Source organism: Mugil cephalus, chromosome 5, assembly GCF_022458985.1.
Source record: "Mugil cephalus isolate CIBA_MC_2020 chromosome 5, CIBA_Mcephalus_1.1, whole genome shotgun sequence".
In the NCBI taxonomy this organism is placed as follows: Eukaryota; Metazoa; Chordata; class Actinopteri; order Mugiliformes; family Mugilidae; genus Mugil; species Mugil cephalus.
In genome coordinates this window covers 7,801,654-8,084,588 of record NC_061774.1, presented here as the reverse complement: position 1 = coordinate 8,084,588, position 282,935 = coordinate 7,801,654, and the positions used below count along the sequence as shown (strand labels likewise).

Sequence of the window (282,935 nt, the reverse complement as noted above, 5' to 3'; positions counted from 1 at the left end):
AGCAGCCGCCTTGCAATCGTTTGTTTTATATTAGGTGTGCAGAGCAACTTCCTAATTGTGTCTTTCATCCTGATTTTAGGTGAAAATCTAATTTCAGTCCACCACAATTCAATCAGCCACTTCCCTTCAAATCAGTTTTGACCACATACAGTAAGCAGCTGGTAACTGGTTAACCTAGATTTCAAACACTTTTTCCCTCTCGCCATGTCTCATGCAAATATTATAATAAAGTGCAGAGTCTTCTCAGTCCCAGCATGAGAAGCTTTTATTAAGAGAGCATCTGAAATCACACTGGTAATCCACCCAGCCTGGCTCACCTTGATTAAAAATGTATTAAATCCTAGCACACTGTGAAGTGTAATAATTTCAGTTCCACCATTATTTTTTCATACCCTCTCAGACAGAGATGCAGATTTCATTAATGCTCCTTGGGAGTGAGACAGCTTTGCTCAGGATGTCTCATGTATTATTGGGGAAGATAGTAGGAAGATATGAGCTGGGGATAAAAGTTCAAAGCCACAGGAGTTGGGATGCTGGAAGTAGACTGGGTCATAACAAGGGGTTCAAATCAATATTTCCCCATCGCAGAAGTTATTGTTACGGAGCCGAGCAACGTCTGTATCCACACTGTTCTTCATGAATGTATCCTCACCATCTGCACCAGCCATGCTGCCCTTTCAGAGACCAGAGCAAACCAATGTTTATGGAAACTACCATTTTTAATCTTGGTCTGGTAAATAGTTCAATCCAAAAATCAAAAGCCAAATATCACAGTGATCCAAAGCCTCCGGTCTCAACTAGTCCCAACAAATAGACGTGGCTTTGCTCCAAGACTTCTCTGTATGGGTTTGCAAGGCTGCACTTTTGCAATTCCATTATGCTGCTGGAAAAATACACCCTGAAAACAAGAGTCTTTTGGTATGGAATGGTTTTCCAGTGTATTGTGACAATTTTTTTGTCTGATTCTTGTCTAGCTGGTTGTCCAAAGCTTACTTTTTGAATACAGCGTGAAAAGCTGTATCTTTTGTGGATGTAACAAAATAGAAAAGTAGTCTGCAGCACAATATGTCATAGACACGTGAAAGCTTTCAGGCATTCTTTTCTTGTAGATCATAGCCCACAGCCCTCCCCTGCACATCAGGTTAATGGGCCTTGTGGTGTGGAAGGACAAGCACGTCCAGGCTCAAACTGAAATGGTAAACCAATACATTATGCTCGGGGAGCAAAACCATTTTCCTTAATGGTCTTTTCCAGCAAGGCTTACACAAGAGAACCAACTCCTATCCTCTCAATGTTTCCTCTCCAGTTCTTCTTCTCTGTGACCATCACAAGGCCTGAGTAATGTTCCTATGCACTTGTTAGCATGTTTTCCTGGTAGAAAAAAAAAAATGTTTGTTCTGAGAACTTGCCCCTTCTGTGTTTAATCTTTTTTGTCCAAATGCATTTGGCTGGGAGTGTGTAAGGAGTGGGGATGAGCAGAGAGGCAGATACGTGTTATGGGCGGAGATGAGAACAAGCTAGCAGCAGGTTTTAAAATATTAGCTTAGCCAATGATCTCTGTTTCCCTATAGCTGTAGACACAAGCCCCATAAAAAAAAAATCACAGAAAACAGAAAGTTTTTTTTATGTTTTTTTTTTTTTAATCCTCTTGTCATCCTCTACTTTGTTCTCTACCAGATAGAATTCCTTTAACAATTTTACACTGAACCAAACATCTCATTGTGAAAATGGAAACAGAGTTGGCACACAACACATTCCACGATTTCACCTTGTGAATCTCTACGCCCATCAAACTGTATCATGTTGGCCTTCAGAGTGGGTGTCTGCAGGATCAAGTGGCTGATATTCAATCCAATGCATTCACACTTTTCCACTAGCTGGGCAATCCAAAGGATAACTAGATTTTATCTCCCGTGAGAAATAACTATGATCTGTCATTATCTGGGAGCCTCTAAATGAGACTCCCTACACCCAGAATAGCACAGGCCCCTCCTGTCTTGATTGCGACACATTCTCCATCTATGTAACAGCTACATTCAGAACAATCTTAGGAGAAATGGCGTCTGTAGGCTCACACGCCATTGCAACAGTGTTATTAGGACTCAAGCAGAACCCATTTGAAAGACAATGTATTACTCCTGAAACTTATATTCTGTTTATGGTGTGTGCTCATATTACTCACCAGGCCAAATGTACAGTCCCCGTCTCTGTTTTGATGTTGAACTGGGCAAAAATAAATGACATAAATAAATAAATAAAACAAGTGTATCAGAAATGGTTGAAATACTGTGTACATATTTGAACTTTTGGTTTCTAATTTATAAAAGATAAGCTTTAGCTCTTGGAGTACTTATTTTATTTTTTCCTTTCATGCGTAGCTTTGTGTTTTTATTTTCTATTTCTGTAAAGTGTGTAAATATATCTTTATGATAATAAGTAATATTAAAAATCTTATTTTAAGAAAACACTGTGCCCTGTTTTACTTTGTCAATGTTTTTTTGAATTAAAAAAAAAGAGACAAAGAGAGAGACAAAGAGTCTGCAACCGTGTATCAAGACACAGTGGTGCTTTAAGCTAAAGGTTGACATTTACAATAGACACTGCCACATTATACTTGCTGATTACATTACAATCACACTTACAATTATTGTCTTGTCTAAATTTCACCTTGATCCATTATGTCAAAAACACAAAACAAAAAAAACATAGCTTGAAGCATCTATGGGATTCATCCCCTGGGAAACATGAATCAATCATTTAAAATGTTGAATAAAAACTTAAGACGATCACTGAAGGCATCATGGTTCATCCTCTGTGCACTAAAAATATCTTTACCTAGCTGCTGTTGAAACACTTCACCAAAAAATACTCAAGTGATCCCATCATCTGGGAACAATTAATATCTGACATTAACAATTTTTCATTATTCAAATCAAATTCAACATACGGTGAAATATATTCATCTGGATGAATGTGGTAGGTCAGCTCAAGAAAAACTGACTAGAAAACTGACATTACCATCTCTAGAGTTGCATAATTTAGGTTAATTTGCAGCAGATGTAGTAGAATGAACATGTGACGTTAACTTTACAACTTTTAATCTCTCTGCTCAGAGCCAAGTGACACAACCTTAACATCATTAAGAAGCTGTGCAATTCAAATGGGAAACCCTAATCAGTCACTTAACAGAAAGGCTTGGCTACTAATGGCATTTGCATTTTTTTCCCCTAAGTTTTACTGCAGTTGTTGTTTGTGTTTTGTCTCGGTGTAAACTCTGCAAAACAGACACAAAGAGCAACACATTTACCTGACAGTTATGACCATTAACCTTTACCTTCAGTTGAATCTTGTCTAGAAATTCATTTGCTGCCGTGTGCACATGCCTTTGGAAATGTAAATCAACTCTCCATCCATTAAGAAACCCTTCCATAGTGACAGGTAGCCTTTTCAGGGTTTATAGTGCATGCTAAGCATGTTGCACATTAATGCATCACAGCTGCTGAGCATGCATGGAGCCTATGGAAGTGTCTGAATGCAATGAGATTCAGTATGCATGCATGTCATATCTACAGGGGAGGCTCCAACGCTTCAATGCTGCACAGTTCAAGTGAAGACCTGTTTAATACTCAGATTGTAAAGATTGATGTGTTTACCTCAGGAATTTATGTACTGCATTGTAGTTTCACACTCTAAGATCACACATACCACCTTCCCTTATATTGTTTATCTGGAAAAAAGAGAATCACTGAGGCAAAGTGATGAAATGCACTGGATCCTACATGGGAGCCACTCTTCCTCTCGAAACCCCACAGGGACCACTCAGGGAAGTGTCTGGTTAACGCACAGAGCTGACATGTCATGATAGACAAGAGCTGCACCCCTGAGCCCCAGCAGACCCCGAAAGACGCCCAAGGTTATATCATCAAGCCTGGGTCAGCTGTATAATTGGGCTCGGGGTCACTGGGAGGATATGGAGCGTGACAATGAGGCTATAGAGTTACAGTTTGCGGCCAGGCAGAGAGGGCCGGTGGTGGGGCATTACTGCGAGACCAGACGTCCCTTTAAAGAGTTCAAGGTCCATCTATGAGAGCGGCTCCAGTGCTGTTCACAGCCACTGCTGGAATGTGTGGCGTTGCCTGCCAGCCACCAGTTCACTGCTGGGAGAGGGAAAGGTGAAGGAGACACTGGCTATTGTGTGTTGGGTTTGCCATGAAAAACTAATTTTAAAAAAATCAATAAATAAAGCTCAGACACAAACTCTTGTAAAGGTTCTTTAAATGAGGGACAACTACCCTTTAGTTAGAGAAACAAGAAAAGCAGGTTTAAATACTGGAAGCACGCTGTGACTTCTGCACCTTTATGTATGGGCTAGATCTACAGCACAGAAACAGACTGTGGGTGTAACATCTGGATTGCTCTTGGCACAGAGTTCCAGAATCAACTCCTGCTACATCATAAAAACCTTTATTGTAGTTGGCGCTCCCACAGTACCACCAACAAAGTCCACAGAACCGGTGACAAACCCACACTGATGGATATTACCCAGCTCACTGCTGACGCTCAACCACCTGGACTCTGCAGGCTCAAATTATAGAGAATGTGCAGCATGTGATGGAAATTAAGTGCACATGTAACATGCAGGTGTTATACAAATTCTGATTATGTTTGATTATTTTTATGAATGTTATTCCGTCATTATGTAGCAATAAGTAGATAATTCAAGGGGTGTGTATGCTGGGCTTAAGCCAAGACTTTCTGGGAGTCATAAGTTTCTAGTTATTTGCAAAAAAAATGAATTACAACATTGATTAAGAAAACATGTCGATGACACAGTACATCAACTATTTGTTGATGTGAAACAAACCATCAATCAGTATTACACTCATGGCTTCAGCTAATGTTATTTTAATCATCAGCGAGTTAATCAATTATTTTCTCAATTAGTCCATCAATCATTTGGTTCACTGTATGTCTGCTAACAGCCAGTAATATCATCAAAGTGCCCAAGTGTGAAGTCATAAAATCCTCAAAATGTTCAGTTTTCTAACAAGACAGAAAATGAAAATATTCAAACAGACTGGAGATAGATACAAACCAAATCAGTCCTTCTCCAGGTCTCAGTCTAAATCTTGTCTTTGACTCGTGCATGTTACGCTAACTAACATAAGAGGAGCGGCTGCTTCACAGTTCTGGATTACACTATGCTATGGTTTAACAAAACTGTTTTTGTTTTTGTTTGTGAATGTCCAAAGATCTTAAGGTGTTTGAGGACGCTTTCACAACTTCTTAGTTGTTCCAAAACCTGGGAACATTTCACACCTTACCTTGTGAATAAGAAACAAATCAAAGTTAAATGCAGCTTTGCAACCAACTCAACAGCAATACTTAGGATCTTACTAAATTTTCAAATCTTAAAGTGTAGTGTCCTGTCCTGTCTGCCGTCATCTTCGGTTTTACTGTGGACCACCAGGAACTGGGATGTAGTAGGGTCACAATACTCTCTGGTACTGTCTCCAACACTGCGCATGTTTGAGAAAAATGCCTGCACACCTCTGCAACTACTTCTTACACAAAAAAACTTCCTGAATGCGAACAGAGCCTGGAGCCAGGTAAGAGGCAGCAACAACAGCCTGTCTAATGCACCTCAGCTGTGTTAACACCAGCAGCTTTGCAGCGGTGATGGATCACTGAAGTGGTCATAAAAACAAAGCGCGCACAAACACGGCATGAGAGGCAGCTGGTAGAAGAAATGCACACTGGCGAGGGGGGGACATATAGAAAAAGGAACTAGTAGCTGCATGAGTTGCCAAGAGGTTCGCCTCTACTGTACTGTGTTTGGGATCTACTGTAATTTTGAACTTCCCCATCTCCTTTAAAACGTGAATTTTCACCTTTCTCTTAACTTCAGACGCTTGTCAAATTGCCAAGACTTCCTTCAGGATTATTCTGTGCTCTGCACAGCTTAGCCACATTGGCTTTAGTTCACAACCCAGAACAAAGCGAATGCACCGGCCCATATGCTAATATAATCAGGGTCATAACTTTCCCATCATGAGAACGGTACACATTGTTGACGGATGGACTTAGGATATAAACTGTTAACTTCCTTAAGCCCCTCCTCAAGTGTCTCTCCGTTTGGGGCCAAGAGGACACTTCCCCTCCTTTTACAAAAAGAAACATTGGCCCTTGTGTCCCTGAGACTCCTTTTCAATGGTGGTTACATGTAGCACCAGAGAAATTTTTATATGAGGGGGCAAACAAGAAGCCCCTCAAGGAATTTACGTGGCATTGTAAAGCCATTGTGTCGTGCCGTCATATTACACTTCACAAGGCAATAACTTGGAAGTTTTCTGTTGTTTCAATGCTTTTAACGTTAAACGTCCACATGCCTTCCACAAGGTATATTTTTAACAACAGCTTCAAACATAAATCTAAAGCATCCAGTTGTCCTTGAGGTTTTCAGTGATAACTCTATCTTTAACCACACATACGCGTGTTCACTTAGTGTGCTCACAGTAGGAAGTGAGTGAGCAGATCATATGGGTGTCACCCAAAACGACATGTTTATCATCTGTGTGCATGACACAGATTATCTGATAACACATCCTGCGGTTTACAGAGATCGTTGATGAATTCAAGTCAAGGTCACGTCACCAGAGCCCCCCTCCTCTTCTCCCCTTACCCAAAGCATTTAAATAAAGAACAAGCGGCTGATCAGTGGAGTCGTGCTGTGTTATTATCTTGTTAGGGCCAGTTAAGAGGCCATGTCTCTGAGGGCTGAGCTGGCACTGTCAGGAAGGCAACCACAGAGGCGTTAACGGTCCAGATCTCTTCACCACATGGACACTCATAGAGACGATTCACGAGAAACATGCACTCAAAGACAGATGAGTCACTTCACTACCCTCGAGGTATTTCCCAGATCTGTCAAGAGTCTCAAAGGAGTCAAGTTTGCTGAAAGGAAACACTGAATGTTATTGTCAGAGCTCGCTGACAATATTTAGAAAGTAATTATAGAGTGACAAAAATTTATACTATCAAATTAATGTTTACTTAACTGTTGAGAGGCCATGATTAGATAATGATGTTTTGATGATAGCTAAATATATTATGTGAGTTACACCATGCTGTGGTTTAATAAAGTTTTTTTTTTTAATCACGTATGGTTAAATTTACATCACTCTGACAGGGTGAAAGCCACCGTTTATTAATTGTCATTGTGGTGTTACACATAGGAGAGACTAGGTTAATGACAGACAATATACATCTGCATTCATGATGTCTGTGACTATTTATCATTGTCAGTAAGAGAAAAGACGACAGAAAATTGATAGATCCGTTTTTGGAGGAAGGAATTGTAGCTTATCGCTTGTAACAGAAACATGTTTAGACAGATGTTTTACAGAGACTTTTCTTTTTTATGTAATACTCAAAAGACAGTGATATATGAATTATTTTTGAACAATTTAAGTAATGGTACATTATATTTAATTTGTAGTACATTTAGATCCATCCCCAATTGACCCTCTATTGGCCTGACTTGACACTAGTTAGTGTCAAGTCAGGCCAAGCCTCGCAAGTTTGTATGTGGACTAATACGTTGAATTTTGTGATACTTGGTTGGTGCTCAGTATGTGGAAGTCTCATTTGCTGTATTCGACCTCAACAAACACTCTAGAGAGCTGATACAAACTGCTAGCTAGTATGGGAATGTTAGTTTGCAGTTTATTTTTGAGGGTATGCTGTGTAGACCAATAAACCTAAACAACATGCACATTGTAAACAACACGTGTTCTAATTACGTCAAGTGAATAAATTCAATTAAACATGTAATTGAAGTCAATGACCATGTTTAAATAAAAGTTTAAACACTTTATTGGGTTATGTTTAGGGGTTAACCATTAATCGACTAAGATTAATCATAAATTCTCTATGAGAAACATCACAGTGATAATGTTTTGATTATTGTGTGAAAAGCCAAACAAACTCTTGTTCAGCTGAACCAACAGGTTTCTGGTTTGTATTTATTGCGTCTTAACCCATGAAAAATGTAGATGGCAATTTATTTGACAAATGCTTTAAGTGTTGATGCATGATATTGATTAAATTACTTGGAAATTGACATGGGCGTGCTGATCTAAGAGAACAGAAACCACCAATGTTAAATTTCTGTCCCACTTAAAATAGCAAAAAGCAAAACAAATAACTGATTGGAGCAGGAGCTGGTACGGAGCCATTCAGAGTGAAGACAATGATGCCGTGACACACACTGACCTATAATTGCCAACAGCAGAGTGGTGTCGGGCAGTGATTGGTTGACTCTTAGGGCCCTGTGGCCTCAGAGGATGAGAGCCATCATGCAATTCCACAGAATCAGCAAATCACTGTCAGATGCCCAATGGCTAGACGACTCCAAACCAAAGCTATGTTTACATCAGCATCAGAGGGTTTCCAGAAGACAATAAAAGTGAAATGGTTACAGAAACCTCTAGGCATGTTTCATCAAGTAAGTACTGAAGTCTTAGAAGAACAAAGAGTGTTTGACTTCTCCACAAAGCATTTAATGCATGAAAATCAATTGTGCTAAAGAAATGTTGGCTTGCGAGTTTCATTCATTCAGCTACACGGAAATAGGCCGCGTGTGTACATGTCTCATAAATACATCAGTGTGGAGATATCAGTTAGGGAGGAAGCGTTTGGGTGATGTCCAGGCATTTCTAATCTGCCAGCACAGATTAGGTGAACTCCATTTAAACCATAATAGCAGATTTCCTTAAATCACTGCCAAAACTCCACAGTTTAACAAGCTTTTGAAGATGCTCTAGAAAACTGTTCCTATTAGCCCGTCAGGCAGTTTCTGATGTCTTAATGCAGGTCAGCTCCCAGACCTGCAGCTGCACAGAGAAACACGGACCGGGAGAAGGGGGGGGGGGGGGGGGGGTGGGGGGGTGAATAAACCCAGAATCAGCAGCTCTCCCTCTGCCTCCTTTCTTATCTGCTCACACAGCCAGTTGAGAGGCAGACACAGCACTCTCAGACACAGCCATGCTTTCCTGGCATCTCTCCCCTGATTACGCAGAGATGAGTTTGTCCTCCCATCTACACCTCTGTGTGAAGCCGAGCACACATCAAGCAGCAGCAGCAGCAGCAAGGAGCACATTTAATTGGCCAGCTGGCTGAGTGGTCAGAGCTACTAATTACCTCAGGAGCAGTTTTTTGACAGTCTCTCAAGCCATACAGAAGCACGCATTATAAGAGTATATAAGAGTATGTGCCACATGCAAATCTCAGAGAATTGTCCTTGCCGCTACATTCTCACAAGAGAGAAGCTGCACATTCCCATCCCTCCTTCAGGATGTTAATTGATTAAAAATTCAACATATGGTAATACAAAGCTTGAGGGTGAAGCTCAGCTTGCAGGCGATAGCAGCAGTCAAGTCCCCACACTAAATGAAAGTGATGTCTTATCAACTAATTATCTGCACTGCATTGTTTATCAAACACGGACCTTGCGGACTTTTCTCTCGCTCGCTGCTGTAATCCCTCTGTGTGTGAATGTGTATACTTTATGTATGCGTGTGGTAGGTGACTTCTCTGGCTAACATTGCGTGTAAGGCCAGTAAACACAGACATCAGCAATATACAAAGCACACTGACCGTGGAAGCCACAGGGAGTCACAGCAGAGATGAGTCAGGAGGGCCGGAGGGTGGAGAAAATGATGAAGGGCCAGCAGGTTAATGCTGAAACGAGCACACATTGCTTTTATGCCAGTGTTGATGGTAGATAAATGGACTTCTTATAAGCTGTGTCTGCCAAATGATAATAATGCTATACAATTATGTCATGTATTTTTTATACTGTACCATAGCAACTTAATGGCTTCCTATAAATAACAGTAATATTAATTTGTATGTTCTTCTACTTTACTTACATTTGAGCACCACCTGAAACCACTAAGCTATTAGTATTTAATCAAAAAATAAACTATAAATTTAGGCATTAACAATTTTAACCAAATTGAACAAGGCAACCGTCATCATCTTAAACTTGTAAAATTGGTTAACATCATTTATTAATAATAAGTGTAACCTGATAACATTTCCCTTATTATACTAAGTTATAGTGTCTGTTTACAAAACTCCCACAACTAAAGTAACCTTTGTCTGAATTCCTAACATTTCTAATAGCCAATATTGACAACTTTAACAAACTTTAACAGACAGCTAAGATTGTGAGAGACATACAGAGACAGCCCTGGGTCACTGAAAGACTTACTCGGTAGTTGTGCGTCCTTTTTGTGTGTATTGTCGTTGTGTCTGAACCGTGCTAATGTTAGCTTCTACGATGAGCAGGTTGACAAGATGGCGCACCTGAACCTTGATTGTCCGAATTTAATCTGTAGTTCATCCGCCACAGTTGATGAGGCTAAAATACGCTGTAAAACCAAATCTGCAGGGTTTTTCCCGTGTTCAAAAGAAAACTTTTTTTTTTTCGTTTAAACTATTAGGGCGTTCCTCAAACATATATATATAAAAAAAAGTTGCATGACTCCATTACAGTGTATTAAATTGCCATCCTACCATTGCTATGGTGTTTTTTTGTACAAAGTTAATGTATATAATTTCTTATAGCGTTATATTATTTTTTTCCAGGGAAATTATCATATTACCGACAGTTTTATCCTTTCATTTTCTCTTTGCATTTCCAATATTATATTAAGTTACTAAGTCTTTAGGTTGCTGAACTGTTTTCATCAGTTTTTCTAGACAACTGCCGGTCAATTAGCATTTTGTGTACACAACTTTCCATATTGTTACCACAAGCTTGTTTGGATCTGCACTGTCTGCATTGACACATGTCCATCGAGTAGCTACAGATGATTTGGAGTTGAATGGTCATCGATAATAATAGTCAACAGGAATAAAATGTACTGTCAACCCCAAACCAGTGTAGCTAGTTGATAAAATAGGGGGTGTTTAATGACAGCAAGTATGACAATTCAAAATGAAAAGTTATGTCTATGGATGTGAACAGAGAAAATGGACGTTGTGTTATGATTAACACAGCATTATAAATAGTTAACTCAATAGCTAACCGAAAGCGATTTTAGCTGTGATGGCTAACAATAGTTAACTTAAGTGGCAGAGCAGTGTGTTCAGCTTTGTTGTCTGTAACCATGGATATTATTTTTGGCTACAAACTTGACAAAAAGTTTGAATAATGTCAAAAGGTAGTGTTGGTGAATTGCTCAAAAAAAGTCTGAAAAAAATCTGCTCCACTACTATGGAAAAAAAAAATATTTTGATTATTTATCATGCAACTACATACAACTATCATACAGTTACCTACATTAGCACAAATTAGCACAATTGCAATTATTATTGTACTAAAAAACAAGATTGATTATAAGGTGGATGATGTCTGAACCCACATTAACAATTTGGCAAATCATTATTTGTCCTGTCCTTAAAAACACAGGATGCCTGCATATAAATCTCCTCTTCTACTGAACTTGGGTAGACTTCCCATATTTAGATCGGTGCGCTGGGTGCACTGGGTGCACGGGGTACACCAAACACCGGCACCCACCCATGCCGTGTTCCTACTTTTCCTGGAGAATATCTGCCTAAAACCGGTAAACATTAGGCAAACTAAATGGATCAACCCACAGCCAACCAATCACACGTCAGGAAAACACTGCAGGGGGAAAAGGCACTGGGGAATCCAATGTACACACTGACTGATAAGGATGGCATTAGGGATGATTTGACATAACTCAGATCTCCAAAGGTCAGATGTGTGGGCGCCACACGTGCTTAGGAAAACAGGTTTATACAATTACTACCAGATATGTTGTTATATATTAAATAATTCATTGTGAACTATTATACGAGTTTAAACATAGAGGAGATGCTTTCAGTGATATGTGGGGAAAAAAATTAGATGATTCTGACTATTAAATGGCCAACACCTTGGCTTGGTCCCTCCCTTCAGCAACTCTTCCACTTATGTAAACATGACCTCAGTGAGACTAACATCGGCCTGAATTTTCTTTTAAGTAACCTCTTTCCAGTGGGGCTCTGTATAAAACCAGACCGAGCACTTTGAAAATCCCAAAGTATGTGAGCACCAAACATGTGGCTTAGCAGAGATAGACAGAGAAATTCAGCGACACATTGTCAGCTTTGGTTTAAAGATAAATCATGGGCCCGTGTGGCTCAGTGGACTGGAGGTGAAGACCATGTGTTCCTGTCATCATGGGTTCAAAACCAGCTCATGACCTCTGCTAGACATCATCTGTTTCCTTCCTGAATTTCCTGTCATGTTTCGCTGTGGACTATCTAGTGAGGCAGAGGTTTCCTTAATGGATAATACTCAAGTTAGAGTTCATTTCATATTATTGATGCTGCCGTACCATAAAAAAGGAGACATCTGCTATATATGCACTTCAAGGCAGCATGAAAAGCCACCGTGACATGCCGCTGACAAAACATCTCAATACAGTAATCCGTCACAAAAAAAGCTTAATTTTGTTTTTCGTCAGGGTGTCAGTTTAATTTTATTCTCTTGTGAATGATCATCGCATGCATTACAGTACACTACACTTCTTTTACTGTCAGTGACCTGACAGGAAGAAATAGAAGTCACACCCAGGAAATAATCCCAGAAAAATATGTCAGTTTTATGTCTTTTTATTCAGAAAATCACTGTTCTGTAACAGAGAAGATAATTTCACAGTAGGCTGGCACAGCGGCAAATGTGCAAAAGAAGCATTAAAATGTAGATAATGTCCCTAATAATAATGTCTCCTAAAGGTCCTCCTTTTGTAGGCTTCAACTGCTTTGTTTTGTCCAGTTAAGATTTTTGGCAAATTTTGACATTTTTTTTGTCATTAACGTAAATGCTGAATTCATTGATTATAATGACTGGCAACATTTCAGGAACTCAAGGGAGTGTAACAATCTTGTATCAAACAGAGGTCATGAGCAGATGCAAACATTTTGATTTCAAAATATTGATCGTATTCAGACTGCACTCAGAGTGGCGCATGTGACAAGCAGCTATAATTTGGTTTTAGGGTTTTTAGGTGAATCGCCATCTACCATGATATTTTAACAGCTAAGATAGCTAGCAACTAGTAGTCATCTGCTGCATGCTTTTGCAAACGCTCCTTAAATCTGGTCATAGTTTGTCAGGTTGATGACAGATGAGTCTTTAACAGCTGTTCAACTTGCTAACATCAAACAAACGTGGCTAAGTTGTACTTCTTCCCACCTCTTTTCGGACACGTAAGTGGAACTATTGCACTGGTTTTTATTTATTTATTTATTTCATTTTTATTGCTTTTTATTTTATTTTACTTATACTACTTATACTTATTTTATTTTTAAGATTGTATTAACTGTCCGTTTTTTGTATAATCATTTTTGTTTATTTGCTCATACATACGTATCATTTGCATGTTCACAATAAAACACTAAATCAAATCAAAATCAAATCAGCTTCTGAATGTAAGTGAGATAGTGATTCATATCATTATGCGTGAGGCTTTCGGATGCTAATATGTTTAACATAACAGTGCTAACACGCTGATGTTAGCCATGTTTACAACTTTAAGAGTCTTAGTTTTCTTAGATTTAAGATATATTTTTGAGATCTAAATGAAAAGGAAACTGCCTTCTCATCACATAGTTTTAACAGATATGTTTACAGCAAATTTTATGACAGTTTATGAGGCGTTATACTCAAAACCAGAAATTTCAGCCACTGAAGAAAGGTCAGAGGTCATTTGTAGCTAGCTGACGTGCTGGTCAAATTAGTAAAAGGTAGTAGGCCTCCATGTCACAGCCCTGGACTGTTATGTCTGTTGTTAAACACCAGCATATTTTTCTGTCTCTTTTGTGATAATTGTTTAGTTTTGAAGTTGGTAGTTAAGTTTTCGAAGGCTTCTTGTCTTTTAGTTTTGTTGTGGGTTGTTTCATTTTTGTTTTTATTAATGCAGCTTCTGTTTGTGTTAGACGTCTTTGTCAAGAGCCAGTTACAGGAAGTTCTAAGACTAACACTGACTGTGAATTACAGTTAACTAGCAGCAACCATACGAGCTATTTCTAGATGACAGGATACTAGAGCGTACGGAGTACAGAGCGTTGTTATTTAAAAGTACAAAATCTAACAGCTGCTGCTAATAATGTAACCACAAGTTATTTAGACAGGCTTTTGGAAGTTAGATGTTAACAACTCAAATTCTAACCACACACAGTCAGATCCTGGTCACATTGTTTGTCTGCTGTGTCTGATTCAGGGAAAGTAACTTTGTGGTCACACGCACTATAATGACCTCAGCCATTGGCAGCTCTCCACAGACCTTTCACTGTGTGCCAACAACACAACTCAAAAGGCACCAAAAGGGACACCCGAACAAACCTCTGGCTCCTTGACACACTCAGCATCTCCTGAAAAACAAGGAAGCTCTGTGTTCAAACCAGACATCTGACAGGTCATTATCCCATTAGATGCGCTTCATTTAGTGTCAGGAGAAAATATGAAAGCACACGCTATCCGCGACTGTGATAGAGATTGATGGTTCCTGGTGCTAGTTTTAACCAAAAACAAACAATGATCAACCTTAACTTCTCTGAATGTTTTTGTACCAATAGGAAATGAAACTGACATGATGTTAACAGTTACAAACACACTTAACCTACTAATCTAAGCAGAAATCATCTATTAATTATTTGGATTTGTTTGGATTGACATTGCTCTAAAGAGGAAAATTCACAACTCTGTCAATGAAGGTTTGGTGACTTGTGTAACTGTGTAGTGAAAAGATTTTTAGGACCATGAGCAGCAGATCCTTGTCTGCTGGACAAACTTTATCAAAATCACTCACTTATATTTGAATATTTCCCCATTTGTCTGATGAAATTATATTTATTTCATTCTCGCAACTCTGAAGCTTCTGGCAGTGTCACTTTGCATTAGAGCTTTTATCCAATCATATTTCAGCCATCACGTGTTGCCCAGAAATCTGCCTGGGCCTTCACAATTACAACTAAAGGCCCGTGAAGCTTGAAACACATACAATACATTGTATTGACCGCACAACCAAATCATTCAAGGAGGAGAGGCTATCGATTTGGTTACAGATCTTCATAGAGAGACTTTGAAGGAAAAGCTGGATAATGTGAGGAACGGCCTCCCGATCCCAGAGCCAGCTAGCCGTACCCAGCCGGGGAATGGATGTGTCTGTATGTATCAGGTCAGCAACTATGCGCTATAAGGAGAACTCTACATTTTTTCTTTTGGTTCTGAAGAGCAAAATTAACCATATTTAATCTGTTATGTATGTTTTTGCCATTTTATTGGGTCGGCATTGATACTTCTACTGTATTTTACATATGTGGTGCTGGTGCACAGCTGCAGTAAGTGAATGGAGAACTTTTGAAATGTTCTAAGTGAGTTTCTTGCTTTAGAAATGGCATTGATCTTCTTATATGAGATACCTGTCCGCCTGTCTGTATGATGTTGATGGTTTCTATAGCAGTGGCGTCACAACGATTGTATTATAAGGTGTTTTGAATAAAGCTGGAGGACACTGAAGCATAGGTGAAACATTCACAGTCTACATTTTATTGTCCTGTACTCCAATTACACATCTTACATAGTTAATAGCGTTTGGCAAAAACTCACATTATCATAAATAATTTTTAAACCTTTTAAAAATGAGGCCACTGCGTGCATTTTCACCACCCCAAGGTCATTTCATTTCCAGCGGGTGCAAAATGTTCCTCCTACACTCTATGTTTGGGGACTCTGTCAGCATCGAGCTAATTGCTCCACCGTGTAATGTGTGTGAGGCATGAGGTGGGAATGTAAAACACGTTAGAGAGCGTGGACGGCTCTTGGATGCCCCGTATCAACACATCAGTGAGATGTGTTTTGACACGGCTACAAGACGAGAAAACGACAGAATCCTGAATGTTACATGAGGCTGGAAATGAGAAATGGCCGTAGGCTTTTAATTCCAGGTCAGTGGAGACAAGACAATTAAGCGGATATAGTCATGTAATAATTAATAAAGCCATAACTAATAATATAATAAATTGGTTTCTATATCTTTATAGTAGGCCTGTATATATTATAGTATATGGTACAGTATATTCAGTGTATTCATCATTAATAAAACATAAAGTATGCAGTTAAAGATGTTTAAAGGCACATGGTAATAGCAAAAAACCTGTCTAAAAACTCACATGGGGGTGGCACGGTAGTGCAGTGGTTAGAACTGATGCCTCATAGCAGGAAGGTCTGGCTTCAAATCTGACTGGAGCTGGTGGTTATTGAGTCACTGTAAAACCTTTCAAAAGGCCAAACTATTCACTGGATTAGTCCCAGTAAAATGAACAAAGACCTGAAAAGACATGTCTAGTGTGATGCTGAATGAGGATAAAGCAAATAACCAAATATTTGTACTTGTGAATTGTTACAGAAAAAATAACACATATTGGAGATAATTTAATAACCAAATTTATATAAATCATTAGATATAAGTAGAACTGTACCTGATATTTTGAAACGCTGACATAGAGAATGACAAAGTTTAATTAGTAAATGAATACAACTCTCATATCTTTGCCATGAAGCTGCAGTTGGTACACAGTTAGCTGTATAGATCTATGCCTTCATTATTTTTATACAAAAAACAAAGAGTTAACAGTGAAAATTCCCAATATTATGGTCGATCATGTGCTGGACTGTTTCTTGGCAGGGAGCAGTTGCCAGGCAACCAGCGGAGACTCCAAAAGGTTTTTGGATTAACCAAAAAAGATGCAATGTGTTTAGATGTCTTACCTGTGAACAGGGCCAAGCCAGCTGTTCCCTGTATATTTACTTTTAATGCTAAGCTAAGCTAACAGCTTCAGTGTTTATATACAGCGTATAGATATGAAAGTGGTATCAATCTTCTAGTCTAACTCTCAGTGAGTGAGAAGGCATACTTCCCAAAATGTTGGACTATTCCTTTAACGGCACATTATGTACAGTTCCTACCTCCTGCCATCAGATTTCACACACGTCCACGACACACATGTTGTGCAACACTGTTGCACACGCTGCACTCTATGAGATGTGATGGCCACATTAACATGTTGTTCTCTAAGGCCACTAAGCAGAAATATGGCAATACACACAAGCTGAGTCTCTTCTTATATATAATAAATTGAAGCCCTCTCTGCCCCCTCAAGACCTTCCACTGAGTGGGGAGACAGATGTTTATGCTGTTGCCATGGAAAAGGGGTGTCCTTTAGCGAAGGAGCACAGAGGTGTTGCACGATCCACATCACCCTTCCAGAGAGTGATCAGACGGCCCGGCTTGAGTCGACTGCTGAGGTACCACTGACTCAACAGGGCGGGCACAGTCATTTGGGAAAAAGGACATGCATTGCAAAAAAACAAAACAAAACAGGGGGTTATTGATATCTCCTGCACATAATGGGAAAATAAACATTCTCACAAATGAGAACAACCCTGAGTATCTGTATTTTAGATTCTGGTTATTTTGATGTTACAGTTTCCTACAGAGCAACATATTACATTTCCGGAAACATAATATCCATGCATATAAATACACATTCTCACAGAAATGAGAATAAACAGTTAAAGTTGGCCTGAAATGAAAAAAAAAAAAAAACTGCTTTGAGTTTCCTCTGTTTCTAAAGTTAGCAGTGCCTGGGATACATCCATAAAAATTCACAAGGACATTGTGTGGCCATATTAAAGGAGGCCATGGCTCTAATTATCAATTAACTGGGTTATTACTCTCTCTTAACTTAGCCAGGCAGCACATATGTGCAGTTATGAATGCAGGATACGTTGATTAAAGCTCATAAAGTACTTTTTTTTTGTTTTAGTTCTAGCATTCACAAGTAATCTCCTGTAAGAGTTGCAATGCATCCAGGTTTATTGCTCATTTCATGGTACGACAACATTTTTAGATTCTCACATGAGAATAATTAAAAACACATACAGTGTACTTTATGGTGTTGATACGATGCTCAAGGCTACTGGCAAAAGCAGGAGAAAGTTTGCACCTCTGACATATTGTGCTTAGAGTCGGCCAATGAAATCAGCAGCTTCAGAGCTCTGAAATCTTTGAGGTGCGGATCCGCCGCTCTGTCTGGCCCCTTCTCCAAACATTTGTCTTCATCTTCAGGATGGCGGCGGCTGGCTCTGGCCTCTCTGCCAGCTCCTTATTGCTTGTTTGATGATTAAATACATTTTGATTTGCCGGGCCATGTTGTAAACTTCCTGTGTGGTTGCACCGTCAGGTCTGTGTTCCACACGGCTACTCCCCAAAGGCCTTGCATGAACACCATTATTATCCCTGCAAATTAGCCCAGTTAACCTGCTCCTGCTCCAGCTCACTCTTTGTTAACCCCTCATTTTTCACCGTGTCTGGACCACGGACCAAAGGATTGTAGAAGTTGGCTCCCCCTTCTCCCTTCACGGTCCCCGTCCACCCTTGTCCCGGCAGATCCTAACCCCTGTGAATATTAAACAGCACAGACTGCAGGAATGCCTCGGCTAAATTGGCAGCAGATGTTGTTGCGGGGATTTGGTTGTGAGGTGTTTTGTCTGCAAACTGAGCTGTAAAACATCGCAGGCCTGACAGGTCCTCTGGTGAGCCTCTTAGGTGAAATGGCACAAGAGCAATATGGACCTTTCGTAGATCCACTGAGGCTCAGTAGTGGCTGAAAGTCAACCCTCCATTTAATGGTTATGACGAAAGTTTCAGGGGACAAGCTGAACAAAAATGTGATTGGGATTGGAACAGATCGGAGATGAGAGGTTCGTGAGCTGTCCCCCCCAATGTAAATAATGTGGTGGACAAGTCCCAGATTAAATTGGTGGATAATCTACTTAACATCACAGCATCATCTGAGCGTGGTCCATGTTTTTGTCCTTTACATGACACCTAGAGGTTCCTGTCAAATAACGCACAGACTTTAGTTCAAGATGTGGGAACCACGTCGATATGCAAACAGATTACATTTTAATGTGTGTTAAAATATACTTTAAAATACCTATATGCGACGCAGGAGTGGAAAATGTTGGTTACCTGCCAGTCATGTCAGCTTGAGAGGAAACAGGCCAGAGATGTCTGGGTGTCTGGCAAAAAAGATGAATGACTGCTGCACAAAGAAAATGATTTCGTAGTTTGTTCCAAATTCTGAACCAGCCGTTGCTCCGGGCCATGGCTGCCGACATAAACTGTGACACATGTGATTTCTTACTCCCAGCGCAAATAATGACAGTTTGGACTACTGGTGCTCTGGCTCCACGTCCTCAGAGGCACAGGAAGAATCGGTTGTGGGTCCAAATGAATGAATACATTTTAACAGGAATAAAAAAATTTTATTGACTAGAATCTGACAAGCGGCACAAATCAGTTTCAAAACAAACAGATGTCCATCTTAATGATTTACAGCTACACAAATCAATATTTTGCATTGAGACACTGGGTGGAATATGTAATTTGTCAAGTGTTGCTATGCAGTTCAGATCCATGTAGCTTTTAGTGTCTTTAAACATGTTGTTTTGGTTTTATATATATATATAGCTCTGATATACACATCAAGGATAATGTACACACATTCATCAAACTATTGGACCTATAACATACGACACTCAATCAGGTGTACTAAACTCCAAATACATAGTTGCAGTAAATTATGGCACGTGATGTGAGACTGTGGACCACAAGCTGTACACAGTTCATTCATGTTCATTCATTATTGTGTATGTGCATTCACTATAAAGCGCAGGATGTTATCTATCACTGGAGAAATTCCTGAAAAATAATCATGTTAAGTGCTCCAGTAGGTGGGAGGACGTCTTGGCGGTGGATTTTTTTTTTCCCCCTAACTGATAAGACACCATTACATTACCAAGACATTTACATCACCAAGACATAAGTCCCTACATGTAGGCTAAGTGCAGGGAGCAGCCCATTTACTGACAGTGTGAAGCTTAACATGAGAACTAAATTCAAGGGTGGCCAAGATCCACGCAGGCCATCTGCCAAGAATCCAATTCAGCAAATGGTTGGATCTGTGTAAGCCCTAAGCTGACAATAAAGTCACTAAAAAGATGCTAACATCCTTTAATGGGTACGAAAGCTGCTGAAGAAGAATACAAATCCTGGCTGTTTTCTCTCGTGGTCCCTGCAGCCCAGACTTTTATCTGCTTCCATCCAGCATGCCCTGTGAAGTTGATTAATTGAACACTTTGGGACAAAAGGGGAACTTTTATCAACTTTGGCTGTGACTAACCCGCTGTGTGGAGTTGGGAGGAAATTAAAAAAAGGCTGCTTTCCTTTATCTCCCAAATCGCAAGACAAGCCACTGCGGTGTTTGCCAAGGAACCGAGGTATCATAAATGAACGTAGATGGCAGATCAAGACGAAGCGTCTCATGACGGTGGTGTTTACCACCTGCGCTGGGACAGGCGTGAGGAGAGCGTGGGGTAAATGTGAGGTCGTGGCTGTCAGCAGTCTCTCAGTTATACAGGCCAAGTGGGACCGCAGATATGAGGAGGGCAAAAACTGCAGCGCTGACATGATGAGGGTTACACAACCGCTATCTTCATTCAACGTTGCACGGCTTATAAACTCCGTGATGAGTCGTGTGTGTGTGTGTGTGTGTGTTTGTGTGTAAACATTCCTTGAAGGAGCTTTCTCTCAGGACTCTCAGGCCCCGTCTCATGTGATGCTCCCACAGTGGAAACCTGTCCACGACCCCTATAAAAAGAGAGGGATGCCCACTTCCTTTTACCCTCAGGCATGCCAGTCCTCCCTCAAGGGAGAAGGGGCCCCATAATTTATTATTTGTTCCCCTCTTGTTAAGGAAATACTTTCTCAATAGCTCTCTCTCCTTTGTATATTTTCACTGTTCTTATTTTCTTCCTTGATCCAACCCCATCTTCTCTTATTTATTTGCTTTCTAAACATCAGCTTGGTTTGTTACAATCAAACTGCCAGGAAGAGACTTTAAAATATTACCTTTGTCCTCGACGAGGACAGTGTTTATTTGTCTGAGTGAACCTGAAGGCATAGGAGTATTTTGGGGATACCTACGTGTAGGTGACAGCTGAGTTGAGTCATACAAGCTGACCTGGGTTAGAATTACCTCAGGCTTTAATCAGATTCCTCTGCTGCAGATTGAAGATATGTCGACAGATGCAACAAGCTCGGATGTCATAATTTATCAGCCTGTTCCTGCCACTCTTAATGTAACGACATTCCTGCTGAATGTGAACTTAATGAGATGTTATGCATACAGCATATGCAGAGAGAAATGGTTTCTTTGAGCAAAAGCACGCCAGAACATTCAGCCCTCGAGAGACCAAACCCTCATTTATTCCCAGCAGGGACTTCTTTGTTTGTTGGTGTTGGTCAGGTTTTCTCACCCTCCCCATCTACAGAAACCATCAAGGGGAAAAAGAAAAAGGCCAGTGAAAAGGCCACTGGCTGACCACTGATCCATGACTCAGCTTTGAAAGTCTCCGCCTTCAAATCAAATTGTCCGGCTTCAAGGAGCAGAGGTGCCTCAGTCCTGCCCCGGGCCACTCAATGTCACCGGCCAGCTTTGGAGGGGTTAACGCGCATTTTTCTCAGTTGTCAAGGACGTGTGACGGGGGCCAAAGAATACAGAGCAGCACAGAGGTCACCGCACTCCAAATATCTAGAGTCTTTGAAATACCTAATTGTGTTATAGAGGGAGCAGAAAATAATCCAGATCCAAACAGAGCATTAAAGAACTGGGAGGTGGCTTCATCTGGACCTCCACACCAATATTAACCAGTTTATTGATCTGCATGAGGCCTGCTTACTTACCCTGTGTTAGTATTTGAAAGGAGTGAGGTTGTCATGCGTTTTTATTTAAACAAACCTTTAGAGATTTTTCTTTATTATGGTGCATAATCATTTCAAAGTTGATCAAATCTTTCTCATTGATTTATATTTGTGATAAATCTGACTTATCATGAACTTTTCATTGTGCTCAGAGAAAGGATTCCTCTGACTTTGGTGGCGCCCTGACTTTTTCTCCAGAGTTACTATGTGTTTAAATGGCATTCACGATTACGGTGCCAACGCAGGTCAAAATTTAGGTGTGAAGCTGTGAAAATAACTCAGATGTGAATGGACACGCTAACACCAGGAACTAAAATGTGTACAGCTCAGTGCATCACCTTCACTAATGGGGTGAAATATATTAGTATGCAGTAACAGTATTTCCTTTACCCTTATCAGGCTTAGAATATGAAATGTAGTATTTACATTTAAATGACTGCTTCATATAATGTTCCTGTTACATTAGTTACCTGCTGGATCTTTGCATCCAGTTGGTATTGTGCACATTTGCTTGGTGGTGCCTTGCTAACAGGTGTAGATGATTTGTAGTTGTTTATATAGAAAATAAAGCAAGCTAACACGTTATGTAATGCACTTCTTTTGCTGATGTTAAATTAGTTATTCGAACTCCTCGTCCCATATGTTTAAAGCTAAATTTTTGTATTATTTTGCATGTTGATCCTCCGTACGTTAGCACTGAGCATGTTAGCACGTTTTCATCCAGCCTCACAGAGCTTCTAGCGTGACTGTAGAGACCGTAATGCCCTTTACTTGCGGGAAATGCAGTTTTCCTTTTAATGAATGTTCATCCGCCTGGTTGTAATTAGACTTTTTTTTTTTTTCTTTACATGACATTAAGCTAGGCATAATTTAAATTTTCTCTTCTCTCGCCCACTTACCATTATACATGTCTGGCCTCCCATGGGGTCGTATTTTGTAAGAAGAGTTCATATGAACACTATCACTCTCTGTGATATTCACAACCTCACAGGGGAAATTTTCAGGTTAGACCTAACGAGTTGTGACATTAGCATACTAATTTAACGTACTTAAATTAAGCCATATAGAGCTCGTCCTCTTAAATTTATACTGTATTTGAGGAGAATGTTCATTACGTCTTTTCATTTCCTACAGTAAGACATGTGCTTGTTTGTTTGTGGTTGCTAGACTTCACTAGCTAACGTCACCATTTTAATGATAAGCACAACTCTGGACACAACGTCATGTTGTAACCACAAACAAATGAGTTCCACTTATAGGCAGAACTGTAACACTTGATTGATTGGTCAGTAAATTCACTTGTTTTTTACTGACAAAAACAGCGACGAGATAAGATCACTTTTCCTACATCGAATCATAATCCACAAGAGCCAAGAACCTTACCAAGAACCTTACCTTGCAAGTCAGAAGTTTTTCTTACATTTTTTAAATTTCTATAGAGTCCACTCCAGAGAAGGGGAAAGTAATTTATTCTCCCTGTTCCGGGGAGAGTTCAGAACATTGGGTGGTTGTTAAGCTTTATATTTGACAGATACAAGGAGCACACCCACCAAGGAAATAGACAGGCTTTTCTCCTCCGAGCTCAGAGCTTCTCCCAGAGCAGACCATGCTTCACGCCGAGACAATTAAACAAGTCACTGCAGCCACCCAGCCTCTTCTCCAGACACTGAACTCAATTATTACAGAGACTAACTCCTCATCACCATGAGTTCACAGAGTGTGGCTAATCTTATCTGATCCGTTATTAGCAGCATTTTTCATCTTTATGGCACCGCTAACAAGCCTTACAGATCGTTAATAGCTGGGAATGTTCAAATCACAAGTTAAGCATGAAGATGGATGAAAGAAGGATCACTGATCGTAAATCACTCTGTTCTCTGCATAGTCTTTACAGCGCGGGGAAAAACTTGAGCCCAAAGAGTCGCAGGCAGATCTCATAAAACAGCTTTTCACAAAAGAAATGATGCAGTATGAGGAGATCTCTCAAGCAACTGGTTTTATTTCATTTGAATCTAAAGTACATTTGATGCTTGTGCAGAGGCAGGAACCAAAAAATGATTTATCATAGACAGCTTTAACGTTGTGTGGAAAATAAGGAAAAGATTACAGAGGAATGTATTACCATGCTCATTTCTGAAATGACAGAAAATTGGGGACGTTGCCTTTCAAAGAAGAAATAATGAATCACGCCGACTTTTTTTCTTTTCTTTTTTTTGTGGAAATATCCAGGTGCTCATTTTGAAAAGAGCTGCAGAAAAACAACTTCACGAGCCATTTGAAAAGCAAACACAGAGCACTGCACAGTCGACTGTCAAAACCAACATGAGCGCACGACTGTAAAAGCACGGGGACGGCAAGATGCTTTTAGTTACCGAAGAGAGAGCTGTCAATATGTTTGTTAACAGTGAAGGGGTCACAGGTTAAGAGCTTGGCAATCAGACGGCGTTTGAGTGATGGACGAGGTGGTATCAGAGCGGGAGTGACTCAGCGGAGCCGCGCAGTTCAGCTTGTTTGCGTCTGTATCTGCGTGAGACTTGTTCAACAAAGAGAGGACAAAACATATATGAATTGTATCAGTGAGCCGCTAAAGATAAAACCCACTTAAGGACGCATCCCTGCCACGTACTGGAGGGATACACACTCATCACCCATCCTCCCACCGGTTTCAGACAGCTCCATCCTTCTTGGAGTCTCAGGGTCATCTGCCAGCAACCCGTTATCGGTGACCCAGCTTAGGCCTCCAGACGGCATTAATCCGTCATGATAAGTTTACATCGGCTCAAATTGCTGCACTGGTACCATAAGCTTCACTGAAGTGCTGATTTGGGGGTCTGTTTTTCACTTTCCTGTTTTGCCTGTTTTCTAATCCACGTGTCATTTAGCAGCGTCCAGCCACACTCCAGCCAACCAGTCCGACTCTTCGGCCTGAAATCACAGGCTGCACAGTCTCTGCTCCTCTTCCTCCACCAGACTCCTGAGCCACAGAGACACATAAATAACATAATGTATAGGTTATAATTTGCACACACTGACATTTACTAATGAATCGGAGGCATTAGAAGAGACAGAACCGAAGCTTATTTTCTTCTTAACTGACCCTTTATCCCACCTTCCTACGTCATTCTGTTGCTAGGTTAGACAAACAATAGCCACCCAGGGGTCCATTGCATTGAATAGCATCATAATGTTTAACAGCGATTTTTCAAAAACAGGAAAAAAAAAAATACATTGTGGGCACAGATGAGAAAATAAACAGACGAAAGTAATTTTTTTTTTTAACATCTGACAATGTTAGCACAATACTTGTCCCTTCACATTCCCTCTGGAGCCTCACATATCTTCTAAATGCAGGAATAATAAAAAATAATATTGTAAAGTGTTGTTTTGTATGGACATGATGAGGTAATCTTTACCGAAGGTGGCAGGGTTGAACTGCCAGTGGTGGTCATCCACAAAACAGAATCCAGCAGCAACAATTCTCAATATTTATTTTCGGTTCAGGGAAAGAGTAAAAAAGAAATCATGGCCTTCTGGATGTTGTGAGTCGCTGTTACGAGTCGCCCTCGGATCAGGTTTTAACCGTTTTCCTGTTTTTATTTCCTCCTGTTCTCACTTTCAACTCCTCTCTGCTTTATGTTAGCAACAGTAACTATGGGTTGGAGCCCTCTGATAGGTGGATCGGCAGACCAATCAGAAGGCCAATTACTGGTGCTATTTGAATAATAATAAAAAAAAAACTACACAATACCAATTTCCTAAAGACAATGTTGACGCACTCTATATATTGCAGTCAAAATCTACAGATTCTGGTTTGCTAACACAAAAGACAAAGAAGCACATGAAACGGAGATAGTGGAAACAGACATCTGGCATTTTACTTGAGCAATTGACCAATTAGGCTTGACCAGTTATTTCATTTGGAAGCTGTCATGGTGCTTACAGTGTTCAGAAAGCCAGGACACATTATAATTGAGAAGCTCCATCTCCTGATAACGACTTAAACCGATTTATTAGACCAGACTATGGTAGTCAGTGGGATTAACGTTTCCCTTCCTCAACGATATGGCGATACAATGTTGCATTTTAAACCTGTCTGACAACTACAGCTGAGCCTAAACTAAAAAGGATCTCGTCGTCGGTGGAGATACTTGTTGCTGTGTCATGCCACAGAGTGAGAAGCCCACAAATAACAGCAGAATGAATTACAGTGTAATATGGTTCACATTAGCAGTGAGCAAGAGCGGCGAGCATCTGCCCGAACTGCTCTGAGATGCTTTCACAGGCGATAAGCCACCCGATAATGGCAGCCTGGGGTCATTAGGGTCTGTTGTGCAGACAGTTTGCCACTGCACTGAGAGAATAAACAACCGCCATTTTCATTTCTTATTCAGGGCTTTAATCATGGATGACAAAACATCCAGTAAATAAAGAAAGGATGGGGAAAAAAACTGGCACTGACTGTGCGTCTTTCCTGTGCCTTAAACGTCTCTGGGACAGGCTTTTGGGGAACAATTTAAACTGTGGCGAATTTGTAAATGTGCGTATGGAGAGGGAGGTGGAGGGGGGGTCTGACATTAACAGGCTGGCATGGAGAGGAGCTGGCAGTGGCCCAGCACAGCACTGACAGTGTGAGGTCCTCCTTGCCCATTCTAATTAGGTATTTTGAGGGTCTGAGCTCAAGCCTGGAGCAGGCCTCCCTGGGGGTCAGATGTAGTTGGATGTTCAATGGAGGGGCCCAGGAGGAAGTCTGTGGCAGCGGGATGGGATGGCTGAAGTGCGTCAGTGCACATACCAGGATGGCAGATGGTTAAACAACCTCAAAGAATGGGGGGAATGACATGAAATATCTTCAAGGTCATGAACAGGAAACTGCATCATATCCAGGAGCTGTTTTCTGTGCCCCCAGTGGCCCGTGATCTCAACCCTTTGTCTGCAGGAATATCTTATAGCGTAATCTGCGGACGTCCAGGTGACACCGTAAGAGATGCATGGACAATGCCGGACGCATAAACAGGGGATCTTGTGGAAATAATCCTCGCGTTAGTCACAGTAATATTCATAGCTGTGTTTTCTTGAGTTATTGGTGGTTTCCTCATAGGCGAAGAATGTCAAAAATAAACAGGGCATCAAGTTAATTTATGTCTAATGAAATTATCCCATGGCCATTATGTGCTTGGCCCCGAACACTTCATTCTTTTTGACATGTTTAAATAATACGTGGCACTTTTTTGAGCACCAGAGGGGACGTCTGTTTTCATTTGACCCCCTACCAAAGAGATGGGTTACATGTCAGGGAAGGCAATCAGGAACTACAGCGGTCGGCTTTAAGACTCGAACACCTTTAACAGGGGAAGACAAACTAATCAGTGGAATCACCTGGCGCGGTGTTTTTGTTGGAATGAAAACCCCCTGAGCTCTCACGCAGACGCAGCAGTCATCTCGACTGGAAGTTTTACCAACAATTATACCAGAGTGGGACAAAGTCTGCTCTTGTCTCTCGCGTAAACTTTCAAGTCAGAGCCGCACGTGTTAAAATTTTATCTGCCTCACTTAAGAATAACAACCCACAGCTCTGTGATGGAGGATCACAGTGAAGGTTATGTTAACGGCCGTTCTTTTAAAACGTGACTGATACGTTATGGTCTGTTAGGTCGTATATTAGGTATATATAGGTAGTATATTAGGTCTTTAACTTAAAATGGTCAACCAGGTGAGCTATATGAGCACAACATAAACTAAGGTTACAATAAACTCTCTCCTCCTGTCCTTTTCTGTTTCTACCTACTAGTAGCGATTAAATAAGGAGAAAAAAGACAGAAAAAATAACTTAAAACATCTAATTACTCCAATCCCTAAAACTAATTATCTAAACATTATCAAAAATAAATAATGTTCTGTCTGTATTTTAACTGTAGGTGTTTATGCTAAGTACACTCTATATTCATGTTTATTTATCCTTTATAGTGTGTGTATATTTACAAATTCAGTAGCAAATTTTGAATTGGTTTGTGTACACCAATCAGCAACAACATTAAAACCACCATTGAATAAAATGTTCTTCAGGCAAACCTGGATCCAGACATTTACACATAGGGGAATCTTCTGTTTTTATCAATTGGCACTGGGCCATTGTCATCACACCCCACCACCATCAATGCATTAACCTGTTACTGGTACTTGGACAGGTACTGACCACCGCAGACTAAACTCCCCCAATAGCTGCAGTTTAAGACATGTTCTTAAGTGGCATCTATTTAGTTTATTTCTGTTGTCATTTTATGGAAATGGGCCATGATCATCTTTTCTGCCTTAAATGTTGCCCTTAAATCTGTTAGTCATGAACAGGTGTATTACATCAGACTGTCTGACCTGTAGGCAGCGATCTCCATGTCCCTGGCCATCTTCTCGCTGAGCAGCTCCTTATAGTCTTCACACTGCTCCTTCATCTGAGCTTGGAGGTCGACTTCCTGCTGCCTCATTTCATCTAAAGTACACTGAACAACACACACACACACACACCGGATGGGGCGTAGAATATGAGATTAAATGACAGAATTAGCCCAAACCACTGATCCATTACAGGCTACGATTACATTAATCACTCCACTCTCATACCTCCAGCTCAGCAATCTCGTCCATGTACGCAGCCTTCTTCATCTCCACCTCGTCCTCCAACTCCTCATTACACTTCTCGAGCTCAGCCAGCTCCTTTTCCAGCTCTGAGATCTACAGCAGCAACAGAAAAGGCAGTTATTCATTCAAACTATACCCACAAACAAACATTTCTATTGAATTATTCGGTTATTCGTAATGAGGCTGGACAACGACATAATGTTTCCTTCACGGTCACGTTGTCGTGCAGCTGAAGAGAAGATAAACCACATTTCTGCATTAAATGGTAACTGAATATCCAACATTTATTGTACAAGGGTTAACATGCGTGATTTTAATATCTGTCACACTCCCCTTAAGGAGGAACTCTATTTACTTCAGGCACCTAAAGTCATTTCCAGAAGCTGCAGCTTTACTGTTCATGGAGCTCTACCTCGCAAAAACTTAACTATTCAAAATAACTCAACAAACAAAGAGAAAACAGGTAACTTTACTTCTGCCACAAACCAACGGAGGAGCATCCCTCCCCTCCCTCCCCTCCCCCCCAGTGTCTGAGGCTGTGGTGTCCTGCCGTGAGTAATTACAGCAATCACAGAAGTTCAACAATTAGCTGTCACAGCCAGATGGGGATCCAGGCGGTCCTGCTCGTCTTTCAGCAAGATTGTGTGCGCAGAAGACGACCCGGGTTACTACTCACGGGCTGATGATGACTTCCCAAACTGGTCAAGTCGCTTACTCACACACACGATCCTCCTGGCATGATAAGTGGAGTCTGGCTGCGTATGTGTATGCGAGCGGCGGCGTGCAGCCCCGTCGCAGCTTGCTCTATTATATACATCTCTGCGTCAGGGCTGATTTCGCTGCAATCTGTTTGTTTGGCCATGTTGTGTCTCAGTGAGAAACCAGACCCGAGGCATCCATCACGGGCGGGAGAGGAAACAGAGCAGATCAAGCCGCTCTGTCCATCCGTCAGGCTGGCTTGAGCCGAGCTGGAGCCTGCGTGATGCATATTAGAGAAAAGTAGACGATGCTGGTGGTTACAGCGGCGCGCTGTTTATTTGAAGAGCTAGAGGTTGAGCTACAGCCGCGGTAATGAGAACCAAACCACCACGTTTGCTACAGATGTGGTTGGGAGCCAGCTGTGGTCAGACGGCTGATGGATGTTAAAAAGACAAAGGTAGACGAAGAGGAGGTGGCCTCTCCTTCCTGGAGTAATTTCACCTGAGTCATAGCTTCCTGGTTTGTCTCTTTATTGACACCTGTCTCATTAAAAGGCTTCTGGTTTTCCTGCCTTTTTCTTTTGCTGGCTTGGTGAAAAGTATAAAGGTTCATTTCCTCTGCTTTGGCAGGAAAAGTCTCCAGGCAGTATGTGAAGTTTCAGGACTTTTATGACGTTGCTGGCGCTCTGAAAGACTGTATTTAATAACTGAGGACACGCAGGGCAATAAATCCTGTCTGAGCTGCAGCCGAGCCCTTCACATCTCCCGCTGAAAGTGTCCGCAGAGTAAACACTCTGGTCAGCAGGATCTCCCACACTGTTGCTCCGCTGTCACTCAGCTGCTCTCCACTCCTCTCGCCTTCTGTGGGAAACCGTTCACTTTTCGCCATTAAGTCTGATTTAGGAGCTGATGCCCGACGCGGAGGCAGAGCTGTGGATTTTAAGACTCGTCTTTTCTTTGTCATTTAAGAGCTCGGAAATGTATTATGGGAAGATCTGAATCAGCAAAGGACTTGAATGATGTGCAAACGTGAGACTGGAACGGACGGTTCACCCCCCCAAAATCTACATTTAAATAGTTCACAGTAGTGCTAGCTGCAGGCAGCGCACAATGTTTTTTACAACACTGATGTCACAGCAACAGAGTGGATCATGTTCTGAGGCACAATAAAGTCAGTATTGATCTCATATCTGTGTAGTAAATGTGAAGCCACCAAGACCGACAGCATACGAAGTTAAAATGGTCAGGCACATGATCAGGTTTTGTGCTGTACAGATGGAAAATTAATAAACGGTGGCCGTTGTGCTTGTAGGTGCAAGCTCCAGCATGTAGACATGAGAGTGACGTTAACTGTCTCACTTCTGACTTAGCTAATAGGTAAATTATACAAAATGTTGAACTATCATTTTATGGCTGAGACTGTACTTACACGGTGGATGTATTAAAGAGAGTTGGACACCAGACTCAGAAACGAAGCCCAGTCAACACTGCTCTCCTGCCGTGGATCAGAATCTTTTTTCAGTGATTTCATCTAAACTGTACATGTCCACTAAAGTGTAGACACTTGACATAAAGGCATTGTGATAAAGCTGTGAAAATAAAACTAAAACGGATTAATAATTCATTTTTAATCAACTTGCTGGCTCTGTTGATTGTGATTTTTTGTGTTTCAGAGGATATTTTGTGTTGCTAAACTGCACGTGGCGTCTTCCTAATAAGAAATCGCCGCAGCGGTGCTGTGAACCAGAGCTGCATCTGACTTATCATAATTTTGAGTGTAGCACATTTCATGTTTTGTTTTCCTCATACTCTATTCTCCAGCAGGAGTCAACTAAACCTCCCAAAATCTTTTACTGTAAAGGGCATTTTGGGTTTTGGACAATCTCAGAAGAAATAAGCACAAAACCATTGCGCCATAAAACTAAAACTGACTGCATTTGTCACAATAAAATTGACCGTTACACCATTACACCAAACACTAGAGGAGCAGAGGAGCTCATTCTCCTTCAGACTAATTCAGCTACAGAACTTCTTTTATTCCTTACTCTCTCCATCTGTATAACAGTATATAACAACAGTATTTCCCTTGTGGATCATCTAAAATTGCTTTGCTTTATGTGATTCAATCCCTTTCTTTTTTGTTGTTGTTTAAGGGAACTGACCCTTTAAAAAAAAAAGGAAAGAGGAGACCACTCACCAGCATCTTTATCTCGCTGACGTCCTTTATCTTTGCCAAGTCTTTGACTGTTGACCTTTCAGTTCCTCCCACTTCCAGTTTCTTTCCATCACCACCGTGAACCACAGCAGAGGAGGACACATCACGCTCGTACTGAAGAGAGAGATGAAGAGTGCAGTTCAGTCTGAGACTACAAAAGCTCAAAGCCGAGGAGGACAATGCCCTCTTTAGGGACAGTTAAGTGCACTTTGACATGAGGAGCAAAGAGCAATCAGAGCCTCTCGGGCTGGCTGACGGTTAAAGCTCTCTCCTCGCGTACACCACATTCGTGATTAGGAGAACAAATGGAGACCGCAACAAGCGACACGAGGGCTCACAGGTGTGTGGGAGTCAGCCAGCAATCACCATTACTGTTCAAAACCAATGGCAATCATTTTAGCATCGAGACAATCGCGTCTCGTAATCGAGGCCAGGCACAGACAGGACGGGGTCCAGCTGGCCACGGCGAGGCCAGGTGGGAGGGAGACAGTGAATAGATGGGAGTTTAAAGGAAACAAGACACACAGAGGCGCATCTAGACAGACACACAATGTATAAATATACTAGATAGCCTTCAGTCGTGCTTCCAAATAAAGGACACACACACACACAACTGCATCCACTGCGGTGCTGCCAAGGAGCCTGGGAAGGCGGCCTGCAGTCTGATTACAGCCCTGACCTCTGAACCGGGCAGACATCCATGCCCCAGAGGGGGTCAGACCCACCGGAGCTATAGGCTGACCCCACCGCAGCACCTCTGTGCTGTAACACACACACACACACACACACACACACACACACACACACACACACACACACACACACTCTCACATACACACACAGGTGGACAAAGTCATTCTGTTCGGGTCCAAAACTGCTCCTCTGACTCTCAAGTTCTTCCCTGGTGTTGTGCTAAGAGGTAAAGAAAACAAGTGGGAGTATCAGCGTGTGAGCTGTGAAAGCTGAGATTTAGGTCTGGACCCGACCGAGCCGTTTCCGAGGGAGTGAAGAAGGAGAGGTCTCACATGAAGGAGGAGGATGATGGGCTGGTCTCTGGATAGCGTGTATCAGCGGCGGAAGAAATGGGTGATTTGTTTTAAATGAGAGACGCAGTACAAGAATAAATACAAGACCAGAACTAAAACTCCTAATTCATGCAAAAATACTAAAGTATCAAACAGACGTGGACTCGCTCTGCATGAAAATGGTTCTGGTGTCGAGTTGACAAGTTGTTGCGTGATACATCATTAGTTTATTAACACAGAAGCATCTTATATAACCGTTACTACAGTAGTTACTTTATATAGTAATATGTTTTGCTTTGTCTACCGAACAATCCTGTCTGATTCAAATTCCAGTGTATAAAATTGTGTGCAATGGAAACAGCAAAACCAAAACATGTCAGTGGTGTCTGTAGATAATTAAGGTAATGTATCAGTCCTCCCTGTATTAGTTTGTCAAAATGTAATGTTTGACTAAACTTTTTTTAACGGCATCAACTCGCTACATCTTGGTGTAATTTATTTAGCAACTAGATGATTAGCTTAAGCAGTTGTTAGAGATGAAGCAAATTAATTTTCTTTTGCCGCTCGTCTGAAAATTCAGTTAAAAGGTTCAACACATCTGGATAGAACCTTAAAAAGAGAGACCTGAACACAATTTTAATTCAACTCAAGACAATACTTTGCAAAAGGTATGTCATGTAAGCCCCCTCATGTGCATGGGGTCTGTCTGAAAACAAGCAGAGGACTGTGTGCGTCGTGCTACAGTGTGTCGTACCTGCAGGCTCTCGGTCAGCTGGCAGTAGTGCTCCTTTACAGCCAGGGCCCGAGTCATGTCAGGGCTGCCAAATCTAATAGTGGCTCCTCCTGTAGTCTCTTCATCTGGATCCAGCAGACTCTCCACCGCCTGCTCGAACATGCGACACATACAAATACACAGGGTGAAGTATTCTGATCGTGAGCACTGCTCAGTGCACAGTACTAAGTTAGACAGCTGACCTTTATCTGAGAGAATATTATGGCGCAACATTGAAATTCTGCTCATGAAAAAATCAATAACGCATTATAATTTAAACACGGGCCATTACTACCATTAGTACTCTCACTGTGATCAATTTACTGATTGTACTTAAGAAACATTTTAAATGCAAATGTCCTATTGGTAACAACTTCTACTGGTATTAATAATAATATAATTTACAGCTCTAATTGGTTCAGACTGAGCTAATTTCACCTGTTTTTCATGTGCTGCTGAGTATTTAAATTGAATGAACTCATCACTTGTTTCCATGTAACACCTTAACGTGCAAAATGTTTTAAGTCTGAGTAATAGCAGTAGTAGTCCACCACTGGGAACAAACAAATGCACATTGAACATTTTAAACCATTTACCCGAACAACAAGAGCCTGGACTTCTATGTCTTCAGCTACCAATAAACCACACACACACACACCCCCTTTGGAGAAACCCCACATCCATTACAGAGGAAATTAACTGCTACGGAGCTGCAGTGGCAGCGTGACATTTTTCTCCTTTTTCGCTGCACCTAAATAACGACATGGCCACCGATCTGCTGGGGGAATATGGGGTTTCTGGAAGTGCTGATAGTGACAACAGTTAATAAAACAAAGGGAACTTCTGTTTTCATTTGGTAGCCAGCCGCATTTCCCGGACTGTGAGCTATCGAGCGTATCCCAGAGGGAGTGTGTTAAACGCCAGGCAGACCGGCTTTGCAGAGAAAAACACAGAGTGATGGAGCTGCTGCCTGGCTCTCTCTGCCTTCAGCCTCTATCTGATACTGGGGGCGCGTCTGTCATCTCCTGGTGAGGTGGAGAAAATTGTAGAAGATGCAGAGAGCAGGGCGTGTGTGTGTGTGGATGTGATATAGGCAATGATGTGTGTAGGATGTGGCTGTGAACATGTGCTTAAAGGAACAGTTTGGGCTCCTCATTCTTGCTTTGTTGCCAAGAGTTACATGAGGAGATTGATGCCACGCTCCTCTGTCCTCTGTTGAATATGAAGACATGCTCAGTCAGAAAGTGAAGCAAACTTTTGGCTCATCAGTTGTGTAAAGGCAGGACTGTTTGTTAGGGGTGCGTAAAGCATCCAGTATTTGTATTTATATTTGTATTTGTTGAGAGAAAAAAAGTACCTGTATTCAAATAAAATTCAAAATAGGTGCAAAATCAATTTTTTTGAGTTGCACTTCTAATTTAGGATATGAAAGTGTAAGAATAAGTATTATTTAATTATCTATTATAATAATTATGGATGTACATGCAATATTGTTTGATATCTTGCATTAAATGCAGCCTAATACAAGTGATTTAGACTGACTTGAAGAGGCAGAACATGACTGTTATGATGATTTGGTTTTTGTGGAAGACTGTGGCTCAGTAGGTAGAGCGGTTAACGGTTCGATCCCCGGAACGTACCGCATGGTTAAGTGTCCTTCAGCAAGACACTGAAGCTCTGTGACTACTAATAGGTAGAAAAGCGCTATGAAAAAGCAAGACCATTTACCATTCCCAGTAGACAATAGTCTGAATTACAGAGCTAACAAATGTTAACCAAGGTGAATGCTAACATGAGAGAACCTGACTGCAGACTCCTCGATACTAATATAACGTAATGGAATAATCTCCCAGTCAAACTCCACTTCCCAAAAGTTATATTCTGCCTCCGCAACTTAGTTAAGGTAAAAAAAATATGTTTGACAAAAGTAATGATGCAGTTAAGTTGTGTTTTATCCAGTCAGAGCCTCCTCTGTTACGGAGTCGAGACTTTTGACTCCTGAACGTCACTCAATCCAGACAGAGGCACAAAGATTCAGTGCAGTCACATGAGGAAAGGCAGCTTTTTGATAGGATGTTTTTCTCGAATACAAATAATTTTAAAACTTGTAAAATGTGTTTGAAATAAGTATTTGTAAAAAACACATTATCTGTGCCTTTCCACCCTTACTGTTTGTGCTCATTTAACCCAAACACGCTATACAGATGTTAGCTGGAGGCTAGCTGTCAACAGACACACGTATCTGTTTTGCGGCTTCCTATTCCAAGAACTATCCAGCTCTGCATCAAAAAGCACCAACGTCTCTTAAGACATTGGGTCGATTACGAGACTTTCTGAACTTTAAAAATTTAATGGTGATTTTTCTCCAGATGCAGAACTTTAATTATGCCATGCTCTGTTAGCACCATGTAGCTAGAGTGGCCAACACAAGCAGAAATGTGAACATTTCTCAAAATGCTGTATTCAGTGTACAAGTAAAGGGGGAAGTCAGACATCAATAGTCCACCATTTCTGACCTCCACAAACTTTGTCTCTTTTCTTAGAGCGACAAACACTCGTCAGCAAACATGTAGTGTATTTCACAGAAGAAACAGGAGGATGAAAATGGCCCCAAAGGTTTGTTGTCAAATGTTGGGGAATCAGTGAATAAATTGTGTCATTTGTGTTTGTTTGTAAGTTTTTATCTTGGTCAGTAGTTAGTTTGGAATTTTTTTATTTTTTTAATTTTTTTTCCCAGTAGCTATTGACCCAATCGTTTTTTTACAGTGTTGTTTTACTCATTGGACCCGGGACAGGACACAGCCTGTCCAGCTGTTTACCTCAGTGTCTGGTCTTTAAGCTAAGATAAACCAAGATAAGCTCATCTGCAACCAGATGCACCTTCATATTTACTAATCCAAAAACATCCTCACATCCCTTTATAAGACTGTAATGATAACTCATTGAGACACTAATCAAATCAAAAGAGTCTAATTCTGGCCTTTGCGTTTGAATCCTCTCCTCATATGTTTCTGTTGACATTGTCGTTTTTGGCTACAACAACTCTCCAGGAAGGTTACCGGGGTTGTCAGAGCTGTGTTTGTCACCACAGATCTGGGCATTCCTCCAAAACTCCTGTCTGACCTAAGTGCTACATTTTGAGCCATTTTCATGTCTGTAAACTGTCCCTGTTTCACCACGCCACAGCTACACTCTCTCTCTCTCACCGTCTTGTGCTGGGCCTCCATGTTGGCCAGCTGCTCCTCGTAGATAGCCACTTGCTCCCTCAGCGCCAAACACTCTGCTGTCACAGCATCCACTTCCTGCAAAGTAAATCACATTAACAAAGAACAACGCTGGAAGTAAAGTTCAACTTCATTTCTGGAGGTGTCCGAGAGGAGCAGTCTGCAGTTTGGGAACTAAATCAAATCACGGGTTGAAGAAACAAAGAAAAAGTCTTTGTTTCCACCCTGAACACTCTTTTTAAGTGCTACTACATCCACTGAACAGCAAGTAGACACCGCAATGCAGAGGAAAGGGGAGGAGGAGGAGGAGGAAGAGGAGGAGGAGGAGGAGGAGGAGGAAGATGAGAAGGAGGCTAACTAGACACAAAAGCCCTGTCGCCCAATCCATTTGCCAGCAGGGGTTCTCAGCTCATCTACTCTTTTAAAAGAACCAGACTAATTGGTGCTGGATGCAATTAGAGTGGGAGCCTGCATTTACATTTGGACACAAGGAGGGAGAGTTTGGTGGAGAAGTTGCGGATCCTCGCTGAGAAGGTGGCAGGGCCGTTGATATACAGCGGTATGAAAAAGGTCGGCTCCTGCGGCGTGTTCGAATATCAGCCAGGAGCTGGACAGAAAGTAGTTCTGACTCAGTTTTAACGGTATCCAGTCGTTCCTTAGGCCAGTAGATCACTACGCTGTTTGCTCATTGATGTCCAAGTACACCTCAAAAATTAAAATCTGACAATGGCAAAAGGATCACTGTACTCTTTACAATTAAATGTCAGCAAAATGTGTCCATCTGATGAAGCCAAAGTCGGTGTCAAGAAAGGGACGAGTTTAAAGCAGCTGCAGATTTGGGAGTTAATAATGTGTGGGTTCATCTTCTTTACCATCAAACCATCTGATACTCTTTCAACATGAAAACATTAATTAACGCTGCCTTGCACCAGTGCGTCTCCTCTCCAACCAGCTCTCTGCCTCGATTAACATTAAGGATGAAACACGGCTCCCTAAAGAAAGTATTTAATGTAAAGCACGACCTTGTTTTCACCTTCAAATGCATCGAATGACCTGGACTCTCCACATGCTGAACCTACCAGCCTCCATGCTCATTCATGCAGTTTCCCTGGAGTCACAGAATATTACTGAGACAATAAACAGCTGAAATGTGTGAGCCTTTAAAATGGAGCAGGAGAAAAAAAAAACACATCACAAAAGCCGATGTCACACTTCAAAACAAATCAAACGTTTAATACGATGAGAGGACTGCAGCTTGTTGTGGGCCGATCTGCGTAGTATTCACATCTCTCCTCCGCATCTCTGCACTCCTTCTACCTCCCTGACGATTTCCCACCAAATCTTGTCACCCTGCAGCTGCTTCCAATTCAGAGCTGGAGAACCGAGCCAGCAGCAGCACTACGGCACTGGCTCACAGCCTGAGTTACATCTGTACGGGAGAAATTAAAGCCTCCCTCGCATCTGGCCCGGCGGGGAGGAGATGGGCGCTGGCATGTGGGAGGGTGGGGGTCTGGGAAAGTTGGTGGCTCAGGTTGCAGTGGGCCAGGAGCCCAGACTGTTTGACTGCTGGTGATCAACGCCCATTGAGAAGAAGTGCAGAGGAACAGCTGAGCTAAGAATCAGTCGCTTCGCGGTTAGACGCTTGACAACACTGCCATCTAGTGGTGAAGGTACATGATCACAACGAGGGTCTGATCATGTTCAGGGTACTGAAGCTTATACGCAAGTTTTAATAATGCATTTAATACAATGCTATCCTCTCTCTGCTTCGCCTTTTTGTATAGAATTATAGCTCTATAGATTTTATATATGTAATAAAACTGTTCATAAGCAGCAGAGTGTAAAGGAAGTGAATGTTTACTATATCAATTTCTGGTTGGACTATGAGAGATGTAGTGTTTTTAACGTTAACTTAACGTTTGCTTTCTCTGTCTTCTGTGTCAGTGTGAAATGTTTTTATATTATGTGGTAAACGTAGATTTGTCAGATTAAACTAGCTGGAGCATTAATTACTGCGCACTGTGCATTTAATTGTGTGTTTAACTTATTGTTGTAACATCAAGCTGTGAGATTTATTGTCGTAATTTATTAATAAATTCCAAAATATAATATTTGGGGGGAAAGAAATTATATTTTACCACCTTTATTTACAGCCCTGTTCAACTAAATGAATTTAATCATCTCTCAATTTGAATTATTTATTTTACAGAAACGTGTGTAACAGCTGAGTCTGGTATCAGGAAGTTGGGTGTTTACTCTCTTTCTACGCTAGTCCTGAATACATTAAATTTATTTAAAAGAAACTATCGTCCCTGTATCACTCATAAACTTGTGATGTCTCTGTATGTAAACCACACGATTTTCCTCATGTGCATTGTTGATTAGTCATTAGTGTAGGTTAATTTTCTGAATAACAAGGCTTGATGAAACCACTGAGGTTTAGTATGGTTTCGAAAACCAATCGCTTTAAAACTGTAGCTTTTTGGATATTTTATGAGATGCTTTCAGTGTTTTCTAAATAATTCATAGAAAAAAAATCATACAAATTATATATTAATTATTATGTATTTGCCCGTCAGTGTTTTTCTCTTAGCTTCACCTCAGCGACATCTTGTCGTTCGTGCTGGATGAGGATCCTCTGCTGTGCAGCTTTCTCGTACTCTTCCTTCAGATGCTCCAGCTCTTTGTACAGCTCCTCTGTGTCACACAGGATCTCATCCTGCAGTGGAGACAAGAATGTATCTTGGCAAGGTCATACAAACTGAGGTGTAACTGATGGGATGGAATGAGACAAGTTTGTGTACTGATATGAGGAAAAACTAATTAGGGCATGCCGTCACACTGAGAAGCACGCAGCCGACACACCCAGCTGCACCCTACCCTCTGCTTGCGCAGTCTTTCCACCACTGCGTCCAGACTATAGTCCGGCTCCACCGCCGTGGAGGTGATGCTTGAGGAGGCCTGTCGACTGTTTAGCTTCTTCTCAAGTTCAACGATCTGACATTCAAGGGACTCATTCTCCTCCTCAAAACAATGGGCCTAAAGGGCACAGAGGCAGATAAAGTCAGAGCAGGAACCTACACGACAAAGTGCTGTCGTGTCTCCGGTCTGTGGCGGCGGTGACACCGTGTGTCCTCACCAGTTCAATGAGCCTGACCAGGCGGTCATTGAGGGCAGCGATGATGGCGCGGTCCTGGACAAACTGGCTCAGACCCTCTTTGCTCAGAGCCTTTGCAGCTTCAAAGTCTAACTTGTCACAGTCACAGTCGTCAACAGCTGCAGCCCTGAGAGGACAAAAAGGCCTGGGCTAAATACTGGAGAAATATTTGAAATCCTATGAACGCAGAAAACAAACATGAAGACATGACCTAAATTACAAAGGCTGTTAAATAACAGGCTGCGGCATCATTGTTTAACTACTTTGCGACAGCAGCACGAAAGGTTGTCACTCAAACTGTACTTTAACGCCCCCGCACAGCATTTAAAAGCTTTATTTATACACGAGTTAAACCGTAACATAACACTGAATATTTCCATGTGTATAAAAAGTATTATAAGTGCTACCATCTCCTGAAGATTTACACATTTATATTCAGACTAAATCAGTTGGTGAGAAGTGTAACAAAACATTTTATTTTAAGACATTTTACTTGATCTTCTTCTACTTAACTGAGACCCAGACTGACCTGACGGAGGCCCGGTACTGCCCCGCACAGCGCGCACTCGACCCTCCATTACGACCCCAGCTGTCTTCCTCAAAGAGCTTGCGGTAAGAAGACACTCTGAGCATGGCCATATCTTTAGATGGGTTCAGACTCGACCAAACGCAACAGGCAATTGGCGGCAGCGGGTTCCAAGGTGGGTTTTAAACTCACAGAGAATGTAACACCGAGGTGACGCGGACTAACTATAGCGTGAACATCAGACAGTAACCATCTCACATGTAGCCGAGGAGTAAACCCTGATATCTAGTGCGCGGTTGTTGTTTTGATAAGAAGCTGATGAGGACGGGTTTCCAAAAAAAAAGACGATGCTGAACTGGAGCACAAAGCAGCTTTATAGAGTTTTATTTCTTTTAAATAAATTAAAAGTACCAAAAAATCTTAAAAGTGTTTCCTTGTGTATCTTTAGATGTACCTTAATTTTATGACAGAACTGAAGACAGAAATACAATGAGTCCACGACGTTACACCAGTTGGTACAGTGGTATAAGACAACAGTTGGAAAATCAGAGGTTATCAATTACACTGATTTATCTGTTTGATGTGTTGACGGTAGCGTTTTCTGAAGACGATGGCTACTGTAAAGCGGTTCTCCCAAATCTGAATCTCACACAACCACTCCTTCAGGATCGAGCAACGTTTGGCAAAAGCTCGGCTTGAAAAGGGCCAGCAGAAGAAAACAGCGATGGCAACGAGGCAGAAGAAACTACACGGGAAAAGAGCCACTTCAGCCCAACGAGCGTGCCGTGATTGTCAGCGTTTTCACATTTGCGTCATGTGCTCACGTTAGGTTTTCTTTGGAGGTCTCTTTTTTTTTTCTTTTTTTTTTTTTTCAGGGATCATTACATTACACAAGATATTGAGCAGAGGAAATGAAGATCATAAATGTGAAAGCGAGCGCTGACATCTCCTGGGTGTTGCTGTTAAAGAGGAAATGGTCATTAGACACAGCACAGAAGTTCCTTATTTCAACTACCGTGACATGTTTTGCAACATTAGCTGCAGGAAAAAAAAAAGAAGCTCCTCTGTGGCACAAACGAGAAGGAAGAGCAAAGACGAGCTTCATCCTGCATGAGTGATGAGCCATTAAATCCTGCACCCGCGAAAAGGCTGCATTACTTATAAAAACGCTGCATTTACCGTGAGGACCACGACAGCCGCGCCTCGGTGTAACACTGTCCTAAAACAATGAGCTTAAGCTTTAAGATGTGACAGAAGTGAGGAGAGAAAAACAAAAAAATGTATAAACAGAGCTCCACAGTACCAGCTTCATAACAAACTGTAGACACCATCACAGATTCGCACCACCACACAATCAAACAGACAGGGAACAGGAAAACAATCACTATCTACACCATTTAAGACATCAAGAACCACACAGAGTGAGTCTCCACTCGATTCCGGTTAACCAGGAAGTTAGTGTGTTAACAGACTTGTTTTGTAACTCAGGAGGAACTGGCAAAACTAGACGTAAGGCTCACAGCTGAAATTACGAGAAATCACAAGAAATCACACGGCAAACATTCAAACAGAGAGATTTCTATAAGAAGGAGTAAACAACTGATGAATATGTTGGATGAAAAGTTGTAAAATCAAAAAATAAACTGCTGTGATGGTGCAAACTCAGATGAAAAAAAAAACTATATAAATAACAGTTAAAATACAAAGGGTATGCTAACAAATAACTCTTATATCGGTATCTTAATATTGTCTCCTCAGCGAAAATGCTGTAAACTTAATGATTGTCGTGATTATCTTAAGTTTAACACATTCTTAGTGACTAATTTTCACAATTATCCCAGTTCAAACTAAAGTCTATTGGTTTTTTTAATCAGTCTACTCCTCTATACAGTCATTTTCCAATCTTTAGTGTAGGTAAGTCATTCATTTAGCATCCACAGTTACATAGTGTTTTCACATTCATACCACTCACTGCTCAGGGGTTATTTTGGCATGAGCACCTACAAATAAGAAGAAGTGTCAGCTGACAACGAGGGCAACACTAGTCTGGAGGCACAGGTTCTTTAGGTCGTCAGAAAGTGCATCGGCATCAGTTCACAAGTCTCCCAAGTGCTTCCAAATCCAGCAACCGGTCACGCTGCACATGGACTGAAGATATAACACTTCCTAAAATCATCAGGGTTCATAGGATCTTGGGTGCCTCTGACATGAGGGTTTGTACACGGTAGAGTGCAGAACGGCTGCACTGGTCTCTCCCATTTGACGATAAAATACCAGGTGGATAAGGATTAGTGGTTCCTACAGGTCCAGGTCCAGGTCCAGGTCCAGGTCCAGGTCCAGGTCGGGAATCATCTCCAAACCTAACTGATGAATCTTTGACCTCGGCTAGTCCTCATCTCCAGCCATGAGGAAACCCAGAATAAAGTCGATGGCTTTCTGCCGCTCGTGTGCCGTCTGCCTGCCCACCAGGTTGGGAGGCGGTCGGATGAGGAGGCTGGCGAAGAGGGTAGCTAGAGTACAAGAACGAGATGAAGAATAAATGATTAACTACGTATGAAAGAAAAAGACTTCTTACTTTAACTATCAAGTTAAATACAATAACATTAGGTGAGCTGTATAATCAGTAGTGAGAGTAGAAAAAGGGTCAAATATGAACAATGCTGAAACTTAGAGGTCAAAACTTAAGGCTAAAAGCTAAATGAATGTTTGTACACCAGGAAAACCAACTCTGATGTATTTTAAACACGTGTTGCACCGTCAGCAAGGAAATTGTCGTAACTGAACAAACCAGTTTACACGCCAATGGCATTCCTGATTGAGCCACTGCATGTGAAATATTTTACTCACATAAACCTTTTAACAACCTCGTAACAAGCTCTGATTACGGAACACGTGTAAGCCCTCCATTGTTACCTATGAGGCTGGCCGTTAAATTGTTGTTGTGTGAGTGTTTGAGAAGTTCCTTCAGGAAGGCCATTAGGTAGCGAAACACGTTGCGGTGAGCTCGGGGAAGCTGGGAGATCAACTGTCGAACACCAGAGGGGAGACAGAGATTAATCGTGTTTAACAGTGTGTAAAATAATAAAAACTGCAGAGTAAGGATGCAATGATCACTGCACCTGTTTGCAGAGGCGGCTGTCATGAGCACACTCCAGGCACCGCTGGTAGAGTTCGTAACACACCACTGGCTCCGGCAAAGCCTCCAAAAAAATTAACAGAGCCTCAGCCACAGAGTGGTTACAACCAGCTGCACGAACCGTTAGGGAAGAAGAAGTGTACATGGAGGACAGCACTGACCTATTAATAAATGCATATGGAAAGAAGACTGAAGACAGAGTGACTACATATTTTCCACCTGGCCATCTTTGAACTCTATCCAAGTCTTATCCATCAACAGGTGACCAATACTGTATTTACATTTGTACACTTAAGATCAGTGAATACAGGACTGGTTGTATAAAGAGGATACGGATGGAGTCTGGGATGCTGGTGTCCAGACAGTCGATGATACTCTGCAGCTCCTCCTGGAGGCCTGGAGTCTGGAACAAGTCCTCCTAGAAGATACACAACGCCGTTAGTAGATACACGGCAGATGTGCCAACGTATCTACATACACATCAACGCAATGCAGCTGTGATTGGTCTAAAATGGATTTCCTTCTATTCTCAGTGACCAGGCAAACACAGTTCTGTCTCCTCCACAAAAACACTGGGCAAACTGATCAAGAAAGACAGCTGCATCCCTTTCTTTGACTTTTTGGTTAGCTAATGAAACCTGATGCAATTATTTTTTTCTAATTTAACATATTTACTTTTATATAGTTTGTCTTGTTTCACCTTATTCTATTTTTTGGAATTTTTGCGCTATTTGGTTGAAACATCTTATCTGATCTGAGCTGCTCAATACAGCCAAATAGCGCTGTAGCAGCACCATTACATTAATAATGTTGATACATTAACAAACACTTGTAGGCTATTATAGGCGTTATGAGCTACACAACTTGTGAGTATCTTGCCTTCAGTCTCACCCAAATCATAAAGAAAACAACATTTTTTTTTTCCGTCAGTTGACCAATAATCTGCTTTAGTCTCGGGCTAATTTACCTCAGTGCTCATGATTTCATAAATAAATAAATAAAAATCAGGGGCACAAAATATTTTGGTTACGTGCACGAGTGCGTGCATATATGTGTGCAATATGTCCCAGTTATGTATGTTCAATTCATTACTGGTGTAAAATAAAAAACATGCATCTTTCTTTAGGAGGAAATTTCTTTCTCTGTGACTGCTGATGTTTTGGAGACACATGTTTACACAGGAAAAAAATTATACTATAAAATAAAAACTAGAACACATTGGGCTTATAAAGGATTTTACCATTGCGCTTCATGATCACTTAGTAAAATGCACCAATAACCATTCATCAAAATATCCCCTTTGCATTTTCATGCAGTGAAGCTCTTTGAAATAACAAATGCTAACAAATCAATGACCTACATCAAGTTTTCTCACAGCTCTCACCTGATCACAGGACTTGGTGAAGAGGTGGTTGACCAGGACCCACACCTCCTTGGGGATCTTCAGAGGTTTGTCCTCAGTAGCTGCTCCATCCACCATCAGGAAGTTCACCTTGGACTTTTCCTGATTAGAGAAGAATCACAGTTTTTTTAACGCTGACATTTCACAGCAGAGATTTAAGATTACTTTCAGCACTAACAACCAAATATATTTCTATTTATTCACTGGGGTCAAAACTATATGGATTCACAACTTAATTCCAATACAAAGGGATTCATATCCTCTGATCAAATGTAACAGAGAGATGCATTTGATCACTTAGTGATGCAGCAGGTCAAGATAATCTCGCTGGTGTGGAGACTTGAAGGAGAGACATTTTACTAAGAGCTGGATATCACATTCTTTTTGTCTCTGTAAATGGATCCCTGAGACTCACAAGAGACGTCCAAAAATAACCACAGCTACTGAGGCTGCACAAAAAGGCGGTGGAAACTGGAGCCGGACATTAACGGGGGACGATGCTAACATGCAGACTGATGTGATATTCTGTAAAATGTTTAAACTCCTAATGCGATCCTTAAGGATGTTTGGCGTTTCAGATTCTTTACTGATTCGACCCAAGTGTGCGTTTCTTTTTGCCTTTAATCGTGTGCATGTGGCAGCTGTGCAGGAAGAGGGACCTACTGTGAAATGAGTTTTAGAGCAGGTCTAAATTTCCCTAGACTGGTGGAACCTCCCTGCTCACAATGGCCCAATAGCAGATGTACGTACACATGACGGTTGACTGATCCACACACACACACACACACACACACACACACACATTACGGTAACTAAGAGTAACTAAGAGATGCTCTACGGGTGTGTGATCTGTCGAGTGTGTCAGCTTCGTGAACTGTGACGAGTTTGTAGAGATTTGTAAAGCAACGTTCTACAAATGCAAGATGAAAGTGTCAGCGAACAAAACGGTAGCTGAATTCAAACTGCAGATTCCTAACAAATTATGGGCAATAACTAATGAGTAAATTCATTATCAATTAATTAGTGAAATTATTCTGTAGGTCAATAAGAACATTTTATAAGTTATTTGTCTATTCCCCACTTTTAACCTGATTGTAACACTGATTATAGTTTATTATCAGCCAGTCTGATTTATAAAATACCCATTTTGACTGGTAGTGTATGTATGTAAAATCTTTAAGCTTCCAGTTGCACATTAAGACGATGTGTCTTTTGTCTTTCTTCTTACCACATTCCAGTAATAATACCACTTCACACCGTTCTCTTAACGACATGCACAATAGAGGGAGGACAATAATGTCTCATAAAGTCGAGGCCTGATCCCAGAAGTCTTAAATCCAAGTTGATGTGGCTGTGTTCATATTTTACCTTTTCCATGAAGCTGTCCTCTCCCTGAGGAAGTCAGCCCACAACCACAGTGAAGAGTTGGAAAGAAATGATCAAGGCAAGGAGAGGAGATGGAGGGAAACAGCAGAAGGGCAAAGTAGATAGAAGTACGACGTAAAAACACAAACAGAAAAGTAATTAGATCATGGATTGTTCTCGGATAAATCATTCGATCAAATCACCAGGTCAGCAGGAAAATGGAAAAGGCTGAGAGGAAATAAAAAAGCACTGGATGATAGTAACACCATATCCCAAAGTCAGGTCAAAAATAGCATAATGGAAGCAGACAGGAGAAGATCGAGTTAAGACCAGAAGAGTCTATTTATATAAAACGGGCTAAAGTGGGTTTGACTTGAGTCAGTCTTCCCTGTCCTTTAGGAGCTCCCTTCCTATGTCTTTGCCACTTCCTTGTTCACTCGGCCCCTCATATCCAGAAATATGCGGGTTGAGACACGTTACACTTTCCACATATAGACGTTTTTCTGTGACTGAGTTTACCCTGGAGGAGAGGACAAGTCCTCACACATCTCTGCTCAGGTTTGAGGTAGCCAAGTGGAACAGAGTAGGCCATCGGATTACTGTCAGGATTAAGTTGCTGTCTGTTCAAAGGAAGTTTTATATTCACAGTAAACCGGTTTAAATTGAGTAAAACATGTCTCTGACCACTAATCCTATTGCTTTTAACTGGTCCGACTAGCTTCTCCTCACCAGGTCAATGAGTTTGGTGATGGGGATCTCTCTGATGGGCTTCTTCATGCGACACAGAGTCTCCAGCGAGGTGCCGAAGCAGCTGGGCAGGTAGTTGCCGGAGATGGTGAGGAAGTAGTCCTTGCCACGGTCCAGGTGGAGCACCAGAATGTCCTCTATCGCGTCTTCTCCAGAGTTCAGCAGCGTGACAGAGTCCTTGCTGACGTACGCCTCCAGATAGATCTCTAGGGTCTCGTCTGTTTAGAAAGATGAGGAAGAAGTTAGGAAATATCCTGAGAGGAAACACATTTAGAGCCGTACTTCAGTTGATTTATTAACTGCTGTTGGAAGCAATAACGATGTCCCTTACTTACAAACAAAATATTTCTAAACGCACTGGTGGAGAAATGAGACAGCACGATACTGTTTTGTTTTGTAAATTAATAAATAAAAATGATACTAACAATAATTTGAACCTGTTTAGTTTCATTTGGATCACAGATTCTAAAACTCACACCAAAGGACACCGAAGTATTATCGGATGTGTTAAAGGACTTACTCGGCTCTAAGAATCCATCGCTTGGCTCAGCGCGCAGCCAGGACTTGCAGTACTGCGTGTCATTGAGTTTGGGGATGAAGGCAAAGTGACAGGGTACCTGCCCGTCATTTGTTATTTGAAATCGCTCCTTTTGAAGTTGCCGGAACTTCACATTCTCAAATGTGAACTGTAGAGTATGTAAAAAAACAAAAAAACAAAATCCAACATTAGCAAGAGAAGTTCCCTCATAGACCCTCAGTATAATAAGACTTTGAGTTTTATAACCTCTCTCCTGCTCAGAGATACAGATGGAAGGAAGTCGTTCTCCATTCTGTCCATCGCACGGACAATCTCCTCAAACACCTTTTTGTGCCGCTGTTCATCCACCACCTTTACCTGTTAACAAAGTAAAAAATCCCCATTGACCATTGATTTAACATGTCATCTTTGTCAGTGTAGACCTGTGTGTGCTGTGCTGAAGTCATACATAACAAAACTAAAACCTCACGTCTGGTAAATGCCTCTAATCTGACCGCACAGATCCTTACCCCTATACTGAAGAGGGAGCTGACAGGCTTGTGGTCACTGGTTTGCAGCTCCATGTGACTTCGGTACTTTAACTGCTTGACATTGTTGCCCCTCCACAGGATCCTGTCACACCAAGCTGGAACGCGGCACTTCCCACTGCAGGAAACAGGCCAAGTTTGATAGGCTAAGTCAGGAATCGGACATCAGGAAGACACACACACACACAGAACCGCTGACCGCTGCGTTAGTGTAACGATAAGGGACGAAAACATTTCCATACAAGCGAAATTTAATCAGGATTCAGTGATGAAAACAGAAACTGTGGGCCAGTTGGGAATAGCTGGACTATTTGTTTATTACAATAAGACACAGCAGAGGAGTATGTGTTTACCTTGAGTCCCATCGATCTGTTTTGGGGTCATATTTGTACGTGGGAATGAAAGTAATGTCTCCCTCTTGGAAGTCGGTGAAGGCTCTCTTTGTCTGCCTCTGAATGTTCAGCTACACAGTGAAAGTCAAACAGTGTTAAGTGTTAAAACAGAATCCTTAATTACAGTCACATTAACAGAGTTAAATTAAACTATGGAAGAATGCAAACACTTCACAGCATATAACGCAATACACAAACAATCTTTATTCAAGGAATATTTTTAAAACTGCTAACCAGGGTAACTCTATCAAATCACTGAAACAGATGCTGTAATTTATCAAATCAAATATCATCAGTGTCACTTAAGACAAGTAGAAGGGTTTCTCTCAGCTAAAGGTTGTTGTTGCGCAACATTAAAGTTTCAGGAAACATTGAGTAAAGTAACGTTTTCTTACCTGATCAACCTCCTGGAGCTTCTTTAGCTCATTCTGAGCAATCAGATGTTTGACTTCAGCAGCATCGTACATAAAAAGACGATAGTTTAAGTCCCCGAGCCAGATCACCACGCTGAAACACACAAAAACAGACAAAGAGAGCTTTGACCATACGAAGTAAACTAACAACTTTGTTGGAAATATTATTAAAAATAAGTAAAAAAAAAAAACTGCATCAAAGACATTCGATGTGCTTTGCTCATGTTCTAGTTAAGTACGGCAACATGATGATAGTCTTTATATTATAAATCCAAGGAAACTAAAATGGTTACAGTAGAAATAAATAGTATTCAGTTAACTTAATATGTAAACAAAACCTGAAGCTAATAATAAAAGCATGACTATTTATGGTAAAATCAAAGGTTACACATTCATCTCGTCAGTCAGACATTATTGACAGTAAACTCACTCGTGCTTGACGATACTGAGAGGGGGGTAGTCCAGCAAGTGGAAGGTCATGCGGGCGCATATGTCTTTATAATCCTGATTGCGGCGCTCAAAGTCTTCCACGTGTGCTGCAAGATGGGAGTTGACGATGCAGAAGCTCGTGTTGTGGAAAACAAACCTCACTGCCACGCCTCCTTTGTTCCCCTGAAACATAAATAAAACAAGGGTTAGGGTTATTTTCATGCGAGTAAATACAACTTCAGTGCAGATAAACTGAAACACATTTTTAAAAAACGAGTAAACAGTCAAACTTCTTTAGATTTCTATAATTAGTGAGAACAAACCATTTTTCCCATGATTCCTGTGCCCACATGTTCTGCAGCCACTTCCTTTATGTGATTCTTGTGCATCTTCTTGACAAACACCACAAGCATCATCCCAACTAGTCGTATGATCCGAACCTGTAGACGTGAAAAAACAAAGTTAGTACTTTTATTACTGTATTCGTCAACACTGCACGCCCCAACGGATTTGCATAGTTTGCCAAATGTGCACTTGTTTAAACAAGATGCTCCATGTCCAGGCCAACTCATCAGTCTTTTTCTACTTACCTTCTTGTACTTGGCTTTTGGATGCAAGGCCCTTTCCACAGCTTCTACCCACAGCTGCTCTTTGGATGAGTCCATGTAAAAGAAAGCCTCTGTGCTCAGGTCCAATTCTTGAAAACTAAAAGTCATAAACCAAGTCATCATGCTGGATGTAATTTGAGTAAGATAACCTGCCAGAAAAGCGCTGCATAATTAAGTCTTACTGACCCCAGAGCATAAATATCAGGAGCTTCGGGGTCACAGTGGAGCCACGACTCGAGGCTGCTGTCTGGAGACTGGCCGTTGACGTTCCACGTGCCCGTGAAGAACCTGTGAAACAAAATACAGCGCATCATAAGGAGCAGCAGCAGGAGGAATCTTGAGCCGTTTTTGAGTTATTCTTTTCCCAAACAAAACAAGAGAGACTGAAGGAGCTCCTCTCACCTGAAGGGCCGGATGTCCACATACTCGTTCTCCTTCTTTCCCAGGCGGTGTTTGATGAGGTATTCTCTTTGTCCTGCCTGGCTGGAGAACATGGTCTGCCTCATGCTGTTGGTGGTGGGGCTCTCGCACCAAGACGGCGGCCGGTCCACGCGGTCAAACCCGCCCCTAAAACTACTGGAACAGAGAAACCAGGAACAATTTAGCACCGATAATATCATGAGCAGATTTCACATCAGCATTCTGAGGCTTCTGGACAGTTATTAAACTATAATTGCAATAACAGAGATAACGTCTATTTATTGTAAGAGGCTAACTTACTCGGGTTTGGAGCTCTCTTTGGCCATTAAGGAGACAGCTCTGTCTTTAGGGATTGGTACAGGAGGTAGAGGATTGGACGGAGTGTAGGAGGTTTTGCGAGGAGGTAGAGGGGGAACAGGTGGAGGAGGAGGGTCCCTGGGGGCAACTATACGATTCTGGTGGTTCTTCTTCTCTTCCACTTTGAGAGCGTTGTTGATTTTGTCCTCAAAGCCAAAGTCTGAGGCAAGGGATAGAGCTGGATCTTCAGACACAGCAAAAAAAAAGGAAGAGTCAGTCAGTGAGACAAAAAAAAGGTTAAAGTAATAACTTACATCAGATATTATTTCAACATGCAGAAAATATTGTGTGCTACCTGTGTTATTCCGATTTGTCGAAGTGATGTTGCTGTTTGGTGTTAGTGCACTGGTAGATTTAGGCGGGTTAACTCCCACGGTGTTTGCCATCTTGGTTGTTCTTTGCGGAGGGATGGGAACTGGACCTCTCTGTGCTGCTGGCGTAAGCGGCTCCATCGCTTTGGGTTTGGATTCAACTGAGACAGAAACGGCAGCAGGAACGATGACTGACACAGCCCCGCTCAGCACATGTCTCATTTTGTAAGTGACGTAAAGCATTTACAAGGAGTTATCTTCAGCCAAGATAAATATACACAATAACCGTGTTTCATCTCGGTCAGGGAAAAACAAATACTGACATCATGAAGTTATGTTAGCCTGTTTCAACAAGCCTCTGCTCATGTAAATATGAACACAGATAAAAATGAGTCAGCAAACAGAAAAGCAGTGTTGTCACTACATGAGGTTAAGGATCCCAGCTAATATGTGACAGTTCCAGTCACACGGTTGTGACCAGAGGATATTACAAACATTAACTAGTGAAAGGAGGCGACAGTGGGAAGTGTTAAACTGGTTGGACAAGTTCTGAGTAAAAATGATTACAGTACTTTACAGTGTAAAATACCGATTACTGAGGTGCCAACCAAAACATGGATTTAAAAGCCACTGTGTAGACACCTGTTCGACTCCTAACATGGCAACGTGTGGCACATTTAAATAAAGGTTAAATGCCAAAAATGCTTTAAAAGCTACTGTTTGCACACAAAACTTCACCTTCATCATTATAAATAAAGGCTTTCAGAGGACATTTATGCGATAGTTAATCAAATACCAGTCAAGACATGTGAACATCTTATCAATATCTTTATATTTTGTGATGCACAAAAAACTTGTGGAGACACAATGATAATGAACCGTTATGAACACGTCACTGACCACACAACTTTCTGACATGAGGCTTATAACAAAACACCTTGTGACATTAAAAGTAAAACAGATGTACAAATCTATTTGATAACGGACTGTTTTTTTTGTTGTTGTCGTTTTTTTTTTAAGTCAACTGCACAACTTCAGCTGCTCAATATTCTTTGAATTTTAATCATTAAAAGAAAAAAAATCACAAATAAACACACAATTGCAGCAGTGGTTTATGTGTAATAAACCTAAAACACACTGTCCTTCTGCAGTACCCTGGACATACCTATGGTGGCATTTGGCAACGCCTGCCAGTTATTCTTCTCCATCTACTACAACAAATTTTCCTATGATACTCATATGCAACACACCCCTGTATATTTTAAGGTATTTCCTTTCCTCAGTACACAATATACTCTCAAACCAGTTCGTATGAAATCCATGGTTGCACTCATTGCCTCTTAACAGCTTATGATAATATTTATTTGTGAAGCTTATGGCTAAAATGTGAATGAAAGAGTGAAATCACAACAGCAGCTTTAGGTCTTTGTGGCTGGACTTTATAGGTTGAACTGATAGGAGCCAAAAGATACGTGGGTGGTGACAAAACAACAGACATCAACATGAGGAGTAATCCACCCTCGGTAAATAAATGTTGAATGAGTGATTAATTAATTATACATCCTCTTGCTTCAGAGCGCTGACAGAGCATGGAGTCTTACCTTGATGCTGGGCACTCTTCACCTGGGCAATGAAAGTCTGAGTCCGATCATCGTCCTGGAGTTCCAGCAACAGCTCTGGGGCTTTTTCTCCTTTGATTCGTATCCTGACAGAGGCTTGAGAGAGGGGCAGAAAACACACACACACATGTCAGAGGCCTAGAGTATATAAACACGCACAGAAACGCAGACTGTCCAGGAACTAAAGGAAAGTGATTTAACAGAGAACAAATTCAGCATTCTTTCAGAAAGCCCTGGCAACTCATGACCCGAGTCTGCTACTAAATAAAGACATTTAGCTGCAGACATGCTCTAAAAATGCAGCAGGGCTCAGTGGGTGCAGTGTTGCAATGAATGCAAGGATTTAGCTCTGCAAACTAAAATCTTTAGTCCCACTCACGAGACAAAAAACAAATATAGCGTCATTTAAAAACAATACCAACGGAGGAATACACTGAAGAGAGATGAAATGTACTTACAAGCTACTGAGAAATCAATAAGAAGGGCTTCATCGGCTTCTGAGAGGAAACACGAAAGAGAGCGCACAGTTCAAAGGTCGGTCGTGGGTTATAAATTACTTCAACGGTCTCCAATAGTCTTGTGTTTATTTTTGAATTTTCAGCGGGACCGCTCCATGGACTTTCGCTTGTCATCACCCTGAGTAAACAGTAACACTACTACACATGGGGGTTAAAAAACATGACGTTGCGTCTGTTGAACAGGAATCTCAAACATCTTAGAAAGGAAAAACACAGCGTGTAACAGGGTGTTAAGTATTTTGGCTCATGCTTTGGACACACAAAACAGCTGATAAGTTCGATATAGAGAACAAAGAAAGTCACATACCTCGCACAATTACAAAGTTACCATTGATAGGTATGGACAACTGCGGCACTGGACGAGACACAACGGCATCTGGGGTGGCCAAAACACCCAATCTGGATGAGAACAGCACAGACTCCATCTTAATGCCAGCTCTGCTCTCAGAAATCATTTAAACTTACCAGTAAATCACAAGCGCGTACAGAGGACCTGCAGCTCATGCTCTCATGCAAAGCACTTAGTTAAAAAATATTAATAATTTAGTGTCTGAAATGGAGTGTGGTGGGTAAATGAGCTATCAGAGTTTAAGCGCATGCACACATGCAAAACCTTTTAGTAATTTTAGTCCAATATGCTGTTCAGTGGCTTCGGGTGACTAAGCAAGCGTGGCACAAAATGAACCAACAAGCTCTGTGTTTCATTCACGTTTGTTGACGTAAGTCCGCTGCAGCAACATGGAGAACACTCAGAGGAGCTGAGCTTTGAGTCACTAAATAGTCAGAATTGAAGTGGGTTCATGCAGACGAGGTCACATTTCACTCTCTAACAATGGCTGACTAACGGGTGGGTCAAAGCAGCACTCTGGCCACAGCCCACACTTCCCCTCCACTTCACAATAAGTCTGATTGCAGCCGAGGAGAGGAAAATGATTCAGCACTGCGGGACTCGATATGTCAGAAGAACAGTTTCCCAGAATCAGCAGCCTTTGATGTCAAAAGTTTCATGACAACCAGACGAGGAGCATCTCCCCCTCAAAGGGCCTGGACAAAATAACTGAAAAACCGTACAACGGAGTAACCCAGAATTAAATACAAATGTACTAAACTTCCACTCGTTCATTTTTAACTGAGACTCTGACACATCGCTTCAATTTGATGTTTATATTATTCTGCTACAGTGACAAATTTCACGTCCTTGGCAGAGTGTGCAAAAATATTAACAGTGGCCAATAAATCAGTCTCACAAAAACAATGAATGCCAAGCACAGGAGAAAAAGACCTGGCAAAGAACACAGGTGTTCATAAAGTCATACCTCAGAGTAAAAAACAGGATGTTTCAGTATCTGAAAGTTCCTCAAAAATGAACATCAAGTTAAACAAATATTCTACATGAGTAATGCACTGCTGTTTGTGTTCCCCTGCACTAACAATGTCTTGATTCCAATAAAAATAAATAGACTGAATAAACAGGTATTCTTGTCTCCCTACCCTTTTCCCGCTGTCAGGACTCCTCCTCAGTTTACTATGAGTGGTGTTAACACGGTTAGCTGAGCATGAAGCTTGTGTGCCCATGTGAGTCTCATTACACTCCAGGACGTGGTGAAAGAATTCTAGATAATCTGTGGTGAGCTGGTACTAACCGCTCTCTAGCGCAAGCTGCACTGACGAAATAACGTTCACCCTGCCACCAGCCACTCCATCCCCTCTCAAAAAACAAACACAGGAGCTGTCAAACGGACACAGACAAGATTTTGTAAACTCGACATTCAGTTAAATCCCCGCTAAGAGCAAATCTAAGGGGGGATCAGGGTGGTGTGTGTAGAGACCTTGTTCCATCAGCTCCAGGCCGTGAACTGACGTAACCGAACTAAATAAGAACAGCGAGAAGAACAGCAGAACTGTTGTCGACTGTCTTATCTGACCTGAGTCACTGAAACCTGCAGCAGCCTGTTTCTCCTAGCTCACTGAAACTGTCCATGGCTACAATGTGCAGCATCCGTTTTAGATCGTCAAGCAAAACAGGAAAACTTATGACAATTCTGTCTGCCTGAATTAGCCACACAAACTATGAAATCAAGTATTAGTGAAACCATAAACAGCCTTACAACAGGATAAACAAATTATATAAAGTGCATCATGGTGTCTATTGCTCTATTGCTTCCCGATATAACAGACTGTATTTTGAACTATACCGATATCAGTTTGTTTGCCAGTTTGGACAATTACAAAGCAGCGCAGTTATTCTGTCAATCAGTTACGAATATAAAATGAAAACACATATAACCTTTGGATTATCACTTTCTACATTATCCACTGTCTACCCACAAAACAATGGCAGGCGCCAACGACTGGGAATGGATTGAAATAAAGCTCAAGGAAGCTGATTTTGCCGACAAAGATCTGAAAGTGTACCACCTGTGCCATCTTACTCAATTTACCTACCGCCCGACAAAGATAAGTTATTAGGCTCTCTGGTACTTACACAAAGTCTCCATTGCGCTCTATTAGTGACAGTAGTCTGGGCTCCTTCTGGCCAGCCCTCAGCTCCTGACCTCTTACAGTGTGAACAGCACAATCAAGGAATTATTGGGACTGAGGATGGGTGGGGGAAAGGCAGAGCCACAGACACAGACAGAGCCTCCCTATTGTTGAGTAGAGTAACATTAGTAGTGTGGGTTGTTTGAAGTATTAGAAGAAGCCATGCTAATTGAACATTAGGAGGCAAATTAAAGTGACAGATAACAAGTCATAAGGCGGTGACAGGAGATAGAAAGCAGCCCAGTGGTTGAGTTTGTCAAAAAGACAGGTAATGCAGCTAAACGTAATTTAATCATGGCTAACATTTTTCTCCAAAAAAAAAAAAAAAGTTCAATTATCGTTATTGAGATGAGACTGGTCATGATTAATACTGAGCTAAATTAAATGACAACTATACTTATATTATAACACAGTAATCAAACCAGCCGTGGACTAAAAATGCTCTTCACATTCACATATCTTCTAATATTAAGGTGCTAAGTGTCATCAGTGAACGCTAACGTTAGCCAAACAGCTAAGGCAAACTAACAGGGAAAAAAATACATGTTATAACTCAAAAAAGGATATTGCCAAGCATTCCTCGCCGGATATCCCCAACGAGGACTCCATTCTTACCGATAAGAAATAAATATCAGTTTATCATTGGCTAGCTGACTTTAAGCCGGAGAAAGTTCAATCCCACCCGGCGCTGCGTCGGCCTCCTTCCGGGCTCGGTTGCTAATGCTAAACGCTGTTGTTGTTGTTGTAGTAGCAGTAGTAGCTGGGTGGTGTCATAAATGTCCACACCGATAAGTCCAAATGCCCCGGGTAGTAGTATGCAGAAACATTAAAATAACCGCTTTTTCTTGTGTAAGAAAAAGCTGCTCAGACTACATGTCAGTAGCTGGCAGGCTGTAGAAGACTTAGCTGGTCAGGCTACAGCAGGGAGGAGGTGGACTGATGTGGACTGAATACTCCTCTCTCTCCTTCTCCTGCTCCTGCTCCGGTTACTTCTTCTCCTACAGTTTGTAGGCGGTTGGCAAACCAACTTATAGGTGCATTACCGCCACCTTCTGGGCTGAAGTGTGGAACGACAGATTCTCTGATTCATATTATTATTTTCAGGATATTATACACTCACCGGCCACTTTATTAGGTACACCTTGCTAGTAAAAGGCTGGACCTCCTTTTGCCTTCAGAACTGCCTTAATTCTTTGTGGCACCTCACAGTTGTTGCAGAATTGTCGGCTGTACATCTGTGATGCGGAACCTCCGTTACACCACATCCCAAAGGTGCTCTATTGGATTGAGATCTGGTGACTGTGGAGCATTGGAGTACAGTGAACTCCCAGCACCCGGTGTGGTCTTCTACTGCTGTAGCCCTTCTTCTTCAAGGCTGGACATGTTGTGCGTTCAGAGATGGTATTCTGCATTCCTTGGTTGTAACGAGTGGTTATATGAGTTAATGTTGCCTTTGTATCATCTCCAACCAGTCTGCCAGGATATTTTCTCTTTTTCGGACCATGGGATAGGAAAACTACTTTGGTATTTTCATTAGGGAGACACCCACAATCGATAAAAGCCCACCACAGGCTGATCAGATGTGGGTGTGTGCTGCATAGTGACCAATTGTCAAAAATATGTCAAATAAAAATATATGTGACAATATTAACTGCAACTTTTTATCGACTCCGATTGTTGAGTTGAGCTGAAGGCCGCCCCCTCTGGCTGGGTGCATCAGGGTCGGGTGTGTCTCCCAGCCAGGAGGCAGCTGATTGGAGACAATCTGGAAATCAGGATAGTTGGAGGCACTCACTCACAGGGCATTGAGGAGCGAGGAGTGTGTGAACGAACTGGTGCTTGGGAAAAGGAGACTGCAGGATTAAAACTTGCAAAGATAGAAGAAGGAGCCGGTGAGCTTTTGAATTATTTTGCATCTTTGCAGCCTCGCCTTGGTGTTGAGTGGTGGAGAAATCATGTGACCAAATATAAGTCAAAATGTGCTGTGGTGAATTATGTGTTTAAAATGCAAGATAAAATGGTATATATTTAATATGATGTGGATTTAAAAAGTATTCAAGCTAAAAGTAATTAATAAATAAGATAAACATGATTTGTGTGTATTTACAAGAGTTAAAAGCTGCTAAAGTTTGCAAGGTTAAAATCATCATTAAATAGTGCTTTAAAATGTATTTAATTCTTGTCTTTGATTTGATTGCATCCCCTGTGGTGTGCTGTGGGGCAAGTATTTATGAAACATTATATGAAGACGCCACTGAACACAGACCAGAGATCTCACCTAACTAATTCAACCTTTATTAGCAAGCACGTCTCAGCAATGTTAAATTAAAATGTTAAATTATCTGAAGTTGAACCGTTGGCTCCATACATTGTTCACAAAACACAACCACGAGGAAGTTAACCAACAACTTAGCTGATATTAATCTTAATAATGGTTGTAATGAACGAGGACTTAAGGATGAACAGTTATATTTAAAGTAAAAAGAACATTCAACAGCTCACATTTTAAAGCAGATGTAAAACATGTAACGTTTCTCAATTGTTGTAGGTTTTAATCTTGTGAATAGCGTAAGGGCTGGAGTCTCGATTGGGCCAGATGTCTCCGTTGGGCAGATCTCTAGTCTGCTCCACCTCACGGTCGACCATCTCTAGTGTTAAAGCTGATGGATTTAAGATGTCTGCTGTGCGGTAGGATTGCGTGAGGTGACGGAAAGACGACGTGTCCGAGACTTCATCGTCAAAGAGGTCCTCCATGAGCTCCTTGCGCTTTCTGCGAGAGGCCTTCAACTCATCGCTCAGGTCAGAAACCAGATCTTTAACGTCTCTCACTATAGTGGAGCGGATACCGAACAGGCAGAGCAGGAAAACCAGACCAGCACAGATGCCAGAGACAAAGTACAGAGCCACACGTTCAGGGAAACCTGGAAGGGAGAAGTTGATGATCATGAGTGATTCTAAAGTGCTGGAAAACAACAAATAAATCATTTGCCCACTCTGTGAAATATCCAAATCATCAGCTCCACATTATTTATAAAAAGACTGTACTGGTTTTTATATTCTATGAACTAGTTTACCACAAGTTACATAGTGTTTGCATTAATGTTGACTAATTATTAAATAGTGCTGCAAGTTTTTATATTATTTGAAACTTCCTTAGTTAAAACATCTTTCAGATGCTTTTACCTGATAAAATAGCTCAAAGCATGGTTAAATAGTGTGGAAATAGAGTAAGTCAAATATTTGTAAATCCCTAAATCTGTACTATTATTGCAAAAAAAAAAAAAAAAAAAATAATAATAATTTTGGCCATAAGTGACAGCCAAAGTGACAGCACCAGAATAAGCATACATGAATATTCCCATTCAGAGGAATCCACCATTCAGTAATTCAGTAAAGTAACTAATTTATAGCAATGTTACCGTCATTAAGACAGTAAAATGTTTACCTGCTGATTATATTATAAATGAATCAGCTTTTCATTAGGTATGAGTTGGTTTGAAGACATGGTAATGAACTGAACAGGACATGCTACGGACAATTATCAGCCCTGATTCAAAATATTTTGAATGCAAATGTTGTTACGTAGAATAATGAGGGCGAGTTGTTCAATGAAGACACGTCAACATTTATTTGTATACGCTCAACAAGTGTAGAAGGTAAATTAGGTTTGGAAAGCAGTGTTTAATCACCGCTAATGAACTGGATTGTGTTGGCCTGACAGCTGCGTAGTGGATGTAAATGTGATTGATTGGAGATATTAAATACATCGTTTTATTTCTTGTTCTTGAATGCATCACATTGTTTTTTTCCATTGTGTCACTTTTGTTGAACCTAAAACTGCAACGCCCACATTGTTCTTCAAGCACGACAATGCACATGCGTCTGTAGCCTGACATCCTACAGGCATCAGTGCACATACCCATTACTTTTTCAATGATCTCCAGAGAGTTGGTTAAGAGCACGTTTTGGAACCTGTAGGTGGGGCCAGTGTACCATCCACCTGCAGGTGAGAGGGGGTCCGGGCTCAGACACCGGTCAAAGTCTGTAGCATGCAACACAGCCTGTGAATACTGGGAGTCACCCTCACCGTGTGTGTAGTCTGAGATCAAGAAAGGATCTGTGGACCCTCGTCCCACGTCTTCCAGAAGATATCGGGGCACTTAAGGGGAAACGAGAGATGACATTATATATTAACCAGTAAACCATATCTCCTCAGTAACGTCTCATTCGTCTCTTACCACAAGTGAAGGACACTCGCAGGTGTTTCCTGGTGCCGGGGAAACAGGGGTCCCCAAAGGTTTGAATATCGGCCAGCACTGAACAGTTTGCTCTGCCGTGACACCTGCGTGACACCTTCCTCAGAGCCACTGGAGACAGACACTCTGAAATAACCACATACATTTTTAAAATGTAGAAATAAGTGTAATTTCTCAAAGTTTTGAAGGCTGTTTAAAGGAAAATGTGCACCAAGGAAAATGTAAATGTTATGCATAATTAATATTTTATGAATATATTCTGTTAAATAGATGACAGATATTGTTCATCATCACGTCTCCACAATCGTCGTCTAATTTGTCACTAAGTGGGGCTTTCGGACCCATGTCAGTCTGTGATCCAGGTTCCTGAGGACAGTAGGGGCTGCCATGCAGCAGGTGTCCGAAAGTGGCAGAGTAGATGGCGAGGACGGTCTCATTTTTACATGCGAGCTTCAGACGCTCATTTTCACAGACCAGTCTTGTGCGGTGGTGCTCTGCAAAAGAGACGACGTGAAACAGTGACGAGGGGAAAAAATCAGCTTTCCTCAGCAAAATTATCTGTCAAAGTTGAAATGAATCTGACGCTCAGAGGTGCTGGCCTTTAAAGTTACATTGTTTCTGATGCAGAATTTGCCCTTTGTGTCACAATAGAGGGGTAATAACAGAAAGACAGGATGTTGTAATAAAGACAATAACTTTGGAAGATACTCACTTGATACTATGTAAGGTTTCAGACTAACAGTGGTTTTCTGCCTGCCTTTCAATCATATCTGATTTGTATATGATCTTTATCAGCTGATGGACTTTGCTCAAGCAAGCATGCATGGTTTCAGCTACATCTCCATGACAACTGAGCCAACTTATTCTAGACAGAACGACAGTGTTAAAAAATACAACTCAAGTATGTTTGTATTGCTATGTCAAATCATTTTTTTGTTTACTTACTTATTTTTATTTTACTTTAATTTAATCTCATTTTATTTATCTTTCTTGTAGTTTTTATAAGTGTTTATTTTTATGTGCAACGTAGCTATGATGACAAAGTAATTTCCCTCGCGATCATTAAAGTCAGTTTAAGTCTAAGGCTAACGTAGTTCGGTTGTTTTAGTGAAACCCCACTTTTCTCAAATAAGAAACATGTCAAATAATAAAAACAAAATATTGTTTCCCTGGAGACTGATCTGTCCCACATCCTGAACACAGTGGAGACGTACCTGGTCGACACTTATAGGCGACCAGGAGGTACTTGCTGGTGAGCGGGCACGGGTCCTGTCCAAACACCGGACTGAAGACGGGGATGTGACACGACCGCCGGTCCTGACACTCTGACAGCACTTTCTGCAATGGCAGCAAAACTTGTGTTGTCTACAGCGCACGCAATCGTTTTAGGAAGGACGAGGCACTGAGACACGGAGTTCAAGTTCATCTCACTGTGGCCTTACGTACCTCGATGGCCACTGGGGAAGTGCATTCAGTGTCCTCCTCCACAGTTGTGTTGGAGTTTGCAGGGGGGCACAGATGCTGACTGGGAACACGTCGGCCATAGAAGGCCGACAGGACGGCCACGGATGTCCTGGAGGGACAGTCAATGATGAGTATGTCTCCTTCACAAGCGTGGGCCGTGTGGTTCTTCAAAATGTTGTGAAGATACACTGGAAAAAACAACAACAACAACAAAAAACAGTGTGGTGTTAATTTCACCTGATCTGGGAGATCTTTTCAGTTTCTGTTAGATCATACAGGTGGATAAACATGTTACTCCAGTTTGAGTTAGATCAGTAATAAAAACAAGAGCTTGACATTTAATTTATTGCTAATGACTCAGATTTCCCTTGTTACGCTGTTGTTATCACTTAGTAATACATCCTTTCAAAGCAATTCAGTGTGCACAAGTGTAAGTAGTGTGATTTAAAAGGTGATTTTTTTTAGTCCCTGCAGTCATGGTTGTCAGCTGGGTGGTGTCCCAGTTACTGGGTGTAACTCTCCAAGACAATGTTTGGACTATGACCACACATACAAACACATGGACATTATAGTGAAGTCACCTCCCACGAGCATTTCCTGTACTCGGCCATTGTGTTGTCGTGCGCTTATTACGCATGCTGTGAGTACATAAGTTATTGAAAGAGTCAAACAGCAAATTACAAACGTTTAAAGGTTGGTTGATGGGTTTTAGGAGGATAACGGGAAGTAGTTACACACGAGGCTAGCTGAAGTCAGCAGGAAGTAATTATAAATGAATGTCCTTTACAGAGATGGAATAATTTTGCGGTGAAGTTTCAGGGAGCAAGTGGTTCACGGTACCAGGCACTCACTCACAATGGACTATTATTAGAGCCCGCAGCCACACACACAAAATGAACTCTATGCTGCGGTCACATAAAAAGATACACAAAGACCACGACAGAAGCGCCTTAGACAAAAACTACCTTTGGTTTTGTCCAAACTTTGCCACTATAATGTCATCAGTCACATGTCAAAACAGCAACTTGTGAAGCAAAAGTGTGTTTTATTTATTGCTTGGGGAGTATTTGGCCCTATTCAGTGAATATCTGAGTTCAGGACCTGCTCTGCAGCTTTTTCACCCTGATTCTGGTCTTTCAGCGCGATCTTCGCCAGCTGCTTAGAAAGCAGGATGTGCACATTTATTAGGAAATGTGTGTTTTTTAAGCTTTCTAAAGGAAGCGTAGTCAACTAGGAAACAATATACCCTATCAGCATTTTGATTCTAGCATTGACGTCAAAAACAAGAGACTTACGAGAGAAATCAGGGGCCGAGCGTGCAGCGTGGATCTTCACAGCCAGGAGGAGAGGCAGGAGACAGAAAGACCAGCAGAAGCTCCATGGCATTGTCATTGTGCATATCCTGCAACAGACGTTGGGTTTTGTCGTAATGTGCTATTGAGCGCCAGGGAGCGAGCGGTCACTAGGTCAATGATGGCATTGTCTTTACGAGAAACAACCACCACCACCCCCCAAATGTAGCAACAAGAAACACGACAGAGAGAGTTTTAGTTACGCTGGGCACGATGCTGCACCTGCACTGATACTAATGCTATTTAATGGATGATTTTTATGAATTTTAGAGTAGAAACTCTGTCAGCAAGACAGGAACGTCCTCCCATAGGAATCACAGCCTGGGAGTAAACTACACTTTCACAAATTTGTTGGATTTATTTTAACAAAGACGTAAAGAAAAAAAAAGTGGCACTGTTTCATTTAGAGAGTTTACAGATTATAGTTCTGCACCGGTTAAAAAATGTAAATAAAAAATAATACTAAAACATTGCAGTGTACGTAGCTGTAAATATACAGATAATTAAGCATACACTCTCCCACAGTGGCTGTTATTTTGTTAAAATCTGGTTTATTTATATTGCGCACACACAGTATAAATAAACCAGATTTTAACAAAAACTGGAAACAACAGACTGCTGGTTAAGACTAAACATTTGATTTAATAATTTCCAGTTACTTCCAGTCTTTATGCAAAGACACACAAAGCATCTGTCAACCTCAGCTAAATTTATTTTCACTGGCAATGGGCATTAGGGATGTCCGATAATATCGGCCAACCGATAATATCGGCCGTTATTAGCCTATTTTTGTAATATCTGTTCATATCGTTATCAGTTTTACCACCGATAATGAAAACAGATACATAATGCCTGGGTTGTGCTGCTGTGCATTCCTGCTGCTGCTTGTGGGGTCCTGAGACATTTACCACCGCGCGATTGATGACCTTATCAAACGGCACCCGGAGCCAAAACAACAACACAGTGAAGCTAGTGTGGCTAACAGGTTGCTTGCTACCTAAAATTATTCTGGGAAAGGAAAAAACAGAACAAAACAAAAAAACACCTGCATATTTCGGTATACCATATTGGTTGATATCGGAATCGGAAATTAAGAATTTGGACAATATCGGCTATCGGATATCAGCAAATAGTCAATATCGGACGTCCCTAATGGGCATCATTACATCTGCTGATGTACAATGTATGTACAGCTCTCCAGATAATGCCTGTTATTAGGGAAACATAGGCTTCTTCAGTTTGTAAGAATCAGATCAGGTCTTTTAGGAGATGTGTCGTATATTCAACCCTTTTTTTCTTCAATATTCTTCATTTTGTAAAATGTGAAATTTTGTAAACTGTTCATCCATGTATTTAAAGTTGGACCGCTAGTCAATCATTTCCGGTTAACGATGAATATTCACACCCAATTACGCACAAGGCAGCCACAACATTGTGACCAAAGACAGGAGAAGTAAATAACATTGACCAGCTTGTTACAATTCAGTGTTCTGCTGGGAAATTTTTGGGCATGGCATTCATTCATGTGGATGTTACGTAGACATGTACCACCCACATAGACCAGACCAGGCACTCCCACCCCATAGCAATGACACTCATGGGCGGCAGCAGCCATCCCCAACAGGATGCAGCCTGACACACACACAAAAACGGTTTTCCCAAACTGAAACTGATCAAGTATCTGTGGGGTGATCCAGAGAAGCCCGTATAATATCCTAAGGTGCCAATTGTTTCACATGAAGAGAATCCCAAACAATCCCAATTTTTCTCAGATATTTTTCTTGGCTCTCGGCAGAGGCACCAGGGTCACAATGTTTCCGTCTCCTTAAAGCAGACACACGAGTCCCCAAAAGAGCAGCAGGTCATTATGTTTTCGTGATAATATCTTATCTTAAAATCTGGCCTTGTATGTCGGTTTTCTAAATGGGAGTCTCATTCTCTTTGGACTTGTCAACACTGAGGGCCCTGTTTATGGAGATAAGGCACTTTTTTTCCAGGAGGTCATTTCCACCCGTTGTGTGTGTCCACTGGAGATATGTGTATCTCTCTCCATGAGGCAGAGCTTCCCTCTCTTTTTTGTCTGAGGAAGTGAGAAGGCATTAGTAAGCGGCTCATTTCCAGAATCTGCCAGAATTTGTTTTCCATGAAGTCTCACGAAATCGCTCGTGTTGTCCACACAGCTGGAACCATACGGGTTTCCCTTTGCGACACAAAGCCGTGATTTTGAGCCTTAATTTGTCTTTCACAGGTCTCTTCCCTGTCTATGTTTGATAGGGACGTTGTCCTACCAACCAAACACTGACACATAACACATATACAGTCGGATTTTATCAGCAATTGCAGCTACTTGTGATTGTGAGCAACTTCTCAACAGTCATTTATCAAACAAGCTCCAATAAACACTCCCTCCACTGCAGCGGAGTGGGACGCAATAATGGAGGCTGACGCTTGTAAAGGAGAAATCTACGTTTTATTCATGTGAGTAAGAGCGAGGCGTTGCTCCCTCTGCATACAGCAGTGGCATTCCTTTCACCTCCCGACGGGAGGAACAAATAGAGTGACGAGATATTCCCCTTTCAGATAAACGGCTTTTACTTCTTTTAGGTAGAGCGCATAAAAGCCACGCAGCAAGACGCAACCACAAACACACACACCGAACAACGGCAAAATAAATATACGTACAAATATATGGTTTAGAGCGGTTTTTATTTTTCCTTGAAATGTATGCAGGTTAATGTCTCATGTTACTCTGAAATGAAAGCTGAGACCAAATGAACGACTGAAGTTAAAAAATTTAATTGTGGAATCAATATATAACCTAAAATATATTCTGGACTCATCACAGTAACCACCCCTGGCTGATTTAACTTGTGAACACACATTCAAAATGGAAATGAAATATTTGTCTTCTTCCCAATTTTGTTGCAGAAGTACTCAGAAATGTGCGTCACTTGAAGCGTGCTTTGATTTCACTCTTCTGACCAGCTCTAGAGACACTCCATGTTTTGAGGCTTTCCATCTCGTTTCTATCCTGGGGAAGTTCTGGTGGAGCTTGGACTAAAGTTTTAGGTCATTATCTTGCTGTAGGATGAAGCCCTGATCAACTATACCAGAGGATACTGATGCTGGTCTAAAACTTTCTATATATTTTTTTTAAATTTCCCACCACAAATTTAAATTTCTTTAAATACACATTAACATGAATCCAACATATTTTAGTAAAGGGATAAGGGACAACTTAATACTTAATGCAAAATGATGATAATAATAATGTATTTATAAATAGCATGAGTTTAATATAGAACACATAAGTAGGTCCCTACTTAATCTCTCCATCAGTTTGGCTTATATGTGAACCATTCTCCTGCACTTGATCAAGTTATGTTATTCGCTCCAGGGAAGCCAGCTGACTGAGTCAAGTTAACCACAAAAAAAGGTGCTGGTGCAAATTCAGCTTTCCAATCTCTTGCCAGGGGTATCCACATGAGTATAAGGACAGTCTGGGAGTGATTATTCCTTTCTTGTTTCTAAGGAAGTGTCTGTAAGGAAGCGTTGTGCCGCAGAGGAGATCAGGTTTCAGGCAACCTAGTTTACACTGCGGGGATTTAAAAGGAATTGGGAGTTTGATTTTCTACCACTTTCCATCACTTTCTCTGCCTGAGTTATAGTCCCTGTAAACTTCCAGGATTGCTCATCAGATTTCCAGGATGCATTGGTATTTTAAAGGCAAAAGCCTTGTTTCTTCTGCCTCCCTCTCTGGGTTCTGTAAATTCCCCAGAACCTCTCAGGCAGATAAATGAGACAAGTACGCGGCACGGAGCCATGCGTCCTCTGGTATGTTTTCTTTCTTTTTAAAATCCTCATAATCTGTTTCGTAACCGCGCCAGTTGTTGCAGATCTTTTAGGGAAGTGTACACCACAGGGATTTTGTCATATAATTTCCCTTCCCCTAATTATTGTAAGTGAGACCATCTTACAAGAAACGCCAGAGCTGAAGTGAGCCTTCGGTCCCTGCTCACTATGGTCATGTGATCACATTTGTTAATGTATCTCCCAAGACATCTTCTAATCATTTCTTATTACTATTCTTAAAACATATTTTATTGTCTGTATAACAACTCGTTGAGACTTTAGTTGACCAGAACTCACACAAAACAGAAAACAAAAGCAACATGACTCTGATATGCCTAAAACACTCAGGGGAATCCCACCACCGTGGTACAAGTCAGTTCTCGTCATTTCTTTCATTTGAAGGAAACTCATTCAGTCTCTTACATCAGGTACAGTAGAGTTACAAACATGATGTTACTCAATGGCAATGCTAAGCTTTCACATGTTCTGTGATTCATGTGCTATCTACACAGACTTTTAATGCTTTGCGCTTAGTTTTTGAAGTTATCTCAAAGTCGAGGTGAAGGGAGAATTCAATTTTATTCTTTTCATTAGGAGATTTGAAAAGAGGTTGTGAAACCCAAAAACACAACAGACACAAAACACAGTTTTTTTGTTTTATCTACGCGAGTAGACACTGGGGTAAACTCATACAAACAGCGGTAAAGTAGTTCTTAAGTAAAAATGATCTATACTAATGTACACTAACGCATTTCTATCACACCCTCACTCAAATGAGATTTATCTATAAAATAATCCACTTTTAAAATCAGAATAACTTGAAGCACATTATTCTGTCCAACTTATTGGCCACAAAATTAGATCTCTGTTTCCCAGTTTCCCTCAGGAGACACAGGTCTTTGTACAGCTTTTTCCCTTTGGAATGTGAGTAACTCAAATGAATTTGTGTGCATTGAGTCACTTATCATTATCAGTTCCTGAGTATTGCAACACGAAGGACCTATTTTAAGCTCTCGCACTGAGTTTGGCTTTGGCTATATAAGAGACTGTACCCCGCCCATGGCCCTGAGTCCTCCCTCTCCCCTGACTGGTGCAGTATGTTAAAAGCGATAGCCTCCAAGGAGCCCTCAGACAAACACAGGCAGCCGTGAGGCGTTTTACTTTCTCCTGACATCCACATCCACACTCGTGTTCGAGGACACCGCTGTCAGCTTCCTCTCTTCTGGTCTGCGGATTTTTTTGTTTTTGTCAGGGGGAGCAGAAAACCACTGGAGGAGAAAGTTTAACTGGAGAAAGTATTTGGAATTTTAAAAAAAAAAGTGAAAAGGAAACTTTCTTGAAACAGCATGGCACTTCGGCAGAACTCAGAGAAGGACCCGAGCATCGAGTTGTTCATTAAGGTCAGTAATATACATCTGGATTCCCTGTCGTTATTCTACACTGTGTGAGGGGGAACCGAGGCAAGCCTCTTATCAGTACTCTGTGCTGTCAAAGACCATGGGATGAAATGTTGTTAAGAGCAGCATCAATCAGGGGACAACTCTCCTCTGGATCCAGATACCATGTGCTGCACATGTTGAGGTGTTTGTATCCCCACTGCGGGTCCCGGCAGGCTGTTATCAGCCAGCCCCGGCCCCAGACAGACTAGTCCACCTTATCATCTCAAACCCAGAGGGAGCATGGAGAGCGGCTGGCCTCAAACGTGAACCAGGCACACCCACTTTACGCACGCACACATTCAAATAGAAACTAACGTTTTTCATGCAGGGTTTCCCCTCCCACGGTAGTGCGCCCAGATGTTGTAGTTCATGGCTCCAGCGTGTCCTCTGACACGTCCAACTGGGTCGAGGGGAATAGGCACTGTGTTATGTCTGTTTGCCAAGAAAACATTCACTTAACTTAGCGGAGCAATCCCACAAGTTGTGAAATACTCTGGACACAACATGTCAGCGATAGCTAGGCTCAGCCATAAACAACTGGAACCCGGCTGAACCCAAGTCACCTCCAAAGCTTGAGTGTTAATATTATTATTATTATTGTTCTGTGTTTAATCACTTCCAAACTTATGTGTTTTAAGTGAACAAGAAAATCTCTGCTTCCTGACAAGAAATAGTCCCAACGTGAACTTTGGTGAAGGAGTGAAAATTTGCTTTTCTGTTTATTTTTTTGTACAAATTGGTTAAATCAGATCAAAGATAATAGTTTTATTGATACTGATGAGAAGGTTTTTTTTCTGACCTTTAGGTACAGCCAGGCTAAAGGTTCCCACTAGTTCCCTTATGCTACACTGTGCTCACTTGTTTGAGATGAGAGGGCGGCATCAGACTCTAGGTCTTGGCAATGAATAATTTCCAAATTCACAAACAACATGTGGGGCTTTAACCAGGCCGTGTTGTTGTTGTGGTTTCAGCTGGCCGAAGAAGGAGAGCAATTTGTTTTCCGTTACAACACAATGCCTGTATCCCACCCCCCTCCATGTAGGAAGCTGGCTTTAAATATGTCAGACACACCTCTCTCTCCTGAGACAACTTTTTAACCCAGAGATACAGCAAATATAAGAAATCACTAGTTAAAAATAGAATAGCTGTGATATTTTGTGAAGTAATTTTTTTTTTTAACATTATTTCTTTTCAGGCTGGACATGATGGTGAAAACGTGGGGAACTGCCCCTTCTGCCAGAGGCTCTTCATGGTGCTGTGGCTGAAAGGAGTCAAGTTCACAGTGACCACCGTTGATATGAGGAAGTAAGCAGCCTTCTTCTGGCAAAACACTTCCTGAGCATCTGGTCGTGGGGACTTTCACACAGAACTCTATTAAGGGTTGACAGTTATTTTTTTGTTTTTTTCTCAGTAATTTAAACCACGTCCCCCTGGTTAATATCAGAGGGAGGAGCCCATGAAGCCAACGTGTACAAAGAGCTCTGTGTGGCTGCCAAACAAACACCTTCTTCAATTGAGGCTTTATTGTATGAATTTCTCAGGGCCTTTGCTGACAAGCAAATAAGATCGGGAGACTTCGTTAATTGAGTGATTCAGAACACACACAGTGCAGACCTTTTAGCAGGAGACCACTCCCTGTGCTCTGTGTTTTCATACCTAAACAAACAGCCGGTGTTAAAACCATTAATCCAGAGGGCTGTGTTTGATTCCGATAGTCTCGATAAGAAACTCACTCTCGGCTTTTTGACACGCTTGATAACAGTCAGGCTGCAGCAGTCACTAGACACATGTCAAGTCCTCTCCCTCCACGTCTTCCTTCCCCTTCATCTCTCTGTGTCGTCTCCAGGAAGCCAGCTGAGCTGAAGGACCTAGCCCCTGGGACTAACCCCCCTTTCCTCCTCTTCAACGGCACCCTCAAAACAGACTTCATCAAAATAGAGGAGTTTCTTGAGACAACACTGGCCCCTCCCAGGTATATTTTAATCATTACATAAATACCGGCGAGGTGTGATGTTGATGGAGCTTTTCCGCTGAATACGTTTACGCCCTTTCTTCTGTGCAGGTATCCTCACCTCAGCCCGCTAAACAAAGAGTCCTTTGACGTGGGCGCGGACATTTTCGCAAAATTCTCCGCTTTCATCAAGAACAGCCCCAATAATGCCTGTAAGTTTGGTTTAGAGGAATTACTCGGAGCCACTGTGCCATTGCTACTAGTGAAAGTGGTAAAATTAATTCAAAAGTACCCTGTTACACCATTCACCCGTATGTAAAACCACTAAATAACAATGCACAATGTACTTCAAGGGCATTTTAGTGCTGTAGAAATACTGTACTTGGATAAATGTGGATGTACTTGCATTTTAGTTGATTAGTTCACACTTCATCAGAAGCATCAACACCAACGACCAAGTTCTTCTGCATCCTTTAATTTTGTGGCTATATTACAACTAAAATGGTTAGGGACTGGTAACAGGAACCATTTGCTGAATGATCTGAATGCTTATGAACACTTGCACCACAAATTAAAAGTAAAATACAAAAATACGTGCAGGACACACACACTGGGGACGAGACAGAACGACTAACAACAAAAATCAGGAACAAAAGGTGCAGCGGTAACTTGGCACTACAGCCCACACAAAGAAATCTACTTGTCCAATGAAATGCGGTCCAGGGAAAGATGATCTGGAAAATCAAAAGAAGTCAAAATACATGGAATTTGAGGGGAGATTAGTGGAAAATTCACAAGAAAAAAAAAACCTGGAAGCATCTGGGGAAAAGTAAAGTCTGGTACAACATCTCTAGAAGCACCACAGGTGGACAGGACTACATCTACAGAAAGTAAATAAATAAATAAAAAACTGAATTGCGTTGAACTGAATTGAAATGGAAACACTCTGGTAAACTACAAGCAGATAAAAGACTCACAACATGTATTTGTGCTCCTGACCCTTCAGTCCACGAGAAAAACCTGCTGCGGGAGTTCAAGCGTCTGGACATCTACCTGAACTCACCCCTCCCCGAGGAGATCAACCACAACTCGAGAGAGAGCATCACCGTCTCCAAGAGGAAGTTTCTGGATGGAAACCGCCTCACCCTAGCGGACTGCAACCTGCTGCCCAAGCTGCACGTGATCAGGGTGAGACAGCCGCGTTATTGTGTTTCAGTTGTACCAAGAGGAAATTAACCACCATCATCATCATGTAAAAGGGACCAGAAGAAGACAGATGACATGCATGTTGAGGGCCTCAGTGAATTCATTAGATTAGTGTAACTTTTCAAGGTGCTTGAGACTTTTTAGAGAGAAATGTTCCACAGCTAAGAGCTGTACAGAGTAGATTAACGTTTGCATACACAAAATGCTACACAAAATCTACTGCATTATTACAAATTTGCATCACTTTTCATCACGCCAAAGAAATATTTCTAAACTTCTCAGGTGGTTTAATTTAAACAGTTGTTTGAAGTCAATGCTTGGCCCCAGTATTTAATGTACGCATAAGAAGAGTCTGAAAACGAATATACATATATATATATGCAACAACACAAAAATGCAGCAATTAAAATCATGGTGTGATACTCTGTAGAGGAGGATCAACTTTATATAGAATAGTTAAAACAAACTCCATCTCAACCAGTAAAATGATCTAATATAATTACATTGATGCATCTGGACGATAATTATAATAATAATGTGACATAAAATAATATATCAGTCACGGTACAGGAGCAGTTTTTCACATATTTCTTCTCCTTCTTCTCATAAGATAAGGTCATGGTTTAGGAATGACTCTGTAATGTGCCAAAAATATGACGCAAGCACATTTTTATTATTGCACTCATATTTGGCTTCATATTAAATTGCTGCTCTTTTCTTTGCAATCTCTGTATCTCTGTCATGTACTCTGTGTACTTCATTGTCAATTTGATCCATTTATTTCAGATCGCAGCCAAGAAGTACTGCGACTTTGACATCCCTGCAGACTTCACAGGCGTGTGGAGATACCTTCAAAACGCCTACGAGAGAGAGGAGTTCAAACAGACGTGTCCGGCCGACATCGAAATCGAGAAGGCTTACTTAACCGTGGCCAACAAGAGGACATAGACCTCCAATGTCCTTTTTTCACCAAGCTTAACCATGCATGTATCTGTGATAATCTGTAGAGGGCGCTACAACTAAAAACTACAGCATTGACCCAGACACTATTCCACCTTAAAAGCCTTGAACTGATGTTGCAGCAGGATAATAAGATGTTGTTACTGGTTGGGATCATCGACTGTTTGTCGGTAAACGCTCATAAGAAAAAGAAAAGGCCAAATGTGCAATTGACTTTTGATTATAATTTTTTTGTTTATAGTGTAAATATTTTTTTTCATTCTTTTTATAATCAAAACACCCTCATTTAAATATATATGATTGTGTTAGTGTGAGCAGTAGCTGCAGAAACAGTTCATGAAGAACATGAAATATTCTCCTGTATCTGTATAAATCAAATTTAATGTGATTAAACTAATAATATTTCACATTCGTTTGTCATTGTTTGTGCACGTGTGCTCTCTTTTGGATAACGCATAATATTAGAAACACCTATGATAATCAAAAAAATATCAAACCCGGTCACATGGATGGCATTTTCTGACATTCAAGTTTATTTTCAGCCACAAAAAAAGACCCTTTTACAGCTTCAAAAATATATCTTCTGTTGATCCAGTGAGGACGATAAACATGCTCGATGGACAGGGAGGGTGTGTCTGACCGGGATCACAGCAAACGTCCGGCCGCTGTGCTCTAGTTGGTCACACAGTATTTCCAGAAGCACGCTGTCAGGAGAAGGAGAAAGGGGAATCGTAACCAAAACTGTTGATCCTGTTTCAGCACATTGTAATTTTACCCCTGTGTGTGTCTGGCCTGGGAGACTGACCTCTGCTCTGTTGCTCACTTTTCTTTACCTTTCTACCCTTTTCCTGTTGTATCGTGTTTATTTTCATTTTTTCCCACCCCAAATCTACTCTACATGAATACAAGTGTAACATACTTTGTTATGAATGTGTGACTTTAATACTCTCAAATAAAATGAACGGAAAGCAGAGGTGTGTATTTTTCAATTCAGTTTGCTAATATTAGCTTTTGTAAACAATATATCATTAATAGATTCTAACAAACTATAATGCAGTTCTGCTGTAAGAATAATTACATGGAAGCTGATTCATACATATTTTTAAAACATGATGAATGACAACATAATAAAACACTGTAGCAATAACAGAGAAGTCATAGATGAACATGGCATTAATAAATGTTCATTAATGAAATGTCCCTGTAACTACTAGGAGCTACATAACTGAGTGCTATAAACCACTTTATTTTAAACTGCTAAACATTTATTGCATTGGTAGCGTTAAATATTAGATCCTCAGTTATCCTGATGTAGCCAGAAGCACATATAAGCTCAATTTTATTTATAGCATCATTGTCTCTAGATTTAGGTTCAACATTTAAAAAAATAAATTAATAAGAAAATAAACTGTATCTTATGTTAAACACTCAAAATGAGGCACTGTTTTCTTCTGCAGAGGTTTGTACCTGTGCTTTCATTCAGCGATACTATTCCAGCTCTGATTCCATTGCTGCACATTAAGCCGTAGCCAAGTTAAGTTATCTCTAAGAGGTGCCAGCCTTAGTTAAACATCCTATTGCATCAATTGTTCGCTGCACTGAAATGACGCCTGCTCACATTTTAATGTGTGCCACTGCTGTGTTTGAGCAGGTGTGGCTGACTGAAAACAATCACTCACCTCTTTTGTTGGTTTTTGGCAGGTTCTGCTCTGATCTGAGAAAACCCTGAGAGCGAAGCTTGTCGGCCGCCGCCAGCTTCAGGACAACCTCCTTCAGATCCTCCACCTGAAAATGAGAGAAAGTAGGAAAAGCGGTCACAGAAAACGAATGAATGAATCGATTTCTTTCTTCAGTAAGTGCACAGAGACACTTCTGTCCTCACCATGTTTGCGAACTTGTCCTGTTGAGGTGAATCTTTTGCCCCTGAAGACACAAAAAAAAATAAAATAAAAAAAACATGAAACATTGTCACTTCCATCATTACATTTGACTAATTTATATTTGATAGATATTTGACCTTTATTCCAGGAGTCTCTCCCTCCGTTATGATGCATCAGTAGAGGATACAGATCATTCACGTCCCTCTGGTCCCCTTCAGCTGGGTTGGCTCCGTCCTCCACTTCTGACACTAATTTCTGAATAAAATCTGTTGAATTTGCAGATTAAGAACCAAAGCTTCAAGGTCAAAGCAAACAATTGAAGATTTTTTATTTTTCAAAAGAAATTTACGAAAAATATTAGGAAGTTAGCCGACTCATTGAAAAGGTTTAAAAGATAAAAGCAGTCCATTTTGAATAAAACCTAAATACATATATATATATATATATATATATATATATGTATAAATCTAATCTGAAGGCATCTTACCTGCCCGTGGCTCCAGATTGGGCTCAGAGTACAGAGGCAGAGCATGTGTCCATGTTGCAGAACAAATCACAACTACGAGGTAAAACAGTGCTGCAGAAAGCATGATGTCTCTATGCTCAGAAGACCGGATCTGGACTATTCCTTAAGGCGACCAAGAACTTCACTTATATACCCTCAGCGGCCATCCATCACGCTCTGATCAATACATTATCATCACACCCAGTCTCGCTCTTAATGGTTTCGACGCGATGGATCAGGCGTCATGGACACAATTTAGGGGACCCTGTCAATGCAGCCCGGAGCCTATCTCTGCTTGTTCAGAGAGGCCAAACAAATGTTTACTGTCCAGCAGTAATCAGTCCAGAGGAGCTCCGATGGTTTGTGTTTGACACCATTTCTGTGTGATGGGCTGTTGGAGCGTGTCATCGCTCATGTCTGAGATCACAGCTGGACACGGAGCCGGTGGAAGTGTGTCACTGCGGGTCCCTACGTCATATTGTGTTGGATGACCAACGTTTCTGAGGCCATCAATTATGGCTGCAGGTCACATCGTTAGTCAGAGTTCAAAAACTGTTCTGTGCTGCATTAACGCGCTTTAATTTGCACGGTTTCAATTTCTGTTGATGAAATCAAGTAAATTGTTGTTTATGTTATAAGAATTCAGAGATTTTTTTGTTTTTTTAGACTTATTTGTTTAAAATGCACTGTGGTAAAATGTAAAAAAAAAAAAAAGAAAAGGATTATAGAAGATAAAATGCTAATACATCAAATATGTTGCAAATATACAACATTTTCTAATAAGCATTAAGAGCATTGCAGCTATTGTGTGGGGACCACAATAGAGAATAAAAAAAGACCAAAGATCTCCAAAGTTAGTCCAATTCATCCTGAGGAGGGTGTGAATGTCCGGACCACATTTTATCCAAACTTAATCAAGAGCTGTTTTACTGGGAAACTTTATGGAAGATCGAGTCAGGAAGAAAGTATTTTATGGGGTATGTTATTTAAGGTGGAAGTTGTCAGACATACACACAATCCAGAAGCTCTGCCACAAGCATGAGTCAAATTATACAAGTAAAGTAAAGTGTGCAGGCCAGTGAAGCCAAAGCCACAATAAGGCCCAAAGATATACAGCTGTCTAACTGTGGTGAAACTGTGGAAGCAAACAGTGATAGATTGTGTCCAGATGTTTCCTGATATAAAAAACAAATCTTAGCTAAAATAATCAGCATAATTAATAAAACATTTTAAAGAAGACTATGTTTAGAGCCATTTAAAAGAAAACGATTTCAGCAACAATTACAGGCTTAAAATATAAGTGATCAAAAGAAACTTTTTACAAAACATTAAGAACAAGTTCTGAGTTTTCAGCTGAGAGCTTTGGGCTGCGGGGCTTTTTGTCAAACTGAAAGGTCACTAATGCCCTTTGGATGAGTGTACGAGGCATCAGGTGATTTATTGTCTCCACGTCTGTGAAATGGCTGCTGAAAACAACATTTGATGCATCTGGCTGCTGAGCCGTCAATGAGGAGAGGCAAAGGAACGGCAGCGTTTAAATTTCAGTTTTAAGGTTGTGTGTTAAAAACGGTTTGCATGATTAAGGTTGCACTTACCTTATAAAAGCAGGAGCTTAGGGTCGAACCTCTGTTTACACAAAAATAAGACGTGTTTATGCATTTAATATGTAACAATTTAGTAGATGAAGTCTGGAGAAAGATTAGATGTTAATCAAAAATAATAAGTCAACTAGGTCCCTTTCAAATTTAAAGGGCAAAATTAAACAGTGCACATGAGAAAAGAATAATATAATATAATATAATATAATATAATATAATATAATATAATATAATATAATATAATATAATATAATATAATATAATATAATATAATATAATATAATATAATATAATATAATATAATTCCCCATTTTTATAAAATATAAAATATCATACTGGGTTACACTGTTTACATTTGAATAATCAGTATGTCTGTGATTGGAAAAACATAATGTGTAACATTTTTATTGTACTGACAGAAGAATAGTTCAGAGAAGGAAGCATTAAATAATGCACTAAGAGCAAAGTCTATCTATCTATCAGAGGCATTTTCTTTTTTACTTGTTTTTTTTTCTATTCCATGCGTGTTATTTAAATGTCCGCATACTTATGTGTGTTATGTTCTCATAATGACAATAAAGACTCTTGAATCTTGAATCTTTAATCTTGAATTTAAGGCCAATGCGAATTATCGTCGGAGGGGGGCGGTAATGCGCTCGAAAGGTCTTTGCCAGACGCCAAAAGCTTCAAACGAAGAAGTAGAGGAAGTAAAGCGAACAAAAGAAGAAGAAACAGGAATTAAAGACACTTGTAGTTGATGATTAACTGATGTGTTGACGTTGTGTATCTCGTGAAACAGGAAACGCAAGGAGTGAACGACACTGGGACACTCGGGAGCAGCAGCGGGCACGTCAGCAGTTACACGACTAGGTGCAGTAAATGCTAATAATTTGTGATAAATTTGTTGCGAACAATTAGTTATTCGCGTTGATAGCATCGTTGATAGGGAGCTAAGTGCTAGCTACCTAAGCTGTCAGTTCGGAGTCCCAGTGTCGAAGTTACCTTACGTGAAGGCTACCTGACTATTTTAGTGTAAGAATTTTATTTTTATTTAATTTTTTTTTTTTTTAATATGCCTCGTATATGGTTTCATATTTAAGAAGTTTAGGTTTGGAGCATTGGTCAGACAAGTATAATGAAACTAAACCTGGGCTCTGAGTCATTTTGATTGAGGCGAGTCCTTAATTGATGAGGGTATGTGAATACTAGAAAACGCCTGTATGCAGTGTTCAAAGGTCTCAGACCACCATGTTTTTTTCCTTCAAACTTGTGCCCAAAGATTTGTGTGTTGTTTGTCACATCCATGCCAGTTATCAATATTTCAAATACTGTGTCTAGATAAAATTAGATTTTTTTTTATGACCAGCAGTTTACAACTGTTTACAACTGTGTTTACAACTGTGTTGACTGTACTTCATTACTTACATAGAAATACACTCAGTTTCAACCTCATTAGGTACACCACTGAAAAAATATCTGTTCTGGTATAAAACACTGAAGTAGCTTAATTAAATTTATGATTTGAACAATATGGATGTTAATGCTGAAATATTTTAAGGAAGGTGGTAATCCAACTGTAACTGTATTTCATTTTTGGAGGATGTATTTTCTGGTGCTGATAAACTGGATTGAATTAAACACAGATGTAGTGTGTTTATTGATTAAGCTAGCCCACTTTGACAAATGCTTAAATCATCATGAAGCTACAATTAAGTGCAGGGTTGTTGGTATATTTTTTCCTGTGTACCTAATGATCTGGTGAAGTTTCTAAACAAACATATATCAGAATAACTGTGAATAGGTTCAGATAATATTTTAGGTTTTAAGCTGGATTAATGGCGATGTTCATTTCTTAACCTATAAATACGTGTCTCTGTCTCTCGTCCAGTGTCTTTTGCCCTCCCCAACATGTTGTCTGACGGGAGCTCTTTCATGAAGGGCATGGCCTTGGGTGGCATGTTCTGCTTGATACTGTCATTGCTGAGCAGTTTCAGTCCCAACATTGATACCAGGACAGAAAACCTACACCACCACCATCATCACGTCAAGGCCGCAAGTGATGAGGAGCTGAGACACTTCTCTGACAGTCAAGTGAAGGAGTTGAACAAGCAAGTCGAGGTCTATTGCATCATCATGGTTGAGCCCAAGAACCTTCTCTACTGGGCAACTGCTTTAGACACTTGGAGTAAACACTGTGACAAGCCTGTGTTTTATACGACAGAGTCCTCTAAGGCGCTCGATGCCGTAGACTTGAATGAAAAAGACGAATGGATGAGGTTGCGTAAAGCTCTGCAGCATGCTTATGAAAACGCCGGGGACCTGCGTTGGTTCTTTGTGGCACATCCCACCACGTTTGCCATCATTGAGAACCTCAAGTATCTCGTCCTCACGAAGGATCCAAGCGAACCTTTTTACCTGGGCAATCTTATGAAGTCAGGGGAGCTTGAGTATGTGGCGTACGACAGTGGAATTGTTCTAAGCTATGAAGGTCTGAGAAGGCTGGTGAATGTGTTCAAGGATGAGGAAAAGTGTCCAGAAAGAGGACGTGCTCTGTGGAAGCTGAGCGAAGAGAAGCAGTTGGCCGTGTGTCTGAAATATACCGGAGTGTTTGCAGAGAACGGGGAAGACTCGCACGGGAAAGGCCTGTTCAACAGCAAGAGTCTGGAGAACCTGATAAGGGACAGCATCAAGGACAACCCCACTAACGTGGTGGAGGGCTGCTGCTCTGACAGGGCAGTCACATTTAACGGGATGTCCCCAAATCAGATGCAGGTTATGATGTATGGAGTTTACAGACTTCGTCCTTATGGGCACAACTTTCATGACTCGTTAGTATTTTACCCCCCTGAAGGTTCAGACAATGACTAGACTTGCAGTCCTGCAAAATGGATGTGTAATTTTAAATATTTTGCTTCTGTGATGGCAAACTTAACTTTGGCATGGTGGTTTTCTAATGCTGTTTGTAAAACTGGGTGGGAGTAACACTTTGATGTACACATTTTGTACCTTTTGCACAAAATATGTATCTCCATTCCATTGTAATGATGGTAAACACAGTCGATTGGTGTGCCATCCTTTGAATGCAGATGGAGCTGGGAAAATATATCAAACGTGAGACTAGATCATCTGTACGGTTTGATTATTAAAGTACTGTTAATGTTTGAAATGAATTTGTTTTAAGCACCCTCTGATTTCAAGAGTTAAGGTTATACATGTCGCACTTTCCATCTCAAAGTGAACTGGATTCGTATTAAACAAATAGGAATTAGTCTTCAGATAAATAGACGAGATATACCTCACTGTTATCGGTATATTTCTTCTAAATTAAAGGAAAAAATAGTGGTTTGTTTCACTGGTATTTTTAAGCTGACCCGCTGAAGTGACTTTTGGGAAATAAAAATTAAATGAATTATTCTTGTGTCAAGTAATCCAACTCACGCTGGTTATTAGTTCTTTTTTTAAAAGGTGAAATCATGTTAAATCTTTGTTAAATAAACGCTTATATGCATAAACGTTTTATTAGAGCTGTTAAAAGCCGCCATTTCACAGTCAACCCTGATTACACTTGTGAGTTGATGAACCGGTCTCACAGGCGGAGCATGTACATCCAGCCACTCCTGAGTAAATATGTCCACATCCTACTCTCAGACACCCAAGTAGTGTCCTTCAGTAGATCAAATTGATAACAGAGACTGTGGTTTAAAGCAAGATTTGTTTTATTTGTGCATAAGGATGGTTGATTCAAAGCGTCCAGCAGGTTACACAGCTAAGTCTGTAGGTGTAAACAGTAGACTGGCAGCTTAAGACTTGCTGCCAAGAGCTCCGCACATTTTTTATGGGTGTGTGTGTGTGTGTGTTGGGTGTTGCAGATGTTTATCATCACTTGTACGTCTTCATGTGCCACAAGCCGTCATTCAAATAGTGAACGTTCTCGATTCCAATGCCCTTGTTGACTTTTTCTCTGTTAGCGAGACACAAAGAAAAATTAATATCTCATACAACTTTAAAAAAAAAAAAAAAACTTGAATTATGAGAGATATAGTTTAGTAAAATATACATACATGCTTTCTGCTGACATCTTCATTACACCAACACATAGTGCATGTTGTTTTCCCTCTGCCATTATAGCCTGTGTCCACTTGTTAAAGACATACTCATGGGAAAGTGTATTTAAAACAGAGTGTATTATTATTTTTAATATAAAGCTAATTTGTATTAAAAAAAATATACACAGATCAGTTATAACATCATGACAAGTGTAGCATATAATGCTGATTATCAAATCACTTGTACCTGTCGGGGGGATATATCGGGTAGCAAGTGAACATTTGACCTCAAAGTTAACGTTACAAGCAGGACATGTGGGCAAATGGAAGATCTGAGTGACTTTAACAAGGGCCAAATTGTAAAAGCTAGACAACCGGGTCAGAGCAACTTAACAGTGCAGCTCTTGTTTGGGTTTTACTTCCCGAACATGTAAAATTCCCACATGTGATTGATAAGAATGGTTATTATCTTCCGTTTATCTTATCATATACTCCTAGATCACAAGTGCACCGTGCAACTGTACAATTTAAGTACAATGAAGTAATGAGTCTTTCCAATATAGTCTGTCAAGCATTAAAAAAATCGGCCTCCACCTTTTTCATTGTATAAAATAAACAGTTAAGAAACTATGTTAAGTGTGTTGCTCTTATAATGAAATACACTCAGAGCTGTATGGTTTTAACAAAATAAATAACCAGTGAACAAATGTAAATATCTTCATAAAATGCTCTGTAAAATACTTCCAGACAGAAGACATGTTTATAATTACATTATTTAAAAAAAGCATGTAGGTTCTTCTACATGCTTATTCTTATCCAGTTATTTAAAAATGTTGTGCATTCGAGGCCTAGTCTGCAACAATGTTCAGGTGAGGTGGTGGCATTGGTTTTCTAAATCTTAATCTTAACATCTTAATGAGACCATCTATATTATTCATCTCACAAGTTAGTGGTCTAAATGTTGTGGCTGATCTGTGTATTTCTTAAAGTGGCGATCAAACAATGTGTAAAAGGATACGACTACTGTGTCCGCTTCAGCCGGGTACAGTTTAGCACCTGGTGACGTCAGCCCTGGACACATAATGTTTGCTCCACTCAAGACAAACTTAATGGCCCCTTTGTCTACTTGCTGGTGAGGCAGGATGAAAGGATCTACGACCAAAGAAACTGATCAGTACACGGTCATTTTAAATACAGCTGTCAACCTGTTGGCCCGAAGATATCTCACATTTATGCAACAGTCTGAGCGTTGGGTAAAAAGGTCCTTCTCTCTGTCTGAAGAAAAGCAGTTCTCCATTCACTGTCAGGATTTCAATGTGTTCATGGCTGGAATAAATAATTGTAACACCATTAGAAGAGAATTCGGTTGACAAGAAGATATTGCACACAGGCAGGAAAGAAAATGACAGATCATACCATCTCACTATTTTTACTGGGTCCTTTTTTGGCATTATGTGATTGAGCCATGACTCGATGTCAGGAAACTGTTCCAGCAGCTGATTTTTGATGCCTTTGATCACCGATGTCTTCAGCTGGATGCAGTTGGACACATTTTCCTTCTCGTCAAATCTGACAAGAGGGCAAGAAACATGTTGAGAGATCTGGAAAAATTTGTTAAAAACACTAAAAATATTCTTTTATTCTTAGAAAACGGTTTAGGGATATCCTGAGGCAGTTCATTTCTGTTTCAGCATATTTGACTAAAACAAACAAGCTGCAGGCTGACTTAGGTGGTGCTTTAAGTCTATACTTTAAGATTATACTATGTCTCCTGGATTGCTGATTACTTGTCTGACAGGATTTTATTTGATCTTTCTTTTTACTTGTGGTTTTATAAGTGTTTTATGTGCAACTAAGCCACTGAAGGCAACACTAATGTTCGCAAAAACACTCATGGATTAGATTAGATTAGATTAGATTAGATTAGATTAGATAGATAGATAGATACTTTACTCATCCCAAACTGGGAATTTTGATGGAAATACCCTCACTTAGTTGATTAGGTACACTAGTGAAAGTGAATATCTTCTAATATAACAGGTTCTGCACTGAATATTAGCTTCATGAAATATTAGTATTGAGTATTTGCTTAAAATAAGCAGGGGCTGTTGATTCAACTGTGTTTGTAATGCTATTAAATTATAGTGTGTTGTATCGACACAAATGCACAAACCATTTTGAAAGACCCATTTTATTCAGTTTATCTATCTATCTGTCTATCTAGTCAGTGGGCTAAAAACTGAAGTGTTTAATTCAATCCAGTTAAACAGCACCACAAACTATATCCTCCAATGAAACATTACAATAATCATGAAAATGGAATTTGATGCATCACATTTATATAAGATGCATTCGTTATCACTGGCGTACCTAATGGACTGGCAGGTGAACGTATGTCACCCAATGAATGGCTAAATGAATTCTGGCTGAAAACCTTTGAAGAGAGAGCTAAAATGCACCACTGCAAGAAGAACCCATGCAAACTTTGAAGAACTTGAACAATCAGCAAAGGAAAAGCAGCAGCAAGATGCAAGAATAGCCTATGTTTGAACATTTGAAACATTTTAGAGCCATCGCTGTCAAATATTTCGAAAACAAATACAAGGGAATGATTGTGAGAATATATTAAGTGTTTGCAGGGTAAATGGGTATTTAGTGGAGGAATGTTATATTAGAAAATGTTATCAATAGTGTACCTAATGTTTTGGCCAGTGATTGTTAACCATCTACAGTACCTTCTAAAGTAAAAAGATACTGTGACAAGTGGACAACACTTTACTTTTCAATACATCCAAGTGTTTTGAGTATTTGTGTTTTTGAAATCCAGTGGTGCCAATAATTTTAACCAGATCAGACCAAAATATACTGTGAAATGAACAAACATGTTCCTATTATAGTCAAGGAAACATTCTAGTGTTGTTTCATATTTTATTTCAACATACACTTACATTTTGAAAACTGTGCACACTCATTTCAGTTATTCATACCAAGTCAAGCTGTAATTTGAAAGTGTTAATTAATAATCTTAAACTAGTGCCTGCAGGTTTTCAATGAATCAGTCAGATATGACCACTCAGATTTTTTTCCCTGGTCTGTCGCAGTTCAACTCTAATATGAATAACTAAGACTCTCAGACATCATCATAACTAATGTGTACTTGTCTCATTAACTGAACATTAGCTTCCTAACTGGAAGACGCGATGGCTAATCAGTTAGCATTAGCCTCATGACTGTAGCTACCCAGCGATTCCATATAACGTAATAATTAACCACCTACTTCTTAAACATCCTCGTTGGTCGCCGTTAATCACGTTCCTCAAGTGTGTCGGAGCTCGTCCGAAGTTACTGCACCAGATTGGGCCCGGTGAACAATGAAATTACAGATATACAACTCATCTATCAAGTAATGCTATGGTAGCATTAGCTATAGCTATTCCACGCCTGTTTGCTAGTGGATGACCAGCTCTGTAAGTGTTGCGTCAGTGTTACGACACGTTTCTTTACGGCATGTACGGTCACAACTTGTCTTGTCACCTAGGCAACTCATTGGCTGTATGAGGTAACTTCAGGAAATATTAGTAGTTACAAAATCCATGGACGGAGACCGTTTTTTTCCTTTCTTTCATACAGTTAAATTGACGACAAATATGATAATAATCATTTTACGTGTAAACCAAGCACAAACTCATTAGAATTTATTTTAAATGTGAAGCCAAGCATAATTTAGTGGTGCTTTTGGGTCAGTATGTTTAAAACAAAGCACAAAGAAAGAGAGTTGACTTACCTAGAATAATGTTTCTATTATCTATATTAATTTTAATGATTCTATTGTGTATATATATATATATATATATATATATATATATATATATATATATATATATATATATATATATATATATATATATATACTGTTATTTACACTATAAATTACATATCAAGAAGCCACTTCCAGCTAGCGAAGCAGGAGTGACCCCACGATTACTCAGGACCTTAGCTTCTGAGCTGTCAGAGCCCCTTCAATCTGTGTTTAACTTGAGCCTATACCTTCAGAGGGTAGACACCTATCCGGGAAACCTCAGTTTGTCCGGCTGGGGAAGTACACGTCCAGGACTATCGTCAGCAGCACTGGAGCACCACAAATAACTGTGCTCTCCCCTGTCCTATTCACCCTGTACACCTGAGTTCCACTACAACACAGTCACACTGCAGAAGTTCTCAGATGAAAATACAATTGTGTGATGTGTCAGGAATAGACAGGAGTATGAGAATCTAGTGAACACCTGTGTATCATGGTGAGGAGTGAACCCCCTTTGGATCTGTACAGCTAAGAACAAAGAGATAGTAGTGGATTTCTGGAGGACCAGACCCCACCATCAACAGAGTGTACAGAAGTGGTTCAGATCTATACGTACCTGGGTCTACAGCTGGATCACAAACTGGTCGCCTAACATAGACTCAGCATACAGTATTCCTCAGGAGGATGATGTTCTTTGTTATCTGCTGGAAGCTGCTAGACATGTTTTACCAGACTTTTGTCCCTGGGGCCCTCCTCTAAGCTGCTGTGTACTGTGGAGGCAGCATTAAGAAGGAGGGAACCTCGTGGCTGGATAAACAGATACCTAAGGCAGCTCTGTGGTAGGGGAAGAGCTGGAGTCCCTATCTAATTTTTATCCAATGGAAAAAATACAGCTTTTAAGGTGTTAAATAAATGTATATAGGTATTTATTTGATTAACTGGCTGCATATTTGGTTTCACTAGTGTAGCAACAATTAAGTGGCTGTTATTGCAGTTGGTAAACATTTGTTTTCTTGAGTGGTTTATGGAGTAAAATACATTCTATGTTCAGTGCAGTAGGAGCACTTCAAATTTGCATTTTAATACATCTAAATGCAGCTTTTCTGGTTTTGCTTATTATTTTTACTCAGTGGCCAGAAATACTTTTGTGTTCAACTCAATTTAGTTTAACATCACCACAAACTACATCCCCCAAAATATTCAAACAGTTGATTTCTGACACTACTTACTCTGTTACAACATAAATTGAACATTATAAGTGTCATAAATGGGTATTTAGTGCAGGACTGTTACACTGTTACATCTCCAAAATTAAAAAGATACTGTGACAAGGGGACAACGCTTGACTTTATAAACATTTCAATCAAATTCAAGTGTTTTGTCCCTGTCAGAGAATTTAAATAGTAATAAAAAATAGTTAAAAACATCCTGTTTTAAATTAAAGTGGATAAATAATGAGTCAGTCCTAGTTTGGTAATGTCAGGACCAATGGCGTCCTCGCGGCGCCATCTCGTGGCCAAAGGAGTTACTGCACCGCGGTCCATATAAAAAACACGCTTGTGCAAAAAGTACTTTGTACAAAGTACTTCCGGTGGGGTCACAGACCAGCCTTTATACGCGAACATATTCCCTCGTGTTAAACAAGCGTTTTTTACTATCACATGAGCCCGTTCTTGTTGTAGCTACATTTCTCCCGTAAATCATTTTCTTTAACGGCCGACCGACTCAACCGTCTCCCACTAAACGACTTTACGACGCGGTTAGACAAGAGAGGCGAAAAGAGGAAGCAATAGCCAACCATCTTTTCTGCCAGCAATAACAAGAAAGAGACAAGGCTAGGTCCAAGTGGAGCTGTGTAGTTTGCAATTTATTGCGGGTTTTAATGCCGAATAAAGGACTTTTCGGTTAAAACCCCTCCGCGTTAAGGCAGATAAAAGCTCCCGGATAATTGAGCTCTTCCTCCCGGCAAGTCTGGAAGTTTCTAATCAGAAGACTGGCTGTTAAGAATTAGTATTCCCGTTTTTTCATGTTTCCAACAGGTTTATCTTCCCCTAATCCCCCACCACCGCCAACCCAGGAGGCTAGACCCGCGGCTACTGATGTCAAAAGCGACAGCGGCAACATCACATCTGCGAAGAAGAGGAAAATAAACGGATCAGAGAGGGAAGACACCAGCGACACGATCTCTTCTTCGCCTCCAAAGACCCTGAATTCCTCCTCTTCCTCTTCCTCCTCCTCCTCCTCCTCCTCTCCCACTCCCCTGCACATCCAGAAGAAGTTGAGGTTTGAGGATTCAGTGGATTTCATTGGACTGGATGTGAAGATGGCTGAGGAGGCTGCCGCCGCCGCCGCCGCCGCCGCTGCTGCTGCTGCTTCGTGCTCCAATAACAAAAGCAAAGCCATGTTCCTGTCCGGTGGCGTGGGGCACCATGCAAACGGACTGACCAAAACCGCAGGCTCCGGCACCTTCTCCAACAGTAAACCCGGTGCTGCCAAGAAACTAGTCATCAAGAACTTCAGAGGTACCTGAGACTCTAATGCATGAAAAAAAAGCCCCTAAAACAACACTGAAACTCCACCTGCTAACACACCCCTACTGTTACCCACTGGACAGCACATTAGGTTCAGATTTAACAATTACAGATCAGTGTGTGTAGAATGTAGCCGAGTTATTGCACTCAGAAATGTGTTAAAATGCCCTTGATTTTTGACTAAACTTTGCATTTTTCTGTGTCATTTTTGAACACGGATTAATGTGAAGGATGGACTTAAAAATGTTGTTGTTTAACACCCTAAAAAAAGCCACATGGGTACAAAAAATTATACAAAGAATAATTTAAAATAAGGCAGTGCGAAGTTTGCCATACTGGAAAACACCCAGGTTAATATTAACACTGTGTTATATATATACATATACATATATATACATACTTAACAGTTCATTATCTACACAGAGAAAATGAATCGATTCTAATGTGACAGTCCTGCACTAAATATTAACTTCATGAAGGTTGTGGTAGTCAGCATTTGTTTCAAATAACTAATTTTGGTGACAGCACCACAAACTACACCCTCCAAAATCATCATACAGTTGAACTACCAACTTTCTTACACTGTTTTAATATAAACTGAACACAATAGCATTCATTAGGCTAAGATTTAGTTATACTAGGATGCATTTGTGTTAATTAGTGTTCCTAATGAAGTGGCAAGTGAGTGCATATTACCTCGTGCCAAAAAAAGTCATTTGAGTTGAAGCAAATATTATAAAAGAAAGAGACCATCTTTTTCCTATAAGAAGACATTTAATTTAACTAATTGTTGCTATATTTTATTAAATGGCAATACATTTTTTTCCCACTGCATGAACAGTGAATGTCAGTTAGTGCTGCTATTAAACTTTTAACATATGAAATCAAATAAATTTCAAATACTCCTGTACAGTACAGTAGGAGCAATTAAATACAATATATAGATGTGTCAAAAATGCCAATTTTGTGCTTTTGCATGTTTGTTTTTTTTATATAGAAAAATTGATAATGGTTTAATTCAATTAAAAATGTACAAGCATTGAAAATGTACAAGCAAGCATGGCAACATACACTCATCAGATACACTAGTCAGACCAAATACCTTCTGATAGTACACACACTGAATTTGTTCTCTGCATGTAGAAGAGTAGTGATTATATCTATTATTACTATTATTATACAGATGATACTGTGGGCAGCCATACAGGGCGCCCCGGGAGCAGTTTTAGGGGTTAGGTGCCTTGCTTAAAGAAGGTCCAGCTGTGAATGTAAGGGGTCTTCAAGCTAGTGACCCTGCAGTCCAAGTTTCTCACCACCCCGTATGTAGCTGGAGGGAGAAGAACAAACGGGCGACCACCATCCATGTCCAGGTGGACTGATATAGTTGATCTTTGTGAGGGTCTACAGTTGTTTCAGGATGTCATAAATTTAGATTTCGATGTAGTAACGAGAAGCACAATTCAGTAACCAGATGTGATTATCATGCAGCTATGCTTTCAATAGAAACAAACACAGTTGCTTTAAAATAGTGCCGTTGTCAGTGACACAGCATAGTGGTCCAGTGAGCTCTGCCATCTTGCTCCGGCTCATAGTGGTGTCACAGTCGACTGTGATTTGTTTCTGCTTCTCAGAAAAGCCTAAGTTGCCCGAGAACTACACTCAGGAGACCTGGCAGAAGCTGAAGGAGGCGGTGGAGGCCATACAGAACAGCACTTCAATCAAGTACAATCTAGAGGAGCTCTACCAGGTATCAGAAGACATCTGCTGACCTCTCAGACGAAGCCCGCCGTCTTGTGGACAGCTGCCTTCCTGTCATCATTTTCATGACTTTTTTTTTTCTGTCCCCTTCAGGCTGTTGAAAACCTCTGCTCCCATAAGATTTCCGCCAAGCTTTACAAACAGCTGAGGGCCGTGTGTGAAGACCACATCAAGGCACAAATTGATCAGTTCAGAGAATATCCTTTACAGTTTCGAATATTCATTCTATCGGGTGTGAGTCATGCAACATGCTAGTGTGCAGTAAAATGTTTGATTTAAAGTCCATTGTTGACTTAACCTCGTTGTTACGGATGCCCTGGACAGCGTGCTCTTCTTGAAGAAGATTGACAAGTGCTGGCAAGATCACTGCAGACAGATGGTACGATTTCTAATTTAAAACGTGTAGATGTTACTTTGATACATTGCACCTCCTGATCATTGTTGCAGACCAAGGAACCCCTCATGACAACAGCGACTGTATTCTGGTGCCATGTGCTCCCCATATAAGTGAAACACAGGCTCCTGGTCATCCATATGATGTAAAAGAAAACCTCCCTCATCAGACCGTGGCCACCTTCTTCCATTGCTCTGTGGTCTTGGTCTGACTTTCCTATTGTAGGAGTTTTTAGCAGTGGACAGGTGTCAGCATGGACACCCTGAATGACTTGACCAACCCGCCTTTTCTTCCTATGTGCATCAGTGATCCCTGGTCGCTCGTGACCTTGTCACTTGTTCACCTCTCTTCCTTCCTTCCACCTCTTTTGATGGGTACTGACCACAACAGAAAAACAGCAGTTATGCAAATGTGGGCGCAGCCCTCTAGCCATCGTAGTGTTTCTCTAGTCAAAGTAACTTAAATCCTTCCACTTTTTTCCTGCTTCTAACTTCAACAAAATGTTCACTTGCTGCCAAATACATCTTCTCACTCGTCAGATGCCATTAATAACGAGATGATCAGTGTTACTCACTACATCAGTGACTATAACCAGCTGATCTGAATACACTGTATGCAAATAACACCATCTTGGAATTTGAAGAGCCACTGGTGTAGCTTGCCACCCAACCAATAGGAAGTGTGAACGGCTACAGAGAAGATGGTCTGAACATTAACATGATCTGTTCTCTTTTTATGCTATAAAAGAGAATAGATGGACTTTATTGATTTCCAAGGTGCATTCAGCTTTTGCATAGCAATAAAATAATATTTGTATAAATAGTGATTTACTTAGCCATGTTGTGAGCACCTCAGTGACTTTAAACCTCCAGACTAAATTACAATGTCCTTAGTGCTTGTTCTAACTGTGAACGTTTGTCATTGTTCTGCAGATCATGATTAGAAGTATATTTTTGTTTTTGGATCGCACCTACGTTTTACAAAATTCAATGCTGCCATCGATCTGGTGAGTAATCAGCGACGTCGATGTTTATTGTTGTGTTAGGCTGATTTCTGTTGTAGCTGTCGCTGAAGCAGCTGCTCTTGTTTTCAGGGACATGGGTCTGGAGCTGTTCAGGTTCTACATCATCAGTGATCTGAAGGTCCAGAGTAAAACCATCGACGGGATTCTGCTGCTCATCGAGAGGGAGCGAAACGGAGAGGCCATAGACCGCAGTCTGCTCAGGAGCCTACTGAGCATGCTCTCTGACCTGCAGGTAACATTCCAACTACCAGTCCATTATTCTCTTAATCCAGGCACTAACTGATGAATCTGGAAATGAGTATCTGGAGTTACAGGTCATTTGGTTTTGTCCTTTTTACGAGAACAAGTGTAGCTCTGGCGGCAGTGTTGTTTGTGATTATCCTGTGCACAGAGGTGTGATGAAGTGTCAGTTTCCTGTTGACAAATGGTTTTAATGAAACCTGTGTTCTCTGTGTCCCTGACAGATCTATCAAGACTCCTTTGAGCAGCGCTTTTTGGAGGAAACTAATCGACTGTACGCTGCAGAGGGACAGAGGCTGATGCAGGAGAGAGAGGTGATTTATATGACCGGATACTCCAGACACATTATGGGTTTTGTTTGGCATTTTTCTTATGTCTGTGACCGGCTGGCTCAACGCGATTCTATCCATTTAAGATACATTTACAACATACATATAACATATAAAAAAAATCTTCAGTTAATTTGTGATTAATTATGCGTTTACTTTGGACATTGCCGTTAAATATTTTAAATGATTTACCGCTCTAGTTTAAATGTATTTCACATTTAAAGCTTGTTTTTTTTGTCAACCAGTTCCAGACTTCTTAACTTGAGTTTTTTGTGCCCCTATTTATTTATATTACTGCCATCTCTTTGAAATGTTTTGTATTCTTGTGCATATCATGTATTTTTCTACCATTTGGTTAGAATTGTCATCGATGTTTTAAATGAATGTTCCTTGTTTGTTTTTTACAGGTACCAGAATATCTCCATCATGTAAACAAACGCTTGGAGGAGGAGGCTGATAGAGTAATCACATATCTAGACCAGAGCACACAGTGAGTGTCACTCCAGAGCGCTTGGTTTGCAACTCAACACTGGCAGAGATTCTTGTGTAACCTGAGCTTTCTCCGTCTTCTCAGAAAACCTCTCATTGCTACAGTGGAGAAGCAGTTGCTGGGTGAACATCTCACTGCAACGCTGCAGAAAGGTACACAGCACTAAATACCTCCTCTAAACGTACACGAGTCGCACTGCAGCAGTACATGAATGCATCTGCGGGTCAGTACGTTACATACTGGGTGTTGAAAGTGACCTGTGACCGTCTGTTATTGAACACATTTGCAGGGCTGACCCACTTGTTGGATGAGAACAGAATTCAGGATCTGTCTCTGCTCTATCAGCTCTTCAGTCGAGTGCGAAGCGGTGTTCAAGTCCTCCTGCAGCACTGGATAGAATACATAAAGGTATAACGACATTAACGCTGATATAAGGTGCAGGACGACGCAGCGTGCAGGTGCTACCGCTCTCACGTGTGGTTCTATTTTAGGATGTTTTAAATTGGTTTTCAATCGTTCTTTTACAAATGCAGGCTTTTGGAAGCACAATCGTAATCAACCCCGAAAAAGACAAAACTATGGTGCAAGAGCTGCTGGACTTCAAAGACAAGGTGGATCACATCATTGACGTGTGCTTCATGAAGAATGAGAAATTCGTAAATGCCATGAAGGAGGCTTTTGAAACATTCATCAACAAACGGCCAAATAAACCAGCTGAGCTTATAGGTGAGAGACTACAATTTTACCGTTTGTAACGGCACACTTTTAATGGACGAGCGTTTAATCATGATCTCTGATGAATAAAATATAAACTTGTTCACAGCTAAACATGTGGATTCAAAGCTAAGGGCAGGAAACAAAGAGGCAACGGATGAGGAACTGGAGAAGATGCTGGATAAAATCATGATAATCTTTAGATTCATCTATGGTAATATTTACTGTCATTTTTGTTTTATTCTTATTTTTTTCACTTTTATGGCTGTTTTTATTTGAATGATGTGTGTCTGTTGTAGGAAAAGATGTTTTTGAGGCCTTTTATAAAAAGGATCTCGCCAAGAGGTTGCTGGTTGGAAAAAGTGCCTCTGTGGATGCTGAAAAATCAATGTTGTCAAAGCTTAAACACGGTAAGTCTAATGGACATAACCCACGATTTGAAAGAAATGACGAGAGATCGAATCCCGACACCCGCGCTCGATGCATGTTGACCTCTTGGTGTCTTCCTAGAATGTGGAGCGGCATTCACCAGCAAACTAGAGGGTATGTTCAAGGACATGGAGCTTTCTAAAGACATCATGGTGCAGTTCAAACAGGTATGTCCATGATAGATAAGGCCACTGTATACAAAGCATCCACTTCATCAGTTTTAGTGAAACTTCAGTACAATGAAGCAACTACAGTTTGTTTTTCACCAAACCATGATAATAAAACTAATTATCCTTCTGGTCTTATTCAAAAATGACTTTACTGTCTGTGAAGTGGAAGGTGGAACTTAGAAAATCTGCCACTTAAATATTAAGCATGTAACGCAAGGCGTTCCTACTACAGGAGTTTCAGACTGATCTATCCCCAATTTCACATCTCCTGACAAAGGGCACCATAACTTAGACATGTTGGATATTGAGCTTTTAAAAGATGGATTTACATCAATACTTGAGAGAAACAAATCTACAAGGATACGGAGCAGCTGATGGTATTAGCTGATGTTTTATCCTTTGAGGCTAGAAAATTAAAACTTTTTTTTTTTTTCCAAGTGTGTAAGTCTGAGATTAAAGACATGGTTTTAAATCTCTTGTAGTTAGACCTGAGCTTAAAACATTATAAACTTCTTACATACAGTCTCCATAAACGAAAGCTATTGCCCTCAATGTCTTTCTTGTCCCATTACGTCCCTTTCCACATACAACTATCCAATAGTGGCACAAAAGGCCAAAAAATATTTTGATGATTGACATGATCTGTATTTCTATCACCACTGACTCAACAAGTTAGACTCTGTTAGTGATTTAAAGTGGGTTCATAGACCAATTTGACATCAATGCTCCATGTTTTTTTGTGCAGTTCCAGTTTTCCACACATATTTGTTTTATTGAGTAATATAAAATTGAATTCATGCATGGTACAGATGCATAAACATGTGTCTTTGTATTTCTGTAGTATATGCAGTGCCAAAACATCCCCGGCAACATTGAGCTGACGGTGAACATCCTAACCATGGGCTATTGGCCAACCTACGTCCCAATGGAAGTGCACCTGCCTCCTGAGGTTAGTGCTGAGCAAATATTGAGATTTTTGGAATATGCTGTTTTTATAACCTCCTGTGCAATAAAAATACTGAGTGTTGCTTTGGAACACCTTTGTTATCTTTGTCCAGATGGTGCGACTGCAAGAGATCTTCAAGACTTTCTACCTGGGCAAACACAGTGGCAGGAAGCTGCAGTGGCAATCAACACTGGGACACTGTGTCCTGAAAGCAGAATTCAAAGAGGTCTGTAACCCTTTTCTGAGAGTGCTCCGGGGGTCACTCAGAGAACAAAACGTAATGTCAAATGTTCCCTTTGATTTTTCTTGCTAAAGGGCAAGAAGGAGCTGCAGGTGTCACTTTTCCAAACACTTGTGCTACTAATGTTTAACGAAGGAGAGGAGTTCACGCTGGAGGAGATCAAACTGGCCACAGGAATAGGTCTGTATTATCACATCAAAGTTTGGTTGGCAGCGCATTGATTTTTCACAAAGAAGGGATGTCCTCTTTATTCAGCACCACTGATCTAAAACACTGTGTGCCTGCTGGTTTACAGAGGACAGTGAACTGCGGCGGACGCTGCAGTCGCTTGCATGTGGAAAAGCACGTGTCCTCACTAAAATCCCAAAGAGCAAAGATGTGGAGGACGGGGACAAGTTTTCTTGCAATGATGACTTCAAACATAAGCTCTTCAGGATCAAGATAAACCAGATACAGATGAAAGAAACGGTATAACTGCTGTCTTACAGTCGCTTCCTCAATTTTAATAACAATAATAAATTTGGGATGTGATCTGAACATATGTGCTTTACCCCAGGTGGAGGAACAGGCCAGCACCACAGAAAGGGTCTTTCAGGATCGTCAGTACCAGATCGATGCTGCCATTGTGCGGATCATGAAGATGAGGAAGACTCTGACTCATAATCTCTTGATGTCTGAGGTTTACAACCAGCTCAAGTTCCCTGTCAAGGTGATGAGCATGACTTTGTGTCTTTTTCTGGCATTTCTGTCATGGTGAGGTGTCATGGTGTGGTGGACAGTCTATTGAAATACAGTTTTTAAGACGCACTGGTTTGAGTGGGGAATTAGATTAATTATATTAAAGCATTAAAATAAAAACAAAAAAAAAACATATATTTATACAGTCAATCGGGTCCAGAGGGATGTCTTTCATATAATTAGTACACTGACCACACAACATTAAAACCACTGACAGGAGGAGTAAATACCATTAACCATCTTGTGACAAAACAATGTTCTGCTGGGAAGCCTTTGGCAATGACTCTCCTTGATAGCAGCAGTAACAATATTGTTACGAGACACCACAGGACACCCTCAGAAGACAAATGTCCATTCTCTGATGAGGCACAAGGGAGACATAGAGAATATCAGGAAGGTGGTCATAATGTTATGCCTGATAGGTGCATACAGCGGCCATATTTTGTTAAATGCTGTTACTGTCATTGTTCAATGTGTACGTAATTCACAAACAGTGTGTCTTCAGATTTATATTTTGATGTGAGGCACTTTTTTTTTTTTTTAAACAAGGCTGATGAGCTATAGACTTCAAGCCTGATTTATAGTCTTGCTTCACATTCATGCTGTAGATGCACCTTAGCTCTATATGTAATACACTTAACAGTCTTGAAGGTCTCATCAGCTTTTTGTGACGCTGCAGGCTTATGTGACGCGCATGCGTCAATGCCGTTTGTGTAATTACTCCTAGCGCCTGAGGGGGACATTGTGTTACAGGTGAAATGGGACAATGTGGCTCCATCTAAGTGAGCAGAGAATAGAGATTTGAGTTACAGTTTATAAATGTAGCTTAGGATTTGTGGAAATTAAGAAATAATCATCTGTGAGTGAATCTAAAGTAAAAAGAATGTACTGAAATTTGATCTAATACTTCTAACTTTGATACACACGTTCACAGGTTTTTCTTAATAACAGGTAAATGGCTCTGATAGTTAATGGATTGCAACTGGGAAGTTAAAATGAAGTTCATTAGACTAGAGACTGGATTTAGAAAGAATGGCCAGTGTGTTGGTAAATTGAGAATGCTAATGTGTATCTAACATTTACCTCGCAAATGTTGACATGTGCTTCATGTGTTCTCCTCTTTGTGTTCCTCCCTTTCAGCCTGCTGACTTGAAGAAGAGGATAGAGTCTCTTATTGACAGGGACTATATGGAGCGTGACAAGGAGAACTCCAACCAGTACAACTATGTGGCCTAGAGGAAGGAAAGCAAATGTGGACGGTCCAGTCAGGATGACAGCTGTTCTGAATGCTCGGTCTCTAAATCTTTTGCTCCAGTTGGATGTTAACCATTATCATCTTCAACCCCGTGACCGACAAGTGAATGGCTACTGCTCCACAGGGTTTTTGTCAGGGGTCATTGTGATCCTGTGGACTGCATGCCCACTGAAAAGAGAAATCTGTCCATATTTCTCAGTGCCTCTGAGAGAGTTGGGACAAAGAAGACACACAGATATTGTTCAGTTTGCTCTTTTTTTTCTTTTTCTTTTTTTTTTTTTTTAATGGAGAAGAAAAATATTTATTTTCAAACTTAGATTCTTCTTTGTCCATAGTTTGAATCAATATGTTCTTTGTTATCAAGTCACCTTTTTTCCCCTTTTTGTTCATCCAGTATCCCAAGCAAATGCTGACTCACCTAATGATGCTCTAAATGTACCACATGTTGGAAAGAAAAAGGATCAAAAAAATTAAAAAGATGCTTGTTTCTTCAGTCAGTGTCAAACGTGGGCTGACATTTAAAGTAGTGGAATATCTGTGATGCTGCAGCAAAGTTTTACAGTTTTAATGCCATTAGAGCCGTATGATAAAGCTGTGATGATGAACACTCAAAATGTTCATAACTGAGTTTGTGCCAAAAAAAAAAAAATATTGAGCACTTCTTTTGTTATTGGGTGTATTCAAGCTGCTGAGGCAGCTCACTTGTATGTGCATTTAAGTTTCCTGTTTGTTTTTCTTTGTACGTTTTTGTACATGCATCACAACAGTTTAAACGATCCCATCTGACAGCTTGTTAGTTTTTTTTTTGTTAAGAAAATATCCTAAAAGCACAAATTATTTTCCGGTGTCATACAACATACATGCTCTTATTATTTCTTTGCAAGTCTCCCTGTGGGGCTTTTAGGTTTTGCTGAAAAACGTGGAGGGAAAATGCCTTGACACATGAGGAAAATATGATTGATTAGACATGCCCTTGTTTGTATGAGTCTGTTAGATTTATTTCCTCAGATTAAAATAACAGTTTCAATCCGGTTTTCATTTTTGATCAGTAGTTTTCCAGACACATTTGATTGTATTTGTATATGTGGAAGAGGTTAAAGGTAAGCATTTTGATAAGAAGCCATGAAAATACAGTTTTGTGAGCCTTAAAATGCACGCAGGTCAATAATTAAAGTAGTCCACACCTACTTTCGGCTTCGATACATCGGAGCTGTCATATGACTTGTATTTCCTGGTACAGTCGTCAGAGGCTGATCGAGCGTCCCTGTCGGTTGTTTTCATTCTCTCTGTCCCTCCGGTGGCTGACACTCCAAACTACCAAGCGAAAATGTCCCGATATGCTGCATTCGTTTCAGTCCTCGCCTTTGGACTTGGTATGTATAACCACATTCATTCACCTGCAAATCAGATGGAAAAATACATTTCCGGAAAGTGACGCGATTAAACTTGTGGGACACTCCGGCCCTGGCGCGCCTGGGCTCAGGCTAAATGATGCTCAGAAAAAAAGCCGAAATGATGATTTCCTAGTCAAGAGTCTTTAATGTGAACACATTAGTGTGTTTGATGATGGTCAATTTATTGTCTGAAGCGAAGCCGCTGTCAGCAGCTGATCAAACGAGCTCCACAGGCTTAATGTTTTGCTATTAGCTTTGTTGCTAATTGTTACCTACGTCAACACTAAACTGAAACGCAGCCAAACGATTAGGTCCGTCCACAAACACGCTTTGTGTACCCATACTCGCATAGAAAACGAAAAAAAACATGCCTTGGAAATATACATGTCAATGCAAGTACGCGACAGCGTTAGTTTAGCTGCTAACGTCCTGTCAGACAATGATGTGTGCAGATAATGTTAGCTTTAGCTTTAAAAGCTAAAGTTCAAGTTAATGATGAAACGTCGGTCTGTCCGAGTCATGGCCGTTGCTGAAACATTAACCACACGCACATAGAGATTAGTGCAGTGAAATAAAACTTTATTTGACCTCAATGTTAAGGCACCAACAATATCAGCATTGAATTAGCTGACCCACACGGTTAGCTTAGCTTTGTTTGGCAGTTTACTGTTAAGTCAGTGCGTGACGTTGAGCTAACGGAATTTATAAAATTATCTAATGTACATTACAGTAATATATGATACATAATAAATATGGTTAGATAACTGACCTAGTAACCTTTAGGTAATCCAACATAATTACAGTGATATACAAATAGCAAACCTTGGATACGCATTTTAAACTCTACAGTCAACTGCATTAGCGTTGGGTTATTACGTTGGTTTATTTCTCAAAAGGTTCATGTCTACTGCAGACAGATGTGACGTGATGTGAACTCACCGGGAATTTAAGCGATGTTGGCCCTGAATATGACTTTATCTCACACACTGTGATGTAGGGAGCTGGCTCTGTCTTAACCTGACCTTTCAGCAAGAATACTGTATGTTTTAATGTCCCAGTGACTGTGCGTGAGTTTAAATGCAGCTTGTGCTTTATAGGCTTTGTAGGCTTTATAGGCTCATGCTATGTTGTGAATGGTCCAGGGAGCCGAGTTGATGACAAAGTACATAGGTAATCTAAGTGGACTCTGTCCCCTCAGTTTAATTGTATTGTTTTTTTTTCAGTGTCAGTGGTAATGTAATGAACTTTATGACTTTTGAAGTCTTCTTATCAGTGTGCTCCCTTTGAATGGTATTTTGTTGTGCATTTTAGTAATCCACAATATTTTTATACATGTAGCATTTAGTGGCTACATAAATTTTTACTTACAATTATAACTCATATTCATATCTTGTCCTTTTCTTTTCAGTGTTCACTCTGTCACGAGGCACTGAGGTGTCCTTCAAACAAGATGACAAGTTATGCATCTATGCAAACATAATGCTCAACTTCTCCGTCAACTACGAAGGAACTAACAAAACGGTGGGTTTCTGCTCTTAGTCACAAGATATTCTACTCTAAAATGCACATTTAGTGCATTGGTCTGCTATAGTAGATGTATTATGTCATTCTTTTCCAATGCGTGTGAGCTGCTCTTCTCTTATCAGGCCTCCTCACCAGCGTGACTGTCATGTAGCTTTTGTTGAAGCAAGTGTCATTATGGGAAAGGGAAATGAGAGGTCACTCAAAAGCAAACACATTCTTGCTATTCAGCATTTTAGTTAACGGGTTTTCCTGGTGCATATCCTGTAACCGTGATGTCTTTTCACTTGTTGAAGTTGCAATAGAAAGGAACAGGGCAGAGATATAGTTTCAAAAATATTCAGATCTGTAGTAGATGTTTTAATTTTGCTGCCCAACAGATTCTAGTCTGTTACGATAATGTTAATGAATTGGTTGATACTAGTTAGGCATCAGCTAAAATGATGTTTCTGTCAGTTAGATTAGACAAACAAACGGCTGAGCATCAAATTTATCTATCTAGGTCACTCTCTTATCTCACTATAATCATCTTCAAAGCCTTGCCAGAAAGTTTTCTCAACAACAGCAAGTTACTTTTTGCATTTACTGCCAATGTGAACTGAATTACCACTTGAGTCCAACAAGTCTCATATATCACTTGCTGCCCAAGCACACAGCTGATACAGAATTATTTTGGACAAATAATCATGTTAAATAAGGCTACACTCTGCTCTCTTTCAGACACAAACAGCTGCGTTTGAACTTCCAGCTAATGTCTCAACAGCTGGAAGTAAATGCGGTGACACAAACTCAACTCTGAAGCTTAATTTCGGAGATCACTTCTGGATGGTGGTTTTTTCACTGAATGGAAGTAAATACCAGGCAGACTCCATCACATTTTCTTACAATCTCAGTGACGCGACTCTCTTCCCCCACTCTGTCTCAAATGGTAATGTCTACACCTCACAGTGCCCGAAAAAATTCATAAAAAACATACACACTTAGATGAAAGGTGTCGTTCCTAATTTGTGTTTGATTTTCTTTAGAAACTGCAAATGTGACCATCAAACCTCAAATTAAAAGTGTAGGCGTGGACACCTGCTACTCTTGCAAAAGCATAGAGGAGATCCGTACCGAGTCGGTCAACATGACGCTGTGGAACGTGCTCGTCCAGGCTTTTGTCGTTAACGGCAGCAAGAGTGAGAACAGTAAGTCCAGATGTGGCCTCAAGTCTCACCCTGGCTGTAACATGTCTCTGACATTCCCACTAATGATCACTGTTTTCTCCTTATAGTTACCTCTTGCTCTGCGGATATCCCCTCAACCACTGCAGCTCCGATCACAAACACCACCACCACCGCCTCTCCTCCTCCTCCCACCACCACCCCGACCCCTACCCTCCCCACACCCACCACTGGAAACTACAGCATCAAGCAAGATGAGAACAGCACGGCCTGCCTGTTGGCTGACTTTGGCTTGAGGATTGGTTTCGGTCTTGGAGAGGTACGTTTGTATATGCAGAGCAACAACGCTGAAGTCCTGTTTGCCCCATCTGTTTATGATCTCCCACAGTCCTCATTGATTTTCTTCTCTTTTGTCCGACTTAGAAATATCAGGAGATCAACTTGGACCCGACAAAGACCAATGTCTCGGGATCATGTGGAGACAACAGCAGTGAGCTTGTGTTGGTCTCTAACTCGATGACCATCCATTTGTCCTTTGCCAGTGTAAGTGTGTGGCATCATGTTGTTTTATCAGCTTGATGGCATTTTCTTCTTTTGAAAAAAGTGTGTCTTTCTAGTAAATATATTAGTACACTTAGCTGCTATTTCCAACTTTATATTTAACCGGGCGTAGCTTCAGACTTGGGGTCAGCCAGTCACTTGTTTTACTGAGAAGTGGTCCGTCATATGCCAGTCATATGTCAGTCAGTCTTGAGGCATTTGACTGATGAAACAAAACAACTATTTTAGTTACTTAGACGTGAGTGGTAGATTTTGTTAACGTTGGACTGAGACAGGCGAGCAGTTCCCCTTTTTCTTTTCTTTTTTTTTCCTGCGGTAATGTTATGCTGACCCGCTGCTGCCTTGAGCTAAATACCCGTCTTACAGATGAGGTGTCAGGCTCATCTAAAATGTAAAAAAACATTTCTTTGCATTTTCACAGGAAACATAATTTTGTTTCGGGGCATACATAGGAAATCTTTTTGTAATTTTGTAGTAGCCAATAATTCTTCTCAGTTATTGCAACTTTAAAAGGTTAAGGTCAGTGGTTCTCAGCATTTGTGTCTTTACCCCTAAAACCTTATCAGATCCTAAAGTTACCCTTCACTGTCCACATTAGGTCAATCAAAGTGGAATTTTCCACACTAAGTAACTGTACTGCATCCATTTCACATGTGAATCAGTACAAGGCATCGATTGTGCAATAGCTCATGTTTCGGCATGTCTTTTTTCCCTCAGTATATTAGGTTAGGGCATGTTAGCTGTACTGCTACTCTCACTTTGAATGGTACAACCAGAAGACATAGAAACTGTTTGTGTTTATATTTCTCCAAAATAAAAACACACACTCTCCCTTTGCCATTTCGTTAGGTAGACTAGTGAAAACTAATGCATTCCCATATAACAGTTCTGGCATGTGCCTGTTTTATTTTGATGACCCCATTTTAGTCGGTAATTCAGTCCAGTTTCACAGCACCACATAGTACAACCTCTAAAATGATCCTAATATGGTGTTGCCATCTTGTGCTCTCTTTACATAGGCTGAATTAGATTAGGCTATACTACTGTGTATCTGTAGTTAGAAATCATTGAATTAGGTGTAGAAAAGTTCTGCAGCGTGGTCGCTAACACAATACAACTTCACTGAATTAGACAGGAAACCACAGTATGTGAGGCATCAGCATCAATTATCAGCCAAAAAGGAGGGGGGGGAGTGGTTGTGTCCTCAAATATAAATGATGAGTCTGTAGACCACAGCACTTCCAGTGTGGGATTTTACAAAATTTGATATATATTTACTTATTTATTTTGAATAATCTTAACTTTTATTTTCCATAGGACACAAAGAAATTCCGCCTACACGCTCTGAACGTCACTGTAAACTCAAGCAATGGTAATTACAAGAATCACATCTAACTTTATACATCAGACTGAGAAAGCAGCACATACTGATTTGTGTTTCCGGTATCTTGCTGTCAAGTTGGATCGAACGCCAACCTGAGTCTTTGGGAGGCGTCTGTCGGCAGCTCCTACATGTGTAACAAGGAGCAGAACTACAACATCAGCGACCAGCTCATCATCTACACCTTCAACCTACGAGTGCAGCCCTTCAAAATCACAAAGGGTGTTTTCAGCACAGGTAGGTCATTCCTTCATGTCTTTTTAAATCAGACCCTGCAGCTGTTTCATGTTGGCTCAGTCTGGGAGAAATGACTGTGATGACTGCAGTGAAAAGAAGGAAGGTGAATTTTGTTGTGTAATGTGACCCTAATGGGATCTTGCTGTAAAGCTCATATAAACTGACCAAAAGAAGCAAGCATCAGAAGAAGAAATATGTACTGTAACATGGGATTTTTCAGTGAGGAGGAAAAAAAGCAGAAGAATGAACAATTGTGGCTGAGAAAATATTAGAGTCTGTTTTATTTTAAGAGGTTCATTTAAGGCAGTAGTACGCTAGCAAACATTAGCCTACAGGGCTGTTATGTTTCTTGTTGCTTGACAACACGGTCATATGCTCTCTATCCCGAAAGAACGGACGGAACCAACCAGATTTTAAATCTTATATATCAAACACGTTTGATCTGTTAGAAGATAAAACTGCGAGAGCAACATCAGCCTTGAAACTGATCTATGGCAGCATTTTACATTTGGTACAGGTTTAGTAATGCTGCCAGTCAGACCTGCATTTTTCTGATACTTGCAAGATATGTTTCGTGAAACTCTGTTTCATAACTAAGCAAAATTGTTTTGAAACTGAAATATCTGTACATTAATCAGATTGGAATTGACTCATGAAAGCATGAATAGCAATACCTAGCCTTAATTAATTGTGACAGCTCATTGAAGGAGATTAAGAGCAGTTCTCCAATCTCCATCAGCAAATCATTTGGGCTGAACCACGGTTCACAGTAAGATCATGAAGTGATTTCTTTGTGAGGGATAAATCTGAAGCTCCTATAGTCTGAGGTCGATTTAAGTCAAATTTTGGTTCACACCAAGATAACCGATTCAAGTATAAGTGTTAACAACAATGAGACAACAAAAACTGAGTACTGCATGGATTTAGTTTTGCTGCCTACTACACATTAAACAGCCACGTGAGCAATTGCACAGTCATCACCAACTCTCACATGGTTCTAAGAAGGAAACTCTAGATAGTCACTGCCTAGTCTTAGTCATGATTAATGTCATTTTGTAATGCTGACTGAATGAGTGACTTTTGTACACTTAAAGTAAAACACTGTCTGCCCACTAAGAGGTGGCAGAAGTATTGAACCAAAAACTAAAAAGCAGGCCTTACAGAGAGTAGAAAACCTGCACATGAAGCCCTGATTCATCCAGATGTTCGTTTAAAGAGAACTGTGTGTGACTTATTACATGAAGCATTTTCCTGCTGTTTCACTCTTGTCTCACAGGATGTGTTTGAAATCAAAAGAATCACTGTTCCACTTGTTGACTGACTCTCCTTTTATCTGCAGCCTATGAATGTTCACTGGATGACACCAGCATCTTAATCCCAATCATTGTTGGCGCTGCTCTGGCTGGCCTGATTGTCATTGTAGTGATCGCTTACGTGATTGGTCGAAGAAAGACTTACGTTGGATATCAGACCCTTTAAACGCTGGAATATCACGGGGTTCCCAAGCTTGGTCCTTGGGCTTTGTGTACATGTTTTTAAATTGGCGAAAGAGGTAAAGTGTCTGATGAGATGAGAGCTGCCAGACAAGTAGATGTTCCTGTTGGCCGGTTGACATCATTTGCAGTTGTCTCAGGCGTCTTTAATCATATTTGATTAGAAAATGTTCCTCTCAAGGACCAGACTTGCCTACCCCAGTGTTTGTTCTGTTTTGTTTTTGTTTTTTCATTCATGGACGTACTGTGTTCCCCCCTCCTTTTTTTTTTTTTTTTTTTTTTGTTTTAAATGGGCAAGTGCAAGATTCACAAAGCATTTCCTAAAATATACGTAATTACAATCAAATGAAGGTTGACCATCAACTACATAAAGTGTACTAATGCAGTAAGACTTTGACAAAAGTCCCTGGACATGATCTTTTTTACACATTTCTGGCTCGAGATTTGTGACGCTTCAAAGTTTGTGGCCGTGGCCTCCTGCACTTGCTCAGCAGACATTCCCTTTCCATTTGCTTTTGCCGTGACTTAATCTTTGAGCACATTTTGGTTTTTGTGTTCCACTTTTCATCCCCCATAATTAAGACGCGTAGGATGACTTCCACAGCGCATCTACAGCAAATTCTCCACAAATCAAAACAAGATGGTTGAGCAGCTTTCGTTCTTTGTTCCTAGAAATCCATCGACGAAGTGTAATACATGTGAAAAAGAAATATGCTTTAGCCTTTGTTTGCCCCTGTGGAGCAGGAGAAACATTGAAATTAGGTCCAGATAGTGTGTCGTTTAAGCAGTTGAACTAATGACCTTTGGCTCATTTACAGATTTGTGTACAGGTCCAGAAACTGACAGAAATACAGGAGTTGAAGCCATTGTTAGTGTTATTAATCACACTTCTGGCTTTTACATTTGCACATGTTCCAGTCTGAATACATTTGGCATTAGGCATAGAAAAGGGACAGTACTAGTACTTGTGTAGATATTCACTTTAAGCACAGATCGGTCTGGACTGAGGATATATGCATATAAATGCACTAAGAAACGTGTTATGTTTTACTTATGTAATGACTGTTGTCACATGATCTCACCTGTGTAAAAGTCTGTGCTCGGCCTCCGCTCTGAGAGCTGCCGCTAGAGAGGAGGAGGTTAAAGCCCCTGAAAACTTTAGTTTCAGACTACTCTACCTTGACATGTTCATGAGTAAACAAGGAACGATCAGAGATGGAGTTCAGAAGGAAAAGAATAGATTAAGATTAAGGGAAAGGTGATAATTCAACTGTATGGTTGTTATTTTGGAGGAAGGCGTTTCAATAGAAACTACACAAACTACAGCCTCCAGAAAGAAAACACACTTGAATCAACAGGTCTCAGTTATTTTAAACATGTTGAAATGCAGGATAAATATTATGTCACGAAGCATTCATTTTCACTAGTGTAGAAGCTGATTAATGTCGCCCATCATGGTGACTTGAAACTAACCAGCTTAACATGTACCTCTCAAGTTCACTAAGTAATCTTTTGTTGTTCGTCTCATCAATACTATCAATTCTTAATAAAAAATATATTAATGCAGTTCCTTAAAATGTCGCACTAGCCCTTTAAAACCTCTACGAAGCTGAAAGAAAGTTTTCAGGGCCTTTAAGTCCAAGTGTTGGAGCAGGGAAGCAGTAGCCAGCAACAGAACCAATGTGACATGGTGATAGTAGCTATGTACTGATTGCATTGTTCCAGCTTTTTGCAAATAGACAGCATTGCATTTGATCATATTTGCTTCCTGCGTGTATGAATAATAGCTCTTAATCAAATATGTGCTTTGATTTTTTCCTTGTGATTATTGTGGTGTCGTGTATTTCAGCTTTGTACAAACTCAGTTGCCTTAATTATGGAGATGGTTTTGCAGCACCAGTGTAAAGATTTTTATTCAGACCTTTTTATTAGAGGTGAATCTTCCTTGATCTCTCGTCATCATGATAAACGTGCTCTGTTGTGTGCATTCGGTACCTGCTACTGAATGTGATTTGTCTCATTATTTACTGCACGCACATGTTAAGCAAAGGGAATCAGTGCTGCAGGACCATCTCCATTAATGTGTGTAATGTGGATATAAACGACTGCTGATTTCATCTGGATCCCCTCTCATGCTGTTAGCTATAATAAATTGGATTTCAAATTGTGTCAGTGGAGCTTTTTAGCATTTTAAGATCAATGAAAATAAAAATGTTCCTTGACACGTGAGTTAATGTCTTTGCCTATTCAAAACAAAACAAGGTTTCATCTTGTTTCTGCTTTTAGTGCTCAGGAGATTCCTAAAGTCGCTTCTTCTTTCTTTCAGCTTTCCATTAACAGTTCATTTTATTGTCACCTCTGTTGAGACATTCACCTCTGTGCTCTCTTTCGTCTAGCTGAGGAATGCCAGGCTGGCGCGGAGAGCTTCCTTGTTCCCATAGCTGTTGGAGTTGCCCTGCTTGTTCTCATTCTTGTTGTTCTGGTGGCCTATTTCATCGGGAGAAAGAGAAACATGGCCAGCAGCTATGAGTCTCTCTAATTAAACGCATTCAGAGCTTTCTGCTACAAAAAGGATAGCCACTTCCTGTTTGCCTGTCTGCCTTCACTGATTGTGAACAATTACCAGTGTGTGTCTTGTTGATGTTTCCATGTGTAGTGCTGGTAGAGTTAGACATTATGGGAAATGTTGCTTTTTTTTTGCTGAGAGTTATACTGACAGTACATATTAACTATAAAGCTTCGTCTTCAGGGAGCGACTGATCTGGTTCTGTCCAATGACAACAGGAATCGGTCTCCTATTGCCTCTAAGGCTCACTGATTAACATGTTCAATCTTGATTGGTTTAATCCAAACAAAATCAAGTGTAAAATGCAGTTGGGGGCTAATTTTTGGAGTTTTTCATTGATTCCCGTTGGCACGTCAAATTATTAGTGGACTGAATGCATCCAAATCTGATCACAGAACGTACCAGAATTTAGCATTTAGTGTTGGCAAAGGAAATCAAATTAATTAAGTCGACAGTTAAGTTGACAGTTTTGATCATGTTCTAATCTTATGTTAAGTTCTCATGTTAAGCTAAGCTAACTAGCGTCTGACTTGAGCTTTGTTTTGAACGTACAGAAGTATTGATCTTCCCGTCTGACTCACAGCAAGAAACTATTTCCCAAAATCTCTTTAATCACTTGCATGAAATCAGGGTTCATGAAGATTAATAGTCACTTTAAAACATTCATCTACACTACATCCACAAACTTTGTAAGTTTTGGTCTCTTCTTGCTGCTGTTGCTCTTGTTTCTAACAGTTTCTTTCTAACGCGAACCCTCCTCTGAGTAGTCGTCTTCTAAGGCACTAACCGCTTGTCTCTGTTTCTTTCTATCTGTCAGCTGAGGAATGCTTCCTGGACTCTGATTTGAGCTTTTTGGTGCCCATTGCAGTGGGCGTGGCTCTCAGCTTCCTAATCATCCTTGTGCTTATCTCTTACCTGATTGGTCGGAGGAAGAGTCGCACTGGCTACCAGTCTGTATAATCCAGCCCAGGCTGCTTCTGCCATCTCATCCCTCCTCAGCCCTCTTTCAAACTCCTCCCTACCAACTTTCCTGCCCGTCTTCACATCTAAAGCTTCCCAGATTTCTGCTTTTTTTTTTTTTTCTGTTTCCAGGGAGGCAGCGTCTACCTAAAATTAACCTTTAGCTTATTTACCCAGTTTCAAATTTATCCAAGCAGCCACCCCAGCCGTTTGTTTTGCTTTGATGCCAGTGACTGAATCAAGTACCAAAACATGTATGATTGATAATGCATTTTAATTATAGATTGCATGTTTTAAAAAATCAATTGATGGCTGCGATTAGCCTTCCACCCCCCGCTCCCTCCTCCTCCCTCCCCCAAGAGAGGCTTTTTGCCCTCGGTTTCTGTGCTGTATAATAGTATATGTGTAAAATACTCTCTTGTATAGAATGACTGACTTAGATTTTGAATGTACGAGCAAGCTTATAGAGCCACTGACGTTCATTTCCCAGACACCACGTTTTCAGTCTTTGATGTAACATGAATTAACTGCTAAATGAAACTTGTTGCACATCTAGTCACTTAATTATAGCTTCATTGAAAGGGATAATAACTTTACAAGACACTACCAGCATTGGGACCATTTTTTTTCTTTAATTAATGTGTGATCCCAGGTTTTAATGTTTCCTCACTGTAGGAAGATTTAAGACTTATATTTTCTGGAAATGTGCACTTTTCACATGTGAATATTTGGTGATTAAAGGATAGTGTTGTTCCCTTGTAACCCTACGATATTTCAACAGTAGTCTCAGAGTTTCACTGTTCACTGGGATTAAACACTAGTGATCCACACACCACCCTCAGTGCGATGGAACAGTAACACTGGCAGCAGCAGTTCAAGTATGAAGACCACGACTCATATTTCTCAACTTACACCCTATCATTCATGTGATACCCGGTTCTGTTTCGTTGAGTCACTCCCCGACAGTTTCGTGCCTTTCTGTTGTGCACCTCTGAGTTTGCTTGCTTGAAGCTTGTCTCCACCTGATGAAGAATGTTATATAATGATGAGCTTGTTTAACACAAGTGGGGAACCGATTAAATAAAGTTTCGTTCTTGTTTTGTATCACTGTCATTCTTTTATGGGTCGTGTTGTGCTTCTGTTGCCAAAGGTGCAGAAGAGTAATTGCATGAATCTTGTGACAAAACTGAATTCAAAGGTCAGCGGCTGAGCATTAAACATACACATTGCTGAATTAATGGTCATGTTGGTCCAAAACAGTTCACGCGACTCTGATCGACAACTTGCTCTTTGTAACTTGCCACGCAGAAGCATGACTCTTACTCCAGCTACTTAGACTTTAATGATCCATGAGGGAAATTACTTGGTCACAGTAGCTCAGCTGCACATAAAAGAAACACTTAAAAAATGCAAATAAAAAGAAAGAATAAGATTAGATTCATTTTAAAAGTATCTAGTAAAATAAAATGGAATATTATATAATCAAAATATATACAAATTAGCATTATAAACTGAAACTTACAAAATCAGTTGGCCAAACAGTGTCCAGGGAGATCCAGGTTTCCGTATGCACCCAGCGCACACAGTTCATCCATTTTCCTGCCAAAGACCTCATGTTCCCCCGTGAGCACGGATGACACCGCAGACCTGAACCTTCTCCGCTCTTTCACCTTCAACTCCGGCCTGGCATCCCCAATACTTCTTCTGAATTTCAGCAGGAATCTCAGGCGTTCCACCAGGCAGCTCGGACGACACGTGGGCGGTAACAGCTGATCTCTGGAACACACCAACTGCAGTGCAGTTGGATGTTAAAGTTGACCTAGAGGTCACACGAGGGTTAAAGGACCAGTGTATCGATTTACTGACATTTAATGATGATATAGCAGATTGTAGCTAACCAAACCGTCCTGCCTTTCCACTTGCTTTGGAGACTATGGTGGCCAACATAAAAAGACCCTCTCAGTGCGCATGACAGAATCTGTGGACGATGACAAACTCCTTACATACAAAGACATGGTTGGCTCATTATAAGCTGCCAAAAACACAATGATTTGCACCTGTTCATATAAAAACATGATTACAGACACTACATTACACTCCCCCCATCTGAAAGGTTACCCAGACCACGTTTGGGAGAACTTTATGCTGCAATAGACGGAAACATAGTCATATATATATATATATATTTCACTGGTGAGATGATTTGTGTTTACAACAAAATGGCTGCCACCAGGAAGAAGTGTTCAGATTCCACTACATCTGCTGTACACAGATAGGTGATTTGTCAAGAATCATCTGTAACATAATTTGATGCTCTAATTCATTGGGTGACCATCCCAATTGTATGTAGAGTTTTGTCTCTGTATCAGTTCAACATACACCACAATAAAATCCAAATGGTCTGTTACCTCACTCAAATTCAGATGAGTCTGTTATCCCTCTATAGTATAAAATGAATTAGTGAAGCCGTTTGCTTTACTTCTTGGCTGTCTCACAGACCCCATACAGATTCTGTTAAAAATAATAACCTTTAAATGTAGACAACCATTACTTCGCCATAAAACTGATGAATCACACCATGACTGGTGGCATGTCAATTTAGTGACATCTAATGGTGAAGTTGCAAATTGCATATTAGAATCTGGTGGTCAAGATGAAGTCCTTTTCTAAGGCCTGTGTTTGGTGTGTCTACGATGCTAAATTGAGTGAAATGTTTCAACTGTTGAATGGATACTCATGATTTTTGATGAAGAGAAACTCACTTTGGTGATGTGTGTCATTTGAACATAGCATTATTTTTATTTTTTATTTTTTAAATGATCTATGACCAAATAGAGGGCATGCACGTGACGTCACAGCAAGTGGACGTCTCCATGGTTACGGCCACTGTGGCAAAAAGTGACAGTTGAACATGGAGATTAGCAGCATTAGTTGGGATCATAGGCTTTAATAGCGTTTAAATTATAAAATTAATTAAAAAATAGGGAAGAGCTGCTGAGTGATTGACTGCACCAACAGATTTGAAAAGCTATCGGTATATATTTTTTTTTTTACAGATACTTGCTAAAGAAAATAGAAGTAAATGGATCGCTGCTTTACGAACTGGAATCCAGGCACAGAAACATTCACATTTCACATTTAGTGTCAGGTAATATTAATGTATGCTGTATTTTTTGATGAAGTCACACCTTAAGTTGCTTCTTAAATTACTTTCTGAAGGCCTGGTAGATAGGTTTGTCGATATATTGTTTTGGCGTAGTTACAGCCGACAATAAATAATATTTACCGTCTCTCCTCGTCGTCCTTTTAACGTCCGGTCGGATGCTACAGTATTGTATGGCCAACGTTACTTCTCACTGAGACGAATCCACTTTTCCAAATCCATACTAGTTTGTATACTGAGGCCAGTTGTCCTTAATTTTATTTCATAAGCCACATATTACCCGGTCTCGCTGTATTCACTGATACATTTCACTGGATTTTTGTCACTCGGGGGGCGTGGCCCTGGGCGCCAGTGACGTCAACGCATACCCTCTATTTGCAATACTAGTAACATTCTCCAAAACTGTAACATTAGTTCGCTGTATAGCTAATAAGTAAACCAGTGTTTGTCAACACAGCGCCTATACAACAATGCCAAATGTTGTGAAGCAGATTTCTAAAGCACATAGAGTTCATAAATGAGTAAAACACTGTAAATTGGTTCTGTGGCTTTGCTGTTTAAATATATTTACCTGCTTATAATTATAACTCTAATTTATAGAGCTTGACTGAGTTTAATGTGAAAGTGGTTTTAATGTTTTTAAGGTTTTGAGGTTTTAATAAAAAAGTGATGCAGACTGTTAGTCTCGTGTGGAAGAAAATTTACAGTACATACCAGAACATTGTATTTATTATAAGAACTATAATAGGAATAAATACAACATTGATGCCAAGTTTAGTAGCACATTTCAGACAGGATTAATACTATCACAAAATAGTTATAGGATAGTAATAGTTTTTTTTTTAAATGGTACAGACTTTTCACAAACTATTTCACAGCACAGTATGTCTCTTTATTGATCAGTCTTATGTAGTATTTCATTTTCAAAAGCGAATGTTTTTACAAAAGAAAAAGTGGTTTGTGATACTTTATCATAAATGTATAATGCTGCTCTACTCAACAAAAATATAGTAATTATGTATTTGCATTTATTATGTCTTTTTACTGTGTAAGTACAGTACAAGTCCTGCTTTCAGTGTTTGCATGATAGTTCTTTGAATTCTTACAATATACAGTGAAAAATATAATGCAAAACAAATTAGTACACTTTGTCACACACAAAATGTGCAAACAAAACCATAATCTAACCTGACAACATAAGATTTCTAATTCCCTATTAATGTTTTACGTCATAATTGGATTTGCATAGCCAGAAATGCTAACTATTGGGCAGTGTGTAATTTAGTTTGATTAATCTTGCTAATCATTACAAAATATCAGGAAGTGAACTGTAACTCACTCTACGCGCTCGTCCTGTGCTCAGCACTGTTTGTTGTGAGTGCAGGTGCCAGTAGCACACTCAAGGTACAAAGATACAACACCAAGTAAATATCTACTTCTTGAGGATTTTGTTTCACAGCAGGAGACATGGATATTTAAGTGAAAGATGAAGAGAGGGAAAGTACATATTTCATGTAAAATAATGGTTCAACATAATTCTTGTACAGATTTTCCTGCCTCATGTTCACGGGGACATCCTGCTGACAGCAACACATTTGCGTTACGCTCCGACATCCAAGGAGAAGGTCACACTGCCCAGGTAGCGGTCAGTGACTGAATCATGAATGATGCCCTTTCCATTCAGTTTGCATTGTATTTGGAGGTGAGTGTCGTACTGCACTCCTGCAAAACGTACAGCCACCACCGGTGCAGAGTAATTGACCTGGGACAAAGGAGACACAGGCTCAGACCTGGCAGGTCACATATGTATATATATATATATATATAAATATATATATATATATATATATATAAATATATATATATATATATATATATATATATATTGGACAGCAGTCGTCCACAGAGAAAAAGAAATCACTTACATGTCTGAGCTTCCCATAGTACGGATAGTACTTCATGTCAAAAAGGCTTTTAGGGAAAAATTGGAGTTCTCCCAACGCTTCTGGTGGTCCTTTCTAAAATTGAAGAAACGCTACTATTTATCATGATATTTTCAGGTACGTTGTCTTGACATGAAGTAAAAGTATTAATGAATTCCGTACCTTAACTTCACAAGTCACATTAATTGGTTTGCCCTCACCAGGTAAGTAACCAAGAATCTGTTAAAGAGTAAAAACATGCAATGAACAACATAAAGACAATTGACTGTTTTGACCCCGTTTTTTTTTTTTTTTTTTTTTTTTTTTGTGATGTCTTCAAATTAATGTGCTGGATGTGCCAATATCTGTATCCGGAGATGAAAAAAATTGTCAGTTAACACACTAGCAGTTTGAAGAAGTTGTGCAGAGTTGGCATGTTTTTTTTTTGTGTGTGTTCCTCCAACAATGTCCACAAGATGTCGCTCTTTGAAAAGTGTTTGCAAAGGTTTATGCTCACTACTCGTTTTTTTGCTCCTTATTTACATTGTTATGCTCTATAGATTACTCTTTTTTTTTCAGCAACTAGCATTCATCGTACCCGATTCATTCGAAGGAGGATGCATGGCCTTCCCTGAGAATAGCCAAAGTGACTGTCCTGCAGCCCTGAACACTGCCCCAACCAGGACCGCTTAAACTGGCACGCTTTCCGTTCTTCGCTCTCCTCCAGGTGGTCCTGCATGAAGTATGTGTCCTGTGCGCAGAGAATATTCTTCCTCTCCTGTGCACCATCGTTGTACGCTGAAAACGGAGAGCAGAGAGACAGAGGCAGAGAGGGAGGGAGATCGAGGAAGGGGGGGCATAAATAAACCTTCGCAACGGCAATGCACTGCCAGACCCAGGCCTCTGATTAAGGAAGCTTGACAAAAGCAGGGTGTGAAAAAAACTAGCACTGAATGGCTGCACTCTGCCCACAAAGAGGCTTCCCTTCCCAGCATTCCCTGCAAGAAGCGAATGGAAAAAGGGAACAAAGGTGGTGAAGATGAGGATTAACTCATTGCATGTCTGCTTCATTTTAAATAAACTCAACAACCTCGTCAGACCTCCCACCTTCACCGCCATTAACCCCTGGCCCACAATCACATCAGCATGGACTCACGTCTTAGATATTCCTCCATAGACCTGACATACTTCTTCCAGGATTTGCGATCAGATGCATTAAAAGCAATCTCATGGCCTTCTAGGTGCGGGGCCATCGTCATACCTGCCAGTGGAAACCCAGAGACAGTCAACTGTGCCGGGACTCAAGTAGAAGCAACAGACAGAAGGACAGTCGAATGTAGAGAAGAGAGGAAAGTGACAGTGGAGGGGTTTGAGTTTGGGGTTATATTTACCTGGTGGCATCACTCTATCATTGTAGGTGGGGTGGTAGGGACTAATAGACCACATGAGGCAAAACATACAGCCGCCAAACATGGCTGCAAGAAACAGATAAAGTGCAGAGTAGAAGAGGAGGATGAGGCCTAGAGGGAGAGAGTGAAAAATTAGTTATTAGGGTGACTATTCCTTGCACGGTATTTGAACAAAAGTGGGTTACATAACTGACGACGAATCTGAGTGGAGGAATTAATGAACCACAGGGAAGTTCCATTTTAGCTCAGATTGCATGGTCTGTCTGGACTCCAGCTACTGTCCTAATTTGTGTGCTCATACAAAATTGCCATCCTTCCCTCATGTCTGGTTATTGCAAATAACTCCAAAAGTTATGGCATTAATAACCCTGAGAATATACTGAGAACTCTGACCACGAAATTATGAGAATTTACACTGTTCTGCAATTTTAAATTAACAGTCCGTTAGTAACTAATCAAGCTAAACGTGCCCTAAATTAAATGGCTTTTGCTGTGCGGGCAATTTCACAGGGGACTAGCTGCAGCCAGCCCTGCGTCCCCAAAGCCACAAAGGCCTTTCTGTTTGAGCTCAGTGAGAATTCTCCCAGCTGTCCTTTCACTCAGGAACACAGTGAACCTCCGGTTGCCATCGTAGTGAAGGTCTTTTGCAGCCTTAGAGGCCCAGCCAGCTCCAAGGAGCACCAATCACCCCACTCTGGTATTGTGTCCCCTCTTGCACACTCGTCTCACAGGACACACAGCACAGACTTCAACTCAGGGCCTTTCTTCAGCGGACACATGGGCCCCACTCCTCCACAAGTGTGCATGCACCAGTTACGTAGCTGAAATCAGCTCCTAGTGCTGACTGCCCTGCGTTTCAGCTTCCGCAAGTTACACTCTTTCCTTAGATGTTCGCTCTACTCCCAGTTGGATTATGTTTGCCATTGTGTACAGTGGGATTGAGGGATGGGGCTCTACAGCGTTACATAGCAACTACCCTGGAATACCAAGAGGCTGCTCCATCATCATTGACTCAACAAACTCATCCAGCCTGGCTCCTGCCAAAACGTTCGCCTGCACCAAAGCTCAATTTGGCAGTGAGCTCTATGGAAAGGAAGGAGACATGAGCATCTCTACATGTTTGACTGCGACCGAGGGGCCATAAGCACTTTAAGTTCAACGATGAGGTCGTCAAGGCTTTGGGAAAGAGGCTGTGGAGAGCATGGTAAGATGTGGAGGAATGTGATTCCTGGCCAATGCGAGGCCCGGAACAGTGCAGTCCCGCTGGGAACACGTCCCCAGGCAGTCTGTTTTTGTCGGGACACTCTGAATTGTCCATGCACCTATGTAAACATTGAGCATGAGGACACACACACACTCACAGCACAGTGAGCGGAGTCACTGGACTGGAGAGACATTTCTCACCCCCCAACTATCCTTGACTGCATCTTTTAAAACCATTCATACATCCTGTCTGCTCTTATCTTTGTATAAGATGATTTAACTGTAATGCACTCGACATTAATTAGTGGTCACATGCAGTAAAAGATCATTTGCATTCACCGAAAACGTCCCTCCCCACACCCCAACAGCAGAGAACCTCTTTCTTCATCAACTCACTCCAGCTCTTCCCAGAGCGGCCCATGAATTCGTTGGTCTCTGCATTCCACAGGTATTTCTTCAGGTCGTCTATCTTCTGGTGGAGCGTCCTCTTGGGGATCGGCCTGCGCTTCCATCTCTCAAAGTTGAGGTCTTCCTGCTCTAGAGGTTGATGCTCGGCCAACTCCTCCTGCTCTTCCTCCAGCTCTTGGCCATGTTTCAGTATCACTTTGTGAGGCTGGTGGAAAGAAGAAGAGAAAAAGCCCTCACCACACATATTCTAAACTGCTAAGTTCTGCAGTCGGCCTATTTTCTTTTCAAATTACTGCAGGAAAAAAAATGGCATGCCTCCTGATCCGAGTATGACCGATAATGTAAACTGCCAGACAGTGCTCTGCATATTAATGGACATCCCACTGATGGTCCTATCCCCTGTTTCTGCAAATTATAAACCCGCTGGTGACCTTGTGGCACTCGTTGGGAGAGCTGACCTCCTCTGAGTGGACCCTCCTGCTTGGAGCAGCAGCTGCAGACAGCAAAGCTGGAGGGTCACTCTGATATCCAGATGTTACTGATTCTCAGCATCCGCAGGCCAGGACACACAGATCCCAGAGGAACCACAGGACACTTGAGAGTGCCATCAAAGAGTCACTTTATTTGAGAAAGAACTGTTACTGGGAGCCATAAGACTTGTGTCAATAAAACTGCTTGATTGTTAAGATAAAGATAACCATTAAAAAAATTAAAAAAAATGATGATGAAAAAAATCCTCTAATTGCTGCCCCCGCTAATAAAGTGAAAGAATAAAGTAATTTATTATCAGCACTTACAGGACTTGGTGGATGATTTTTAAGGAGCTTCTCTTCAGCTCCTCCCTCTGTGGAACTGGGCTCCATATTCTTCAGAGGAAGAGAAGGTACTTGTTAAACCAAATCCACTGAATTAAAACACATTTGGCATCCTCACACCTCTCACAGCAATGTCTAAATAACGTCTTCTACGATCAGGCACAAACAATGATATTTTCAATGAAGAACATGACGTACCTTAAGTTTTCCTTTCAATAAAAACGCGGATTTATTTGTCGAAAACCCTCTTAAAGCTTAGAGGAAAAAATAATGTTTGTCAAAAAGTGTTTGGGGGTTTCATTAGAAAGTTTTAGGCATGCAGTGTGGAGAGGCTCCTTCAACTAGGCGCGCATCATAGTGAATGAACGCTGGACAGAGAAAAACTAGGGGTGGGATACGAAGTGCTTTTTTTTGGGTCCCATAGAGACGTTTTGGCAGCAGCCTGAACCGCGCTGCATTCTGTACACGCACAACGTCGGCCATTGTCTGCTAAACTGGACTGAAGCAAAGCCTGAATACAATATTTATAGCTTATCCACACACAAGACGCTGTCATTCACGCCAGGCTGCGTACTGTACGCGCACAAAGACACTCCAGCAGTTAACTTTATTTATTTGTTTTAATTGGTGCAATTTTTATTTGGGGCGCTTATCTAACATGAATCATACGTTAAATAAAAAAATAAATCATGTCCTTATGTGTTGTTCCTGCTCATGCATGCACGACAATCCAGTTGCCACCGGCACCTCCACAGAGTCTTGCAGCAACTGCTTACCATACGCTCTCCTCTGGTGAAGTTCAAGTAGTCCTCATCCCTGATCCCATCTGCACTCCGGTCACGTAACGCTCTGTTACCCCCATGTAAAAGTGGGAGAGGGGAACTTCTGAGGCGGTTTTCCCCCCTTCTTTTACATGAAAAGAGAAATTGCGTCATGGAAAAATCTGTTCTTTGACATTTACGCGGCAAAAACGTGTGTGCGTTTGTGTGTGTGAGTGATGATAAGTGAGTGTACTTCAGTTATTCTTATCTCAACGTAATGACATTTGCGAATAAGTGAAACTACAAGGAAATTTCACATGGGAAGCTCAAGGGTTCTCGAATGGATGGATGATTTTATAAAGGACAGGAGAACAAAATGCACAAGCCATTTAAACACTTTTTTATATATCGTTTTACGAAGTTAAATACTGCCGTCCCCTCTGGAGGCTTCATGTGCGTTGGGAACTTCCAGTACAACAGCTTTGGAGCATTAACTGTCCTAGCCACAGATCTGATTCAATGACACAGAGACTCTTCAAGACCAGTTAAAGAAGCAGAATCTACATGACAACATTTACCTCTGTAGGTGTCATTTAATCATGCAATACAATTAATACAGTTATATTTGTACATTTTTTTTTTTTTTTGCAAAACAGATGAAGTGAGGACCACCTAGGGTTTTCAGGACCTCTGCAGTGCTGGGACCCACTCACTAGTTAGCACAAATTTGGTCCATGAATGATATGTCTTGTTGCAATGTACCCCAGAACAAATACACTGAACTACTTTTAACTACTAATTTTATAGTTCATTATTAAACTTTTATCAGCCACAATGTTCATTCTACAGGAAAATATACCTATCACATGAATTAATGGTATTCTGTGTAGGTTTTATGCTACTAATGACCTTGGGGATATGCTATTAAATATTGCTCTGTGTTTTCATTTACTTTTTATTTATTCAGCCACTTACATTTTTGTTAATGAATTAAATGAAAGTAGGCCAATAAAAATCATGTCTGTAAAGTTTTTATACATAAGGTTAATTAGTTGGGCTCTTAAATAAATAATCTGCACTGATTAACCTGTTCCTGAAACATTGGTACCTGAAGTCAGTTGTTAGAATGTGTGTTTGAATGTGTTCTTCTGTCTTTCTGTATTTTACTTGTGTTGTTTTTCTGCCGGCTGTAACACAAATTGTTACTAAGTAAAGACTGGTTTCGCAGACAAAGCTTAAGCCTAGTCCCAGACTAAAATGCTGTTTGAGCTGACTTAACTTTAAATCACTTGCACAGACTTATCTTAACAGATTTCGTCTGTTCTGGATTGAACAAAGCCAATTGCAAGAGGGTGGATTAGAGCTACTCCACGACTAAATTGAAGTTTACATTAATCCTGCAAAGAGGCAGGTTTAACTTCGGCTTAGTACTGTTTGTGGACGGGAACACAGATGGTTTTGGGAGCATGGAGTATTTGGAACATCTAAATGAAGACCAATATTTGCTACAGAGGCCAGCCAGACAAAGACTTGTGGATAGTTGTAATCCATTGAATCAGTTTGATGGAATAACTTTCGTATAAGGAAGATGTACTGGAGATAATTGCTTTGCTTGAGCTTATACTTTCCTCCATGTCTCGAAGAGGAAGCCCTGTGCCCAGTTCTCCCCTAGTTCTGATCACTTTGAGATTCTTGGCATCTGGAACCTTTCATCATGAAACTGGTGATTTGTGTGGTGTCAGTGAAGCAGCAATGTGTAGAATAGTTCACAATGTCTGCAGTGCCATTTGTGAACTGAGAAGTCTGTACATTAAGTTCCCTGATGCTGCTGAGCAGGCCAGCTATAAAGTGTGATTCTACGAATGTGGGAACTTCCCAGGAAGGATTGGCTGTATAAATGGATGTCATGTTCAAATCAAGTGTCCATCAACTTCTGATGCTGAGGAGTACAGGAATCATAAGAACTGGTTTTCCAAAAATGTTCAGGCTGTATGCACTCCCAATTTAGAGTTTTCAAACATTGTTGCCTGTTGGAAAGGAGCAACGCATGATTCAAAGATTTTCCACAACTCTTCACTGTGTGCTCAGTTTGAAAGAGGGCAACATAGTGGACTACTACTTGGTGACAGTGGATATGCTCAGAGTTCCTTTTTATTCACGACTTGGCCACATCCATATTGATGTGCTGAAGAAAGAAGTGATCACCGCTGACAAGTCTTATCTTGCATTTAAAAAGGTTTATTTACAAGAAAGAACAATGTCAAACTCTTGCTGAATCTGAGAGAGCTTCTGGCCAATCGTCGAATCCCCTCTCTCGTTCAGCTCCCACAGTCACCTTATATAGGATGGCCATCCCCAAGAACCCCCATACACAAGCAAAACTTATGTCTTATGTCTGGTTAGTTTTTTACGAGCTGGCATCTGGTAAATGACCTTTTGACCTTTAAACTTTATACACACTTCACAAACCCCAAACACAGGAAAGGGACAGAAGAGAAAAACAAGAAGATAATATATTACATATTTCCCCCCTTCGAGGCTCCTAGAGTCTCGACCACCAAAAAACACACATTCAAACACAAAAAACATATTCATTGTTATAACAGAAAGATATGTCCTGCTTACAGTGCCAGTAACAGCACAACCCTTAACAATACAACAAATTCATGGAGTGTGAGAGCGAAAACCTATCAGACAGTCATCTTTCTTAAAATGTCCACCTTTCAATCTAGACAGGAAATTCTCTCATGGCCCCTCTGCCTAAGGCGACCACACAGTAGTACTCCAAGCCTACTAAAAAAGAAGGATTTCTAAAATTTATATAGGGAAATATCTTAAGCTGAGTATATATAGGGATACAAGAAGATAATATACTACACAGGAAAGATACAACAGAGCTCATGTTCACACGGATGGTCGAGCGTATGTTTGGAGTGTGGAAAAATCGATTGCAGTGTTTACGCAATACGCTTCGTTTTGAACCAACAAGATGCTGCAAGGTGATCATTGCTACAGCTGTGCTGCACATCTACCTGAAGCAGCATAATGGCCCTGACCCTCCATTGGAAGACCAGAATGATCCAGATGTGCCCATGCTGGTGGCAGAAAATAGCCAACGAGGAATTGCGCTCAGAGCTGCTTTCACACTGCAGCACTTCAGCTAGAAAAAAGACACATTTAACCAAGGAATGTGTTGATTATTGCTTGTTTTGCTTTAATAGTGTTTGTTGTATACAACATATATAAATAGTGTGCTGAAAAATTAAATGAGAAACTCAACCAAGGCTGTTCTGAAATGTAGGTTGTGGTGACTACAGTACTCACACTCTTGTGTAGTGAGGAACATTTGATTTTCACAACGTATTATTATCCATTACATTACATAGATGATGTTTGGTGTAAAAAATTCCCTCCAGCTAAGCTATCCTCAATTCCATTATTCTTTTATAAGCACCATTAGGCTAACAAGCTGTGCTCCTAAGGCTAATGAGGTGTTCTCATTTAAGCTTACTCCAAGACTACACAGTCTGGGACTAACTGAGACAAACATAAGCCATGTTCATGTAAGCCACTTAAATGACCCAGCTTTACTAGACTGACTTAGGCCTAGTCCTGGTTTGTTACAAGCCTTGTCTGCGAAACCAGGCCTTAAAGTTTACTAAGTCTAAGTTAAGTCTAAGTCTAAGTTATTTATTTCAGTAAAACACCCAAATAGAAATTAAACAGAGTCTGTACATTGTGCAACTAGGCTCAAACCTGACATGAATGAATCCAAGATGGTTCGTAACTGCAGACATGCCACGTAAGGTCACTCCACTCAATTAAGATCAACAAACTAGCTTCCAGGGTGATCTTGAACTGTAGTCTATCATGGACATCTCAAAAGTAAAGTACTCAATAGCACAGATAACTGTAAAAAATATTTTTTTTAAAAACATAATAATAACAGTGAAAGTACATTACGTATTACATGATAGAGCACTTCGCAGCAATAGGTATTATGAGATGTTGGCTTATAAATAAGAGTTATTTTAGGAAAGCACATGGTTTTAACTGACCCCAAGCAGGTTTATAATGTAAACACACTGGAGACCTGTATAGTCGACTATATATCACCACATTTTTCCATTTTTTTTCCTCCAATGAATTAAACTCTAAAATGCCAGTGTAAGCTGTATGAAACAATTCTTTGACTTTCATAATTTATATCGCAAGGCTATATGGATTGCATTTTTTCCTAATAATCAATACTGCAGAAATAATATTACACAGAATAATTACCCAATTAGGGCACACGTTTTACATAGATCAAATGGCAAAAATCTACGTAAAAAAAAAATATAGTTTTTATGTTACTTGCTGAGTAATTAGCGCATCTACGAGAAAATCGCTTTTATTTTGGGAAATGGACTTCAGAGGAGGTGCGGATATTTTATTCTGAATTTTCCCCGAGCATTTCCTGTCTTGACAGTGGAGGTGTCCTGAGAGTGCAGCCTGCACCGGAAGCGACCCCACAGTGGAGGTTTGTAGTCCGGTCGCCTTGGGAGAAAAGAGGAAATGGATTGTGCTGAGGGATGAATGGAGTCTGTGAGCAGAAGGTTAAAGGTGCGTCCAGACAAAACAGCTGGTGTGCTCTTCTTCTTACTTATTATTTTACTTCTTATTTCGAACAAAAGTTATGTCTTCAGGAGTTGAACCTTTTCGAAATATCCAGGAATGCAACAACATCCCCACATCACCTTATGTTTTTCCTTTTCTTTTTTTTTCAATCCTTAATTCCTCCAATGTCCAGTGACTCTGAACGCAACGCTGTGTCTGTGTCAGAAGATGGCGCTCGATGCTCGGCCTGAGTCTGGTCTGATCTGACGGTCCATGACACTGGAGGACCTGTGTTGAATAAAGTGGCACCTATCCCCACTAAATATAAAATATAAAAACCTGATTAGTTTTTATTCCTTTACGATATAGAGAAAGATGTGACTCCGTCCATGTACCCCTACCTTTAGTACCCATGATATGTGATATCCACGTATTGGATAAATATATATCTAAAAGTGTGCGGACTTGACTTATTATTATGTCTTTACGTGTTCAGTTAGGCTACCCCAGAAGCTTGTAGATCGAAACTTTCACCTTTTAAAATGAACTGTTAAAGGTATTTTTATCAAATGAGGGATAACAAAAAGTGGAAGAATAGTTAATACTTAAAACAAATGATTCATATTTAATTAATGCGATCTAAAGCTGAGATATGAGAGTGACGGAAAGTAAAGGGCAAGTAACGACAGAGAGTAGCTCCTTGGTTGGAGTACGTGTGTGTGTGTGTGTGTGTGTGACATGCGCACATCCACCCAGTAGCAGCAGCAGCTCCAGCTCCAGCGACAGCGACCTGCTGTCTGACACCGACGGAGACCGAGAAACGTGTCAGCCGCGGCGGGGATGTAAACGAGATGGACCGGGTCTCAGCGGGACGGAGAGTCGCTGTCGGGGAATGTCACAGCAGCAAGTGAACGCACCGTCTGCTTCAGCTCACCACCGCGTCATTAGCGTTGGGATTGATATCACATAAAGTCGTGACTGTTTCGTTTATTTAATCTTTGCGAGAGAGAGGCACCGGACCCCGTTAAACATCCTCCAAACAGCATGCCTCCTCCTCCTCAGAGCCTCCAATCCAGCGGGCTGACTCTCTCTGAGACAAGCATGGGTAGGTGTGTGCAAGGTCAACGGCGTGTCTGCAGCAGTTTTTTTTTTTTTTTTTTTTTTTTTCAAAATAAATAACACACTCTTTGTGTTCTTCACCGGACGTTACACTGCGTGGATTTCAAGCTGCTTCTTTAATTGCCTGTGCACGACAAGGTTATTATCCTTGACATGTGTTCCCATTTCAACCTTGTTATTTTATTTTTTTGTAGGTTTAGAGCACAAATGGTCGATTTTGCCTTACAATACCACACAAAAACACTCGTTGCATCACCAGACGGGATTTTTTTTTTTTTTTTTTTCTGATCCAGGCCGCAGCGCGTCACTGCAGGTGCGGCGGCGTTGAGTAACCTCAGCAGCCTGGATGTGTGGCTCTCATGGCTGTTGCTGCTGCCGCCGCACTCGTATGTTTTGGCAGGATGATTGGCGGCTACCACGAACATTACAACAATGAATGGTCCATTCGTTTGGTGCAACCCAATGCAGTTATTCTCCACCACAGATGACTGATTGCCGTACTTAGCTGTCTCTGGAAAATCAGATTACACAATTGTGGTGTAGTAGCACAAAGAGTAAAATAAGATAAGATATGGCTTTATTCATCCCGCAATGGGGAAATTCTCATTGGCAGCAGCAGCAGAGACATTCAGCATCACAGACAGCGCACATATGGGTCGACTAAAGAATGAAATATCATCTCATCTTTTACTACTGCTTATCCTCACTAGGATCGCGGGGGTTGCTGGAGCCTATCCCGAATAAAATATACGAATATAAAAAATTTATATTCCAAACAAACAAGGCAGTGTTCCAGACCTTTTTTTTTATATTCCCTGTAAGGCATGATGAGAATCAACAGCATTGCAAGCAGTGTAATCACTCTTAAACCAGTGTGTTTCTTAAAATTAAATAATAGTAACTTCACTTATACATAATGTAGAAATACAGATCCATTTCCCCATCATCCATCATCAAGTGGCCATTACGCCTGTGTCATCCAGGTCATTACAGACTCAAACAAGTCCAGTTCCCAATGTTGTAGCTTACAAAGTATTGGCATTACGTGCCATATTTGATCCAATTTGGCACTGGATAACATGGTAAACTGTGGGGAGGTAATGTGGTGTGAAAGCCGAGGACATCATTAATGGTTTCACTGATGCAAAACAGCCCCATGTGTTGTTTCAGTTACCAGACAACAAAGAAAACAGTCAGCGCTACTCTGAGTACATTGGAAATGTCGCATCACGATGAGGTTGGCATATACACTATAACTGTAAACTCTGTAAACTTGTGAATTGTATTAGTGGATCATTCATGTCAGAGGCTCCCTTACTTTGCAGGCTCCTAAATACTGAGGACGTATGTTTTAGTCACAAAAGCAGGACGTTATTGATGTGCAGGTGGGAGCATCAGTATTCAGCAGCAGTGAGATCTGTCAGCAGTCTCCACATGTTCATACAAACTGTAAAACAGAGCCTGGAGGTGACTCTGCTGATCTGTCCGTCTAAATAAGCTGTGAGCTACTGTCTGAATAAACAGGAAGAGTTAAGATAGAGTCGATGACATAATTTCTGTTGCACAGCCAGAGCCAGCTGGAACAAATCACTGAGAGGCTGTAGTTAAGACTGCATTTTACTCTTACGGACCACCCCCCTCCCTCCTGAACTTCGACTTCACCATAATCATAAGAAATTATCTTCCCCCACCACTGCTTTGAGGATGTGTCCTTTGAGAAGAGGTTCTGCTTTAAAACGGGAGCATACCCTGAGGTTATCTGACTGCTGAAGGACAACGTTCAGCCGCTGAAAAAACATTCGATTTTTAGTTTATGTTTGTCTTTGTAATCATTTACCAAAAATATCGACCTCAGTAGATTCAGTTGGCGACAGCTCCATCAGGCGTGACTGGGGAAAAAAAAGCTTTTACTAATCACACCTATAAATTACAGAGTAAATAGCCTTATGGTAATGGAAACAACAGAAATGAAACACAACAATGTGACATTTAATTACAGCAGTATCAGACAGCCTCTTTACTGAATGTGCCACGCGTGTGAATCCTTTTAAAAAACGGCAACAGGTGGCATTTTAGATACGGCCTGGTCCTGGAATAAAGTGAATAATGGTTGTCATATTTTTTATGATACTACTCTAAGGAATGTTTTTATTATTGGTATGTTGTGTTTGATAGTCTCTTCTCTATATCAATATATCAATATCTATAAAGTAAAGAAAAACAGCCCTTAAATGTAAATGTAATGACAATTCTTTTGTGGACTTTGAGGTTAAAAGGCAGAAGTTCCAATTGGAAACTATTAAAGTTAAGACTTAAACAGACCTTCAGGGAAATGTTTCCCAATAAATGAAAACTGTTGTTTTTCCAGTGATTCATGTGTAAGGGTTTAGCTGACAGAAGTTTAATCGTGGCTCTTAGGGTGTTGATGCTGAGCTACCGTTTTAAAGCTGCTCCCTGTAGAATACGGCACGTTTACAGCATCCCATAAACAAAACGTTTTCCCAGCTTCCTCTGAACAGCACTGACTGAAATCTAAACCACGTTACTGCATGATGCAAATGGTAATGTCCACTCATGTGCTGTGATTGTAGGTTCCTTTAAGAGAAGGAAGAGGAAATCCATAATCGTGACGGTGCTGCTCCTAATTGTTTCCGTGCTCATCCTCGTCTTTGGCCTGGCGGCGACTACCAGGACGCAGAACATCACAGTGGGTGGCTACTACTCAGGCGTCATTGTGAGTGTACATTCGCACCTGTCTGTAGCAGCAGGCCTGTTCACTGTCAGTGCTCATAAGACGTGAAGTAAGAGTGTTTCCAGTGAGCTCTTCCTGCTCCTGGCCTCTGGAGGTCCCAGAGGGGTGTATTTTCCCCGCATTCATTATTCAACATCGCTGTCATTAGACGCTGAGTGAGGTATCTTGGCCCATAAATGTGTTTTCCTCACTGTACTCAGCTTTTAGCATTCTGGCTGACATAAAGGGTCGCCGTGTCTCTGTACAGCAGTCACATGAGACTCACAATTTAATTCGCTGAGAGTGAACCCAAGTGCAACAGATTGTCAGAAGCTTTGACTAATTCTAACAAGCATTAATAAATGCTTGGAGTTTTCCTCCTAATTGATGCACAAATGTTCAATCAAATTAGATAAACGTCCTAACTGCGATTTTCTCTGTTTTCAGCTGGGCTTCGGCTCTTTCCTGGGAATAATCGGCGCTCATTTGATTGAGAACAAGAGGCAAATGGTAAGAGGATTTATATTACCATGGTGCACTGAGATCACTTTCAGTGTTAGGCGTCTCCTCAAATTCTGTAGTCTCAGAACACTGTTATTATTAACACAGGAACCAGTCCGCCACACTACAACTACAGCGTCATTAAGTTGTTAACGTGACAATGACAGCAGCAGACCCAACCCAGACTGTGAGTCCCACTTGGCCCAAGGAGGTTCATGTTGTTTATCGGAGCAAGTATCCAGGACTTAAGGGGTGATGTCGCCAGAAATAGAAATAGGGTGTAAGTGGAGGAGGACAGATGTCTGTGCTGGAATGTGGGGAAGGAAACTGCAGATGAGTATAGCAGGTGGGAGGTGCTGTGCACGATCTGTCAGAACAGAAATGAAGAATGAGTTTGTGCCGTGTCACCTTTTGCCACATCGCAACAGAGGTTGAATGCCCAGCGTTTCAGTAAGTAGGAGTGATATAGCTGACTGAGCAATGGCATGTCACAGCGTGTACGCTTTTTTGTCCCCATAAAATGTTACTACCGTGGAAACTAGGCTGATATTATTTACAGTTTGCCCCGTTATAGTGGAGTGGTCCATAGAAACAAAGAAACATTGTAATGTTACAGTGTCCTTATCTTTTCTTCTCTCATTTCTACTTAGAAATTAATGGAAATATCCACAATATGGTCAAATATTACTATTATTTTTATGATCAGTTCACATACATTATTTTCTCAATTAAATTATTAATGTTTTGGACTTTGAACTCACATTTCTCATATTTCAGTCAGATGAATAATAATCATGTAATTATTTCAGCTTTAGAAAATATTGTTTGGATGCATCCAAACATCTACAGTGAACTGAAAGGAAAATGACAAAAGAAGAGTGAATAGGATCATCAGTGGGATATGAGATGTGAAAAAACAACGTTATTCAAGTCACGGTGTCGGTAGTTAAATGTGTAGATGCTGTATATGACGGAATATATGACGTAAGTTGTTGTTTGTGTGCCCCTTGTTTTTCAAACTACGATGGAGAGATTCTGAACGCATTAGATGATTGGAGACGATGTCACTATCTATTTCACGAGCAAAACAGGCCAGGTCAGGATGATCTCTCATGTTAAAATGAATCATCTTAAACTGAGCTACTCAGGCAAGTCAAACTAGTAAACAAGTTAAACTGGTAAACAAGTTAAGCTTGTAAACAAGTTAAACTAGTAAACAAGTTAAACTTATAATACAAGGAACAATCCTAGATACTCAGTGTGAAGGCCTGGAATAAAAATACCACAAACCACCATCTATTTTAAAGTGCAACAATGAAAACAAACCAACCCTAAAAATAATGCTTATATATTTAACATCACAGTCACAGTGAATTGTGCCAGCTGCTTCTACCTCTCATGGTTAATGCTGATTATGGCAGGACCAGTGAGGTGTGGATGGCCTAAGGTCAAAATGGTTCATAAACACATATTCCTGTTTTAGAATCACTGTGATGTTGCACTAATACAGAAATTAATCATCGTTTTTTTATAGTAAACATTGTAATGTACAGTGTCCTTTTAAAGCATGTACCTACATGACCAAGCTGTCACTTTTAAGAATTAGAATCCAAATAGATTTTATTGCCAACTGTGTTTGTACATACAAGGAATTTGCCTTGGGGTTTTCTGGCATGGAAGACATAAAAGAAAAAATATATATAGTATACAGTACATACAACAATATAACATTTACAGTTGAGATTAGTGCGTTCATGGGGAGCCCTGGCATTGTTCTTGCTCAGCAGACGCACTGCAGATGGATTAAAAACTGTTCAACATGTGACTTGATGGATCTCAGCCGCCTGCCAGAGGGGAGTCTGTTAAATAGTCTGTGTCCAGGGTGAGAGGGATCAGCCACTCTTCATTAGCTGCACCCTTCAAAGTCCTGGAGAGACTTCAGACTGGAGCCGGTCACCTTCTCTGCAGACTGAATGACACGCTGCAGTCTGCTCTAGTCCTTAGCAGAGGCTGTAGCGCAGCAGGTGGTGATGGAGTTGGTGAGGATGGACTCAATGATGTGTAGAAGTGCTCCATCATTGTCTTTAGCAGGTTTAATTTCTTTAGCTGCCGCAGGAAGTACGTCCTCTGCTGTACTTTCTTGATGAGAGCGCTCATGTTCAGCTCCCATTCGAGGTCCTGGGAGATGATGGTGCCCAGGAAGTGGAAGGAGTCCACAGTGTTGGGTGTAGAGCCACACAGGATGATGGGTAAACAAGTTAAATCATGTAGTCCATGATCATCTCCACTGTTTGAAAAGTGTTCAACTCCAGGTAGTTACAGCTACACCAAGGCACCAGCTGGTCTATCTCCGTCCTGTAGGCGGTCTCATCCCCATCAGATGAGGGTGGCGTCATCCTCAAACTTCAGGAGCTTGACAGACTCGTGACCGGAGGTGCAGCTGTAGGTGCACAGGGAGAAGAGCAGAGCCTTGAGGGGGAACCTGTACTGATGGTACAGGCGTCTGAGATGTGGTTTCCCAGCCTCACAGCTGGTTCCTGTCAGACAGGAAGTCTGTGATCCACCTGCAGGTGGAGTCAGGCACGTTCAGCTGGGAGAGTTTGTCCTGTAGTAGTGATGGAACGATTGTGCCGAAAGCTGAACTGAAGACCACAAACAGGATCCTGTCGTAAGTTCAGGTGCTGGAGGATGAGGTGGAGGGGAATGATGACATGTCACCCACAGATCTGTTTGATTTGCAGGCAAACTGCAGCAGGTCCAGGAGTGGGTCTTTTAAGTCCTTCAGGTGTGAGAGCACAAGGCGCTCAAAAGACTTCATTACCACTGATGTCAGAGCCACAGGGTGGTAGTCATGGAGTCCAGTGGTCCTTGGCTTTTTGGGGACTGGGGTGATGGAATGACATAACTTCAGAGAGATACTGAAGAAGAATCTCTCTGAAGTCAAACCAATAAAACAAAGACCGATAATTCACTGCCACAATAGTGCAAAATAATCAGCATAAAACTTAATACTGTTTATTAGTCACTAAAGAAATAATGTTATTTATAAAGCAGTTATAATTAGGGAGCTATAAACACACACTAAACTCAAGACTTACTTTACAGGCATTGGCAGGCATTACTTAGTACTTACTTTACGGCATCAACATCCTGCTCTGCATATAACCATGATTTGGAAGATGTTTGAATTGCGTAGAACCCAGATTTAATGTCTGGACCTGTCAAATGTTGACACACTGCTTAACTGATAGGTGACATTTATACTACTTTTGTGTACGTCTTTACTGCCTTACAACAGACATCTGAACAACCACACATTCCCTCCATGCTGATATCTGACAGCGATCTAGAAAACTCTGCCTTACACCCCCCTGATCCACCACACATCATGAATAAGTGCCTCACCTTTATCCTTTGACCTTTTTTGTGTGTTATTTTGCTCCCCTAGGATCATTTCTTTGTGATGTCATGATGTTGTTTGCTATTAATGACTAACTGGAATGACAACTAGTTATCAGTCATTCCTATCGTACCTGTCGGTGGCCGCACATCACTCAATGCATACAAGGGATATAATAAACACATGATATAGCTACAGGTCAATTTAATTCTCCTGAGATGAGGCTGAAGTTGCAGCTCTGGTGCCCCCTGGTGGCCCCCAGAGCTGCCCCCTACGTATTTGCGCAGTTCACATGCAGCAAGTAACGGCTCTGACAAGATAGTTTTACTGATCTACTGAAAAGATCCACCATCACCAGATGATTGCGTAACAAACCATGACATGTGGGTCTGTATTTGTAACACCAACAACCTTGAAATGCAACAGTTCAAACTCCACCAAAAGAACTTTTAGATGAGCCTTGTCTCAGCTTGGTCTTTGAACTCCCCACTTATACCAAGGAGTAAATGGTAGATGGTAAAATCTGGCCATTCATTCACACAAGCACATTCACATATCATATACCAGTGCCAAACAATAGGAGCAACTCAGGGTTCATGCTCAGGGACACCTCGGTTGTGGTCCATGTACCGGACCCGGTCTACCTACTTCGCCACGGCCTAGGCTGCAAACTAGGACCATGGGGTTTGAAAGACATGGGCATTCATCTGAGGCTAAAAGGCTCTTGTCAGACTCTATAAAATTAACTAAAATTAAAACTATTCTGCTTGATTCATTCAGTCATTTTGTACATTTAGAGCTGATTGTAGAAATCTATGTTACCCCTAGCCACTGAGTGTGTGGTATCGCTTTCCCTGCCTCCCTCCTGTGAGGTCACTCCACCCGGGTGATGTGTAACTGAACACAGGAGGGTTAAGGGTTGCAGTCCCTATAACGAGCTGAGCCCCACGCCAGCCTGGATGTAGCTAACGACCACAGTTCTCCGTCACCACCGCGGCCCTCAAACCGCTGTCCGTCATTCTTTTCCACACGTTCACACTGTAAAAAATATAATGTTGGCTTAAATTTAGTTTGTAACCTTTCACAGAAACCCGTAGCGTGATGAGGAGAGATGAAGCTGATGCTCCTCTGTTTCCCTCCTCAGTTAGTGGCGTCCATTGTCTTCATCAGCTTCGGAGTGGTGGCCGCCTTCTGCTGCGCTATTGTCGATGGAGTCTTTGCTGCGAGGCACATTGTAAGTAACATTAAAGCTTCTACTGATTTGACTACACCGATAAATTAGGGAAATGGACAACACTTATACGAGGGATTATGACATGCTTATTTATTAATCAGTGCCAGCCCCATTACAGCTTAACATGCTCCGTCTGCATGTACAGTAAAACGTATTCCCCTCTGAAAGCTCACATATGGCAGGCTGAGGCATCTGCCACGCCCTTGTCAGTGAGGCAAAGATACTTTGTGGTGTAGGAAGATCACTCTCCTTGAAGTACATAAAACGATAAATAACCACCACTTCACTCATACAACAATTATGGTGAAATAGTTTTTGGCCCATTAGTAGGTTTTTATTTGCAAGTAGGGTCAGTGACATGGAGGACTGAGATGTTCCTTTCAGACTGTGCTTGCAAGAGTGAACGCTGCTGAATGGAGGAGGGTTCGGAGCGTCAGCATGTGGTGAATGTCAAAACTTCTGAACATGCCAGCAGATGACAGCATGTGTAGAGCTAGAGAACAAACGCAGACTAATGATTCAGCTTGCAGTCAGTAACGTAGCACAAACTTAAAGAGTCTCCACCAGCACAGCTCCAAGAGCCAAGCTGATTAAATAATTGATTCAATTAGCATTAAATAATAATTGTTATTTATTTTGATGTTTTGACCATTGTACTAGTAGAGGTAGTATCACTCTGTTGGTACAAAAAGACTACACATGTCAGCTTACATATACACTGATCAGGCATAACATTATGACCACCTTCCTAATATTGTGTAGGTCTTCTTTGGCCTCCAAAACAGTTGTGACTCATCAGAGAATAGACATGGGTCTTCTGAGGGTGTTCTGTGGTGTCTGGAAACAGGATGTTTTTAGCGGGAGCCTTTGGGTCCTATGGGTTGAGGGGAGGGGCCTCTTTGGCGGTCTGGACTGCTCTGGTGTACATGTATCATCCACATGAATGCCAGGTCCTCAAGTTTCCCAGGAAAACAATCAATTGTTACGTCCCCTGTCAGTGGTCATAATGTTATGCCTGATTGTTGTATTTTAGCTCAGTATCCCAGAAACCAACTAATTATGACGTGTGCTACCACTGGACCCCACAGCTTGTCTTCAGTTGATGTTAATGCGATTGAACAAATCAAATTAGCACAAACTGAAACACTGAAGCAGTGAAGCTGTTAGGAGTCGAAGACATTGTCCACTTTTCCCAGTTAGGTGTCCAGCTTTGTTTACAAGCTGTGCCACAATGATTTCCCTGCAGTCACAATTTTCATTAATTATGCAACACAAATGAATCAAATGATTATTTCTTAATGTGTTTTTATGGAGAGACACTCTTCAAAATGTTTTGTACTCTGCTGCAGGACCTCAGGCCTCTGTACGCCGGCCGTTGTGAGTATCTCTCCGGCGAGACGGCGTCTGACCGTGACGTAAGAAACAAACTTCACTCAGTTTTCATCAAATACACCGAATGCCGACATAAATCTAAACTCGCATGTCGGTGAAAAGCAATGAGCTATGTAGGGACTTTGTAAAAAAAAAAAAAAAGTCAGAACCGGCTCAAAGAGAAGGGACATGAATTCATGTTTGACCTTCAGGTGCCCTGTCAGACATCATCGCGCACGTCCTGTAAGCTGCACGTGAAGAGCAACACCTGTTACTGCTGCGAGCTCTACCACTGCGGGAAGTGAGTACGCTGAGGCGCCGAGCCTCTGACAGACACCCTGAATGGGTGGCTAATCGCTGCGCCGCATTGTTGCTTTGATTGGTTCAGTTTTGAGATGTGTGCCCGTGTTTTGGGAGATTCTTTTGCGCTGCAGCTTTGACTGAATTAGAACAAGAATGTTTCTTTTCTTTTCAACCTTTGTTTCAGAGAACATCCTCTTATGGGACTTCAGAATAAAGATGTTTTGAAAAAGTTTAGGAAGTCATCCATGATTTGGAAGTAGGTCTCCTTTTTCTAGACCATTGGCCATCATTGATAAACTCATTATTTTCTCATGTAGATGTGAAGTTCTTGATAAAAAACCCATAACTGAGTCCTAGGCTGTCATTTCCTCTGCATGTCATGTTTGTGTCTGACTAAAACATTCATTCGTTCATTCAAGCAGCATTTTGTCAGTGATTCATCGAAATATTCAAAATCTCTTATCTGTTGTATCTGTTGATGTACATGATGAGATACGTTGTTAAAAACGTCGCTAGTGGTTTTTGTGGCTTGACTGCAGACTGTTTCCCTCTCTGTCCCACCCACTGGCCCAGCCGTGTTGAGATGATTGGAGGCTACTACGAATACACGGATGTGAGAAGCTGCCAGGACGTGGTGCACCTCTACCACCTGTTATGGTCCGCCACCATCCTCAACATCGTGGCCCTCTTCCTGGGCATCATCACTGCTGCAGTGCTGGGAGGCTTCAAGGACATGGTACGCCTGGTATATAAATGTAATCATGTCAGTGTGAGCCGATAAAGATGAATCTCACATGTCCGATATGCTCCGCTTCTCCATCAGACGCCCTCCACCACCTCAGAGAGTGCGTCTGAACCAGAGGCCATCACAGCTCCCGTGCCCTCGCAGCCCCCTGCTCCCACCACTTCTCTCAACTCCTATTACAGTGCTGCCCCCTGCCTGCCACCTTACACTGCCTACGACCTGCAGGTACCAAACCACTTCAGACCTGCCGCGCTGCTCGTTAGCTAATCTGCTCAGTCCACGTTGCTTTTTCATCGATAGCCTGAATCCAGAAGCTTGTCATGGTGACACTAGTGTTTGTTTCATGAAAAACCACTTAAATGTTAAATGTCCTAAAAGTTTAGTGTTTAATCCAAAATAACCTTAAAGATAAGCTGCATAGTTTTGTGTTTTTGTCGGCGTATCAAGGCACGTCTTTACTGGCTTCCCTGCCCTATCCTTTATATTTCCTTGGTGAATAAATATCTTGATGAGGATGTGAGGTTGATTCCAGACAAACACTTGACCATGATTAAAGCTCTGTGGCACTGAGGTACAAGTCGCATCCATTACAACACTAATACTCTATTATTAGCCTAGGTATTTTAATTGGATTCATCGACCACAAGAACGATATAAAATGTTATGAGACTTATGCTCTGAACATTTATCGCCAGCATCCGATATCCAGTCGGCAGTTAAAGTCTTAAAATGGCTCTCTGATAAATGGCTTTCTCTCCAGCAGGGCTCCTACTTGTTCCCCGACTCCTCAGGCCTGTCGGACGATTCCCAGTCTGGAACCAGCCACCTGTGGCCCACCATGATCCCCCCTCGGTACTCCCCTCCTCACAACCATCCCGACGAGAAGCCCCCTCCATACAGCCCATAAGGCTACGAGAGAAGGAAACACCGGGGAGACTGTGTTGGGTGTCGTTAGAGCGGTTTGATTGCACAGTTCTTCTGGACTTGAACTGTGTTGAAGAAATTGAGGTGAGGAGGAGGAGGAGGAGGAGGAGGAGGAGCAAGAGGAGGAGGAGGAGGCCACAGAGCACATTAACTTTGAGTTTAGCCCTGCACAAGGGCGTTTGTGTCCCTGGGCACCACTCACACTCGGGCCTGCACCTTGTGTGTATGTGCACGTACACAACAAGAGAAAGACAACCTGCTCAAAGACAGGACTGTTTACTCATCTATCTGCCTTAATGCAAATGGACTCCCAGCACTGCAGCACTCTGTCACCTGGACTTATTCTGTATACTTATTCTGACTTATTCTGTAAAAAAAAAGAAAAAAAAAGAAAGAAACACGCGCTTTCTGTTCACCTATCTCTTTAGTCGAAACTGTAAACGCGTCCTTCCTCAAGTGGTAAAGGAGATAGCGGCCCTCACTGCGAGGATCTGGGCTATCTTGCACAGCTACAACCCCTGTATGAGACTTGTGTTTGGTGAAAGCTTTGGTGAAAACTGAATCAGCTAGAAAACGTCATAGAGTTGTAGGCCCAAGCAGCCGTGTCTTTATCAGCTAAGTAGTGCCCCTGTACATTATTAAAGGAAAAGTCGGCAGTAACGGAGGCGTTACCTGCTTATAATGTATGTACAGCAGTATGATATACAGTTAGTACCATTAGGCCTAAGGTATGCAAACAGAACGTGATAACTATTTATCAACTCTTCACTTTGTTTGATCGGTGTGTGATGAACTTGAAGAAATAAGCTATTACAGTAGTAGTTCAGGCTTAACTATTACACTCTGAACCCTATTTATTGTATTACCACTAAACGCAGAAAAGCAGGAAAGCATCCGTGCCTCTCCTTGTGAGCAGTCGTAATATCCCATCTAAGAGCTGAATGTGAATGAGCACAGCGTCGGGAGTCGGTGCTGGATTTATTATTAACGAGGAGGCGGATCATGACGCGTCACAGAGGGAGAGGCTGTGGCAGAACTGTGAACCTTCCATGAAAACAGTCACTGTCGGCTTTAATCGCTGCTTTTTTGTTATTTAAAGAACAGATTCTCTGGAACCGATGAAGTGTCAGTTATTTTTTTGTCTTGCCATTAAAACTTGTTTTGTGTAATTTACACAGCATGTTGTTTTTAGCAGCTTTGGTCATTTTCCGACCGAGTTGCCATAAAGCTCTGAACAGACACCTGGCTCTTGTGAGAGTTGCTCCAATCTTCTGCTTTTCCTGCTTCCAGCGTCAACTTTGAGAACAAAGTGTTCACTCGCTGCTTAGTATATCCCACCCACTGACACAAACTAAGATGTTTACCTATGATAACCGGTCATAATGTTCTGGCTGATTGGTGGATATCTGCTGTAGAGCATAAATCTGTACTAACTGTGATACCTGGTGGTGCTAACGCTATGAAGTGTAATAACAAATGTTAAACATGAACATGTTTGTACTTTCACGTCAGCTCAAAGCTCCAGACCCCTACGTTGTTTCACTAGATCAGATATGACGAGTCTGCACAGACTAATCTGATTCAGGAACTTTTCAACAAGAACTAATGGGAACATTTCCCCAGTTCTCTAAAATGCATCATAAGAGACAAGGTCAAAGGAGAGTGGAAGGTAAAAGTGAACTTGCATTTAAACATTTCTTTGCCACTGACAAAGATTTTTTCATAGCGGTAAAAAACTGAGCCACAAGAAGTGTTCAAAGACAATTCCTTCCACTCAAACCCTGCAGTGTGTGTGAGAGCATGGTAAAAGGCAGACGTTACACTTTTTAAGCTAATAAGCGAACTTGCATCAAATAAAACAGGTGTTTAATCAAGTTTTTATAGCTTGTTATTATTTTATAAAATGTCAGGGTATATTTTGCCATGAATATGACATGAATTAAAAAGGGACTGTTACAAACTTAGAGTACACCAGTAATCTGTTTATTGAAAAACGAACCTGCATGATTTAAACTGAATGACACGACACAGATGTTAGCACTAATTTGCTAGTACTAACCCCACTAACCTGACAAAATGGATAAAAATATTATCAAAAAAAAAAAAAAACAACCATATTTTGCCTGATTCACCTCTATAAGTGCTCTATGTATGGAGTTTGATCATCTCCTTACATCCTATCAGCTCATTTCCATTCAAAACCTCTAGCCCATGCCACATACCGTAGGCAGGCCGATACTGGCATGAAAATAGCATTTAAATGAAGAAATAACAATTGAAAGGAGAAAAAAAAAATGTACAGATGTATCAAAAAATACAGTGACAGACAAAGGAAGCCACTGACAAAAGTAAAAATCTTCTCTGCCACAAGTTTTCTAAATGTGGCACTGCCAACAAACACATGAAAACAAAATAATATATAAAATTCTCTTTTGCACAATAGATGTAAAGAAAACACTGGAATGATCAGTCTTTATTTCATTAGACGGTACGGGTCTGTGGAAGCTATAAATGAGAATGTAGCCTGACCAGAAGAAAAAAGGTCACCTGGTTACACAAGAAAACAGAGGTCTCACACTTTAAATAGGTAACCCCGTTTCCATTTTATGAAATGGGCCTCAGCTGGCTGCTTAAACATCTGCGACTGTTTTAGGCTACATGTCCTACATGTTAAAAACCCGCTGCTGAAACAACAGAGGCCATGATTCAAACGTCTCATGTGAGGTCATTACAGTCTTTACGCTCTTGAGTTTCTGGTTTGTGCATGGAACTTGTATCACTCATATAAACTCATGATTTTACAGTGTGAACCACTTCTAAGTTTGATTTTTGCTCATTTCATACTGTTGCAATTAAAGCAAAGTAACATGAGCGAAAGGTACAGTCATATTACATTTCCATCTGGCTGCTTATCTGAATTCCAATAATTTGACTGAACTGAGAGACTAATGTGCACCTAAAGCTGACACTATCGACAATTACACTAAAAAGGTTTGTTACGGAGTTAAACCAGAAGAAAGGGGCCACCGAAAAGGCACAGGTAATGAGGAGCAGTGAGTGTCGCTCAGTAGGTCTCTGGTATTACAAAGTCAAACTCTGTGGCTCCCTGAGGAGGCGTGTTTATCGTCGGCCCCGGTTGTATTCGGTTGTTGGGCGGCACTTGAGCATCGGGCTCAACAAAGATATCGTCCCAGTTTAACATCCTGCTTTGGGTGGAAGAGTGGACGGTTTCGCCGACCGCGGTTATGTGATGGACGCTGCCGTCCTCCGATATGACAGGGACCCCCGGGCCGTCAGTAGTCCATGAGTACGACTTCATCTGCACCGTTTTACACGGCAGCAGGCGGTACAAGTTGTTGTCTTTGTCGTCTTTCTCTTTCCTCCCACAGGGATCCTGATTGTGGGCTTGTTTGCAGTGAGCGGAGAGGAGCTGATAGTTAAGGAACGTTTCATTGCACAACAAGCACTGGTACCGCCTCTCGCCCGTGTGATGGATTTCGTGTTTAGTTCTGTACTCGGCCAGAGCGAAGACCTTGTTGCAGTAGCGACACGGGTATTTCTTTTCCCACGAGTGAGTGTTGAAGTGACGACGCAGGCTCGGCAGACACACGTAGGGGCGCTTGCAGACGATGCAGACGTAGAAAGTCTTTCCGTCCATGATCAGCTCGTAGTGATCCTCGAGCTCCGTTTTGGCCTTCTTCTTGTTCGGCCCGGCTTTGGGTGAAACGGGTGTTTTATCGAGAGGTTTCAAGGGCGTCGCCATTAAAGATCTCTTCCCTTTGTTAACTTTAGAGCCTCCTTCACCAGGGTCTTCCTTCACAGGGACAATGTCATAAGTATTCTCTCCGATATTTGCGTACACTTTACAGCCTGATGAAATGGAATCAATCTCCGTGGCTGTATTGAGAGTCACCGTCTTTTTTGCTGTTATAGTAGATGTGGGAATGTTGGCTGGAATCGCGGAGCTCCCAGACATATCCATGAGCCTTATTTTTAAATCTCCTTGTTGAGATGAAGTTGAGACTTGCTTCTTGTGGACGCACATTATGTCACTGTTGTCAGAGGACTGAGAAGCACCCGATGGCTCGGGGGCGAAATTGCTCAATCTGGCTGGTGTCGTGGGAGCGCTTCCTGAGGAAACTCTGGCAGGAGAAGGTGAATTGTTGGTGCTGCTGTCTGGGCTGCGCAGAGGGCTGCTGTCTGGGAAACTGGGTTTAGGACAACTGACACTAGGAGGCTTTGCAGCTTGTGTTCTCGGGGGGCTTTTGTTTCCATCTTTATGTTTTGCACTTGTATTATTTGTTTCTACCTTTTCTTTTGATGTGCTAATTTCTGAATCAGCTTTATCCAAATCAATTACCTCGTTTGTCTTTTCCTGAGTTTTAGCATCGGTATGTGAGACAAACTGAACTTCTTCATCTGAGTCCTCGCCATTACCAGCTGCTTTGTTTGCCTGATTAAATTCCTCTGCAGATATTGAGAAGGACTCTGTGATGATTGGCATCACCTCTGGGGGTGTGTCACTTTTGCTTTCCGTCTCCTTGGACAAACCGGGCAGCCCCTTAACATGCGACAATGGTGAACCCAAGTTTGCGATGAACTTGACTCCCAGTATCTGTCCAGCATTTATGAGCTCCTCAAGCATGTCAGAGCGGACACGGACAATCTTGGAACTGTAAATATAGTTGAGAATCTCCTCGAAGACTTCCGGCCTGATGAAGTTCAACTCGATCACTTGCCCGGCGACAGTGAACAGCTGGTGGAAATATGTACTTGAGGCGGACAGGATTGTTTTGTGCGCTCTAAACTTCCTATCCTGGATGATGATAGTAACATCGCAAAACAATCCATGATTGCGTTGCTCATTCATCGACTTTAGCACAGTCGTTGAATACTGTGTGTCGGTCGCAGATATTAGCTTCAGGCTTGGCATGACTGCAGACAGTGGAAAAAAGAAAAAAACGGTCAATTAAAATATAGCGCCATGATGAACAACACTAGCTACTGCAACATAACATTTAAACAGTTGGCTCAGATTCAGTTCCAATGATATCCTGCTTATCCAGTTTTAACAGTTGATTATCCACAAAGCAGCAGTGAGAAAAGAACAAGTCAACAATCCAGAAAGTTTGTTAAACGAAGCTCCCACATCTGACACATTTTATATCAGAATCAGAATTACTTTATTGATGCCAGGGGGAAATTACTTATACTGCATTTACTGCACATGCATCTAATGTATTAGTGAACAAAAACCAAAAAAGTCCCCACCTCCATTAAACCCTGCATGCACCAGAAAGGTGTTGATTCTAGGCCATAGTCTTTCAGGCAGTAGCTGGAGGTACTGTTAAACTGAACTGAATTATACCGATCGGTTATGTTGTACGAGATAACATTGTGTTTTTAGAGTCAAATCTAAATTTAGAACTGGTCTAGCAACTTGCAGACAGTAAGGTACACTCACTTAACAAAACATTAGTTACTCCAGAGAAAATGAATGCATTTAACACACATTATTCAACAATCCTGCAAAGTTCTTAGCTTCATGAAGATTGTGATTGGTTTATGTTGAAACTGTATCAAAGAAGATTCAGTTTGTGGTGTTGATAAACTGCACAGAATTTAACACTTAAGTGAAAACACAGCTAAATTATTAAACTCTCATATTAAAGAAATGCCTTCCATGATGACATGATTTAGTGGAGGACTGTTATATTGTACCTATAAACTGTAGCCAGTACACTGCCAATACATTTTTTTTTTTTTTACAATTATAACTTATTATAATACACAAGCTCTGGTGCGTGCAGAAAATGGATATCATTAATTTAAACATCAATGTTTGCTTATAGCAAATGTCATGTGAACAATATTGCCAATGTTGGGCAGCAATTACAGTAACGTTACCTTAGCCAGTGTTAGCCAAGACATTAGTTTGACAAAGACCTAGCAAAGAGTTGTCATTTTAAATGACTATGACACTGCATGGGTAAATAGATGCGTTTTATATACTTTAACGGGCAGTTCAAATACTATTATGTTCATTTTATAACAGAAGAAAAGGTTTACCGCAGTATTTTGCCGCTATTGTTAGCTGAGTGACTCTTCCTCCTTCCTGAAAGGAAGCGGGGCCTACTATTTAGCATATTATTAGCATGCTAGCTGACAGCACAAGATCGTAACGAATACACGCCACCCCATAAGCGTTTCATCACTGTATATAAAATTAACAGTTTTTACCTGCAACCTTGATGCTTTTGCCAAGAATTGCCCAGGCTCGCTACCACCCACCGTGTTAATTAACCTGGCTACAAACAATGGCTCACAACAGACAGCCTCTGCAGCCAGCTCAACGCACGGCCTCACTATTCATCAGCCACAAGGAGTCGCCGTCGTGTAGGATTATTATTCTCAACGTCTATTCAGTGAGGCATTGCACGTCAAAAATAAACCGGTTTCATACAAATTAAAATATACACCAACGACTGCTCTTAAATATTAGCTACACGTTGGCTAAAACTGTTTACTTTTGTCACGGCGGGATTTGTGTTGCCATAACTACCGGTTCATGGCTCTCGCCTTCAGAATAAAAGTTGCCTCATTTTCAAAATAAACGTTATAAAGTAAATTTCAATACCTGTGCAGCTTTTGACGGAGGTCAACTCGGTAAAGGGGCACAGATTTGCCCCTTTCTCCTCCACTGGTTTGTTTATCGCTTTCTTTTCAGAGTAAATCTATAAACAGACATCCTTGATTCCTGAAATGGTGCGCGCCTTTGTTGCTGCTAAACATCCCAGTCCGCTTTGCGCCCAGTACCAGTGTGGTCTAGCAAAAGGGCAAACTGAAATAACGTTGTATTTAAACTTCGCCGGTGTCCTGTGGTGTCTTTCGCACGCATGCGCAAGACCTGCAAGCATTTTCTCATATTTTTCCACTTAGGAGTCAAGTTGAAGGTAGTATCTTAAAATAAATTTGTTCTTTGTCTCCCTTTTTTCTTTTCTTTTCTTTTCTTTTCTTTTCTTTTCTTTTCTTTTCACCCTGGACTGAAAAATCACATATCATATATTATGATCTGAGTTATTATAATCACAATAACCTCCTATAACATTTGCAATTCGTTAATATGTACAAAAAATAATTTGATCTTACTTGCTTTTGTAGTTTTCAAAAGCTGGTTTTAGTCCTGCTATAGACTCCCACAGCGGTTCCATATATTCTACAAAAGAATATGTTAAACCTAATTTCTTTAATTTGGTTCCAGTTACTTTTACATCTTTTCATTTTGTGGTACTCGTTGTGAGTTGCACACATATCCCACTTGCTTTAAACAGTAATAGGCTCAGTAATACTTTCTTCTTTCTTTCGGTGCATTGTTGCCATCTGCTGTTTAGTTCTGGGTCTCAGTAGATTTTCAGAAGGTAAAGAAGTTTTTTATTTTATTGAAAATGTGTAGTTAATGCCTTCGTGCCTCATGATTTCTTGTTTTATCTTATGTTTCTAAAACATTTAAAATATATTTGCAAAGTGTATTGCAGACACTACAACAATGCATTTCACTGTGAATTGTACTATGTATAACCATGCATGTGAATAATAATAATAAAAAAATCTTATCTTATCTTATCTTATCTTATCTTATCTTATCTTATCTTATCTTATCTTATGCTCTACAATGCAGTTATAATGAGTATGTAATGACATCAGAGCTCTGTACACGAGTTGTGTTTGGATAAATCCTGCATGCAATATGTAATTTTCTTCTGATTTAATTGCTAAAAGTCATTATAGGATTCATTCAACACATTTTTTTTTCAAAAAACAAACAAACAAAAAAACTTATATCTTTTTAACTGTGTGATAACTCAAGACGACACCACTGACGTATTTCAAACGGAACTAATTCTGTGAGGGTAAAGGGGGAAGACGGATGTTTTTTTGAGACGGACCTATCCGGACTTCCTGTTATTGGACGCATTGATTGCGTATTACAGAAAGGAGAGAAACCTGAACCCAATCTCTTCTTAAACTTCCCCTAAACTTTGTTTTTATTTTATTTATTTTGTCTTGTGGTTTCGTTGTAAAGTCTACAGCGGTCAGAGGCTATGCCTCTGTCGGATCGGTCTAGCTCTGACGGCGGCGGGGATATTCGTAGTCCCCGGGCCCGGAGACCTCGGACCCGCTCTCGCAGCCGCAACCGCAACGACAGCCGCGACAGAAGCCTGTCTCCGGATAGCTTTGGGCCCAAACTCCCGAAACCTCGCAACCGGGAGAGGGAACACGAGGAGAGGGAGCGTCGATTCAAAGAGGCCAGGAACATCCGACGGATCCGCATAGGGAGCCCCCGTCGTAGTCGCTCCCGGTCCCGTTCTCGGTCCCGATCCAGGGAGCGTCACGTCAACAACAACAACAATGGCAGCAACCACAGCCACTGGTCCGAGCCGAGGGAGGCTCCTGGGAAGCATGGCAGCTTCAAAGATGATTATTATTACGAGCAGCAGAGGGACGATGCTCAGAGACAGAGACAAGAGGCTTTTATTGCCAGGTATGAAAACTCAAACAAGACCGACAAAGTTGTCATGTTATGAGAAACGACCTTTGCAGAAATCCATCAGTCGCTCTAGTGCAATTCTGTCCTCTGTTACGATTCCCTAAGTTAGTCAAATATAAAAATTGGCAATGCACATGGGAAAGTAATATAAGATTAAATCCTTGAAATGATACGAAACGTAGACCTTTTTCTTCGACTGTGCAACTCATAATTAGTTTTCTTTGGAAGTTGGGGCTTTATACATGTAATTCAGAAACCTTGTTGTGAGCCTCTTAAAATTTGGGAGCTGTTTTGCAGTTTGACTTGGTGGATATGTTCTTGATAACTTGTAACATGGATTTAAAAAAAAATAAAATAAAACCAGTTTTCTAGTAGCTGACCAAATCATCTGTCTCTCTGTTCCAGGCGTCTGCAGGAGAGGGAGCGGATCGGTGAGTTAGGTTGTCCCGAGGTTTGGGGATATTCGCCAAGAGTGAAAGAACCAGAGTAAGTCAAGAACAGTACTCCAGATGACAACACGTTGACGTTTCTGATGAAGCATCAGGTATTGTTCTGTCTTTGTTAACCTGCAAAAAGTTTTCATTTTGTTCTCTTGTCTTTCGATCAGCTCTGACGAATTCACACCAGTTGAAGACGAGAAAAACAGCAGTTCAGAATCAAGCTCAGAAGGTACGCAGCGTTTTAACCCAAATTAATTACCGTGACACCACCTTTACTCTGAATTTACAATAATTTCAAATATTGTTAATGGTAAACAGAAGAGAAGAAGAAGAAAAAGAAGAAGAAGAAGAAGTCCAAGAAAAAGAAGAACAAGAAACATTCGGAGGACAGTGAACTGGAATCTGATTCAGATGGTAAAATGATCATAAATAATAAAGTCATGTCAAGAAGAGTCAATGTCTGTTTTTCTTTTTTATCAGCTAAGCTTTCACATTTTTATCTTGCAGAAGAAGAAATAAAGAAGAAGAAAAAGAAAAAGAAGAGCAAAAAGTAGGTCCTAAACTGCAGCATCATGCCAGGTTGGTTTACACAGTAAAGAGCAGTTTAATTAATCAAACATCACGTTTACTTACAGGTCAAAGAAGTCCAAGAAGAAGAAGGCAAAGAAGAGTCGTAAGGAGTCCAGCGACTCCAGCAGCGAGTCCGAGGAGGAAGAGGAGGAAGAAGAAGACCCTAATGGGGTGATGTGGGTAGAGAAAACAGACACGTACGACCACGTTGTCGGCCCCGAAGCTCCGCTGACTCACATGTCCCAGGACGACCGACCACTGGAGTGAGTGATTCACTTGTCATCTTGCATTTTATTACATAACTTGAGTCAGATTTTTACAATAAAATCTGAAAATGTGACCGACGGCTTGGAGGCTCCAGCAGAGTTAAAGGATCAAACATTTTAACATAGAAAATGAAAAAAATCAGGTTGATTCAGCTCATCAGATTTCATGGCAAACTAGACATGTTTGGGTTTGTGCAAATATCAGACTTTAATTTGATCAATGACAAGATTTATGACAGATTCTGTTAGTTATACAATCATGCATATTAGTCAGTCGTTGTTTAAATGCAGCTGTGTGTATCATAATAACCTTCCTGTCTTCCTACAGTTTCGGTCACGCGCTGTTGCCGGGTGAAGGTGCTGCGATGGCGGAGTACGTGAAAGCCGGCAAACGTATCCCGAGAAGAGGAGAGATCGGGCTCACCAGCGACGAGATCGCAAACTTTGAGAAGTCTGGTTACGTCATGAGTGGTAGCAGGTATGTGGCATGTTGATAACTCTCACCTTGGCCGTGGTCTGACTAACAAGGCTTGAGTCGTGGGTATTTCATGGGTCAGTATGATGCAGAGATTTATGTTCCTCCCGTTATGTATGCAGTGCATATTAATAGTGAGTAAATGAATTGCTGGATTTCCCTAGGTATCACTAAAGTATAAATTGTTTCTGTTAACACTGACCAAATGTCAACTGTCACCCTCCAGGCATCGTCGTATGGAGGCTGTGCGTCTGAGAAAGGAAAACCAGATTTACAGCGCGGATGAAAAGAGAGCCCTTGCATCCTTCAACCAGGAGGAGAGGAGGAAGAGGGAGAGCAAGATCCTGTCGAGCTTCAGGGAGATGGTGTACAGGAAAACCAAAGGCAAGGAGGAGAAGTGAACGTCAAGTTTTCCAGAGTTTTCTCACACAAATTTACTCTGTGTGTCAAGTTGTCCTGTGTAAATCTTTATTTCTGTAAGGACAAACACGTTCATCTTCTGAGGAATGTACAGTGGAGAGGGACGTTAAATGTGTAGAAATGCTTCCAGTTCATTTTTTTTTTTATTTTCTCCTGTAAATTTCTGCTTATAGTCGTGATCAGAATGGTAAATAAATTTTGATTATCAAGCTCATGTGTCATTTTAATACTCTTGTCTGTACTTGTGACCTGATGTGTGGAGTTCTACCACAAAAACAAAGCATTGGCTCACAAATATTTCTATTTCTCCATAGTCTATGGAGTCACAAAAAAAATGTATGAGGCGAATGTTTGTGGAAACATTGAAAGTTTATCTAGATATCTCTTCTGTAAATATATATTATACAGTAGTGTGAAAAGGTGTTGGCTCCTTCCTGATTTCTCATTTTTGCATGTTTGTCACACTTAAATGTTTCAGATGTGATGAAAGGTTATTAAATGGAGGTTTTCATTATAAAGGGAAAAAAGCAACAACTGCAGTGAGGCGTTTCTGATAACTTGCAGTAAGTCTTTTCCAGCTGTGGAGGAATTTTGGCCGACTCATCTTTGCAGAATTGTTGTAATTAGCCACATTTTCCCATGTGAACCACCTTTTTAAGGTCATTCCACAGCATCTCAATATGATCCAGGTCAGGACTTTGACTAGGCCTCTCCAAAGTCTTCATTTAGTTTTTCTTCAGCCATTCAGAGGTGGACTTGCTGGTGTGTTTTTGATCATTATCCTGCTGCAGAACACAAGTTCACTTCAGCTTGAGGTCATGAACAGATGGCCGGACATTCTCCTTCATGATTTTTTGGTAGAAGCAGAATTCATGGTTCCTTTTATCACAGTAAGTCTTCCAGGTCCTGAAGCAGCAAAACAGCCCCAGACAATCACAGTACCACCACCATAGTTTACTGTTGGGACGATGTTTTCTTGAAATGTGGTGTCACTTTATTTCAGATGTAATGGGACACACACCTTTCAAGAAGTTCAACTTTTCAGTCCAAAGAGTATTTTCCCAGAAGTCTTAGGGATCATCAAGGTGTTTTCTGGCAAAACTGATACAAGGCTTTATGTTCTTTTTGCTCAGCAGTTGTTTTGGTCTTGAACTCTTCCATGAGGCCATTTCAGCCCCATCTCTTTCTGATGGTGGAGTCATGAACACGGACCTTAACTGGGGCAAGTGAGGTCTTAGTAGATAATGGCTCTCACTGTGGTTCACTGGAGTCCTAAGGCTTTAGAAATGACTTCATAGCCTTCTCCAGAATCATAGATCTCAGCCAGGTACTATTAAAGTGATTTATTGACTGAGAACAGGTGTGGCAGTAATCAGGGCTGGCTGTGATTAGAGAAACTGAACTCCGGTTATGTTTTAACAGGGGAGGGGGGCAAACACTTTTTCACACAGGACCACGTAGGTTCAGATTTTTTCTCCCTTCATAATAAAAACCTTAATTTAAACTGCGTTTTGCGTTTACTTATATTATCGTTATCTTATATTTAAATTAGTTTGATGGTCTGAAAATTTTAAGTGTGCCAAACATGCAAAAACAATAAGATATCGGGTGTTATTTTTACTAAAAAACAGTAAATTTACAGAAATCTAAAAAGCAGAAAATCTTCATGTTGGGGGCAGCAACTGTTGCCATTTTTGATTATCGACACTTTTGACTCTTTTGACTTCACTGAAATGTGGCAGCTAGCTCGGGGCAGTTTTATCAGTTGTGATGCAGGTTAAGGAACCTGGATAACATTTCAGATGTTGAACAGCTATATGAAAAAAGACCTTAAGAGGACCTCTGGTTCAAAACATCAGTCATGCCGGCAATTTCTTCATTAAAATAATCCTTTCCATTTTCTGGGGTATGGGTGTGCGACTCCACTTTCTTTTGTTTTACCATTTTGTTCTGGTTGTCAGAATCTCACTAACGCTGGTATGCGCTCTCCTTCTGCTTTTTTGAACAGCTACGTGAAAACATTTCCTGATCCAACAGTACATACTGTTATCACAGTAAAGGCAGGAATATAATAATTATATAAAACTCATCTCTTCCATGTGTTGTTGGCAGAAATCAACAATAAAAAAGTCTGAATTTTCCCATGTGGAACAGTTTAATTGATGGCAGATAAAACTGCTTTGAAAGACTGAAAAAAACAAACTAAATGTGAAACATATATATAGATTTTTTTTAATGTACAACAAAGAACTGTCTTCTCCTCAGAGTCTCCATATTCCTCGCCATCAGTGGATGTTCTCAAGTCCCTGGTGAGAAAAAAAAACAACAAAAAAAGATGGTCATAACTCCAGTCAGTCAATAACATAGTCATCATCTTCATACATTAGAAGACGGTTTCTGGGACATTATTCGTTCTTAGATCAAGGCTGCCCATGGATTTCAGTTCATGTGGGGTTCAAGGGTCTTTAATCATTATGTACAGGAACAGCAGCAGCAACGATAAGAGATTCCACCATGAAAAGTACAAGCAACAAAGTACCAGTGATGAGGAAATAAAAACAAAAATGACTATAAGGGCTTATTGTTTGCAAGGAATGTCAGATAAGTGAAAGACTTGCAGCAACAGTGCAGGAAACACTGCAGTATCAGGAGTAAGTATCCTTGTAATATTGTATTGTGAGTCTTGATTGTGACCTGTAATAAGACTAAACAAGACAGAAACTTTCTGCAATCCCTAATGTTCGAATGTTATCTGTAGTAGACTTCAATAAACTTTTTGGCCACAGACAGTAACTCAGCTGCACATAAAAAAAAGATAGTTGAAAGCAAAAAAAAAAACAACTATATGTGTATATACATACACACAATCTATGATCATAGCGATAATAATAATAAAATAAATAGAATTGTATAAGCAAAAATACAATATTTGCATATGTACAAATCTAAAAGAAATAGAAGTAAACTTACACAATAGAGATGGAGTTATCAGTTACACAAAGGTGAGTAGTTGTACAGCTGGATTGAGAAGTTAATTTATTTTAGTGACCTTAAAGTCCAGATCCAACTGAGGAAAGATCCAACTACAAAGCTACGTGTACACAAACAGGTAATGATGCTGAAATGTCTCTGTGTTGGTCAGTTTGTATTATACTACACGGGTTAGGGGGAAACATATAAGAAGATATTTTAATCACCTTGCACATAATTACAATAACAGAATGTGTGGCGAAAAGTGATTATCTTGCAAGGAGTTTTATTATTATTGACACACGCAGGAGATTCACCTTGGAGTCAAAGTACTTCCCTGTCCCCGACAGTCGTTTGTCTCTCTCCATCAGATACCACTGCCACTGGTTCCGAGCGATTCTCTTCTCCTGCAGGAGAAAAAAAAGGCTGTAATCAAGTGGTTCATAACATAAAAACACTGACAACTTGTTAGCCTGCTTAGAGCCACATTAGCAAGCAGCGTCGCTCTCACCTTCCCTCCGTTGCAGTATCTCTGGATATAAGTTGTTGTGATTCCGGGAATAATCAAGGCCACGGTCATTACCGCGACGCCCGGGATAATTTCATACCACATGATTAAAAGGTTTAGCTCCCAGACCAAAAGGAGCACATACAGAATTGACCTTAGACCACTTCTGTTTGCTACTGTGCTAACAAAATGTCGACCGTCCTCCCCCCGACCTACGTCCCACGAACCGGAACCAGAATAACGATTTCCTTTTAGGTGTATTCAGATTAAAAGCGTCAAAGGTTAAGGCACCGCAATAAAAGATAAGCAAGATTATTAAGTAAGACAAATTTTAAGAGGCAAGTTTTATTTACGATGTGATACAAAGGAATGCCTGTTAGATAGTACAAACAACATTTAGAGAAACTGTGTTTAAAACATGACGGACCTGACACGGAACATCACCAAGTAGTTTTCTGTCACTGTTCCTCTTGACATTTTTTTTTTTTTGCATATTCACTCAAGAGAAGAATGTATATTAACAACTTGAAAATATAAACTATATCAAATATAAAATGAAGGAAAAAATGAAGAAAACACATTTATACTCATGAAAGGAGATGGAGCAAATCCATAATAAAGTTTGAAACGTTCCATCAATATAAATACAAATTAACTGCAAAATCTACAAATCAGTCTCAGATTCATTGACTATATCCTCAGACCAGGAGGTTTGAACAAGAGCTTTTTATTTTGAATGGTAGTGGAAAACCGGAAGTTCGTTTTATTTTAATGTTAATTTTTGATTGCTCAAATAAACGAACACTAAACATTCAAGTTAATACACCTAGAGCTATTAGTAAAATATTAATAAAATAAAATAAAATAAAATAAAATAAAATAAAATAAAATAAAATAAAATAAAATAAAATAAAATAAAATAAAAATACATTTTGCGGGTACTTCATCTTCATCGCCCCCTGCCGCACTAACAATGAACTACAGGCCCAACCGTCAGAGAGGAAGTTCGGTGGGCTCGTTAGCTGCTAGCTGCTGGCTAACTTGCTAAAAAAAGTAAACAAGTGCTCTGGATGAGATGAGATTAGACCGCAGCGCAAAGTAACTTCAACCATGAAAGAAGACAAAGAGAACACTCGACCGAAGGAGAAGAAAGTGGAGATAAGATGTGAAGACGGAGAAAAAACGGAGAAGTTAAAGGAAAAGAAGGAGGCCATGACAAAGGTAAAACTTGCTAGCCATGTTAGCTGATGTTGGTAAAACCGTCCGTCATGGATATTAATAGTTAAAAAAAACAGCAGCATGTATTCGTGTATGTGTATTTTGTGAAATGTGACCGGCGTAGTCTACTTTGTACATTATATACTAAGTTAAAATTGACTGTAGACAGACTTTCAGACTTTTACTTGACTGAACACAACTTCAAGTAATATTAGCTTTCCTTTTGCCTTTTTGTCAGAATTCACACGCACACACACACACACACATATATATGTGTGTTTTACTTTCTTTTATCAGTGTGTTTGCTCTGAACTGTGAACCATATTCTTCTAGATTGTGATCAGACGATTGCCACCAAGTCTGACCAAAGAGGAGTTGGAGGAGCAGCTGCAGCCTCTCCCAGAGGTGGACTACCTGGAGTTTTTCTCCAACGACACCAGGTGAGTTTTATAAATAAGTGTTATCATTAAGATTATGCAAAACCTTCCTCAAACAGTTTTATCTAATTGTGAGTCTTTTGTCCTTTCAGCCTCTACCCTCACCTTTTTGCAAGGGCTTACATCAATTTCAAAAATCAAGAGGATATCGTCCTCTTCAGAGATCGATTTGATGGATATGTATTCATTGACAGCAGAGGTACGAAACAAATGTAACTAGTTTTAAAGTGACCTCAGGATTACATTAAGTGATGCCTCATGCTTCTCTGCGAATTGTCTCCAAACAGGTCAGGAGTATCCTGCCATCGTGGAGTTTGCACCCTTTCAAAAAACTTCCAAGAAAAGAACTAAGAAAAAGGATGCAAAATGTGGAACAATTACCGAAGGTAAAGAGGTTGAGATGTATGGAGTTACACTGAACCACTTGATGGTGGTTAAGTTTTGTAGGATTTTTAAATCAGGTCGACTGTGCAATTAACTACTTAAATATGCTATGATGACAGTACTATTTTGTGTAGTTAGTTTGTTGCTATTCAAAGACAACTGATGATGATTTTTTATTTTTTTTTTAAAAGATCCTGATTACAAGAAGTTCCTGGAGCATTACAACGGAGATGAAGAGAAGCTGACCTCAACACCTGAGACTCTGTTGGAAGAAATTGAATTAAAATCGAAGGAACTTGTAGGTATGTTAACGGTGCCTTAAATGAAAAAGTACAAGTCAAACCTCACAGTTTATATTTTCAAACAGACACAGCAGGAGGCATAACTTATACCTTCTTCTTCTTACTTTAAGCTAAAAAAACAACTCCTCTCCTGGACTTCCTGAAGAATAAACAGGTAAACATATTCTGTGGCAGCGTTGTGACATTTTAAGAGTTTATGTTAAGTTGCCCGTCTCACACACCCTGTTTTAAAACTCTGCAGAGAATTAGAGAGGAGAAGAAAGAGGAGAGGAGAAGGAGGGAACTTGAGCGCAAGCGTCTGCGTGATGAGGAGCGTCGCAAGTGGAGGGAGGAGGAGAGGAGGAAACGCAAAGAGGCAGAGAAGATGAAAAGACTCGAGAAACCGCTGGAGAAAGACAAAGACCAAGTTAAAGAAGAGCCAAAAATTAAGGTGTGTGCTGCAGCCGAGGAGGGAAATTTAAATCTGTGTTCAATTTCCAGTATTTCATTGTAATTTTGTTTTTAATTTTAAACTGTGCAGCTCCTGAAGAAGCCAGACAGAAGTGAGGAAGCTGATTCCGAGAAGCCCAAAGAAAAGCCCAAGAAACCAGAGAAGCCAAATAAAGAGGACAGATCCATGGGGGGCGCTGATCACAAGAGGCGTCACAACATTGAAAACAAGGAGGATCGAGGAAGGAAGTGAGTTGCTCCGGTTGTGTCTTTGCGGTCACACCGGTCATTTTGAACGGGATACTGAAACATCAGCTGTTCTTTGAATGCAGAGGGGACGAAGACGGGAGGAAGGAGTTCAGGGAGCGCGATCCAGATCGAGACCGCGAACGAGAGCGGGAGAAGGAGCGGCGGCAGAAAGAGAAGGAGCGCCTCAGGCGTCAGGACGAAGATCGACGTCGGAGGAGGGAACGGCAGGATGGAGAGAACTCCTGCAGGAAGCGCGTGGACGAGGTTAGAAAAGAAAAGGCCATGGAGAAGAGGAAGGGTGAGAACATGGCCGACTCCACTCGCTCTGAGAGGCCAGAGAAACCTTCAAAGGACAACAAGAAGGATGAGAGTAGTAAAAGAGAGCGGCTACGAAATAAGGTAATCACTCTTGAGTCTCAGATCTCCAAGTTATTTCTAACAGTTGTGTTTAAGTGCTTCAAAGAGACTTGTTTCTGTACATCAGGACCGGCCTGATATTCAGCTGTACCAGCCAGGGGCCAGGAGCCGCAATCGACCTACGGGAGGAGGAGCTGAATCCGGCTCTGCTGACAGGAAGGCTGATACCGAGACCAAGAAAGTGTCCGAGAGAGGAGACGACTGAGCAGCTCCCACCTGTGGCATTTTAAGTTGGCTGAGGAGAGAGGAGACAGGCCCGTGAGGCTCAGAGCAGCAACGTGGCGTCTCAGGGGCCCCACACAGTTCAAGCAGGGCTGCATCTGGGTCTCCCTGTCTCAGAGGCAGAGGTGCGGTTGTGGGGCCTCTTAGTGCCTGAATATGTGATCCTCTTTAGTTTGATTTGTTAGCAGAGGTTACAGCAACCTTTGGGAAGAGTTTGGCCGTAGGGGACATTAAGTGAAGCCAAAGCTTTCTTGGACCACGTGAACTCAAAGTGACCTTACTTCAGTTCTCTGATAAAAAAAATGTTAGATACATCAGCTTGTTCATCTAAATCACAAAAAACCTACAGGTGTCACTCAATATGTCTACATTGCCAAACTCTATGTAACAATATGTTTCCAAAGGGTCTTTAAACATGATTCATGACACCAGTTTCAGTTTGACAATTTGAACCGTTCATGGTGTGTTGTTCTGAAACAGACTTGAACTGTATCTAAAGGTTATCATCTGTACATTGTCTAAGGTTGTGTGTGTGTGTTTTTTTTTTTTAATTTTTTTATTCATTCATTCATACAGTGATGGAGAAATAGCCATTTCTGACTAACTGCCATGTGAAAGCGACGCCTGCATGCAGACACAGTCAAATAATCAGTGATCAACCTGTGGCCTTCCCCCTTTTTGTAATCTGAGACTCTTCTTAAACATTCATCTGTGATGCATTAACCTGAAAACAGCATGGAATCATATCACTGATGGTGACGCTAACATATTACAGACACTTTTTGATTGGAAATAAATGATCTTCATTAAAGTCTACATACCTGTCTCTGTGTCGTGATGTGCTGTTAATAGTTTTTGACATTGTTGAATCTAGTGTAATAGCCCAGTGCAAACGGTATAAAAATGACAAAAATATACCTGAAATAATGCTGAAAATTCAGATCATGCAGTCTTTGTTCTGCCCGTTACAAACACATGTAATTGCATTTGCCTAAAGGTTTAAGTATTGTATAGATGTGACAATAGAGAAATGAAATAAGAAAGGGGTTCACTGCATGAAGAGACATATAGGCCGCAGATTTAAGAGGCCTTGCAGGAAATGTTGGCAAAACAAAAGAAGAGTAATGCATATTTTAAAAGTTGAATCAATAATGGTGTTGCCCTACAAAAAGTTATTTATAAAAAATAAAAAATTGAGAAACTATTTGTACAAGAAAACTGATGTGTAGGCTTTTTTGAGAGATAGGAAGATGTGGAGATGTTTTGCATAACACGGACATAACTTATACTCATATCTAGTTTGAACTTCTCATTTGGGTATTAGCTTTGTTTACTTATATATTTGTCATATATGAGATGTATAATAATATTTAGGAAAAGAGAATTTCATCCTATTGAACATTAAATAGAATCCTACAATATGTATCACCATACTTTCACAGTTTAGATCAAGATTTTCACCAGCCTTTTTTTTTTCGGACTGAAACAAAATTAAAATGTTAGGAAGATGCTCAGACTTTAGGCTCCAGTAGGTCAAATTCCATCGAATCACACTGGAGGAGCTGTGTATAATTATACATAATAATGTAATTGACCTGTACAGTGGAGCTCAGAAGGTGAATGTCAACACAGCTTTTCTCTGGGTCCATCGGAAAAAGGGTTCCACTTCATTCTGACACAAAAAAAGCTTTGAAAGTGAAAAGTTATCATGGTGAACTGGGTCAATAATGTCTGGGGTTGTGGGAATACTTTGATGGAAGCAGGTAAGAGGACAACAGCTGTGTAAAATCGACTGAACAGGCCCGTTTAAAAGGAAAATATTGCGTGAAGCAAATTGTGTTATTAAAGGTTCAGGTTTTGTCTCCCGAAATACTGTACAAGTACAACGATACCTCCACGTTAATGTGGTTGGTTTTTACATAAATTATAAATTATCATAAATTAGAACCTCAACTCCAACAACAGTCCTTCACAAATAAAGAAGCTGATCATCTTCAGGGAACTCTACAAGTACAGTTGCAGTTTTTAAAACGTTTTTTGAAATACTATGACCTGGATGACACTTCACTGTATTGTTGTACGTGCTGTGGATTTTTCTGTCTCGGGATAATTTTTAAGAGTTTGCTTTCAAAATAACAAATGACATGTTTTAAAGGTCTAAGATAGTCTTGCTCTAGTCTAGTACGTGTATTCAACAACTGACCACTTGGTGTCGCTGTTAGTAGAGCGGGGAACTTGTTCCATGGACGATGATTGGTTAAAAGCTGCTACGTCACTTCCTTCTCTCTCTTCGACCACCGCCATAGTCGGGAAAGGACTGTGGACAAAATGGTAAATATGAAATCTTCAAACATCCTTGTCAAGAGGACTCATAAACCTGCTACAACTCGTTATGCGATTAATACACATCTTAACTGTGCATTAAAATGTGAATGTTGTTGAAAACAATGGTATATGAGCACGATAAATACACTAGGATGCTAACCGGTTCCATGTCTGGAGCGCTACGCATGCGAGCTTAAACTTCTTTCCTTAACTTGAGAATGTGAATGCTTTACGGATGTTATTTTGAAGATGTAACCGTACATCTTTTGTCAGTAATATGACCTTAATGCCGACGGCACTTTTATCATTTTCAGTCGTCCCACAAGACATTCAGGATCAAGCGCTTCCTCGCCAAGAAGCAGAAACAGAACAGGCCCATTCCTCAGTGGATCAGAATGAAGACCGGCAACAAGATCAGGTCAGTTTATAGTGTCTTTTAGGACACACTGTGCAAAAACCACACTCACACTAATGTGTGTAATTGCAGTAGATACATTTATCTGTAAACCTGCCTAAATGAATCTAAAAATGTTCTCTATAGAGACTGTTACAGTGAGATCACCTCAGAGGATGTAGTTTGTGGTGCTGATGGTGAATTATTTGGTGTTAAACTGATGATCTCTTACCTTTTCTTACATTGCACAACATTTAATGTGCACTAAATATTATAAAACCTAACAGGATAATGTTCAGTTTACTCTTGAGTTTTCTTCAGTCTTTCAAACTTTTACATATTGTTACATTTCTTTTCTTATAATGGATTTGCTTTAGGGCTGATGTTTGAGGAAGTGTCCTTTTAGCCAAGTCAGCCATCCATAAATTAACCTGTGTTCATGTTCAAAATTTGAACTTAATTGCTTTAAATATTAATGTGCACTCAGAACTTTTGTAAGTTGCAGAGGACGGCTAAGCTCTTGAGAGTGTAGTGTCTGTTTTAATGGGGTTAAAAGGCCTCCATCCAGTTCTGCATTTCATTTTTGAGCTGTCCACATTATCATTGAATGCAGAGAAGGCCGACTAATGCAAGGATGTAGCAGGTATGCTGCATCATGTAAAGCAGGACTGCAATTGCAGCACTCCATCACAGTGGAGTGCTGTCATTAACCCTGCTGAGAGCATGTTTGGTCTGCAGAGCTCGTAGTCCTGCTCTCTGTGCTGGTCATGACGATGCTCTGTGACCGGATACACCTGTTTGTTCAGAGGCCCCGATGATATGGGGTCAAAGAAATTTATCTTGATAAATTTTGCCATTCTGGTGATAAATGGTAAAATCATGATATTTAACAAAAAAAATTCTGTCACTACATTCTGGTTTGAGATCTCCAAGCTGATACTCACCCATTGGCACAGTTAAATAAGCTGTTTAACTACAGGTTTAAGTGTGAAGTTGTGGAGAAAACTAATGATTAATGCAACAAGTCTGAAATGTGAAAACAGCAACATGTCTTCCACCAGGTAAAATGTAATCCATTCGGCTCCATTATTCCATCTCTTGTTTTGCTTCTCATATGGACTGACTCAGTGAGGGTTTTGTTGTTGTTGCTTTAAACCGTAAGGTGACCAGATGAAATCAGGGGATATTTACAGCTTGGAGATAAAATAAATGATGAAATGGAAATGGGGACAATTATGGTTTCCATTTATTTTGACTCAATCCCTGATGTGTTTGTGTAAGCGCTGCAAGATTCACGTGATTTTTGGGTGTGATGTAGAGCCTGATCATAGGCTTTGCAGTGAGGGTGTTGCACATGATGTGCCCAGCGTGTGTTGTGGTCAGATGCACTCTCTGAAAGTAGAGCTGCATCAACAGAATTTACATACTTTCAAATGAGCCCCTTAACCTACCCATACGTTTCCTTGTTTGAATGTATTGTCTGGTACCAATAGTATCAAGACGTTCTATCAAGCCAGTGATTTGTTAAGAGAGAGCTTGTGGTTTATTTGAAACAGTATGTTTCTCTGTGTTGACAGAAGTTTATCCTCTTCTGGTGAAGGGATTGGTCTTCCAAGTCTCAAGTAAAATATGTAAAGTGGTTGCTTCCTCGTGTGGCCTCTAATGTCAAATCACTTGCAGACAAATTGAGAGAATTTGGCCTAATAGATTTTATGGACTATACATTTTAAACCATCAGAACACAAGCGAGGTGCATTTTTTTTAACGATGGTTCATTTCCAGTAAGTGATTCCATTAGAGTGGGATTTACAGCATGCAGATATTGTCTATAACACGAGTGCTTTCTGGCTCTGATTAGTGGAAATGTAGCTTAGAATGATGGAACATAAAGTAAGAAGATATTTTTCCAAGACTGTTTTTTTTTTTTTTTTAAATTTCACCCTGTGTTTGATAAAAGCATCATGAGAATCCTGATATTGTCTCTTGACATGTTTGTTCTCATATCATTTCAGGTACAACTCCAAGAGGAGACACTGGAGGAGGACCAAGCTCGGCCTGTAAACATGAGGATCTGTGGATCCCAGCATCCCTCCGCCTCAACATCTGCCAAGACCTCCAGCTGCTGGGGAGAGTGAGGAGGGAGCCATGTTATCTGGAGCAGCAGTCGTTTTGTACAGATACTCTGGTTATGCTCATGTTTGACAATAAAAGATCTGTGATCGAACGTGATATGCTGCAGTGCGCTCTTAATTGTTTTTTATTCCAACAAACTGAACAGTTTATTTAAAAAGCAGTTTTCTAAGGCAAACCCAAACATGATGGGGAGGGACTGTGATGACACAGCTCTGCAGAAAGGGAAGCATTTACAGTAGCACACTGAAAGGGGTGTCTGTCTGTGACCACAAAGCAAACACTCCTGAATTACAGATTTCTGAAAGATTGTATTTATTTCTAGTTTGGTTGGATTTTGAGGTCTGACTTTGCTACTTTGACCAAATATAGCACAGCACATGAACCCTAATCTAGCAGCAGGAAGAGAGACTTAAATGTTTACTTAAAGAGTTCAAAATAGGAGGTGGGGTGGGATGGCTGCCACGCAAGCAATTACTAATATTTTAGTTGACACAAGCAGAAATGAGTCGGGGACAAACTAGAAACAGACATGGTTTGTTTTTAATGCACTCAGTGACAGTTTACTATGCAAAATGATCTGATTTAGTGTTGGCTTTTCTTCATACTGCGAGCTGTGTGTATGTAGTGCCTTTTCAGTTTATGGACATTTAAACAAGTGTTTGTTTTTTTTTCAAATCTCTCAGTCTTACTAAATAATACTACAGCGGTGATTTTAAAGAAATTAAATCACTGTCCAGGAACAACAAGGCACATTACTGCTCTATAAAGGGGGGAAATGATTTTGACTTAAACTGGAAACAGATTGACAGTGTAAAACAGGATGACTTCAGCCTTGTGCAACATCTTAGTGACCCTTAAGAAGTCAACAAGACCCACCAAATGCGGAAATAAGTACATATCTGAAGGTTTGCGTAATAACCGCTCATGTTTTGCTGCCAAAAAAAGGAATAGAGGACATCAGCTTCCTAAATGACCCAAATCTCCAGCTGCCCCTTCTCTCGGTCTGATTAAAGTAGTCCACTTCTTCTGTCCCCCTACCATCCACATCATCAGAGTCGGTCAGGGTCGTTTCGCTAGCGCAGTTGTTATTGACGTTCTTGTTGAGATTTTGCGCACATCCGCCGCTGTGCTCGTCATCCCAGGTCCCCAGCAGCTCCTTCATCTCCAGCGGGGCGTCTTCCCTCAGATACTGCCAGGGTCTCTTCCCGTTATAATCCATAGCGTCGATGTTGGCGCTGAAAGCACCGACCAGGAGCTTGACGACCATGTACTGGCTGTGCATGCAGGCGACGTGTAGAGGCGTGAACCCCCCGCTGCCACGCAGGTTCACGTTCACAGGGATGCCCGCACTTTCTGTGTGTCGCAAAAGTTTGATCAGAGTCTCGTCCTGTCCTCTCTTGGCCAGCCAGTGGAGGACAGAGTACCCGCTGATGAAATCCTTCCTGGTTAGCAGGTGTGGGTCCGTGGAGATGAACTCCAATATGGTCTCGTAGTTCCCCTCGACAGCCGTCAGCATCCACGCGTGCTCCATGGGGTACAAAGCCCAGCCCGTGTCCGGTTCGGAGGACGCGCTCTGGGTTTGTGAGGACAGTGCGCTGCTGAAGCCGCCGGTGGAGTTTCCGAAAAACAGCTCCTTCAGATATTTTTTACGCATAGCCGGAGTGAGCGACCCTCTCTCCGAGGACTCTCTCTGAAATCCTCCCGGCGCGGAGCTGTCCGTGACTTCTCGCTGCTTCTGTAGCTTCGACCTACGCTGGAAAGCACTGGGCATGACCTGCATGCCATACCTCGAGAGTCGCTCCACAACGCTGCCCTGTCTGGACGCCCTGCGGCCGTGGGTGTCTGCATTGCTGACAGCTGGTTCGGATCCAGCATCATCCGATCTGTCCTCGTACATGCTTGTGTAGCTTCCTCTGCACGCTCAGTTCAAGGCGACTTCCTTTTATTCAGACAACACCCCGGAGATATCTTTCAAACTGTAAAACTGAAAGTTTTCTTCGGATATACCGGACTCATTTCCTGTCACGAAAGAAATCATTTGAATGTTTTAAACAACCGCTTCAATACCATATTAGGTCCAGATTTAAGGTCCCCATTGTGCAAACACTTGAGACAAATATTTACTCTTATCTACAGCGTCGTAGTATTAATCCACGTTTACAGTTTAGTCTGCTGCTCCGCCAACCTTACTCACCTGTCCTGTGTCCAAAGCGCATGTCAGCTGAATCGACCAATGAGAGTTTCAGTCTGAAGTATAATTTATGAGGGTGCGGATCATTCACTCAAAAACACTGATCTACGGACAACGGAGAGTCTTCTTTTCTTAAGAGGAACCGAGACAAAGTTCATTGTGATCTCTGGCAAAAACCAATGACGAGAATCCTTCACATGTGACCACTGATGGACTTTAAAAGCAGGAAGTAATGCAATGTACGCTTCCTGTTATAAGGATGAGCCAAGCAGACGAGAGACAGATAAAAACAACTTTATTTCAATACAAAATGAAAACAATAAAAAGGCAGTTAAGAGTAAGAACACATTAATAGTCAGTTTCAGATTCTGGAGGAAGCTCAATTGTCAGCTCGTCAAGCGTTTGCAGAAAGGCGCTCAGCTCTGAACAATCTGGAGAGGAAATATAGCAGGGTTAATAATACAGTAGGTTAATGATACCTGGAGGTAATGAGAATGGTAGTTTCCAACACATAAACTACAATTATAGATCACTAGTGGAAGGCTGCACTAAAAAAAGTAAGCAAATAGAAGGGGGGAGGGGAAGCAGGTACAAGATATGTTATCATGGTCAACGTAACTAGGCTTAAGTATTTATAATTAAATCATTTGACATCGGAGTCCAATAAAAACATCAGAATCCTAGAGCATATATTTCTTAAATCCAAATAAAAAATTTTAAGCAGAATCTCTTTCTAGCTATTCAAATGAAGACGAAACAAAAGATGTACATTCACATGCCACAAATCACCAACAGTGCTGCCTACATTGATTGTGGTTTCACTCATCGTCTGGAAATACCAACATACACCAGTTTATTTATTCATTTCCTGGTGGCAGCAGAAACATCCAAGAGGAGGTAAAGAAAAAAAACTAAACATTGCATAACCATTTAAATTCAAGGCAATTTAGGTTTATAGATGTAAACATTGCAAATCAGGGGCCATTTTATGGCTACTCTGATCATACACTTTGATATATGTTTATTGCTCTAACATTTAATTTGATAAATTATCCAGCACCAACAATTATTGCAGAAATGTTCTATTTTATAGGCTGTGGTAAACTTTAATCCATACCATGGATGTATACATGTACGCAGTATGCAGAACATTAAACCCCAATACAGCCCTGAGTTGAGCTTCATACCTGATTGTTTGGGCACTTTTAGAGGAGACAGGTCTGGGAGTGGAACCAGCATTTCCAGATCTTCCTCATGTACATGTGGAATTTGTGGAAAACATGCCAGCCCAGGTAGAGCATAGCCACTAAGAGGAATCAAATCTTCAGGTACGCTGTACTTCTCAAACTCTGAAAATACATCAAAGGTCCCCATTTAAAACACAAGTCAAAACACTGAGGTAAAGAGATATTATGGGTGAAAAGCTCATCAGTCACCTAGAGGGTCATAAGGGATAAACTTCTCGATTTCTGGATATTCCTCCACTTTGACCGGTGGGGCGTCTTTGACTTTGGTTTCCTGTAAAATATAAAATAATTCCATTGTATTTGGATAGTGTAAGATAGGGCACAAAGGTATTGCCATGTTATATTCAGACCTGTGGCTTTAGGAGCTTCTTTTCTTGTGCATTGACAGCAGGAGTTGAAACTTGTTTGTTAACAGCACCAAAAGCCTTCCGACCAGATGGCAGGGGGGTGGTCAAGGTTTTGGCAATCATGGGAGATTTCGTGAGTTTCTCTGCAGGGGAAAAGGAAACGGTTATTGTAGATTTCCACGTAGTCTTTTAGTGTTGAGTGGGGGGAGAAAAAAAAATATCATAAGGAAGCTTGTCCCTACCTGGAGCAGACTGAAGCCGCTGTCGCATCTTGAGTGCAGGTCCATGGTGACATGCATTTTCACGCTCTGCAAAGATTATGCTTTCCATTGTATCTGAAAACACAAGTTAATATTAGCTACTGCAACACAATCCATCGTTTCCCACTATTTGCCCAGACTATGGCAGCCCTCAATAGTTAAATTAGTACAGCCATAGCCTCATAAATATGACACCCCGCAATTTAGCACATTTCAGTAGTACATCTCTTATATAAAAAAAAAAAATAGATGTTTGGTATGCTCCAGTTCTAGTTTCTCGTTGTCACCAATTTATTTGAATGACCTTTAACGTTATAATGTTGCAACAAGCCACAACGAGTTCAATGTGACCTTCTTACCACGTTTGATATGTCAGTTCTATTTATATGAAGCCAGTTCTACATTTGAAACATTTTGGCCGGGGTTTTGATTTACGCTCCTTTAAAATTGTCATGCCACTACAGCCCTTTTCTGACTCATAACCAAAAGCAGTCCGTTTAAGGGAATTAGGTAACTTAATGGAAATTCAATTAAAAGTTTAGGGTAAACTTTGGTAGAGACATGGAGGTTTGAGTTCAAATAGCAACCATGGCTAATAGTCATGGTTGCAGTTTACTCAGTAGACAGGATGATACAAATCATTTTACTGTGGCAGGGTTAGAGGAAATTACATAAATGATACAGATGTGCCACCCCCTGGACAATTCTAATACTTTAACATCATAGAAGTATTATTAGTAGTAGTTCGGTTAAGTTGACCAGGTCACGTTTACCAGTATCAAGTGTAGCATTACCGGCTAGCTTACGTTAGCCGCATCACCTCTCCGACAGGTTGTAAACCTACTGCCGTTAGCCAGGACTGCTAAGAAAGTAAGAGGCGACATTGTTACCTTCAATGTTACCTCAGTCAGTTGTTCTGAAGGACAACAGATGTTCCCAGCTGGAAAATTATTATGATATGAAACCTGGAGCAACGGCCGCGGCTTCTTTTTCAATTCACTGCCTTCCTCCTATTGGTCACTTTGGCACACGTGACTAGAGTGGGCGTTTCCGTCAATCGTATTTCTCTCTCTCTCTCTCTCTCTCTCTCTCTCTCTATTTTTATATCCATCCATATCTATATATAGTTATATTACTTTTTTACAATAAGTACAGGTCATACAGTGTAATAAGAAAAAAAAATCAACCTCCATAAGTTGTCTTTATTTTCGTCGCGTACAGCTAACTGACTAACTGACAGTCCCTGTTTGTAACGTTCAATGACTGCGGTTCACTGCCATTTCCACCGGACGAAACCATGGTTGCATCCTGTAGGGGAGCTTGAAATATGGCGCTCGTTCAGTTCTCCTTATTTAGAAGAATATTTCTGAGAATCGGATCGAGGTATTTATGTAGTTTATACAATTAATTGCCAAGCAACGTTGCCTGTAACTATAGTTATCACAAGGTCGTATCTAAAAAAAGCACTGATTAGTGGTACATTCCAACTAGGCCATCTTTCGGTGTGAAGTCGACGGTGCAGCTTCCTTTGCTACGAGCAGCAGAGGTTTCGTCCTCCGGCCAACAGCAACTGCCATGGCGTCAACTGAGATAGCACGGCAAGCGGTAAGTAGCCCGTTTTACTCGGGGATACCTTCATCGCCGTCATCGCATATAACTTATATGTTTTTGTTATGTCCCAAACACATTTTAACGTTTTGTGAGTGGGTGTAATTTGGAGCGGATTTTAGCTAGTCCACACCCGCTTTCACTAGCTATTCTATCCAAAATGCAGTATCCATGAGGTAAAATAGATCGGATAATTAGATAAATATCTTAAATCTCCCTTTAGCTTATTTTATATCAAGCTCGAATGCCTCTGGGCTGTAGCTTTATTTGAAAATATTTTATCCGAACCTTATCATTTTCGTATGCTAACGCATTTAGGGTCCCTGCACAGGTAACCTTAGCTGAACTACCTTGGTGATGAATAGCGTTAATGGATTAAAATATTTCAAATTCTACGCAATCGACTGTATTAGCTTCTGTTGAATCGATAACCTATTACAGAGCCACGGCTAGGCCATTCATTCAGCACGCCCCCGTTCAGCATAGCCACCGTGCTCATTTCCGTTATGTTGTTTCATGTACGTCCCGTTAACTTTAGGTCGGGCGTTGTCAAGTGTTGCATACAAAATAGGGACTAAACGGATTCTAACTCGTTATACGCAACGAGGCATGCAATTTAGAAAGCATGTGTTAGGTTAAGGCTATTTTATTTGTTCTGGGAAGACAGACTAAATTCAGAGGGAGTGCTTAGAATAGCATGTTTTTTGCAGTTTGATATTCCTTTGCGGGACAATGAATGAAAGCCGCCTGTGTGAAACTTGGCCGTGAGTCTCACGAAAAGCAGGAATGGTTTCTGGAATGTTGCACTTGCATCTGAAGAGTCTAGTCTGTTTGTCCAGGCGCACTACCCTCAAATTTACCAACACTCCCTCAGCTGTTTAAACCCCAGTTTCAACTATCCAAATAATCCACAACTGTTTAGTACCATTGGCTTCCCCAGTTATTTTAAATTGACCTTTAAACAGAATAGTTTTCTCTCAAAGACTTTCCCACATTGGACAGCAACGCTGTGTTATGTTAAGCCACATAATGGCCGGTTTTCTGAGGTTTAGCTGCTTCAGAGCTCTCGCTTTTGCTGTATAATCTAAATTCTTTGCTTTCCTGCACCTCATAATGTAGATTCCTGCAGAAATGAGATTCACGGCCACTGAGATGCTCACCACCAGCCACACGCCCCCACACACATGTAACAACCGTGCTTTTACACTCGAGTGTTTATGTCACTCTGGTCCTGAGATAGACTGTGTACAGACGGTGTTATAGTAGATTGATTAAGTGTAATCAGCCAGAGATTGGGACTGAAAAGTACAAGTGACACTAAGGAAACTCAGTGTTGTCTACATTAAATTAATTCAGTCATATTTACCAAACAACAGCTTTTTAAATGCGTATTTTCAAAGCTGTTTGTTGCTTTTACAATTATCTTGAGATGAACAGAAATATCTTTCCATATATGTGCATTGTGGTTTCAAACAGTCGCGACTGTGGGAAGAAAGTTACAGCTCAGGAAACAGGAAGTGAGTTGCTCTGCACCTGAAAGCAGTCGACTGACATGATCCAAAATGGTGGAAAGTGTAATTATTTGGGTGTTACCTGATAGTGAAATGCTATATCTCAACAAAATGTGCATTTTAGTGTGTAAGAGAGAATTCTGTACAGGTAAATAGCCAAGATAACAGTACCATAATAAGACCTTACAGTGCATAAAGTGTTCAATGATTTATGCTTTATGTTCATTTTTTTTATTTTATAGGGTGAAGGAGCTCGTTCTGTCCCTCTGGCTGGACATGTCGGCTTTGACAGCATGCCTGACCAGCTGGTCAACAAGTCTGTCAACCATGGATTCTGCTTCAACATCCTCTGTGTTGGTGAGTTTATTTAGTATGAACGGGCTCGTACTCTCTATAGCCTCAGGCTAAAAGCTAATGCATTTCCTTCAGTGGAGCTTTTCCACAAGTTACAAAGCAGTTCATCATTTAAGTCTCTTTTGGTCCAATGAGCTTTGGTTACTGTGATGAGTAGCATGTTTTCGGTTCTGGCAGGAAACTGCAGAAGTGTCTGCAGGTGGTTTAAATGCTATGACATTATTCATCAGCATGTTTGGTGAGCTGGTGTTCTGTATAACTCACTGGAGAATATAAGACTTTATACAAAATTTATTGGGTAGTGAGAAATGTTTCCATGTACACATACATACACAAATATTACATAGTATGAACTCTCTTTCAGATTGGGATGTAATGTCTTCATCCTCCATTGTACGCTATTCACTAGCATCCACTTTAATGGCATGGTTTTGACATCCCTTCAAGCTGAAAACCCCAAACAAGCTGTTTTCTTCACAGCAGATTAAATATTCAGTGTTACTTTATAATTATAACATTACTATTTGCTTTTGAAACCACTCTAGACAAATGTGCAGTACAGCCTGTTGAAAATATGGAAGTAAAGTTGATACAAAAAAAAACAACTTTTTTTCAAACTCTAAGTGGTGTTGTGTGTCACAAGTACAACATTTCTTGCTACTGTAACAATCACTTGAGGCAAAGACATGTGATCTTTGTTTCTTATAATTTGATTGTGGTCTAAAAGGGAAGGAAGTAGATATGTGAAGATGTACACTTCAAAGACGACTGAACATTTTTACACAGGGTTTTTTTTTTGTGCTTTTATATCAGGAGATTGGATTTAAATTCTCTCTTAGTATTTTAACACATCCCAGCATTTCCAGTCGGATGCCAGTTACTTCAAACAAGATGTCAAATTGCCTTGAGCAAAACAGCCTGAACATTTCTCAGAAACAGCCGTTAGAACCCTCCACGTATCTGTTCATTTGCCTCTGATGGGAAACTAGACATTTTTAGCAAAGCAAGATGTCCTACAAAAATGGGCTGATGTGCTTAGACTGTAGGTCAGGACGTGATGAATAAAAATAGCCTTTCTTACAGAGGGAGCTTTCTATATGAGTCATCTAGCAGGCCCCAACAGTAAATGGATGTCATACATCACCAGGCAGCTATCTCTACTGTTTTATGGTTGAAGCATTTGAAAATAATCATCTTCAGTATGTCTTCTTAATCTACTCTAACTTAAATAGACGTCAATAAAAATGTCAGAGAGGAGCTTAACCTTTTATTTAAAGCTTATTAAATGCTGACAAGATGTGGAACAAATTAAAGGATCTTAATATCACTGGCATGGTGAGTATGCAGAGTAACATAAAAGACGTGGTCATATACCTGGAGGTAGCAGTTTATAGTCATTTCAAATGATGTAATGGTAAAGATCCCAGTAACATGATGCATGTTTTTGTCCTGTGTAGGCGAGACGGGTCTGGGCAAATCCACTCTGATGGACACGCTGTTTAACACCAAGTTTGAGGGGGAGCCCACCCAGCACAGCCAGCCGGGAGTCACGCTCAAGTCCAACACCTATGAACTCCAAGAGAGCAATGTTCGCCTTAAACTCACTGTCGTTAACACCGTGGGCTTCGGAGACCAGATCAATAAAGAAAACAGGTAAAGACAAGTGTCACACCTCTGGGCGAGGGGAAGACCTGATCCCAGCAGACAGTGTCTTTTCTGTGGCTGCCTTTGTGAGAGAATCTGCACTTAATTGCGCAAATTCCTGACATACAATACACATGGGCCTGAAGCCTTTTCAGGACTCAGGTTTCATTCAGGCCGGGGCCTTATTGCGTGGGATGAGAAATCAAGACTACATCTCAAGTAGTTTCTTCACCAGTGTTAAAGTACTATTAGATGGAGGTGATTTCCTACCTGACATAAATGGGATTACTTCAGCCCTGGGGCTTGTCATGACTCTCTGGCTGTTGTACACGCCCGTAACATTTGCTAGCTGTGCTCCTGACGTAAACTTTATATCATGTCAACTCCAACTCTGTAAGCTCTCTATAATGGGAATGCTGTGGTTGTTTACAGGTCCTACACTTCAAATTGCAAATCCACCGGGAAATAGCCAACAGCTAACTGCATTTTACACAAGCACACACTCATAGTCACATGAATGGCTGCGGGCGGAATATCCCATAGTATGTTCACAAGCTATTTGATGACGCGCTCTGGAAAGGGTGGATGCCTTTTGAAGCTTCCTGTAGTGCTCACTACACGGGGTCATCGCCTTTCTCCCAGGTCCATTGTCTATATTGTTTCAGCTTAGCAGGTAGCGTTTAAATTATTATTGTATTACCCCAGTAGGTGGAAATATAAAAATGAATATTATATTATGTCTTAAAACATTTAGTTTATAGACTTTCTCAGATGGATGTAAACCTTTGAGGTTGATAATTCAGAAGCCCTAATGGCTAACTTCTCCACAGTTTAGGCAATCTACCCTCACAGACACCAGCAGAGGTCAATTCTCTCAACTTGCCAAGTTAAAAATTAATCGTCGTTATCAGGAAGTTGGTCTGAAATGGCTGACAGAATTTAAATACAAACTGGAGGAAGTTCCCTGACAGCTGAGTGTACAGAGAGTGTAGAGTGAGTAGTGACATCAATTTATAATGGATAACGGACAGAACAATGCAGCGTACTCATCACAAATATTTTAAGTTAAAAACAAAAGCAAATGATTAATTCTTACCTCCTGGGTTTTGTGCTCTTTCAGGGCTGTGTTTAGTGGTTTAGATCGAGGCTCATATTTATTCATGATAGATGAACGAGCTGAAAACAAATCTCCAAATTTCCAAAGCATGATTTCATAATATTTCAGCTGAAGTTGATTAGTCTGATAGAAAGTTGCTCAATGGATTAGGAGATGCCACTGCCCTCAGAGAACACGGTATAGAATACGATTTAGATTTGAGCAAAAGACTTTCTTAATTATATGAAAACGCAGTTTTCTGTCAGTGTAGCTCCTCTTTAGATATACTGCAGTACCGTCCACAGTTCTCAATGAGTCAATAAAATTATTTATATTTACATATATTGATTACATTAATGAAAATTATTGTTTTTGATGATTTTGGACGTGACGTGACAAAGAAGTGCATCAACAAAGTGCTCACATTACTTCCCTCTCCCTCTGGTTTCGGCAGCTACAAGTCCATTGTGGAGTTTATCGATGCCCAGTTTGAAGCATATCTACAGGAAGAGCTGAAAATCAAGCGCACGCTACACAGCTACCACGACACACGCATCCACGCCTGCCTGTACTTCATCGCTCCAACGGGACACTCACTCAAATCCTTGGACTTGGTGACCATGAAAAAACTCGACAGCAAGGTGAGCTTTGCTGCGCTTCATCCTCATCCAGTTGCTTTATTATTTGTATGACCTGGCACTATAGAGTTAATTTGCCGTCATACAGTATTTCCTTATTTGATGGAGATCTTGTTGCCTATGAACACACATACTGTAGCTGGTCGTAGATATACTGTAGATAAATGCTTTGGCACTGCATGTTTGCAGCATTTCTTCTCTGTCTGCTCTAGTCACGGGTCACAAGCCTTTACCAGACTATCTGCCCGAATGCAAATTGGCTCTGGTCTCGTTACTGCATCGCTGTAGGTCAGCTGTGAAATGAGGTCTGCTGCATCGGTTTTGTTAGGTCCTTTCCACAGTGGCTTATTTGCATGGCCCTCCTGGCTTTTGTACAAAGAGCCGCTGAGTGTTTGCCAGAGCAGCTGTGGTCTCTAGCAAAGCCCCCTCAGCAGCCTGATCCAGAGCAGAGCCTCCTCTGTTTACACATTCACCATTCAAACAGGGCCCTGCTGAGGGCTCCTTGAGCAAGGCGTTGAATCCACACCAGCCTTGAGGGTGCGCTGGAAGTATTTTCTCGTTCACATGACCCAGAGCATCCCTCTCTGCGAGTTAAAGGGGCCCACATTAGTAGAACAAATAATCTGGGATTGTGTGGGCGATATGGGACGACATAAATAGTTGTGTAGGAGTGAAATTCTCATTTTTCAGCATCCAGTTGTAAGTGCATGAGAGTGACTCTGCCAGTGTTTGTCATTGTTTGGATAACACTGACGGGGTAAATGTTATTGAAATCATTTGTCTGACTCTTAATGCCATGTTTGGAGATCTTCTGAATGACCTGAAGCAGGAGATGGAAGACTGCTGATCTCTTTGCTGCATTTACTATTTTTATCTCTTTGTACTTAACAATGTAGCATTGTCTGCAAAGGCCTCGTTTTCAGAGATCCCAGAGCTAGAGAGAGGTTGTGTTGAAATGAAGTGAGCACGGGGCATTCAGTTCCCTCTCCTTTGTAAATTATGGTCTTGGATAAACATTGACTGCAGGGCACATAAAAGAAACGTGTATTATTCTGTTATTAAATCTAAATGGCATGCGGTTGGAGCCATTTCTCCAGAAATGTTTGATTTGTAATAGTGTGGGATTTACGCACAATCACATCAATTCTTTTCTCATTTTGGACTTAAGAAATGTAGGTGAGGCGTTTGACAGACAGCTACATGCTCTATATTTAGCTGCATATCTGAAACGGTTGTCTACACCTTGTCACTGCGAGCCTACAATAACTCTGGTCCCATTTCTCAACGACAGGTCAATATTATTCCAATCATTGCCAAGTCGGATGCCATCTCCAAGAGCGAGCTGGCCAAGTTCAAAATCAAAATCACCAGCGAGCTCGTCAGCAACGGAGTACAGATCTACCAGTTCCCCACTGACGACGAATCTGTGGCGGAGATCAACTCCACCATGAACGTAAGGATGAAAACCAGCTTTCCGTCTGCATCAGGTGCATTCAAGAGTATGCCACTTAATTCATAAGGCTGTTTTCGTCAGCCCCGCAACATGTGATGTGGGATCAGGACAGACGTTGCCTGTGTCAGGCTGTCAGGAAGCCACCGTACACAGCGAGGAGTGTGTTCGGAGCGTCGCAGTATCAGTCAGCTCTCTCTGCAGGAAGCCGGCAGTGTGGGAAAGGGCCCTTTGAAAGACCGCTGAAAGATGAGCCAAGACTCACTTAGCTGTTTATGAGTCCTGATCTGTGGAAATACCTTAACTCTCCCTGACTGATTCTATTAGGCCGTCGGCTCTGGGCAGTTGCTGTTCATCACTCAGTCCTTATAAAAGGTCATGCGCATGTGAGAGCCGCTTCCTTGTGCTTCTAGATGGTCAAGTTACGTAAAGAAAAATAACCCCATGCGTCTTTTCTGTCTCTAATGTACAAATAATATTGTAGCAGTAATGCGCTTTGATTTGTAATGAAATGGGAGAACAGTGGATTTCTGCAGTAAGACTGTGCAGACTCTATCGGCTGTTCACTGACGGTGCCTTTCTCTCTGCGTCGCAGAGCCACTTGCCGTTTGCCGTGGTGGGGAGCACAGAGGAAGTGAAGATCGGGAACAAGATGGTGAAGGCCAGGCAGTACCCCTGGGGAACGGTTCAGGGTAAGCCCCGGTTACATCCCACACAGGAAATCTGAGCACGCTCCCTTTTTTGTCAGAGCTGCTGAAGCTATTCTCTCAGCTCCAGCAGATGCTGAGGACCAGCTGATAACTAGTTATATAACTCCATTTAGCTGCAGCACCCTAGTTGAAGTCAAATTGTCTGTCAGAGCAGCAACTCTTAGCTCTGGAAGAAGCATTACCACACTAATGATGTTTCAATTGATCTGTTATTGACGAGGTTAATGTGTGACTAGTAGAAAGCAGAATCACTACTTGGAATTATTCAAATTAGAATTAACTTGCACTCAAGCTTTTTCTTTCTAGTTTTAACAAGGTTGTTATTATTAACTGTGTGTGTGTGTCCATATATGTAGCTGTATTGGTGATTTGTCCGAGCTGGCACACAGACCCTTAGACATACCTCATTGACCTGGAGTTTATTTTATTCACTCAGTAAACTGCTCTAAAAGGTTATAAAGTAGTGAAAATGCTCAATGAGTTTATGGTTCTACATATATATACATACAGTAATATAAAACAGAGAAAATCCTCGTATGGTGTTTATATCCGCATCCAATCATGTGTGCAGAAATCGTAGCTGTTCTTATACTTACCGGCCAGAGGATAAACAGGGCTACAGTTTCCACACTGTTTACAGTATAGTAATGGACGTACTGTAACATTGCCACAGCTCAAAGTCAGAGCTTTCACCTCACTTTCATTGTTTCATTTGAAATTCAATGTGCTGGATCACAGCCAAAACACTGGAAAATATATCGTCGTCTTAATGCGCCCTGACTGCACTGACTGTGTAATATTTCTGAATAAATGATTTGTCTGACATTGGGTCTGTTTATGCCAGACTGGCTGCAGGCATGCATGTGTACTCACATGATGTCACACGGTCTGTGGAGGCGTGGCCCCTCGGCCCAGTCCAGCAAGAGAATCAATAGAGACGCCCCAGGACATGAACACTGTCCTGTTTTGTACTGGCAGTGTTTGTAGGAAAGAATTTCTAATTTACCGTCAAAATGTTTTTAGTCATTAAATTCACATCTCGTAAAACGTGTTTGACGCAACACGTACGTGTTACTGTGATCTATGTCTCTTACAGTGGAAAATGAGAATCACTGTGATTTTGTCAAACTGCGAGAAATGCTGATCAGAGTGAACATGGAGGACCTGCGAGAGCAGACCCACACGCGCCATTACGAGCTCTATCGCCGCTGTAAACTCGAGGAGATGGGCTTCAAGGACACAGACCCTGACAGCAAGCCCTTCAGGTAGAAGATTTCAGACAAGATCTGTGTTTTTCTTTTTCCCGTCCTCCCCGCTGCCTGTATCGTCTTAAATCCTGTTCCACTGTGAGGTTTCTCTTTCATTTGTTATTGCAACAATTTATTTTTTGGTAAGACTGTGCTAGTTTGTGTCTGCATTTCTTATCCTGTGATGCACACTTCAATGTCTCTATTTCCTTTCTCTCTGCCAGCCTGCAGGAAACATATGAAGCTAAGAGGAACGAGTTCATGGGCGAACTGCAGAAGAAGGAAGAAGAAATGAGGCAAATGTTCGTCCAAAGAGTAAAAGAAAAGGAGGCTGAGCTCAAAGAAGCAGAAAAAGAGGTAATGTCAGCAATGTCACTGTTCTGTTAGTTTTAAGCACAGTGTTGATCCTGTTTTGATAGACACAAAACTGTGCCTCTGTCTTTCGTCGCTGCTTCGTAGCTGCACGAGAAGTTTGACCGTCTGAAGAAGCTCCACCAAGATGAGAAAAAGAAACTGGAGGAAAAGAAGAAGTCCCTGGATGATGAGCTCAACACCTTCAAACAGAAAAAGACTGCTGCAGAGCTCTTGCAGAACCAAGCCCAGCAGGCAGGGGGCTCCACCACACTCAAGAGGGACAAAGAGAGGAAAAAGTAAGTATTGTTCTCTCTTCCCTGTGTCTCTACCCTCACGCCACAGGTGCAGTCCTCTGATGGAAAAGCCTAGAGAACCTGAGGGGTAAACAGACTATCAAATTACCTTCCTAAGCCCTGATGAAAGAGTTGAATTCAAGAGCTTGAATGTTCAGATTAATACGTGTTATTATTTTTGCTCTACTAGCGGAGTGGTTTCTGTCACCGCTTATTAATAATCCACCTGAGATTTGCTCGTACAGCCGATAATGGCTCTGGAAAATCCTTATAAGTAGCTTGACATTCACACCACTCTTAAATTCTGCGAGGCAGATGAATACTCACGTTTATCCCCCACATAATAACAGAGATTAGAGTTAGCATTAAGTTCCATTACGAGAGAGCTGACCAGAATCCATAACTCATCAGCAATGTGGAAAACTAAGGGGAGAGAGAGAGAGACTGCTGAAAACGAGGAGCCGTCCTCATCCGAATAGTTGAAAGATGGCCAACAGTCGGCCGATCCTGATGAGTGACTTCCCGTCAGGAATCACTGCGCTGCCTTTAAACGCTGATCCTGGAACAACACGAGTCAAATACTACCGACACGTGTGTGAACGGCTTATTATTAGGAGGCTGTTAATAATTCCAGTTTTATTACCTTGAAACTGAGCTGTTATTGTGCAGCTCTCTTTGTGCCACCGGCCAACAGTGAATACTTTTCACATTCCTTTATGAACTGACTGTTGTTGGTATTTATACGAATTGTTGTATGAGCCATCTTTCTAGCACATTCACTCATTTGCCAGTATATAACGTACACTAGTAAAACTGAATGGGTTTTAATATATCAGTCTCTAACTAAATCTAAATCAGCCTAAGTTTAAAATAACAGAGAGAGCTATTGATTGATCAGTGATTTAATTGTGAAGGCTGTGGTTTGTAGTGCTGTTTAGGAACAATTTAAAAAAAAAAACACAGCACAAGGTGTTGACCTGGCCTTCAAATTCACTAGATCAAGTACCTGTGGGATGATCCACAGAGCCCCTTCACCTCAACTCATACAGGCACACGGGAGACCTACAGTAGTGTACCTAATTAACTGGCAAAAGGGTGCATATACACAATTTTATCTTTAAATGCAGTCTGTGGAGCACAGTGTGTTCAAGTATATCTGCAACGTGCTATTGTTGGATCCTTCATGCTGATGATTAACTCCTGAAGCTGATGTGACTGGGTGCCTGTTAGAAAAGGAAGAAGACACTTGCACTGAGGTTCTTGTTTGCTCATTTCTTCCCTGTTAATTTATTTCCTTCACAGTGACTTTCTGTCTTTATGAGCTCTGCCTGAAACGTTTCTTTTCCAAAAGACGCAGCTGTGTGACTTGAGCCTTGTGCGTGGATCACTGATTTAGACCAACTAGCGAGGTCTTGCACATGAAGCGTTTCGCAGAATAATAATCATGGTCATCTGTATTTAAGCTTCAGGCGAATGTCAGTGTTTTTTCCTCAGTAGGCACGGTTATTTATAACTGCTTGTTGTGTTAGATGTGATTGGTCCTGTGAGTGCATGTGTCACCTATGTTGCATCCGTAATGTTTTCCAGTTAACTCCTCCCACACTTGCTGCATGCTGCATGAGGCACCTTTTTCTGGTAAGACGTCCTTCTTGAGTTACACCACCAAAAGACAAAAAAAAAAATACTCCATCAATTAATAAAACGGGTAAACGAGCCGTCAAGTGATTTGTTCAGATGTGTTACCTACAAACTAATAAAGATGGTGTTTTAAATGCAGTTTACATTTGAACCCAATTATCACTCCCAGCCCTGCTGTGCACACAAATAGCTTTTTGTAAATCTGAATCACAATTAAACCACAATCAAATTAAGGTTGTTAAATACCTTCTAAATACCGTGCATTTTATGTGCCCATTAAAGTCAAAAGTGACTAAGTCAGATATAGGAATGCACAGACGGCGCTATTTCATAGTAGCCCTGCCGATCATATCCTTGAGCTGGTAGTGTTTAGAGCCTCGCTCTGCCAGCTCCTAAATCAGCCGGTTTATTAGATCCCCACACGCCCATTTGATGAACTGCTCCATCTGCCTCCCAAAATCCACAACAGCCTCTTATTTTTTGTGGCCCTCCCTTCTTTTCACACAAAGAGCCATTCAGGGCTGAGGCGAGGAGTAACTGAGGCTAACGGGTCACGGCAGAGCAGCAAGCGGCCTCGGGGCGCAGCTCTGTTTGCAGAGATGACATGTTTGGTTGATCTCACGACCATATGACGACCCCCACCGCCGCCGCCCCCTCCCTCTCGAGTGGATACAAAAGCCGAGTCCACAGAGAGAGATGTTGTTAAGAGTCGACCGCTGGGGAGGGAAGCGGTGAATGAAGACATCTGTCTCGCAATCTGTAAACTCCTCAAGCATCTCAGGACTGTTGAAATAGATGAAAACAAGATGGTGCTTGATGAACGAGGCTCAGAGGGAGATGTTGTGTAAAACTCCAGAGCGGGACAAAAAACATTTACTTAGTTTGACGGCAGTATTTTCACAATCAGGCCTCTGAAAGCACGTTTTGCTCTCGATACCACCTGGTCACTAATGTTGATGTGTTGTCAGCGATGTGAAACTTGTGTCGTGATGATGTTTTAACTCAAAGAAAGCATTAACAGCCCTTCTCTCTTATTTCCAGCTAAAGATTCCTGTAGAAAAAAAGTGCTCCCTTGTGGCCATCCTGCTGTGAATGAGTTTCCACCCCCATCATCCTTTACAGTACCCCTTCCTCACCCAACTCCCATAATCCATGCCCCCCCTCCCTCCTTGCTCTGTGGAAGACGCTGGGCATTGCTATCAGTTTGACATCACTTATGTTTGTTTTTGCTGAATGACGCTTGTCGGTTTTGTGTTTTCACAAGCCATTATTCAGCTTTTATGCAAATTTATAAAATGCAATCCATGTTTGTTTTATATTCAGTGAGTCTTTGCATGATGTGAGCTTTTTTTTTATTTTATTTTTTTAATATTAACATACATGTCTCCTGTTGAGATGAGCAGAAATGTGCTGAGGCTAAAGAGAAACATGCATCAGACAGTGGGACCCGAGTGCAGGATGTGAGATCAGCTGCCATTGATATGAGGATGGATTAAATTAATGCTCCAAAAATAGATACAACTTCTTAATAAGCAACAATAGTCAACATTGTGATTTTATAAACCAAGTGTAACAGCAGACTCTGAAATAACCACTCATTGATGAATGTTCTGGTACAAGAACAAACGTACTTTTAATAGTTGTTAGTTGGTGTTAAGTCTAAAGTTATAATCCTCAAGATTTCAGTCCTGGCTCCACATGTGGTTACACTTCTGACAGGAAGTATTGGTATATACTGTAGGAAACAAAGAACTTCATTATGAGGTGTGTCTCAAGCAATACGGAGAAGAAAATAGAAGAAAATATCTTTTACAACAGAGGCATGGGCAGAATTTAAATATTTTGCTTCTTCGGTGGTAGCCAGGAGCTCAGCGGTGCTCGCATTACTCTGCTGTTCTTCACCGCCTAAAGCCCGCCCCAACAATTTGATTGACCCCACAGGGTTTTTCCAGGACTTAATGAATTCTGAACAGATACTTTGTGAGCAGGGGAACTTGGAGCTGGTGTCCAGGCTAGAGAACATTCACAGAGCAGCTACTTTGTTTGAAGAACAGCTTATAAGCCACTTGTTTACCGGTAAAAAGATGTGCCACAAATTGACCTTTCTCCGTCTTCTCCACAGTCTGATTTCATGTTGTGCAAGTTGTTTGGTGATTAAAACGCTTCTTTTGTTGATGTATTTTTGATGAACAATCGACGAGTGCATTGTGCTTTGACAGAGCCACTGTGTGTTTTCACCAGCTGATTGTTTCTAATGTGAAGCAGCAACGGTGGAAAAGTAGAAGTAGTCATCCCTTGTGTGTGAAGGCAATCTAAATCCAGGAAAAGGGGAGCCCCCACCATCGGTGCTGCAAATTAATTACACAAAATTAAACATTGAATGCTGAAAGATGGCAACAATTAATTTGTTCACGTCCCTTGACTGATGATGTTTCATTTTATCCTGATGCATGAGTAGATGTGAGCCTAATCTTTTTGCCACTTCTTCCATACCTCATTCATTGCCATGTGTTCTGAGCATATTTGTATTAGCTTTGCACTTTGTTTTATACCCAAATGTGATGTGTTTTTTTTTTATTACTTCAATATTAATGTTATCAGTGCAATTGTAACTTTCTTTTTTTTTATTCGACTTCTTATAAAGGCACATTTAAAAGTCAGTCATTGATGTTCATCGTCCTGTAGGGACCACTGTTGTTTGTTTCAGTGTTAACGCATAAAAAAAAAAAGAATAAAAAAAGAATTCGCAAAAGAAAATAAAGGCCAATTTTCACCAAATATTCCAACTGTGGCCATAATCATTGTGTACGACAAATATCACTGTAAGTTAGGAGACTGAGTAAAAGTGTGATGAACTAACGAGTAACGGTATGTTTGATGTCTGTGGTGAAATGTTTCTTTCTGTATTTCTAGGGTCAGAAGATTCCTGATTCCTTTAGTTAACACGGTCTCAAAGTCAATAATTTATTTAAGGTGTGTTTGTTAGTGTTTATCGGTTATCTATTGACCTCAGTTGTCTGAGCCTCAGTTGTTTCGTCACTTCAAGGTTCAAGGTTGCTTTTACTGTCTCAGGAAATATAAAATTGCGTAAACACACTTGATTCCGCATGATAGCTGCCAGGGTCATGATCAAGACCCTGGATCAAGAGAAGACCCATTCCCTCCTAATCCTCAGCTCACTGGTCTGTGTGGTTTCACTTTCCTTTGCAGTAATCCCTGGCTCTGCACTGAGTAGGTCCTCAGCCCTCGAGCTTTGCTAAGAGAACCAGCCCTTGTGGGTACTGAGTACCTCAAATGTGACCAGAGGCTTTGTGGACCCCATCCTTCAGGGTTTCTTAATCATCATCTGCTTTGCTATAATATGGGTTTATGTCTATGTGCTTCACCGCTGCTTTAACCTCACCTCAAACGACCTAATTCTTGATTTATTGCCTCTGCTTATGCTTATATGTGTAATGTTTTTTGCAGTGACTAACACCTTTTCCACTTCGGTTGTGAGGGAGTGGCGTGTAATCTCGTAGCGTTTCACATTTTCCTGCACTTAAATGGAGCACAAGATGATTCTGTGGAATTATATGCTTTAATCCACTGTTTGGAGATGCTGGAGTTAACACATTACAGTCTCTGTAATCAAATTTCAAGCTGTTCTCCCCTGATATGAGACTCCTTGCTAAATGTTTTGTGGAAGCGTTTCTGCTTTGGCGTCTTCTCTAACTGCTGGCTTTCTCTGTTTTTGTCTCTTTAGCTTCTTTTAATCTGTCTTGACCACCTGAAGAGGGGATTGCAGCTTCAGCAAGAACTAAGCACCCTTTACCTCTTACTGTTTTTTCTCGCTGTATCAACCTTTTATTCTCTCCATCGCATCTCCTCTTTTGTTGATTATGGCCTTATGTGGACTCGCATGGTATTTCTGATCACTCAATGAAGCTCTAAACCCAGGCAGGTCTGGAACCGGGCACAGTTTAAACCTAAGCTATTATGTCTTAATGTACATAGAGAGGCTGTTAGTAGTCGTCAGGTGGGGTTCACACATTTACAGGACTCGCAGGTCAAATCATTATTTGATGAACGTAACTTTACTTAATCTTTGCTAAAATGGCTATGACCTACACTATGCACTCATTTTCTCAATAGGATTATTAAACGCACATCAGAAAGAAATCTGAAGCATCAGCGCTTACATACAAACAAGGGCAGAAGCACTTAATACATCTAATGTGTCATGCATCACGTTTATAGCTGGTAGACGTATTTCTTTTCATGAATCTCGCTCAGTTTATAATGAAAATGTTCAACTTCCAAGTTTTCCAAACGTCAAAATTAAATTAGAGTCATACTTCACCGCCCACGTTTACACGTCACTGCTGAATACCATGGAGGTCACATGTCATGGCCTTTAATTACACGTTGTGCTTTAATATTCACTGGCCTATTCAATATTTTGCATGCATCTTTTTTTTCTCTTTTTCGTTTTTTACTTTCGTTACTGCTGTGATCTTTGACCTGCTTGTTTTTATCCCCTTAATGACGCGGTTTTGCGGCCTGTTCCCTTCGATGCTGTTTACTTCAAAATGGTGCATATTATTAATGTATATTTGCTCTGTCCTATGATTTCAGCTCCCTCTTTGCCAAATATTAGTATAAGATGGAGTTGAACTGAATCCCAGATCCGAGTATTTAAAAAAACAAACAAACAAACAAAAAAAAAAACAATACTCGTGCATTTATATAATTTATAAGGATATATTTTGTGTATTGAAGTGGAGACTTGTTGTTTATTACCTATGATCTTTGGACGTGACTCTGAGTGTAAAGTAACATTTTGGTGTCAGAAATTGCCATACATTTTTCTAGTATCAGTCATCACCTCTTGTAGTCAGAACCTCTCCAACACTACAAATGATTCAGTATCTTACTTTGGTTTGATTCCATTGATGTACATTTTGAATAAAAAATATGATCCAAACACATGTTTTGTGGGTTTTTTTTTCAAAAATACATTTTCCATGTTTCTGAAATGTAACATTATCACTTCTATCTTCTGATGTTAAAAATTGATAATTAATGAGTAATTTTTAGTATTTGTATTAATGATGTTTAACAGGAGAAATGGGACGGTTCACACTGCAGTAGGATAAGAGTCACAAAGCGACGGCCGACGTCACTGATTCGGCAGAAACTCCATACACAGTGCATTTCCAAATATTTGAGGGAGGTGCCATTTTTTTGGGGGGGGGGGTTGTAACTTTACCAGATTTATTTTGAAATTAAAACTTTTACCAATTACTCTGGCTGATTGGACCTCTGCTCAGGTTGAAATTGGGAGAGCCATGCTGGAAGTGTTTTCCATCAATCTACAAGTACTGATTCAATCCACAATGTACAAGCCTCAGCCTGAGTCCTATATTACCCAAGTAATACATATTCTTCTTAATTTCATTATTTTGCTGCTACTGTGTGTGCATGTGAGCATGATATTTCAATATACCAAGTCCTTTCACTCAGGTAAAGCGTACAAATCATTAGCCAAATGGCATAATTGTATAAAACCAAGAAAAAAAAACACAAGTTTTCAGCAAGCATACTGGTATTTTTTATTGATATTGTAACAGTCAGTCAAAGAATGACATATAGGCAATTATGCTATTAGGCTAACAATAAGCTCCTTTTGTCTGAAAATGAAACCAAAACACATTTTAAACAGTAGTATAAAAATAAACTATGCATAAAGCTACACTGTGCCAATAACGGGATGGTTAGAGTGTGCCCAGACAGCAGTTAAATGCTAAATACTAAATTATTTAGTAAATAATTATAATAATACTAATACAAAATAAACCAACTGAAACGTCTGACCAGTGACAGCAGCCTGGCCGCCGCAATGCATTCTGGGCCAGTGCGGTGACTGACTGACCTGACGCCATGTTTTTCCTGTAGCTGCTCCAGAAAATGGATGCTCGCTGTTAGCTGGCTAGACCTGTGTAGCTCTAGTACGCTGCGTTTTCAGTCTCCCATCTCTGAAGGTCCCCTTAAAGGAGACAATTCCGTATCTCGGGTTCTTCTTAGGCCACCCCGAACCTGACAACCATATATAAGTGTGAGAGCAAGCTGCCGCTAGAGAAGTGGAGCTAGGTTAGCTGGCTAATGCTAGCAACCAACAGCACGGCTAACCCAGGCTAAAAGAATAATAACAATTGCCGGGTGTTTATAAATATAAATGTACCGTCTCCTGCTCAGCTGAATGACCGATATATACGTGGGAGTAAAGGCTACACCTTAAGGTAGGTACACGACCCCTCTAATACATTGTAGCATTTAGCGAGAAGAAAATAATGTTTAGCTTGTAAAACGTGGCTTCTTGTGAGAGCCGGGCACTGTCGGCCTACTGCGTCACTCTGTCAAGGCTTGGCGTTAGCACCAAGTCCTGATGTAATTTTTCCAGTATTGTAGCCATTACATACGTTTTAACGCAATATAATGCTTTGTCCACTCTGTTGGTTTGTATTTCTGTCTCTGCGTGCTGCTGACAGGTGGTTCATCTGTAGACAGGAGGAGAGCATTAACTCATGAGATGTTGATGCTTGTGTATCTCAGCCATTCGCTTGATGTCTGGTTTGTATCCTAATAGGTATGGCCTGGATTTGATGCGGATGGTGCTGGTGATGGCAGAAGGGACTGACATTGGCGAAATGCCCTCGTTTGACCCAAGTCCTAGTGGTGATGCAAAAAAGAGAGCTACTTCTTCTGATGGAAGTGAGTGTTAATCCTTGGTTGTGCATCACATGTTAAATGAATACTATACTATCTACTGTTTGTGTTTTACACACATGACATTGTTGCATCAAAATGTGCCTCACTGTTTTCTATTAACATATGTGTTACTGCAATGTGTTAGCCGAATGACAGACTGTCAGTAACCTGAGTCAGAATTGTGCTTCTGGGTTTCGGGTTGCAGCAACATTGCAGCCTCCTCCACTGTTCAAGGATACAGTCGACACCATGTTACGTTGCTGTTTCTTAACAATTCCCATGAACATACCAAAACAAATATGGTGTTAGTTCAGCTGTTAGGATTGACTTTTCTGTCTTCCACAGAATGTTTTTTTTTCTCTCAGCCTCAAGGCTCATCAATTCCCTTGACAAGATGTTGTCAATGGTGTGTGTGTAAGAGACTGTGATTGTTTTTTTAACGACCCTGTAATTTAAGCTTAATTACTCAAATAGGAATAGATAACAAATTTGTTTAGATGTATTTTTAGCTGGTGCTTTACTGAGTATTTAGGAGCTGAAGTCAGTAAGTCCTTACATGTCACCCAGTGAAACAGAGTGACTCAATGTGTTCTTAATAGTTTTTGTTCTGCAGTGGAGATCCTTGGCACAGACGATAAAAATATTGTCTTTCACACCCAATTCCTGTTAGTATAAACAATTGTTTTTTTTTTCTTGGGATTTGCTGAAAGAGGCTGATTCTTTTTAGGCCTTGACCTCCTATTTCACAGTCACTGACCTGCTTATTTCAGAAACTTGATTGTGTTTACTTGTGTTGTTGCAGGAGACGAGCCTATGAGGAAAATGCCTTTGACAAAATTTGGTTCCAGACCTCGATTTGAGCCTGTGCATTTTGTCAGTGGTGGAAGCAGTGGAGGAACTGGCGCTGATGAGAAGGAGAATGATAAGGAGCGAAGGAGGACTGAGTCGTACGGTGCGAGGCAGTGGGAACCTGAACACTCCTCTTACAGCGGCACCAACAGAGCGCAGGGCTCCTCCTCGCTGAGACCTGCTTTTGACAGACTGCCATCGTACACTTCTGACTCTTGGGGTTCCCACAGGGACAGAGACAGAGAGATTTCTTCGGGTGGCACTAGTGGTTTGGGTTATGGGGGCCATGGACCATCTTCAAATTTCATGGCGAAAACACAGCAAGACTACTCCGCCAAGTATGAAGCCCACAGCTCCTCTCGAAATTTAGACTGCTATTCTCAGCCCCGCAGGTACAATGGGTACGGGGGAGGAAGCAGGTCAGGAGGCTGGGATTCAGGACGTCAGGGTTTGGGGTACAGCCATCAGGACAGACCATCGTCGAGCAGGCCATTCAACAGAGTCTACAACAGCCCGGGCAGGAGCAGTCCTAACCTGCCGCAGTCATCGCAGCCTCTTCCTGTATCTCAGTCGACATTAGACGAGAAGCAAAGACTGATTGCCAGTGTAGCGTCTGCGTTGTCTGTTGCTTTTAGGGACCCAGTGTATATGACAGGAAGTGAATCACCAAACTATAATTTTATGTTGAGCCGCAGCATTCAGGCCTGCAAAACCAACCCCGAGTATGTTTACGTCAACCTGAAGGATATTCCACAAGCTGACCTACCGAAAAACCGGAAAGTGCCGACAGATGGCTATGCCTGTGAACTCCGATGTCAGGGTGTGTATCTCGCTACTGGATATTCCGGGAGTAAAAATGGAGCGAGGGACAGGGCTTCTGAGCAGGCTGTGAAACTTTTCCTGAAACCAGTCGAGGTTCGTGTTGTGCAGCGTAAATACAGGCACTCGATAGTTAATGATATAGTCGTGTGCCAGATGCTCAGCCCAACACCAGCGTTTTTACCTGCACTCCGCAACCCAGAGGATAAACCTACACCCAGCTCCAAGGGCCAGTATGAGCCGGACAAGCGTAAGCACTGGACAGAGTTTGTTGTTATGGACAATGCTCACGATGCCATCTGCATACTTAACAACTCCGCTGCTTTCAATCGCATGAAGATTGACTATAAGTTCGACCTGCTTCCCAACAACACTGCCTGGCTGTGCAGTGTTTTTCTACAGGATGAGCTTGTAGCGCAGGCGACAGGCACTAAAAAGAGCTCGAAGCATGCAGCAGCAGAAGAGGCAGTGAGGAAGCTTCGCATGAACCAGGCGCAGCGACAGCAACAACAACAACAGCAACAACAACAGCACCAACAACAGCAGCAGCAGCAACATCAGTCACAATATTCCAGAGGAAATAGTCAGTCAGATTGTGGTGGACGCTTTGGGCTGCAGGGCGGCAAAAAGAAGCATCTGAGCGAGCTGGTTATCTTGGAAAATTCAGATAACGCCATCTGTATCATTAATGACACGGCTCAGTTTAATAAAGTGACTGCTGATTACAAGTTCATGGTTCTGCCTGATCATCGCTGGAAGTGTGAGGTTTACTTAGAAGGACAGTATGTTGCTGCAGGAATTGGACCAAAGAAAATTGTAAAACACATTGCAGCAGAAGAGGCTTTGGCAACCTTGAGACAGACGCAGGCTGTGGTCAAGTCCAATCTGAGAAAGGAGGGTCACAGCGACGCTATATCCCGCTCTCAGATCCTGGCTCGCTCTGGTGAGGAGGCCACGAGGCAGGAGATAAAGGAAGACAACATTGGAAACCAGCTGCTCCGGAAGATGGGCTGGAAAGGAGGTGGTCTGGGCCGAGACGGAGACGGCATCTCAGAACCGATCAGAGTGAAGGAGCAGTTCTCAAGAGAAGGTTTGGGTATGGATGCAGATAAAACAGGAAATCAGCTCAGCAAGCGCGACATTGAGGACATCATTCGTAACTACGTCAGTTCAGAACGCCAGGACGACCTTCGCTTCTCCACCGACCTCACCAACGACGAACGCAAGCAGATCCACCAGATATCTCAGAAGTACGGCCTACGAAGCAAGTCGTACGGACAGGGGCGCCAACGGTTCCTCATTGTCAGCCGCAAAGTGCACAAAGACCAGCTCATTGGTCAACTTTTACAGGAAGGACAGGTGGGACGATATGAACTTGTGAAACCTCAGGCATCCCACTAATTTGCATGCAGAAAAAACTAAAAAAAAAATACAATTTATCATCAGCTTGGACAAATCACACTCCTGCATACCTGCTGTGCTCATACTTGTGTAAGACAAATGTGAAGCACACATTAATAAATGAGAATCTATCAGGTATCACTTGTGGTTTCTGCATTCCTTCGCCATGAAATGTACGCTAGCTTTAGCAGGAGCTGTAGGGTGATTGACTTGTGTCTCCTGCCATTCCACACGTCTGAGCTTGCGTTCAGTGCTTTGTGGTAGCTTGTCCCGATGCTCCGGTTATTTAAATTATTTTTGATTAAAAAAGAAAAAAAAAAAAAAGACTGAGGTCTGTCCATGTTTTGTGTCTGAAAAAGAAACCCGGCAGAATATGCAGCTTTTCGTCACTTGTTTGTGAACATTGTAAACAGAGTTGACTCATCAAAGACGAGGACTAGAGCAGCATTAACATTAATCTGTAGCTAGGTGCCCATACCACCTCTCCATAGTGATCTATCTGTATTCAGCAATACCTGCAACGATATTTGCAACGTTGACACACCCCAACATCATTCTACAGTTACAAGATGCATCCATGGTCAGAAAACCTCCACATAGGAAACTGTAAGCAGTGAACTTTGTTCCATGTCCGATGTTTTGGTTCTTTAGTATGGTTAACATGTCTGCTTGTTTTCACAGCTGTAATGACTGAATAAATTCAAACTGATGACCATCAACAGGCTGAAGTCAATTTAGATGGTTATTTTTTTATTTTTTTTTTTTGCAGTGAGTTAAAAAAAAGCCAAACAATTGCCAAGTGATGTATATTTATTTTATTTACAAGAAAATGTACAGTTTGTTACATGGGTTACCAGTGCAAAGTTTTATAATCCGAAAACAGACACCATCCTGTTTAAACAGTATTATCAGCTTTTTAATGACGGCTGATTTGCAAGATTGTAAAATAGCATAGAAATGTTCACACAGCTGTCAAACATCAGCGTTAAATGAAAGGATACTGAATGTCTTGTTTCTGTGCTGGAGAGGGACATATGCATTTACCAATATCTAGAAGGGTTTAAAATCAAAGGCATGGCTTTACAAGGAAAGCTGAGAGAACAATGCCCCCCTCACCTCTTCAAGGCATCTGTTGAGTTGTTAGAGGGATGGATGTCCATGCCAGGTTAACTTCTATCCCTCTGCAAGGCTTCCAATAGGCAGAAACTAACAAAACCAAAACGAGTGAGCCCACTCAAACAGAGGGAGAAACACCCATGGACAGCTTTAATATGGAAATATAAATTGCCTGTATCTACACAGCAAACCACACAGCAAGCACATCTAATTAACTGTCACTTAATCCAACCAGTTCACTTAATATATGACTAAACTGGTGGAAGGGTGACAAATGAGACACTGGCTATTGTCTTTTTTTCTTCTTTCAAAAAAAAAAAAAAAACCTTGGGGCATGTAGCAAGTAACCCAGATATAACAAGGTACATTAACTTTTCTTTTTTTTAAACAAACATCCGCTATTGCCCAACAATAGCATTCGGCAGGAGTGAATGCCACGACACAACAGCATACAAACTTAGCGACAGTTAGGGGACAAATATACTGAAGGATTTTAAGATGTGTCATTTCTGTGTGATCAGTTGTTTTTCTTGATCGGTGGTTTTCTTGATTCTGGGCTGGACACTGTTCCTACTCAAACAGTAACTGGGGTCAACAGTCGCGCCAACTCTGTTCAACAATAGCAGAAACCCTCTTCTCGTACTCCCGTTTGTTTTCCTGGTAGAGCTGGGCTGCTTGGCTGTTGGCTGGACTATTTGGGTTTGGCTCATCCAGTAAAGACTTTAAATACACAACAGAGAATGTCGGGAAGAGTGGGTTAGGTTTCTAATAAAGTTTTATGTCATAACTTAAGGGTAACTTAAGAGCTGGACATTCATAACATGTATAAAATAGTGGATTAGTGTATATGTATGTATCGTGTTAAATTTAGAAACGGAAGATTACCTGTATTGAAGTTAAGATTGAAGAGACATCATAAGTGGGACTCCAGCGATTCTGAAGTATATCTAAGCATATGCTGCCGTCTGCATACACTGCAAAAAAGCATTCAGAACAAAACCTTTCAGACAACAGGTCAGATTTCCTGGGCTAAATAAAGGATAAATATAAACTTTTAATTTCTGTGATTCAAATTAGTTAGAACATACCATTTGGATGAAACATTTTGGAGACAAATCGCACTGTTGGAGGTTTATTTGGATATTCCTCTGTGAATTCAATTGTAAGTTTGAAGGTTCCTGAAAGCAGAATGTAGTATGAACACTTGAGACACTTGTAGTGAATGGTGTCGCTTTTACAAATGTGTGTTTAGAACAATACTGTGTTGTCGTTGCAGTTTAAGTCAAAGGTTTCATAGACAACCAGCACTGTTCTTGTTTTGAGGACAATTTAACAAGTTGGGTGCAGTAGTTCTATCATCCTTGCAAAACAAACTCTCACTTGATAACACGGCATCTAAAATCTACTCTGAACCATCCTAATCAATACAATCTAATTCCCAAGACCCGATATGCTTCCAGTCCTCATGAATTATTGCAACGCATGCATGGCAGGACTGGGAAGATAAATTATTTGGATGTAAAGAGCTTCAGAGAGGACTTACCATCTTCAAAGGGCGTTCCCTCCGGTCTTGAAGAGGGTAAAAAGAAATACATCTTTGTAAATCACCTTGCAAAAAGCCACCATGACATTTTCGTAGTATTTGAAATGGCACCCGAACAAGAACAGCTTCATCACATATGTCAAAAAATGTCTTGTTAACGAATCAACTTACCCAAAAATGACAGCGTTCCATACCATGATATTGTTTTCTGATGGGGCCCCACTAACTCCAGCAGGAGGATCCTCTTGCAGCCTGTCAGATAACAGACACAGAGCAGAAATACCGGATCATTCTCTTGGTGATTAAAATATGTAAAATGTGAGTGAATGTTCTAAGATAACACAAGCCCCAAGTTGTATCTTTACACCCGACTGGATATTTCCCAGTGGCACTTCTCCATCTCTTACAACGTGGTCATATATTAACAGACGGCAAACATTATCATAAGTATTCATCAAATAATGTCTCTAGTTTTTGGAACATAATCAGTCAGACTGTAGTTGCACTGTAAAGTACAGAGGAATGTTATACCCCAGTGAAAACGAATAATGGCTCACACATCCCTGACACATTTTCTAAGTTAAAAGTTAGCTATTTAATAGCCTGCAGAGCCTTATAAACAATACTGTAGAGGCTGACTTTAATGTTGAGCCAACCAGGATTAGGTCTTGGACTCTGTGACCATCAGTTGTGGTTAGTGGGGACATACTGTAGATCAGGGATAAGGAACCATGTGCCATGGCTGACTGGCTACAGGTTTTTAGTGACTGCATGGCAGATGGTTGCTGATCCTTGGGCTTAGGCAGAGATCTACCAAGGCCCGGGGATAACAACTCTCTTCGTAAGTGTGTATTTGCATGGTGCCCATCCACCTAAACGTTTCATCAAGCTGGAAATGACCATCTGCCCGGTGACTTCATTTGTAGCCCCGCAAAAACTGTAAAACGCTATTATCAGTTTCGGGAAAGGTTTGCTTAGAAATGATTATGTTACACACCACCATGGACCTTAGTACCACGACATCTAAAGGTAGCCGTGACCGCAGGTTGAACAAAATAAACGTTACTGCCGCCTTGCTAACGCTGACGTTACAGTTATTGTTGATTATGAATAGCTATCAAATAATTATCTCGTTCATACCACCCTAATCCAGCAAATGGTACATCTACCGAGAGCAAAAACGTTCATATAATCTGAAAGTGGTTACATGTTTACTTATGTTATTGTTTTACTGCGGTGTAGTAGCTTGGATTGCCGTTTAGGCTAACACCAACAGGGCTGCTAACGTCAGCTACAGCCACTTCTCTCTTGTTTTCCTTTCGCTTACCGTTTAAAATCTCTCATTAAACGTCGTCTTGCTGGAGTCGACATCCTGTTTACACAAAACCCTAAATCCTTGGCAAATACGTGAGCGTCTCCAATTTACGGAACTGTTTAAATCGGTATATAATTTCACTACTCCTAGCGAGCTAGCTAACGATTGCTGCTAGTTTGTCAAATATTTGGCTGCCTCTCCGAGACTAAGGGTGCTACCACTTACACTAAAAGGAGGATACTAACGTCGACTAAATCTAAATTGGTAAACAACGTAACAACGCCAATACTAACTAAAAGTGCTACTTATTACATTTCTGTGTATAATGACAACATTACAAACGTAAACTATCTCTATCTCACTGTAAGTATATACCTAAAATATGTTTTTTTGTTGAAGTACCCCTTTCTTTACACTTGAATCGGTCCAGTGAAATTACGTCATATGTTTGCATCCATATTTAGTTTGTTCGGAACGCTGTGGGGATTTGTATAAATTTAAGACGGGTTGCTTCTCTCTAAACCGCATGGTCAAATAGAAATTACGATTAAATAGAGACACATTTAATCGCTTGGTTTAAGAGTAAACCCTGGCCGTTACTAACACAAGGTATTTCTGTGTTGAATTTGCAGTACCATCGAAGTACCATTAGATGGCGACGAGCATCCAAGTAAATTAAACGCCGTAGACTGTAAAAGAAATAATAATAAAATAAAATAAAAACTACGCGTAGGGACGTGCCACGATTATCATAAATATAAGGTGTAATTCATTTTTCTGTTTAAGCTAGTTATGGTGCCATAATACGCAAATACTTATTTCATTGTCCCAACATCTAATATGTCTATGACTGTAAACTGTAAATGTTTTTTGCATCGGTCCCATATGGTCTAGCGGTTAGGATTCCTGGTTTTCACCCAGGCGGCCCGGGTTCGACTCCCGGTATGGGAACAAGATTTTTATCTTAAAATACTATAAACTACTTAGCGGTGACATTTTAAGACAAACACACATAGAAAGATCCAATACGCGATCTTCTATTGTGGATGTTTTCTGTATAATTTGATCCACCTAAAACATCATGCTCTCATCATTTCCATGGAATCTAATGTTGACCCCGCCCGTTTAAGAGTTATCGTCAATAGCTTTCATCCCACAAGGGCTTGGACATTCCCGGAAGATGCCCATTTACCACATTCATCTCCCTGTGCTAACGCTTATCATAGTCTCAAGGCAGCACAGCTGAACCTACTCGACTAAAACTAAACTAAGACAGTGTCTCGTCCGCAGCTTGATCTTAGCAACCCGTATTTGAAGCCGTTAATTGCCTCTAAAGTCACACCTGTGGCTGAGTAACGGTTTATTAAAAGTCATTCCGTTTGTTTAACGGTTTGCGAAAATTCAGCTCTTCCTTGTGGATTACACTTAAAATAACACCATGTCGATTTAAAATAACATATTTATTTGTAGGCTTTTTTCTTTTTCTTTTTTTTTTTTGAGAAATGGGATAAGCGGCGGACAGCAAGCAACTTTTTTTTTAATTTTACATAACGCTTTTTAGTTCACCATCCTAACGACTACTACTACCGCCACCAGGCTACAGTCAAAACTCTGGTCCCGGGCCAATCATTTCCCAGGAAAATGTGACTGCTAGGAATTCCCCACACATCAGCCCCTCTGTCGGAGAAAACCGCGACCTTGTGTCAGGAAGCACACGGAGGCAGGAGGACGGTAAGCTGACCGGTGACTGGGCGATGATGTAGCTTCAGTGTGCCGCTCGCAGCAAGGAACATAATGCTCCTCTAACGTCGCCAGAAAACTGCGTGTGTAAAGCCAGGGAATATGCTGCGCTGATGACAACTCCCATCAGAGTAAGTCCGCTGGGCATTAAAATAGCATGTTTTCACAGTTATTGTTTGTTTTATCACTAAAAAAGTTGACCAAAGTGAACAGTACAGTTATGTTGAGCGTTCTCTTATTATGTATTTCATGTGAAATAATCAGAACTTTTAGCAGATAGCGGTGTGATAAAGTGTACCAGCTTGCATAGGAGAGATGTCAGTAGTGGGATACACAACCTGGAGGCTTGGCTTTTCCCTACTACTCCATACATTTCTGTGACTCCCCTTTGTGTCAGTCAGCTGGCATGTGACTACACTGATGGTGTGTGTGTGTCTGTGTGTGCTGAAAATACTTGCGTTTTGTACAGATCAGATAGCAGTCACAACTAATAGAGTGTAGGGGGGTTGTTGTTGTTTTTTCTTTTTGTCTGCGGTTGTGTTTTACAAGGAAAACATTTCATTTTGTCCTCCATTATAAGAAATATAGCCTTGACCCCCAGGTCAGTAGCTCCAATATCGTCTCTAGAAAATGTGAGTAAGTGTATAAGATGCCTCTCCAAGCACTATCCATATTGGAACATCCTCTGCCTTTAAATCTGATGAGATTTAAGATGTAATACGGCCAAAAATGACACATAATTCACTTACACACTTATTAAATTTCTAAAGTTATATTAAAGTGATATCGTTATTTTTGTTGTTGTTCGAGTTTGTAATTTCGGCCTTTGGGACAATTTGTGCAATTTTCATTACTACCTGAAATTCACTGTAGCCATATTTGGTGAAGAAAAACTATTGGTGACACGCAGCTGCTAAAATGAGAGAGAGTCGTGGCGATCGTCTCAAAGTCTCGAGGCAAATAAGTGAATGTTCACCGATTTTCCAGATTTCTACAGATATATGTTGGCAGCCTGTGACAGAATTGTGTTGCTGTGTACATATCGGATACTGTCGATCAGCTCTGTCCTGTGGTGAGTCTAAATGTTTGCCAGATGTTTACATTTTTGGGCTGAGATGCTTGTATCATGGGACAGACAAACACGTTCTCATTGGTCGGAAGCGGTCGCAGGCGGCTATGACGCAGAGAGAAGGGCAGAGTAGGGGCTTTTAGTTTGTCGGTCCCACTAGAGACAGGACCAGCTGGACCCCCCGCCCTCCTCTCCCCTTGCCTGCAGTCTTCCCATGGTGGGAACACTGGCAGAGGCTTGTGGATAATTGGAAACTTCAATCCGCTGAAAGCAATTATCCAGAACAAGACTTTCCAAATATACTCCAGCGTGGAGTCGTCGTGTTTGTTTCAGGCATGTCCCCTTGTTTCAGGAACATCCTGCCATGCCGCTGCCCACACATGCCCCTGTCTTTTGCCCCTTTCCTTTCTTCTTTGATAACTGCTTTCAATGTTGCACAGGCTTTGAGTGATATAGGTCATGACTGCAGAGAGAGAGAGAGAGCGAGAAGACGTTGTGGTTGAGGCTCAATCAGTTCCCGGTAGCTTTCTTATCCTGTGACAGTGATGTCACCATCAGCAGCCTGAGCAGCTGAGGAGCGCGGTGATGACCGAGGACAACAATGGAGAGCTGTTGTGCTCCCTCCAGTGATGAAGGACTCCTCAGACATCAGATACTTCTTCTTGCCTAAGATGTACCCGCCTGTCTTAATGGGTTTCTAGATATTGATTTGACTACACAAAAAGAAGAACTGGGCTTTTATCCTGTTTGGAAAGCAGCACTCCAGTTTCACAAAAGCTTTCAGAGTGGCCTTGCAAGATACACTGAATAAAGCAGGGTTTTTTTCTTTTGCAAGCTAGCATGTGTGGTAATCTTTAAAAACAAACCAACCTTCCTCTTACAGTGTTCACAGATATTTATGCATGCAGACATATATCCTCACATGCACTTACTAATAAGCTTATTTGCCTTGTAAGCTTAAAATTATTAAAAACAGACAGGTGAGAGTTCATTAACTTTATGTTTCTTCAAGGTGTAAATTAGTGTAATTTGGTGCCTCACAAATAACCACAAGATGGCAATGTTCATATGGTTTGACTAAACAAACAATCTTATGCGATGACAGAAACTTCAAATGACTTGCAGAAATGCGGGAACCGACTTGTGAAAAGAGAAATAAAACTACCGAACTTCCCTTTTTTACATGTAAAAAAAAAAAAAAAAAATCCAGCGCAGGCTTGTTTTCTGTTGAGGGCTTGCAGGGGAACTGCTGTTTGCAAAGTTCCCTAATTGTATGCTGCTGTTTAACCACTCCAAGCTTTTGACACCTGAATATCACCTTGTCAGACATGTTCGATTGCTAGGCAGCGGCAGTAAACCCGCTGCCACTGGACATGACGTCAGAGAGAAAGGAGAGACGAGGGAAATTCCACCTGTAACCTCATCTGTTCTCATGCTGCCCGCCTCACTAGCATGTGACAAGGACGAGTCACTATGCCTTGGTTTCTCCATGAGTCTGTCTTATCTTATGATGTAATCCAGTATTACAGTCATAACTATTGTTGTCACCGTCATTAGGAAAACTTTGTTTTTATTCCAGTAGTAAAGGTTAGTTTAAAGTTGTCTAACTTAAATGTGAGTACAGCTTACCAACAAAAGTCTTGCAGTTTCAACGCATTATTATATGTAAGATGGATTTATTTAGTAATCATAAAACTACATAATACTTTTTATGCAAATCAAGTGAGATGGTAGGCAACATTTGAATAAAAGCACAACATGTTTTGCTCCAAAATCGTTTCATGTGCTTAATCACTTTCTTGGGAGAGTCAAATGAGGAAACATTCTTGTCTTCACAGTAAATATGAAACTGTAGCTGGTACAGGCGCTTAACATAAAGACTGCAAACAAGAGCAAAAGCTTTAGCCCTCATTCAACAACAGGGGAAACATTTGACTTTCTCTAGGCAGTCAACAAAAAAAACTAGCACGTTAAATGGGTAGAAGCACTCAGCTAGCTTTTTCCCCCCTCTTTTAGTCTTTATGCTATGCTAAGCTAACAACATCTAACTGTAACTTTATTTCAAACACAACCATAAGGGAGTCTCAATCTTTCATCAAAGTCCAGACAGGAAAGCGTATTTCATAGTGTAATATAAGCGTATTTCAGAAGTTTTAGATGAAATATCTCACCAGTTTACATTCAGTTAGTTGGAAGAACAAAAAATCCTCAGGTGCTATGCGGCTTGATGTACCTGATGGGTTTTTGTATCAGCCAGGAAGTTGACCTTCTAAAGTGTTTGGAAAAGTGCTGACACTCTGGAAAAGAAAAAAAAAGAAAAGAAAAAGAAGACTTTGTGGTGTGTTCAAGTGCAACTTGTTGGATGGGGGTGTTGTGGCGCAGTGGTGAGAGGCACAGCTTGGGGTTCGAAGGGTCACAGGTTTGCCCTCTTTGTCAGTAATTCTATAATGTTGGTTTGGCGCGTATGTACCTTTAGGAATGACCATTGTCGCACCTAAAACAGACCCTTAGTTCTTTGTAGGATGCTGTCGACATAGCTAGAAGCCCGGTAAGACTGTTATGCTTTCGTAGTATGATGTATCTTTTTCTGTAACAGATGTTATGAAATGTAAAAAAGTCTAAACACGCATCCTAGCTTCACTACATAATATGACTTTTGTCTGCAGATAGATCTACTGTTGGCTGTTAGCTCTCACAGCATGCCTGACATCATGAAATTAGTTAACCACATTACTTAGATATTTTTATGGTGCCCACCCAGGTCCGTGTAGTGTGCTGTATCTCTGATGTGTGTGTAATTACATTAAGGAGTGGCTTAGTTTGTAATGTTCTACCCCACTATAGTTTGACCACACAAAGTAGTGCCTCACAAAAATAGAAACTGGCTTTGTCTGCAACTTTAGCGCATAATGATATTTCAGCCTGTCATTTTTCATGTCTCTTAGAGCTAATGAGGTAGTATTGAGTGGTTCACAGAGGCCTTTCATGAGTCAGCCCAGACAGTGTTGCCTGGATTTAAGCTGTGTGCTTTGCCCTAAGAAGCCAAATGATCTGCCCTCATTCAACTTTCAACAAATGTAAGCAAAGACTCAGCTGACAGAATTTACAGTGAGCTCTGGTAGCTCATTACATCTGCCGAAATGCAGCTGCCTGTCTCCACAAACCGTCTTGGTTTGTGTTCTGTTCTTTTTGGGTTAATTTCAGAGTGACAGGCAGTTCTCAGGCTTGCTGAATTATTTAACTGCATGCAACCACTGGGTATTATAATCAAGGCCCTGAGTGACAATATACTCTAAGGGTCTCGTGGCATTTCATTAATAATGTGCTTTCAGTGAACTGGTACTCTTGTGTTAAAAACTGCTTTCTATTCAAACGCTATCAATCATGCTCGTAGCACGGCATTATCTCAGCGATTTCATATGATAAGACACCACTTTGAAACAGGAGTTATGTGGTAATTGGTGTAACATAGCAACAAAACCTTCTTGCTGGTATTTGACTGCAGGTAGCTGAAATAGCCCACTGAGGTGTGATGTGGATGGTATGAATTGTTGGCCTGTTCTCTGTATTTAATATTTAATGAGATGCAGTCTGTATGTGTGCATGTGGCTCAGGCAGCAGTTCACCTAATGCTACTACTTCATATACTCCCTGTTTGTAAAAACTATAGTGTGTCGCATTATGAAATTAAATATTTATGCCACCCCCTGGTATATTGGCCAACCCACCCAGAATATTCTATACGTATACTGGCATGTGAATCTATTTTATGAGGCTCCCTACATTTTAAAGGAATAGTTTGGCAACTGCTGGGCAGAATCAGCTTTTCTGCTGTTTCCAGTCTTTATGCTAAGCTAACGTATACATATAAGATACATATGAGAGTGAAGCAGTGATGTCCCCAGAGTGTTGATCTTGGAAAATAAGAGCATATATTAACTAGTTATTTGACATATAATATTTAGAATATTTACTTGATTAGTTTTTGTGGAGTTCAGCGTGACCTCTTCCTTCCTTCCATTTGCAGGAAGAAAGCTGACATTCTCAAGGAAAAGAAGTAGCAGGAAAGACAAGGTGTCAAGGACATGAGTGTCCAGAGTTAGAATTTATTGTTGGAAAGAGTTTGTGGGTCCTGGTATACGGTATCTCTTCCAGAAGTCATTTACAAGTGTGTGCATGGTTCATGGTACATGTTAGTGTGAGGAAACTTAGGTAAACGGAACTATGCTGAATAGTTTCTGCTAAAGGCCTGTGATCTTTGCATCACTCTTTGCTGAGAGGTGCTAATGAATCACTCACATATAGCTGGCTGAGCTGATGCATGCTGAATACATTGTCTTTACAGCTGTACACAGCTCTTTTTTTTCGGTCTAGAGTCATGCTCCGTCAGCATAGTGAATCATCTTAGATCCTGCTTCATCTGCTTCATCTCAGGAAGGGCACAGTCTGAGAATGATAATGTTTTCATAGCACCATGAGACGTCAGCTTGTTGTACTAAAGTCTGACCTCAACCAGCTGGCATCTTTTTAGCATGTCATCTTGGTTGCCTTCAGTCTTTCCCTAAATGCGACACCTGACAGATGTTTTTATTGTATAATAATTGTTGGTCTATGTCAGTGGGGTTAATTAAAATGCATGGCTGCCCTCTTGTTTACCTCAGTCTGTGTCTCCTGTGGGGTGCACTTCTGCCCCGTTATCTGCCATCTTCCCAGTCCTGTATTGTATGTAACAGGGCATCAGATGACCTCCAAGCTACACAAATAATTTCTCAGTGTCCTCCAAATGATCCGATATTGGACCCTGTCAAGGATGTTTTCATGTTTGTCAGGGTTTATGAGTCCACCACTGCTCTCCAATGTAACTCTTTACAGAGTAATCTGGGTTCTCTGAGTGAAGTTCATCATGGAGTGGTGTGTCTGGTACAAAATTGTGAGTCATTTCCAGATAAAGTTTGTCATATGAAATGGGAAACAAAATGAATGATTTCTGTGTTCCTTTGAATAACCATCTGAAATACTATCTTATTAACAGGTTTACATGTGTCTAGAGTCTAGACTGAGTGTAACAGTGTTAATGATGTGAAGACGACAGAGGTTTTAGACAGACAGACAAGCAAGTAGATTAATATCACATCATTATTTTATTTCCCTCTTTCCGGTTAGAGAGAGTTCACTGACTCTGGTGCAGAATATTTCTGTGCTCTGCTTGTAATGGGGACATACCACAGAAAATAGGGGCTTTGAGGCCTGCCTGTGTTGTGGTTGGCTTCTGTTATGCAGAACAAGCACATGAGAATAACCAGTGACCCTTTTTTCATTCTTAGGCTGCAGAGGAAAGGTGTGTCCTTTCAGATAGTGTGTATGGTCACATGTCTCAGCACTGATCACACATCAAGGCATTTTTCTCCCTCTGCTCTAGTTAATACTCAACCATTGTAGGAATGAAGTAAGAACACGGCGCACTGTGTGAAGCAGGCTTTTTGTGTTTTCACACTGTGGGTTGAATTTAATTTCATCCTACTGACGTGTCTCGAAGCAAATGCAATTTAAACATCTTCACTTTTATTGCTTTTGCTTGGAGTGTGGATGTGATTTGTTGTGCAAATCTTGGCGAGTTTGCATTCAGTATTACAAAAGATAATTGGAAGCAAGCGCGGTAAATTCTTAGGAGAGAATCAGTAAGGACTTTATTTTTCTTGCTGTATTCAAGGACAGTACACAGTAGCACATTATTCACATGCTTTTCATGAGGCTTTTCAGTTTAGTCTTGATTTCAGGCCATGAATGTGCCGCTAAAAACATTGTAACCTCAAAAACCAAAGATGTCTGTCTGGTATAATTAATATTTTCTGTTGCTAATAGAATGTTGCACTTGAAGATGTAAGAAATACATTACGAGATAACCCTGTTGGACCTATACGGTTTTACATTTGTGAAGTATTTTTTTGGGAGTATTTGTGAATATGGATGGATGGATGGATGGATCTGTTGAATCCAGTGAGATTCCCCACTTTTCTTGTAAAAGATTAAGACTAAGATTAAGTTAAAATAGTCTGATGTATGGGTCTAAAGCCTGGGTAATCTGAATAAAATGAATGACTTAAACTGTTATATTAAACTGTTATATTTACTCTGTAAACAGCTGTAATCCTGAAGAGAAGTGCTTCTTGAGTTTCATGTGTAATAAACTAGGGGGACACAGATATATATTGTTGGAAATTTTAAAATATCTCTATTTTGTTTGACATGTTAAATTCATTTTGAACTATTATAATCATTTATGTAAAACTTCAGTTTGTTTGAGAATGTTTGAGAATCCACCACATTCATTCTCAGTGAAGCCTTAACTACGTCCTCTAGGGCTGTCCTCATAGTACCTCTATCTGAAAATTGCAAGGGCATTGACCTATGTGACTCACAAGATACTGGCAGGAGGAGGAATATATGGGTATCATAGTCCCTGCAATTCATTTAAAGCCACACATTTCTTTTTAGAATTTGTTGATGTTGTCCTCCTTTCAGATTTTTAAAGAATCTGGTGAACATAGTCTTTACAAACTTGTGACTATATGTGAATGGACTCCAGTCTCTGTTTTAAGTAGGATTGTAAATCATAACTTAATAGAGTTGCTGCAATACTATTAGTCTTATGGCTAATAAAGATTCACACTCATCCATAATATTTACAGGAACATGAAATGCAGCTCTTGTTTAGTCCTCAGATAATGTTTCTAAGATGCTGTTTGTCAAGTGATTCCAGTCATCTACCTTTTACATAAGAGGAATAACATAGGAATTAAGTTTGCTTGTGTACATGCATCTGTGTGTTTTCGCATGTTTATGTGGTTGTCCTGGATTTTAGAAGGACTGCAGTGCATTGGCCTTAGAAGTTTATATCACAAGAAGTGAACAGTTTCCTCTAAGGCCTCTGGGTTGTGGGCAGTATTTCCAGAGGCGAGTGATAAATGGAGCTTGTTTGGTATAACTTTCCTTCACGGCAAGGCTATCAATTTGCTCTGAAGCAAACAGCTGCTTTCGACTCGGAGCTGGACTGTACTGAACGGAGGCCAGGAAGAATTAATGCGATGATGAGAGCACTCAGTGGAGATTGAGAGGGTGATTTTGGGGTCCCATAACAAACTGAACCGGTTGCATTTTTAAGTAAGTTTAATGGGTTCATTTTTATATAACAAGTCCTGTGATCATTTGTGCTATTTTCCAATTTAAAACGGGCTTTATTTAACAATTTATATATTTGACTCTTGCCTCTGTTAAATTTACTACATACGACTTTTCTGTGGAAAACATGTAGTCGATGTGAAGACACAGTGCTCAACACTAACCGCAGACCACCACTTCCTGTTTGCATGAGTGTCATTTCTGATAAAGATTCTTATCAAGTTTCTGCAATATCAATGCACATTGAACTTAACAAGACATGTCAGTAAAAATAATGTGTTACTGGCTGATTTGTTGCGTGACACCTTCTGTATATTGAAAGACCTAAACTGAAAGGCATATTGAAGACTTTAAATTAAGATTTGAAATACTAATCCCTGATTGAGTTAAACCTGCATGTGATGACTGTTCACAACAGGAGCTTTTCCAAAAATCCTAATAATTTGGAGAGGAGGGGGAGGAGGAGAGAAAGGTTGGGAGTTTTGTCATGAAGTGCCTGCTCACACCTAAACTCTGTCAACTTTAAGGTTTAATTTCTTTTTACCTCTCACCGGTAGAAGTTGTTTTATGATGCTTTCTGCTGCAGGGAGAACAACTCTTCCACAAGTCAGCGGCTTAACTGTCTCACCGACGAGGCAAATACACTCTCAATTCATTGTGAAGGTTTTAATGGGACACAAAGAGATATTAAGCTGAATTCTGCCCTGCCACATAGATTTTAATCACCGTACCTGGCCTATATTGTATGGTCAAAGTCTAAAGTAAGTGCATACCTATCCAACTGTTTACTTACACCTCCAGGACTCCTCCGCCTCTACAGGAGAAACCTGTCCGTCGTCTTTCATGCTGTTTAAGGTGTGGCCCTCTTGTTGGTCCTCTGTGATGTCCCCTCCCCCACTGCAGCCCTGTCCAATCCCTGCCACGAGAAGAGCTCACCTGAAAGGATTTGCGTTCGAGACCCGTACTCATCGCTGATTGGCCAGGTGAAGGCTCTCTGCCTCAGGGCTCCCCTACCAATGGCGACAGTGCTGCGTGACTCATAGGGAGAGGACAAGTTGCTTCACTACACTTCTCCTTTTCTGTTTCAAACAGCAGCCATTGCATTGTCTTTTTTCCTCCTCTCGACTGTTGTTTTGTCGCTGTGAGAAAGAAGCGTGCAGTTGGCCGGGCCACATCTTCAGACAGTGTCCTTCTCTGAACAAGCCTTGGATTATCCCCAGTTTCACGTTTTTTTTTTTTTTTTTCCTCTTGATTTTTAATGGTAGCTGAGATCGACACTTGCTCGATTGCTATGATGGACCTTGTCACCCGAATCCCCTGTCTTTGAGGTTAGTGATGAATAGTTCTCCTCCGCTTCGATATTTACCTGTTATCATCGTTTTTGTTCTGAGAAATAAACGGCTAGAAATGGTTTTGGAGTTTTCTTCAATTTACATAAATTTTACTGTGTTCAGGGTTTAACATGCACATATTTGTGCTTGACAGCTTGACAGGTAGCTAGGTAGTTAGGTCACCATAATGTGCACCTTTGGCTTCATGAACACAGATGACATATTAAGGTTTTCTGAAAGTACCGTTAACAGGTCATTCCAGTTCCACTGATATTCAGGTTTTCTCCCATCAAATGTCTTGAGGGCCTACTTCTATATCAGATGCCACTGAAGGGAACACAAAAACACTATTCTTATTCCTATGTTTACAGACGACTGACTTGCACTTTGTAGATCACTTTCCCCAGCCCCTTTTGAAACTTTCAAGGGGATAACAATTTTTGAGATAAAATAAAAAGTTCGAATTTAGTTTCTCAACCCTTTAAGGACTAAATGAGAGTGCCCTTTATCTGATAAGTCGGTTTGTTGCATTTCTTATATGAATTGTTGCCTTATAAGGTGTGTTGTAGCAAGGGCGGGAACGGTGTTTTGCAAGCCCCTTGACCAAACCCACATGTATTTTTGATGGGGTAGTATTCTGTAGTTGTTGATTCGATCCCCGAGACCTACACAGATGTCGTACAGTCGTTCAGACGAGAACAACTAAATTAAGACACAGAAAAACTGAGTAGCTGTGGTTTTGTTGTTGCTGCGCTCATCCAAAGCTGATGCATGAAGCTCTGTGCATGACTGACTTCATGCACAGAGCTTCATGCATCAACATCTTCACCACAACAGAATGTTGTTCATCTTGTAATGGAGACAACTGAGAGGTTGAACTTTTTTTTGCATTTTCTTAAATGCAAGTCTAAGCAGACTGTCCCTGAAGTATTTTTGAGCTTCTGTCACCCACATTATTCAGTTCAATGCTGTTGAGTATCTGTTTCTAAAAGTTGCTCGGTGCAGCACAGATAAAAGCTCGCTTCCTGTTTCACCAGAAATCTATTCCGCACTTTATGGACCACATGAGACACTGAATAAAAATGGTTACAGCCTGAGCAACATTTACATTTTACACACTTTCTTCTGAAACTGTCTACAAGCCTTGAAAAGCTCTGTAGTTATCCAAGGCCCAGTGCAGAACATTTTCATCCAAGTTTGGTCAGGATTTTTTATGTAATTTGTATGCTAACTACCTTGTGATTATTTCATCTGTTTGGCATTCAGAATTGATCCTCTTGCAGTAATGTCTGACATAACAGTTGGGGCCCAAGAAAGGCAGTGCAGAATAGATTTCAGAGATATCAGATAAATAATTCTATTCTTCAGGCTCAGTTACTCTGTGGATCAATTGGCCTCACACTGGAAGATAGGAATTGTTTTTTTCCCCATATCTCTGTGTATACCTGCACACAGTGCAGTAAATGAATGGCTCTGTTGTTGAGCTGCCATGAGTTTGCATTCGGCCTAACTTTCTCATCATACTCTATGCCCACCTAGATTTGGATTGTAAATGAGGTCCTCATGCTTCAGAGAATCAACTCACACTGTAGGTGCTGTTTTTGTGTACCATTCAAAGAACAAGGGCTGGCTCTTCATTCAATACAAAGTCAACAAGTCTTAGCCTGTAATTAGATCATTAGACTTGGGCAAGATGACGGAGGCGTTACATAAAAAAGAATGCATGATGAGAGGAGGTGGGGTTTAGTTTATCACTACGTCCCCAGCGCGCCGAGATATGTAAAAATGGAGAAGTTATTTGGTTTCATATTACAGATATAAGCTTTGCAGTGAATAAACACAGAGACAACTCTGTATGGTCAAGTAAAATCTGTTCGTCTCATGCTCAGAATATAATACACAGCGACGTCAGCCAAAAGTAGACAGTGCAAACACATAAATATAATACATTTGTGTTGACTAAATTGAAAACAAGTGGCATAAACAACTTAAAGACGGTTTTCATTTGGTAACAAAGTAAATTTTTAAATAGTTGTATTTTTTTAAGTTTCTGATTGAACAAATATTTGAAACCAAAACATACCATGTTTCTACCATGATCTCTGAGTAACTCTGAATCTACTGAGGCATCAGTGGAAAAAAATGATTTCTCATAATGAAACTAGTGGATACATATAACCCACGTTCATTGAGTTTTAATAAACTTACTTGGAAAATGTTATTATGAGGAAACATAGTCATAGGTCTTGCATGCGTTGCTGTTTTATATTTCTCAGGATAGATGGATTTATTTTGCTTATCGGTATTTCTGCTTTGCCATTTTAATTTCCTTTTTATTCTTTTGCTGGAATGGATGAAGGCCTAATGGTTTGAGAAGTAAACTTGTAACGGGAAGTTTGAACTTCTGTGACCTGCCGGGAAAATCTGGGTGGGGAAAGTTAATGTTTTACTCTCTCCTCGACTCTAACGGCTACTGTGCCACTGAGCAAGGCACATTCTGTGTCATTCTGCTGTCCAGTTGAGTGTCTGTCTTAATGTGCTGCAGGTACTAGGAAAACCCTCCCTTGATAAATAAAGTTAAATCGATTGAGCAACCATCTCTCCATGTTGCAACTGTCTCATACTCAGAGCAAGCCGGGACTGGCAGTCCTGTTTTGTAGTACATGTTGAACCAGTGCTGTGTTCTGACCACACAGGCCAAAAACCCAAAAGATTGGGAGTTTCTCTGTCTACAGACAGATGTTTCAGTCCTAAAACAAACAAACAAACAAAAAAAAGTAAATTATCTAAACTGAATCAGATATTTATTTTGACCTATTTCCTGAGAACTGAAAAGATAGTGATGTAATTGTCGATATTTTTATGATTGTAAAACCCACTGGCTTAGATCTTTTGACAAATTTTCATTTGGTGTCTCTGTGTCATGTAGGATTCGCACATTTTGATAAACACTCATCATATGACATTAACACCAGCTCAAATACATGAGAAACTGTAAATGAGGCAAGTCCCCATTTCGTACTTGTTTCCGTTCTTTTTTTTTTTTTTTTTTTTTTTTGGTCACAGAAGGGGCTGTCAGGTGACTGAGACTGATAAAACCCCACCTGGGTGAAATAGGTGAAAGACAAGAGCTTTATGTTGTCTGACAAAGAGAGAGAAAGAAACAGAGCACGCCAGAGAGATGATATGTGGAATATCAGGTAACACCTTTTGAAAACTCTCCCTGTTATGCAATGTTCTACGCTGGTCAGGGCAAAGATTCTGTCTCCTCTTAACATGGCTGCTGAGCCTTGCCACGACACAATGCGTCATGCTTAGTGGTGGAAAATAAATACGTACAACGACTCAACTGCCGTAGTTAAAGATAGTGGAACTTGAGTATGACACTTTACTCTATCAACTACATTTCAGAGGGAGGGGCGTGTATGTTTAACTGTACTACTTTTATTTGACAGCTTTACTTACTAATTATCCTTTGAGATTAACACTATGTCCACAGAAACAGTAATCAGGTTATGAAATATATTACATTGCTTGAAAATGAAACTATTTGGCTGAGAGTAAAATTGATCAAATGAACCACATGTTGATCTGGTACAACATTAAAATGCCTGTTTACAGTGCAATAAAGTGTACTGCCTCTGGAGAACTCATTTGAATGGAGGGCCATTACTTGTAATGAAGTATTTTATCACTGTGGTCATAAGGCTCTCAGTCACGTTAAGGATCTGAATATTTCTTCCATTACCATTAAAAAAACTCAGAATGCAAAGTACCTCCCCTCCCATACATGTTTTGAATGAAAACGTTCACTCTTGATACCAGATGTGGCAGAAATTACTTGACTTGAAAACTTGGTAAAAGTTTGTCCGTCATATGTTTCTCACTGAGCTTGTGTGGGTGGAGACAGGTTTGACTTTAGGTTGCAACATGCAGAGCATCATGAAAAAATTCCATCACAGCAGTCTGTTGTGCTCTGCCTTCGTATGAAACAGTCACTTATGCCTTCGTATGGCTTTGTAAATGCAGAAATAAGGTGCTTTTATATCTTTCCTATCTTACAGCTAGCTCTCAGCTATAAATTGCTAGCGCTATGTAATGCTGTGGTCTGAAAACACATTCATGGTGCAAAGTTTTTCTTTCCAATTATACGGGTTCCGCCCTGCATGAGGTAACATGGTGCAAAAATAGGCTCCCCGCTGTGAGATGCATGTGAACATAAAACTGACAGCGAAATAAGTTTTAGCTGCTGCCAACTCCCTCGCGCTAATTTAAACTTCATATTGACTCTAATGTAGTATCACTTGGTACAAAGAGGCATTCTGACCCAAGCACAGGGAGAAATTGATTTCTCACATGGTTTTTGAAGGCTGCAGTCCCAGACACCCAGCTGCAATGGTGTCTGTGTCTGGAGTCTTCAGTGGAAAACTAGCCATGCCCAGAATGTCTGCAGCACTCAAATGATCTGCTCAGCTCCTGTCTGAGTGGAAAGGTCTCAGTTATGGAGGCCAGAGTTAAAGCTTTTTTATTTTTCCTTGAAAGCTTTCCTTCTTTTTAATATTTTGCTTTCATTCTATTCGCGTGTCACCGTGTGCCTTTCATCACCCTTTGTCTGTGTGTTAGTGTAATACTTAATGACTAGATGTAAAAGGACTCCAGCAGATTCTCATGAATTTAATTAGGATTAAAGTGCGCCTCAGAGAGTCACATTTTCAAGCATGATGGTGCCCCTTTTGTGAAAATCGATCATGACATGCGGTGGGTACAATTTATGAAAAACACAAACTACATCAATTTGTACATTTGCTTTTTCAGTTTTCAATTCTGTTCATCATTCATCCACAGTCTTCACACCAGGGCACACGTAACGAGCTTCATGTGAGTGAAGCTTTCTATATAAATGTGAAAATCCAATCAGAAACTACATTTTAAGTCCTTCTTAGACTTTTGATTAATCACTGTTACGTTATTATTTGAGCTCCACTTATTACAAAAATAATGAAAAAGAAATTTGCCCCATTGAATCGTTTAACCTTTTGAGACATATTACTGTTGCATATTTGTAGCCACCAACAACTTAGTTTCAATAGATAGGTGGATACATGGATGCTTTATTCGTGCCAAACTGGCAAATTTCACAGATGGAGCAACAATGTACAGGTTTTCAACACCATACATAATATATAATAAAAATAATAAAATAGAAAAAACAAAGGATACTGTATACACAATATTTACAAGAATTATAAAAAGAGTTGCTGTGAAATGAAATGGATGTACAACCAGTGACCAAATTGCCATGTGTTTGAGCATAACGACTAGAAACTCCCAGCGATCTCTGTCCCAAGGAAACAGAAGCTTGCTGTTAAATGTCTTCTATCTTGTTTGTTCTGCAGAAAACAGTACCTTTAGAGAAGGTTGTTTGCCTTACTCTGTTGTTCTCAGAGGTCAGACAAGCAAGATAATATGTTAATTAGTGAGAATCAGAGCTGCCAAGATTGTGGTCTCCCCATGTTTCCAGCCTATATGCTAAACTGAACTAGCCAGCTGCTGGTTGTAGTTTTATAGCATCTTGACATTTTCCCTTAACTCTCCAAAGAAAAAGCAAACAAGCATATTCCTAAATTTACCCTTTGTTGTCCCTCTCACTTAATTGTTAAAATGACCCGAGCTGTTCAAAGCAAATCAGTTTCTGAACACACATGCAAGGAATTTATTGTCTGCATTTAAACCACAGACTTGGAGCAGGGAGCAGCCCGGGGGCAGTTTCTTGGGGGTTATTTGCACAAGGCACCTCAGCCATGGACATAGTGGGGATTGAAGTTGCTTCTCTGACCACCAGCTGCCCTGTTTGTGACACCCGTAACTTTAGCAGAGCAATGGTACTAAGAGCCGTGACGGTGATAGGATCATATAAATTATTTTCAGTGAGTCATGATGTCCTTGCTTGCTCAAAAACACTTAACAATTCAGATCTATGATTCCAGCTGGTAATAGCAGTTAACTACACAGGTAGAGGTGGTATGAAAATCCATTCAGTCGTGTGTTTGTGCTTGTTACGCTTGGTTTTCAACATGTGTCCTTACAAATGCACTGGGCCTATGCTGAGCTGGATGAGGCCCACCTGCTCTCTCTTTCTCGTGCACAGAGCCTACTTTACAAGCCCTCTCTCTCTGCATGTTTCTAAGCAACCGCCACTCCTTGTTTACCTTTGCGTTTTTGCATTGTGATTCTCGTCAGAACAACATAAACCCAGCCCCTCGGGAGACTGATAGTCAGGGCTCTTTATTCAAAGTACTATTGAAGTGAAGGTTGTCTGTTTACATAAGAAATGTATGCTATATATGTATCTTTCAGAAAAATCTATAGTCAGAGCCAAATTCATAAAACTAATATACTTATCTTCTGGCGTTATTATTACCGGTCCCTAATATGGTTAAACAATGACACAGTGTAAATATTTTGTTACATATACCCATGTTGAGCACGTCTGTCCCCTTTAACCAGGTAGTTTATTGTCCTCATCTCCTGCCCCCACGCTGCACCTTCCTCATCGCCTGACTACCATAAACAAGTGTATTTCATAAGGCATTCTCAAATATTGACCTGCCCGAACGGGCTGTTCCTCTGCTTCCTGCACAAATCCAAACACTTCTCCAAATACACAGAGTGAGTCCTTGATTGATGCTCGTAGCAGCTGGAATACACAAACTAAATGAAATGTGTTCGTATTAGTAAGTAATCTTCATTTTAATATTATTAGTGCTGGAGTAAATATGTCAAGATAACAAGCTCAAGCGTCGGAAGCACAAGTGATGCGGTAATACCTAAAGCATGCAGTCCAAACATTTGCCATGACATCACGATTTGTAGCTTAGGCGTGTTCGTCCAGTTACATTGCTTAACAGTTTTTTTTTTCCCTCTCCGCATTTGAAGTATGGCATCTTGAAATGTAATGACTTTGCACTTCTGTCCTCATATCCAGGAATAGGGCACACGTTTACTGGCTTCAAGATTAGATAGAAACATTGGCCAGTGATATATAACACCACACTGACCCAGTATCCAATTGTGTGAAATCAGATAAGCTGTCTTGAAGGGGCTAAGCTGTCTCAGTGTGAGTGGTCCTATCTGCGAGGCTTTACGGGGGATCAGATGGGAAGAGCTGATTTACTGTTATTAGCTGTTAAACCAAAGTATGATCTGTAGACATCTCAAGAACAGCTTTGCTAAAGCTGCCAATTTGCATGTTTCACTGTGTTTTAACCTTTACAACAGGGAAACATTATTATAAATGCACTCAAAAAAGGAATATCTGACTCTCTTTGTTGCTGCTACTTCAGAAAACTACGTTTGACGGCACATGTGAAGGAATCATTTGGGAAATATTTTCATTTGCCATCTGCAGACTGACACAATTCTCTCGCCTGTGGGCTAAATGTGAGGTTACAGCCAGGAGACAGTTATCTCACCTCAGCATAGAAACAGGAACAGGGAACACCTAGTCTAGCTCTGCCCAGAGGTCACAAATCCACTTCTAAAACTCTGTAATTAACATGTTAGTGCTTGTTTTTGAATTTGGACAAAAAAACGTGTGAAAACAAGATTCAGTTTTAAGGTTGACTGTACCTTTGACCATAACCAGGCAATGAATCTCCTCTCACATCCAGTCTTCATCCTAAATCAAGGAAAGTGCTGATTTTAATTGTACATTTAACTGCAGATCTGTGTGTGGTTTCCACTCATCTAACTCTTTCACAGAATTCACAAAATGTCAGAGTATTCTTTTCAGAAGAGCCTGACCCAAAGAGCATGACAAGACAGAGGAACATGATACAGCTAAAGATGTGTTGCTTGTTGCGTATTGCTACATGCCTGACTATGGGTGGACACATCAGCCTGCTTGTGTCCAGACCTGTTTGGTATGCAGCCTCCTCTGTAACAGCCGGGTCCCCTGTTCAGCCTTGACTCAGACTCATACCCCTTAGATTTCTCTGCTTCATCTGAACACGTACCTTTCAGTATGCTGCAAGGCCGTGTGGAAAACTTGGCATGGTTCACATCGCATATAAGCAGCAAATGGAATTTCTCCCTTTGAGATAATAAGCTGTTTTGGGATGTTACATAATCGGATGGCTGCTATGATTGTGGTTTATAGTTTTAGAAAGAATCAAGGATGTCATCCTTTGTCTTGTTTTTATTCAAGCTTGGTGGAGGATATGCTGCTGGTATTTTTCTTGGTACGATATCCTCTCTCTCTACTCCCAGTATTTCTTTGCTGTGACATGTTAGTATTGGTATGAATGTAAACACATCAGAGATGGGCGTGTGAAGAAGCAGGTACAGTAGTGCTGTAGTGCTATACTGTTTTTAGAATCACTTTATGGTGGGAATTAAACAGGATACTTTTTGGAAAACTTATGACGTTTGTTCAATGTTATTTTTTCCTTTTACAATGAATGCACCAGGCTTCTGTACATATCTACTACATCTAATGCACGTGGCAGTTCTTGTGCTTCTTGAATAAAAAAAAGAGAATTTAGTTTTTCCAGTGTAGTCATGCATCAAGTGGCTCCCACACAGCAGCCAAAACAACAGCAGAGTCGGGGAGTCAGGATGAAACATTTCAAATATGTCTACAAGAAAAGAATCTGAAGGGCAGTGAAATGCAACTGACACACACGCACAGACTTGCTTGTGTATTATCCTCACCTTTTGGGTAGTTTATTATAATCATTGTGATTTTGAAATTCTGTGACTGGGCCGAGACACAAGAGAGGCAAAAACTAGCTATGCTACTTACTGTATATACTAAATAATACATTCTGTACATACTGTTCGAACTTGTGCTGGATAGATCATGTTATTTGATTAGGGAGTTAATCGTGCATGATCTTAAATGGGTCGTGGTAAACAAGGTACTTCAGACTGGACTCATGCACGCCTTCAGTCATATGAACCACATCAAGATATCTTTGTCCCACCAATGACCACATTTACCTATTAAATCTATTATAAACAATGAGTACTTGACATTTGTACAAGCACTGTCTTGCACACATACTGCACATACTAGCTCTGGCTGAGGCCATCTTCAACCAGATCTGAAGCAACACTAATCAGCTCAAAGTGCCATTTGTTTTTTAGCCAATGATGTGTCCTTGCCAGTACACGTCAAGTTAAATAATTATGAAAATTAAACCTTGAAGCGGAAAGGATTGGATCAACAGTTTTCCCACGAGTCAATCTGACATACCATAGGTGTAAATAATGAAATTATTTAGTGGAAAATCCATTGTTAATGTCGACAAGAACACACAGGCTTTGCCAAAAGTGTGAAAATATCTGTATTACCATGGTCAGCTCTGGTTGGTAAATGCCTGCAGCGCACTACTAATACTAATAAATCTTATCAACACTTCAAGTCAGCTCTTGTTCAGTGAGTAAAACAGAAAACATTTAAGATGCTAGCTTCACCTTATTTCTAGCAGTGATTACATGTTAAAACGTCAGACACCACCAATGTCTTATCAGCTGAAGGATCAGGTGTCAGATTAATTTTAACTTAACTGCTGACATTGCCTTGAGAAGCTACGTCTTTTGAGAAGGTGTCATTAACCCCAGTGCGTTTGCGTATTGCTAAACCAGTCTAACTGACAACGTGCAGATCCTTCTATTAAAATTCTAACTGCCTTTATCATCACATCTGACTGTGAAGTTCCAGGGTGCAGTTGTCTTTTCTAAAACTTAGCTGCAATTTCCTGTCCTGTTTTCACAACTTAACTGGTTCTTCCTATCCGTGACATGTGGCCTCTTGCCACATAATAGAAATAGGCCACTCGTGGTAGTTTTTACCAAAGTGCTGCATCTGTTAACATTAAAACATAGTTTTACACGCAAGGAATTTGTTCTCCGACGTGCTTTAAGATTCATTAAACATCTGATAGTGTGTAAAGACACTTGTTTTGTTTTAAGGATTTATTGTGATTTAGATTTGTATGTGTACAACTGTAGAATAATATTTGTACAAATTAAGCTGAGCAGAAAGAGAGCAGAATATTTTCACACTGTCAATGAATGGCTCTGGCTTCAGGGCTGTTGATCTGAGCAGCTCATAAAAAAGTTTGCTGTAGTTGCACACGCGTCGCGTCTGTATACTGATATACTCGCCTTGCTTTCTGACCTATAAGTGAACACCGTGTGACAGGAACTTTATAGTGTCTTCTGAGAATTTGTGTAAAACCAACTTTCGGGGCCAAGTTAGGGATGTGTGCCTTAGTGTCTGTGTGTAGGGGTGGGGGTTAGGAGTGTTTTTGCAAGCCTGTCAGCATTGTGGGGAAGAGATGTCTGCAAATGGCAGGTGTGGCTTTGCGAGCCCCATTACGATCTTTTGACTTCACCATCACCGCCCTTAAACAGCCCCGAGAGTAGCAGGCTTGAAATGTCAGAATTTTCAACAAAATCTAATGATGTCTCATTTGTGGATCATGTTTGACAAGTTGGTCATAGGCTTGTTACATTTTTAGTATATTATATTTGTGACATGAGTTTTGAGTAGTTGAGTTCATTTTGACTCATCACACTTAGATACGCTATCAGTCAAGTGTTGACTGGTAGTGTATGCATATATTTTGTGATGAGGCAAAGTCATTGTCCAAAAACTAAAAACATTTTTGTGTTTTACGTCAGTCTGGCAGATATTTCTAGTAGCTATATCATTCATGTAGGAAATGCTACCTGTGTGACGAGACTCATATCTACGAGAGTAATAGCTTGTAGCTTGAGAAGGAAGGAGGGGGAGTAGAGAACTTTCCGCTCTTACACAGAGAAAGAAATTTTCTTCTGAGTGTGGTTTAACAGACAGGAAGCAGCAGAAAACCCGCTGCTTAGTGATGCTGTTCCTGTGAGCTCAAAATTCACAGGTCAGTTTGTGGGTGTTTTTTTTTTCTCTTTCTACCAGGTTTTAAAAAAATCTCCCTGCTATTTCTGGTTCACATTATTTCTCTTGTCTGCCATGAACAAGAAAGTCTAGTATGCCGTGCTGTGATGAAGCACATATCGGACGAGTGCTGCGAGAGAGAGAACATTTGTAAAATGTCAAAAGGAAACAAGACTGTTACAGACTGGCGTGGATATGTGATTAAAAGAGATGTGGAATCTAGTCTATGGAGGACATTTCTACAGCCTCCAGAGGCATTACTAAGGTTTTATCCCTGGTCTCATTAACATATCAGCCCTCTAAAGCAAATGTCCAAGTCAATAAAAAGCTCAATGTTATACCTAATGGCGTGTTAGTTGGCACAAACAACTATTGTCACAGTAAGCCACTGGCCCTTCTACCAGGGCCTGAAGCCTGAATGGAAAAGTACAAGGTTCGCAGGAGATGAGATTAAATTCCATTCTCTTTCTGAATGCCTTGTGCTCGAGGTGACGTTTTTCTCTCAGTCTTCATTGGCGTGGTACAGTCAAATGTCTCCTAGTATAATACGGACACAGTGAGTTCTGGCTCAGACGCGGTGCTGTCTGCGTTTCTGATACCTTGTGCTCTGCAGCTGCACGCTGTTAGCCAGCATCTAAGCCCGCCTCTGTGCCCGCTCCTGCCATTTTATCACCATACGCATGGTGTAGCCTCTGGATTGCGGTGAAGGCGCTCTTTTATTCAGCTCAGTGACGTTGAGTTGGAGTTTGAACTGTGGTGAGGCATGGCACATTGCGCAATGCTGGGTGGTAAATGTAGAATGCACAGAAAATACTGTATACAAAACAGTTTTTAGGTGGCTGACTTAAAGTTGTAGTGGTGATGAAAACCACGTCTAAATCTTTTGTCTGGCACTCCTTAATTGCTATCCTCTTAGTTTGTTGAGTTAGCAAACACTTATTCAGCACCATGACCATACTATAATTCTTTATTTTTATTTTTATTTCCCTTTTTTTTTCCCAAAGTCCCATTTTCACAAAGCTGCTGCTGTTGTGCTGCTGTTTGAGTCATTTTTCTTGGCACTTTAAGAGCTATTGTCTCATAAGTGTAGTTAGTTTAATAACAACTGGGCAAGACTAAGGGATATTGCTGTCTAGAAATGATGATGATCAGGATCCTCTGATGCCCACATGGGCTATCACAAAGGTCCAGGAATGAGCTTGAGCCTCATATCACTGAGTCATTTCCTTTACAGGAACCCAGAGGATCCTGCAAAAACAGCATGTTGACAACCTTTTTATAACATGGTGGTGGTAAACTCATGCCTTTTCTGCCATCTTGCAGAGCAGTGCTTCACAAATTAAACATTTATTGGACTCATAAAGGCAAAAATGTCTTTGTCTTGACAATGAAGTATCTCTCCACAGCCTGTGAGATGAGAGACACAATCACTGTTTGTTAGTTTTGTAAAGTTGCAGGTGTTTAGTGAGTAGACAGAGATATTTGAGATTTATTTCTGTCTCAGTTTGTACACATCACATCTGTGCTTTGTGTACCTGTATGGGAAAAGCTTTCAAATACCAGGAATACCTCTCCCTCTCCCTCTCTCCCTCTCTCTCCCTTTCTCTCTCTCTCTCTCTCTCTCTCTCTCTCTCCTTCTCTGAAACCAGCACCGGTATTATTTAAGTTCTGTGACCTCTATTATTACCACCTGGTGTGAACGAACAATCATGTCACCTGGGGAAACCTACATTTTTGTAACCTGAGCCTAACATGGCTGATAAGTAAAGTTTGCCTGGTCCTTTTCTTGCATCTCACAATGTTTGCTTTCGCCACATGCAGTGTGAGTCATTGCATAGTCATTCAATTGGCTTAAATTACCTCCTTTCATGGTCAACAATGAGCTCAGCTGAGGAGACTAAAGCGGGGGAAGTGGGGCCTTCTGGGAATGCTCCATTTGTTCATGAATCCTGACTCTAATTGGTTGTTATTGCGACTGGCAGTCACCATGCTGTAGGGGTGGAGTAGGCCAGTGTTTGCTTCATACTCCTCCTCAGTCTGCTGCACACCAGGCTGCCATAAATAACACAGCGTCGTAATTGCAAGGAGACACTTGATTGATAAAGAATCTCATCACTGTGGTCAGTGTCCACGATGGAGCATACCATCGTCTTAATGGTTATCTTCCATCTGCATTATTTTCATTACGTATTTAATTATGAAAATTCACGAGCAACCAGTCCAAAAATAATTTTATGGTTTCTTAGTCTTCTTATTAAACATCTTTGGGTCAGCAATGACTCTGTGGGAAAACTGTGACAGACATTTTTCCCATTTATCGGCCTGTGAATTAATCAAGAAAATAATGATGCAATTAAACAGTAATAAAAAAAAATCATTAGTTGCTGCTGTGTAGAATGTCAGACTTTAAAAACATACTAATGGGCCACTATTGGTATCTTATTAAATGTTAAAATTTCAGTTTATTATGATTAAAAAAAAAAAGAAACTTCCTCCTTGCACTGCATGAGCTGATATACCATAGTCGTGCTTACAGCCTCCAGTCAAGACCAAAAACATCAATTAATGTTGATTTAAATTTAAAATGTTAAAGGTTTCCACATAGTTTTTCTGTCTATCCATTAAATATCTGTGCAGTACAATTTACAGGTCCAGGACGTGCCAACTTGGTAACCACACTAAAATACTGAAGTCTGTTAGAACGAGGAGGCCCCACCCAGAACGAGTCACAGGCAGTCTATTTGCTCTGTGGACTATTATGCATTGACTAACATCGCAGTAAAACCCCTCCCTTCTCTGTTCTCCTCCTCTTCTCCTCGTCATGAGGTCGCAAGTGCCGTTACAACCCTGCCCCTGTGCCGGGACAAGGCAGCTGTTGTCATGTGCTGTGGGATAATGTGCGAGCTGCATCTGACTAATGGCTGGCTCTCTTGTATCCCTGTCTGCTGTTAACACCATGCCAACTGGGCCATCCAGATCAATGAAGCACTGACGAGAGGGACATAGAAAATACCCTCATGCAACCGCTGACACAGGCTGACACATTTAAATACGAAGACAACAGACGACACACAAACACCAACACCAGAATTAGAGACGCAACATGAAACATGGACGTCGCTTACGTCAACCTACTTTTACTCATGTTGATTCAATAATCGTTTCTTGCCATCAGATCATTTGTTCACCAATTAGCTTGGCTGAAAACTGAAATGTTCACTCTCATAGCTTTATAAATGGCCAGTGAGGTAAATGAGGGTTAATTAGCAGCTCATTAGAGCCACTAAGCAGACAGACATGTTTCCACCCGGAGTTCTGCTTTTGTCTGTCTTTTGTTTGCTTGATTTATACATCTTCTTAAAATTGGATGCCTCGTGCAATATATTTCATCTTTTCTCCTCGAGTCTGGTAATGAACAGTACTCCAAACAAACATGCCAAGAAGACTGGGACACTGAGCTCCAGACAGATGGCAGCAGTGTCCAGCTCTGGCAGAGGTGGCATGAACGCTGCCCAGCAGCGACAGCAAGAGGGATTGACTGAAGTGAAATACTAGCCTTCAGATTTAGTTTCCTTGCCTCTCTTCTATCTCCCAGAGTGATGCTTTCCAGACAATGGCCACATGTTAGTATTCTGTCTGGATGCTTGGTAGAAAGATAAACTAAATTGCAAAATGTGTTTGTCTCTTGTGCCCTACAAGCTGCTGAAGCCTTTCTCTATCACCTCCTCTTATGTTGCATTCTCTATGAAATACAACTGGGGTCTGGTATGCAACTTCTTCAGTCACACAGGCATTTCTAAGCAAATAAGCTCCACCCTGCAGCAGTGGGAAAACAGGGATAGTGAGTGGAGAGTTGCCATCTGAGTTTTCTACTCCTGCCATGTCTTTGGGTTCTGAGAACGAAGAAGGTGTGTGTGGTGGGGGGGTATGTGGCCCCTGGGTCTACTTATCCATTTATTCTTCAACCTAAAATCAGTCCCTCCCATCCTTCATCCCCGAAACCTGCCTGTGGGTATCGGGTTGTTGGGACACACCTCAGCACACACACACACACACTCACGAGTACACAACCACCAGTTTCCCTCCCCCACCCCCTGTGATCACAGTAACTCCCTGAGGGTCAACACAGAGGGGCTTCCAGAGCATCATCAGACGAGTGTGTGTTTGTGAGAAGAGGGAGCGTTCTCTCAGACCGTCTCCACCCCAGCACCCGCTCATGTGATCATAATATCAGCCCCCTGAGCCTTATGATCTAGGGTGGTTTGCTGAGGGGCGTCTCACATTCAGGGGCCGAGCTAGAAATGAGAGGCTTCAGAGATTACATCAGAATAAACTGTGCACTGAGATCCCCTCAACTGTACGTTCATATGTTGTTGCTGCAACATCAGTTTATAGCAAGAAGATTAACTAACATACACTTATTGTATTTTTTTTGTAAATAATTATATAAAAGGCCAGAAATTGATGGTTTTACTCTTCTTGCATTTGAGTTTAGCATTTTATGGTCATAGATTGTTTATTTGAATATTTTTAAGAGCTCATCTTCAGCATTATTAGAATCCCATACTGCGGATGTCAGTTTATTTAGCTGCAGGCCAAACTTTTATAGAAGGTCAGTTTATTGATAACAGTTTAAAATATTATAGCGGTATATCTCTGCTTTGTGAGCTCGTCAGTGAAGGGCTCGTCAGTGATCTCATTTTTCCACAGCAAGTTGTGGCTTTCCAGTGTCAAAGATCAAAACAAGTCATAACCCAGATAGCTAACTCCAGCCCCAAACTGCAGAGGTCCAACAAGGGTTTTCACAGCCTAGTTACGTGTCATAAACACTGACATTTTCCACTACTATGTCTGCTACTACCTGTGTCTTGCCACTGAAATTAAATTGATCTAATGTCTCCTGACCTTAGCCTTTATCTGTCTCTCTCTCTTTGTCTCTCTCTCTCTGCCAGGTGTAGATGCTCCAGGCGCAGCGGGGCCCAGCCTCTGTGTCAGAGAGGGACGAGGCTGCACCCACCTGGGCCACAGCGCTCCTCTGAAACTCGGCTCGTGGTCTCTCTCTCGCAGCACTGACTGCCCAGATTAGAAAACAGAACGACAGGGGAAGCCATTTTGTGAGGCTGAAGCTGAGTCTGCCTGTGCCGAGAAGGACCTGGAGTAGTCATAGCTGGGATATTTTAGGCCTTTCTCTGCACTCTGATCCCCATTGCCATGACGACTGCAGTGCAGCCCAGTGAACTGGTTTTTGAATTTGCAAGCAACGGGATGGACGAAATCAATCAGGTAACCATCACACTAGAGAGACGACATTCTTGGCTCTTTAAACCGCTGCTTTTATTCTTCTCTGAGCTTGTAGTTTACATTTTTTCTTGTTCTTGTTTTGATCAAAAGAGTTTTAAGAGTTATAACATCCATCATTTTCAACTTGACGTACCGTGTGTGATCTTGTTGATATACGTAATACTTTTCAAAACAAACAAAACTTGTACAAACAGCATGGTCACTGGGGTAGGATTAGCCTGTGATCTTCAACTCTGACAGTATGTTGGGAAACGAGACAGACGGGGAGGAGGATGGAGAAGAGAGGAGGTCTGGGAAGCGGAGTGTGGGCTGCCGGGAGCACAGAAATGGAAAGATTGAAAACCCTACAGTGAGGTTAGGTTAGGGTGCGTGGGAGGGAACGGGTGGGGCTTGGACGTGAATGTGTTTATGGCACAAAGGTTACTGTGTGTATACAATGTGAACCTGTGCCTGTGTGTTTTTCATTGCCTGGTCAGGTGTGCAGTTATCTCATCCCCACACCCGGGTCTGAATCCTGTGGAGCAGGCTTGATTGTAAGTGTGGATGCATGTGTGTTTATGTGTACTGGTATCTGTATGTGTGTATCTAGAGTGACAAGTTGTCACTGGATCCCTGAATAGCACCGGTTCAGGCCTAACCTGATGGACCAGTTCCAGCGCTGCTTGGAAGGGATGGGATCATTCTCCTAAAAGGTCTTGCATTGTTCCAGTGCTGCAGTTTTGTTCCTTGCTGCACCCACTCAGCCTGTTATGCAAGCCGTTTGCCCCTATTTACCAAGTTGTGGAAATACCCCCCAAAAGCAACAGCACGTTGCAGCACTAATGTGGTTGCCATTTGGTTCCTGCTGGCTGTTTTAAAAATATATTGTGGCCACAGTAAAGCTGTCAGAACTGAGTGAAATCATAGAACAGGTTTTGTAATAATTAGCCTTCCCATATTGAGTTTAAGGCAAGTAAGTAGCTCTCTTGTATTAAGTAATGACACAGGATGATTATTATTTTTTTCATCATAATCAAGCTCTGATCCAGCTGCCTAGATCATTAAATGTATAATTTATATATTTCAAGCCACAGTAAAATATTTTTTGTTTTTAAGAGAACAACCTAGTTTTACTCGTAATGATATCTAAGGTCACGGGCAGTTGCACATCCTAAATGCCATGGTGAGGATATTGAAACTGTACAGACAGTTGGACTCCATAGTGTATGGGCAGGTAAAGCAGAAGAGAGTTGGGGTGTGGGGGAACAGCCTGCACAGATGCTGTTGCTTTCAAAGGCAGAATGGGGAAGTCAGAAATGCAAATCGACATGATTTTTATCGCTCCTGTTTCCCTACTAGAAACACTATTCAAGTCAAAGAGGAAGAAGCAGTTAAAATGCTTAATAAAGTTTAATATTGTCTGTGTTGCTTCTCTAGTGACTGTTCCAGTTTTTCACAATTGTATGGCTTTAAACAACAGTCTCTTGTCTTTCAAAGTTTTTGACGTGTGAATTGCGATACGCTCGTCAAATCATCACTTGGTTTACATGACAATACAAGACAAGTCTGAATTGTTCCCAGCCAAAAACAGAATCCATTTAACATCAAAACAACTGTGGAGACGGCAGCGTCACATGTCTGTTGCTCTGTCAGCAAACTGTGTGGGCTTTCTGCATTTGATGGGAGGAGGTGGGAGTTGCTGCTGTTTCAGGAGCTCAGCAGACCAACTGTCAAAATGTCTTTGTCTACTGACATGCACACTTGACTCTCACTCAAGGACAGCAAACATCATTTGGGTCCAGGCAAGGAAATGTGGTAGCGTCACTATCTAGCTATCTGATAATATGTCTACCCTCTGACTCTGATTAATGGAAAACATTCCATGTATGCCAAAGAGACACTGATAGTGTCTGTACCCAAAGCAAAATTCAGGGTTTTTGTTAGCCCAAGGAGGACCCATGGCTTTGCTGCTCAAATGATCCAAGCTGTAAGGTTTTGATCCTCAAAGATATTATAGGCCTCAGTGGAAGCCACCTTGCTCAAACGCTTACAGTATTACAGAAACAACAAAACAGTGCATGTGTAATTACTGCTGGTGCTGTTTAGGAGGTCCAACCATTTAACACTGTGTCCAAATAATGAGCCGGTCTGTTAGTTTCCTAGTTAAAGTGTAGCCCAAATGGGTACGTAGCCATGCAATCGAAGTCTCCTCTTCCCACCCCCAAGCTCAGGGCCTGGACACCTGGTATGCCCCAGAGGACCAAACCAACAATGGCCGTTTGTCCAAAGAGACAGATAAGCCTTTATACAAGTTCCTCCTACCGCACCTTTTTGTCTGTGGTGTTCCTCCTTTAATAAGGTCATTGCTGTAAGAATGTGTGATTAATTGATTGTTTAATTTTTTAAAAAACTCACAGCATAATACACACCCTTTTATCATCTGCATTTTGTTGGTTTTGAATTTTGCAGTCAACAGAGCAGCACGGTGTTGAAAAGGGATTTTTTCTTCTTCTGATTCTTCTAACTTCAGAAAACACCTTAAAATATTCTCCCCCTGTGTCTGTTTGGTGAAATCAGTACCGTTATGATGAACCTTTCACTATTTGCTTCAGTGAGGTTTGAGCACATGCACTGAGAAGCTATTCCTCAATTAGCTAAAGCATTGCAGTTAGCTTCCTGGCATTGACATGGAAATAGAAATGAGTTGAGCACATATTTGAAGTGTAGTTTGCTGCCATCTGCTGGAGGTCAGCTGATCCCTACATGCTTTGATATAAATACCTAAACATTTTAAAGAATAAATCATGATGGCATAAAAAAGTTCAATTCATTTGATGGTTCCTAAAGTACAGCTTCCTGTCATGTTGTGTGTACTTCACTATTTAAACACAGCTGTTTTATAGAGGGCCATATGACTCTGATTGAAAGTCCCTGAATGAGTCTCTGTGGCCCTTCCACTGACAGGGACCCAACAACAGTGGTAACCCTTGACCTGGTTTTTGTTTGAGGAGCTCTTAGGTGTGTTGTAATTGTCAGTTGTTGCTCAATGGTTATGCCCATATTCTGATAATTCCCTGTGTCCCCTCGCTCCTTCCTGCACTGGACTGTGCCATGCCTGAAATGAGACGGTGAGGTTAGAATTCCCAAAGCAGGTTTAGGACATGAAGGGTAGTTCATGACTGATCCATTAACATTCATTTTGGCTTATATCATTTCTGAGCACAAGATTAACTTCTCAGGAGAAGTAGGCCAGATCAAACAGCTGGTTCCTGTCTTCTTCCGCGGGTCTCTGTGGACAGCTGCAGTACCACAGAAATGAGCTCTCCTCCATGCCATGTGCCTCCACATTAGCTAAAATTGAATGTGAATCTGAAATATTTTACAAGGCAATAAAAATAAAAGACCTAATTGTGTTGTAACATTTATCTGGTGTCATCTGGGTTTTTTATATTACATTTATGATGTCTAGTGGAGGAATTAATGGGATTTTTATTGCATATACACACACGTATGTGCGAAGACCGCCAATTCCCTCCCTCCCAGTGGTATCTCATGTGTTGCAGCATCTCACTTCTTTCTTTCTCTGTGTGTCTTCTGTCTGTTCAGCTGGACGACCCATCAGTATTCCCAGCAGTGATCGTTGAGCAGGTGCCTGCAGCTGATCTGTTGCAGGTCTACTCGGGTCTCGAGTCTGATGAGGTGACCAATGGCATCATGGTGGATACCACTCTCCAAGTAGTGGAGGAACCATCGATCTTGGTGGGAGGAGTGGACCTCTCAGGTAAAGATATTTTATTTCACAATCCTTTAAAAGGTACCATGCTCAGTCAGGCGCACATACACTTCATTGAACTTTAATTCCATACCACAACAGATAGCTGATAACATGTAGAAGACCAGGCAAAGAAAGAAAATTACAATCTATATCTTTGATTTATTTGTGACATTTGCAACACAGTTCTCACTTGGTACACTCCCAGTTAATTAATTACAATTAATTGCCAGTTCCCTTTAATTTTCTTTTAATTGTAATTTTCTTCAAAATGAAAAACAAATTCATAGCATCGTCTGTTTAAGAAAACCTGTTTAAAATGAAATTATGGCCTTAACAGAATTATTGTTTATTCAAACATACTGAAGGCACAAGTGAATGTGAGTGTTATATTTAAACTCAATCTTCAGCATGAAAGCTATCCTCCTAGTCATTCAACTGTATTTGACAGATACCCAGACACATCAAAATAGCATGCAAAATATTTCAGGGGATTTCATACTGATTAATTATTGTCATCTTGCGGACAGAAACAACAGGTTCAGAAGACAGAATGGAGACGAACGAAGCGGCAGCAGCTCTTCTTAACATGGAGTCTCCAAATAACATTCTGGATGAAAAGCGCATGAGTAAGTCAATTTGCATGTGTGTTATTCTGCTGTCAGAAATAGAATTGACATTGAATTGATGATATATCGAGTATGAGAGTTATACACCTTATGGATTGATATGAACTTATATTCACTGATCTCTTTTTTTAATGTATAGTTCACTCCTATGGCACTCTGCTGGAGTCAGATCTGACATACACCCCACTGAGACCGGACCACATTGCCCTTGACGTGTCCCTAGACGAGGACACTTCTTCCATGGATGAGGTTCCCCAAAAGTGCCTCTCAAGACCTCAGAAAAAAACCAAAGGTAACGCCGTTTTCCTCTTTCTTCTTGTTTGACCACAGAAATAATCTGACTAAAATTCAGTGTTGTGGGTAATTAGATGATTTCACTGTGGCTTCCACCCTATAACACACTACCCCTCAATTTGAATCATAGTGCGAAAGCCGCGGGCGGTTCGTCCCTGCTCTCCTATCACCACCCCTAACCTGCCACTCAGGAAGAAGAGCAAAGAGGGTAAAGGTAAGCCTCACTAACTAGTCCACTTTTCTATAATGAGCCAATAAATATCAAGGTCTCTCCTCCTCTTGTGTATGCTCTGTTTCCTCCTGTGGAGTCTGCAAACAGCAGTCCTCAACCCCTGCAGTCCAGCGGGGTTGAATCTGGGCGAGTTAATGGATGAGGGGATCTCAGAGTGCTGTGTTTCACAGGGAAATAGAAGTGATTGCAGGCTGGAGGGCACATAGATGCTCCACCGATAGAAGCAGACTAGTGCTGCTCGATGTGTACTCTCATTGCACCATACAGTGTGACACAAAGAGGAGGGGGCTAGGGACGGCTGGTTCAGCTGCACACATATACATCACCCTGTCATGGTGTCTGGGATTCAAGTGACTACTGGGAGCGTTGCTGTTTTTAACCACTTCTGGCCAAAGCATTGTACAAATTAGAGTAATCTACTCCAAGACTTGGTATAATTAATTTCCTTCAAAGACACACATGCACACACACAACTGACACAACAATGGATGTAGGAAAGGAGCAGTTTCCCCAGTAACCCCACGGCTTCCATATACAAACTAAAAGGATAATGAATTATGGATGTGTATAGCTCTGCTCCACGGTCCCTCTATGAATGTCTGATGAACTTGAAACATGGCTTAAATTATTACCATTCCATTTGCAGGCAACACCATCTACCTATGGGAATTCCTTCTGGCTTTACTGCAAGATAAGAACACCTGTCCCAAATACATCAAGTGGACACAGCGGGAAAAAGGCATCTTTAAGCTGGTGGATTCCAAGGCAGTTTCAAAGCTGTGGGGCAAGCACAAGAACAAGCCTGACATGAACTATGAGACCATGGGAAGGGCTCTTCGGTAAGAGAAATGTACCAATGCCATTGTCAGAGACATTCATAATAATGTATATTAAATAAAATGTTATCTAAAATGGCTATAATGCGTTGAAAATCCTCTACTTTCTCCTCTAGGTACTACTATCAGAGAGGTATCCTGGCTAAAGTGGAGGGGCAACGGCTGGTCTACCAGTTTAAGGAGATGCCAGCAGATCTTGTGGTTATTGAGGACGAAGACACAGGCTCAGATGCTAACACCGGCTATGGGAACCAGAGATCTACCAACGGGCGGTCTGTGGTTCGTGGAGGATCCAGAGGACATGGAAGGGCTCACCAAATCTCAGTGAAACAGATGAAGAAAGAGCCTAGTGATGAATATCTGTATCAGGATGCTAACGGTGGACATGCTGAGCAGCTCCTTCAGTCTGTTCACATGTTGCAAGCCAACCAAGCGTCGGGTGTCCAAGATATGAGGTAGGAAAAGGACCACATGCTTAGGGAATTCTATCAAATGTCACTCTGTTTCCAGATTTTTCAAACTAGAACTAAGCAATAGAGATCACTGAGTTGTCCCCAGTGCATATTTTATTCACCAGAAATTCAGTTAAGTCATAAAATGTTCATATTAGAATTTGTTTACTTGTCTATAGTTAGATGATAAGATGGATAACATTATCATGTCTGTTTGATACATACGTAGCCAGGAGTTAATTAGCCGGTTGCCAGGCAACCCAAGTGTGAAGACAAAACCAGAGGTGCATCATGTAGTTTTATAACTCTTAGGTGTTTGTGTGGATTAAACAAGATATAATGTATCAACTGTGAGGTTAGAAGCGCAGATAAGCCCTCAAATCAGTGTATTTCCACCAGTTTACAGCGTGCTAATTAAACAGCAGCTGTCTATAGTGTTACATTAACTATACATATATAGGGGAAGGTATTGATCTTCTCATCTATCTTTTAGAGGGAAACCACATGAGCATTTCTGCCAAAATGTACAACATGTCAGCAAGCCATCATACCAAATGTCAAGCTTCCCACTGTGAAATATCAATATCAGTAATGACCTCTAAAATCCAGACTCTATGCTAAACCCAGGATGTCTGGAGAGCAAAAATGGTTTCAGGTATAAAACTTACTCATTCTGTTTTCCTGGAAATTCAGAAACCTGGAGACCAGACATGACACACACAAGTACGCTTGAATATTGCTCATACTTGTCCACATATTCCCATGTACACAGCTGTCCTTGAAAACTTTTAGGTGTAAAAAGCCTTCATTGAAAATAGGTCTTATTCAACAGCTTTATCGATACTCAAGTGCATATTCTGTTACTTTTCACTTTTCAGGACCATCAGCACTTCTGCATCAGTTCCTATGGTCCTGACATCTTCTGCCTCCCTTCAATCTGTTCCCCTCCCCACTGTTTTGACCAACGGAGACTCCAGTCATTCCTCCCCTCCACGGGTAATCCTCCACACCGTGCCCTCCACGACAGCAGGTGGTAAAGATGTGCTCACCATCCAGACGGCCTCTCTAGCAGGTGGGGCCAACAGCCTCCAGGACGGCCTCCCGCAGCAGCTCTTGGTCACCAGTCTGGGCTCCTGTGCCATTACCTCCTCCGCTTCCTCCTCCTCTACTTCCCCTCCAGGAGTCATTAGTTCCACCACTTCCAACCTCAATGGTCTCCCCCGCCTCGTCACCATCAACACCACCTGTGGGCAGACCATGGTGGCACAGCAGCCAGGCACCGTAATTGCCACTGTGCTGAAATCCAGCGACCTCTCCGGGCTGCCGGTCAAAGAGGAGATGCTAGACCCCAGTTACTTTCAGTCGATTGTGAACGGTGATCCATCACTGGCACATACGTTTGAGAAGGAAGAGATGGAGGTGGGAGAGGCAGAGCTGCAGTACAGAACTGTGATCATTGATACCAGTCAAAGCCAGGGCCAGGAGGCTGCCAGTGAGACTATAATTAATGGACATTCCTCCCAGAGCAGCAGTCCTAGTGAGGGTCTGACCCCTGTGGAGGAGCTGGAAGTGCGTGGGGAGATGTCCCTGCAGCCTGAGCAGGGAATCAAAGGCCTGCAGGAGCTGCCACTGTCTGTCCAACTGCCTGCAAACTTTATCCAGATAAAGAAAGAGCCTGCAGAGGCTTAGGGCTGCAATACCCTTACACACAAGCTGAACCAAAAACAACAATTGAATCCATTTTGACCACAGACTTCGTACATTTTCTTGTCCTACCACATATATCTGATCGAAGATCAGAAGTGAGGGAGCGTGTTGCTTTCAAAGCTTGGTCAGTTCAGCCTCAGGATTTATTGTTTACTCACATACTTTGTGATCATGTGCCTAATTTTAAAAATCAAGGGAGTGTTTAGTTTTTTTAAGATGTCACTTTTCAGATTTGGGATTATCTTCTGTAGACATGAACCCCAACAAACGCAGATACAGAGACAATACATACACACACGCACAGACAAATGCAAGCACACACACAAAACGCCTTCCCCTCAAGGAGAGCAGCCATTGGATATCCCAGGGATCCCTATCTACCTAATGTGCCAGTTTGCCTTTTTTTTAAACCTTACATCTCATTGGACTGATGTGTTAAAGAAGAGATAGCAACAAACATAAACTGAGGACTGAATGCCAAACGGTGCAATGAAATCAGACGTCTGAGAGTGTTCAGTGTGTTCTTTAACCCACATACAAGTTTCCACTGTCATGTCATGGATGTCGATTCAAGGTGTCCAGTTGGCTGAAAGAAACACACGTCTCAGAGTTTAATTGAAGAGTGCCTTACAGGAAGTACAAACAGCTCAAGACTTTTTGTTGGAAAGTTCTGCAAAAAAAAAAGGTGGAAAAAAGTACTAAATGGCTTTTGAGACTTTCAGACTTTCAAGAACTTATTACTCATTTATTTTCATATAAACAAAGTAGGTATGCGTTCACTCTATTACCCCTGGCCTTAAAACACTGTGTTACTATGGAAATGGGCATTTTCTGTCCACCAAGGACAGTGTAACATCAAAACTGTTTGTATAGAGTTGCAGACCGGAGGCACAGCAAGATAGGGAGGCACAAATGGAGAGAAAGAATACGCAGGATAAAACAGATTTTATCAGCCTCTGCCTGCAAGGCTGCAAGGTTTAAATCCTGTTTATATAAAATGGAATATATATGAATATATATACATATATATAAATATATAAATACATATAATATACGATTGAGATTCAATTTTAAGGCCACAGCAAATTTATTTATTTTGTGAATTCCTAAATTCTGTATAAAAAGGCACATTTGTTTTCTATTTACATGTGTAAACCTGAGGGAAAATACAAAGATTATGAACGTTAATACCAGGAAGCTTATTTGGTAGTTTTTTGTAAGACCGGCATTTTTCATTTGTATAGCACTCCATATAATCAGCTTTGGTATTTTCTTGAGTTTTTCTTGAGTCGAATGCTCCGTGCAGCATCATTATTCCACTGTTATATTCTCTTATCGTGGATATCCTCTGTTGTGTGTCTGATTAAAACATGTACTGAATGTGCTTTTCATTCGCTCTTTTCAGCGGACATACCTCTTTACCTTTTTCAACAGTCAAGCAGTCAAGGCTATACATTCACAGATATTATGTCTTGCAAAAAGTATCACATGTATTAGTCAATGTATCTTTGAATTCTTACCATCAAAGTGGTACCAGTGCTGTTTTCAAAGCTCCGCTCTCTTCCTTTTTTCTTCTCTAGTCGAGCCTCCCTTTGTCTTGTCCTGTCTCCTTGCCTCTTCCTCTCCTGTTCTCAGGTCAGTCGAGTCTGTGCCTTCTTCATTTGCTGTCCCACTTTGTTAAGAACCTCTCAGGCCTGCCATCCTATTGGCCCCTTGGTCCTGCTGGGGATGAAGCCATATTGATCCTGAGTGGTATCGCGTCTAAATTGGTTGTATTTTCCAGCCGGAACTGTAGCTGCAGAGTGAGGACATTCAGACACACTGACCTCCGTCTGCACTGGCATCTAAGGGCAGGAGTTAAACGCTACTTTACAAGCCCAAATCAGCCAAATGGCTCCGGGTGTGCAAAGACGCTCTGAATGTATACTTATTTTTTGACAATCAATAATTACACTGGGTTACATTTGCATTAAATTCTCTCAGCTTGTATATATTCCTGTATTTACCCTTATTACACTGTTGTCTGTGAAATATTGAGGTATGTCCGCTGCTTATTTTTTGTTGCTTCTTTTGTCCTGGGTTGTCATTGACTCCTTTATGCTCAATATAGAATAGATTTTTAAGAAAATGTCAATATGCTAATTAAAAACAAAATATTCTCTGCTGACTTATCCTCTTTGTTTCATTTGTTGTTTTGTTGCAGGGTAAAGTGATATTGCGTGAGACGCAGATAAAATGTCACAGAAGACATTTTTGAAAAATTAAACAGAAAACCAAATTAATCTCGGAAACAAATGGCTCGCGCGGGGTTACTAAGTCCGTTCATTTTTACTGCCGAGACAATAGAAACCATTTCTCCCTCGAAAACTCAAAGTTGTGATGCCAGGCTCTTGCGGCTCCGGCGGATGTTTGATCACATGACATTTGAAGAGAAAGAAAAAGCCACTGCGGAAAACTGGGCTGGAGCCATTAGCAGGTCAAAGACTGATTGGACTGTACTTAAGAGCACTGCTTCTCCAGTTGCTGTGGGTGGATGAATACATTAGCGTGTGACATGCCCAGAGTCTGTCACCACAGCTTGCATATTGAAAAGTGTTTTTAGGCTGAGGTTGGCGAGAGAAAAACTTCACTTGGATTGATTCTTTCACAGCATGTGTTATGTTCACGTGTTGGTGTGTGTGAAGAATTGACTGTGTATGTGTGGGGAGCTGCATCGGCTTGGATCGACAGTGTGTGCTCGGAGAATGGAGGGGGGGGGGGGGGGTGGTCGTGTTGAGGAAGCTGTCATGTGCTGTGTCTACACCCACGTGCCCGCAGCTGCATAACTCACACTCCAATCTTGCCACAGGGTCAACACACACACACACACACACACACACACCTGAACGTATACATGAAACAAAACAAACCCAGAAGTTCAGCCACAGCAAACTCCTGCAAACATCTTTCTTGAGCCTTTTGCAGATGAGAAAATAGCCTGAAACGAGAATGAAATCATCACACAATGGCCACCTACAGCAACAAACAACCCTCCATTACATCCAAACAGACACTTTGCTTTTCTGTTGAGCAGTTTATCGACCGCCTGCCATATGGTAAGTGGAGGTTCTTATGGATTACTAAAATAATGAAAGGCTACTAGCAGCCGTTGCGTCCGTGCTATTCCTCCGGTTGGTGAGTCAGAGACCCTGAAGATGGAGCGAGAGCCGGGTCCTGGGAGAGGAGGACTATTTCTGTGTCGCCTGCAGCCACTGACACAGCGCGAGTGTTTACTGCTGTGCCATGCTGCCTCTCACAGTGGGAGCGGTTGAAGGATGACGGCTGACACTATTGTGCCTCCAGCCTGTAGCAGGAACAGTAAAGGGAGAGCTTATTTAACCATCAGGTCACCAGACTGACTGCGACATCACAAAGAAAAAGCAGTTGATGACTGTGGCCTCGTGGCCACTGTTGCCTCATGCAGTTAGCTTGGCAACCTGTGGTTAAAGTTAGATCTAAGTAGACCACCTTCAAATTCATCCCGCATAAGCGTGAGTGAAATTACCTGAGGACAGCAGGTGCGGCAGCGTGATTTTAGAATGTAAATAAAAGGTCAAAAAATGCATCACCTCTTTTAAGACTAGAGTAGTACAGTTTCCCCCACACAAGATGGCACTGGTAGTACATGGGTCTTCAGCAGAGCCTGAGCCTCTGACTGAATTGCAGAGAGCTGTTCCTTCAGGTCACTAATCTAAATACAGACACTCCTCATACATTGGTTTTCACTCTCCCTTGCCCCAGAGTAGCAACTCGCGGATCTAAACAAACCTCTGATTATTTGAAATGAAAATAAGCACCTGGGAGTGAAGTTTTCCAACATTTCTGATAGGTAACAAAAAGAATTAATTCACCTGTGAGCTTCAATGGAAGTGGTCATTCCTCAGGCTAGGTAGGCGGGGGGAAAAAAAGAATCTTTGAACTGTGATAACCTGGTAAAGGCTCAGTATCTCTGTTTATCCTGCAGAGCAGTCCATCGTGTTTCCTCTCCTCATCTAAACAGCGATAAACAAATGCTGGAAGGGAGGTTTCTATACATGGATAATGCATGAGGTAAATAGTGCAGGGCTTCATTTGAAATGATCCATTCTTTAATTCTGGTCCACGAGGAAAAAGTTCACCCTCACAGACTCAACCATATGCCTCGTGTCTGATGTAGATAGCACCCAACCACTTGAATGAACTTCCATTTTGGCGTTAAATAGCTCCACGCTCATAATCAGCTATCATTTTATTTTGAGTAGTTAGTGTTTTTGCATTTCAAGAGGAAAAAAATCTCAACTTGAACCGCTTTGGTCGAGTTTTGTTTGTTGTGTCCGTATGTTTATGGAAGCTTTTTTTTCATTCTTTACGAAGCGGCATGTCCTTTCCAAAACATCAGTTGAATTGTGAAGCTGTGTGTAAGTGGAAAAGAAGACAATAAGCACTAAATGCAAACAGCTGCAGGCTCGCCCGAGACTAGACACCAAAAACATTTACGTAGACTGCAGCGTCACCACCATCCAGAGTCATCCCGGGTCTCCACCATGGATGAATGCTAATTGCGAGACATCTGTACCTTAAAGTTTGACTTTCATGCTTAATATCGGACTTGTGTCCCAACAGGCATGAGGAGCTCTCGGGGAGCCAGCTGTAATATCTGTATCAGCCTCTCCAGTCAGGGTGAACCATCCCATTCAGAACGACTCTCAGGGCTTCCATGGCAATTTACTCTCATGACTACACAAAAGAGTCCTCAGAGTCCCCCAGAGACGGCGCCAGATAGACAACTAACAACTGACAGCGTCTTTGCGGGGAAAAAAAATAAAAAAAATAAAATAACACTTTCTACTTTTTCCCCAACATTGCGAGTGCAGCGACGACGCCAGCGACGCCATGCTGAATGCATCAATTTTAATAAACACTCGACTATTTGATGTGATAAGCGGGGAATAGAGAGACATGAATTATATAAACACTGATTTTATGAACTTTTCAGAACTGCCTCCAGGGCTTTGCAGTACACTTGTCAGTGTATTTGAAGTATGTTTGCAATTATTGCATTTGTTAACTCATGCCAGTGTTTTTTACTCGACACGTTGCTGTGGGCCATTGACATTATTGATTTAAAAATAACAATATAGCTGCAGTCTGAACTCCATTTATGAGGCATATTCATAAACACATACATACAGCGATATGTTTTGCCCTTATTTTTCATAAAATTTGTTTCACTGCCAGTTATTGATATCATTGACATTATCATCATACCGAGACGACACGAGTCAATAGCTGCATTCACTCAGTAGGCGAGATCCTTTCATATGATTGTAAACAAAGCATTATTATGCATCAGATACGCGAGAAAGCCTCAGATTATGAAATAAAAACATTAAAAGCATATATGTGTTGTTTTTTCTTCCTTGTCAGTGATGCTGAATGTTTCTTCTAATGAGGAATGTGACTAATGGAGAGTAGAGAAAGAGATCTGTCTAGTCTATGGATTGCATGGGTTGCATTCAAACCCCTGCATCTAGCACAAACACCCCGGGGTACCAACAGTCTTTCAAGGCATACGCATTGTTTCATATGATAGGGCAACAGAGACTATTCATAGAATGAAATTTTTAATTGGAAAAGACAAACAAACAAGAAAAGTAATGGAAACATACAGAAGACTTCTGAGCAAACTATCACAACATGAGCGCTCCGTTTCTGCGCCTAACTTCTGAATGTCTCACATACCTGGAATACTCTTGGGCATTTGTGCACCTTGTTATTGTGATGACAGAACATCAATTACAAATGCCTATCTCCCTCGCTTATCTGTGAGCAGCAGATGAGAGTAATTTCAGCTCGACACACCGAGACGCAGCGTTGCAGATTAAAATCGCCTCAGCAAAGAAGGAGCAGTTTGAACAGTGGCACTATTTAAAGCGTTTTGGAGATTGGAACAACGGCAAAAACAATGAAGGATAACGCATCACAAGTGCATCACAAAAGACGGCTGAGGTCTGCGAATCTTTAATTATACACACTTAGTTTAACATGTTAAAAGAAAAAAAAAAGAAAAAAAACAAAAAAGCAGGAAGGAATTGTTAAAATAAAACGAGCCAGTCAGGAAACTCTCAAGGTTTAATCGCAGCAGATTCTTTTGTTTCTGCACCGGCGTGTTACAATCGAATTGTTGGCATCAGAAGAATAGTTCCTTTTCGTCTAATCTTTTCCTTTAATTTTTAAATCGGGATCTCTGCTACCTCACATGTTTTAAATTCCTAATTTGCGCACATCCATCAAGTGCTGAATGACCTACAGAAGTTTGTTTACTGTGCCCATGCGACAAAGTGCACTTGTTTTTCTTTTTTTTTTATGCGAGTTTCACATGGCGACACAATTTGCTGGCACCATGCTCTCTGTAATGTTGAAGCTAATCCAAATCAAGCCTGCCACTCCCCTTAGCATCCCAGAACACTTTAGTTTAGTTTTTTTTCTTTTTTTTATTTCTATCTCTGCGTGTTTTTAGTATTTGTGCATATGTGGACTTGGAGTATTCATCCCTTAATATCTGAGCTGTCACTCTTCAGCTTTGTCCTTCGAGGCCTCTGTAGCTCGGGGTATGGGAAGGGCTTTTATCTCGTAGTTATGTGAGCAATAAAAAGAAAAAAAAAAGGTTAAAAAAATAAAAAACAACAACTACAAAGAGATATACACTCACCAAGCACTTTATTGGGGAACACCTGCCCAATCTAATGCCGTCCGATACGACGCCTCTGCTGTAAACTCCTCTTTTACGACTCTAATACATTTTCAGTTTTTGTTGGCATGGTCAGAAAGGTGAGCATTCTGCTTTATGTTTGCTACAGAGGTCACAGCGGGACTTGGGCACCACGTTAGGAATACAATATAATGCAGTCCAGCACGTCGCCACCACCAACTGTGACCTCAGTAATAAAGCTGAAACGTTCTGACATATAGAAAAACTGTAGATGCTTTGTAAAAGTGGAGTTTATTGCAGAGCCCCATGCTCCAAATAAGGTGCTTGGATGATCTAGTTAAATGTTTAATATAACAGCAACCTTCAGACTATATTATTTGTTGCAATAGTGTTTGCACTGTACTGTTTCATACGTTACAAAAATCGTAGAGCACCTGTTAAGTAAAAAAAAATGGATGCCTGTGGATTACTATTTAATTTCGTTTTCAATCAAATTGCTCCAAATGCTGTTTTTTGGGCTCAATGGAAGAACTACCTAATAACCGTGTGCAACAGACTGCCTTGGTCTCACAAGCGGTCCGGGACATTTTTCAAAAAGAGAATCTACTTCCTACATCAACACGCTCTAAATCGCAGGCGGCGCACGCCGGCCTCAGATCCTGCCCAGCATGCGAGCGATCCACCAGTTGCACGGCATGACAATCTGACAGATGACCCGGCCTCCTTGGTAGTAGTACGGCCAGGGGTTGAAGCCACCCAGGGGCTCGTGGTAGCGGCGGCAGAAGCGGTAACCACGGCGACAGTGCTGGCAGCAGAAGCCCCGGTCGTCCAGACGGTTATCCAGCTCGATTCCAACGTCCCTCTGCAGAGGACACAGGAGCAGGCAGGGTTACAATCACACACATGACAAATGCCAGTCCTCCGGAGGCAAGGGCAGGGGAGGAGGAAGAGGTAGAGATGACGGGAATTGATGAGGCTGCTTTGGTTGTAGGTCAGCGGAATATATGTAAAAACCAAACCAGACTGAAGAGCTCAGAATTAATGTCTGCAAAGTTGTGCCATCCTTGGTGACTGTGATAAAGAGATCAAGATAGCTGGGAGAGCGAGCAAGCTTGATTTGAGCTCCAGGAGCATAAAACATGATATAAATACACTTGACCTTTCTATTATGCCAGAGGTAGCACGACTTCACAAAGCCCCTTCTTTGAAACCAGCATTCACCAGCGTTATCTCCAGTCAAAGGGACTAACGTTGGTAGTTACCAGCATAATTACACGATTTCTTTCATCTCTGACCTCTTAACTCCCACGACGGATGCACACGCTCCGCACTAAAATGGCCGCTCCTCCTCCAGTAGAGCATTCAAATTAGAGCTCCTCACGTCTTGGCGCTCTCCCCCTGACCTTGACTTTAAGTGCATGGCACATTCCTAAAGCAATTAGCAGAGTAATGATCGCCTAACAAGGATTCTTTCATTTGCTCTCGCTGGCTGCCTCTGAATTTATAGAGGGGCCAAATGAAACCCAAACTAAAGGTAAATTGGGTAGAATTAATGGCCCTTGGATTTTTCCATTGTCCTGGTTGGTTGATGCCCTCATAGACTCGTGGGGACTGAGTGCCATGCCTTTGATCAAGAGCAACTCCAAATGGGGTTCGGCGAAGTGCCACTTAACTCGCGGTGTGAGCTGAGGCAGCGGCTTCCCTCAGTATGCATTTGACCACATTTCAATCTCTTTTAGTAAATGAATCCTCGGAGACAACCCGGCGCTGTCTCGTTAAAACACTCAGATTCAGGAGTCAACGGCCAGAACTGACTTCACATTCGGAGCAGACTGGCAGACTTCACTTACAGTGATTCAGCTGCACGCACCAGTGCAGAACAAACACACATCCGCTCTTGAGTACGGGAAATGTGTGGAAATTGTTTAAGAGGGACAGGACCCGTGGGAAAATATGTCTTCCCCGTACCACGTTAAGAGTGGGAATTAGGGGATTTCTTGCATCTTCTCTGCAAGTCAGTGAGAAGTCAATCAGAGTGCTTTCACACGTATTGCATTTGTTTTCTTTGGTGTAGCGCCCCATAACAAAAAAAAAACATGACCCATAAAAAGCGCACCATGTATTTAATGTTAGCTATGGTAAGCTGGTAAAAATACACGCTGGTGAGACGCGTTTAAAAGACACAGAAAGGGTGCGACGGATGATATCTGGGACTGGCGCGTTTGATTTATTACTATGACAGGCACAGGTAGGCTTTTAATGATTTATTGTTTCAGTCAGGTTTCAGGTCATCAGCTTCCAGGCAACAATCTGTTATGGAAACAACACGAAAGCTGTCAATGGACCAACGATAATCTTATCTGCTCCTCGCAGCCCGAACCGGGATGTTACGAAATCTGGATCTCCGGCTCGGAAAATGAGCAAAATATTTTATTCAAATGACGCCGGCGTTTATCAAAACAAACAGCCAATAGGCAGCATTGTACCTTAAAGACAATTAATCAGAGCTATCCTTTTAAAACGGAGGGTACATATTAATCACTCCGAATTTGAGTTGCCGTCTCTAGTGGGGAGGCTGCGGTGATAAGAATGGTTCACCTTGGGAAATCTGAGGCAGTCACTCACAAACAAGCAGCATTAATGAAGAGTAAAAGCCATTACCCCCTTGCTGCATCTGATTTCATCACACGCCCAGGCTCACATATACACATGCAAACACTGCCTCGCGCACAGGCGCCTCGGCGCATAATATGAGGCGGCGGATGTGAATGAGTCTGCAGAGTAGAAAACTGCGTCAGTCATTCAATAAGATGTAACGAATCAAAGCGCGGCTCCTCTAATCTCCACACTTGTTGGTATTATTTCACACATGCTGATCACCGCTTTTCATGAGCTTGAAGCACATGCCTGGATGTGTTATTAAATCTCATAGCGGAGCTCATCACATTCATTCTAGGATCAAAACAGAGCAGATAACGGTTCTGTATCGCTCCCTGCTTTGTGTTTGAAAATGTTATTTTTCTTCCTATCGACACGCAGGACAGTGCAACATGTGAAATGCTTTTGCCGCGTGCTCTGATCTCAGATTTCCATCTTACTGTGCTCGACGCGGAGAGAGCCGGAATGACAATGAAATTGGATGTAATTGAATAAGCAGATAGCCGTGTATTTCAGTAAACTCTGCTGCTTCAACAAGGTGATAAGGAGCTTTAGCTTCAGTGTAAAGATTTCTCTGGAGGCACAAGCAGCTTCCTGTATTCACGGATTTGAATTCTGTCAGCTTTTTGCACCTCTCTTATGCATGAACAGCCATCTAGCCTGACCCTGAATGTGGCACCGAGAGGTTTATGTAAGTGTAAGTGCACACAATACAGACACTTGGACCCTTCAGGCTTGTCAGGTAGCAGTTATTCAGTTTGAAATTTCCAGGGCCGCCCCCGACACTGCGCCCTGACATGGCAACCATGGCAAAGTTCAGTGTCATATATCTGTCAACCTCTGTTCCAAGGACTCAGACAATTATTCTGCTTCATGGACGGGCACTGTTGGTAGATGTGACACTGAAATTCAGACTTATGAAATGCAGATGAAGTGAAAGCATGTTTTTTAATGCGGGACACAAGAAAGGATGCAGGTAGAAAGAGAAGCGGTGTGAGTAGCAGACTGTGTGTTTTTTTGTTGTTGTTTTTTTTTTTTTGGACTTTTGGAGAAAACATGCAAAATAAGAAAAAATTAATCTGAAAAAAAAAATACATAAAGCTGGCACCAACACATGTGGCATCCCACTGGCACGAGTGAGAGTTCAGACTCGCAATTACAGACTGCCGCCTGCCCTCTGCTTGGCCACAAAGGCCTTTGTTATCACTGGACCCACAAACAGCACGCGGACGTGCCGCTGGAATGGATTGCTATGGTGTGCATTACTCAGCTGATAGAGGCAGAACGTTTTAAAAGGAGAGCAGAGTTTTTCATCCCCTGGTATGTTTTAATTGCACACCGCTGCATCTCCTGCCACAGACAATGAGGGAGAAGACAGAGGAGCTCGGAGGGGGAGTTGGGGGGGCGCAGGATTGAAGACTTGAGCGGGAGGTGTTTCTGGGACAGGCCTGATAAATGTCAGCGTTATAGGACGTCTCATTTCTCTGCGTGCCTCTCACTGCTTCTCCCAGGTCTGAGGAGGAGACAGAGCGTGACTCATTATCCTTGAATTTAGCTTTAGTGGCTGTTCACCTGTGAGTGCTAAACGTGTGATTGTGTCTGTGTGTGTCCCCTGCATTTTCAGTGCACGACTGCAGGTTTTTTTTGTTTTTTTGCGTCGGTATGAGGGCATCATTTCTGTTTAGTACACTAAGCTATGTGATTTTCTCTCAGAGTCATGGATAATTAATCATACAGTATTGAGTGGTGTGCATGCAGTAGGCCAAAATATGCCACTTGGCCTTCCCATTCTCTTCATACACTTTGATAATTAAAGCATTATTAATAAATGTAACTTATCTGTGCAGCAATGAGTGACCTTGAGAGCGCTCCTTTGTACAGTGCTTTCCACTGCCTCGGAAAAAAGGAAGTGGAAAAAAAGGCACTAACGAGTGCTTTAAGGCACAAGTTGCTGCCTTTGAAAGGCTGGATATTCCTCTCAATTAATGGAAAGACATTAAGGGAGTCTTCAATGAACTGGCCTTACTTAAACAGATATATAGAGCAATTGCTATGCCCTCTGGTGCACAAAGTCAGTTTTAACATCAATTAGTGAGCGATTTATATGCAGAAAGAGTCGAGGCAGAGCTGGAGCTGATTGAAGTGGCTCCGCTGTATCTCGCGGTGTGGTCCCCGGGTGACACGGCAGAGAGGGCCCCACTTACGTAGTCGTTTACAGGAACGTGGTCCAGGACGTCGCGGGCGAAGCGATGACCCACGACCTCCGCGTCGGGCGCGTCCACATTTTCAAGCTCAGCGTCTGACAGAGCAGGGGAGGAGACGTTGAATGTTTGAAACAGTTTTTGGTTGTTTTCAGTTCAGTGTAACTTGACTTTTAACTTTCAAGAGAAATGTGCTGGAATTCATTCACATCCATCACTTTTCTCTCAGGCAATGGCATCACTGCTGTAGTGAGTCTGTGAAGACAGATTTTTATTCTCAACCCTTTAAGACCTGAACACCCACCCACGCATTAAAAAAAAAAAAAAAAAAAAAAAGTTTGTGGTTTTTGAATTACCGTAAATCACCAGTTGACAAAACAACGTGTGGCTGAACACTGGGAGGTTGCGCTTTCTGCCATTCCGGTAATGATGACACCGCTGCAGGATGGGGAAAGACCGGGGAGACCCAGGAAGAGAGAGTTGTTTGGAGGAATTTGTTGGTAAAATACAAAGTTTGTCATACCCTTGAGATGTCGAAGGTCTTCCAGACAAAAGCACATCTCCCCAGTGTTCAGACACACTTAGAATTTTGTCAGAAGAGCAAACTATTGTGAGTTACGGTAATTCACAAACCGCATGCTTTAAGGGATCACCAGCAATACGTTCAGGCTTTAAAGGGTTAAAGCATGTTTAGGAGAAAATCATTAAAAATAAATTTACAGGTGGCCAAAAAAAAATGACTGAATGTAATGTAATTTACTCAAGTTTGAGAGAAATAGATTTCAGACAGGAATAGCATACGTTTTACTACATTATCTGATTGTAGGAGTTCCTTTTCTCATATCGTACATGCTGCAACAATGTTCACCTTAAGCGATTCTTCTATTTTTCTGAGTCATAAATGGCTAATTTTTCAAGGCTTCTGAAGAAGCTCCTCCATGGTGGTGAGATAATTTCAACCTGCTTAATAGAATTTAACTGGTTTCATACATTTCACAGGACGAGGGGACACTTTTCTTCCCCTCCTCTCTCTTCCTGAATCCTGTGAGAGCTGCGTCAGTGAACCAAAACACAGGTGGTATGTACGGCCCCTACAAGAGTTGTTAAACTACAATAGAAGAAAAAGTTCAACGTGCTGCATCTTGAGAAAATCGAAATAAGCGAAATAAAATAAGAACGCACGTGGTGCAAATACACACAACAAAGGCTGAAAGCAGCCAATATCACAGACGACACTGAATACACAACAAAAAATGTGATTCAGTCTGGCTGGGACGGTTGAAGTTATTGGCCACTGCTCCTCAGTAACGGTGTTGAACAACTAGCCAAGTAGTTAAGAAGCGTTAAAAGTGAAAACTCTTTTTGGTTTAATTGGGATATTATTGCAGTAATCTGCTGTTAACCCAACCTGAGCCTTTTGCTTATTAATAGTCAAATAATCTGATGAAATAGGCACGTGAAGCGCTGTGCTAATGATGTGCTAATGTCATGTTAGATGAGTAGCTGACCTCAGTGACTTCAAAACTCACAGTCAGTTTCATCACTTTTTAGCATCCTTTGGAAACATGTCTGTGGTTGTCTGTACTACTTGCACTGAATTGCAGTATTTTTCCTTTCTTGTGCTTGCTGCACGTTGTTGTATTTTGTATTTTATTTATTTTATTTTATTTTTTTTGTAGGGCATTGAGCTCCGGTGTATGAAACCCTCTTTAAAGCCTTGAAGCTAAGGGGCGCAGCAAATGCATCACCACAAGTTAATTCTTCTTCACTTGCCATTTGGTACACGGTTAATTATATAAATCAATTGTAGCCACATTAATGTTCTAACACTTATGTCTAAAAGATAAATGAGACTTTCAGGACTTAATAGCTGATTAATTTTCACCTAGCGCACAAGTAATATTAGCTCCATCATGATAAGTTCACACATTAAAGCATATGCCAATATAATCTGTTAAATTATATCTTAAAACACTGCTGCAGAGGCTGGAGTTTTTTGTTTTCCCTTAAGTACATTTGCTAATTATATCTTTCTTCCTTTTGTTAAAACTTTTAAAGCCTGCTACTCAGCTTGCAAAAGTGTCTGAACAGCCCTCACGCTCTCAACATCTCTAACAGACAGAGACGAGCCTGGGCCGGCTGCTCATATGGCTGGGAAATCATGGTGTCTCTGTGGACTCGCACGTGGCCTGTGGGGATGCCCTCCAGCGAGAGTGTTAATAGTCTGCATTTAGAGTCAGAGATGCCCCCTGCTCTCACCGCTCAGGGGGGAGGGATGAATCCAGTGGATGGGCAGCTGCTGGCAAATCTCCCAGATCTTGGAGTTGAGGAGGAAGTCCGGGTTAACGATGGGCTCCTCTGCAGGAACCCACACTTGGGAGTCCTCAACCTTCATGTCCACGGCCTCGGCCTCATCCACCTGCTAGAAAACACCACACGCACACGCACACACACACACGCACACGAGTCATGCATACACATTATATGTCACGCCAGGGTCTGTGAAAATGCCCGTACCGCACAAAGCATGGTCCTACATTTGCACCCTCCTCCCCTGAGCCACGCAGTAGCTCCAGCGTTGTCTTTTTATCTATCACCTCTCCGTCTGCCGAGAGGACAGCGACTTCCTGACTCCCCCTGCCCCGACTCCCTCTTCTCTCTCCCTCTCTCCCTCTCACCCTCTCCTCGAGCCTGCGGCATGCTCTTTCTATTATACATCATTGAAATTCACAGACAGTGATGATTTGACTTTTAAATGACTTTAGAAGTGGTCTTCATTACTCTGAGTGTGGCTACAATATCGTTTAATGTGACAGACACAATAAAGCCTTGCATTCTCCTCCCCCCCTCCCCCAATTCCCTTCCTTCCAGCCTCCCCTCCACCACAGTGCTTCGCCCGGCACCCAGCTATCCACTATCCCACTATCAGTGGGCTTAATTTGTTGATACTGTAGCTCATGAGCTGTAAAGTAAACTATTATTGCTTAATGATAGGGACTACATGTCAGTGTTGTCTAATAGAGACATATGAAGGGGATTTGGTAATGCTCTCCCCTAACAGTGCAGATATTTATTTTCTTCATGTATATGTAAATATGCACACAAACAAAGCCCTCTTCCCATTCCCTTGTTAATTAGCAACCCAGAGCAGAAAAACAGTTCACTTGACAAATGTTTTTACAAGGTGATTTTCTTCCAGTCTAGAGCTTAATTGCACATTAGTTAAGCTTGATGTAGAATCCTGGGGCTATCGCAGGAATAAGAATCATTTATACTGGGTCGTGCCCCCCCTCACTCTCGCTCGCCCCGTCACTCTTGCTTGAATTAGAATTTCGTTTCGCGCGCGGCTTCCTGTTTGTCTTCCAGTGACACAACTGTGACCTGCAGAACAGCGAGCGCGGCTTAAGCACATTCTGCCACATCAAAGATGGTGTTTGGGCGCCGAGGTGTTCGGCCAAGCTTTTGACACACTTTCCTTCACTTTTAAGCAGCGGCCAGCGGACTAATGATGACTCGGAGGACTGGTGCAGCAGGGTGAAGGTGGCGGTGGAAGTGGTGGTGGTGGCGGTGGCATGAAGGAGGGGGTGGTCTGGCATTGAACTGGTGCACTTACTCTTCCTATGGCTGTAGAAATTAAAATCAAACTCAAGGAACACAAGCTGCACCCTCTAATTGGACCTCCTAACCGCTGAAACCAAGTGAGTCTTCTCTGGAAAGTGAGTGGAGGTCACGACACGGGGCTCACAACATGACTTTGACTTCACAGTTGAGAAACGACTCCAATAACTTGTAGGAGAGATCGTCTGGGGGTGGTGGTAAAGGTCAGCATTTTAGCATGGGGCAGGGATTTCTAAATGCCAGTTGACAAGTACAAAGACAACATGATTACAGTCCGGTGGTTTGTATTCATTTTTGGCTTTTCCATTTTTCCATTGACAAATGATATATTATGAGGACACGAGCAACTTTTTATCAAGTAGGGGACCCTGGGAATGATGGTAATTTGTTTTGTGCAGCCTGCTCCTGCTCTATGTGTGCTTTTCGCCTACAATGCACAACTTAATTATACACCAGTTGCGCTGTAGTTAATGAATTTACCCTCTCCTGCCACCGAGTCCCGAAGGGGGGAAACACTGTCGACATGACACATTGTTTAAAGTGGTGTTATGTTTGCCAGAGCTCAACAAAGATTTTCTCACCATACCCAGGAGCTTTCACATGCTGCACCTAACACACGCAGGGATTTTTATTTTTATTTTTTTTATGCGGGGTACCAGGTGGCGAATTTTTTTTTTCCGACAACCATATTCAGCGAGTCTGCTGGTTGCCGCTCGAAGGCACGAAATGCATGATTGCACCGCCTTTTAAAACCCGTAATACTTCACAGCGAGAAAAGATTAATCTCCGCGGAGTGACTAGATTTGCTTGTCAGTGCAAAGTTAAAAAATGCAGAAAGTTGTTTATTCAAATTTGTGCCATTGTCAAATAGAAGACAGTGCACTGAAGGAAGGGAGAACTTAGAGTCTCAAATGGAGACATGCGGTCTTAAATGATTAACTGTGCTGCACCAGAGGATTTTATGTTGAAAAACAAACTGCTGTCAAAAAGATAGATTTAAGATTTTGTTTAAAAAAAAAATGGCAACAATGGTGTCTCATGTTGGATATGGTTCTAACGGTTGTTGGACATCCCTCAGCTGAAAACACTGCCATTCAGGAACGAGGGAAAACGTCTGTACTAAGTTGTGCACGAGGCAGCAGGAGGGAGTTTTCTGGGCTTGTCTGCGTGCGACACGTTACATTTCCGGTGAGGTGCATTACAAGCTACAACACAGGGTATGGAGACATGCCACACATACTCCACTCCTAAGGTCTGGATCTGATGCAGAGGCATAAATCTTGCTCAGTAGCGAACATCAGCAGAGGAGCCAAACTTTTTGCTGCAGTCTCTCTGGCCACCCTGTCATTCACCGAGCACAAGCGGACAAATATGAGACAAAACAATTCGCACTGTGTTCTTGCAGGACTTCAGTGTATTCTTCTGCAGCGGCGTTGCCTCTCAGCATACAGTTTTTGTTGTCTGCAGTTGTTGTCTGAGTGGGAGGTTTTGGGCTGCTGGGCGAGCCTTGGTCATCCATATTAAGTGGCTGTTTAATGGAGCAAGCAGCATCCGCTGACAATGTTAAAGGGTGTGAGGGAGGGGGACGGCGATTCTGTGTCAGACTGGGGGAACTGGAATAATGTGCTCCCTTTCTAGGGGAGCACGTTATTCCAGTCTAAGGCACAGCTCCCTTAGACATTTCACAGAGAAGGCAAATTGGAAACGGAAAGTAAAAAAAAAAAAAACTGGCAAACAATTCATGTTTGTCACCTGGTTCTCTCTCGCAGGGCCTGCATGTCCTTATCAGCCGCTTGCAGTTTTTACGCATTTTTTTCCCATTGTTTTTCACCTCAGCTCTAAAGCCTGCCATGACTGCTCTGAGGCTGTTTTTTCCCCTAAAAGCCTGTGGAGGGGTTACGATAGGAGCCATTAGTGCTTGGCTTTAACCCTTGTGAGCTTCATGTGTTTCACCACCTGAGGAGCAACTTGTGCTGATCTTTGCAGGGTCGCATGTGGGTGGATTCTCACAGAGGACTGAGCAGAGGCCGCTGTCTAATGTGAGAACAGACTTTGGTGAGGTCAAGACAGGTCGCGGTGTGTTACCTAAATATGCCCTCTTGATATTTACTGTAGTTCTGTTATATAAGCCGGTGTCTGTGTGGTCTGCAGCAATATTAGCAAAAAACAGTGATGTAACTACACTGAAAAAGGAGTAATGACAAAAACAGCAAATCAATGGCAGATGAATGCGATGTTGTGGCATTTACTCATGAATATATTGATATACAAGCCGAGTAATTACTTGGTGGCTTAAAGAGAATTATGTGAGAAGGTCAGTGCCAATGTCGCATTTAAGGCTGGTGGGCTGGAGCAGAGCAACATGGCAATATCATCCATGAACACACCACTTGCCAGCTTGAGACAACCAGTGGAAACCAGGAAGTCACAATGCCACGTCAAAAAATACTCATCGGCCACTTTATTAGGTACACCTTGCTAGTAAAAGGTTGGAACCCCTTTTGCCTTCAGAACTGCCTTAATTCTTCATGTCATACTTTCAACAAGGAGTTGGAAACATTCCTCAGATATTTTGGTCCATATTGACATGATAGCATCACACAGTTTATGCAGATTTGTCAGCTGCATATTTATGATGCCAGTCTCCCGTTCCACCACATCCCAAAGGTGCTCTTTTGGATTGAGATCTGGTGACTGTGGAGGCCATTGGAGTATAGTGAACTCATGGTCATGTTGAAGAAACCAGTTTGAGATGATATGAGCTTTGTGACATGGTGCATTATCCTGCTGTAAGTAGCTGTCAGAAGATGGGTACACTGTGGTCATAAAGGGATGGACATGGTCAGCAACAATACTCAGGTAGGCTGTGGCATTTAAACCATGTTCAGTTTGTACTGAGGGGCCCAAAGTGTGGCAAGAAAATATCCCCCACACCATCACACCACCACCAGCCTGAACCATTGGTACAAGGCAGGATGGATCCATGTTTTCATGTTGTTTACACCAAATTCTGACGCTGCCATCTGAATGTCACAGCTGAAATCAAGACTTGTCAGACCAGGCAACGTTTTTCCAATCTTCTATTGTTCAATTTTGGTTAGCCTATGTCTCAGTTTCCTGTTCTTAGCTGACAGGAGTGGCACCCAGTGTGGTCTTCTGCTGCTATGGCCCATCTTGGTTGGACGTGTTGCGTGTTCAGAGATGGTATTCTATATTCCTTGGTTGTAACCAGTGGTTACTTGAGTTACTGTTGCCTTTCTATCATTTTGAACCAGTCTGCCCATTCTCCTCTGACCTTTCACGTCAACAAGGAATTTTTGTCCACCCAACTGCAGCTCACTGGATATTTTCTCTTTTTTGGGACCATTCTCTGTAAACCCTAGAGATGGTTGTGTGTGAAAATCACAGTAGAGCAGCAGTTTCTGAAATACTCAGACCAGCCCGTCTGAAACCAACAACCATACCACGTTCAAAGTCACTAAAATATCCTTTCTCCCCCATTCTGGTGCTTGGTTTGAACTTCAGCAAGTTGTCTTGATCACCTCTATAAACTTAAATGCACTGAACTGCAGCCATGTGATTGGCTGATTAGCCATTTGTGTTAACAAGCAACAATTAGCTAATAAGATAAGCTAATAAAGTGGCCAGTGAGTGTATATTCAACAACTTAAATCCAAATCTTAGAAAATGGTGCTGATGAACTTTTCCCCTTGTATCCATACTTTATAGTAAAAGAAGCTCAGTGTTGCATCAGATTTACTTCACGCAGATCTGGGTTTTACCAATATCTTTCACTCACTTTCAGAAGGATGGCCTGCCTTTAAACACAAAAACCTTTAGAGATTTCTGAACAACCAGAAAACATGTTTACATGTTACTTTGCAGCACTAAATATACCATTTCCAGCTTTTCATAAGCATTTTATATGAGCCACTAAAATGCAGCTAAATGGGTTTAATTTGTTTTCATAAAAAATCTTTTGACAAGACAAAATCTATTTGAGGCAACAATCTTCGATCAAATAAATGTGGCCTGAGACTACAATCAAGGCAGTGATTAAACTTTGGCTTCGGCGTAACAACTTGGATAATAGTACAAGTTTTTAAAGATTAATGGTAGAAGACAGGGTTGCAAGTTTCACTGCCTGATTCTCACTACATAGTTTAACCGCTGATTCAAGGCTCCTTAATGGCCAGTCTTACTTGTTGGCAAGGCTGTAACAATGTTTGACTGATTAGAACAACTTAATGTCACGGCATGTAGCAGGGAGAAGGGGAGGGCCCAAATGCAAGACACAGGAGGAGGCAGGAACGGGAAACAAAAGACCTTTAATGAAACTTGTTAAAAAGACAACTAAAGGCGCCACTGTGATGAGCAGGGGACTCCAAAAAAACAAGGGGTGCTACAAAAGAATTAATCCCAAGGAGAAATCAAGACAAGGAAGAATCCAAAAGTAACACGAGGCCAGAGCAGACAAAATTTAGAAGACACAACCAGAGAACACGGCAATGAAACAGAGACAAATAGACAAGAGATAAAGGAAGAGGAGGAGCAGGACCATATATACACGGGCACAGCTAGTTGGGAAACAAGACGCTGGTGAAACTAATGAGGGGATGAGCATGCAGACAAAACACTTAAGGCAAGAGAGGTGAGTGTAATAACAAGAGCGGGAAAAGACAGGAAGTAAAATTAATTAAAATGCAAAGCGATAACCAATAACAAAATATAACATGAAATACAACCTGGATAGCAATGGGTACCAAGCTTAACGTCATGATATACTAATTGGTTTCAAACTCAATACCATCACACCTAATGGAAACCATAGCTTCTTTTTCTCTCTCTCTCCTTTGAATCATAGTTTTATTGAATATAAGGTTCAGTAACGGCTGGTATAAGCCCTATAGTCACTTTGCTGGTCTTAGATGAATCACTTTGGAGCTGTGAATTAAGCCAATTAGGCTTCACAGTGCGCGAAAGAAGGCAGAGATGGCATGGACATATGGTGCTGCCTGGGCAATTAGTGCCTGTATACATGGATCTGACATTCTGAAGATGAGAAGAATAAAAAACAAAACACTATTTGAGTTTGTTGGGGTTTTTTGTTGTTCTTTTTGGGGCGGTGTAACAGCTTGCGTTCTTAAAGATAAAACCAAGACGGGGCGGACAATTGGCTTATTCTGTTTTTTCAAATTGATGCGGTGAGTGGGGAGTGTCAGAAATTTGCCAGCTACTTCTTCTCAGCCACAATGTGAAATGTAAATGAGAGCACGCTAGCAGTAGAGACGTTTCAGAGGAGGATTTTCTCTTTGAACACGCGGCCCACTCAGTGAATTGCACTGTGACACTGAAAAAAAATGGGAATTTTGATTGACTGAATTTCTTCCATTCCTTTTGCTGAAGTTCACATACCAGTATAAGAAGCCAGAACAGTAAAATAAATCACTCTAAACTTGGACAGGGAGACTCGTGAATTTTACAAAGAAAACATCTTAAAAAATACCATTTTAATGGTTCACCTTTCACTCAGAGCTCTCTTGCACCCTTCCCCCTTTAGGCTATTTGGGTAGAGCCTTTGGAGGAGATAATTAAAAATTAATATTGGCTCAAGATTGACAGCAAACACTATTTGATGTGAGCCACAAAGAGGCTATGGGTTTGTGGGTTGCTTTCTGGCGGTTTCACAGGCACCACAAACCCCAGTTTATTCTTCAGTAAGAATGGTGGGGGAGATAGGATAAGATGGACAGGCTGAGGATTGGTGTGGTGCACACAGTGCTCCTCTCTGGTTATCTCCCTGTAATATGCATGACAGCCTCTGCAGGACTACAGAGAGTCCAAGGTATAGACGGCGAAAGAGAGAGAGAGAGAGGAGGCATACCAGCAACTCTGTGTCCTCAGTCTCCACCTCTGTCACTGTGGGTAGTTTCTTAGTTTGAGTCCTGATGTAGCACCTCTGATGTTCAGCAAACCGGATCCCAGTGATTCCCTTTGAAAAAAAAAAAAAAAGAAGGAGAAATACTCAGAAATTCAGATATATGTATCATTCATTAGCTTTCTGTGATGTGGATATTCCATAAGAACTGGGGCAATAGGTTTAAAACGCTCGGCTTTTTGCTGATAATCAAAGCTGTTACGAAAAGTTAAAACCTAATGAGTGAGAGAAGGTGTGGTTTGATCTTTTTTCATCTCTTATCAAATTGATCCCAGCTTGGACCTTGCAACGCAGATGTTGCTTTCAAGCTGAACTGAGTAAGACAAGGTGGGGGTGCTCCACCTCGGCTGTATAATACTTCATAGCTGGATATATTGCACAGGAGAGCCTAGCGACATTGTTGAGGATGAAGTGTTTTCTACAGAGAGTGCCCCCATTGAATTAGCCAGTCATAGGTCCCTGTCACTCTCTTAATCTGCGCAGTCAAGTGTGGAGTCGCTCTCTTCAGCTCCACTGATGATCCTCTACTATGTGGACTGTGGCTCTATTCAGTCTGACACACAGAGCCTGAATAGCCAAGAAAGATCTGTTAATTCTCTCTCACTGCTATTCTATGTTAACCTAAGATATTCAGCTGGAATAAGTCTGAAAGACCTTCCGTAGATCAGACTGTATCCAATTTATTTTCTGCAGAGCAGGGCCGCTCATTCAGCATACTGTATTAAAGCAGACGGCAGGATCTACATCTGCCACGGCTGCTTTAAAATTGTATCAAGCGAAGACTGTATGAGCGGCACCATGAAAATGGACTTGATTCAATCTAAATTTAATTACAGTACACGGTGATTGCTATGACATCTCCTTTGAATTGGTTAACTTGACCATGTGGGTGCTATTTCTACATTTTCTGTGGTGCTGTCACTCCGAGAACCAGATACCAGCAGCACAAGGCATGATACAAAGTGATGTCTGTCATAATCTACCGCATGTAATTTCATCTGTGTGGAAAAGGGATGGGGCAATAATGGTCTCAAGCACAAAAGCATTATGTTTATGCCGGGCTTCATTGTGATGAGTCTCTGTTTAATTTGGGTCTGCTGTGTTGGCGAGCTGCGGCACAAGGAAAGAGGGCGATGTTGTGATGAGATGCAATGATTACTGGGCTTGGTCAACCAGAAAATGAAGAAAGACACATTAACACAGCCATGAGAAATGGAAAGGCAACGTCATTGTAACAATCTTGAACTATCCACTTGGTGAATCCATGTGCGAGATGCTCATCTGGGTCTTCAGAGTGGAGAGCGCGTATCTGCATTCATCACTCCGTTCATTCACAGTCGTGTCAGCAGATGTTGGTTTGGTTCGTGCCTCAGTATCAGACAAAACAGTCTCTGTTTATCGACCACTGCTCAATTATGAAGTCTGTAAACCAAACGCTCATAATTACTTTTCTACCAGTATTAAACAAATGTAACTTAATGAAAATTTAACTGAATCTGATCTTTTGTTAAACATTAAACACAATGAATGTGATTTATTTATTTATTTATTTTTTGTCCATCTTGTGCATCCTCATGGTCCTCTTCACAATATCAATCACAGGAAACTCATGAAGGATGTTATGTTACCGTAGGCTATCCTGAACACCATCAGTAGATTTCCTGCAGTCATGAATTTGAAAGATGGTCTGAAGAAATTTTAGATGGATAAATGCTGGAGGCGATTTTGGATGCTTCCGTATTATTTGCTGAGAGATGAGGAGGCAGGGCAGAGTACAGCAGAAGAAAAAAAGGTTAGATCTTTCTCCACATATCCCCTTTGACCAACTCATCTTCACGGCCTGAAAATGAAGACAGCACTGAGGACATGAAATAAAAAACAAAAAAGCTTTTATATGCATTTGTATGGATTTAGTGACTTTAGCTGTTTTAGTTATTATATGTCAGTGGCTTCTAGTGATCATTGTGTTAATTTAATCATGTTAAAACCTGTTAATTGTAGTTACTCCCTGTTTTATTTAGCAGTATTTTATCACCATATGTTTTACTTCCTTATTTCTTTTGCCTCATCCATGTTTAATTTTCCCATCAGCTCTCTCAGACAGTGCTCCTCAGCTCTGTCCATTGTGTCTTCAACAAGCCCAGTGTAGCGGTATTTATCAATGAGTGTGTGGGGGTGGGCATCTGTCCATAGACCAGTATGTGCATGACATTGTATTTGTGCTTGTAGCAGTCCATGTGCGATCATTACACGTAAGATCAGATCAGGTGTCTTGTTTAACAGGTGAGAAATGAGAGAAAGAACTCACTGAGTCGACTGAGAAAAATAAACTGCATTATTAACAGCATTAACATGAATATGACTTATTACAGCATGGCACCGTACACCAGCTGTTTCCCCCAGCGCTTGACATGATTTATGGATGTTGGCTACCTCGAACGTCCAGCTGGGTGCCATTCGAAGGTAAGAAGCTGATAACTGACAACTTGTGCAAGTCTTTGGTGGTGCCTGTGTTGTGAGGCCGGCAGCAGTTATATCAGAGGGTTATTGGTTAGTGAAAGAAAAACAAAGTCCAGCCTTGGTTTACATACCCAGGTGTTGTGGTCTCCTCCCACACTCCAGAGACATACAGATTTAAGCTAATTGTGACAAAACCTCGTGTGGATGTAACTGTGAATGTGGTAGTGCTTGTTGTAGGTGTCAACATGCATTAGCGCTGTGAAAGACCAGTCGAAGTTGTACCTTTCTTCTCGGCCAGTGTTTACAAGGACAGACTGCAGACCTCAGCAGCCCTGCTTCGGATAAATGGAGGTGGAGGCGACATATAGATTAACGGATGGATGTTGACTTACGTGAGGGATGCACCTGTAAATTCTAATATGGATGTCTTTCGGTATGAAAACAAGCTTGCAGTTGCACAATCTGTTTATGTTTGGTTGATGGCTTTCATCGTGAGCCACTGTTACAGACTGTGCAGCGCTACAGACGTGGCCTGAAGGAGTTTCCTAATATCGGCCAAACGTAAAAAAGGGGAAGACGATAAATATTTGTTGTATTTGTTGTATTCGCTGTTCTTTATGGGTACAAACATTAGTTTAGATTTGTTTAAAGCCACAATGTGTAATCCATGAAACTTCAGCACCCCCGGTTGCACATTGATTTTTCTTCTACCCAAAGGTCATTTTAGAGGTTTTCTGGTTTATATATATATATATATATATATATATATAAAAAAAAACTAACCTCATTAACTAGACCCTAAACATATCATAATCAACAGTTTTTGTCGCTTCAGTCCTCACTGTATTCTGATTTTATTATAGCTTTCATTTGGTATACAGTTAAAATGTCATATCTCTTTAACCGGAAGGAAATGTGCTTTAGTATAGTTTGTTTTAACATGCGAACAACTCTCGTCATGCCCTGACAGGCTGTCTCTTTCTCATTTTTTTCCCCCCATTTCTCTCCTGGTAAAATGAGTGGGCAAGAGTCCTGGTGGCATAAACCTCTCATTCCCCATTGCACACAGCCCTGAGGCCTGATGGAGGTTGTTTTAAAGGTAGTTTTTGTCCGTGTGACAACATGTGACAATCCCCCCTTTTTTTTCGTGTATTAAACAAAATCAATTCTAACATCAGCACGCAAGCCAACACGTACTATAACCTATTGTGAGTGTTGTCTGAGTTCCTCTTTTTGCCACAATGAGGTTTGAATTACTCTGCTCACCCGCTTGTTACTTAGTCTTCCATGGTGGAGTATTGAATCAAGCAAATCTCCTCAAGGGATGTGCTTCACTAACAGGAAGTGGAACGAGCAACAGGCACATATGTTTATGCATAAGTGTGCGTGTGCGTCTCTGTGGGTACGCGGAATATACACACACACACGCACACATACACACACATGCTGGGCTTGGTGAGGGGGAGAGAAAGAAACAGACAAGACTGATGGCTGAGGTTAAATTTATCCGGTGTTGCGCTGGTTTCCATCATATACCCATTTTAGACTCACAAAGACCATTGTACCGAAGACAATAACAACTCAATGTAGGTTTTTGTTTGAGATGAGGTGTATCCTGTAACATTCAGCCACGCAACCCAACATTTCACAGTAAATAATGGTACGAGAGTAAATGCATTCATTACCCAGTCAAGCAGCAAGCCTCCTTCTCTGAGGTGCAGCAAGTATAACCTCCTGCATACTCGAGCAGGATTTAGGAATGAAAGGTAAGTTAATGAGTTCTGCTGGAGACAAAATTGCAGTTGAAAAAGGTGTGAGAGGCAAACAGAAGTGGGCTCCTAATGATGTTTGTCTCTGTACTGCGATGGAGTTGCTGTATAGAATTAGTGGAGAAAAAAAGACACATTCTCCTCTTCGCTGTTTTGTGTGTTCTTAAACACAACAAGATGTTTTGGTATCAATTACTGACATTATGTGTATACATGGCATTTTAAAAAGTCTTCTTTTTTTCCACCCTCTGAAAAAAATTCCATTTCTCTGTTTCTGAGATGTTTCAAAGGTTTGTCACAGCTTTGTCTGTTTCATTGGGAGTGACAAAGGAGGAGAACAGACGGTTGAAGAGAAAAATATGATTTCAAAAAAGGATAAATGTTGTCAATTGTCTCTTTGAAAAGGGCAGGATGTGAACATTGTAACCCTTCTTCTGCTGTAGGGAAGGCACAATTATGACATCGGTTTTTCATCAAGACAAGAATAGCCTTCATGGCCTTGTTTAACCTTTACTTACATTTTTGAAGTCGTGCACCTCAAGAACCTCCTCACTCCCATTTCCCATTCTGAAGATCTCAATGCGGTGGCTGGGGTCAATCTCCATCGTGCTGTCTGTCTCTACGCCATCCACTACGGCTTTGTACTGATGGTCGTACACCTGTGGTGACAAAAACAACCCCGCACCTCTTTGATCAATGCATGGAAATCCTGGATCCGTGAAACACAAGCTAGCATGTCTCTGTCCATCTTGAATGTCAGTCAAAACGCTTTACCATGCTTCAACATTAGCTCAGATCTGTTTAATTATTTAAACAGGTCGGTTGTTCTCGACATCATGGGGAAAAACAACTGTGCATAGATAAAGGTTTTGCAAACTAGAATTACATGGATGAAAAATAGCACAGAGGAACTGTCACAAATGTGAAGAAAAGTGTTGAGGAGACTGCCACATTTATACGGGTTATTTTGAAAATTATAAAAACATTTATAATATATAAACATATATAATACAACATATCGATCCCAAACAGTTTTAAGTTGTAACAACACAGTTCACCGCTAGATGAGAAGCGCGGCTTCATAGCGCATCAACCGGGTCTTCTCCATCAGCGAGAAAGACCCCAGTATTGCCAGTAGGTGGCGATAGAGCGTAATGTGGCGATAATGGCCAGCCGCCAAAGAGAAGAAGATCGGCGAGGAAGAGAGGTCACGCCATGGCGAAAAACACCGCGGAAGGAAAACTAGCCAAAAGGTAAATTAAAAGAGAAACAGTCCCCCTGACTTGCTTGGACTTGGAGAAATATTGATATTTGAAGTGTAAAAATTAACAAAATGCGTTCTTGCGCTGTCTGTTGGTTTGCTGTGCAGCAGTTTTATTCCATCGTTGGATGGTAATTTAGTTATGAAAGCCCTTTGCACTTGGAAAAAAAAAAAATCAAAGTATGTGGTTATTTTTTGTTTGCTTGTTCAAACCCTTTGTTGTTGAAGATGAAGACATACAGTCAAGCCAGAAATTATTCATACCCCCTGGCAAATTATGACTTAAAGTTACTTTTATTCGACCAGCAAGTGTTTTCTTGATTGGAAATGACACCAGTGCCTCCCTGAAGATAATAAGACGAAGCACAAGAGGCATCATTGTGGGGAAAAAAATAAAAAAAAATCTCAGCTTTACATTTAAACAAAAAGTGGCATGCCCAACACGATTCATACCCTTTGCAAACTGTCACAGTCTATGGGGAAAAGTTCTATACCATTCAAAATAGTCCAAGCCCTTCCAAGTGTCCTAATCACCCTGATTCATTGGCAACAGCTGTTTTAATCAACCCAACAGGTGAAAAACAGCAGCTCCCTGCAGTTGGTTTGTGGACAGTCACGGCTAATTTCTGGCTTGACTGCACATATGCACATATTTCAGTCATATTTGAAATAGCAGTTTTGTCATATTGTCATATTAGAAAGTTTGTGGCCCTCTGATAGAGCTGATGAAAAATTGTGGCCCCCTCCATCATTTAGCTTGCCCATCCCTGGCTTAAGTAATCACACCACGCAACAATAATCTGAATGATGAAGGGAAAACAATCTATTGAATCAGAAAGCATGACATGAAACAAATTATCAGACAGATGTATAATATAATTTTTTTTTTTTTTTAATCTTATACACTATCAACTTATTTCCTTCCACTTGGGGACAGCACAACAAATTTTAGACATGAAAAAATATTGTTTTTATTCTTCCTAATTTTGTATTTATGACAAAAAGTTGCCCTTTACAGTACAATCAAGTGCAGAGCACAGAATTCAGTTTCTTTTTTCAGTGTAAATCTAATGATGGCTTAGCTAGGGAAATAAGCTCAATTATGTTTACCAGATAGTTGTTAACTGTGTAGTTTGGAACTGGGTACTTTCATACATAAACTAAGAACAGTGCCAGAGCAATTACAGTACGTGTATCGACAGGCTTTACAGTCAAATAAAAAAATTATCTGATATCTGATAGAATTTTATCTAGAAGTAAGTAAAAAAAAATAAATAAAAATGATATTTGAGGTCTCCCGCACAGTTAAAGCCTTCTCTCCAGTGTTGCCTCAAAGCGGTGTTGTTTATCACAACTGCTTGCTTATGTACTGTTCTCGGACACGCATGGATAGCTCTTAAAATTCCCTGTCTGAAAAATGATTCATGCCCACCAGCTGAAAATATGCTATTAATATTTATGTGAGGGTTGTGTTATGATGAGAAATATATTGCTGAGTTCATCTTCATCTGTCTCAGTGGCAAATCGGAGCCTCGCCAATGAGACGCATGATTAATGAATACACTCAGATGGGAGTCCATCAGGATTTATATCCCCATCATAACCATTTGAATGTCCTCTAACAGAAAATTAGCTTTCACTTTAAACTCTTTCACATGTTTATAATTTAACATGTTTGCTTATGAGCAGCTTCCATGAAGTTTAAAGACGCAGGATTACGTGTAACCATGACTTAGGTTTTTCTTTTTTTCTTTTTTTTGTGAAGAACCGGGCAATAATGTTCAAATGGGATATAATTCTTAATAGAAGATCACGGTTAGAATGGTACTAGCCTATAAATCTCCATTAACATGGGTCACAGTAGCCTTGGCTCCAAAGAGGAGTAAAACTTAAAATTGTCAGGGGAAGCCAAATTAAGATGGGCTTGAAATTTAAGTGTCAATTGAGCAGTTATGGATAAAATTGGGGCTATTAAACAGTCTGAAAGTCTGTGTGGTGAATTAAACTACTTCTATTTGAGCATTTCTTTTATATTAACATAAAGGTGGGATGGGGGAATAGATTCTAGAGGCTTATTGATTTATACTAAAACAGTGAATTACATTTTCAGCGGGCTATCTCTTTTGATGAAAATCCAGCAGTGAGAATCTCCCCACCGCACCAGGCTGAAATAGATAATAATGTATTACAACAGTTTGACTTCAACTGGTTCAATAGCAAAAGCTGCTGCTGTGCACAATAATTGGCATTCTGAAAATAGAAATGAATAGCCTCGGTGTGGCCCCTTTTGATACTTATAGATGCTTCAATACATTGGGAAACTTGCAGTGTGATTTATGCTGCAATAAGGGGAACACTTTGGAGTGCAGAACAATGTTTTACCTCCGTGTGGATGATGCTTAGTATAATTACTTTTCGGGCTCATCATTTTTGCAACTTTTCTTTAAAGATACGGACATGGGAGAAAAAAAAACTTGATTCCAATAATTTCTTGCTTCATTTTTAAATAGAAATTCACAGAAAGTTACACTTGACGGCAAAACTCTTAAAAGTATACCATAGAAGTTAATTAGCTTCCCATATGACACTGAACAGGCAGATAAAAGGGCAGCACATAGGATCCAATTTATGTTACATTTTCTGTACAAGGATTGTGAAAGGCTACTATGTGACTACTGTGGTCACAGAGACGTCTAATAAATTTGAACCACTTCAACAGTTACACCACTGTGACATTAAAGCTGCGGTAGGAACGTGTTTCACTTGCTGTAAAAGTACACTAGGCAAGTAGATTGACCAAGGAGATGCTACTTAGGAGATCCGTCAGAGACATTATTGTCAACCAGTTGACAATTCATAGCAAATCGTATAAAGTTAATACCGGTGGTAAATGCGCTGCAGTTTGTGGAGCAACAAAAAAGAAACTGGGCAGAAAGAAATATTTAATAAATATATGCGTGGACACTAAAGGAGCAATACTGAAAGTAGAGCACAAAAGAGGAGGGAACTATAGTGGCAAGCAAGCGGCTCTGGCAGGGACACTAATACAGTAGGAATAGTGAGTCTTATACCAGGCCAGTTCTACGCCGGCATTAGTGTGATTGCACTGAACAATATTTCACAAGCTTTCGCATCTCCATGCCATATGACACTCTCGCTCTGGAAGACATGGTTAAAATGTGTCCATTGAGCCTTCACATGTAACCAGTCGTTTTTCTCCCAGCTTTGTTGCTTGGTCTCCATCAGTTCCTGAAGAAAATGGCTATTTTATGTTCAACAGATATTCGCTCAATTTGTGCAAATGCTGTTTGATGCTCGGGCAGATATTCAGTAGGTTTATTGAAGCCTTTTCATTGAAAACATCAAATGGACTAAAGCACACTGAAAAAAAAATAAATAAAAATAAAACAAGTGAACCAAAACGGTAACGTTGTGAATCACTTCAAGCTACTTTCAAGTTTACACGACTTGATTAGTGCTGCTTTAGCTATTTTCTGCAGCTTGGTTTGCGGGTACTGAAATGTCTTATTTAGAATCAGAAATGATCTGCAACCTACAAACTACACATAAGACAAAATAAAATGAGATAATCTTTTAATTTATCCCACAGACATTTAAAAGCATTTAAAAACTTATAATAGTTTTAATTCAAAGAAAAAATCTTTTTATTACTTATTTCAAAAGGCATTGAACATCCTCCAGTATATTTTCATTGAGATAAATCCATTAAGTGATTTACATCTGTAGGTGTCCTCTCCAATCCATTAGCCACAAAGATTCATTGACATTTAAATCAACGAGTCTTTGCATAAAAAGCAGGTTTGTAAAGTTTGTTGAAAATAGGCCCAGAAGGAACAGCTGCTGCAGAAAGACTTACTTGAAAGAGAGGAAAAACTTGCTTGGCAAATAAAAGCCCTCCACTCTTAGCCTGCCTTCAAATGCCCACTATTGTAGGAGAAACTGCCTTTGTTAATGAATCTGGCCATTCTTTGAAACCCTGTAAAGTTCTTTGAAATCACATTTCAAATTTCTGGGATTTGACATTTTTCTGATTTAAAAGAGTTTCCTGTCAACATGTGAAGTTTCCTGCTGTGGCTATAAGCAACAGACTCTAATCTGAAGTTCAGCGTAGACTCCCTGTTGTCTCACCAGCGCTACAACTTCTGAGAGCACGTTGAAGTGAAAAAACAACTCTCGGAGTTAGTTTATAAGAAAGCAGAAGCACAGGCAACAACACAATGATGTCTTTGGGTGTTATTGTTACTTTTCAAAACGGAGTCTTGTGTTTGAACACTTAAAGGTTACACAGCAAACAACCAATTGCACCTTAGTGAAACGCACATTGATTGCAAAAGGAACATCACCGCAGACTAAAAGTTGTTGGGGTTTTTTTTTTTGTTTGTTTTTGCAAAATCTGTCTTCCTCTATGTATGATATCCCTGCTAACGGCTGCCCTTTCCTCCCATCACACGACGGCTCAGACTGTTATACAGTGCAAGATAAAGAATTCAGATCTCCACAGCAAGGAAAACATTCAAACTCAGGACGGCGAGGCGATCAGTGTGGAAGCCTTCACAGACAATGCCTTGTTTATTTCCTCTATTCAAGGTTTCTGTCTGAAGTGGTTCTTAACAACCTCCACCTAGATGGTTTCAAACACATCTCACAGAGAAAGGAGAGAATGCGAAGCGGCAGGCGCAGCCAGACCTGCGGGTTGTTTGTGCGAATGGGTTCTGGTGTGGCACCCGAGGACATTAAGCAAAGGTCACGTAGATGTCGTTACAGGTGAGTGGGTCGCAGTTGCTTCCATGCACGTACGTGTGTGCGCGTGTGCGCAGCTACGTGGGAGGCAGTCGTGGGAATGAGAGAGATGAGACGATGACAATATGTCCTCTTCGTTGTCCTTGAGGGTTAGAAGATAGAGGCTCCAGTCAGGCGGAACTGGATGCCTGTCACTCATGGCGGTGGAGTGGTGATGGCGGTGGAGGCGAGGGGGTGTGGAAAGGTGGCGTGGGGGCTGCACAGTGCACCAAGCCTCCTGGGAGCCATCGGCAGTGTTGTGATAGATCGAGGTGGGCACAAGCTCAGTCGCACCGGCGAACATTGTGTCCTTTTGGTTTTAGTCCTTTTAAAGTCCTTGCTGGTTTTAAACGTGCGGCTTCAAATTCAGTTTAACAAGGCTGGTATCAAACAAGCCATGTGTTATTTTAAGGTTTATTTCAAATACATATTATCGTAGAACTCAAATTGACTAATAAATTCTCATGCTGAAACGATAAAACGGACTGTCGGTACCAAATGTGTGCCGTTAAATTTCTGATAGGAAATGCTACACTGCCCAGATTCTGTTTTCTGACAAAAAAATCACAATTAAACATTTTAATCATCTCATTTAGGTAAAAGGAACAGATCAACATTGAAAAAACGTTAACAATGGCATAATGCACTTGATTAGCATTCAGCTGAACCCACCCTCTTTCCCAAACCCTTAACTACAGTGATTTTGTTGCCGATATCTAACCAAGTGTGTGTGAAGATGTCTCCAGGGGTCAGAATCCTGTGGCGGCAATTTCTGCCTGAACATAATTAAGGCAGCAATTATCTTTCTTAGCGAATCTAAAACTACTGAGTGGGTCCTAATCTGCATGTCCCATTGTTTAAGTTACAATTAAATTTAGGGAGCTCAAACTAGAAGGTTATTCAAAGATCACCTTCATCATCACAGTGAAAGACTTTGTTCGCAGTTGGCGAGCTTCGGAAAATTCAACAATCCAAACAGCTTCTCTTCTTCTTTCTTTGCAGTTTTGTCTGTGCCACTAGGCACCACACAACCTCAAAGCAGCATATTTCCCCCCTATGCTTAACACCTGGCGAGGTGTTGGTTTCATTAAAAGCTGGTTCTTTTTTTATTCAAACACACCTTTGATGATCATGGCCAAAGGCCTTGATTTTAACTTCATCTGACCACACAACGGGTTCGCGAAATAGACGTTGCTTTTCATACTTTAGATGTTGACTTTTTTGATGAGGTTGGGGGTACTACTTCCTTCTGATGATGCTTCCATGTTGACCCTGTTTGTACATCAACGTTGCACAGTGGAACACAGCATCACCACTGGGCTCTGCAGTCATTTGACCGTGTTGCTTCGCCTTTCTGCCTTTCAGACGAGCAGTTTGATCTGACAGTTTTCTTGCTCATCCTGTCGAGACTTTCACAGTTCCTCTTAAATGCCATTTCTTAATGACATTTCATACAGTGGAAATTGAGAGCTGGAAGGCCTTTGATATCTTTTTATAGTCTTTCCCTGCTTTGTAGGCATCAATTAGCTTCATTTTCAGTCAGCTGCCTAGAGGAGCTCATGTTTTGAGGTTTAAAGAGTGAGGAAATTTATCAGCTCTGAGTAGTCATCACTTGATTTCTGACCTGCCTTACAAGTTCCTAATGAGGCAGTTGAGGCCCAATAAATGAAAGAAGATGTGAGACTTGTTTCTATTTTCTCTTTACTCCACTGGTTGGGCATGCTAGGAAAAGGGAAGGCACTTTAAAAAAAATACTTGACTGGTGATCAGATGAACCCTCTATCACTGTCAAATTATATCGTGCAATAGAAGAGCGCTGGAGAGGAAACACAAGGATGATTTGCAGTTTGAGCTGCTGTTTAAACGAGTAAGTGCTCAGCGTGGCTAGCTATGTTGTTGGCACGCCACAGAACAGTCTTGCCATCTATGCAGGGAGAAGTTGGCCACCTAGAAAGAAGAAAATGTGTATATTTGTTCTAAGTCGGTCACTTCTCGTTATAGACATAGTAAAATCCTGCCTGTATCTCCCTGTAGGGTAATTCCTCATAGGGTACTGATTAATAATTAAAAGAAGAGCAATCATGTGAACTGTGCAAGTCTCACAAATTAAAGACTGATTCTCCAGCTTAAAAATTAACAAAATTTGGAACTTGCAAGTTTGTGTTCTTTCAGTAAACTAATAACAACTATGACTAGTTGTCTGCATTATTTGCGCAGCTGATTGCTAATATGGTTTTTGAACAACTGAGAAGCGCCCAGTAGGTCTTATTAATGTCTTTCATGCCTTTCCTGTATTCCTTTTGATAGAATTTTCATGTATTGCTCAGAATTACATTTTTCAGTAAGATGTGTTCACATGGGTCACTCTGTTAAATTTGTTGCTGAGTAATTTGACATGCGACATGTATGACATGGTCGTATCAGGGGGTAGAGAGGGTTATCCATGAGCTACTAACCCTCCTCGGAGCATACCAAAGTGTCCTTGAGCAAGACAACTGGTGTGTGCTTGCGTGAGCGAATGGGTAGATGTGTCACTGTGACTCTAAAGTTTGAGTATTAAGAGTTGGAGAAGCCCTACATTAAGAAAAAGACCATTTACCATCAGTCAAATAGAAACACACACACTCACAGAAAGCAGTGACTCCACATACATGGAGTTTGTTGACTTGGACATTGACAAAATTGTTATCTTGGAAGCCCGTTTCAACAGGCATGTAGTTAGAGAAGGAGCTCTTGGCTCTTTTAAGGCCTTGCATATAGTCTTTGTCCACCAGTCCTAGGAAGAGCCTTCATTACACATTTGCTACTCTGAGGTTGGGGAGTTCATACTACTCATCATCCACAGCGTTGAATGCCACAACTGAACCACCACCCACTATAAACAAACAGCATACTGTTCCGGCACTGGCTAAGTTACTGGGAGGAAATGGATCATTTGAAAGACCACACAATACACAAGAACATTTGGCTCAGTCACAAAGAGGCACATTAGAAAATAGCCTTTTTTTTTTAAAATTCAGACTTGAATACATGAGAAATGCTACTGGGACACTATAAACAAACCTCAAAACAACACAAACAATAAATTGTAAAGCAAAAGAATAGGCCTGCCTTTAAACTGAGATGTTGCATTTATGGCCTTCCTATTATCCTACTTCCTACTATCACATATCCAAATACCTATTGACATTTCTGTTTATTTCTGTGTTCTGGTGATGCGACACATTTGTTCATATTTGAACCAAGCTGGTAGCTGGTTTAATAGCCACACTGTGGTGTTCTCACTTCAGAATGGATCTCTGGATCACTTAACCATATAAGAGACACTCCTTGAAGTATTTCACTCCCACTAAAACTCTCAACTGTTGTTCTCCAGGTGTTGTAAAGAAGTTTGAGTAATGCTATTGAAAAGTTCAAACTTTTATTTATTGACGTTTCTACTCCTTTTATCTGTACCTTACTGTCAATCTGTGAAGTAGTATTACTGGGAAATATTTTGCAGTAAAATCTGGAAATGGCACAAGTGTCTTCTACTAAATCATTTAAGAGAGGTAAAACTGAGAAGAAACTCCACCATAGCAAATCACTCTTTCAGGTATAAAGGGAACCATCTGAGTTTGGAAGCTTAAATTCAAAACAGCTGTGAAAGCAGAGTCAGTTGATCACCTCAGCTTTCCTCCCAGTGATGCAGGAGACGCTTTCTTTCTCTCCCATTTCCCCTTGTCTCTGCTTTTGGCTCTTTGTCCTGCAGCAGCCTGCACCAGACTTTATTTTTCAGAGCTCCAGTCTCTTCACATGGCCAATCACATAAAAACTGCTAATGTCTCCCAAGTACTCTGGTTACACTCGGTTTGGCAATGTTGTGTTGTTGATTTTTTTGTTTTGTTTTGTTTTTTTTTTTTTTTCCTCCAGAGTTTCTCATTTTCTCAGGAGTAAAAATGGAACATCTCAGTTAGACTCTGGAAATTGCCACTGCAGAGGTGTAACCTTTTACAAAACATACCAAATGGTTATTGTCAGATTTATTAATCCTCCCCTGCAATAACGAGAGTAACACATACACGCACGCGCACACGCGCACACAACAAACTTGGCAGAATTCTGAACACATCAAGCTACCAGAAACGTTCGGGTGGGTTCCTATGGAAATATTACTTGGAAATGAGGATCCACAAAGGAAGTAATTACAGCTGGTATAGAGTTTTCCCACCCAGCAGCAGCAGTGCAGATGGCCTTCACACATGTGAACACAAGCTGCAGACACTGAACAGTATATCTATTTATGGATGTATTTTCTCTTGCAAGGTGAATTTTAAGAGATTTTATATATAAAATTGAGAAAGGATTGAGGAGAGAAAGAGAGGGGGATTTGATTGTGCGCTGTCTTGAGACCATGGGGATTATGCTTGTGGACACTGATTACCAAGCCTGTCAACTCCCAAGGTCTGGAGAATTTGGATAAATGAAGTAGGAATGCTCTCCAGCTGCCAAACACACGCAGGCTGCTGTTTGGCGATGCCTGCTGAATACAGGCAGCCAGCTCTGGACAGGCGCCAGCATGGAAAATTCAATTTCGAAAATACTGGTCAGTCACTAATGCGTCATCAACTTAGTCGGTACAGAGTAAAATGAGCCCATTGGCAGTGCGTGACATTAATCTCACTGAAGACAACCTGACAGCATGCACAACACAGCACAGTGCAACATACTGCAAACACTAAGTATATAGTATGAGGCTGCACAGCTTCCATGTGATAGTCACACACATTGTATTTTTTCATCCGTTTTGTCCTGGTCAGTTAATACAGCTACACTGGTTAATTTTAAAACTGAAATTATTTTATTTTATTTCCATGTCTTAAATGAGAATGTGATTATTAAAAAAAGACTGATATCTGTGGAAAATATTGTTGATCGCTTGTTTGAAAAAAAAACAAAACAAAAAAAGCTATAACAAAGCGCTGCTATAAATCTGAGTCTCCAAGCCTTAACCGATGGATGGACAGAGCAAAGGAAATGTCTTCAATAGAAAAGATGACTTTCTCTCTCAGATCTAGAGGAGCGACCTTTACCAGGAAATGGACTGCTTTTATCAAAACAATAGAGAATGCTATTCATTAATGATTAAAGACACTGGTCGTTTGATACAACAACATTATGAATAGAGGAACCCACAAGTTTTTTGTTTTCTTTTGTTTTTCTTCCTTAACAGCTTGTTGTTAGCTTGGTTTTCATTAAATTAAAGGACAATAAATAAAAATTGTCAAAAAAGAAATAATTTAAACAATACTGGCTAAAGAAAACAAGAGAAACTGGAAATAATTCAATTGTTTGTTATACACATTAACATAGCCACATGCTTTTTATTATTTTGTTTTTAAATATATTTTTTAAAAGCCTCACAGAGAGTTTGATGCAAATGTGGAAAGGCTGTTCAGTGCCATATCACCCAGTCCTCTGGATTGACCTTGCACTGAAATCCAAAATTCATTTGGTGGCTTCTTTGCCTCGTCTACCTCTACTTCACAGCCATATCGGTTGTGACATCAATCAATGACTCTTCAAACCCAATTGGCATGTCTGTCAGCTTTGTCCCTGCAGAACGATTTCTAAGCAGACATTGCCTGATTTTCCTGTGGATACTAGAGAGATGAGCTCTGACTACATGTAGTTGAAACTACAAAGACTAGGAGCACTTTCTAATTGTTAGTAACGGACAGAAACACAGTGATAGCAAAACAACAAGCTATTCAAACAAGGGTGAACAAATGTGGGTAAGTCTTAAGATATCTTGGTCTTCTTCTATTAAATGATTTTAGTGTTTGTCTGATGACGGCATTGGGTTTTTAATTGCTCATATATATATGAATTGGCTTATTTTATTTGTTGCCCACATACAATTAAGTTGTAATTTCTGAGCAGAATCATTTGGATGATCTGGTTGAAGAAATATTGGCCATGTAAACGTGTCCAGTATCATTTAACCTGATGTGCCAGTAGTGGTTGCCATTAGCAACAGGATGTTTGACTGACACCAACTACCTGTGTCTGAAATCACTCTTGGTTCATTACATAGTACACCGCATTAGCTGTCCTCCCATCTATTGTAATGTCTGACTGTTTATTCGAAGCCCTGCAATTCTACCTACGAATAAATGAAAGAAGTGTCCAGCAGTCCCCACAGTCTAATTAATACATTTATTGGCCAAGTGTTGCACAGTTCAGTGACACACAGAGATGACACAAAATGTGTCCAAAATCTCATTTTTGTCTTTTTCAGTCTTTGGTCTTATTTATACCTCTGCTGTTGTGAAAACATCAGTAGTCATAGCGCAAGTGGTGTCCAAATAACCAGAACTGTCCTTGCTCTGCCCTTTTTTAAAAAAAATCTTTTGTCAAGGGTATTTTTAAAAAATATTTTTCAGCAGAGAAGGAAAAAATGTAGTCAATATATTACCGACATTTTCTGAGGTGAGATATCCTGGGAAGAATGGTCTCAATTTGAAAATCCCTTTTGGGAATTTGTGACTGGTTAACGTTAATGTGGGGACAGTAGAGGGAAACTTCCTGACCATCCTTCGTACCGCCAAAGATAGAGAGAACTGAAGATCCCAGACTGCCCAAGCTTTCTCCATGACACCTCATACGGCTCATGTCTATATCTGGTGTTACTACCCTTTACCTCCAAACCAGCATCAGTCCTTATACGTACACATGCACAGAGCCAGAGATTTGGTAGCATCGTAGACGCAGTGGTCAGCCAAGGAAAGGTAGTGCAGCAGATGGAAAAACACAAGCTTATTTCCCTCCCTCCTTATTTCCTGTTATGAAATGATTTATTCTATGATAAAATAATGCAAATAAATGCAAAGCTACAAATGTGAATGATTTATTTTTTTGAAAGGTAGCTTAAATTGTGTAGGTTAGGTTAGGCATTTATAAGGATTCTTTGCATCTACCTGGGCTTGCTTATACTGACTATCTATATTTATTGTTCTGTGGCTGAATGAAAATACTATCACTAGGAATCTGAAGGTGTCCAGCAGAGCCATCAGCTCACAACTGTCAGAAACCAGTGGGATCCAGGTACACCCATCTACTGCTCGGCAAAGTCTGTCCAGAAGTTGTCTTCATGGAAGAGCTGCAGCCAAAAATTCAAACCTCTAACATGGAAACAAGGCCAAGTAGTGACTGAACTATCAAAAAAAAAATAGGGGCCGGGGTGCAGAACAAAATGGCAGCAGGTGCTCTGGACTGATGAGTCAAAATTTGACATCCCATGAAATAACCACTATCAATCTTGAACAAAGTAATGTCTATGTCAGTGCTTCATTTTATACCATACATTGTGATTGGATAACAGGTGTAAGTTTTTTTGATGTTTAACTTTTGTCAGTTACATTTTTATGTTAGTTACCAAAATGTGTCAGCACCTGTTGTAATTAGCAACCGAAGAGTCACTATTTAGTCCTATGAAGGTGCTGCGAATCTAGGTCACAAACATTGTCCTGGTTTTCTTTCACATTATAAGACCAAATAAGGTTTTTTTTTACAGTTAAATTCTCCATTCATTTTTATATTTAGTCAGTAAAATATGCTTAACATTCAAAACAACCACCATACTGAGCTTTGTGGAAACAAATTCAGAAGAATGTCATCCTCCAATTATAAAACCAAAGCATGTAGTCTGGAGTTGTGTCTGGAAGCAGTATGCGTGTGCTCAGTCAGTGTGTAATGAAAGGATGCAAAATTAGAGTGTGGCTCTAAATATAAACATTTGTAAGGCACTGAGACATTTCTGCATTGTAATTAGCACAAGCCTTTCTGTGGTTTTGTTATATGCCGAGGTAAACGGCTGGTTGCAAGTAATTAAGAAACAGTGCCATAGTTTGCCTTCTTTTTATCTTCAGGAAGTTCTATCAATAGCACCAACAAACACCAATGGATGTTCAAAGTCAGAAACACTGAGCTTTGAATGCCCCTCAGTAGTCTGACATTTTGATGACAGCTTGTTTTGATCTTGCTGAAATTTCTGATGTTGTATACTTGGACTTGAACTCATGGCTTAATATGTTCTTGGACGGCATGCAGAAATCACAATCTGAGTATGTGGTGAATGTAGCATTAAATGGAAAGCTAAAACTGGGTTGGCATGAGGTTAAAGTGCTTTTGGGAATTCACCCGAGCAAATACTTTAAGCATCAGTTTGATGGAAAAATGTTTTACAGCTCCCATTGCCAAAGGCCAGTTAAGTAAAATGCTAAGGTCATTAGCCTTTCAAGGAATAAGCCACAACGTGTCACCATGCAAACGCTTAATGGAGACATCGTCCTAAAACACATTAAGACTGTAAAAACAAACAGCTACTGGCAATGTACCTCGCATGTAGCTGTCCTCTGAGCCAATTTTGTTTTCTGATAATGTATTTTTCTCACTTTAGGAGACAACTCGCCAACACAGACAGTGCAATGCCACTCTGATACATCCAGCAGAGCTACTTGGGAGTGTAATCATGGAAACGTGTGTAACCACCGAAAAACGTAAGTGATAAAGGTCAGGTATTGGAGTCTCACAGGCAAAGAGCAAAGCTTCACTCAAGTTTTGCAATTTTGCACTGGTGTTCAGTAATGACACACATACATTGTAGAACAAGTAAAGGCATGATTTCCCTTGCTGACAGAAGTCTCAACAGAGAACGTAGTGTAGCCACAGGCGAATAGAGAGTACATTTACTAAAAAGTCAGTTATAGGATTTCACCCGTTATTTATTCCATGAAGTTCATGAAGTTCGTTAGACGTAGAGTCAGTTATTCTAATCCAATACACATTTTTTTGTCAAAATGAGCAAATATCTCAACCAGTAATGCACTTGACAAAGGAAAGGGGAGAAGAGATCATGGACTGTAGCTAGAGATTGACTCACCCTCTGAGATGTCACCTTTATATGCAGTTTATGCTCCTGCGTTAACGCAGACCCCTTAGAGAACATCGCTGTGTCGCTAACCTGCACCTCCCCAGAAATGTAACTAAATCCGTGGCAATGCAGAGCGTAAGAGCGCCGGTCTCCTCTATAGTAGCATGTTTCCGCTTAAGTATTTCTAGCTGCTTCTCCATCTCCATGATTTTTGAATTGATTGTTTTGGATCAATAAGGAATCGTAAAGGTTAAATGAGGAGGTTTGGAGATACAGACATTTGTATGGCTCGCAATCTGTGAAATTTCGACAGAATTTGGATGAAATTTCAGTGGGAGTTTCAGTCCCCATTGTTTAAAGTGTAACAGGATCTTTAAAGTTAAGCAGGATGTAGACAGAAAAATTAACACAACTGGCAAAAAGTGCCAACTATGGCTTGGGTGGTGTTTTTACAAAGCAAGTCAGGCTGACAAGCACACAAGTATAAATGTCTCACACCTTGCGTAGACCTGTGCAGTAGTATAATGCCTTGGTTTTACATAGCGCCTTATTGTAGATACTCGCTTTACAATTGAATGCATTATTCATTCGCTCAAAAAGTCCTTATAAATTCCGCATTAGGATTCCCGAGTACTTTTTTTAACAATGTAAAAGAACTGAGATTCATTTACCTTTAATTTACTTAACATAGCGTGGCATAAATCTAAAAGCTGTCACTTTTTCTCCGCTAACAATAACTCAGAGTAGTGACACTATACAAAGTTTGAACAATGTGTCAATGCAACAGCAAGAGTGTCATCTTAGCCTTTGTTTTGTTTCATTTTATTTATACTTTTTCTGAATAGTAAATATGCTGTTCTATGATAGAGCTTAAGACAGGTTAACGTCTCTCACTTTGCTCTATTCTTACAAACAAAAAAGTGGCGAAAGTGATATCACTGAAATCTCTGCAAGTACAGAAAATAAGCATATTTTCCAAAACACTGACCTTCAAAGAGCTTAAGAGAAATACCACAAACGATACTTCCACGGTTGTTTGTTGATTCAGCATAAAACCAACTAGGAGTTAAGTAAAAATGTTTTATTTAGACCCCTTTCTAAGACTAAAAATTGGAGGCAAGAGGGAATTTTCCTTCTTTAAAAAAAACAAAAAACAAAAAAAAAAAACACTGTTACTAAATGAAAAGGTACTTTTACGATGTTACTCTGTCAGAAATAATGGGAGTGTGAGTATACGCTATGGGTTTGTGGAGTACATGGAACATATTTTTTTGTGGTATCTCAAGTGAAATTTTGGCAGAGTCACAGACTAGCATACTTTATTTTCATTGCTGAAATCATTTCTTTGCCGAGCCTCTGAGTCTTGAACGGAGGCTACCGCTTGCTTCAACCTACTCATACCTGAAAGGGGTGTAATGACCCACTTTCTCTCCTTGTCCCCGAGCGACTCTGACGCTTACCACGTTTGACCACCTTGCTGTGGTCGACTACAGTCTGCAGCTGCTGTTAATTTACAGGAGCACTGTGCACCCCTTTTTCAGCTCTGAAGCATATATGACTAATCACACCAGTCATTTTAAACAACTTGAGCTTTCTCTGGCAATAAATCACCGTGATGCTTGCTACTGTGCTCATAATAGAGCTGCATTCAGGAGGGAGGAGGGCAGGGGAGGACTCTGGGAGCTATTCAGTACTATTGGTCAACATACTATTGTGAAACAAACTCTGGGACTGGGACATATTGTTGTTCGATGTGTTGTTTGTTTCACTGATCTCAATAAGAATCAAGGTGAATGAAACAAAGGATTGTATTTTCTTTGTACACCAGCTCAGGGAATATGATCCTTCCCAGGACTTTTTGCTTAAAAAGTGCAGATTGCTCTTGCTTTTTAAAAATCGCTCTTGCAGTTTCAACTATCACAATATCTGTCACAACTCATACATAGCATCATCCTAACTAGGCCATAGAGGATTTACAGGTTACAAAGTATGTGTTCAAATGAATGTGACAAAGTCTTGACCCACGGAGGGAATAAAAGTCAAAAGTTTTAGAGTGTTTGATCTGCTTTGAACGCGTTTTTAAAAAAATTTAAGCAAAACCTTAGATAAACTAAAAAGAAGCGAAACCAGCTTTTTTCTTCACCTCAATAACATGAAGGAAAAAGAAATGCTTCCAAAATGTCCAAGAGTGTACTTTTTTTATCTTGACCTGCCAACTGCAGGAGAGAACAGAGAGACTTCACACAGCCTTTAAAGATGGTGTTAAACCACCTTTTTTGGGACATGACAAATGATGTAACTTTTCCCAAATTGTACAAGCCAGCCTAAGATAGATACGCCTTCCACAGAATAAACAACCAGAAAAAAGACATGAAAACTGAAATGACGTTAAACAACACAAAGGCCCAGGCTGTAACTGTGTCGTGCCATTTTGCCTTTTCCTTGTCATTGTTCAATGTCGCATCTCCCGTTTATGCCTTTCCCTGCCAAGTAACCACTGTGCCGAGCTGAAGAACAATCTGCTCCTTGTCAGGAGTGCTGAATGAATCCTGTTGCTTATTGTTGAGGTGAACACATTATTTGAATACGACCAATTTCCTGTAATAAAAGAGCTGTTGTGGTTTATGAAATATTCATCAATAGTATCCCCTGGAGACTCTATGCATTCAGATGCATATCTCACAATCTGAAACAGACTTGTTGCCGACAAAGGGTTGCAAGCAGAGACTGGAAGCTTCTGAACTATACGGCAGACAGTCACGAGGGGAGTGACCTCTACAGTGGATACGTCTCCTTGTCGCTCTGCTGGTTTTCAGCCATTCCACCTCCTAATAAATCAACAAGGGCACACTCTGGGATCCAGCAGCTAAGTGGCATTTAAGAAACAGCTTGTGAGAGCTGTAAGACTGCAATTTGGACCATTTAGGCGCAAGGCAATAATTTGGCCAGATGAAAGGCATTAACAGCAACCGGAAAGTTTTTAACCCACTTAAGCCCCTAAAGAAAAAAAAAGAACAAGTAGCATTTTATTAAAAGTCAATGAAGGCCAAACCCCTTGTTATTTGGAAGGGCAGAAAATGGTTTCCATTTGTTCAGGCTCACTCAGTATTGAGGTTCTGACACATTTGAATTCACTGACGATCTACCAACTGATGACAATAGTTGCCTACTTTTGCTTTAAAAATAGTGCATGGGAAGCAATAAAAGGCGTAAGCAATTACACTTTCTGGATAAATGTCAAGATGCTGTTTCTGCTACAAATTGCAACAACATAAACATTAGTAGATACTCATGATTTAGTGAGGATGATCAAAGTTGGAAGTGCTATAAGAAGAGCACAACCACACTTGTTTCATGATCATAACTCACTTGATAAGCCCACAATCCCCCCCAGTGCTTCATCTGCCTTATAACATACAGTACAAGCCAGTCATGTCTGTACCAAGGTAGATGTGTTTTCAATTCCTGACACAGCTGCTGGGAGATATGCAGCCCTATAATTGTTCAAACATTGTTTATGCCATGCTGCTGCTTTGAACACACAATAAAAAAAGGAGCGATCGTCCTATGCAGAGACACTGGGGTGTCACACTGGGACTATGGGTACTGATGACAAGCTCTTGGTCTGTTGCCATGGCCCCTGTGTGGGTTGCATGTCAGTCCTGGTCTGCCCTTATTTTTAATAACTGAAAAATACTTTGAAGACCCACAGGGGGAACACAACACATTATGCTCCCTATGGTTTCGGTCTGTGATTTTACAGCTTAACTTTGTCTCATGCTAATAAAAAATAATAATAATAAAAAAAAATAACAACTCAGGAGCATTATTATTAGACTCAGCTCTTCAGCACAATTTAATGTCAAACCTGCAGTCCATCATGGTCAACCACTGATTAAACACATGCAAATTAAGCATCCTGAAAGAGCAAATTAATGCCTTTTAGCATTTTCCCACTGGTTGAGTGTAGAAAATTAAGAGAGCTTGTTATGATTACAGGGAAGTAACCAATGGGATTTGTTTATCCAATGGAGGTAAATTCAATAATTATTGATTTATATAATAATTGTGTCCTCTGTGCGATATTGGATCAATAATGCCTAAAAAAACATATATGACAATACTCTCATGCCATTAACACTCAGGCATTAACGCAGTTGCTATATTGTGCATTATCGCAGATATATTTCTCAAACGCTCTGTTTGGGATAGTTAATCCTAGCCATTGTAGGTTGGTTAAGCTTTGCCAAAAGAGTTGCGTCAGTTACAATAACTGATAAAAATTGGATTATTTTGAGCATCTGGTGTAATACTTTAACAATTACCAACAGGCAACACTGTCGCTCAGGGTCATATGGGGTAGAAAATGTTAAATGCCTCTTGATTTGTCACCAGTACCTGCCCCATTAAGCTCCTATTTAAGATCAGGTGGGGTCATGATTTGAAAGTGGAGACATATCTCTCCACATATTGACAAGTTACTTAGACCCTTATTAATTTATTTTGCGGTGATCAGAGTTGATGGTGGGCCTTGGATTACATAACCTCTACCGATATATATGTCCGTGGAGAAGATTTCATAAAATTATAAATCTAGTCGCAGGGAAAGAATATTTGTACACTAAATCACAGCTGTATGGACTGAACTGCGTGAAGCGCCACAGTTTGGTCACAAATGATCACAGCAACTAGTCAAAATGCACCGTTTACCCATGCTGCTGGATTGACTTTTTCATACTTCTTGTACCTCCTGGATGTAATAGCGGCATATTTGTGTTGCCACACTGCAGGAAGAGCTCTTACTTCAGGGTTGATACTTTCCTAAAGATAAGGGAACCTTAAGCTTCATGAGTGAATGGTAATTGGTTTAGGTCATGTGTGCGTATGAATGTATAGAAACAAAATTCTAACCTTGCAAACAGGTCCTAAAAAATGGGACAAATATGTGACGTTGTTTTTTATCCCTCAAACATTACTACACCAGTTGCCATAATAGCCGGTCAAATGAGGGTTCATTTTGGCAGTGCAAATGCAAAAAGATAAACAGCCCTTGTAAGTAGTGACTTCTTGGAGGGGCTCGGTTTCCCACAGAGAAATCCCAGGACCCCTGTTCCAAAGCACCTGCAGTAGTTGTATTTAAATGCCTGGTGAAGACAGTGGGTTACTAGCAAACACATCAGCGACCATTAGATTCATCTTCCACTCACAGGTCTAGATAACAAAAAGATATTCATCATTAATAACACATTGTTGCAGGTTTACCTAAAATCCCATCTCTGCAGACAGGATGAACGTGTTATTGTAATTATTACTCAATCAAATACCTTGTAACCCTGTTAAAATATCTCTGCAGTTTCTACAGTAGTATTATTTCAGAGGTGCTAAATCAAAAAGTCACCCATGACCTCATATGTTCTGGTGTTCAAAGTCCCGTCCTGATAGACAGCATAAAAATCTGTTTCACAGCAGGAATGAATTTTGATGTTAATATTTAGTGTACGATGGCAAGTACGATGGCAATGTTGTTAATTAAACCCTGCAACATTTCACCCAGGCTATTATTTGTTCCTGCCAGACAGCTAATGAGCCCCACATTATCTCAGCGAGAGACAAAAGCCCAGAGGACACACTGTACTTTAAGGAGTCTCAGACCACCGATGTAACCACACAGAAGAAAGCGGCGTTTCCAGAAAAACTAGTCTGTGCTGACACTCGGCAGAGGAACAGGAAAATCTAAACAACCATCATCCTCTTCTGATATTTAACATGTATTCGTCACCTTTCATTTCATCCACTCATTCTGTAGATGCTCGGGTCAGTGGGTCAGCCCCTCTGCCACCAGGAAAGGGGTCTTGACAAGTTTTAGATGACAAAGAGAAGTACACTCTCTGGGCAAATGTGACACAGCGGCCAAGCAGCAGCTGTCATCCATCATACTTGTAGTGGTGATTGCTGGATAAATACAAATCCGGTGGGGACAAAATTAACGTATAACATATACAATGCTTTAAAATATGATGGATGTTAAATTTTTGTTGCTTTCTGAGTAACTGAACCTTCAGAAATGACCCCAACACAGAGTCAAATTGCATAATAGCATTAAAATACAGCGCATGCTGTATATAATTGGACTCTGTTCTTTGCAAACAGAGCAGATTTCCTGATGTGTAAACACAGATTTATATTTATTTTACAGAAAACTGTAACACAAGTGGCAATTTGGAATTTATAGAAATCCTATTTTTGAGATCACAAGCTGTTTCTTTTCTTGCATTTTTCTCAGTATTTTTTGTCGCGCAAATGAAAAATGCGTATTCAACTTTGCCCAAGCTGCCGGAGTTTTTAGACACGACAGACACTGACAATATGCTGACAGTGAACTTGAGAGAAAGATGGGTTTCTCCATCCTCTGGATTTGACTGACATCTTTGCTTAATGAGCTTCAGCAGTTGTTCTTGTCTTCACTGTCTCGTACTTTACATGTCATTTTGGTTTCTGCATAATTCTCGCCAACCCGAATCTTTATCTCCTTGTTAGCATCAGACCACTCTGGTTTCTCACTCTTATAAATGTAATTCCCGGAGCTTTGTCAAACCAGATACTTTAAAGTTGGGATAGCTAGAAAGGTGAAGGTGCCATTGGTAATAGTGGCTACATTAAAGCAACCATTACAGTACAGTGAAGTAACAATTCCAGATGTATTTTAACATTGTTCCCGTGATTGAAATCACTTTAAGACTCATTAGTGGCATGTGTACTACAAATACACGTAGTTTGTTAAATTTATAAAAGAGGGGTAATGACAAAGACATGTATTTTATGAAAACAATAGCATATCATATCACAGAACTATTAAATAAAAACACATGTAAAATGCATTAAAATATCGACGTCTAGATATAATATCATGCTGTTCTGGTGCACTGAGGCTTCAATTTGGTTCAGATTCTGCACTGATTTCAGTTCCTCATGAATATACTACTTTCCTTCAAATCCATGAAGAATCAACCATTGCGTAGCGGGTGTCCATGGACTTTCTGTAGCAATCTGAAGCGACGTAAATTCAAAAGCCTGCATTTAGAAGTGGTGTCAAACATCGCAAAACACTTCACTGTTGCACTATTCAAAACTAATTAACTGTATTTAGAAATGCAGACAAGTACAACACTTGAGATAAAAATAGTGAAGAAAAACATACATATATATATATATATATATATATATATAGATATATACACACACATATGTCATAGTGATAAGGAACCACTATAATAAATGGAAATAACAAGTAAAGAAAAAAGTCATTTTACTGTTTTTTTTTTTGTTTGTCTGTTGATGAGCAGATCCCTGTATGTCTTCTTCTACTGCTGGCACAGGGTCACAAAACACAGTTGCGGTTATTTTATTTTTTTTTTCTTCCTACAAAATGTTTTCAAGCCATGGCTACAATCACTCTCAAACCTTAACCACATGTCTCCTGACCTTAAAGAAATAGTAATTTCAAGTGTAACCAAATGTTTTCCTTGACAAAGGGCATCACTTAACCTATATTATAATTATTTGCAGCCATCTGGTTTTTGTGCCCATACCAAACCATATTTTGACTGAAGCAGGTTGAGAAGGCATAGAAAAAAAATATGCGTGTTATTTTAACTGGTCCGTGTTTAAATACCCATGTTTTTTTAATTGTATTGATTGTTAGTAACACTTGAGATATCCCCACTGTGGGATCAGTAAAGCTAACCTATCTGAGCACGAGAGGGCACCTATAATATAAAAGGTTTTTTGTTTGTTTGTTTTAAATTCAGAGCTAACTACCATCCTCCATCGACACCTCCGTTCCTTCTTTTGTAGTGATCAGATTTATATTCTCATGTGTTAAACTGAAGCATGAGAACATAATGTTTGAACCAAATTTGAATCACAGTAGGTTAGCCCACTTGTACTGTGACTTATGGCCCCATAACATCTGGAAGGAGTATTTCATCATTAATGAGGTTCGTTAACAGCTCCAGAAACGAAGCTTACTTTGCTAATTTGCTGTGTCAGCCCTTGACATACGACTAGATGAAAGATCTTCCTTTAAAAGTGGTATTTGTGTATTTAACCTGTCTAAAACAGCCTAAACAAACCATGATGTATGTGGATGCATGTCATCAAAGTCAGTTAACTTTAAATGCAGCCTCAAAGTCTCATTTTCTTACATTTAAAAAAAAAAAAAAAACTTATTGTTAATTCATGATTTAAATACTGAGGAAAGTGACTAATTGGGCAAACCTACAAAAAGACAGCGCAACCTTTTAATTACAGACACTTATGCAGCACAGCACACTGACAATTTTTAGATTAAGTCATTTCTAAAGTGAATGGAGAAACAAATTCATCGGAGTATGTGATGACACAATAGCAATATTTCTGATCTGCAGTCTCACATATGTTGAAGAAGGGCAGACGAACAGATTATTTCCAGTTTGCTGTTCAGCACTGTGCCAGTGAATGCACGTTGAAGCTATACACGGGCTGCGGGCTTACTCCCGGAGAGCGAAAGTGGATGTGAAAGCTCAATCACATTCTAAATTGTACAACAGAGTAGAGAGTCTACTTGGCAGTCACACTAGTGAGACAGGTAACAGAGAGAAACTGGGGATAAAACGTCATGCATTTATGTCTGTTTACACACCACACTGTACATACGACATGCGGCACATGAGCTGCTGGTGGAATGGCAAAATAAAGTACTGCCAATTAAATCACAGATCTTTTCTCATGTTATTCAAACTTCTAAAAATGAAATCACAAACAAACTAAAACGCTCTACGACAAAATAAATAACTCCCAGTGGGCCTTGCGGTTCTGTCATGCTCTCTGTAGCAGTCACATCCCAGAAGAAAGCAACGTCCCACAGCCGCCATCAAGCCTTCCTTCTTTAGGCAATTCACTGGAAACTATTTAAAACAGCTCTCTTTTGTTTTTCTCGGTCTGCAACCCCTTCCACGTCCTGACTGTTCCCAAAGTAGAAGGCATAATGCATCATCTTAGGAGGGAGCTTGCAGCGGTCTAATTTAACAGCCAGGGAGAAACACCAGCGGACGCCGGCCTGCTAATGAATGAATGAGCCTGACGTGTAAAACCAGAAAAGATTACAGACTGAGGGGCAGGCCTCCCCAAAAGCTCCCGCCAAACCAGCTGTTTAGATAAGCCCTGCTACTTCCTCGGAATAGCAATTCCTTCGCAACAGAATGAGTAAACAAACGCCTTGCACTCCTGAGTGTAAAGACAAGTTTGCATTGTCTTGTTTTATTCCTGGATAAAGCGTCTGCATGACAAGCAGATAGAATCCTATCATGATCAAATCTTCAGTCTCCGTCCCCAGTTGTGTGTTGACATCTGGACATTGAGGGGACTGTTGGGTATACACCGCCTACAGGCAATAAATAAACAAAGGGGGGCCCGGCCTTGAGAAGCCATACACCTGTGACCAGTGGCAAACCAGCAGGCGCTGCAGTGTTCATTAAAGAAGCCGGGCCTGACAGTGAGGCCTTTAAGAGGCCATCAGGAGCGACAACTCAGCAGCTACCTTGGGACTGGAGAGGCAAAGGCATCAAGGTGAGCAATGCAATTTCAGCTTGAATAATGGAGCACTTTCCTCAGGTTTGACATTCATGTTTTTCTCCGGCAGCTGCGAGCTATTCAAGGTTCCCTAGGAAAAAGTGGTTCACAATGTCTACAGGTTCACAATTACTATGTGCCTTGCTGCTGTTCTGGAGATAATCCCACTCAAAGTAGCTCATGAATTAAAAATTGCACCAAATATATCAAATCTAATTGTATGAACATTTAGATTTGGGGGTCTGTGTGCTACAGAGCACAGGAAATATCAACGTCTAGATTTCATTTTTTTTCCCTCGATAATAATATGTGAAAATAATTTTATTAAGCCAAATTATTCTCATTTTTCTCTTGGATTCACTAGCCAGATTTCATTTTCACAGAGTTGCTGATGTAAACTGGTAATAACAGAGGATTAATTTACAAGCAGGCAAAATCTCCCAGTGGGACTTGTGGCCCAGAACAATAATGAGTGCACTGTAAACACGAATTTACCGTAAGCCAAAAGAGAATGCACAGAAAGCACACCTAATCTGCACACTAAAACACACCATGTACACTGATGCACAAATAATCACACGGATGCAGTCACAACCAGGCCCACTCCCTCATATACACATAAACGCACAGTGGCAGAAGAAATGATGGCAAAGTATCTTCCCCAGGCCGCTCTAACAACATATGTTTGTAGGTAATTAAAAGAAGTTCCCAAGTGGTTATCTTGTCATATTGAAATACAGCACACAGAGCAAATTACTTTACCTTTTTCTTTTTTCTTTTTTACCTTTAAGTGGTTATTATATAAAGCCAGGTGCACAAAGTCTTGTTGTTGTTGAACTAGAAAAATAGATGAGAAGTGTTTGTGGCTGTAACCAGTGCTGTGGTTCTGGCTTTTAATTGAAAGGCTTAGGTCAATGCATTGTGTAAGACAGTATGTAGTACAGAGGGTGTGATATGTGCATGTTTTAGTACAAACTCCTTTTAATATTTGTATATGGATATTTTTCAAGTTACAGTGTCTCTAGTAATGAGATCTAAGCCAGCTTTAGAGCTTCCTCTGCTTGTTATCTTCAAAGCTGTGGATTCTCAGACTTGTCAGAGTATCCCGTGTTAAAAAAGTCTGAAAAACACCACAGTTTAGCATCTTTTTCTTTAAAATACGTGCAAGTGTGCGACGCCATTCTTTTTTTCATTTTTTTTTTTTTCCATTTAACTAAGACTTTGAAAAAGATGTGACTTCAGACTCTAGTTTGCTCCTCTCACATTCTGAATAAAAACAGCTGCTCAACAACAGATTGAACCAGAGATGGAACCGGATCGGAAATTTCTTTCTTTACTTATTTTAACACAAATTCAAAGTCTAATTATTATTTATTTTTTTTACCACTTTTAATGTGTTTTGTACCCACCCTGTAATATAGTTCATTTAGTATTTGGTGACGCTTTGTAATTAGATGAAGTGAGCTGCAATTCTTTCTCAAACAAAACTGAGAGTTTGCATTAAGTGAATCGACCCAACAGAACATATCACTGATGTGTTTACTGTCACCGTTTTGTTGTAATGGCGAATGTGTCATTAACCTCTTGCCTATCAGCCTACCTTAAACCCAGATGTAAACATGCTGGTCAGATTCTAATTAAACTGTTTACATTGATGCAAGATAAAATCATCCTGTAAGGTACATGTTCCCACAAAAGGTGTACATGCCTCAAAGCATCAACTAGAAAACGGCATCTTTCAAATGCTCAAAATCGTTCTGCATGCTGTAGAGCATCAAATCTGCTGAAAGTATAACACGGCTTAATTCACACTGAATTTATTCAGTGGTAAAATGGATAGTGCAGTCAAAAACTGACCCACGCTTTCAGTGCCGCTGTCCAGCTTTGTTCAACCATTCAAACACTTGTTAAAAAATCCAGTTGTTTTGCTACCTCCATGTTTCTGTTGCTCCTGGAAACTTGTCAAGTTATCTTATGTTTACCTCACAGCAAACATGCAGAGAAATGATCGGATCCTGCATGCACGGTTAGTTGGTGGATATATTGTTTCAGATTATCAATGTATTACATTTATGGAGATGGCCACAGAAAGTACGTTTATCCTGACTGGGCTATTATCAGAGAAATACTAGTGTCCGTGTAAACATAGAAATGTGGACCAATAGTAGCATTCATTTAGATATGTTTTATTTTGATGTTTCCGCAGGTGGAACTTGGATATTTACTCATGAGCTCTTTTTGTTCTTCACTGGTTTTAACAGGGGCCTTCAGTATTTCTGATCAAATACCTTGTGAAAAATGAGGTATGTCAGATTAACCAGACTACGTGTTTAATCAATATTTCATCTGTTAGACTCCGTATCAGCAAATAATATTAAAGAACTCAGACTGGGATCAGTGCCAGATGTCTCAGGTACATCCCTAATAAAAATATTGATTAGTCCTGCTTTAACGAATATTCACAACTACTCCTAAGATAGATCCTGCGTACTAAGACCTCTTGTGTCAAGCTCAATATTTGAACATGTTTTTGTGGAGGAAACCGGAGCTGGGGAAATAATTTACCTCTTAGAAACATGATTTCAAGAATTATGTACGTGTCTGTAGCGTAAGTGATACAGTATATTCCAGATTTTGTAGGGGCTCACATAGAAGTTCTATATTTAAGATGAATTTGAGTTATTATCAGAATCACACACACACACACACACACACTGTTTCTTAAAATAGATACCTCCCCTTGGCTTCGGATGCCGTGCTCTGCTGCTCAGAGCCCATACATGTAGCTGCCAGATGCTGCTCAGGATTAGCTGGTGAGTTAAAAAGTGTCCTGCTGTGTAGCATCTCACACCCCTTTCGCCAACAGAGGCTACACCGATGCAGGAGACCTCATCCATCCAGCTGCATCCACTGGATCAATGGAATAACACCATCTCTTTACCTTTGGATTAGTAGTTTCTGAGGACGCATACCTGAGTGTTATATGTCTTACGTGTCTGGGAGCTTCCTTCCCATTTGACGGACAGGTGGTTTGTTTTTTGAAGGTGCTCCATCTTACTCCTTGATGTGGAGGTCGGTCAATGAGCCTCCCCCTCAAGACCCCATTAAAGCAAAGTCCGGGGTCCGCAGGTTTGATATTCATCACCTGGGCAACCTCTGCCGTCAACACGTTTTGTGCCACGTGAGAATGATCACAGCTTATTAAAGTGGAAATAATGACTGCTCTACCTCCGGCATGAAATATTTAATAAGGACAAAGGAGATGGCTCAAAGGTGATTCGTACCTATGTCGAAAGGAGTGAACGTGGACAATATAGGCCATACAGGAAGTGCAGATGAACCTTGTTTAACCTGAGCTTAGAAGGGACTGTCAGCAATAGAAAATTGTACGTCAGTGGAAGCAGAAATAGATGAATGGCTGCAGAGAGAGTTTAAAATGAAGGTTTATTAGCTCGAATAAAGATATTGGAATAACAGCGTGTGACATACAGCAAACTACACGTCCCTCTCCTCACCCCATGTCATTTCCAGTGCACACAAAGCAGACATGTGAAATTAGGTTTGAAATATGTGTGCTATTTTTTTTTTTTTTTTAAACATCATTTCATTTTGATTTGCTCTCATTCCCAACTGAGCTCAGAACATATAGAGCATCCAATTTCTGGATGTGAAATTATTGATGTATTTTCCTTCTAGCTTGGGTAAATTAGCTTTTTTTCCAGCCCCTTGGGAAAATCAGGGGAAAGGAGGAGAGTGAAAATGTTCTCCATCAAGTGTGATTGAATTGGATTTTACAAGATGAATTGCCAGGACAAGAGTTTATCCCAATTACATTGCCAAGAGGTTTCAGTCCTGCTGCAGCCACTCTGGTCAGCAGCAATTAGGGTCAGCTTTGAGTTATCAGGGTCCGTCATTGCGAGAAAGATCTTTACAATCCGAGCAGAAAGTAGATAAATCCAACAGACCAAGATTTGCACGAGTAAAAAGTGGTTTGTGGTTTACGCCAAGAATTCATTAAATTACAGACCTGACAGCCAAAACATGAGCATAGCAAAACACAGCTGCCTTTTCCATAGCCCAAACATCTTTTAATCTAGTGGAATACAATACAAACTGCAGGGACGGCCTCTTGTGCTTTGTGTGGCCATCCATTTTCCACTCACGCACATTTTTTTCTGTAACCAATATGATTTGGTAATGTGGAAAATTGTGGTGACTTTCATCTGTCTCTCACGAAGACTACACTTACCACAGATGGTGATTTAATCTTACCTTTCCCAGGCTGGGACCCCACAGAAATCTCAGGCTGAAAACACAGAGAGCCAAAACCAGGAAGACCAGAGCCAGGACCAGAGCCCCTCGCTGGTACATGTGGTACTTGGCTTTCTTCTCCTTTCCAGCCTCAACCTACAAATGACAGATGCTCATAGTATTTATATGATGTGTAAATTGCCCAAACATGATAACAATATTCCATACAGTGTAACTAATCCTATCCTTAAAGGAATAATTTATTTTCTTTGTGGGAGTTGGATGGGGTTCATTCAGTTTTCATCTGCTAGTTACCCCGTTATAGGGTATTCACTGAAATACTTTGTTTTTTTCAATTTTAAGTAAAAAAAAAAAAATCAAGATCATTGAAATTACTATATATAGTTCATTGCTTTTAAGTGGTAAACAAATGTATGTATTTAGACCATACGGATATAAATGCTGATTCAGGCACTTGTCAACATCCACATTATCACATCACTTCTTCTTGGTAACTAATAAATCAGTTATGCTCAGTGTTCATGTAGAGGTGGACCTAGTTGTACATATACGTAAACACCACATGGACTTTGGGGGGATGTGCTTAAGTGCCACCATCTTGGTACAGTGTCAGCAGAGGCAGCGGTACATGTAAACTAACGAAGGAAAGAGGTACTCTGAATTTTGGACCGATTTACGATTGGTTGGATTTGTTAATAATGTCACACATGTAGCTGTGATACAGGGTGCTTGGATTTTTAGAAATATTGGTTTTATTACCTAAATACAAATTGTCACCGCAATATATACCCTTCAAGTAATGCTTTAAATTATTCTATCTCTCTGTCTCTATCTATATATCTATCATGTCTGATGTTAGTACCGAATACATCCCGTGACAATAGCTTGACAATTGAGCAATTTATATAATTCATCTATAAACATAATGGTCAAAGGAGTAAACAGCACTGTACCAAGATGGCCGCCCTGTATGCACATTGCTCCAGTGAGCGGCGGCAGTGAACGTGGCGTCTATGTATATGCGTCTATGGACCTAGCAGACCACTTTAGCCTTGATCTTCTCTGATTGGCTGGGTGAAAACCACATGCTTCTAAACCTCACTGAGAGGTACAGGGACACACTTTATATATACAGGTTTGTTCTTCAAAAGTTTCATAGACGAGCCACATACTTTCTAACGCAGGGGTTCATTTTGTAAAGTTTGGCTGCTTCCACTTCCCAACTCCAATCAACATTTTTTAACTTTATTTTTAAGTATATTTATATGCAACCCAAATACACGCCATTTGATTTGGCCACTTGCTAAAATCTATCCCCCGATGAGATTACCAACAACAAAAACACAGCCATCCACATGCCAGGCACAGGGAAGAACAAACTGCTACACGTGTCAGAGAGAGGTTACATTTATTAAAGTTTTCTTCAAATTAAAACTCTGCTGGCTGTAGTCAATTCCCCAAGCTTAAGGCCACAAATTAATAAAGACTGGCTTTTGTTCCACCAGAGTTCCAGCAGGGAGAAAATTAAAGCTACTCATTCACACTGGACCACTTTTGAAGGTCTCAGAGGACAACAGAAAAGCAGATATGTTAAAAAAAAATAAAAAAACTGAACCAACTTCAATTAGCAAAATTGGTGTTGCTTATCTTTGTGTCTTTTAAAGTGATGATAAAGCAGCTTTGGTTTTCTATTGTGGCTGAGGTTGTTACTGTACTGAAGCTTTGGTAGATTGGACAGCACTTAAACATATTGGAGTTTTGAATAATATCTTTAAATAACAGTTTACTTTTTAATTATTTTTAAAAAATAATTAACCATATCAGTCATTTGGCATGACTAACGGGCACACATATGGTTTAGAAACAATGATAAATTCAGAGCAACGTTAGGGAAGGACAGTGGACGAATTATTCAAAAAAACACCTTAAAATCTATTGCTTTTAATTTAATCTGCACTGCCGCTATTGTTGATTTTTTACATGTCGGAGACAGTAGCCTCAAAAATGTGAGGCACATCAAAGCATTGTACATTCCTGATAAAAAACAGAGGGCTGTAGTCAAGAGAGCCAGAAATTCCTCACGCTCGGAGAGAAGGAAAAGAAGGTGGCAGAAATCCTCTGCTCTCCTGTGGCAGGTTGCATAAGCAGTGGAAACTTAACTGGAGGACAAACCTCTCTCTGCCTCTGATTTGAATATCGAAGGCTCAGAGGAAGAGGTGGGATAGAGAGGCAGGCAAACAGACAGGCAGACAGACAGAAATAAAGGCATGGATGGAGACAGAGTGAGCAGTCTGAGTGCACAGCAGCCGCCAACTAGTGTTTAAAGGTTTAGGAGTTCAGAATCAGCCAGGCAATTCCTCCTGAGCTTTGTGAGCAAGAGTGCCTGGAGCCCCCTGCTGTTATCATGCAAAGAAGAAGCACTTTCGTGAGAAAACAACAGGAAAAATAACACAGGTTTCCTACATAACCAACAAGCAGAGGCAGCGGTTTATCACACTGGGCCACACTCCTATAAGCATTTGAATTCCGTTGAAAGCTAGTCTGAAATAAGGTGCCACAGGGGCATTCTTAATCATAGCCATTCTCCATCCATCACTTCCAGGTTACTTATGATTAGTATCTGCCTAACAGTCCCCCTTTCTTAATAATCTATTTTATTTTTTTCATACACGTATATGTGTGTGTGTGTAGACATAGATATACATTTGAAGACAATGTGCTGTGAAGATATTCGACCCTGTTGCCCTATTCTTTGCAAGTTCTCCAGCAAATTAAATATGTGAGAAAGAAGGAAAAGTTCAGAGCCAAAACTCATTCCTCCCCTCCCCACAATAATAAACTCTGCTATGAAGATAATTTGAGGTGTCAATTTGTGTGCTCCTTTCATTTGAGAAGATATTGTAAATATAAGGTAAATATAAAATGGTCCAGGTGAGACCACGTATAAGAGAGGAAATAAAGGAAGGAAGCCAAGGTGCAAAGCCAAAGAGACTTAGATGGAAAATTTAATATTCTGAGGTGATCACAATGCTTCTGTTCGTTTCCTAAAAGGCAAACTTTGACATAGTCAACTTAAAGCTTTCACTCAAATATTCACTCATATTAATTTTCTCTTTTTGAACCTCTTCTACAGCCATATAATTTAACGAGCCCTAAAGTTTTAAAGGGGGGCTGCCACCATGAATGATGGAAATTATTTGAAACAGTTTGTGCGGTGCAGTAAATCAAACATAAAAAGAAAAGTTGACTCACATCTTTCCACAGAATCTGTTGACTGCTGGACTGACTGCTAGCCTCCATGATGCAAGCCCACAGGAGGAATCTTTCCTATCCGCTTAGCTGGGGGAAAATACTCACGCTCTGCAAGGCAAAGAGCCTCAGCTTCATTCCTTTGCCGTAATTTGGGAGTGTGCTGAAGGGGAGGGAAGTTTCAGATGGAGTGGAATTACTGAAACATTTGTGATACCCATTAAAATGAAGGCAGATGTCTCTCCTGCCTGCCTTCCTGCTCCCATTTCAAAGGTGGAAGCCCCCAAATGATTTCAGACTGAAAGACAAAATCCTCTGTTGAATAAATTCCATACTACGAAATACCGTAGTATTTCCTCCTTGACTGACACAAAATAATTGTATGTGTGTAAGTCCACTATGTAGGGGAAAATCTACCTTTTCTGTGTTTTTTTTTAAGGATGAGTTCAAGTATTCAAGTACCTTCTCTTTGCTTTTTTCAACAAAACCAGGTTTAGCAAGCAAGAGCTGAGTATAGCAGCATAGCAAAAGAACCAACCTTATAAAATGACATTAATTTGCACTTGTGCACATACAGAAAGAAGAGGGGAATAAAGCAAAGAGAAGAAGAAATTTATGGGTCAGCTCCAGGCATACTGCGAGAGAATTCTATTACATCTCTTCCTCCATTTTTGAAAAATGTAATCTATAAAGAGGCAAATGTCTGGTCTGTTTCAATAACTAACCATACGGAAAATAGATGCTCAGTTTACGTGGTTGTACTGGAAGGTTCAAGTCTCTACATCACGCTTATGAAGCCTAGTCCTACATGTCTGAACTTGAGATTTAAAGTAAACGCAGAGAAATTCACATAGATCGTGATATATAAAATTTTCACTTTTTTGGCTGGAGAGGAGAAACTGATCATTAAAAATCCATGTTTTCTTTTTGTTTACATTCTGTGTGAAACCAGAGTCTTTATTGTGGGAAGTCCCTGTGTTGTGTGTTTTTTTTTTAAATGCAATTAGTAGTAAAACCATTTTAAGGGCTCACAAGGGACAAGTTAAATAGCGCATGCAGCATCTGAAGCTCCTCGTGTATTGGCACCCTCGTAACTTGATACCGCTCTTGGCTAGCTTAATAACGCCATCTGATAGTACCTTGTTATTTTTCTCAGCCATACAGTGCACTGTGCCATTAATAGCTTTTGAAAATGTCACTGTGACTCAGGGTGTGATTGCATCTACAGTTGTTTTTTTTTTTTCTTTTGGTCAGAACAGTGGTGAGAAAGTTAACTATGCCTCACTTTGTTTAGGTTCACAATATTCAGTTTTTAGTGACCTGTGGATAGCACACAATAGTGGGGAGTCCTAAATAGATTTTTTTTCTTTTCTTTTCTTTTTGAGTAACCTGTATTTCTATAAGTCCAGTGTTGTTTCTAGCTTCTATACATTCATCGCTGGACTGCTATGACTCATCTGTACTCAAAGTTAGGAAATAAAAAAAGGGTATTTTTCTAATGGCATAGAGAAATAAGACCAAGAATGCTTTGTTGTGTTTTCTATACAAGTGAAATCTTCACCCACTACAGGAACATATGAATCCGTCAAACACTTATTCAGACTCACATTTAGCTCATATTTATTCAGTTTTAAAACTAGAACTATACTAATGATCTAGGTGCAGTTCAGGTTTGGCTGCTAAAACTGTCCATGAGGTAAATAAAGAGTCGTTAATTTTAGGTCTGTGGCAGGATGCAAACACCCTTGCTTTCTGCTTGACTACACAGTATTAGACACACTCCTTCTTGCAACGGCAATAAACACTGGCCCTGGATTTAAATCACAAGATTTTACAGAACCGTAAAATGCGGATGTAATTCTGTGCACAATCTCCCTTGTTTCTTTTTCCTTGCAAACAATGACTTGATAAACTTTTGAGCCTGGTGTTTTTCACATGTTGCTGTCTCACCCCCCACATGCCGACATGCAGATTGGATTTGGTGTATTAGATGGAGGTACGGTTATTTGATACCATTTGTGTTCAGGTGCGCTGCTGTCCCACAGGATCAAACAAGTTCCCAAGTTCACAGAAAACTCATATGCTTTGCAGGGGTAAACTCAATACAACAATTCAGAGGGCTGGGAAGTCTCTCATCTAATGGCTAAAGAGACTATTTACTACAATCAGAATAAACTTTTAAATTTACTGGGTTGTATTATGTGATAATACAACCCAGTAAATGAGAGGATGCCACAGGGGAACAGACACTATTCGGGAACACTATAGTAGCTGCTGAATAAGAACAAGAATTGCAGAGTAATAACTTTAAGTTAAGCAAGACCATACACAAGTTCATTGTTTTGTATTGCATTTGCAGCTCATGGTTGTGTTTTCTTTGTAAGATTGCTTCTTGTTGAAAGTGTCTCCAAAAGGGCACATTGAGGGTATGCTCTGATGTCACTTCTGCCCAGGGCCACGCCCCCCAGAGTGGGAAAAACATGGCGAAATGTATCAGTAAATTACAGCGAGACCCGGGAAAATGTGGATTATCAGTTCAAACGAAGGACAATTGGACTCAACAATGATCTACCAAATAACAAATGGTCCACGAACATTCAGAAATCAGTTCTCCTGATATTTATACGTACCTGATTTCAACGCTGGGAAATACTATACTTATACTTAAGTATAACATTTTGGTACTTTATACATAACTCTAACAGCTTTGTACTAGAGTACCACCTTAACTGGAAAAGTGGACTAGCCTCAATTATGATAAATGTAGCTAAATAAAAGATGCTAATGCTACTGAGAAGTAAAGTTAGCCATACAATGCTGTGGCGTCCGATTCCGTGTATTATTTTATTGTTGGAACTGAAATAGACTTAACTTAAGTAGTAACTTACAGTATGACTTCATCAAAAATAAATTAATATTAGCTGACGCTAAATGTGAACCACAACACCAGACTTCGGTGCCCGGATTCCAGTTGTTTCTTCTTCCTGCAGCGATCCATTTACTTCTCTTTCCTTTGGCTTTCGGGAGCCTGTAAAAATATATCTCGGACTGCTTTTCAATTCTGTTGGTTCAGTCATTTGCACAACAGCTCTTCACCATTTTTTTTATTTGGTTTTACAGTTTGGATGGTATTGATGCCTATGAGTCAAACTAATGCAGCTAATCTCCACGTTCACCTATCACTTTTTGCCACTCAGCGGCCGTAACCATGGAGACTACGCTAGCTGTGAGGTCATGTGCATACCCTCTATACACAGGAAGAAACTAGCAGCAATGTGGTGTCAAGAGAACATGTAACCGGAGACATGAAGTGGGGTGTACCTAGTTGACCTAATTTAAACTTTGAGGCAATGTGAAAGAGGCAATGTCCAATGAAAGCAAGGACTAAAGTTGACTTACACAAAAAGTTTACAGCAAGGAAAAGACGGTCCGTGATTTTGATTGTTACCGTAATTTATAGTGCTTATATCTGGAGTGTCATGTGAGCCTAAATGTCAAGTGGTAGAACATTGATTTTATGCTCACTTGGAAATATTTGAGGTGGGAAATACACAAGAGGGGTTACCTAGGCAACCAGAGGCAGGAATGTCCACTAGCAGCCAACTGCCACCTTTTTCAGATGGGCAATGTTTGAATTGAATTTCATTTATGTTTTGTCAACTTTATGTCATGGGGCAATATATAGACCAGAGTATTCTTACACAATAATTAGTTTTTAACATATCCCAACGGAAGAAAAGGTGAAGAATCAAACCAGCTGTAATTTTTACAAACCACCTGTCATTCTGTGTTCATGTCATCTGAGATGGCACACGAAAGCAAAAGCAAAAGTGTGTGATAAGATATTTTCAGGTAATTCCAGTTTATTAAAACCACAATTTCGCCTCCTAAAAGTTCCACTTCACACTCGATTTACAGGAGTGAAAAACGGTGGCTCGGTCAATACCAGCTGGAGTGGAACATTCCGGGTAAA

At 40.9% G+C, this 282,935-nt stretch overlaps 21 protein-coding genes and 1 non-coding gene across 42 annotated transcripts; 11 read left to right on the top strand and 11 right to left on the bottom strand.

Moving 5' to 3' along the window:
- Positions 1-23,892: 23,892 nt before the first annotated feature.
- Positions 23,893-40,382, bottom strand: vimr2 (vimentin-related 2). The gene is made up of 10 exons (XM_047584628.1): positions 40,165-40,382; positions 39,618-39,762; positions 39,359-39,517; positions 39,078-39,197; positions 36,461-36,556; positions 33,237-33,365; positions 31,440-31,571; positions 28,527-28,637; positions 28,281-28,405; positions 23,893-24,885 (listed from the first exon to the last, which is right to left on the bottom strand). Exons 1-10 carry the CDS (start codon positions 40,272-40,274, stop codon positions 24,843-24,845), a joined length of 1,170 nt encoding a protein of 389 aa, XP_047440584.1. The 5' UTR covers positions 40,275-40,382; the 3' UTR covers positions 23,893-24,842.
- Positions 40,383-40,529: 147 nt separating this feature from the next.
- Positions 40,530-56,465, bottom strand: ocrl (OCRL inositol polyphosphate-5-phosphatase). 4 transcript variants are annotated; one of them, XM_047584624.1, is made up of 24 exons: positions 56,052-56,465; positions 55,429-55,508; positions 53,251-53,342; positions 52,884-52,922; positions 52,408-52,521; positions 50,791-50,967; positions 50,439-50,679; positions 50,121-50,294; positions 49,905-50,006; positions 49,701-49,815; positions 49,434-49,550; positions 49,112-49,293; positions 48,664-48,775; positions 48,230-48,339; positions 47,859-47,994; positions 47,596-47,706; positions 47,332-47,497; positions 46,794-47,029; positions 46,068-46,091; positions 44,682-44,801; positions 43,631-43,715; positions 43,281-43,408; positions 43,075-43,186; positions 40,530-42,671 (listed from the first exon to the last, which is right to left on the bottom strand). In XM_047584624.1, the coding sequence occupies exons 1-24, from the start codon at positions 56,091-56,093 to the stop codon at positions 42,547-42,549; spliced, it is 2,940 nt and encodes a 979-aa protein (XP_047440580.1). In that variant the 5' UTR covers positions 56,094-56,465; the 3' UTR covers positions 40,530-42,546. The 4 variants fall into 4 exon arrangements, with proteins under 4 accessions (XP_047440580.1, XP_047440581.1, XP_047440582.1 ...); XM_047584625.1 differs by lacking the exon at positions 46,068-46,091; XM_047584626.1 differs by lacking the exon at positions 55,429-55,508 and having other exon boundaries at positions 56,100-56,465.
- A 1,293-nt stretch (positions 56,466-57,758) lies between these two features.
- si:ch73-335m24.2 (protein eva-1 homolog C) lies at positions 57,759-62,672 on the bottom strand. 2 transcript variants are annotated; one of them, XM_047585278.1, is made up of 8 exons: positions 62,500-62,672; positions 61,187-61,392; positions 60,955-61,078; positions 60,082-60,234; positions 59,723-59,866; positions 59,572-59,643; positions 59,404-59,484; positions 57,759-58,405 (listed from the first exon to the last, which is right to left on the bottom strand). In XM_047585278.1, exons 1-8 carry the CDS (start codon positions 62,594-62,596, stop codon positions 58,020-58,022), a joined length of 1,263 nt encoding a protein of 420 aa, XP_047441234.1. In that variant the 5' UTR covers positions 62,597-62,672; the 3' UTR covers positions 57,759-58,019. The 2 variants fall into 2 exon arrangements, with proteins under 2 accessions (XP_047441234.1, XP_047441235.1); XM_047585279.1 differs by lacking the exon at positions 59,404-59,484 and having other exon boundaries at positions 62,500-62,669.
- Positions 62,673-67,483: 4,811 nt separating this feature from the next.
- clic2 (chloride intracellular channel 2) lies at positions 67,484-72,371 on the top strand. The gene is made up of 6 exons (XM_047585757.1): positions 67,484-67,808; positions 69,043-69,152; positions 69,694-69,819; positions 69,910-70,010; positions 70,805-70,986; positions 71,791-72,371. The coding sequence occupies exons 1-6, from the start codon at positions 67,755-67,757 to the stop codon at positions 71,950-71,952; spliced, it is 735 nt and encodes a 244-aa protein (XP_047441713.1). The 5' UTR covers positions 67,484-67,754; the 3' UTR covers positions 71,953-72,371.
- Positions 72,372-72,474: 103 nt separating this feature from the next.
- On the bottom strand, positions 72,475-74,485 carry urp1 (urotensin-related peptide 1). Its single transcript, XM_047585758.1, has 5 exons — positions 74,332-74,485; positions 73,982-74,110; positions 73,847-73,887; positions 73,644-73,749; positions 72,475-72,668 (listed from the first exon to the last, which is right to left on the bottom strand). The coding sequence occupies exons 1-5, from the start codon at positions 74,432-74,434 to the stop codon at positions 72,637-72,639; spliced, it is 411 nt and encodes a 136-aa protein (XP_047441714.1). The 5' UTR covers positions 74,435-74,485; the 3' UTR covers positions 72,475-72,636.
- A 2,168-nt stretch (positions 74,486-76,653) lies between these two features.
- c1galt1c1 (C1GALT1-specific chaperone 1) lies at positions 76,654-79,359 on the top strand. Of its 3 annotated transcripts, none has more exons than XM_047585581.1 (2): positions 76,654-76,817; positions 77,836-79,117. In XM_047585581.1, exon 2 carries the CDS (start codon positions 77,856-77,858, stop codon positions 78,813-78,815), a length of 960 nt encoding a protein of 319 aa, XP_047441537.1. In that variant the 5' UTR covers positions 76,654-76,817; positions 77,836-77,855; the 3' UTR covers positions 78,816-79,117. The 3 variants fall into 3 exon arrangements, with proteins under 3 accessions (XP_047441537.1, XP_047441539.1, XP_047441538.1); XM_047585583.1 differs by lacking the exon at positions 76,654-76,817 and adding an exon at positions 76,827-76,979 and having other exon boundaries at positions 77,836-79,359; XM_047585582.1 differs by lacking the exon at positions 76,654-76,817 and adding an exon at positions 76,978-77,120 and having other exon boundaries at positions 77,836-79,359.
- Positions 79,360-79,645: 286 nt separating this feature from the next.
- On the bottom strand, positions 79,646-83,475 carry mcts1 (MCTS1 re-initiation and release factor). The gene is made up of 6 exons (XM_047585585.1): positions 83,271-83,475; positions 81,410-81,562; positions 81,222-81,319; positions 81,012-81,145; positions 80,009-80,076; positions 79,646-79,908 (listed from the first exon to the last, which is right to left on the bottom strand). The coding sequence occupies exons 1-6, from the start codon at positions 83,279-83,281 to the stop codon at positions 79,827-79,829; spliced, it is 546 nt and encodes a 181-aa protein (XP_047441541.1). The 5' UTR covers positions 83,282-83,475; the 3' UTR covers positions 79,646-79,826.
- A 1,896-nt stretch (positions 83,476-85,371) lies between these two features.
- Positions 85,372-96,078, top strand: cul4b (cullin 4B). The gene is made up of 20 exons (XM_047585884.1): positions 85,372-86,314; positions 87,955-88,070; positions 88,175-88,278; positions 88,391-88,460; positions 89,408-89,481; positions 89,569-89,731; positions 89,964-90,053; positions 90,476-90,558; positions 90,643-90,710; positions 90,848-90,966; positions 91,092-91,284; positions 91,382-91,486; positions 91,572-91,682; positions 91,783-91,868; positions 92,713-92,820; positions 92,930-93,043; positions 93,133-93,238; positions 93,354-93,526; positions 93,615-93,767; positions 94,937-96,078. The coding sequence occupies exons 1-20, from the start codon at positions 85,819-85,821 to the stop codon at positions 95,030-95,032; spliced, it is 2,628 nt and encodes an 875-aa protein (XP_047441840.1). The 5' UTR covers positions 85,372-85,818; the 3' UTR covers positions 95,033-96,078.
- Positions 96,079-96,262: 184 nt separating this feature from the next.
- Positions 96,263-107,431, top strand: lamp2 (lysosomal-associated membrane protein 2). Of its 2 annotated transcripts, none has more exons than XM_047585885.1 (9): positions 96,263-96,424; positions 97,854-97,966; positions 98,687-98,894; positions 98,992-99,153; positions 99,240-99,448; positions 99,553-99,672; positions 101,008-101,062; positions 101,150-101,308; positions 106,185-107,431. In XM_047585885.1, exons 1-9 carry the CDS (start codon positions 96,379-96,381, stop codon positions 106,325-106,327), a joined length of 1,215 nt encoding a protein of 404 aa, XP_047441841.1. In that variant the 5' UTR covers positions 96,263-96,378; the 3' UTR covers positions 106,328-107,431. The 2 variants fall into 2 exon arrangements, with proteins under 2 accessions (XP_047441841.1, XP_047441842.1); XM_047585886.1 differs by having other exon boundaries at positions 105,198-106,335.
- A 2,770-nt stretch (positions 107,432-110,201) lies between these two features.
- Positions 110,202-116,197, bottom strand: atp1b4 (ATPase Na+/K+ transporting subunit beta 4). 2 transcript variants are annotated; one of them, XM_047585570.1, is made up of 9 exons: positions 116,024-116,197; positions 115,230-115,298; positions 114,421-114,637; positions 112,804-112,932; positions 112,569-112,673; positions 112,011-112,210; positions 111,596-111,652; positions 111,416-111,508; positions 110,202-111,252 (listed from the first exon to the last, which is right to left on the bottom strand). In XM_047585570.1, exons 1-9 carry the CDS (start codon positions 116,180-116,182, stop codon positions 111,091-111,093), a joined length of 1,191 nt encoding a protein of 396 aa, XP_047441526.1. In that variant the 5' UTR covers positions 116,183-116,197; the 3' UTR covers positions 110,202-111,090. The 2 variants fall into 2 exon arrangements, with proteins under 2 accessions (XP_047441526.1, XP_047441527.1); XM_047585571.1 differs by lacking the exon at positions 116,024-116,197 and adding an exon at positions 115,446-115,624.
- A 5,147-nt stretch (positions 116,198-121,344) lies between these two features.
- Positions 121,345-133,284, top strand: tmem255a (transmembrane protein 255A). 5 transcript variants are annotated; one of them, XM_047585059.1, is made up of 10 exons: positions 121,345-121,712; positions 124,318-124,460; positions 124,905-124,967; positions 129,503-129,592; positions 130,942-131,007; positions 131,176-131,264; positions 131,451-131,522; positions 131,834-132,002; positions 132,090-132,236; positions 132,772-133,284. In XM_047585059.1, the coding sequence occupies exons 1-10, from the start codon at positions 121,652-121,654 to the stop codon at positions 132,916-132,918; spliced, it is 1,047 nt and encodes a 348-aa protein (XP_047441015.1). In that variant the 5' UTR covers positions 121,345-121,651; the 3' UTR covers positions 132,919-133,284. The 5 variants fall into 5 exon arrangements, with proteins under 5 accessions (XP_047441015.1, XP_047441017.1, XP_047441016.1 ...); XM_047585061.1 differs by having other exon boundaries at positions 121,346-121,712; positions 131,840-132,002; positions 132,775-133,284; XM_047585060.1 differs by having other exon boundaries at positions 121,346-121,712; positions 131,840-132,002.
- Positions 133,285-134,896: 1,612 nt separating this feature from the next.
- On the bottom strand, positions 134,897-139,781 carry zbtb33 (zinc finger and BTB domain containing 33). Of its 2 annotated transcripts, none has more exons than XM_047585058.1 (2): positions 139,573-139,781; positions 134,897-137,870 (listed from the first exon to the last, which is right to left on the bottom strand). In XM_047585058.1, the coding sequence occupies exon 2, from the start codon at positions 137,866-137,868 to the stop codon at positions 136,000-136,002; it is 1,869 nt and encodes a 622-aa protein (XP_047441014.1). In that variant the 5' UTR covers positions 137,869-137,870; positions 139,573-139,781; the 3' UTR covers positions 134,897-135,999. The 2 variants fall into 2 exon arrangements, with proteins under 2 accessions (XP_047441014.1, XP_047441013.1); XM_047585057.1 differs by lacking the exon at positions 139,573-139,781 and adding an exon at positions 139,176-139,425.
- A 1,093-nt stretch (positions 139,782-140,874) lies between these two features.
- On the top strand, positions 140,875-143,863 carry LOC125008621 (NFKB activating protein). The gene is made up of 8 exons (XM_047585928.1): positions 140,875-141,477; positions 141,889-141,969; positions 142,091-142,152; positions 142,242-142,337; positions 142,431-142,473; positions 142,559-142,756; positions 143,088-143,237; positions 143,461-143,863. Exons 1-8 carry the CDS (start codon positions 141,038-141,040, stop codon positions 143,633-143,635), a joined length of 1,245 nt encoding a protein of 414 aa, XP_047441884.1. The 5' UTR covers positions 140,875-141,037; the 3' UTR covers positions 143,636-143,863.
- Positions 143,864-148,109: 4,246 nt separating this feature from the next.
- On the top strand, positions 148,110-151,606 carry upf3b (UPF3B regulator of nonsense mediated mRNA decay). Its single transcript, XM_047585972.1, has 10 exons — positions 148,110-148,353; positions 148,684-148,790; positions 148,880-148,986; positions 149,075-149,173; positions 149,363-149,473; positions 149,584-149,627; positions 149,715-149,903; positions 149,994-150,151; positions 150,235-150,550; positions 150,636-151,606. Exons 1-10 carry the CDS (start codon positions 148,243-148,245, stop codon positions 150,771-150,773), a joined length of 1,380 nt encoding a protein of 459 aa, XP_047441928.1. The 5' UTR covers positions 148,110-148,242; the 3' UTR covers positions 150,774-151,606.
- Positions 151,607-156,164: 4,558 nt separating this feature from the next.
- On the bottom strand, positions 156,165-158,002 carry sowahd (sosondowah ankyrin repeat domain family d). The gene is made up of 2 exons (XM_047586014.1): positions 157,837-158,002; positions 156,165-157,661 (listed from the first exon to the last, which is right to left on the bottom strand). The coding sequence occupies exon 2, from the start codon at positions 157,537-157,539 to the stop codon at positions 156,565-156,567; it is 975 nt and encodes a 324-aa protein (XP_047441970.1). The 5' UTR covers positions 157,540-157,661; positions 157,837-158,002; the 3' UTR covers positions 156,165-156,564.
- A 109-nt stretch (positions 158,003-158,111) lies between these two features.
- Positions 158,112-160,740, bottom strand: pttg1 (PTTG1 regulator of sister chromatid separation, securin). Of its 2 annotated transcripts, none has more exons than XM_047586017.1 (6): positions 160,590-160,740; positions 159,670-159,762; positions 159,431-159,570; positions 159,270-159,351; positions 159,021-159,182; positions 158,112-158,264 (listed from the first exon to the last, which is right to left on the bottom strand). In XM_047586017.1, exons 2-6 carry the CDS (start codon positions 159,755-159,757, stop codon positions 158,182-158,184), a joined length of 555 nt encoding a protein of 184 aa, XP_047441973.1. In that variant the 5' UTR covers positions 159,758-159,762; positions 160,590-160,740; the 3' UTR covers positions 158,112-158,181. The 2 variants fall into 2 exon arrangements, with proteins under 2 accessions (XP_047441973.1, XP_047441972.1); XM_047586016.1 differs by having other exon boundaries at positions 160,578-160,724.
- Positions 160,741-161,148: 408 nt separating this feature from the next.
- septin6 (septin 6) lies at positions 161,149-177,201 on the top strand. Of its 5 annotated transcripts, none has more exons than XM_047586013.1 (11): positions 161,149-161,292; positions 163,049-163,163; positions 164,618-164,813; positions 166,355-166,541; positions 167,830-167,991; positions 168,584-168,680; positions 169,795-169,963; positions 170,170-170,302; positions 170,405-170,595; positions 172,180-172,227; positions 175,976-177,201. In XM_047586013.1, the coding sequence occupies exons 1-10, from the start codon at positions 161,263-161,265 to the stop codon at positions 172,181-172,183; spliced, it is 1,284 nt and encodes a 427-aa protein (XP_047441969.1). In that variant the 5' UTR covers positions 161,149-161,262; the 3' UTR covers positions 172,184-172,227; positions 175,976-177,201. The 5 variants fall into 5 exon arrangements, with proteins under 5 accessions (XP_047441969.1, XP_047441967.1, XP_047441966.1 ...); XM_047586011.1 differs by lacking the exon at positions 175,976-177,201 and adding an exon at positions 173,272-175,008; XM_047586010.1 differs by lacking the exon at positions 172,180-172,227.
- Positions 177,202-178,115: 914 nt separating this feature from the next.
- Positions 178,116-182,768, top strand: nkrf (NFKB repressing factor). Its single transcript, XM_047585208.1, has 3 exons — positions 178,116-178,511; positions 178,859-178,983; positions 179,783-182,768. The coding sequence occupies exons 2-3, from the start codon at positions 178,875-178,877 to the stop codon at positions 182,047-182,049; spliced, it is 2,376 nt and encodes a 791-aa protein (XP_047441164.1). The 5' UTR covers positions 178,116-178,511; positions 178,859-178,874; the 3' UTR covers positions 182,050-182,768.
- Positions 182,769-182,849: 81 nt separating this feature from the next.
- Positions 182,850-186,240, bottom strand: LOC125008129 (ubiquitin-conjugating enzyme E2 A). The gene is made up of 6 exons (XM_047585212.1): positions 186,036-186,240; positions 184,880-184,960; positions 184,709-184,734; positions 184,254-184,343; positions 184,051-184,139; positions 182,850-183,885 (listed from the first exon to the last, which is right to left on the bottom strand). Exons 1-6 carry the CDS (start codon positions 186,077-186,079, stop codon positions 183,757-183,759), a joined length of 459 nt encoding a protein of 152 aa, XP_047441168.1. The 5' UTR covers positions 186,080-186,240; the 3' UTR covers positions 182,850-183,756.
- A 662-nt stretch (positions 186,241-186,902) lies between these two features.
- On the top strand, positions 186,903-186,974 carry trnae-uuc. Its single transcript has one exon. It is a non-coding gene; the product is annotated as a tRNA-Glu (tRNA).
- A 241-nt stretch (positions 186,975-187,215) lies between these two features.
- Positions 187,216-223,650, top strand: elf1 (E74-like ETS transcription factor 1). Of its 3 annotated transcripts, none has more exons than XM_047585210.1 (10): positions 187,216-187,894; positions 213,234-213,564; positions 214,059-214,115; positions 217,168-217,342; positions 217,864-217,962; positions 218,102-218,254; positions 218,387-218,470; positions 219,135-219,327; positions 219,441-219,779; positions 220,655-223,650. In XM_047585210.1, the coding sequence occupies exons 2-10, from the start codon at positions 213,493-213,495 to the stop codon at positions 221,463-221,465; spliced, it is 1,983 nt and encodes a 660-aa protein (XP_047441166.1). In that variant the 5' UTR covers positions 187,216-187,894; positions 213,234-213,492; the 3' UTR covers positions 221,466-223,650. The 3 variants fall into 3 exon arrangements, with proteins under 3 accessions (XP_047441166.1, XP_047441165.1, XP_047441167.1); XM_047585209.1 differs by lacking the exon at positions 187,216-187,894 and adding an exon at positions 197,002-197,339; XM_047585211.1 differs by lacking the exons at positions 187,216-187,894; positions 214,059-214,115 and adding an exon at positions 197,008-197,339.
- Positions 223,651-227,108: 3,458 nt separating this feature from the next.
- Positions 227,109-279,124, bottom strand: tnmd (tenomodulin). Its single transcript, XM_047585722.1, has 7 exons — positions 278,966-279,124; positions 275,714-275,848; positions 247,376-247,516; positions 242,575-242,682; positions 235,332-235,494; positions 233,076-233,170; positions 227,109-229,075 (listed from the first exon to the last, which is right to left on the bottom strand). Exons 1-7 carry the CDS (start codon positions 279,011-279,013, stop codon positions 228,866-228,868), a joined length of 900 nt encoding a protein of 299 aa, XP_047441678.1. The 5' UTR covers positions 279,014-279,124; the 3' UTR covers positions 227,109-228,865.
- Positions 279,125-282,935: the final 3,811 nt, after the last annotated feature.

What these genes read in the sequence shown, in the direction of transcription:
- vimr2 (XM_047584628.1), bottom strand. Translation starts at nt 40,274, where the DNA reads ATGGCCATGCTCAGAGTGTCTTCTTACCGCAAGCTCTTTGAGGAAGAC. An exon ending in TCAGCGAGATAAAGATGCTG is followed by an intron (nt 28,638 to 31,439) that starts GTGAGTGGTCTC and finishes TTGCTGCTGTAG; the next exon opens with ATCTCAGAGCTGGAAAAGGA. An exon ending in ACGAGATTGCTGAGCTGGAG is followed by an intron (nt 28,406 to 28,526) that starts GTATGAGAGTGG and finishes TGTGTTGTTCAG; the next exon opens with TGTACTTTAGATGAAATGAG.
- ocrl (XM_047584624.1), bottom strand. Translation starts at nt 56,093, where the DNA reads ATGGAGTCCTCGTTGGGGATATCCGGCGAGGAATGCTTGGCA. An exon ending in ACAGATCGATGGGACTCAAG is followed by an intron (nt 47,995 to 48,229) that starts GTAAACACATAC and finishes TGTTTCCTGCAG; the next exon opens with TGGGAAGTGCCGCGTTCCAG. An exon ending in AGGACAGCTTCATGGAAAAG is followed by an intron (nt 44,802 to 46,067) that starts GTAAAATATGAA and finishes TTCTCTAATCAG; the next exon opens with GAAAAGTCCAAGGTGAACTT.
- si:ch73-335m24.2 (XM_047585278.1), bottom strand. Translation starts at nt 62,596, where the DNA reads ATGACAATGCCATGGAGCTTCTGCTGGTCTTTCTGTCTCCTGCCTCTC. An exon ending in GCGAGTGTCCTTCACTTGTG is followed by an intron (nt 59,644 to 59,722) that starts GTAAGAGACGAA and finishes TTTCCCCTTAAG; the next exon opens with TGCCCCGATATCTTCTGGAA. An exon ending in GATCTCAGACTACACACACG is followed by an intron (nt 59,485 to 59,571) that starts GTGAGGGTGACT and finishes TCTCACCTGCAG; the next exon opens with GTGGATGGTACACTGGCCCC.
- clic2 (XM_047585757.1), top strand. Translation starts at nt 67,755, where the DNA reads ATGGCACTTCGGCAGAACTCAGAGAAGGACCCGAGCATCGAGTTGTTC. An exon ending in GCATCGAGTTGTTCATTAAG is followed by an intron (nt 67,809 to 69,042) that starts GTCAGTAATATA and finishes ATTTCTTTTCAG; the next exon opens with GCTGGACATGATGGTGAAAA. An exon ending in GAACAGCCCCAATAATGCCT is followed by an intron (nt 70,011 to 70,804) that starts GTAAGTTTGGTT and finishes CTGACCCTTCAG; the next exon opens with TCCACGAGAAAAACCTGCTG.
- urp1 (XM_047585758.1), bottom strand. Translation starts at nt 74,434, where the DNA reads ATGCTTTCTGCAGCACTGTTTTACCTCGTAGTTGTGATTTGTTCTGCA. An exon ending in CAATCTGGAGCCACGGGCAG is followed by an intron (nt 74,111 to 74,331) that starts GTAAGATGCCTT and finishes CAAATTCAACAG; the next exon opens with ATTTTATTCAGAAATTAGTG. An exon ending in GCCAAAAACCAACAAAAGAG is followed by an intron (nt 72,669 to 73,643) that starts GTGAGTGATTGT and finishes TTCTCCTGACAG; the next exon opens with CGTGCTTCTGGAAATACTGT.
- c1galt1c1 (XM_047585583.1), top strand. Translation starts at nt 77,856, where the DNA reads ATGTTGTCTGACGGGAGCTCTTTCATGAAGGGCATGGCCTTGGGTGGC.
- mcts1 (XM_047585585.1), bottom strand. An exon ending in CCAGTAAAAATAGTGAGATG is followed by an intron (nt 81,320 to 81,409) that starts GTATGATCTGTC and finishes TATTTATTCCAG; the next exon opens with CCATGAACACATTGAAATCC. An exon ending in GCTCAGACTGTTGCATAAAT is followed by an intron (nt 81,146 to 81,221) that starts GTGAGATATCTT and finishes CTTTGGTCGTAG; the next exon opens with ATCCTTTCATCCTGCCTCAC.
- cul4b (XM_047585884.1), top strand. Translation starts at nt 85,819, where the DNA reads ATGTTTCCAACAGGTTTATCTTCCCCTAATCCCCCACCACCGCCAACC. An exon ending in TATCTAGACCAGAGCACACA is followed by an intron (nt 90,559 to 90,642) that starts GTGAGTGTCACT and finishes CCGTCTTCTCAG; the next exon opens with AAAACCTCTCATTGCTACAG. An exon ending in TCATGGTGCAGTTCAAACAG is followed by an intron (nt 91,869 to 92,712) that starts GTATGTCCATGA and finishes GTATTTCTGTAG; the next exon opens with TATATGCAGTGCCAAAACAT.
- lamp2 (XM_047585885.1), top strand. Translation starts at nt 96,379, where the DNA reads ATGTCCCGATATGCTGCATTCGTTTCAGTCCTCGCCTTTGGACTTG. An exon ending in CGGCAGCAAGAGTGAGAACA is followed by an intron (nt 99,154 to 99,239) that starts GTAAGTCCAGAT and finishes TTCTCCTTATAG; the next exon opens with TTACCTCTTGCTCTGCGGAT. An exon ending in TCCATTTGTCCTTTGCCAGT is followed by an intron (nt 99,673 to 101,007) that starts GTAAGTGTGTGG and finishes TATTTTCCATAG; the next exon opens with GACACAAAGAAATTCCGCCT.
- atp1b4 (XM_047585570.1), bottom strand. Translation starts at nt 116,182, where the DNA reads ATGACGCAATTTCTCTTTTCATGTAAAAGAAGGGGGGAAAACCGCCTC. An exon ending in ATGTGACTTGTGAAGTTAAG is followed by an intron (nt 111,509 to 111,595) that starts GTACGGAATTCA and finishes CTTCAATTTTAG; the next exon opens with AAAGGACCACCAGAAGCGTT. An exon ending in ACTATGGGAAGCTCAGACAT is followed by an intron (nt 111,253 to 111,415) that starts GTAAGTGATTTC and finishes CCTTTGTCCCAG; the next exon opens with GTCAATTACTCTGCACCGGT.
- tmem255a (XM_047585059.1), top strand. Translation starts at nt 121,652, where the DNA reads ATGCCTCCTCCTCCTCAGAGCCTCCAATCCAGCGGGCTGACTCTCTCT. An exon ending in TTGAGAACAAGAGGCAAATG is followed by an intron (nt 124,968 to 129,502) that starts GTAAGAGGATTT and finishes TTCCCTCCTCAG; the next exon opens with TTAGTGGCGTCCATTGTCTT. An exon ending in TGGGAGGCTTCAAGGACATG is followed by an intron (nt 132,003 to 132,089) that starts GTACGCCTGGTA and finishes CTTCTCCATCAG; the next exon opens with ACGCCCTCCACCACCTCAGA.
- zbtb33 (XM_047585058.1), bottom strand. Translation starts at nt 137,868, where the DNA reads ATGCCAAGCCTGAAGCTAATATCTGCGACCGACACACAGTATTCAACG.
- LOC125008621 (XM_047585928.1), top strand. Translation starts at nt 141,038, where the DNA reads ATGCCTCTGTCGGATCGGTCTAGCTCTGACGGCGGCGGGGATATTCGT. An exon ending in TTCAGAATCAAGCTCAGAAG is followed by an intron (nt 142,153 to 142,241) that starts GTACGCAGCGTT and finishes AATGGTAAACAG; the next exon opens with AAGAGAAGAAGAAGAAAAAG. An exon ending in ACTGGAATCTGATTCAGATG is followed by an intron (nt 142,338 to 142,430) that starts GTAAAATGATCA and finishes TTTATCTTGCAG; the next exon opens with AAGAAGAAATAAAGAAGAAG.
- upf3b (XM_047585972.1), top strand. Translation starts at nt 148,243, where the DNA reads ATGAAAGAAGACAAAGAGAACACTCGACCGAAGGAGAAGAAAGTGGAG. An exon ending in AAAATCGAAGGAACTTGTAG is followed by an intron (nt 149,474 to 149,583) that starts GTATGTTAACGG and finishes TCTTACTTTAAG; the next exon opens with CTAAAAAAACAACTCCTCTC. An exon ending in AAGAAGAGCCAAAAATTAAG is followed by an intron (nt 149,904 to 149,993) that starts GTGTGTGCTGCA and finishes TAAACTGTGCAG; the next exon opens with CTCCTGAAGAAGCCAGACAG.
- sowahd (XM_047586014.1), bottom strand. Translation starts at nt 157,539, where the DNA reads ATGTACGAGGACAGATCGGATGATGCTGGATCCGAACCAGCTGTCAGC.
- pttg1 (XM_047586017.1), bottom strand. Translation starts at nt 159,757, where the DNA reads ATGGAAAGCATAATCTTTGCAGAGCGTGAAAATGCATGTCACCATGGA. An exon ending in GCGGCTTCAGTCTGCTCCAG is followed by an intron (nt 159,571 to 159,669) that starts GTAGGGACAAGC and finishes TTTCCCCTGCAG; the next exon opens with AGAAACTCACGAAATCTCCC. An exon ending in AAAAGTGCCCAAACAATCAG is followed by an intron (nt 158,265 to 159,020) that starts GTATGAAGCTCA and finishes TTTCCTCTCCAG; the next exon opens with ATTGTTCAGAGCTGAGCGCC.
- septin6 (XM_047586009.1), top strand. Translation starts at nt 161,263, where the DNA reads ATGGCGTCAACTGAGATAGCACGGCAAGCG. An exon ending in CTGAGATAGCACGGCAAGCG is followed by an intron (nt 161,293 to 163,048) that starts GTAAGTAGCCCG and finishes TTTATTTTATAG; the next exon opens with GGTGAAGGAGCTCGTTCTGT. An exon ending in AGATCAACTCCACCATGAAC is followed by an intron (nt 167,992 to 168,583) that starts GTAAGGATGAAA and finishes TCTGCGTCGCAG; the next exon opens with AGCCACTTGCCGTTTGCCGT.
- nkrf (XM_047585208.1), top strand. Translation starts at nt 178,875, where the DNA reads ATGCGGATGGTGCTGGTGATGGCAGAAGGGACTGACATTGGCGAAATG. An exon ending in AGCTACTTCTTCTGATGGAA is followed by an intron (nt 178,984 to 179,782) that starts GTGAGTGTTAAT and finishes GTGTTGTTGCAG; the next exon opens with GAGACGAGCCTATGAGGAAA.
- LOC125008129 (XM_047585212.1), bottom strand. Translation starts at nt 186,079, where the DNA reads ATGTCGACTCCAGCAAGACGACGTTTAATGAGAGATTTTAAACG. An exon ending in GGGAACGCCCTTTGAAGATG is followed by an intron (nt 184,344 to 184,708) that starts GTAAGTCCTCTC and finishes TTCTGCTTTCAG; the next exon opens with GAACCTTCAAACTTACAATT. An exon ending in CAAAATGTTTCATCCAAATG is followed by an intron (nt 184,140 to 184,253) that starts GTATGTTCTAAC and finishes GCTTTTTTGCAG; the next exon opens with TGTATGCAGACGGCAGCATA.
- elf1 (XM_047585210.1), top strand. Translation starts at nt 213,493, where the DNA reads ATGACGACTGCAGTGCAGCCCAGTGAACTGGTTTTTGAATTTGCAAGC. An exon ending in CCTGTGGAGCAGGCTTGATT is followed by an intron (nt 214,116 to 217,167) that starts GTAAGTGTGGAT and finishes CTGTCTGTTCAG; the next exon opens with CTGGACGACCCATCAGTATT. An exon ending in TCGGGTGTCCAAGATATGAG is followed by an intron (nt 219,780 to 220,654) that starts GTAGGAAAAGGA and finishes TTCACTTTTCAG; the next exon opens with GACCATCAGCACTTCTGCAT.
- tnmd (XM_047585722.1), bottom strand. Translation starts at nt 279,013, where the DNA reads ATGGAGGCTAGCAGTCAGTCCAGCAGTCAACAGATTCTGTGGAAAGAT. An exon ending in GGGGTCCCAGCCTGGGAAAG is followed by an intron (nt 247,517 to 275,713) that starts GTAAGATTAAAT and finishes TTGTCACCACAG; the next exon opens with GTGTACGACCATCAGTACAA. An exon ending in AGGTGCACGACTTCAAAAAT is followed by an intron (nt 242,683 to 247,375) that starts GTAAGTAAAGGT and finishes TTTTTTTCAAAG; the next exon opens with GGAATCACTGGGATCCGGTT.